This window comes from Microcaecilia unicolor, chromosome 4 (assembly GCF_901765095.1).
Source record: "Microcaecilia unicolor chromosome 4, aMicUni1.1, whole genome shotgun sequence".
Taxonomy (NCBI): Eukaryota; Metazoa; Chordata; class Amphibia; order Gymnophiona; family Siphonopidae; genus Microcaecilia; species Microcaecilia unicolor.
In genome coordinates this window covers 225,564,048-225,820,978 of record NC_044034.1, presented here as the reverse complement: position 1 = coordinate 225,820,978, position 256,931 = coordinate 225,564,048, and the positions used below count along the sequence as shown (strand labels likewise).

Below are 256,931 nucleotides of genomic sequence, written 5' to 3'. Positions count from 1 at the left end.
GCCTGATATTCAAAGTGATTTAAGTGGGCAGGAGAGGAGTGGAAAAGTAGCCTAGTGTTAGTACAGTGGCCTGAGAACTTGGGGAACTGGGTTTGATTCCCACTGCAGCTCCTTGTGACTCTGGCAAGTCACTTAATTCTCCATTGCCCCAGGTACAAAATAACTACCTGCATATAATATGTAAACTGCTTTGAATGTAAGCGTCCCATCCCTCTTTTCCCTTTCCTGCTCTCTTAAATCACTTCAGATATTGGACCCAGTGTATCTATCCTATAAAATAGATGTGGAAGTGACCATTTGTGATTTAGGGCATAATTTCAGAAGAGCAGGTCTGCAAATGTAGGGCCCTGCTAAAATTGATCTCTCTTCACCCCCAATAAATATAGATATATGTGTATGGTCACAAAACAGCATGAACATACACGTGCAAATCCCCATGTGATCCGGGAGGGGGGGGGGGGTAGATACAAGTATTGTATTTGTACTTATGTTTTCTTTTTTCTTATTGAAAACTCAATACATTTTCTGGAAAATCATGAAATACATGTATTCCTGCCCCAGTGGCTACATACAAGTTTATTTGAAAATCCTCTGAGAAGCATGGTGAAATACCCATCTTGCACTGGAAGGGCCGGAAACCTATGTCTGTCTACCCTGTCAGCAATACACACATGTAAACCAGGCTGTAGGTTCAATTTGTAGGTGCCATTAGTAATAAACATGGACAGACACTGTCCATGTTTATTACACACCCTCACTTGCACTAGCAGTGAAAGAGGAAGTTAGCCAAAGTCTGTATTTAAAGTAACCCTAGTAGCGCTTTAGAAATGTCAAGTAGTAGTAGTAGTATTTAAAGTCAGGTTGGAAATGCTGAATAGTGCTATGTATTATAATCCCACATAATTTGTTAGATAGGAACATATAGTGCTGTATGTAGTACTTTATGCAGGGGCCCTTTGCCCTTACACACACTCTGTGCCCAAAACACAGCACCAGAGTGACCTCATAACACTGTAAACCCAGACCAGTGTTGGGCAACAATATATTACTAATAGTGGTAATATATTACTTTTAAAAGTAATGAGTAACTGTAATGATTACTTTTGTACAAATGTAATGAAATAACTGTACTATATTATATTTTTCAGTAATGAGTAATATAAAGTCTAGTTACTTTTTATACTTACTTTTTAGTGACACTCATCCGATTTTCTTTGCTTCACCTAGGTCTATTATTAGGCTGCTTCCGATTTCCGCAAACAACCTTTTGAATGAAATTGTTCAAGCTTGCAGTACGAGGTGATAAAGATGGCTGGGTCATGTACACTTAAGCACTCTGTTTATGTCAAATTTTTTTTCTATGCAAAAAAGATAACAATATTTATGTTAGGCATAACTTGTGTCTGGTAACACACAAACCTGACAGTGATGAAGTGGCATCAATGCCAGCAAAGAGATAAAAATTTGTTCAATCAACTGTTGATTTTAACCACGAACTTGGTACAGACCTTAAAAATTAGAGACCTTAAAAATGCCTCACCTTTGGTTTGTGCACTTCAATGTAGGCTCGATGAGCATTTTGGTCATTATCTTGACCGCAAAGATTTGATTCTGGCTGCAGTTATGCTGCCACAGTATCGTCTTCGCTGGGTTGAAGGCAATGAAAGATGAAATGCAAAGAACTTCTTTTTGAAGCAATGAAGATAGTGAAGCTGTCATCAGAACAAACTACACAGGCTTCATCCAGCAGTGATTGTGGCGATAAAGATGACTTCTGTTTTCAGAATGGTGGTGGCAATGACAGAAGTAATGTTGCTGCTGAATTGAACCTATTTCTAAATGACAGTTCTCGTGAAGTAATCAGTGTATCATAGTTTCCTCGTATCAAGGCACTGTTTTTGAAGTATAACACAGGTTTGACTTCAGCTGCTCCTGTTGAAAGGCTTTTCAGCATGGGTGGACAAATTATGACTCCAAGAAGATGTAGAATGGCAAACATTTTGAAATGCGATTTTTTACTCTTTCAAAAACTAGAAAAACTAGGGGATACTCAATGAAGTTACATGGAAATACTTTTAAAACAAATAGGAGGAAATATTTTTTCACTCAATGAATAGTTAAGCTCTGGAACTCTTTTCTGGAGGATGTGGAAACAGAGGTTAACGTATCTGGGTTTAAAAAGATTTGGACAAGTTCCTGGAAGAAAAGTCCATAGTCTGCTATTGAGATAGACATGAGGAAAGCCACTTTTTGCCCTGGGATTGGTAACATGGAATGTTGCTACTAATTGGGTTTCTGCCAGGCACATGTGACCTGGATTGGCCATTGTTGGAAACAGGATATTGAGCTAGTTGGACCATTGGTCTGACCCAGAATGGCTATTCTTATTTTCTTAATTGCTTCTTCATTGTAATAGGAACTGTTGTAGTTAAAGCATTAGAAGGTGTTATACTTCAAAAGTAGTGCCTTGATAAGAGGAAACTGTCATTGGACCTAGTTCTATATGACAATTCAAAAACTGGAACCCCATAATGAACCATTCTGATTGAACAAGCTTTTGCTTCTTTGCTGCCACACCGAGACCTGCTGAATGTAGATAATGTTAATTGATTTTTGAACTGCTTATATGCTAGCTATTTTCATGTTTTCTCCCTCTTATTTGATTTAAAAATCTCTCTAATTGTATTGGATCCTTATACATGAGGACTTGAGCATTTTCTGTTTAGATCTGTGTTCAGCTACTATTTTTTAAAATAGTTGTATTCTTATATTAATATTAATTGTTTTGTAATGCTTCTTCTTAATTTGTTATGTAAGCTGTATTGAACCTAAGCTTTCTTGGGAAAATGCGAAGTAGAGGTGTCATAATAAATACATTTTATGTAATGTCAAAACAACTGTTTATACAGTGGTGTCTCTGGACAGAAATATTTGGGGTGGCAACAGGGGGGCCAGCTATGTATGTGGCAGAGTCGCCAAGAAAGGGGGCAGGGGGGACAAAATTCCCCGGGCCCAGAGCTGGCCATATAAACCTAGACGTCCCTTCCACGGTCTGATATTGCTGTTGTCCTTCCCTCCATCCCTTCCCTTCAGTGGTCCTCCATCGTTTCTGCAGGCTGCTGGCAGCATCACTAAGGACAGCAAGCTGCCTCTGTGGCTGGCCCTGGAATCGTTTCCTCTGCTGAGTCTCACCTACATAGACACAGGAAGTTGTGTCTGAGAAGGCAGGACACAGCAGAAGGAACACTTCTGGGGCCAGCCAGAGGCAGCATACTGTCCTTATTGATGCTGCCGGCAGCCCGCAGAAACGATGGAGGACCACTGAAGGGGAGGAGGGAAGGATGACAATAATATCAGACCTTGGGGGGGCCCTTAAGATTGTTTGCCTCAGGCCCAAGTGTCTCTCGGCAGCACTGGTATGTGTGTGTGGGGGGGCAAGTCAAAGCAACATTTCTGCACATCATGTCTCTCCTTCTCCCTTCCCTCTGTGTGCAGCATATCTCTCCTCTATCTTTCCCTTCCCTTTTTGTGCAGCATGTCTCTCACTCTCCCTTTTCTTTTGTGTGCAGTATGTCTCTCCCTCTACCTTCCTGTGCAGCATGTCTCCCCTCCTTCCCACCTCCACTCTCTCTTGAGGATCTAATCTTCCTTCTCACCCTGGGATCCGGTTTTGTTCCTGTCAGTCACAAGTTTACTAACTTATATCTGTTGCTGGCAGTGATTACATCAGGCTTTCCTCTAGCCACCCTGATCCTTTCCCTCTGCTGTGCTCTGCCCATCCAGCAAAAGGAAGATGTGTCTGCGGGAAGGACCTCTGAGCTGGCTAGAGGAAGGCCTGATGTAATTGTTGCTGGCAATAGCTACAACATAGATGGTCAGTGACTCAGATGTTTGGAGGGGCTAAAGAAGGACAGGACTGGGTAGGGCTAGGGTGAAGTGAGCGGGGCTAGGAAGGGGTGGGATGGGGCGGAGGTGGGGGTGACACCTATATTGGCAGTAAATGGGTCACTTCTGAACACAGCAGAAAAGTATCCACTGTCTCTGTGGTGGAGCTGCACCAACTGCCTCCCTTCCTAGCACCTCTATTACTGATGGTAATATGCAATTGAATACACTCCAGGGAATTATGTGCCCCCACCCAAATAAAATCAAAACAGTACAACATATTAAAGAGAACAATATTGCAGTATTCTGGAAACATACAGTTCCTTTAACACTTGGCTCCCGGTGACCTTAGCCCCCCAGTCCAGTATCTCCCTGTTGGCCACGTTAACCGTGATGTTCAACAGTACTGTAACAGAAATCCTGTGGTTACTGGCAACCATAACATGAATTCCCAATCAAGTTTTTTTTTAGGTTGACAAATGACCACCAGGCTTCAGATCTGCTGGCCAGGGCCGCCGAGAGACTGGGCCAGGCCCGGGACAAGGCCGCCCCAGGGCCCCCCTACACCCGAGGTCACTGGCCCCTCCTACACCCGCCACCAGGCCCTCTGCACTGACCTTAAGCGCCTCACCTTCGAAAGCGCAGCAAGCAGCGGCAGATCACTCCTTCCTTCTGTGTCCTGCCCTCACGATGGCGGGTGGGCCGGACTGTGGTGGTGGCGGCGGGCCCCCCCCCCCCCCCCCGGAGGCCTGGGCCCGGGGAATTTTGTCCCCCCTGTCCCCGCCTCTCGGCGGCCCTGCTGCTGGCTTTTAGCTTATTGTTGAGCTACTAAACTTGTTTAGAATATGCATTATCTGTATTAGCTATATCTAATAGTTCAACTATCAATGTCGCTTGGCAAGTTTACTTAACTCTCCATTGCCTCAGGTACAAGCAGATGGCCCTCCAGGGACAGTAAAACACTACCTGTATCTGAATGTAACTCACCTTGACTCACTACTAAGAAAGGCATGAGCTAAATCCAAATCCAAAATCCATTACAAAACATATTGAGAATCAATACAAAACCCTACAAACATTACTCAAGACCTATAAGGAATTTTACAATACCATAATATACTAACTACCAGGAATCACACAACAAGTGCCTACTTAAGGAAAAGCACCACACTAAATATTGCATTGGGCAGTAGAACATCAATACACCATTAGGAAAACTAAATAAGTCAGATTAATACATATTGATCCTACAAGGACAATCAATACCTTTTCCACACAAACAGAAAACAGATACACCCTTCACCACCTATAGAATAAGAAACCACAAACTAAGAACAGAAATATATAAACAAAAATCCCCAAGAAATCAGACTCTGCATATAGTGCAACACCAGAGAAAGAGAAACAGTGATGCATATCCCCCTGTAATGTGGAAAATAAAGACAAGAGATGTAACGTTCAAAAACTGACACATCCCAATCACTACATTAAAATTTTTCAAACAAATATAAAACAAATAATTGACAATAAGTTCAAAGCTTTTTGATTGTCCTTAGAGGCCAAAACCTCCTTCCTTAGGTCAGGTTCTATCTTGACCGGAGGAAAGAAGTTTGGGCCTCTGAAAATGCTAGCTAGGAAGTGTTTGGCATCTCTGCCTCTTGTGGGCTGGCTGAAGGCAAGCTGTCATGCTGCTGCTTCCACCGGCAACTGACATAAGCGGAGGAGTGAGAGAAGTTAGGGAACAGTGCCAGGTCCGCGGGGAGGAGGAAGACAGAAGGGGAGAGACCGGACCAAAGGGGAAGGGGAGAAAAGGCTTAACCTGTTAACACTCGAAACTCATGCAAACAATACAACCAAAAAGATGTTCTACTGCATGTGGAAACTGAAAAGAATAAGACCATTCTTCCCAAGATCCGTCTTTCGCTGCCTAGTGCAATCCCTCGTATTAAGCCATCTGGATTACTGCAACTCACTATACGCAGGTTGCAAAAAGCAAACACTGAGGAAACTTCAAACAGCCCAGAATACAGCAGCCAGACTCATCTTCGGGAAACCAAAATATGAAAGTGCAAAACCCTTACGAGAGAAGCTACACTGGCTTCCACTCAAGGAACGCATTACTTTTAAAGTATGCACGTTAATCCACAAAATCATTCACGGCGAAGCTCCAGCCTACATGTCTGAGTTAATAGACCTACCACCCAGAAACGCCAAAAGATCATGCCGAACCTTCCTCAACCTCCACTTCCCTAATTGCAAGGGCGTAAAATACAAGACGCTACACACGTCAACCTTTTCTCACGTGGGCACGCAGTACTGGAATGCACTGCCGCGCAACCTGAGAATGATCCACGTGCAAACCTCCTTCCGCAAACTATTGAAGACCCATCTTTTTGAAAAAATCTACAGAAAGAAGCAAAACACATAAAGCTCACACTCACTGTTCACTAATGCATCAATACATCCACTTCTGAACTCTCATCCCCCGTAGTCTCACCTCACTCATACAGAAATATGTATACCATACATAATGCCCTTTTAACCTCCCGCTGTCTCCTTCCAATGTCTCAAGGTTTGGTCCCAGTGTTTATATTCCTTAACAACACTCCGATTGTCTTGTATAACTCTTCACAATATAATCCATAACAAGTTGTAACAAATTGTATTTCCATCATTCATATCGTATTGTAAGCCACACTGAACCCGCAAAAAGGTGGGAAAATGTGGGATACAAATGCAATAAATAAATAGGTGAGGTCAGAGGCTGGGTATTTTGGTGCCCTTAGTTGCCGGCGCCCTGGGCCTCTTCTCTCCCATCCAGTATTACCCTCTCTCTCCTTCTCTTTTCCCTATCCAGCAGTACCCCTTCTCCCTCTCTGTTTCACTTCTCCTCATCCACCATTATCTCATCTTTCTCTCTCTCTCTCTCTCTTTCACTCTGTCCAGTATTATCCCCATCTCTCTTCTCTGTGTGCCTCTCTCCTATCCAGTATTACCCCCATCTCTCTCTCTCTCTCTTCTCTCCATCCAGCATTACCCCATCTCTCTCTTTCTGTCTCTTTGCCTATCTCTCTTTTTCTGTGTGTGTGTGTACCTCTTCTCTATACAGTGTTACCTTCTCTCCCTCTCTGTCACTTCTCCCCATTCAGCATTATTCCCTCTCACTCTGTCTTGCATCACTCCATCCAGCATTACCTCATATCCCTCTCTGTCTCACTGTATCCCATCCAGCATTAGTCCGTCTCTCTCTCTCTCTCTCTCTCTCTCTGTCCCTTCTCCCCCATTAAGCATTACCCCATCTCTCCTCTCCCCAATCCAGTATTACCTTGTCTCCCTCTGTCTCACTTCTCCTCTTCAGCACTATTCCCTCTCTGTGTCTCATTTCACTCCATGCTGTATTACCCCCATCTCTCTCTTGCTCTCTTATCTTTCTCTCTCTCTCTTTCCTGTCTCTTTTTCTTTATCTAGCATTTCCCATCTCTCTCCCTCTCTTCCCCCATCCCATCCATCCAGCACCTCTCCTTTCTCTCTCTTTCCTCCTCCCACTCACCCTGTTGCTGTTTTCCGAATTAGGCTATATCATTTCAAGCAAAGACATGACAGACCATTTTCCTGCATGCTGCCACAAGCTCAGCTGCTGCTGCCCCTCTAATGTAAACTTCCTGCATTGGAGGTGCAGGAGCAGCTGAGTTAGCAGTGGCACATGCAGGAAAACGGTCCCGCTCATCTTTGCTTGTAAAAATGATACTGCCCAACCTGAGAAAACAGCAACAGCGTAAATGGGAGGGAGGGGGAAGAGAGAGAAAGGAGAAGTGCTGGGGGGAGTTAGAGGAAGCGCAGATTCGGGTTGGGGTGGCAAGGCACTTTTATGGGGTGGCACTTGCCATCCCATAGCAATGCCTATGTGTTTATATCCAAGAATTAAAAGGTAACTAAAAGTAACATATTACTTTCACAGTAACTTAACATTACTTTCAATAAAGTAACTAGTAACTGTAATGTATTACTTTTTCCCTGCATTAACTAGTGACTTTAATACATCATTTTTACACAGTAACTCACCTAACACTGACCCAGACCTAGGGGAATATGCAGTGAGAGACCCATAACCACAGAGGTGCAATACACAGGCATAATGTACAAAGTCTGTCATGCATCTCCCGTGGCCGCCAAGGTTACAGGTCATCCAGCTTCACTCCGCTGATCCCCTAACCATTGTTTAAAAAGTAGTGGCTTATGCTGTTACACATAGCTATGGTTTTTGGATATTCTGGCTTGTTTTCTGCGCATCCTCTCTCTTATTGTTATTGGATAAAGAACTCACTAAAAATTTAACGAAATCAGGTGAAACTGGATAAAAACTGTTAAAAAGACACATTGGGCCTGATATTCAAAGCTATCTAAGGAACAGCTCCTGGCTGGTTAAATAGCGTTTTTAGTGTGTAACTAACTGGTTAACTGTATATATTTTAGGTTGTAGTGCTGGTGTAAATGCTTGTGCCTAGATTGCCAAAAAATATGTGTAAATTATACTATTAATTTATGCACATAGCCGTATGCCTTGCCCAGACTCCACCTGTGTGTGTGCCCACCTTCAAACTACACACCATCAAATTATGATTCCAGTTTATAAAATAGCATGTAACTTGAATATTGGTATTTATATGCTTTTGTGATATTCTGGGCATTTATGCACATTCTTAGTTTGTAAATACAAGTGCACAATTACAGAACTACCCTTTATGTGCACACTAATTCCCACGTGGAAAGGGGTGGAGACTAACTGGGAGATAACTGGTTATCTTCCACTGAATATCCGTGGTTAGTGGCTAGCTGCTAACTGACTCTATTGTGTGAAATAGCTGGTTAGGTGCAGATATTCAACACCATAATATCTATATTTAGAATTTAAAATAAGCCACATAAATAGCAGGCCTATCTTAAACCACTACATCTTAACCGGTTAGTGCTGAATGTCAGCTTAACTGGTTAAGTTGCTGCTGTCAAAAGTATAATGCTAGCGGCAGACAACAAAAGAGCTGCCCGCCACTGGCTGAATATTGGGGGGGGGGGGGGGGGGGGGGGGGAGATTGAAATTGAAAATAGACTGGGATTTGAGAGAAAAAAAGCTGCCCTCCCAAAAAAAAAGACCCACTGCATTTTTAAGGGATCAGTTCCAGCTTCTGTAGCACAAAAACTAATATACAATGAAACATAGCAGTTTGCTTTCAAACTGCCTCTCTGTTCTCTATTCACTCAATCACCCAAACTGCCCATATGTAAGTTTTTGAATTATGTATGTTTACATTGTAATCTGCTTTGGGATAAAGCAGGATATAAATACAATAAATAAAAAACTCTTACTGCAACTGCCCCCAACCCTCAATGTCCCCACTTCCAAAGAAACACCCCTATGTGACTGATTCCATACCTCTAAACCTATCCCCTACAACTTCTCACTTCCCTCCATAATGTCCCATCCCCCAAAACTCCATCCCATGTAAAGTACATGCTTACATGCCTATTTTATAAAATACACATGTAAACTTCAACTCCACCCATACTCTTTCGCCGAGCACGCCTACACTACAAGAACACACCCACTTGCACTTGTGACCTAATTCTATAAGAGGCCTTTTACATATGTAAATCAGCATTTTATGTGCAAGAAAAAGGTTTTTTAAATTACCTCCTCGATTACATTCTATGAAGAAAGAAGACATACCTAGGGCCTGGTCTCCACCCCTTTCCACGTGGGAATTAGTGTGCACATAAAGGGTAGTTCTGTAACTGTGCACTTGTGTTTACAAACTAAGAATGTGCATAAATGCCCAGAATATCACAAAAGCATATAAATACCAATATTCAAGTTACATGCTATTTTATAAACTGGAGTCATAATTTGATGGTGTGTAGTTTGAAGGTAGGCACACACACAGGTGGAGTCTGGGCAAGGCATACGGCTATGTGCATAAATTAATAGTATAATTTACACATATTTTTTGGCAATCTAGGCACAAGCATTTACACCAGCACTACGACCTAAAATATATACACATATACTACTACTTATCATTTCTATAGTGCTACTAGATGTACGGAGCACTGTACACCAGTAGCGGAGCAACAGGGGGCCTTATGAGTGGTGATATGTGCAGCCACGCTGCCTGCTCTGCTTTTCCCCACCCCCTCTCCTGTGCACATGCTCAATTTTAGTGAAATTGAGCATGTGCAAGCTTCGCACATTCTCAATTTCACTAAAAATGAGCATGTACACTGGGGCAGGAAAGCAGGGCAGGTAGCGTGGCGGCGAACATCACCGCAGGAAAGCTTCTGCTTGCAGGGCTTGGTGGCCCCTGCCAGCCAAACCAGCAGAACTTGGGGGGACCTGAACTCAAATTGGGAGTCCATGCTCCCAAGGCCACTGGTGTATAGTGCTCCGTATATCTAGTATCTATAATTTATGCACATAGCTGTATGCCTTGCCAAGATTACACCTGTGTGTGTGCCCACCTTCAAACTACACACCATCAAATTAGGCTCCAGTGTCGAAGTTTCAAGCAGTAGGGTTGCTCATTTGCATTTCAATTTCTTGAAAATCTGTCTTGCTGCTGGACTGTTTGCAGCGATTTTAGTGTATTTTCCTTGCACCCTATGTATGCTGCATTGCAGTAGTTTAATTGTGCTAGTATCATTGATTGGACCAGTATCTAGAAAGATTGTGTAGGGAAAGTCTCTTATTCTTCTCAGTTTCCATAGTGTTCTGAAGCATTGTGATGTTACTGCTGATATTTGATTGTCCAATGTTAGATACTTGTTGAGAATGATTCCTAGTATTTTACATATAGTTTTGTTTGCATCTGTTTTATTTTTGGCCCATGCTCTTTTGAGTTTCCTACAGAGTTTCTTCATGTGTAGTAGTTTGTCATTAAACCAGGGATGTGGTTGTTTTCTGATTTTTGTTTTGAGTGGTGCTATTTTGTTTAGTGTGTTTTCGTTTGTTTCGTCCCAGTTTCTCATGAAATGTTTATCCTCGGGGGGTATGTCATTGAGTTCATTTATTATTGTTGTCCAGAATGTGTGGTTGTCTACTTTTCCTCTGGTTGTAAATGTGTGTTAAGTTCTTGGCTCTATTTATTTGCCGCTTTCTTTCCATTGTAGTGTGAAAGTGAGCTTACTGTGGTCTGAGCATGGTACCTCTTCCAGTGGTGTAGCTAGGTGGGGCACCAGGGGAGCGGCCGCTCCCCCAAACAGAGTTCTGCTGGCACTGGCACCTATTTTTTTCATTGTTTTGCACTGAAAATGTGCGCCGTCGGAAGTCCGCTCTTGCTCTCCCCGCGCCGTCAACCTGGCTATCCTGACTCCGCTTCTGACCTCTTCCCATGTGTGGTTTATTAATATGTGGATGTTACTCATTGAGAATCTGTGGGCTAGTAAGTCTAATTGGTGTCCTTTTGTGTGCAATGAGTCTCCTTGTGTTGTTGTGACATTCCATTGGTTTATGAAGTTCATTGGTGTTCTGGTGTTTGTGTCATTTTATTTTTCTAGGTGCAGGTTTGTGTCACCTATTAAAAGGACATTTGGGTGATTGATGCAAGTGTTTGATACAAAGATTGTGAAATCATCTTGGTCGTTTGTCCAGCCTCCTGGAGGGTGGTAGAATATTGTGATGCATAGTTGGTCAGTTAGTGTTTTACAGTGATTTCACATGCCAGGATTTCAATTGCTGAGGAAGTGTGTTTAGCGACAGGTTCTGTTTTGAAGGAGAATTTGTATATTATTGCAATGCCTCCTCCCCTCCTTTTGGTTCTGTTGATATGTATTATTTTGTATTCTGGTGGGCATAGGCCTAGTAATGCAGGGTCGTCTTTAAGGTGCTTTGTGGCCACTTATGCCCATATGTGACTAGCATAGGCGGCCGGTATAAGAGGCTTGTGGAGGCTAAGCCTCCCCAGGGGGTTTAAATTGTTGATTGCAGCAGCTGCAGTGAAAGCCTGTCTCTAGCCTTCCAGTTGTAGAAATTGGTGTAATTTGATTACCTTACTGCTGGGAGAGCAGAGGGGTTGGCTGGAGGTGTCAGCTGGAGGTGTCCTGGGTTGCCAGGGAGATATTTAACGAGGATGACTTCCTGACCTGCACTGAGGACAGATAGCAGCAGAATCGGATACTGGGCCAAATTGATCAGAAAACGTCACCAGACAACAAAGGTAGAAAAGATCATTTTATTTTCATTATATAGTGTTTGGAATATGTCCACTTTGAGAATCAGGTGCTCAACATTAAAAGTTTATATTTATTTATTTACTTAATTATGGCATTTTATCCCACAATAAACATGAATTAGGGTGTTTTGTGGCTCTACATGATAATTGTGATATTATGATCCCTTGTTTCATGTTGTTGATGGTCTGCATTTTCTGTATGGGTGGTATATTGGTGTATTAGATTCTGCCCAGTGTAATATTTATGGCACCGTAAGGTTCTGAGTGTGTTTTTGCACAAAGTTGTGCATAGTGTTTTGCAGTTGAGCGATTGTGGTTAGTATATGCTTTGAGCAACCACTTTATTCTTTGACATATGATACATATCTAATATCTAAATTTAATAAAAGGTATTAATTGTGACTTTTATTTTTATTTATTTATTTTTTCTGTGTTATCAGACAATTATGGATTTAAGCTCCACCCCTGGCCCCACCCCTAACCCCGCCCCTTTAGCCTCCCCAAACAGTTGGGCCACCGACTGCTTATGGTGACTAGAATACTGCCATTTATGAGCATATTTGCCACTTAAATCTGTGTAACTTCTTATAGAATTACCCTTTGATTGTCCAGCCACTGTGCATGGAATGTGCTACCAGTGAGAGAGGATTCCCATATTAACCGGTTAACACCTTCTAGTAGAAGCTACAAGAGCAGCCACAGTTGCTGGATTCCAGCCTGCATCAGTGCCCTGACACCACACTTCCCGGTTCAAGGTCTGCTCTATTCCAATCCTCTTATCTTCTAGAGCCATAGAAAGAGCAGGGGATATCAGAGATAACAGTTTATTATCCTCAACAATTGAAAGCCTTCTCTGCACTGCACTTTGCTGCACTGCTCACTGCTCTTCCTAATCCCAGTCAGATGTATTTTAATATGATCTGGGCTAAGGACAGCAGATATTGTGTCTAACAGGTGACCTGAGCTATTTCACCCTGCGCATCACAAATCTCCCTCATTTCCCTCTGTTCTTCAGCAGCAGTTATGCATCACATCATTGTCCCCAGTGAAACGTCACCTGTTAGACACCTGTTAGAATGCTGCTCTAGAATCCATCATTTGCTGTTACTGCTGCCTGGGTATGTTTTCTGTGTATATAGTGCATGCCAGCAAAGATCCTCTGCTAAACAGTCTAATGCCACTACCATCTTCTGCTTGAATTAGACTGTTTTCTACTGACTAGTAGAAATCTATCTATCTATCTATCTATCTATCTATCTATCTATCTATCTATCTATCTATCTATCTATCTATCTATCTATCTATTTCCCTTTGGGCTGAGCTGCAAATCTTTTCTAGGTCTTCCCTCTTTGTATTTTGTGGCCCTGACCTCCTGTCCTGGAGGATTTCTGTTCAGGTTTTATTCTCAACCACTCTGTCCTTTGTATTTCCATAGGCACCAACATTTTAAAGCGATTGGAGGTGCAAAACACCTTGCAGATTACCCCTCTCTGGATGCAGTGAAGAAACTTGCTCAATATTAGGGGTGCTCAGTATCCACTAGCACCTACAGAGCTGGCTCATGCATATTTTCAAGTTCTCTTCAAACTATATAGCTTCTAATTCTTGCTTGAATTATTTCTGTCATCAGTTGAAAATTAACTTTCTGCAGTTGTACCTTTAAGTAAACAGTCTGGGAAGATCCCTAGCCTGCAATATAGCTGTTTATCAAGTTAGGTTGTTGGTTGCTGAGACCATTAAGTGATTAATGCATGAATCAAGGAATCAAAGGTTAAAGCAGAGATCTGCAGCTCCTGTATGACAGTTTCAGGTTCCTCAAAGTGCTCGGCTGCCATAGAGCAGAATCCAGAGGCAAACAAGAACTCCAAGGAACTGAAAGAGCACAGATATCAGTGGGATTCACCTTCAGGCATAGATGGGATGTCGTATACTTTGCACACTCACACCATGGCGGTTATTTCTGCTCATCAAGGCACTTCCCTCCTTCTTCTAGTGCTCTCCATTGCTCCAGCTCTGGCACAATCTGACACAGGTACCCAGTGTCACAGACACAGCATGTATTCATTGTCTGTCCATCTGTACCTCAGCATTGTCTACAGAGAACTGTCTCCTCTTTATCTGTTTTGCCAGGCTGCTGGGTAAATGACACACGAGTACGCATAGAGGAGAATAACCCACCAGGATATGTGGTCACCACTCTTCGCGCCACACCAGGCTACAACCTTTCCATTTCTTCTGAGGGACAATCTAAGGAATTTGAGATCCGTTGGCCAAATCTGATTTTGAAAGAGTCATTGGATTATGAGGTAAGAAGAATCCCCCAATACATGTTTGTCCACTGATGTCCCAGTCATATTGTAATAAAATAATATGCAATGTTTAAAAAGCTAAGAGGAGAGGTCCCTGAATGTAGAGAATATTGGTCATTACTGAACAGGAACACCTAAGGGCTAGGCTCAGGATATAAATATACCAGGTTCCAGGCAGTGGCGTAGCCAGACTGCCAATTTTGGGTGGGCCTGAACCCAAAGTGGGTGGGCACAAAATTTTCTCTCTACCCCACCTCCCCAGCAAAATTTAGTCACACTCAGATGCATTTGTCACACAGGGTAAAGTGCTGCTTTTCAGTGCATCCGATTTCAGACAATTTATTTAATAGCCTAATCCTTTTCAGTGAGCTTTCAGAGGCCAAAACCTCCTGCCTCAGGTCAGTATAATGCTGTTACGGTATCCTCTCCTGACCTAAGGAAGGAAGTATTGGTCTCTGAAACTTTATTAACCCCATATTACTTTATCCTAAATTAAAAATAAAATTATTTTCTTTACCTTTGTTGTATGGCCATTTACTTTTTCTCATTGTGTTGCTCCCAGTCTCTAGATTCTGCTTTCCTTCGTTTTCGCTTAACTCTTCTGCCAGGGTTTCCTGGCCATTTGTCATTTTTCTCTCCTTTTTCTTTGCTTTCTTCAATATTTTTCTTCCTCTCTCTGTGTCCAGATTTAATTCATTCTTACTATCCATTCTTTAATTTCCTTCATCTACTTATGGCTTTTCACCTTTTTCTCACCCTTGTTCTCCCCATGCCCCTTCCTCTTATGCTCCAATCTTTCACTACTCCCCCTTTCCATGCAGCAGCTCTCCTCTTTCTCTCCCCATCCTTCCAGTGTCTCCCCTCTCTCTCCCCATCCTTCCAATAGTCTCCCCTCTTTCTTTCTGCATCCTTCCATCCAGTGTTACCTCTTTCTCCCTACCCTTCCATTCAGCGTCTTCCCTCTTTCTCTCCCCATCCTTCTACCCATCTACCCTCTCTCCTGATCCTTCCATCTAATGTCTCTCTCCCTCCTTCTAACCAGTGTCTATCTCTCTATCCTTTTCTGTTCAGTGTCCCTTCTCTCTCCACATCCTTCCAGTCTCTCCCCTTTCTCTCTGCATCCTTTCATCCATCTCCCCTCTTTCTCTCCCCATCCTTCCATCCAATGTCTGTCTCTCCATCCATCCGTTTTCCCTCTTTCTCTGCCATCCTTCCATCTGTTTTCCCTCTTTCTCTGCTATCCTTCCATTTGTTTTCCCTCTTTCTCTCCCCATCCTTCCATCTGTTTTCCCTCTTTCTCTGCCATCCTTCCGTCTGTTTTCCCTCTTTCTCTCCCTATCCTTCCATTTTCCCTCTTTCTCTGCTATCCTTCCATTTGTTTTCCCTCTTTCTCTCCCCATCCTTCCATCTGTTTTCCCTCTTTCGCTGCCATCCTTCCATCTGTTTTCCCTCTTTCTCTCCCTATCCTTCCGTTTTCCCTCTTTCTCTGCTATCCTTCCATCTGTTTTCCCTCTTTCTCTGCCATCCTTCCATCTGTTTTCCCTCTTTCTCTGCCATCCTTCCGTCTGTTTTCCCTCTTTCTCTCCCTATCCTTCCGTTTTCCCTCTCTCTATGCCATCCTTCCATCTGTTTTCCCTCTTTCTCTCCCCATCCTTCCATCTGTTTTCCCTCTTTCTCTGTCATCCTTCCATCTGTTTTCCCTCTTTTTCTCCCCATCCTTCCGTTTTCCCTCTTTTTCCCCATCCTGCCATCCGTTTTCCCTCTCCCGATTCAGGCCCACCAGCCCCAGCTCCCATTGCCGGTCACTGCTGCTTTTCCTGTTGAGCAGCAGGGCCGGCGCTACAAAAAGAAGAATCGCTCAGCTGACTGAGCTGAGCGCCAACGCTAACGAGAAAAAATGTTTAAAAAAAAAAGCACGGCACTGCAGGCAGCCTCGAAGCATTCATTGGCTGCTGGCTCTGCAGGCTCCTCCCGTCTCTTACGTCACTGCCCCTGGAGCGAAGCCAATGCTACCGATTTCAGTATGAACAAATACAAGTTTATTTATTTATTTGTAGCATTTGTATCCCACATTTTCCCAATAATTTGCAGGCTCATTGCGATTAATATCAAGGTGATATGGTAGAGTGAGATACATGTATGGTAAAGACAATTGGGGAGAACTTAGAGAGGGAAAGGAAGTGTTAAGATATGTCCGGTATGATCTTTGGTTAAGTTGTGTCGCAGATGTGCAGGATTTTTATGTTGGTTCGGTGGGGTATGTCCTTCTGAACAGTTCTGTTTTTAGTGCTTTCCAGAAATTCATGTGGTCAAGTGTGGTTTTTACTACTTTTGGTAGTGCGTTCCACAATTGTGTGCTCAGGTAGGAAAAGCTGGAAGCATAGGTGGATTTGTATTTCAGTCCTTTGCTGCTTGGGTATTAGAGGTTTAGGTATGATCTTACTGATTTTATGGTGTTTCTGGGTGATAGGTCGATGAGGTCTGTCATGCATATAACATAAATATGGGACAACAAAAAGACATCAGAATATTGTGATAAATGAATCACTGAATCATCTCAAGTCATCACCAAAAGCCTATTAAAAAGTATTTAAGCCTCTTTTAAAGGTATCAAGGTTTCTAATTGCTTTCAACGAAGATAGCAATGAATTCCATAACTGCGGACCAACAATGATAAAAAAATAGAAGGCCTGTATTCCTCCAGTCTAAATGTGTGGAATATCTAATAACTCTATAGTGGCAGATCTTCATGCTAAGCTTGTGGCTATCAAAAGAGGTACATTATTGTTCAACACTTTGAAAATCATTAACATTAAACTCTGAACTATGGCCCTAAAATCAGACAGACTGAAATAACTACCTTCAACTTTTGAAAAACTGTATGAGTGATTTTCCATACTTGGGATCTCATAGTCAGCAAAGAGTCAAGTAAAACACCCAAGGAGTGAACTTCTACAATAGGAATAGAAACATCATCTATGTCAAAATAAGGAGGAAAATCAATACAGGATAGCCTGACAAAGCCAAAACCATGTTCAATTTTAGTTTGCCTTTATCAATATGCATATGGATTTTAAACATAAATAATTATTCCTTCAGGTACAGATTTATCAATACAGAAGAAAAATGGAATATTGACTGCATAAACTCTAAACTGAGTAATTATATAAGTACATAAGTAATGCCACACTGGGAAAAGACCAAGGGTCCTTCGAGCCCAGCATCCTGTCCACGACAGCGGCCAATCCAGGCCAAGGGCACCTGGCAAGCTTCCCAAACATACAAACATTCTATACATGTTATTCCTGGAATTGTGGATTTTTCCCAAGTCCATTTAGTAGTGGTTTATGGACTTGTCCTTTAGGAAACCGTCTAACCGCTTTTTAAACTCTGCCAAGCTAACCGCCTTCACCACATTCTCTGGCAACGAATTCCAGAGTTTAATTATGGGTTGGGTGAAAAAATATTTTCTCCGATTTGTTTTAAATTTACTACACTGTAGTTTCATCGCATGCCCCCTAGTCCTAGTATTTTTGGAAAGCATGAACAAACGCTTCACATCCACCTGTTCCACTCCACTCATTATTTTATATACCTCTATCATGTCTCCCCTCAGCCGTCTCTTCTCCAAGCTGAAAAGCCCTAGCCTCCTAAGTCTTTCTTCATAGGGAAGTCGTCCCATCCCTGCTATAATTTTAGTCGCCCTTTGCTGCACATTTTCCAATTCTACTATATCTTTCTTGAGATGCGGCGACCAGAATTGGACACAATACTCAAGGTGCGGTTGCACCATGGAGCGATACAACGGCATTATAACATCCTCACACCTGTTTTCCATACCTTTCCTAATAATACTCAACATTCTATTCGCTTTCCTAGCTGCAGCAGCACACTGAGCAGAAGGTTTCAGTGTGTTATCGACGACGACACCCAGATCCCTTTCTTGGTCCGTAACTCCTAACGTGGAACCTTGCATGACGTAGCTATAATTCGGGTTCTTTTTTCCCACATGCATCACCTTGCACTTGCTCACATTAAACGTCATCTGCCATTTAGCCGCCCAGTCTCCTAGTCTCGTAAGGTCCTTCTGTAATTTTTCACAATCCTGTTGCGAGTTAACGACTTTGAATAACTTTGTGTCATCAGCAAATTTAATTACCTCGCTAGTTACTCCCATCTCTAAATCATTTATAAATATATTAAAAAGCAGCGGTCCTAGCACAGACCCCTGAGGAACCCCACTAACTACCCTTCTCCATTGTGAATACTGCCCATTTAACCCCACTCTCTGTTTCCTATCCTTCAACCAGTTTTTAATCCACAATAGGACTTTTCCTCCTATCCCATGACCCTCCAATTTCCTCTGTAGCCTTTCATGAGGTACCTTGTCAAACACCTTTTGAAAATCCAGATACACAATATCAACCGGCTCCCCTTTGTCCACATGTTTGCTTACTCCTTCAAAGAACTGAAGTAAATTGGTCAGGCAAGATTTCCCTACACAAAAGCCGTGCTGACTTGGTCTCAGTAATCCATTCCTCGGATGTGCTCTGTAATTTTGTTTTTGATAATAGCCTCTACCATTTTCCCCGGCACCAACTTCAGACTCACCGGTCTATAATTTCCCAGATCTCCCCTGGAACCTTTTTTAAAAATCGGCGTTACATTGGCCACCTTCCAATCTTCTGGTACCACGCTCGGTTTTAAGGATAAATTGCATATCACTAACAGTAGCTCCGCAAGCTCATATTTCAGTTCTATCAGTACTCTAGGATGAATACCATCCAGTCCAGGAGATTTGCTACTCTTCAGTTTGCTGAACTGCCCCATTAGGTCCTCCAGGTTTACCGTGAAGTCAGTAAGTTTCTCCGATTTGTCCACTTGAAATACCATTTCCGACACTGGTATCCCACCCAAATCTTCCTCAGTGAAGACCGAAGCAAAGAATTCATTCAATCTCTCCGCTACGTCTTTATCTTCCTTGATCGCCCCTTTTACCCCTCGGTCATCCAGCGGCCCATCTGATTCTTTTGCCGGCTTCCTGCTTTTAATATACCGAAAAACATTTTTGCTATGTTTTTTGCCTCTAATGCTATCTTTTTTTCGTAATCCCTCTTGGCCTTCTTTATCTGCACCCTGAATTTGCTTTGACACTCCTTATGCTGCTTCTTGTTATTTTCAGACGGTTCCTTCTTCCATTTTCTGAAGGCGTTTCTTTTAGCCCTAATAGCTTCCTTCACCTCACTTTTCAACCACGCCGGCTGTCTTTTGGACTTCTGTCTTTCTTTTCTAATTTGTGGAATATGTTTGGCCTGGGCCTCCAGGATGGTATTTTTGAACAGCGTCAATGTCTGTTGTACAGTTTTTACCCTCTCAGTTGCCCCCCTAAGTTTTTTTTTTAACCATTCTTCTCATTTTATCATAGTCTCCTTTTTTAAAGTTAAACACTAACGTATTTGACTTTCTGTGTATAGTTACTTCAAGGTTGATATCAAAACTGATCATATTATGATCACTGTTATCAAGTGGCCTCAGTACCATAACGTCCTTCACCAGATCATGTGCTCCACTAAGGACCAAGTCTAGAATTTTTCCTTCTCTCGTCAGCTCCTTCACCAGCTGCTCCATAAAGCTGTCCTTGATTTCATCAAGGAATTGTACCTCTCTAGCATGTCCCAATGTTACATTTACCCAGTCTATATTTGAATAATTGAAATCACCCATTATTATCACATTGCCCTTTTTGTTTGCGTCTCTGATTTCTTTTATCATTTCTGCGTCTACCTGCTCATCCTGGTGAGGCGGACGGTAGTACACTCCTATCACCATCCTTTTCCCTTTTATACATGGAATTTTAACCCACAATGATTCAAAGGTGTGATTTGTGTCCTGCTGAATTTGTAATCTATCTGAGTCAAGGCTCTCATTAATATATAATGCTACCCTTCCACCAGTCCGGTCCACCCTATCACTATGATATACTTTGTACCCCGGTATGACAGTGTCCCACTGGTTATCCTCCTTCCACCAGGTCTCAGAGATGCCTATTATATCCAATTTTTCATTTAGTGCAATATATTCCAACTCTCCCATCTTATTTCTTAGACTCCTAGCATTTGCATATAGACATTTCAAAATATGTTTGTTGTTCCTGTTTGCATGATGCTTAGTACTTGACACTAATGATTTGCCATCTTTTGTCTGAGCTTTGGTTGTATTTAAGGGCACCTGGCCTACCACGGTCTGTTGTGCAACCTCACTATCCAGAAACCCTATCTTCCCTGTTTGTGCGGTATCCTTGCAAGATACCTTATCCAGAACCATGTGCTTTTGAACGACTGTCGGCCTTCCCCCCATTGCTAGTTTAAAAGCTGTTCTATCTCCTTTTTAAATGCTGATGCCAGCAGCCTGGTCCCACCCTGGTTAAGGTGGAGCCCATCCTTTCGGAATAGGCTCCCCCTTCCCCAGAATGTTGCCCAGTTCCTAACAAATCTAAAACCCTCCTCCCTGCACCATCGTCTCATCCACGCATTGAGACTCCAGAGCTCTGCCTGTCTCTTTGGCCCTGCGCATGGAACAGGTAGCATTTCAGAAAATGCTACCCTAGTGGATCTGGATTTGAGCTTTCTTCCTAAGAGCCTAAATTTGGCTTCCAGAACCTCTCTCCCACATTTTCCTACATCATTGGTACCCACATGTACCAAGACAGCCGACTCCTCCCCAGCACTATCTAAAATCCTATCTAGGTGACGCGTGAGGTCCGCCACCTTCGCACCAGGCAGGCAAGTCACCAGGCGATCCTCACGTCCACCAGCCACCCAGCTATCTATATGCCTAATGATCGAATCACCAACTACAACAGCTGTCCTAACCTTTCCCTCCCGGGCAGCACTTGGAGATATATCCTCGGTGCGAGAGGATAGTACATCCCCTGGTAGGCAGGTCCTGGCTACAGGAGTACTTCCTACTTCACCAGGGTGATGCTCTCCTTCTAGGAGACGTCCCTCCTCCAAAGTAGCACAAGGGCTACCAGACTGGAGGTGGGACTTCTCTATAACATCCCTGTAGGTCTCCTCTATGTACCTCTCTGTCTCCCTCAGCTCCACCAAGTCTACTACTCTAGCCTCAAGAGAACGGACACGTTCTCTAAGAGCTAGGAGCTCTTTGCATCGGGCACACACATATGACATCTCACCAACTGGGAGATAATCATACATGCTACACTCAACGCAAAAGACTGGATAGCACCCCTCTCACTGCTGGACTGCTGACTCCATCTTAGTGTTTTTGAGTTTTTCAATAATTTAAAACTTGCTACAATATTAAGGATATTAGCTATAAAAGTGTCTTTTAGTTTATATAGTATATTGTATGATTTATTTAGTGTTTCCTTCTTAGATGGTAATGAAATGTATTTAAAACTCTGTAAGAGCACTCCTTGCTTGTTACCCTAATTACAATAACTGACTATAATTGAAGAGTTGTCCTGGGGGTGGGTGGATGTTGGGGAGGGTGGGTGGGAAGACTAAACTAGATCCTGCAGTGCTTGTTAGATTCTATCTGTTAATGCTGTGGTACAAAGCTTTTAAAACTAAGTGGAAAAGACTATGGCGATTAGTTGTTAAAATTTGCTTTTTATATTTTTTTATTTTGCCTAACACTAACCTACAATTCCTCCTTTAAACCCCAATATTTAAGTTCCCAAAGCACAAAGCAAAGTAGTGTTCACTTACCAGAGAAATGTCCTCTTCTCTCAGAACTTCTCAGAAAGATATAGATAAAAGTCAAGATCCTTGTTGAAAATGATAGGTAAGTTAGTGTTTGGAAAGGCAGTATATGAAGTCACATCCCCTTTCCCTTTCCATTTATATAAGTAAGAATTGAGGTTACTCTTGTTGGATGTTGAAGTCTAAGGGCCTTGTTTATTAGGCTGTGCTAAGGGCGTGCTAGCATTTTTAGCGTGTGCTAAATGCTAAAGACACCCATATATTCTGGGTGTCGCTAGCATTTAGCATGCGCTAATTTTAGTACACACTAAAAACGCTAGCGCGCCTTAGTAAACAAGGCCCTAAGTGTGCTGTTTTGTCCTAGACCTGATACTCACAGATAAAGCAGGTGCACTGTATGTGGACCCGTTTGTACTTCCCAGGCACTTTTTTTTTTTTTTTTTTTTTATTTATAAATTTTTAATTTCTTACAAGTACAATACTTGTTACAGAAAAAACAGCCAAATCAATTTCCAAAACAAAGGAAAAAAAATTTAAACAGGAATAAGTTTAACAGCTTTCTTAGACCTCAATTAAGGGGGGGGGGGAAATTACATAATCAGTGGAGATTTAAAGGCATTATTACTAAATTATACGTAATGCGGTTTATGTGTACTATTTCGTCTCACATCATTTTACTATGTTTACATGTAGTTGTTTCATATCCAGAAAGGATTTCAGCTGTTCTGGGTCGAAAAATAGATATTTTATCCCACTGAGCTTAATGAAACATTTACAAGGGTATGCTAACAAAAATGAGCCCCCTAATTTAATAACATCTTGTTTCATCACTAAGAATAATTTTCTCCGTTCCTGGGTTACCTTAGTAACATCGGGAAATATCCACAATTTATTACCAAAGAACAGTTCTTTTGAATATTTAAAATACAACTTTAGTATTGTGTTAAAGTCCTGTTCAAATACTAGGGAGACCAGGAGGGTAGCCCTTTCCGGAGCAATTTCAATAGATTGTTCTAAAATTGCTGATAAATTGTTGAAGTCAACTCCTTCTACTCCGAGGCCATCTTTATTTCCTTCTTTTCCACCAAGTCTTGTTGGCATGTAGTATATTTTATTTATAGGGGGAATAAGTTCTTGAGGAATTTTTAGATTTTCCAACAAGTATTTTTTAAATAAGTCAATAGGTGTTTTACCAGGAATTTTAGGAAAATTTAGTACTCGGAGATTTAATCTTCTATTGAAATTCTCAATTTGTTCGATTTTTTTGTGCATTGCCAACTGATTTTTCATTACCGTGATTTTAAATTCTTGTAATTGAACAACATCTTTTTTTAAATCTTTAACTTGTGTAGTCAGCTCTTCTTTCACCATTTCTAGATTTTTCACCATGTCTTCAAATTTCAGGGATAAAATATTTACCTTTTCACTTCCCAGGCACTTTTTAAAGGGAATTCCCCACTGTTATTTGGTGATTTAAATTTGCATTTAGATAAAAATTGGAATGTTACAGTTAATTTGTTTTCCTGTTTAGATTCATTAGATTTTCATGTAAGTAAGATCGACCCAACACATGAGAAGGGGCACACATTAGATCTTATTGCTTCTTTTTCGAAACAGGATCAGTATCTGTCGCTTCTTCCTCTTCAACATCAGCAAAATTCGCCCTTTCCTTTCTGAGCATACCACCAGAACTCTCGTCCACGCTCTCATTACCTCTCGCCTTGATTACTGCAACTTACTCCTCACCGGCCTCCCACTCGGCCATCTATCCCCCCTTCAATCCGTTCAGAACGCTGCTGCACGTCTTATATTCCGCCAAAACCGATATACTCATATCACCCCTCTCCTTAAATCACTTCATTGGCTTCCGATCAGATATCGCATACAATTCAAGCTCCTCCTCCTTACCTACAAATGCACTCAGTCTGCGGCTCCTCACTACCTCTCCACCCTCATCTCCCCCTATGTTCCCGCCCGCAACCTCCGCTCATTGGACAAAGCCCTTCTCTCAGTACCCTTCTCCACCACTGCCAACTCCAGGCTCCGCTCATTCTGCCTTGCCTCACCCTATGCCTGGAACAATCTTCCTTTACCCATACGCCATGCCCCCTCCCTACCCATCTTCAAATCTCTGCTTAAAACTCACCTCTTCAATGCTGCCTTCGGCGCCTAACCGCTCAAGAAATATAAAATGCCCCAATCTATCCACCCTATCAGATTAACTGTTCACTCGTCCTCTAGATTGTTCACTTATCTTTAGATTGTTCTCTTGTCTTTTAGATTGTAAGCTCTTTGAGCAGGGACTGTCCTTCTATGTTTAAATTGTACAGTGCTGCGTAACCCTAGTAGCGCTTTAGAAATGTTTGTTAGTAGTAGTAGTAGTAATTAATATCTAATCTTAAATCATCAGTGGTTCTGTGGTCAGATCACTTTTTAGTCCATTTTAAACTCTATGTTCCTCAACAGCAGGCAAAGTTTTATGAGAAACCCCAGTCTGGCTTGTTTAATAGATTGGTAGATGGAGATTAATTTTGGTCACAGGTTAAATCTCAGTTAACTGAATTACAGCCTGATTTGAATGCAATGCTGTCAGACTGTAATTTTTGTATAACTGAAGCTTTATTGTAATACTCCTCTTAGAAATTTAGAAAAAGTAGAAATGGGAGATCATTCCCGTGGTTTCACCGGAACTCCGTATAGTTAAAAGACAATGTCGTAGGTATGACTAGAGATTAAGGTTGAAAACTGGGGACCAGGGAGATAGGTTAGTATGGAGGAAACAAGTGAAGATCTATAAGAATTCAATAAAAGTAGCCAAAAATATTTTTTAGGAAATTAATTGGCAAAGAAACACAGGAACAAAAATTGTTTTTTAATATTTTTAAGAAGCTCACACAAGTCTTAGTGGGGTCAGATATTCCAGTGTCAATGCAATCATCATGAGATGAGATGGCAAGATATTTTATTGAGAAGGTGGCTCCTATTAGATTGTCTCTTATAGCTTTTACTGATCATCCTGCTGAAATTGGCCAATTCATGGGTGATGAAAATGATCTGCTAGTTGATCGGGTCTAGACCTCTTTTGCAAGTGTAGATGAGAGTACAGTCCATACATTGGTGAAAAGATATTCACATAAATCATGTTTATTGGATGTGTACCCTTCATATTTGTTGAAAGAACTGGTTTCATGGTTCACAGTTTTAATTAATAATTTTTTGGCTGAAGGAAATTTTCCATCTGTATTAGGTCAAATTATACTAACACTAATTCCAGTTCAGGAATGGATGGTTTCTTGAAAAATAGAAATCAAACAAAATAAAACACGTTCTTTGAAGTCAGAATGATTGAATATTTTAACACCCAACAGAAAGGACTTAACAAGGATCTGGGGTTCCTAGCCCATTATAAACCATAAAGCTGTATGTCTCTGTTGATCACCCCACCCCTCACCTATCCACACCCATCCTGTTAGAATATCAATGATATGCTTTGATGTCCCCATGCATACCTCCGACCCACCCCCATCCTCCCACCCTGTCAGACTGTCATAGTAATGCTTGAATGTTTTCACTTATATACACTGTCAGCTAGCACATTTGCTTATTTCCGATCTGACAAAGAAGGGCAACCTTCGAAAGCTAATCAAGAAATGTATTAAGTTATGTCCAATAAAAAAGGTATCATCTTATTTTCTTTTCCATGTTTTATTTTGTTTGATTTCTATTGATAACCTTAAGAGTGGACTAACACGGCTACCACACTCCTCTACTTGAAAAATAGAAGAATGGCACTTTCTCATTTAGTTGGAGTCCAGAGTTTGGGGGTCCCAAAGGACTCACCATTGTCTCTGATCTTGTTTAATGTATTTATGACTTCCCTGGGTTCGGTATTGGACTTTTAGGGTTATTTTGGATACTCATATGTGGACGATATATTTGTTTTGGTACCTATGACCTTAGATCTTTTGACATTACAAGCATCTATCTCAGACTGCATTACCCTAATTCATACTTGGGCAAATCAGCATTTATTAAAATTTAATGCGGTGAAGACTAAACTTTTGTATTTCAGTAACGATGTGTCTAGGGTTACATCTAATATTATGATTCACTCAGGAGAACAGCTTTCCTTTGAAAAAATCTTCTAAGGTGCTGGGGGTTATCCCTGACACCCAATTATCAATGGAACCTCAAATAAACTACCTGAGTAAGAAGATATTTTTAAAATTGTGCCAATTAAGGACAATTAGAACAGTCTTATTTTTAGATCACTTTTGGAAGATAATGCAACAACTTGATTACTGCAATGCTCTGTATGCTGGTATAAGTGCAGGCTTGGTCAGCAGGATACAGCTTTTACAGTGCATTGCAGCAAAAATGATCTAAGTATGTTCTCAATTTGATCATGTAACACCTTTGTTTAGAAAGTTGCATTTGCTGCCATTGAGCGCACAGGTGTAATTTTAAATTGCTTGTGCTATCTTTAGAATTTTTGCAAGGGAACTGTCCCTCCAAGTCTGGTCCTGGAGTACCCCTTCCCAGTCAGGTTTTCAGGATATCCACAATGAATATGCATGAAAGAGATTTGCAAATAATGGAGGTAGTTTTTGCAAATCAAGTTCATGCATATTTATTGTAGAGATCCTGAAAACCTGACTGATAAGGGGTACTCTAGGACCGGACTTGGGAATCACTGATCTACGATTTCATAAAGCACTAAAAACCTTTCTTTTTGAACGATATTTGAGCAATGAAGTAGCTTAAAGATCATTCTATTCTTTATTTTGTTTTGTACTCTTACTGTAACTCGCTTAGATTCTTTACTGATAGAAGCAGAATTTAAATAAGTGGAATAGAATAGAATTGTAGTTAAAAGTTTTCCTGAGGATGTCCTCGCAGGACGTCCCGGCAAAGGGGCAGGGAAACCCGTATTATCAAAACAAGATGGGCAGCCATCTTTTGTTTCGATAATACGGTTGTGGACGCCCAAATCTCAACATTTAGGTCGACCTTAGAAATGGTCGTCCTTAGAGGTGGTCGTCCCCGGTTTTCAGCGATAATGGAAACCGAGCACGCCCATCTCAGAAACGACCAAATACAAGCCCTTTGGTCATGGAAGGAGACAGCATTCATAGTGCACTGGTCCCCCTCATATGCCAGGACACCAACCGGGCATCCTAGGGGGCACTGCAGTGGACTTCAGAAATTACTCCCAGGTGCATAGCTCCCTTACCTTGGGTGCTGAGCCCCCCAATACCCACTGCCCACAACTGTACAACACTACCATAGCCCTAAGGGGTGAAGGGGGGCACCTACATGTGGGTACAGTGGGTTTGTGGTGGGTTTTGAAGGGCTCACGTTTACCACCACAAGTGTAACAGGTAGGGGGGATGGGCCTGGGTCCGCCTGCCTGAAATGCACTGCACCCACTAAAACTGCTCCAGGGACCTGCATACTGCTGTCAGGGAGCTGGGTATGACATTTGAGGCTGTCATAGAGGCTGGCAAAAAATATTTTAAAGCTTTTTTTTTAGGGTGGGAGGGGGTTGGTGACCACAGTGGGAGTCAGGGGAGGTCATCCACAATTCCCTCCGGTGGTCATCTGGTCAGTTAGGGCAGCTTTTTGAGGCTTGGTCGCAAGAAAAAATGAACCAAGTAAAGTCAGCCAAGTGCTCGTCAGGGACGCCCTTCTTTTTTCCATTATCGGCTGAGGACACCCATGTGTTAAGCATGCCCCAGTCCCGCCTTCGCTATGCTTCTGACACGCCCCCGTGAACTTTGGTCATCCCCGCGATGGAAAGCAGTTGAGGGTGCCCAAAATCGGCTTTTGATTATGCCGATTTGGGCGACCCTGGGAGAAGGACGCCCATCTCCCGATTTGTGTCGAAAGATGGGCGCCTTTCAGGGCCAGTCCTAGGGTCTCTGGCGCCCCCCAGCAGACTATGAGTTGGCACTCTCCCCCCAATCTCCTTTCTCTCTTCTCCCACCCTGCCCCTGTCCAGCGATTCTCCTTCGCCCCATCCCCCATCATACCGCGCCACCCTTGGTACTTTAAATCTTTAATTTACCTCCATTCCAGCAGCCACGTCATTTGAAAGCCCTGCCCTGTCTCTAGCCTTCCTTCCCTTCATGAGTTCGTTCCCTCAGAGTCCCGCCCTCGAGGAAATGATGTCAGAAGGCGGGACTGCGGAACGAACTAACGAAAATAACGGAAACTAACGGAAAAATTTTTCACGAAAATAACGTTTTGAAAAAGGTTTTGTGATTTGGACGTTTTGTTTTTCGGTCCATTTTAGAAAAAAAAAAAACATCCAAGTGCAAAATGCACAAAATCAAGCCATTGAGATGTAGGAGGAGTCAGCATTTTTAGTAGACTAGTTCCCCTGACATCCTAGGAAAGCAATAGGGCACCCTAGGGGGCACTGCAGTGGATGTCATAAAATGCTCCCAGGTACACATCTCATCATTGCTTCCTTACCTTGTCTGCTGAGCCCCCCAAATCCCACCCAAAACCCACTACCTCCAACTATACACCACTACCACAGCCCATGCGGGTGAAGGGGGCACCTAAATGTGGGTACAGTGGGTTTCTGGTGAGTTCTGGAGGCTCACAGTTTCCTCTACAAGTGTAACAGGTAGGGGGAGGTAGGAGCCTGGGTCCACCTGTCTGCAATGCATTGCACCACTACTAGACTATTCCAGGGACCTGCATGCTATTCTAATGAACCTGAGTATTACATCTGAGGCTGGCAAGTAATGTTTTTCATCACATTTTTGGGAGGTGGGAGGAGATTAGTGATCAGTGGGGGAATAAGGGGAGGTCATCCCTGATTCCCTCCAGTGGTCATCTGGGTATTTAGGGCACCTTTTTGTACCTTATTCATTATAAAAACAGATCTAGCTCAAAACGTCTGTGGTTTAGTCCTGGATGATTTTGTTTTGTTCCATTATGGCTGAAAAACGTCTAAGTCTTAGGAACGCCCAAGTCCCGGCCTGGACACGCTCCTGACATGCCCCCTTGAGATTTGGATGCATTTCTGACAGACTTCATAGAAAAACATCTAAAAATAGGTTTCGAAAATACTGATTTGGACGTTTTTGAGAGAAAAACGTCCAAATGCAGACTTATGCCACTTTTTAGACGTTTTTCTGTTTTGAAAATGAGCCCAAAAATAAACAAGGAAAAGCAGAGATGGATAAACAATGTAAACAATCAAAACAATCAATGTAAACAATTAAAACAATGTAAACAATCAAAACAATCCCTCTGCTGCATCTCACAGGATACTAAGGCTAAAGCAGTTTGACAATTAGGAAAAAAAGGTTCAGCTAGTAAAAGCTGACTGAAACAAGTGTGTTTTAAGTAAAACTTTAAATGAGAAAAAGGAGGGCTCTGTATGTAAAAGTATAGGCAGGTTGTACCGAAGTGTAGGTCCCACTACACAAAATGTTATCTTCCGAAATGTGGAAGATGGAATTATGCACAGTGAAGGGACAGACAATAGTGACTGTTGGCTGAAATGTAGAGCTCATCCAAGAATATAGGGCTGTAAAGAAGGTGACAAAAGCTCAGGTAAATCTTTATGAAAGATTTTGAACACCAGAAGCAGTATTTTATAGATAATGCGATATTCTACTGGCAACCAATGTTCAACTTTTAGCAATGGCAGAAATCGTACCTATATTGCAGGCCTGGACAAGTGCTGCATCTAGGTTATATAAGCAAATTCATAAAATCACATTTGAAAGGACTTCAGTGTTTCGATTAATGCTAAATAATGAAAAAAGAAAGTGGCCCTTTTACTAAAGAACAGGAGGGCTAACGTACGGGTAGCATGCGCCAAATCGGCATTACTGCCGGGCTGGTGTGTGCACCTGGCAGTAATTCTGAGTTTGGCATGCGTCAAATCTCATGGTAGAAAATAAGGCTAGGGATCTTCCCAGACAGTTTAATTATTGTGCTTAAGTTCTGATCTCTGGGAGTGCAGTTTCACCCCTATACTATTAGGGGTTATGTGCCTGATGCCATCCTGCATGTCGACAGAAAAGTGGCTTTATAAAATTACCCTCTTCCCCTAATGAATTGGTGACTTTTGGTACAGTCTTTAATTGTATTTCAAATGCACTATTGCAATGCAGTATTAGTAGGTTTATTGGAAGGTTTATGGAAAAAACTTCAGACATATCAAAATACAGCAGCTAGACTGATTTGTAGTGCTTCTCGGTATGAACCAGCTGCCCAAAGTTTACGGAAATTGTGCAGGTTGCCTGTGAGGGTGTGAGTTTTGTTTAAATTGTGTACACTTACTTTTTCTATCTTAAATGTTTTTTCTCCTGCGTATCTATTGGACCTTGTGATTCGTTTACAACATCATGGTGCCCTATTTCATAGACCAGCTTTTTTATTGCAGTATTCTAGTCCTAAGGGTATTATTTACAGGTCTGTTTTGAAGGATTAATTTCTTTTCAGTCTGCAAAATGGTGGAATTCTTTATCTTTGAATATTAGACAAATAGACAGTCTAGAACTACAAGGTTAAGCGGACTATAAATGCCAAAATTAAATAATTTAAGAAAGCTCATAAAACACATCTTTTTCAACTATTTAATAAGTAATGAAATGTATTCTTAAGCCTTGTAGCTCTTACGGAATGTCTTGTACTTTGATCTTGTTTTAAACCGCAGGGAGCTCTTATGGGATCTTGCAGGGTATAAGTACCTATGTACATGTAAAATGTAAATTATTTTATAATCTACAGCCGTACTTGTGAACTCCAGCTGGGCTCTGCCAAAACTCCACCCCTGTACACTCCATCCCTGTACATGCTTACTGGCAAAGTACATGCCAACATGTCAGAATTTTATCTGTTTTATAAGAGGCCATTTAAGTGGGAGAGGTTTGTCTTGTATTTATTTGACTGAGCAGAAAAAAACAAAACTAAGGACCAGAGGAGATCACTGTACACAGGAAGAGCCACACTGCATGCAGGCTAGGGATCTTCCCAGACAGTTTAATTATTGTGCTTAAGTTCTGATCTCCAGGAGAGCAGTTTCACCCCAATACTGCAGGGGGGGGGGGGGGGGGGGGGGGTATGTGTCTGATGCAATCCTGCTTGTTGACAGAAAAGTGGCTTTGTAAAATTACCCTTGTCCCCTAATTATATAAAGCTACAGTATATGCCTAAATTTGCAAATACTGTGTATAACTTAATTAAATGAGTGGCTAATTGGTGATAATGAGCAATATAGGTTATAGTTGTCCTTAATTGGCACCCTTTAGCAGTTATAAGTACATAAGTATTGCCATACTGGGACAAACCGAAGGTCCATCAAGCCCAGCATCCTGTTTCCAATAGTGGCCAATCCAGGTCACGAGTACCTGGCAAGATCCCAAAACGGTACAATACATTTTATGCTGCCTATTAAAAAGCAGTGGATTTTCCCCAAGTCCATTTTAATAATGGTCTATGCATAACTTCCTTTTGTCGCTATTCTATAAGTTGTTGCACATATTTCAGAGTGCGCAACTTCAAGGGGGTATGGACCTGGAAGGGGCATGGGCGGATCAGGCAGTACGTGTGCATATTACAGAATGCTGGTATTTACACGCCTAACTGCCTACAGTTTGATGTGTAAAATGCAGACTTACACTAGTATTCTAGAATGCCAGTTCCCTTTGAAAACTGCTGAACCTTATACATGTACTACTACTAATTGTTTCTATAGCGCTAATAGACTTACGCAGAGCTGTACACATTATATGCAGGTACTTTCTCTGTCCCTAGGGGGCTCACAATCTAAGTTTTTGTACCTGGGGCAATGGAGGGTTAAGGGGTCCTTTTACTAAGGTGTGCTGAAAAATGACGCAGTAGTCTAAGGGTTTTGGGCACGCGCCAATCCATTTTTCAGTGCACCTGTAAAAAAGCCCTTTTTAAAAGTTTTGCCGAAAATGGACATGCGGCAAAATGAAAATTGCCGCACGTCCATTTTGGGTCTGAGACCTTACCGCCAGCCATTGACCTAGTGGCAAAGTCTCACGCGGTAACCGAGCGACAATGACCTACATGCACCAAATGCCACTTGGCGTGAGTAGCTGATGCAGGCCAGAAAATAAAAAATATTTTTCGGGTACGCATAGCAGACGCACGCCAAAAATGAAATTACTGCAAGGGCCATGTGGTAACTCCATTATTGCACGTGTTGGGCGCACGTAGATTCTTACGCGGCTTAGTAAAAGGGCCCCTAAGTGGCTTACTCAAGATCATAAGGATCTGCAGTGGGAATTGAACCCAGGTTGCCAGGATCAAAGCCCGCTGCACTCCTAAATCTTTCTTGTACCAATCACTAATCCTGTGATCTGACTGTTTCACATCAATGGAATTTCCATACTCCATTAATGAGGAGTTTGTGGGATAGGGACCCTCTGGAACTGCTGCCATTGGTTAGCTATTTTCCTGCTGATTTTGTTAGTTTGCTATTAGAAGAGCAGGCTCTGGGGTTGAATTTGGTGTTGGACGGTGCACTGGATGAGCTGATGCGCTGCAGATGAGGGTTGTCATTCTTTTTGCAGATTTATTCCTTGGTATTATTCAGGTCTTCAATTACTGCAAACTAGAAGGGCTAAGCATCGCTGGTGAAAGTATCCTACATTGGAGGCTAAGCAAATTTTGTGAGTTGCATAGCAGTTTTATAATACTCAATTTAAACTGGCAAAAATGAATTATTTTGCCTCTCTCAATGCATGTGCTCTGAATAACACGCAGAAGGTGTTTTATGTTTCCTGATTTTTGGGCGGACAGGTGGAAAAGTCTTCCCTCCCAAAACCCTTGGTAGAAATGCTGGCAAATTATTTTCGGGAGATGGCCGGCCATCTCCTAAACCCGGCCAAATCGGTATAATCGAAAGCCGATTTTGTCCGGCTTCAACTGCTTTCCATCGCAGGGCCGGCCAAAGTTAAAGGGGGCATGTCGGCAGGGTATGGAAGGCGGGACGGGGGCGTGGTTACGAGATGGCCAGCTTCGGCCAATAATGGAAAAAAGAAGGCCGGCTCTGACAAGCACTTGGCCGGCTTTACTTGGTCCATTTATTTTTAGGGCCAAGCCTCAAAAAAGTGCCCCAACTGACTAGATGACCACCGGAGGGAATCAGGGATCACCTCCCCTTACTCCCCCAGTGGTCACCAACCTCCTCCCACCCAAACCCCCCCCCAACATATTTGTGCCAGCCTTTATGCCAGCTTCAAATGTCATACTCAGCTCCATCACAGCACTATGCAGGTCCCTGGAGCAGATTTTAGTGGGTACTGCAGTGCACTGCAGGCAGGCTGAACCAGGCCCATCCCCCCACTACCTGTCACACTTATGGTGGTAAATGGGAACCCTCCAAAACCCACCCGAAACCCACTGTACCCACATGTAGGTGGCCCCCTTTACCCTTTAAGGGCTATGGTAGTGTTGTACAGTTGTGGGTAGTGGGTTTGGGGTTTTTTGGGGGGGCTCAGCACCCAAGGTAAGGGAGCTATGCACCTGGGATCAATTTGTGAAGTCCACTGCAGTGCCCCCTAGGGTGCCCGGTTGATGTCCTGGCATGTGAGGGGGACCAGTGCACTATAAATGCTGGCTCCTCCCATGACCAAATGGCTTGGATTTGGCTGGGTTTGAGATGGCCGCCATTAGTTTCCATTATCGGCAAAAACCAATGGCGGCCATCTCTAACGCCTGCATAAATGTTGAGATTTGGCTGGCCCCAACCATATTATCGAAACGAAAGATGGCCGGCCATCTTGTTTCGATAATACAGCCAGGTATGCCGCTTTAAGGGGCCGGCCTTAGAGATGGCCGCCCATATAGATGGCCGGCCCAGCCCCATTCGATTATGCCCCTCTATATGCCCTTTTTGAACAGGACACAGCAAGACTCAGAAGAAATGTGTAGCTCCAGATCTAGATGTATCCTCAAGTCAGATTTGACTCATAATGACCACACAGTGGGAGACCCCCCCCCACTCCCCTTGTGGTTCTCTTGGCATGATACATGAAGTGATTTCCCATTCATTGCCTTCTCCCGAGGCATGGAGGGTTAAGTAATTTGCCTATGGCCTAAAGAAGATACTGTAGAATTTGTACTTGTGCCCTGCTGTTTCTCAGCCTGCTGCTCTACCTATTAGGCTACTCTTCTACTTCTTGCCATTTTCAGGGCACAGACCATAGAAGTCTGCCCAGCACTGGCCTTGTTCTCCAACTAGTGAAGTTGTCATTGAAGCCCCAGAGCTATCCTAGGCAGCTTTCCATGTCACAGGAACCACAAAATTTTCCCCTCCAATACCCTATAAAATGAGTCAGCATATGGGAAGTGCACCTAAAATTAATTATAATTTGGGTATGATTCAACTACCATCTTAATGGCATCCAATTGTCCCCACCACAAAATATATAAATAACATCCACAATTTCCATTACTGCAACACTAATCAACTCCATGGTACTTTCAACTGAGTTACCATACCAGATAGCCAAACACTTTAGCTTAATAGGCGCCCACACCAATGGATAACCATTAAGGTGCTGCTGGTGAGCACGCTGCCAGAAGGCTGACTATGGGAATCGCTGGTGCTGCAGGGAGAACAGCGCTTCAGGGCAATAAAAATGACCAGAACTGACCATGTGCAGGGGGTGGGGGCAGGGCGGGAGGAGGACAGCGGTTGAAGAGGAAATGCGAGGCCCGTGCCCACCCAGTCCACCTCCAGGCCCATCTAAAAATTGAACTCTGTCAAAGAAGGCATCAAGGGTGAAAGCCTTAATGATAAGACCAACATCAATTAATAAAATCAGCCCATAATTCTCCACCTTAAGGTAATCCCTGTCAGGTTTCGGCATTCAAGACTCCTACAGTGTGTGCCCTGATCATGGCTGAATAGATTTGGATGGGCTGGAGTGGAGTTATCCTTCACCCAGTCAGCGACAATCCTCGCCCCCTGTGTACCTTTTTAAGTGTTGTTATTTCCTTGTTGAGGCTGCAGGTATCAAGCAGCAATGTATAAGCGCTGTCCATGTCTTCCCTACAGCTTCATTCTGATGCTTGCCGTCTATGTGGGAACAGGAAGTTGCATCAGAGTGAAGGCTGAGGGGAAGGTACGAGCAGCACTTATGCATCGCTACTCACTCCCGCCAGCTTCTACAAGGAAAAACAATATTTAAAAGGTACACGTTGTGGTGGTGATGGGGGGGGGGGGGGGCACAGGAGAGATGCCAGATTGATGGCTGGGGAGGGGAAAGGAAGGAAAGAAAAGCTGGATTATGGGAAAGTCAGCTAGTGGGAAGAATACAGGGAGGGTGGTAGTGATGAAATCTTCTGCCCAGTGTTCAGTGGTGGTCAAAAAAGCAAACAGGATGCTAGGAATTATTAGGAAATAGATGGTAAATAAGACCGAGAATACTATAATGCCTTTGTATTGCTCCATGGTGCAACCTCACCTTGAGTATTACGTTCTGCTCTGGTCACCAAATCTAAAAAAAAAAGATATAGAGGAATTAGAAAAGGTTCAAAGAAGAGCAACCAAAATGACAAAGGGGCTGGAACTCCTTTCATATGAGGAATGGCTAAAAAGCTCTTCAGCTTGGAAAAGAGATGGCTGAGTGGAGATATGATTGAGGTCTATAAAATGCTGAGTGGTGTAGAACAAGTAGAAGTGAATCGATTTTTTACTCTGTCAAAGTACAAAGACTAGGGGACACTCAAGGAAGAAATACTTTTAAAACAAATAGGAGGAAATATTTTTTCACTTAATGAATAGTTAAGCTCTGGAACTCATTGCTGGAGGATGTAGTAACAGTGGTTAGCATATCTAAGTTTAAAAAAGGTTTGAACAGGTTCCTGGAGGAAAAGTCCATAATCTGATATTGAGACAGACATGGGGAATCCATTGCTTGCCCTGGGATTAGTAGCATGGAAAGTTGCTACTAATTGAATTTCTGCCAGGTACTTGTGACCTGGATTGGCCACTGCTGGAAACAGGATACTGGGCTAGATGGACCATTGGTCTGACCTAGTATGGCTACAGTTCATATGATGATGTCCCTGCAGGAACTGCCGGAATGGTGTTCCACCCCATTCTGACACAAATTATGCCCCGAATAACAGCTCCAGTGATCTCTCATCCCATTGTGATATGTATTCCTTATGTCAAGAACAAGCACAGACTGATGTCTGCCTTTAGAAACCTGGAGTATATCTCCTTTCAGGGGGAACAAATTAAAATTTATGCAGACTTATCTCAATTTACACTACATCAAAGGAAACGCTTTGGACCACTGACTCAGCTTCTAAGATCCAGGAGTGTTAAATACAGGTAGTCATTTAGGTTAGATTGTATATAAAAAAGGTTTTAGGGGCTTATATTAGACTCTATGCTGAGCAGCAAGCCCAGGTTAATAGTGGGGTAATATTTCTTTTGCTCAATTACATTTTGTTTGAGGTTTGTGCTCATATTTTACCTCTGAACATCTAGCATCAGTTACTCATGTGCTTCTGTTAGGCTGTTAGTCCTTTTAAAAATATCTTGCACATTATGAAAGTCTGTTCTTGGATGTTTCTTTCCCTACTTAGAAAACCTGTGCAAAATCAGGCTTTCTGTGTCTGAAGTTGTTATAACAGCAGTTTGATTACTACCTTATCTGTTTTTAAGGTGCTGCCTGACACAGTCTTTTTCGTAGACTTGCAGTGTGATGATGAAAGTGGTATTACGGTAAGCTCACATTCTCCCTGTCTAAAGACATTTGAAAATTACAGAAAACATACACACTGATGGTTTGTATTCCAGATACTATCCAGCCCTGCATCCCATGTCTTCCAAACTCTTGTTTACATTGATACCTTGTGTTCTTCCTATGTTTTAGACTTTCAAATTGCCCTGGATCCTCATTTTTCTACAATAAAAATGCCAATAAAAATAAATCAGATCTGTAGTCTTGAAAAAGTAATTTTATAAGGTCCTTTTACAAAGATGCAATAAGAAATGGCCTTAGTGTGTCCTTACCTGGGTCTTTCCCATGTGCTAAGGTAATTTTTACTGTGGCTGTAATTTAGTCTATCCTATATAATAATACACACCTGCAACGTTCTAACCTGCCTGGGACCGTGGCTCCCTCGGAGGTGGTCTGCTAGGCATCTTAGAATGCACTGACATCAGTGACAGCTGATTCCAAGGCAAGGAGAGGAGTAGGAAAACACGCGGAGGGTGTTTCCCTACTCCTCCCCCTGCCTGGGAATCAGCTCTCAGTGCGCTGCTCCCTGTCACTTCGGAGCAAGGGCAGGGAGCGGGGCAACACAGACACCCCCCCTCGCCGCATCACCAAACCACCCCCCCCCACCCGACAAACATCAACACCCCGTGTCCCCTCACGCCCCTCCCACCGAGTTCCAGACTCCGCCCTCCCTCCATTTTCAACACCCCCCTCCACGTTACAGACCCCTGTACCCCCTTCTGCGACCCTGTCGACCCCCCGCTACGTGCGTCTGACATCAGACGCACGCACAGGAACTTGAACAGAAGATCATTGAGGAAGCAACGCCGCAAAGGCCAGAACAGGAGTTCGACTGAAGGGGGTTGGGGTCCCCCGTCAGCACAGGTACTCAACGGCAGCGGGGGACGGTTTTTGGCGAGAAAGGGGGGGTTGACAGGGTTGCGGAAGGAGGGTACAGGGGTCCGTAACGCGGAGGGGGGAGGGTGTTGAAAACGGAGGGAGGGCAGAGTCTGGAATTCGGTGGGAGAGGAGTGAGGGGGCCTTGAACTGGGTGGGTGGCAGGCCAGGGAGGCTGGGAGGGGACAGAGCGACACAGCGAGGGAGGGTGGGGGATTGCCTTGCTAGCGCCCGTTTCCTTGCCTTAAGAAACAGGCCTTTTTTTACTAGTTTTCTATATTTTGTATTGATGGCCATGTACATATGTTACCACAAAAAGAGGAAGGCTACTGTGACTCTAACTCAAAAGATGTACATCAACAAGTGAAGAGTCCAGTGTAAATGTTTAAATAGTAACATAGTAGATGACGGCAGAAAAAGACCTGCATGGTCCATCCAGTCTGCCCAACAAGATAAACTCATATGTGTATACCTTACCTTGATTTGTACCTGCCTTTTTCAGGGCACAGACCGTACAAGTCTGCCCAGCAGTATTTCCCGCCTCCCAACCACCAGTCCCGCCTCCCATCACCGGCTCTGGCACAGACCATATAAGTCTGCCCTCCACTATCCTCGCCTCCCAACCACCAACCTCTCTTCCCCCACCTGCTCTGCCACCCAATTTTGGCTAAGCTTCTGAGGATCCATTCCTACCTACTGCACAGGATTCCTTTATGCATATCCCACGCATGTTTGAATTCCGTTACCGTTTTCATCTCCACCACCTCCCGCGGGAGGGCATTCCAAGCATCCACCACCCTCTCCGTGAAAAAAGAGGGTGGTGGATGCTGGAATGCCCTCCCGCGGCAACACGATGTATTAAAATTCCAAATATTCCTTTATTCTCAAATATTACCTTCTTTTATATATAAAAAGTAGTTGAGCATTTAGCTATGGCTCGATGGTGGCCAAACCCGTTTCACTTTACGTGCTTCATCAGGAGCCATGCATCAACTTTCTTATAATATCAAACAAGATGGTATCACATATTTTTGTGATCACATTGTATCTTATCAAACCCCAATTCTTTCATGCAGCGTTCTTAGCTGTTAAGCAGGTTAGTAGATAATATTTGAGAATAAAGGAATATTTGGAATTTTAATACATCGTGTTGATTATTTAAACATTTACACTGGACTCTTCACTTGTTGATGTTCATGTACATATGTTGCCATTAGTGCCTGGGCATTTAAAAAAATTACCACGTGAGTACTTACCGCCACCCATTTTTAGATGGTAAGGGCTCATGTGGTATCCCTGCACTAACCAGTTAGTGCTCAGTAATGTAGACATACTAACTGGTTAGCACAGGAATACCCACGTTCTGCCCTTGACAAACCCCCTCAAAAAATGTTTTAAATTATTTTTAGCGTACAGTTAGTGTGCGCACATTTTGAAGTTACCACAAGATGGCTGAGCACACCCCTTGGTACTCTATTTTTAGTTGTGTTAGGCATGTGTTAGCGCCTAATGCAGTTTGGTAAAAGGACTTCTTAAGAATTCAATGCATTACAATAGGCTTTTATAAAATTGTTCAGGGGTATAATCGGTACAAAGTAAATACACAGAAACATAGTGCCTGTCTTTACCCACTATAAGGGCAGTTCGATAACTAGGTGCTTGCAGTTATATGTGCCTTGCTGATGTAAAATTAACAATTTTAAGTGCATAAGCACCCTAAGCAGTATTCTATAAGGGGACACATAAGTGCTATAGGATGCATCTGCAAGGGGAATATACATGTGGGTGAAGCATGGGCAGGGCTCCCAGTTATGCCTGACCTTACAGTTTTTACTTGCCAGAACTTATGCCAGCTGACGCAGGATGGCAATTAGCAGTCCAATGGACAGTTCTGTTCTTATTTATTTGGATTTTGCTCACACCTATTTCAGTAGTAGCTCAAGGTGAGTTACATTCAGGTACACTGAGTATTTCTCTGTCCTTGGAGGGTTCACAATCTAAGTTTGTACCTGAGGTAATGGAGGGTTAAGTGATTTGCCCAAGATCACAAGAAGCAGCATTGGGACTTGAACTGGTCACTTCTAAATGTCAAGACAGGTGTTCTAACCATTAGGCTACTCCTACACTTCACTCTTCACCAAGGCAGCAGCTCAGCAGATTCTGGGTGGCTTGCATGGGATCGCATCAGCAGGAGGCAAAAGGGTGTTATAGAAGCATCTTAAAAAGCTAAAATATCTTCCTGCCCTTTACCCAGGTTCTCAAAATTTTGACGCACTTCCTGCTGTCTAATAGAGTGGGCTTTTGCTGGGTGGGAAATTTCAGATCCTACTGGACTCTGTACCACGGTATGTCCGGCATTGGTAACAAATTTCTAAATCTCGGGCCTACGTGACAGGCCATCTGATATTTATAATCCACAAAAAGACAACTTGCTCACTTGTGGTCAGTCTCTCTCACAGTTAAAACAAAGTACTTTTCCAGCTCTTTTTGGATTCCAGTGGTTAGGATAGAGTCCTTTCCCCCCCCCCCCCCCCCCCCGCTTTTAAATCCCAGTGGTGCCTCCAGAATTTTTCTGTAAAGCCGCTATGCCTGGGTGCTTCTGGGTCTGGGGTCTGAGTGGGCTGGAGCCTCCGCGAAGGGCAGACTCCGTCAGACCCTCACTCACTCCTCACTTGGCGTGCAGTGCCTCCACTGGGGAAAGAAGTATTAGCGGGTGGGATGACCCTCTTTTTCCTTAGGAAACTCAAAGTCAAGGTCCGAAACTCATGTGGGAAACAAGGCTGGCAGTTAAGATAGGCTGCCTGTGGGGAGACAGCGGCACGCCTCTTAATCCACTGTGGAATGGAGGAGTGGTCTAGTGGTTAAGGTGGTGGACTTTGGTCCTGGGGAACTGAGGAACTGAGTTCGATTCCCACTTCAGGCACAGGCAGCTCTTTGTGACTCTGGGCAAATCACGTAACCCTCCATTGCCTGCATGTAAGCCGCATTGAGCCTGCCATGAGTGGGAAAGCGCGGGGTACAAATGTAACAAAAAAAATGACCACACTGTAGTCAACAGTTTAAAACTCAAACAGTTTATTCTTCAACTTCAAACCACAGGAACCTCCAACTGTAGGAACTCTTCATCAAATAGTACAATCCTTAAGTAAATCTTCCTCTGGTATTTCCCCAGCAGAACTCCTGTATTCTCCTCCTTTGGGGTATATGTTACAAGGCACTCTTAGAGTTATTTACACTTTGTACAGCTCCAGTTCATGCCTATCCCCAAAGATAGTGTTCCAAAGACTGTGCTCCTCTCTGTGTTTCAGATTCAAACCCTCCTGGTCTAACCTCCACCCAAGCTGACCTTTGCACTCCTGGCTCCTATCCCGCGCTCCTGGGTTGGGTCTCTCGATTGCCCACCCAGAGCTCTCCTTCATAGTTACTGCTTCTCCTAACAGCAACACTCCTTTTCTTTAGCCAATGGATTCACTTCTTTTCAATGAGATCTCCCTTCTCTTTTTTTGGGTCACTTGGCACAAGCTTGCAGGCAACCAAAGACCCACAACTATAAGCAGGGGGTCTTTTACAAAGTGGCGGTAAGCCCAATGTGGGCTTACTGCTCGTTTATCTGGAACTAACACCGGGCTACCGCAGCAGCCTGGTGGTAGTTCCCACCCCCAGGCTGCACCACTTCCACTGTTTACCCGGCAGTAATCGGGCAGTGCTGCGCGCCACTGGGTTAGCATGAGAGCACTTACCGCCACCTCAATGGGTTTGTAATATGTGGACCTTATGATCCTTCACTTGTTAGCTGCATAGAACCATATATATGGGATTAAGTGGTCTATAAGCACTGTGATTGTGATTGAATGCATTTTTTCTTTTCTCCATGTGCTTGTCTCTCCATAACCTATCTCTCTACCTTCTCTCATTCCACTTCCTTCTAGTGTCACCACCTCATGCTACTTCTCACTCTTGTCACTTTCATGTCTCTTTCCTCCATCATGACCTCTTTCCTCTCACCTTTCTCTCAGCCCGTCTTTTCCCAATCCCACACAGATATGTGGGGACAAAGCACAAAATATCAAACCCCAAAAAGGTTGGCAGTGAGTGAGAGGTATAATTTATCTCTAAGCACTCTGGATTTCTTACTATCCAAACCTCTTACCCGTGATCCTTATCCTAACTGTCCAAAAGTTATACTTATGCACACTGACACTGAGAGTAACAGACATAAGGCTCAGATGTTATTATAAAAGGTAAAGCTGTTTATTTTAGTACTGGAAGCAAATAGTAATAAAAGTAATCAGAGACAATGAATCATGTCAAATTACTTAGAATGGTGGAAAGGGGTCACAAGTACCTGTCAGGAAAACTAGGATAACGCACACTCACCCTAATCCTGAATTATTAGGATGCCTAACACCCCAGGCGCATAGAATCACTAAGGAGATAACAGTACAACCTGAAAGATGATACCACTCAGGAACACTGGATCTGGAGGCAGGTCAGGAACTGATGATGATGGATCAGGACTCAGGAACTCAGCAGGTGAACTCTCCCCAGCCGGGTAAGAGTCCATTCAGGCAGGTGATGCCACAAATTATCAAACCTTCATTCTAGTGGCGGGCTCAGAGCCAGCTGATGACCGTTATCTAGGTTCTGGCAGATAACAGCTCACTTGCCAACTAGCTGATAACACCTTCAAGGATGGGGTCTTTATACCTTTCTCCCCAAGTATTGGTGCCAGCTGGACTGGAACACGATGACCTGATGTCCCTGTAATGACGTCCATGCTGATAACAATACATCAACAAAAAGTTGTTACTGTGCAAATTGTTTTGCTTTTGTCAGAGTGGATTACTCCGAAGCCTTACACAGTACCAAACTTCTGCAGTAGAGCTAACAATGGTCAAGTCTGTAAAAGACAAGTTCAGGTTCATGATGTAGGCTAGTGCTGAATTGTAGTGCCTTGATGCAGGGTTTTAGCCCTACAGGTATGTTCCATCTCTTTCAGATCCTCTTTCCTCTGCATCTTGTGTCCTCTCTCTCAGCTCTTCTACTCTCCTAAATCATGTCTTCTTTACCCAGTTGCTAGCCCATGTTCTCTCCCTGAGTTCTTTCACTCTCACTCTCACAGCCTATTTCTTCTTCAATTACACAGCTACACTCCCAGTTGCTGTCCCCTTTACTCAGCCTTTCTTCCCTTTAGAGCTTTCACATACTTCCATCTCTTCATAGCAAAATTCTCTCTCCCAACCAATAACCCATTTCAATTTCCTTTATACCTGCCTAAACCTCTCTATTCTTTTCTCCACAGCTCTACTACCAGTGCCTGTTCTGATCACCCAGTCCTTCTCCCCCCTACAGTTCCTTTCTGATTCCTCTAGCCTTTCACAGCAGCATTCTTTCTCTACCAAGGTTATCAATAGAAATCAAACAAACTAAAACATGGAAAAGAAAATAAGATGATAATTTTTTTATTGGACATAACTTAATACATTTCTTGATTAGCGTTCAAAGGTTGCCCTTCTTCGTCAGATCGGAAATAAGCAAATGTGGTAGCAGATAGTATATATAAGTGAAACATCCAAGCATTACTTTGACAGTCTGACAGGGTGAGAGGGTGGGGGTGGGTAGGAGGTATGCATGGGGACATCAAAGCATTTCATTGATATTCTAATAGGATGGGTGTGGGTAGGTGAGAGGAGGGTAATAAACAGAGAAATACAACTTTATGGTTTATAATGGGCTAGAAAACCCAGATCCTTGTTAGGTCCTGTCTGTTGGGTGTCAAAATATTCAATCATTCTGACTTCAAAGGTCTTACGTTCCTGTATTGTTTTAAAGTTACCTTTCAGGATTCTTACTATGAAATCACTGGTGCAGTGTTCTGGTCTTGTAAAGTGCTGGCCCACAGGGGTGGGAACCTGGCTGGCACCGGCTATCTTCATGTGATTTCATAGTAAGAATCCTGAAAGGTAACTTTAAAACAATACAGGAACGTAAGACCTTTGAAGTCAGAATGATTGAATATTTTGACACCCAACAGACAGGACTTAACAAGGATCTGGGTTTTCTAGCCCATTATAAACCATAAAGTTGTATTTCTCTGTTTATCACCCTCCTCTCACCTACCCACACCCATCCTATTAGAATATCAATGAAATGCTTTGATGTCCCCATGTATACCTCATACCCACCCCCACCCTCTCACCCTGTCAGACTGTCAAAGTAATGCTTGGATGTTTCATTTATATATACTTTCTGCTACCACATTTGCTTATTTCCGATCTGACGAAGAAGGGCAACCTTCGAACGCTAATCAAGAAATGTATTAAGTTATGTCCAATAAAAAAGGTATCATCTTATTTTCTTTTCCATGTTTTATTTTGTTTGATTTCTATTGATAACCTTCAAGAGTGGACTAACACGGCTACCACACATTTCTCTACCAAGTAACCCCTTCCTTTCCTCTTCCCAAAGAATCACTCCAAGCACATGTCCACATCACCCAGCATCCCTCCTCCCCTTACAGCTGCATTCTCGAAAATAGTGCCTAGCCCTGTCCAGTGCATCCTAGGATGCGCTGGTCAGGGCTTCACACCATAAAAGGCACAGGCACAATGCTCCCCCACTTTACCCTATGATCAGAGATAAAGCCTGCTTAAATTTGCATGCTATTATCTCTGATCATAGGGGCGGTAAAGCCCCGTACTGATCATCTGCCCATCAGTCTTCTGTTTATGTCTATCTGTTGCTCTTCCCCTCCCCATTGACAGCTGGAGGCAGGAAGTGTTTCTATCCTTGGTACAGCAGCTCTCTCCCCTGAAGCCCATTAGTCATATACAACGAACCAGCCTATAGGCTGGAAATCTCTTTCTCTCTCTTCCTCCTGTATCCATTAGTCAGACATTCCAGCCAATAGGCTACAGGGGGAGGCGGGAATAGTAACCGGGATACAGAAACACATGTTTCCTGCCTGCCTTTGCTGTCTGCAGCATGGAGATTTCAGCTCCAAATTTAATAAAATATACAGAGCTGCCAAGGGATCCCGATTTTTGAGAGGGAGATTTTAGTACATGCGCAAGCCCCACCCCTCTCTACATGGCTCTACCTCATGACTTCGCTCCTTCACACATCTCAATTCCATGGCCATTCCAGAAAATATTTTATTTACACTAGTGACAGCAGGGATGGTAAGGGAGTGTTTCAGTTCACTCTATTACACCCCTTAATCAGCATCTTTTCCTGCCAGGGACATAACAGCGAGGGGGTCTTGCCCCCCCACTTTGAGAGTAAACTCACCCCAAAATTGTGGCACTGGCTGAATCACTGGTGGAGCTGCCCAAGACCCGCTAGCTGAAGAGGTCCACTGCATGAGTCCCATACCATGCTATTTGAGCAGCGCATCAGTTGACAGTGTGCTTCAACCACCGATGCTAGCCCTCCTGCATTTGCTTTGTTCAGGCACTTGAAAATGGAAAATTAGATGATACCTTTTTATTGGACTAGCCTAATACCTTTTTCAATTAGCTTTCAGAGGCCAAAACCTCCTGCTTTAGGTCAGGTCAGGACAGTATACTGCTGTTATGGTATCCTGACCCGAGAATGGAGGTATTGGTCTCTGATGGCTAATCAAAAATGTAGTACAATCAGTCCAATATAAAGGTATCACCTTATTATCTATTTTATGTTTTATTTACATTTATTAACCTTTATTAACACAGCTACCACTTTACTTTACCCTAAATTAAAAATAAAAGTATTTTCTGTACCTTCGTTGTCTGGCCATTTACTTTTTCTAATTGTGTTGGTCCCAGTCTCTTGATTCTGCTTTCCTTCTTCTTTTCTTAAGTCTCTTGCCAGGGTTTCCTGTCCATTTGTAATTTTTTCTCTCCTTTCTCTTTATTTTCTTCAATTTATTTTTCTGCCTCTCTGTCTAGATTTATTTCATTCTTACTATCCAGTCTTTAATTTCCCTCTTTTTACTTCATCTACCTATGCTTTTTCATCTTTTGCTCACTCTTGTTCTCCCCATGCCCCTTCCTCTTATTCTCCCCCTTTCAATCTAGCAGCTGCCCTCTTTCTCTCCCCATCCTTCATGTCTCCCCTCTTTCTCTCTGCATCCTTCCATCCAGTGTATCCCCCTTTCTTTCTGCATCCTTCCATCCACTATCTCCCCTCTTTCTTTCCCTAACCTTCTATCCAGCGCCTTCCCTCTTTCTCTCCCTATCCTTAGTCCCAGTGTCTTTCACTCCCTATCCTTCCATCCAGCGTCTTTCTCTCCCCATCCATCCAACTGTCTTCCCTCTTTCTCTTCCCATCCTTCCATCCATCTTCCCTCTTTTTTTCCCCATCCTTCCATCCAATGTCTTCCCTCTTTCTATCCTCATCCTTCCATCCAACATCTACCCTCTCTCCAGATACTTCCATCCAGATTTCTCTCTATCCCCTTCCTTCCATCCATTGTCTCTCTCTCTCTCTCTACCCTTTTCCATTCAACATGTCCCCTCTCTCTCTCCTCATCCTTCCAATCTCTCTCCTGTTTCTCTCCCTACCCTTCCTTCCAGCGTCTTCCCTCTTTCTGCTCCGAAATTTCCAGCATATTCCCTCTTTCTCTCCCTCCTTTCATCCAGCATCTCCCCTCTTTCTCTCTTCATCTGTCCAGCCAGGGTCTACCCTTTCTCCCCATCCTTCTCCCCAGCAGTTTCTCTCTCTCCAGCCCTTTTCCATGTCCCCTCTTTCCACTCATCTCTCTCTCTCTCTCTCTCTCTCTCTGTACCTGTCACGTATGTGAATGTTTCCTTGGCTATGCTCACCTCGCCCACTGGTGGCCAGAACCAGAGGCTGCTATGAACTGTCACCCGTTTCAGACTTCAGCCCAGTCTGGTCCGGATCTTCCAGGCTGCCAGACTTGCTTCTCTTGTTTGTGCCTGAACAGCATCCATAGCTGCTTTGTGATTCCTGCAGTGAACTTCAGCAGCTGATGGGTTTATTAACTTGCTGGAAACTTCTGTGTTTGCCTTTGCATCATCTAAAGTCCCTGGTATGTTGGTGCTCTGTGGCACTTCTGCCTAGTCTGGTTTCTTGTTAGAGTTTCTTGTCTGGTTCTAGTTAGTCTGTGTGTAGTTTAGCTTAGGTTTATTGCTTATTTTCCTAGTCTTGTTTCTGGTCTAGTTTCTGTTTGTCTGTGTTCTTGCTTAGTGGTTGCTCTGCAGCTTTCAGTCCTGACTCTTTTTCTGTCAGTATTTGTACCCTGTTTCAGTGGCAGCTTTCTGTTCCTGTCCTTTAGCTTGTCCATTTCCTGCTTTGTGTAATATTGTCTGTCTGTGAGTCCTAGCCCAGTTTCCTGCCTTGCTGCCCATGTATATTCCTTTCCCCTCTGACCCTCAGTCCTGTTCAGCCTAGTTGGAATTCAGTTCCTGCCCTGTCCGGTAAGTTCTGCCGGCCGCCTGCACCCAGGGGGTCAACACCTGAGGAACGGCGGTCAAAAGCAGGTGAAGTCTAGCTGTCCCTGTCAGAGTTCTGCCTTGTCTCTGGTGTGGGGTGGTTTTGCTTGCCACTGCTGCTCCACAGCAGTGGCCCAAGGGCTCACGAACCTAGTTTCTGCCTTGAAAACCTGACAGTACCCCTGTGTCACGATTGTGGTCGTGACCCCTCTCAGACTCACCTTATTTCCGGCAGTCAGCTTCTGAGCTGGCTTCTGTCTGTTCCTCCTGAGTTAGTTCTGTCTGTGTGTGTGCTGGCTGCTTCCAGCATGCCTCTGATTACTCCACTATACTGCACCTGTGTGTGATAAGCCTCTCTGTCTTCAGTATGCTTTCTGCTTGTGTCTTGGTTTGTGTTCCTCTTGCCCTCTGGTGGCCAGAACTGGTGGCTGCCATAGACTTTCCAAACTTTCTTTCTGGTCCGGTCCGGTCCAGATATTCCAGCCCTCCAGACTTGGTTTGAAGTTTGGCAGCTAGCCTCACCCGTAGCTGCCTCATGATTCCTGCAGCTGAGTTTCAGCTGCTGATGGGTTTATTACCACCTGGAACCTTCTGAGTTTGCCTTTGCATCGCCTAAGGTCCCTGGTATGCTGGTGTGCGCTGTGCACTTCTGCCTAGTCCAGTTTATTGTCTGAGATACTTGCCTGATTCTAGTCTAGTCTTTGTATAGTTTATCTTGTACTGTACTGCTTGTTTCCCAGTCTTGTTTCTTGTTTGTATTTCTCTGTCTAGTTCTTGGTTGTCTGTGTTTCTTGTTTAGTGGCTGCCTGGCAGCTTTCAGTTCTGTCTCTTATCTGTCTGTGTTTCCTTTCTTAGTGGCTGCTGTGCAGCTTTCAGTCCTGACCCTTAAGCCTGTCCATTTCCTGCCTAGTCTGAGTCCTAGCCCAGTTTCCTGCTTTGCTGCCCATGTATAGTCCTTTCCCTTCTGACTCTCAGTCCCTGTTCAGCCTAGTGGGTATCCAGTTCCTGCCCTGTCCGTTAAGTCCTGCCGGCCGCCTGCACCCAGAGGCTCAACTCCTGAGGAACGGCGGTCAAGTGCAGGTGAAGTCTAGCTGTCCCTGTCAGAGTTCTGCCTTGTCTCTGGTGTGGGGTGGTTTTGCCTGCCACTGCTGCTCCATGGCAGTGGCCCAAGGGCTCACAAACCTAGTTTCTGCCTTGAAAGCCTGACACCCTGTTTCATCCAGTGTCTCAAATCTTATCATTTCCTCCCCTCTGCTCTCTTCATTCAGTACCACCTGCTCCTCCTTCCACCCAGTATCTGTTTTCTAGCCACTGCTGCTTCTCCTGATGGGCAACAGCAGTGACAAAAGAAAAAAAAAACAAGTACGAGGCCGCAGCAGCCTTCAGTCATGTGCTTTCTGCTCTGCTGGTCCTCTACCCCTGCTGATGTCAACTTCCCGCTCCAGGGGCAGAGAGAGGAGAGAGGACTGGTAGAGCCAACAGCACATGCCTGAAGTCTGCTGTGGCCCCACACTTACTTTTTTAGTTGTTTTGCTGCCGCTGCTGCTCATTAGGAGAAGCAGCAGAAGTGGTGGCAGTGTGGGGAAAAAGCAATCATGTGAAACGGTGTCTCAGAGGGAGACTTTTATGCTTTAGCAGGAGTGCAGGGGATGATCCACCAAAGCGGGAATTTCCCGCTGAATGCGAAAGACTTGGCAGATCTGTAGCAGGGACAGATCGTTCAGATTATATCACTCCTGCCTTTACGTCTTTGCATTGGTTGCCTGTTGAGTTTAGATTATTGTACAATCTCTGTCCCAAACCATGTGATTATTCATAGTTTAAAAAATTTTTTTCTCTTGGGTTTCCTCTCACACCACCAGGTAAAGACTTTCGTGATTGTAGTGGAAATTGAAAACGTGAATGATGAAGCCCCACAGTTTAGCCAGACAGAAATTATTCGCAATGTCTCTGAGGTGAGTTTCTTTCTGGTGTTTGATGTTCTTTTCTGGGTACTGGGGAGGAGGAGGAGCAAAGAAGATTTCTACATAGACCTATTATGGCTGGATTTTACCTCAAGAAGTCATGGAATAAACACAGAGGGAAAGGCAGGCATCAGCTGGGGTCTATGGCACTTTATCAGGATCAGCACCTTGGGTAATGCCCTCCTCTTCCTCTGTTGCATGAGACCCCACTGCTGTTTTGAACATGTGATAGTATCCCATCTGGTTCAAATCAGTAATGGTATACAGGATGCAAAGGAAGACGACACAAGCTGAGGTGATGTTGCTGTATTCCTGTTCCTGCTATTCTGATCAGCACAGGAGGGGGAAGGGATGGGAAAGGTCAGTCAAAGGAGTAAAGAAGGTGTGGAGGACAGAGGAACTGGGGATGATGTATGTGAAAAGCGACTAGAGAATCAGGGAGGATGTGAAACAGGAATTGGAGGAGGGTGGTTATGTGTGTGCATATAGGCACCTGAGGATGAGAGAGAAGGTACCTGGAATGAGGAAAGAAAGGAGAGAAATTGGACTGGAGAGTCAGTGGCTGAGGACTGGGTGTGGAGATGTGAGGGAGAAAAGGCTGGAACTAGAGAAAATATACCTGTTTTACTCTCTATGAATCTTTCCCCCTTCCCCAAGATCACAGAACATTTCTGCCTGCCTATTCCTCTCTTCCCATCTTCTCTTTCTGCATTCTCAATCCTCTTTCTCTTGTTGCAATTATTACTAATCTTCTTTCTTTCTCGTCTCTAAACCTGACCTTTCCTCCTTCACATCCCCATCCTTGATCTTCTTTCCATATCTTCTTCCCTAAGATATCCTCTTCCTTGCTTCTCCCACATCAATACCCAAGATTCCTCACCATAAAACTCCTAAAAGAACAAAATAAATTACTCAGACACAAAGCAATAAGGACTTTTTAAAATAAGCAGTATAAATTTAGTTAGGGACAAGTCTCAGACTGTACCACAAATTTTGCACTGTCAAAGAGAGAGTGAGCACATGTACTTTCTCTTTGAAACTCAAGGCCAATACAATCTCTGTAGTCATTACAGCCTGCTTTCTCTGGGTACTTTTTCTAAGGAAAACAAGTGGGGAACGCAATCACAGCATGGCTCATTGAATTCTTTCCAATCCCTCTGTAAATGTATATGTGTGAATGGGGGTGGAGGGTGGTATAAATGTTTATGTATGTGTGGGCATGTACCAGAGGGGTAGCCAGAATTCAGATTTTGGGTGGGCCACTGTGCAAACTGGGTGGTCACATGTAGTCTCTACATCCCATGCCTCCCCAACTCAAAACATTAAATACTTGAGCTGGTGGAGATCCTCAAACTCTACCAGTTGAAAACCTCCTCAAACATGACCAGAACTCTCTTCTACACAGCTCAGCAGTTGCAATACCAAGCATATGAAGAGTGTCAGCGTTGGGCTGCTGAGGAGAGCTGCCACCAACTTTGTTGCATTCAAGGAGGTTTTCAGCTGGTGGGGCTTGGGGATCCCTGTCAACTAGAGTAAAAGTACACTGTTTTTTGGGTGGGCCTGAGCCCAAAGTGGGTGGGCCCCTGCCCACTCAGGCCCACCATTGGATACGCCACTGGAGTGTACATTTTTGTCTGTATTTGTACATGTGTGCTTCTGTGTTAGTATATGGGTGTATGCTTTCTGTCTATCTGTGATCAGGAGAGGAGAGGAGAAGGCAGTTGGAAAGGTACAATTCCTTAATCACGGTGTCACAGTGAATCAGTCTATATATTATGTAGCTGCTGGAACTGCTTCTCTCATAGACATGTATTGTGGCTTTTTTGGAGGGGGTTCATTCTCTTCTGCTTCCTGCCAGGTGCAGAAACTTCACTTCTAAAGGTAAAGGTAGCCCCAGGTATGAAAATACCAAGCTGTAGTTGACTTATGGAGGCTGCCACTTGTATGACAGTCCTTTGGAAGACTAGTAGTTGGGTGATTTGCCATTGAATCCCCCAGTCATCTGTACTCCCCCCCCCCCCCCCCCCCCCCCCGCCTAAGGCTGGGTACTCATTTACAACAAAAAGTGGATGGATGACTGAGATGGCCAGAGGCCGATTACCTGATAGACATCCCAGTAAAGAGTGGGCACAGTTGGCAAATGACATACCTGTTGCCCATGTTGCTTCCTCCAGATGCAGAAACTTCACTTCTACAGCAAAGAAACTTCCTTCAGATTGCCTCCTCTTGCTGTGACTAGAACTGCCCCCCCAGTGCCTTCTGTTTGGCTGGATCCTAGCCAGGGCCGGGCCTGAGACAAGGCCACCCCTGGGCCCCTCCCCCCCCGAGGTCGCCACCGCTCCCCTCCGTCCGCCACCGGGCCGGGTCCCTGCATTATATGTAGATCCTTCAAGAGGTAGTGTTATGATTTAGGCTCTACACCTTTTCTGATGTTTTGGTGCCACCTCAGTAAGGCCAAAACACAATCTCTCCACTGCAAAACACTATACACAAACTTGTGCAAAAACCCACTCATAAACTTACCAAACCATAACAGCATTAATTCCAAGGACAGGACGAGCTACAACCTTATGCGTGGAAAGGCAGCGCTATAATTACACCTGGATCTAAAACACCAGTACACAACCTAGTGAAACAAAAAACACAAAACAAAACAAAACAAAAAGGGCTGTAAATACTACGCGCTAGCAGAATACTGCACCTTGATCACCTTGAATAGGCTACAAGGTAAAACAATTATTTAAAGAAGCAATAAAGAATATGGACAACAGGAAATATAACAAAGGAAAAGATGATACAGGAGCAGACATATAGCTAAATTTTTTTTTTACTAGAAAACATATATATAAAAAACAAACAAGACAAGAACAACAAGAACTAGCTAGTGTGCAATATTGTTTGAACTGGACTAAAAAGGTATATAAATGATGTTCTGAAGAAAAATATCAATAAAATAGGTTTATGTGTGTTCAAAAGCATAGGTCTATGTATGTCTAATAAGTGATATGGGACTAACCTTGATAAATGTGTATATAAAAATATATGTCTAATAAGTAATATGGGGACTAACCTCGGTAGACTTGTATATAAAAAATCCTTATGGACAAAGTTTTCAGAAGTAAATCCTTAAAAACGTTGTGGTAGAAAAAATAATGGCATCACTGCTGAAAGAAAGGATAGTTAACTTTCTAGAAGCCAACAGGTTACAGGACCCAAGGCAACATGTTTTTACCAAAGGAAAATCCTGCTAAACGAATCTTATTGACTTCTTTGACTAGGTGACCAAAGAACTGTATGAAGGACATGCGCTAGATGTAATCTAATTGGATTTCAGCAAAGCCTTTGATATGGTCCCCCACAGAAGACTCATGAATAAACTGAAAGGGCTGAACTTAGGACAAAAGTGGTGAACTGGATAGGAAACTGGTTGACCGACAGATGGCAGAGGGTGGTGGTAAATGGAATTAGCTCAGAGGAAAAGAAGGTGAGCAGTGGAGTTCCTCAGGGGTCGGTGCTGGGGCCAATTCGGTTTAATGTATTTGTGGGAGATATTGCTGAATGGCTGGAAGGAAAGGTTTGCCTTTTTGCGGATGACACGAATATAGCCAATAGAGTGGATACCCTGGAGGGAGTAGAAACAATGAGAATGTTCGAGGGTCTGACAGTTAAAATTTAATACTATTCAAAATTCTAGGTTTCCTATAAGAGCGGTTTCCAATGAATCAACTACTGAAAAAGTTACAGAAACCAAAAACTAAAAAAATCAACAAACCATTCCACAAACATTCTTTTTTTTTTTTCATATATATGCAATATAAAATATTATATTGTGCTCAGTTTTTGGTGTATTAGTCTTGACACAAAGACTTAGGTTGTGTAAAAACACCTTACCGACATCATCGCACACCCTGCCTCCAGCCTAAACACAGCACTCCAGAGCTACAGTGAATGCAAAAAAATATATGTGACAATAATAGAAAGATATAACGGTTACTTAGCTTAGGTGGATTTTGAGGGGGCTTCACGCTGGCACTCCAATTGTCTACAAGCAAGTTTCTTTGAAAAGGTCTTTTTAAAGACCTACCTGTAGATCAACGCACCACGTGTCTTTCAACGTTTGCCTCAGCTGTTCTCCAGTGACTGAGCAACAGACCCTCTATATGGATCACTGTATCACATAGATTCAAACGTTTGTATCAGCTGTTCTCTGTCGACTGAGACTCCTGATGCAGGCCTAACGACCGAAACACAACGTTTGTGTCGAGTCTTTTTTCACCAATAAACAAGTGTTTTTAAGATCAATGTATCTAGTTTTTGGTGTTCCGTAGTCAAACATCCCACTTTCTCCTATACCTGTATTCTCCCATGGGGCGTTTGAGTTCTCTGCTTGTTTGCGGTTTTGTTCGAGAATATCGGGGAAAAATGTACATGAAAACATCTAATGGAAACTGCAATCTGATGCTCAAATCTAGTAGTATAGAATGTTTGCAGATGAAAAACGTTGTATAGAAACTGTAAAGTATCGGCTAGAGGGCTAATGTAAGTAAAATATAATCTTAGAAAACTCTCAGAATGCTAAACTGTACTGACACATTGTAGAGATAATGTATGCAAATGTGCAGGGAGAAATTGTCTATTAATGGACAAAATCAAATATATGGGGGAAAAAGTCTATTGCTACATGATGCAGACAAACGTGCTGAATGAATGTAGAGGCAATATTTTCTGGTGTGTAAAAATATGATATGTGAAATATCCACTAGAGGGCATAAGTATGCAATTAAAATATAATCTTAAATGTATGGGAGAAAAAAACATCTGTTGATACACGATGTAGACTAACATGGAAATACTGAATGTAGAATATTAATGTACAAAAATGCCTCTAAAACAGGTGTAAAGGAGGTGTAAAAAAGGTGTAAAAGAAAAAAGTTCTAAAAAAAGAGTAAAACATTTAATGTACTGTTGTGACATTAAAATGGTGTTCTGGGATATACATAAAAGATAAAAATGAACTAAAACTGAAGGCTGAAAAAGGTGTGGCATCAGTGAATGTGTTAAGAACTACTGTTCAAAAGAACCTTGCTCAGTTTAAAAACCAACATTGTTGTACAAATGAAATTAAAAACATTTTTGGGTTCAGCTAAATAGATATTTATACAATATATGAATATATATACATAACAAAGTGTATTATGGGCAGAAGAATAGGTAGCTTAAACAACCTTAAACTAATCAGTGTATGAATGGAAAGTGCCAGACATATAATTCTTGAACATCACTGAATCTATTGTTTACCAGCAAAAAAAAAAAAAAATGTGTATTAAGCAAAGGTAAGGTCAATAGTTGTGATAAATGCCTGATATAAGAAGTCTATCTGTCACTGGTGAGTAATTATAAAAGTGAGTAATTATAAAAAGGGAGGAAAAAGATCTAGTTCTGCATTAAGTCCAAATGGGGTGACTGTATTGAATTGGTAAATGAGTTTCTGTTCTTCTTTAAGCAGTGTGTTATCCAGGTTCCCTCTTCTACTGTTGGGAATGAAGATCACTTATACCAAGAATTTAAGATTGTCTATTGAGTGGCTGGCTGTGTGCCAGTGGACCACAATGGGTGTGCTCTCAATAATGTGTTTAATGCAGCTGTGGTGTTCAACGATATGGGTCTTAATCATTCTGTTTGTCTTTCCGATATATAGGAGATGGCAGGGACATTGAATGATGTATAGAACTCCAGAAGTCATGCAGTTGGATGTGTGCTGAAGTTTGTATATTTTCTCTGTGGTGGGATGCATGAAAACTGATGCTTCCCAGGCATGTTTACATACACTGCAATGTCAGCATCTGAGATGTCCCAGGGAGATATTTATTGGTCTGGATTTTATATCTGGAAGCATTGAAGAAACCAATTTTTCTTTTAGATTCCTTTCCCTAGTGTATGCCACTACGAGTCTCTTGTTCTTAAAACATTTGTGGTTCTCCAGGATGTGCCAATGGTGGCATATGATCTTCTGTATCTGTTGGACTAGGAAAGAGAATCTGAGTGTGCATACAATATCTGGGTTGTCTCTCGTGGTTCTAGTTTGTAGGAGATCCTGTCTATTGCTAGCTTGGGCCTTGGCTAAACCTGCAGCAATATGCGCAGCTGGATAACTCTACTGGAAAATATTTCTGACAGATTCTGGGCTTGTGTATTGAAATCTTCGATATTGGAGCAAATCCTTCTTAGCCGGAGAAACTGATATAGAGGTAGGTTTTTCTTGAGGCTATTGTTGCGGTAACTGGTATAATGTAAAAATGTATTGCGGTCCATTGGTTTCCTGTAGATGGTGGTCATGAATTGGTTATTCTCTATTTTAATTTTCAAGTCTAGAAAATTAATTATTTCACTCGAACTATACTGAATCTTGAAATTTAAACTCGAATCTTGAACATTTAACCAATCATGGAAGGATTTTAATGTGTCAGTATCTCCATGCTACAAGATAGATATCGTTGATGTACCTCTTATACAGTTTGATATGTATCTTGAATGGATGTTCTTCTAGATGTACTTTTTCAAAATTGGCTACCTATAGATTAGCGAGATCGGGGGCCATGCCGCCCCTATAGTTGTCCCTTTCATTTGTTGATAAAAAGTTAATACCATGGTGGCACACGTGAGGATTAGATGGTTTGGTATCCTCCTATGGTTTGTTCTTGCACATAGAATGTGTTTGATAATATTGAGGGCTTCTAATTGCGAGATATTGGTGTACAGTGAGTCAATATCGAGCATAACCATTATTGTGTCGGTGAGATCTCCCTGGTATTCTTGTAATGTGTCAATCATCTTCAGAAAATCAAGATTCAACAGCGCCAAACCCCTCCTCCTGAAACTACACTGGTTACCAATCAAGGACCGTATAGCCTTCAAGATCTGCTCATTGGTATACAGAATAATATTCGGCCTATCACCAAGCTACATGACAAACCTAGTAGACTTACCAATCAGGAACACTAACAAATCAGCAAGATCATACCTTACCCCATTATTTAAAGACATCAAACATAAATCAACTCTTGCAGCTAGTTTTTCCTATATCAGTACCAAAATCTGGAACACACTTCCGAAGGACCTAAAATTGAAAGACAACTATTTAACCTTCCGAAAACACCTAAAGGCCCATATATTCAAAAAACACAAACCAGCTGAACCAACGTAACCAATCAATTGGACCAATAAGATCTACCCATAAACTTGACAGATGGAATGAAAAAGGCACAAGCTCACAGCAACAAACTTGGACCAAAACACTTATCTTAACTCACCAATCTTACATCCCTACTCACAGCTACTGGTCGACCAATGTCAACCCTATTTGACTTGTTGTGATCCTATTTGACTCACTTTGCAATTCTCTAACAATGAATGGTGCAAACCGAACTGAATCTCCTAAGGTCATTGCCTAACCCATTGCTTCTATGAGAGACCTCTATAAACTCTCGCTGTACTATCAAATTGTGAACCCCATTCGACAATTGTTAACCTCACTTGTTACCTTGTAACCATCCACATTGTTCTATTGTAAGCCACATTGAACCTACCAATAGGTAGGAAAATGCGGGCTACAGATGCAATAAATAAATACAAAATAAGTCATATAAGAAGTATCTTTGATGTAAGAGGGAATCAGAAGGACAAATAAATGGTGCTCAGAGTTGGGCACAATTTATAGTATAGCATTTGCCGAGAGACTAAGCTGGGCCGGGGGCAGGACTGCTGCTGCCGCCCCCCAGGATACCGCCGTCCCTGGATGCTGCATAGCCAGGCCAGATTGGGGGGCCATGGGCACGTTTTGCCCCATCTCCCTGCCCCCCACCGCAACTCCACATACCTTGGCTGGCGGGGGTCCCCAAGCCCCATCTGCAGAAGCCTTCCCTCCAGTACTGTTCTCCACCGCATTGCCTGCCCAGTGCAGCTGCTTCTCACATCGTGCATGCTCAGTTTCATCAAAACCGAGCATGTGCAATGTGAGCGGAAGCAGGTCAGGCCATGCGGCGAACATCGCTGGAGGTTAGGCTTCTGCTGGTGGGGTTTGAGGACCCCCTTCAGCCAAACCTGGGGCCCTGAATCCAACTGTGCCTGCTCCACCCCAGCCTTTAAAGGGGGGGCCTGGAACCGGGGTCCTGCTCCTGTCAGGACCTGGAAGACTGCACCCAGGTCCTGTCAGGAGCAGGACAGAGACAGACCCTGAGGCCGGGCCCAGGGGAATTTTTTCCCCTCCCCATCTCTCAGCGAGCCTGGCGTTTGGCACTAGAATTTACATCAACTGAAACCTGGTGTAAATTCTTGCACCTAAATTAGGTGCAGATCCCCAAATTCTATAACACTGCACATAAATTCCAGGAATGCCCCTGATCTGCCCATGCCCCTCCCATGGCCATGCCCCCTTTTCAGATCCGTGTGTAAACTTTACACGTGGATCTCAGTGCCTAAAGATGTGTGTGCAAATTGTAATGCCAATTAGCACTAAGAACAGATTATTAGTGCCCAATAATCAGTGCTAATTGACACGTTTATCAATTAAATTGTGCACCCAAATTTGTGTGTGCAGTTTTGAGTGCCATATATAGAACTGAGATGTAAATGTGTAAAATTTGCCAGTAGCTTAGTTTTGCCCTGCTCACAGCAACAGATGCTACTTGGGGCAGTCATTGGTATATACACCTTATCCATTTGGCTAGCAGATTGCATCTCCTTTACTTATGCCCAGGCTGGGCTAACTCTAGAGGGTTATGTCATAGCTCACAATGTCAGATCCATGGCTGTATTGGTGGTCCACTTGAGATCAGCCACCATTGAGGAAAGTTGCAAAGCTGCAACGTGGTCTCCAGGCCACAGATTCACATCTCACTACTGCCTTAAACAGGATTCCTGATGTGACAGTCGGTTCATTCAGACAGTTCTGCAGAATTTGTTTGGAATCTAGAAACCAACTCCAACCTCCTAGGCCCATTTTTTTTCTGTTACAGGCTGCACCCACACAATGGGATTGTACTTTGTAAGCCATATTGAGCCTGCAAATAGGTGGGAAAATGTGGGATACAAATGCAATAAATAAATAAATATATATATATATGTTCTAGGTTAATTGGCTTCTGGTTGGCCTTACCTATTGAAGATACCTATTGTCTCAGTAAACCTAGTAACTAGGGATTCCCATATTTGGTAAGTGCTGTCCTGCTGGTCCTTGGAGAAAGCAAAGTTACTCACCTGTAGTGAGTGAGACAGCAGAACACTTATCAACACACACCGTCCCACCTCCCCTAGTAGTTGTATTCCTTAAGAGTTTTTACTATACTGCTGATCCTTTGGGCTCATGTTGGGCAGGAAGGAATCTGCACATGTGCGATATGGTGCTGCCAAAAGCTTCAGAAAGTCCTAGAATGCTGGGTAGTGTCCATGCTGGGCTCTATCAGATGATGTCATCCATATGTGACAAAGAGGGATAATCGAACGGGGAGCCCAAGTTTTCATGAGGGTGTCCTCGCAGGATGGCCCCGCGAAGGGGCGGGGAAACCCGTATTATCAAAACAAGATGGGCGTCCATCTTTTGTTTTGATAATACGGTCAAGGACGCCCAAATCTCAACATTTAGGTCGACCTTAGAGATGTTCGACCTAAATGTTGAGATGGTCTACCTTACAGATGGTCATCCCCGGTTTTTGGCCTTAATGGAAACCGAGGATGCCCATCTCAAAAACGACCAAATCCAAGCCCATTGGTTATGGGAGGAGCCAGAATTCGTGGTCCCTCTGACATGCCAGGACACCAACCGGGCACCATAGGGGGCACTGCAGTGGACTTCAGAAATTGCTCCCAGGTGCATAGCTCCCTTACCTTGGGTGCTGAGCCCCCCCAAACACATTCCCCACAACTGTACACCAATACCATAGACCTAAGGGGTGAAGGGGGGCACCTACATGTGGGTACAGTGGGTTTCGGGTGGGTTTTGGAGGGTTCACATTTACCACCATAAGTGTAACAGGTAGGGGGGGGGGATGGACTTGGGTCCACCTGCTTGAAGTCCACTGCACCCACTAAAACTGCTCCAGGGACCTGCATACTGCTGTCATGGAGCTGGGTATGACATTTCAGGCTGCCAAAAAAAAATTTTTAAGTTTTTTTTTTTAGGGTGGAAGGGGGTTGGTGACCGCTGGGGGAGTAAGGAGAGGTCATCCCTTATTCCCTCCGGTGGTCATCTGGTCAGTTCGGGCACCTTTTTGAGGCTTGGTCGCAAGAAAAAATGGACCAAGTAAAGTCGGACAAGTGCTCATCAGGGACGCCCTTCTTTTTCCATTATCTGCTGAGGACACCCATCTCTTAATCATGTCCCAGTCCCGCCTTCGCTATGGTGCCGACATGCCCCCGTGAACTTTGTCCATCCCCGCGATGGGAAGCAGTTGAGGACCCCCAAAATCGGTTTTCGATTATGCCGATTTGGGCAACCCTGAGAGAAGGACGCCCATCTCCTGATTTGTATCGGAAGATGGGCGCCCTTCTACTACTACTACTAATACTACTACTACTTCTACTACTACTTAACATTTCTAGAGCGCTACTAGGGTTACACAGCACTGTACAGTTTAACAAAGAAAGACAGTCCATGCTCGAGGAGCTTACAATCTAAAGGACGAAATGTCAAGTTGGGGCAGTCTAGATTTCCTGAGTAGAGGTATGGTGATTAGGTGCCGAAGGCGACATTGAAGAGGTGGGCTTTGAGCAAGGATTTGAAGATGGGCAGGGAGGGGGCCTGGCGTATGGGCTCAGGGAGTTTATTCCAAGCATGGGGTGAGGCGAGGCAGAAAGGGCGGAGCCTGGAGTTGGTGGTGGAGGAGAAGGGTACTGAAAGAAGGGATTTGTCTTGAGAGCGGAGGTTTCGGGTAGGAACGTAAGGGGAGATGAGGGTAGAGAGGTAAGAAGGGGCTGCAGATTGTGTGCATTTGAAGGTTAGTAGGAGAAGCTTGAACTGTATGCGGTACCTGATCGGAAGCCAGTGAAGTGACTTGAGTAGAGGGGTCATATGAGTATATCGGTCCAGGCGGAAGATAAGACGTGCAGCAGAGTTCTGAACGGACTGAAGGGGGGATAGATGGCTAAGTGGGAGGCCAGTAAGGAGTAGGTTGCAGTAGTCAAGGCGAGAGGTAATGAGAGAGTGGATGAGAGAGTGGTGTGCTCAGAGAGAAAAGGGCGAATTTTGCTAATGTTGTAGAGGAAGAAGCGACAGGTCTTGGTTATCTGCTGGATATGCACAGAGAAGGAGAGGGAGGAGTCGAAGATGACTCTGAGGTTGCGGGCAGATGAGACTGGGACGATGAGGGTGTTATCAACTGAGATAGAGAGTGGAGGGAGAGGAGAAGTGGGTTTGGGTGGGAAGACAATAAGCTCGGTCTTGGCCATGTTCAGTTTCAGGTGGCGGTTGGACATCCAGGCAGCAATGTCGGATAAGCAGGCCGATACTTTGGCCTGGGTTTCGGCAGTGATGTCTGGTGTGGAGAGATAAAGCTGGGTGTCATCAGCATAAAGATGGTATTGGAAACCATGAGATGAGATCAGGGAGCCCAGGGAAGAGGTGTAGATTGAAAAAAGGAGGGGTCCAAGGATGGATCCCTGAGGAACTCCAACAGAGAGCGGGATGGGGGTGGAGGAAGAACTATGAGAATGAACTCTGAAGGTACGGTGGGAAAGATAAGAGGAGAACCAGGAGAGGACAGAGCCCTGGATCCCAAATGAGGACAGTGTGGCAAGAAGTAAATTGTGATTGACAGTGCCAAAAGCAGCGGATAGGTCGAGGAGGATGAGGATGGAGTAGTGACCTTTGGATTTGGCAAGGAACAGATCATTGCAGACTTTAGATAGTGCCGTCTCAGTCAAGTGTAAGGGGCGAAAGCCGGATTGAAGCGGATCGAGGATGGCATGAGAGGAGAGAAAATCAAGGCAGCGGCTGTGAACGGCGCGTTCAAGTATCTTGGAGAGGAAGGGTAGGAGGGAAATGGGGAGGTACTTGGAGGGACAGGTAGGGTCAAGTGATGGTTTTTTGAGGAGTGGTATGACTACAGCATGCTTGAAGGTGTCAGGGACAGTTGCAGTGGAGAGAGAGAGGTTGAGGATATAACAGATGGGGGGATGATAGTAGGAGAGATGATGTTAAGTAAGTTGGTGGGGATGGGATCAGAGGAACAGGTGGTGCATTTCGAGGAGGAAAGAAGATGGGCGGTTTCCTCTTCGGTGATATCAGGAAAAGAGGAGAAGGAGGCCTGGGTTGGTTGGTTGCGGGAGTAGGTTATAGGGTGAAGAGGAGAAGATGGTTTGGTGGTGAATTCTAGGTTGATCTTCTGCATCTTGTCACGGAAGTAGTCAGCCAGTTATTGAGGAGAGAGTGAGGGAGGGGTGGGAGCGGAGGGCACTTTGAGGAGGGAGTTAAGGGTGGCGAAGAGACGGTGAGGGTTAGAGCTGAGGGAAGTAGTCAATTGAGTGTAATAGTTCTGTTTGGCGAGGAATAAGGAGGACTGGAAGGAGGATAGCATGAATTTGTAATGAATGAAATCAGTATGGGTGCGAGATTTCCTCCAGAGGCATTCAGCCGATCGGGTGCAGGAGCGAAGGTATCGGGTGCAAGAGGTCAGCCAGGGCTGGGGATTAGTACGCCTAGTGGGACGGGAGATGGATGGTGCAAGGGTGTCCAGAGCAGAGGAGAGAATAGTATTGTAAGTGGAGACAGCCTTGTCGACAGACTCGGAGGACATGATGGAAGGGAAGAGATTAGAGATGCTAGAGGATAAGGTGAGAGGGTCGACAGCCTGGAGATTCCTGGAAGTAGTGGTTAGTGTTGGGCGGGACTGAGGGGGAGGGTGATGTAGTGTGAAGGTGATCAGATGATGGTCAGAGAGAGGAAGAGCTGAGGCGCAGAAATTGGAGGTTGAGCAGGTAGAGGAGAGGACAAGGTCAAGACAGTGGCCAGATTGGTGAGTAGGGGGGTGGAGCTCAGTTGGAGGTTGAAGGAGGAGGTTAGAGTGAGGTACTGAGAAGCGTATGAGTTGGAAGGGTTATCAGTGTGTATGTTAAAGTCTCCAAGAATGAGGGATGGGGATGAGGGTTCAAGAAAAATGGAGAGCCAGGCATCGAAGTCGGTAAGGAAGGAAGAGAGGGACTTATCAGGGGGGTGGTAAATGACTGCCACTTTGAGTGGCAGCAGGTAGAATAGACGGATGGAGTGAACTTCAAAGGATGGGAAGCAGTGAGATTGCGGCAGGAGGAGAGGTTGAAAACTGCAGGAGGGCGAAAGTAATAACCCGACGCCGCCACCGCGGCCAACTGGGTGGGGAGAATGGGAGAAAAGATAACCTCCATGACATAGGGCCGCGACTGAGGCAGAGTCGTCAGGGGTGAGCCAGGTTTCAGTTAGGGCAAGCAGTTGAAGGGAACGGGAGATGAAGATATCATGGGTGAAGGAGAGTTTGTTGCAGACCGAGCGGGCATTCCACAGGGCACACGAGAAGGGGAGGGAGGAGGGGGGAGGAGGGGAATAGAGATGAGATTGGAGACATCGCGGAAATGTTTGCATGGATGAGATGAGGACAAGGACAGGTGTGGGGGACCTGGGTTGGGATTGATATCTCCCGCGGATAGCAGGAGAAGGAGCAAGAGAGTGCAGAGGAGGGTGGGGGAGGTAGGGCGATGAAGGTGACGATGCACTTAGGAGGAAATAAGCCTGAAAGTATCTCTTGGTGTCCTCACAAAACACCTGCTACAGGTGAGTAACTTTGCTATATCTTCCCAGAGAAAATGCAGAAATACTCACAAAGCACAGGTGTTTGTTGAAGAAAGTGTGAACAACAAGGTAATACTTCCATTTTTGGTGGGACTGCCTAATAATAAAGATATTTTGGGCAGATATTCAGTTGGAGATACAGACTGTTACACAAAAAATGATGCAGTAAATTGGAAACCGAGGTAGTATCTACTAGGCTTGCTTTAATGGGATGAAATTAATAAAAATGAAAAACTGATACTTGACATGTTGATAGCTGCCAGATATGAAAAGGTTTGTATGTTTCTGGTACGTCCATGGTCCCCTTCATTCTTTTCTTGCTGAGCTTAGTTTGGGATTAAGGAGAATGACCTCCTTAATTCCTCATTTAAAATCCTGGCCTAAATGAGCACTTTTTAAAAATCTATGCATATTGGAAGTAATATAAAAACCCAAACTGGAGATTTTCCCCAATACATGTGTGTTCCCTTTGTAAAATGAGGAATACACATCAAGATTTTAGTCCTGCCCAGGCCTTACCCACACCGCACGCCTTTGAAATCTTTGCATATTTATGCGATATACATATGGGAATGACATTGTTTACACATGAACATGTTTCTAAAATAATAGCCTTTATATTCTTATGACTATTAACTGTATATTGCCTTGATCATTTCCAGAGGCAGTTAATTAATTAAGTAAATAAACATGACAGGGTATATATTGTTGCTGAAGTGAAAATTTTATTGATGGAAATGACAAGAGATTGATTTGCTTTCAGGATACGCAAGTGGACAGTCCCATAGGCTCTCCTATATATGCTGAGGATCCTGATAAAGATGTCCTCTTTTATGCACTCAATGGGACTGTGGTAAGTACAATCTTCTGTATGCTAGGAGCAGTTAGAGCTCAGTTTTTAGAAGCTTAGTTTGGACTTAAACGTGTGAAATCAGGAATTATGCAGCTGAAGGAAATGTTATAAACCTTTTTTGCAGATAAACCACTGATTTGTATACATAAGTGGGTTCTTATAAAATACCATACTTTGCAGTAGGCATGTATAGGGGCAGAGTTTGGGCAGAGTGTGAGCGAAGGTCACAAGTATGTGCAGATAAACTACGCTGATCTACATGCCTACGTATACAAGCCAGACACAGACATTTACACCTCCTATTAGGCACCTACTTGTCTTTGTAAAATAGTGCTTAAGTAGGCACCTACTTACCTTCTTCAATTAAGGCACCCTGCTATAAAACTACCCTCTTAGAGGATAATTTAATAAATCTTAGGCACTGGCTGCACATTTGAAAAAAGATAGCTACATGTGTAACTGGCAAACTATGCACAACCAGCGATTTTCTAAAGTACACAAGTTCTATATATGCAGAGTTAGATTTACGGAAAGGAAGCGTACTGGGGGTAATTCTATGAGGTGCTTCAGTTTTTAGACGCTTATTGGAGCCTTTTCCATAAAGTAAAGTAGGCCCTTATTTCCATGAAAGAATACTAGCATAACACGTCAAATATGTGCCTGTATGTTAGGTATGAACACTCACACAAGCCATAGAACTGGTGGACATGCTCATACCTAAAGTACTAAAAACATGTACATCAATAAGTATTCTATCATTTACGCCCGTAGCTGCAAACCAACCACTTTGCTGCCAGACTCTGTCCATGTGAATGTCTATCTTGAATGTATGTGCCATTGCATGGACCATGTTTTAGAGTGCCACGTGGGCGGAGTCCTGGCATTTGTTTATGCATGTGCACACGCAGGCACATATTTGCTGTTATTCTGGTCATTAATGCGCAGAATATGATAGCAAGAAACAAATAAGTGAGCACTAACCAGACCCAGTAACATAGCCAAGCGAATGTGTATTAAATTACAAAACAGGGTTTGACGAGGCTAAACAGATGCAAAGAACATCACGCGATGTGATACCCTCCAGTGAGCCTTCTCCGGAGTAGCCCCCACACTCTGGAATGCACTCCCTGAAAGGCTCCGCTTAACTCAAGACTATCTCTACTTCAGGAAGCAGGTGAAAGCTTGGCTCTTCAACCAGGCCTTTAATGGAAGAAGTAACTAACTTGTTAGTCTCACTCACACACACAAGGAATGACACGGGCTACACCCACTGCAGGAGGACATGTTTATCCACTCCTATCCTAGCTGAGATAATACTTAATCACCTATTTGCCCTCATGTGCAACTTTCTTTAAATTAGTCACCTTATTTTCTTCCTCCTGTTACCCTATCTTACCTATTTATATGTTCCATTTGTGCTTACACTCTATGCTGTCTATTAAAATGTTTGTGTATTGTGTTGACATTATAATGTAGCATACTATGCCATACTTTGTATTGTTAGTTAAATATTTTTACTGCTGTAATTGTCTATTGCTTATGTTTGATGTACACTACCTTGAGTGAATTTCTTCAAAAAGGCAGTAAATAATTCCTAATGAATGCTTGTAAATGTTTTAGATGATAATTTAAGTCACCTAGAACAAGCTTTCAGTCTGGCTTTAGCCATATTCTACTGATATGATTTATGTTAGTTGATATTTTATGAGTAAACTATTGTTAGGTTATGGGTTGCTTTTTGATGCTAATGCACTTTTATGGTTTTATTATTGGTTATACTGGAAACAGTTTTCAAACAGCACTTAGAAGTTTGGTGCTGTGCTAGATGTCTAAGTGCCACTTTACTTTCATTTTCATCAGAGCCGCATATATAAAATTAGGTGCATGCACTGGTATATACCCTAGTTTAGTATGTGTGGAAAAATGAATGTGGAAGGGGGAGTTTGGTGGTGGGGTCCAGTATGGAGGCAAATCTAAAAGTGGGTGACAGTCTATTTTCTAACAGCATCTGGATGCCCAGATTCCTTTATAAAATACCAACACAACCCAGTATTTGCCTTATATTTACACACCCATAGTTACACCAGTGGAGATGACCAAGGACCAGAGTGTAGCCAAAATTATTTCTTAAAAATCTTTAATAATTAAGTTTACATAAAACCATGACCATAAGGAGGACTCGACATGGGTCATGTTTCGGCGGTAGTGCCTGCTTCAGGAGTCCACAATACAGATAGATCTCAAGGGAAAACAAAAACAGCTTTCTCCCTTAAAAATATGAATCTGTAAAACAGTTGTGGCATGCATCAAGGGCATACCAGCAGCACTCATCTTCGGTGAAATTTTGTTGAGAAATGCTGCTGGTATTCCCCATGACTACAAACAAATCAATCCTTAGTTCACTGGTAAATCATAAAAACCAACATCAAAAAAACAGGAACAGCGTACTGTGTACAATAAATCATTATGTGGATAATAATATCTCAAAAAGGAGGAGCTCCCTCAGACCTTTATTCACCCACGTGTAAGGCACATAAGACCTTAATTCAATTGGACATAGCACTTCTTTCATCGAGAGCTCACTCCTATAGTGACGTGAATGTGCTATGAGTGCTCCAAATAAAGTGCAAAACACTATACTACTTACAGTATATTAAGCTGCACTTATTAATGTCATGAAAATGTGCTGGAATACTTCCTGGATGGAACAGTCAAAGTACCAGTGCTAAATGATGTACTTTTTTTTTAAAATTTCTTTATTTATAATTTTAAACAATTTCCAAAGCGAACTTTGTCAAGAAATATGCCAAAAGTTACAAAGAAACTAGCAATCAGGGAAAACTTCCCTTTTCAACATTAACATTTATAGGCAGTAGTCCACCAGATAAGGGGGAGACTGAAACACAAATCCTATAAAGAGGATAAGGATATTTAAAAAAAAGAAACTATTCATAATAAAGAAAAAAATGGCGTCTAGAGATCCAACATTTACATCTTCTATTTTAAGTCCAGAGAATCACTATAAGTCATTTAGGAATTCTTGCATCAATGAATGTTCAAAGTTGTGCTGGTTCAAAGAAATGAAATATTGTGTTTTCCATTTGAAGTACACATTTGCAGGGAAATCTTAACCGATAAGCGCTAAATGATATACTAACTAGCAAAGCCGAAGGTACTTATCTGGTGAGTCTGTCGTTCCCCAGACGCCGGAGCAGTGGCGAACCAAGGGGGGGGGGTAGGGGTGGTCCGCCCTGGGTGCACGCCGCTGGGGGGTACCGCAGCGTGCGCCTGTCGGCTCTGAGTTCACTAACTTCGCTTGTTTGCTGCAGCTCCCTCTGCCCCGGAACAGGTTACTTTCTGTTCTGGGGCAGAGGGAGCTGCAGCGAACGAGCGAAGTTAGCGAACTCGGAGCCGACAGGCACACGCCGCGGCACCCCCCCCTAGTGGCGTGCACCCGGGGGGGGGTGTCATTTCGCAGGGGGGGCACGCTGTACCCGGGGGGGGCGCATCGGCAATCCGACCCGGGTGCCATCCAGGCTACGAACGCCACTGCGCCGGAGACTCCCAACTGTTCCGTTCCAGCAGCGATTCATTGATGAACAGAACAGTTAAAGCACTAATATACACCTGCCTTTCAGACAGTCTAAGTGTTGGCACCCAAATGCCAGTTTAGGCTCTATTCTCTAATGCAGCGGTTCCCACACTGTGCGCCGTGGCACCATGGTACTCCGCAGCAAACTCTCAGGGGTGCCACGGTGCATCTCTCCCTACTTTCCCCTCACATAGGTTCGGCATCTGCCGTTTCCTGCTTCTTCCCCCGCCACCGCTGCAGTGCATGCAGCTTACATTTTGGGCCGTCCATGATTTACACAGGCACTGCAGAAACTTCCCTCTGCTGCGTCCGGCCCTTGCAACAGTAAGTTGCATCAGAGAGAGCCGGACAGGGCAGACTGGGAAGGCCCCAGAGTGCCTGTGTGAATCGCTACAAGCACTGCCGCTGCAGTGCGGGAAGGAGAAGGAAGCGGCAGCGATCTTGGACCTGCAGGAAGGAAAGTAGCAAGCGATGCTGGATTTAGGGAAGGCAGAGGTGTGCTGGTGTGAGAGGAAGGGCCTGCAGGGAGGCAGAAGTGTTCTGGTGTGAGAGGAGGGGGCTGCAGGGAAAGGGAGACCCATGTGGGGGGGGGGGGTGCGGAGACCCATGTGACCGGGGTGTGTGTGCCGTGGAGACCCATGTGGCCTAGGGGGGGGGGGGGGTGCCGCAAACTGAAAATGTTTGGGAACCCCTGCTGTAATGGAATCTGGCACCACTTTCTTAATGCACAGACTTTGAGCCCCTAATTTTTAGTGCCCTTTATAGAATTACCCCCTCTAACAGCAAGTCTGTAAACCAGGTTCTCACATGTATGTGTTGTTATGTGCATAAATGTTTAGAATAATGACATGTGTGTGTATGTGCGCATATACAAGCATAAATGCCATTATTTTGCCTTAGTGCTATTCTGCAAATACCCACTTAAATAATGCGTATTTGTGAGTGGGGCATACATAGAAGCAAGTATGGGCAGGGCATGAGCAGAGCTCCCAATGATGCACATAACTTACAGAATATGTGTCGCTGCCACATTTAGCCACCCGCACTTACACCAGCTCTATGTCTGGCATACGTGTGGGCACCTATGTGTTAGGTGCACCGATACCTATTTCCACTAGTATTTTGAAATGGAACTAAAGCACCTTGGTTCCCTTTGTACTAGGCTGCGTTTATATGCTATTCACCTTTTACCAAAATAAAGAAAAATATCATAGAAGAAGTTTAAAGGAATCAGAGAGTTAGAAGTTGTTTTTATTCTTACTCACCAGCACAGCTTCAAATATCAGTTTGAAAGTCTTGGAAAAATAATATCACATTTACAGAAACTCAGTTGGAAGTTATGGAAAAATAATATCACATTTACAAAATCTAATATCAATAGCTTAGGTAATAATAATAAGCAATCGGACTAATTTGATAAAGAACAGTTGTAAGGAGAAGAAAGAAAATGAGAGAGAAATCAAAGCATGCTTCCTGAGAGCATGGAGGGAGAGAGAGAGAGAGAGAGAGAGAGAGAGAGAGAGAGAGAGAGAGAGAGAGAGAGAGAGAGACCACTAGCAGGAAATATCATGGATCCTGATGTAAAATAAAATATACAGAGAAAAGAGGATAGTACTCTGTTGTAAAGAAATAGTTCTTACCCAAAGCAAGCAGAAATAAAGAAAAGAATATATATTTCCTGGAGAATAGCCAATTAGCAATGATGCCCTGAATCAGGACAGAATAACTCTCTTGCAAAAATGGCTGATTCTGAAGATTTCTTTGTCTGCAAGTATTCTTATATTAAAAGTGATGTCGTCACCTCTCCCCTCTCTCACACCAATCGAAGGTTGCATAGGTATCCTGCCAACACCCTATTGGTACATTTGTGCTGACCATCTCATAACTGAAGAAAGGTGTATGTATTCAAGATACTGGGCTGCCATGGTAACGAAAGCTTATCTCAGCTTGTGATGAGCCAGGAAGTCTGCATTCCTGCATGTGGCTATCAACAGGGACTAACAGCCAGATATATAAAAGATAGAGGGGGGGGGGGGGGGGGGGGGGCAGTATAGCATAGTTACAGTAGGACACCTTATAAAAAAGATCCTACCATGTGGCCTCAAGGCACCTAACTGGAGGCCCCCACTCATAGAACTGTATTTGGATATCCTTGCTCGACTCCATTATTTTTAACCCACAGTAGATTTCATTTTGGTGTCTTTCTGTATACCACTGAGAACAAAAGGACAGGTGACTTATACGTGTTTTAAATAAATAAGGGATTTGTCCTCTTTCTCTTACTGGCTCCAGCCTGTCATGGTGGAACAGTAAACATTCAGGAGTCTATGTTCTAATGCATACTAAGGTTTTGCACATAATGCCCTTTACCTGCAAAAAATTAAGCCACTTTAGAAACAATCCCCCCCCCCCCCCGATATTCAGTGCTATTTAACTGGCCAGAATGGCTGCTGACTGGTTAAATGGTGCTTAACCTTCTGTCCCCGATATTCAGCGGAGGATAACCGGCTATCCTCCACTGAATATCACCAGGTAGTGGCTAGCAGATAGCTGGTTATATCGCCCTATGAAACTGGCTATCTAACAATTTTTAAGCGGGTTTAACAGCCATATTTATCCGCATGAAAACGTGGGGTATCTTTGGCCAGTATGAAGATAACCAGCTAAGTCTGAATATCAACTTAGCCGGCCCAAAATTAAACCGTGTAGTCAATGCTGGTCACTGGAAATGGCCTGGAATTGATTAACTGGGCTTAGCACCGACCGTGGGAGTTAGCCAGTCTAACTCCCGCGATCTGAATGTCTGCCCAAAACCTCTGTGTTAACTCTTGGGGGAATTTCAAGAACTTTTGGGAACAGAGCCATAGAGTTAATGCATAGTCGATAATCTGGAACGTACTCGTAGTTAACTACACCTCTGAAGATTTTTTTCTCTTTTTCTTTTTCAGGAAGCACTGGATCATTTTATATTAATGAGTGCTAATAATCCAACAATCATAGTGCGCCAAGCACTGGACTATGATACGATTAAGTACCTGCAACTTCTCCTGTATGCACGGGTGAGTTTAAACAGTGCCGTTGATTCTGCTGTATGTACAGATTGATGTAATCACCAGGGCTGAGTGCCATATGAGTTAAAAGAATAGAAGATTAAAGAAGCACACCAAACCAAGAGGTGTGAACAACTCACACAAGATGTCCAGGATTCAAAAAAAAAAAAAAAAAGCTCAAGATGTACCAATTGGTTCCTTAATTGAGTAGACAAAAAGCCCAATTCAGCCATGTTTCCCCCATAAGCTGCTTCAGGGAAAACAATTATAGTAAAACAAAAAACATATATAAAAAATAAATGAATAAATATAAATGAAATTTCAAAACTACACAATTTCTAAATGTAGTCTGAAAAAACATAAGGTAATACACTCTATACTGATACCTTGGGTTTCTCAACAGGAATATAAAGCTCTGATTGAGTGTAACAGACGGGTTGTTTCTTACACTTCAATAGAGAACAAAAGGAGAATTAAGCATTAATAAGATTTAAAGGCTCCAGTCCCAACTAAAAACTCTTGGAACAATTCAGTTTAGGTTTCTCAGTGCCACGTAGTATAAAGATTCTGTTATAGAATACTAGTAAAAAAAGGCCCGTTTCTCACACAAATGAAACGGGCGCTAGCAAGGTTATCATGTAATGGCGATTATGTTTTTAAGGGAACCATTAGGAGAAATGTTCTGTCATGATAAGTAATAATTGGGAAGGGTGTATAATGAGTAATATGCTCCAGGGGTATGAGATACGGATTGTTTTATCTATTTTTTTTTTTGTTTTAATCTTTCTTTTTTTGTGATATTTTATTTATACTATTTTTTAAAAAGATAAAGAGTATGCAGACTCCATCCATGTTTCCTCTGTTCCCTCCCTTCCGTCCATGTGCATCTCCTTCCTGACTTCCCTCCCCTCCATCCATCCATGTCTAGCAACTCTCCTTTCTTCCCTGCCCTCTCCTCCATCCACCTATATCCAGCAAATTTCCTCTCTCCCCTGCCCCCTCCATTCATCCATGTCCAGCAATTCTCCTCTCTCCCCTGCCCTCCCCTCCATCCATGTCCAAGAACTCTCTGTTCTCCCCTGCCCTCTCCTCCATCCACCCATATCCAGCAAATTTCCTCTCTCCCCTGCCCCCATTTATCCATCCATGTCCAGCAATTCTCCTCTCTCCCCTCCTGTCCTGTCAAGCGATCTCTTCTCTCCCCCTGCCCTCCCCTCCTCTCCTGTCCAGCGATCTCTTCTCCCCGTGCCCTCCTCTCCAATTCCAGCCATCTCTTCTCTCCCCCTGCCCTCCCATCCATGTCCAGCAATTCTGCCTGCCCTCCCTCAGCTCCCTGACAGCCCTCCTTTCCGTTCCTTCCCCCCCCCCCCATGCGCATTTAACCCTTTTACTTTCAGGCGCAGCAACGGCAGTGAAGAGAACAACACAGCTTCTCTCTCCCCTCACACAGTGTCCCACCCTCGTGGAAACAGGAAATGCATCATCGCAGAAGGCGGGACACTGTGTGAGGGAAGGGAGAAGCTGGAGGCGAGCCCGCTATGTTGTCCTCTTCACTGCTGTCATTGTATCTGAAAGTAAAAGGGTTAAACACGCGCAAAAGAGTGAGGAACGGAGAGGAGGGCTGTCAATTGAGGGTGGCAGCCCTGTGTTTGGGGGGGCAGCAGTCAGGGGAAGGTCACGGTTGGGCTGGGGAGTCTTAGCCTCCCCAAGCCTATTATACAGGGCACCTATTACTGTCCTCCCATCCCATTCATGTCCATCAATTCGCCTCTGTGCTGCCCTACCCTCCCCTTCCCTTCCTCCCTCCCTCCCCTCGATGTCCCGCGATTCTCTCCTCCTGACATCATCTCGCCTCCAGCGTTCCCTTCCCCCTCATTGTTCCGCCCTCTGATATCATTACATTTTGACGCAAGGGCGGGACATAAGTACATAAGTACATAAGTACATAAGTAGTGCCATACTGGGAAAGACCAAAGGTCCATCTAGCCCAGCATCCTGTCACCGACAGTGGCCAATCCAGGTCAAGGGCACCTGGCACGCTCCCCAAACGTAAAAACATTCCAGACAAGTTATACCTAAAAATGCGGAATTTTTCCAAGTCCATTTAATAGCGGTCTATGGACTTGTCCTTTAGGAATCTATCTAACCCCTTTTTAAACTCCGTCAAGCTAACCGCCCGTACCACGTTCTCCGGCAACGAATTCCAGAGTCTAATTACACGTTGGGTGAAGAAAAATTTTCTCCGATTCGTTTTAAATTTACCACACTGTAGCTTCAACTCATGCCCTCTAGTCCTAGTATTTTTGGATAGCGTGAACAGTCGCTTCACATCCACCCGATCCATGCCACTCATTATTTTATACACTTCTATCATATCTCCCCTCAGCCGTCTCTTCTCCAAGCTAAAAAGCCCTAGCCTTCTCAGCCTCTCTTCATAGGAAAGTCGTCCCATCCCCACTATCATTTTCGTCGCCCTTCGCTGTACCTTTTCCAATTCTACTATATCTTTTTTGAGATACGGAGACCAGTACTGAACACAATACTCCAGGTGCGGTCGCACCATGGAGCGATACAACGGCATTATAACATCCGCACACCTGGACTCCATACCCTTCCTAATAACACCCAACATTCTATTCGCTTTCCTAGCCGCAGCAGCACACTGAGCAGAAGGTTTCAGCGTATCATCGACGACGACACCCAGATCCCTTTCTTGATCCGTAACTCCTAACGCGGAACCTTGCAAGACGTAGCTATAATTCGGGTTCCTCTTACCCACATGCATCACTTTGCACTTGTCAACATTGAACTTCATCTGCCACTTGCACGCCCAATCTCCCAGTCTCGCAAGGTCCTACTGTAATCGTTCACATTCCTCCTGCGACTTGACGACCCTGAATAATTTTGTGTCAGGGAAGAGGTGTAGATTGAAAAAAGAAGGGGTCCAAGGACAGATCCCTGAGGAACTCCAACAGACAGCGGGACAATGAGTGGGAATGGATGTTATAAACCCAGGCATCCAGACGTAGAATGTTGGAGGTGCAAATTATTATATAGGACTAGTGTGATGTCAGCATTGGCTTGTCAGGGTATAGGAGCTCCAGGTGCAACGTAGATGCCAAGTGACTTGTATGCGTAACTTGTGTTCCATAAACTATGTATGTAACTGGGAGACATGCCCATGATCCACCCATGCTCTACACATGTGCAGTGAGGTGCTACATCAGTGGTTCTCAAATTTGGTCCTGGAGGCACCCCAGCCAGTCAAGTTTTCAGGATATCCACAATGAATATTCATTCACTAACCACTGAGTAAACTCAATTTATTAACTGTTATTTCTATTAATAACTATTATCTCCAATAACAGTACATAAGCTTTTATTTTCATATAATGATTGTTTATTCAAATTAACCTGAATATATTATCTAATGCATTTGAGTATTTCATGCCTAATGCTATATCACTATACTACCATTCATTCTACTCAATACTCATGTCTAATCCCTTTGCTACTTATCCCACTACCAGAAGCACAATGTTCAGCATCAACCTCAGGACTTTATAATACCACTCTGTTCTAATTTATTGCTTTGCTAGGTAACTCTCTTTTGAGCCATCCCCTCACTACTACAAGACCTGTTTTTACTACTACTTAACATTTCTAAAGCGCTACTAGGGTTACGCAGCGCTTTATAGTTTAACTACGAAGGATAGTCCCTGCTCAAAGGAGCTTACAATCTAAAGGATGAAATGTCAAGTTGGGGCAGTCTAGATATCCTGGATGGAGGTATAATGGTTATGTGCCGAAAGCAACATTGAAGAGGTGGGCTTTGAGTAAGGATTTGAAGATGGGCAGGGAGGGGGCTTGGCGTATGGGCTCAGGGAGTTTATTCCAAGCATAGGGTGAGGTGAGGCAGAAAGGGCGGAGCCTGGAGTTGGGGGTGCTGGAGAAGGGTACTGAGAGGAGGGATTTGACCTGTGAGCAGAGGTTTTGGGTAGGAACTTAAGGGGAGATGAGGGTAGAGAGGTAATGAGGGGCTGCAGATCGAGTGCATTTGTAGGTAAGTAGGAGAAACTTGAACTGTATGCGGTACCTGATCGGAAGCCAGTGAAGTGACTTGAGGAGAGGGGTGATATGGGCATATCGGTCCTGACGAAAGATAAGACGTGCAGCAGAGTTCTGAATGGATTGAAGGGGGGATAGATGGCTAAGTGGGAGGCCAGTGAGGAGTAGGTTGCAGTAGTCAAGGCGAGAGGTAATGAGAGGAAAGGGCGAATTTTGCTGATGTTATAGAGAAAGAAGCGACAGGTCTTGGCTGTCTGCTGGATATGGACAGAGAAGGAGAGGGAGGAGTTGAAGATGACTCCGAGGTTGCGGGCAGATGAGATGGGGACGATGAGAGTGTTGTCGACTGAAATAGAGAGTGGAGGGAGAGGAGAAGTGGGTTTGGGTGGAAAGACAATGAGCTCGGTCTTGGCTATGTTCAGTTTCAGGTGGTGGTTGGACATCCAGGCAGCAATGTCGGATAAGCAGGCCGATACTTTGGCCTGGGTTTCCGCAGTGATTTCTGGTGTGGAGAGGTAAAACTGGGTGTCGTCAGCATAAAGATGGTATTGGAAACCATGAGATGAGATCAGCGAGCCCAGGGAAGAGGTGTAGATTGAAAAAAGAAGGGGTCCAAGGACAGATCCCTGAGGAACTCCAACAGACAGCGGGAAGGTACTCTGAAGGTACAGTGGGAGAGATAAGAGGAGAACCAGGAGAGGACAGAGCCCTGGAACCCAAATGAGGATAGTGCAGCAAGAAGTAAATTATGATTGACAGTGTCAAAACCGGCAGATAGGTCGAGGAGGATGAGGATGGAGTAGTGACCTTTGGATTTGGCAAGGAACAAGTCATTACAGACTTTAGTGAGTGCCGTTTCTGTCGAGTGTAGGGGGTGAAAACCGGATTGAAGCAGATCGAGGATGGCATGAGAGGAGAGAAAATCAAGGCAGCGGCTGTGAACGGCGCGTTCAAGTATCTTGGAGAGGAAGGGTAGGAGGGAGATGGGGCGGTAGTTGGAAGGACTACCACATGGCTCTTGAGGTAATTTCATTTTTGATGTGCGTCCGATACGCATGTCTGAAAAATAGTAATTATTTTTGGACACGTGCCAAGTGGCATTTGATGCAGTAGGTCATTACGACCCGGTTACCACGCGAGACTTTAGTGCCAGGTCAATGGCTGGCTGTAAGGTCTCAGACCCAAAATGGACGCACGGCAATTTTCATTTTGACACACATCCATTTTCCCACAAAATTTTTAAAATGGCATTTTTTTACACGTGCACTGAAAAATGGTTCTGCGCGCACCCAAAACACGCATCTACACTACCGCAGGCCAGTTTTCAGCGCACCTTAGTAAAAGGACCCCTTTATAAAGCCTAAATGAGTAGAAACACTTATCCCATTTTCTCCCCTGTTTAGAGCACTGGAATCTGTATTTACTGCCTGTTTTTCTATGATATTCTATTTCGTGTAGGACACAGAGCTCCCTGGAGCAAACAATCATACAGCAACAGCCACAATACATGTGAACATCCTGGAAGCAGATACTAAGCCTCCCTGGTTCCAGCCCTGTACGTTCCCTAATGGCAACAGCAAACTCTGCATCAGTAACGGCTATGAGAGCTGGGTGAACGTCTCTGAGCAAGCGGTAAGCACAGAGCTCTTTCTGCGGACCTCTTGAGAGCACGGAGAAGCCACGGTGAATCTATCACGCAGTACATAAAAAAGGCAATTCTATAACTTAGGGTAAATGTTTAGAATACTAGTGCTTAAAAGCATATGTTTGCACATACCCCCATAAGTACTAGCAGGGTGCCTACATGTGATTCTGCATATAGCCACTCAGCTTACAGAACACATATCTGCAAGAAAGACATTCAGGGGAAGAGCATGTGTGGGAGTTAGGTAGCGCTTTCACTTATGTGGGTAATTTACAAAATACTGTCCTGATACATTTAGGAATGCAAACTTACCCAAGTGCCTAAAGGTCAGGTGTGATGTTAGTATTGTATAACAGAACCTAGGCGCCAAGGTTGCGTTATACAGAAAGGCTCCCACCATGTAGCCTTAGGACATCTAAATTATAGACTTTCCTTCGAAGAGGTAATTGTATAAGAAGCTGCCTAGTTTTCAGCAGCAGGAACGCACATCAATGGTGGTATTCTAGTCATTTGCATAGGTAAGTGGCCGCTTAACGAGCATAAAAGACTTCTTATGGAATACGGAAAAGTAAGTGCCATGTTTTGACAGTGTGTGATTCGCCAGCGGGCAAGGGCATGGATAATAGGCAGGGCATGCAAATGATAGGCAAACATCTACGAGCAAGCATCTATGCCAGCTACAGGACTGATGTAAATGATCATGCCTTCAACATAAGCACATCCTCTGCCACTTGCACTAGTCTTCTAGAAAGAAAAGTACACTCCTGTTTTTTGTTATAGAATAAAATTGCCTTCCATGTGTTGTGTTTTGTTTTCTTTCTATTTCATTTCTTTTGTGTTTTTTTTAATTTTATTTTATAGCATGCTATTTACAAAAGTGCATATTTTAGTATAGGCAATTTGCAAAAAGCAGGTCTAAAATGGTTACAATAACAACAAAAAATATAGTTTTCATTTTTTCTGTTGTTTCATTTAGATGATGACATGAAACAACATTATTTATTTATTAGAATTTATTTACCACCTTTTTGAAGGAATTCACTGAAGGCGGTGCACAGCAAGAATAAGTCAAACATAAGCAATAAACAATTACAGCAGTAAAAATATTCAAATAACAATACAACATATGGCATAGTACACTACTTACAATGTCAGCACAATATGTAATAAAACATTTTAATAGACAGCGCAGGATATAAGCAAAGATGGAACATATAGATATGTAAGAGGAATTAGAAAATACGGGGACTGATTTAAAGAAAGTTGCACATGAAATCGGAGAGGTGGTTACATATTATCTTACCTAGGGTAGGAGTGGATAAACATACCCTGCTGCAGTATGTGCAGCCTGTGTCACTCCTTGTGTGTGTATATGTTTGAGACTAGCGTTAGTTACTTCTTCCATTAAAGGCCTGGTGAATCCTAGTGCTGCCATCGTGTCCAGGAAGGCAGCTGTGATGGTATTTGGGGTTTCAATGAGTAGATTGAAATCTCCCATGATCACCATCCTAGGGTAATTCAGGGTCACTTGTGTAATCAGATCCAGGTGTTCTTGTACAGATAATGTGCGGTTACGAGGTGCTCAGTATACCATGAGCAGAAAGATTGGTTTCTCCTCTTTAAAATAGATTCTGATTTATTTCATTGGGGAATGGTGATTCTGCGCAGTTTGATTGTATCCTGAATCAGGACTGCTACCCCTCCATCCCTTCTTCCTGGTCTTGGTTGATGTTGGATGTTGAAACCTGTTTGGCATAACATAACTACATAAGTGTTGCCATACCGGGACACACCAAAGGTCCATCAAGCCTAGCATCTTGTTTCCAACAGAGGCCAATCCAGGTCACAAGTACCTGGCAAGATCCTAAAACAGTACAATACATTTTATGCTGCTTATCCCAGAAATAAGCAGTGGAATTTCACCAAGTCCATTTTATGTTAATAGTTTGTTTATTGATTTTAAACATATCACAAGCATTACATCTTGATAAGAAAAACAGAAAAGAAAATAGATTCCTTTAGAACATGGTTCTGCATTACAATTAAACTTCTTTCTTAGACCACAACTTTAAAGTAGGGGGGGCAGGAAAACATAAGAGGAGTTAAAGTTTAAGGTAAAATTAATAAGAATGTGGCCAGGATCACACCACTAAACATACATAATGTGAATTACAGATTCTTATAACACTGGGTCTATTTGTTCACTTTCTTCATATCTATAAAGTTTCTTAAATGTTCAGGATCTAAAAATTGATATTTATTATCCATATATTTTATCTGACATTTACAAGGATATGCCAGTATAAAACTAGCGCCTCAAGCCTTAACTTCCTCTCTCATTGCCAAAAAGGACCAACGTCTTTCCTGAGTAACCTTTACGACGTCTGGATATATCCAAAGTTTTTCACCATAAAATGGCTTAGCAAGATTTCGAAAATACAATTTTTTGTTCATATTCAGATCTTGCTCAAAGACCACTGAAACAAGAAGAGTTCTTCTCTCATAAACCCTATCATTAGAATTTTCCAAAAAAGCAGTTAAGTCCTGTAATCCTTCATTCCCTTCTGATCTCTTTTTAGGAATTGGCAGATAGCATATTTTATTAATAGGAGGAATTAAATTTGGAGATACAGATAGGTTCTCAATTAGGTACTTTTTAAACATCTCAGTGGCGTTCATTTCAGAGGAACGAGGAAAATTAAGAATCCGGAGGTTTAAACGCCTATTATAATTCTCAAAATTCTCCAGTTCGCGGTGAATTATCATTTTGTCCTTACCCCAAGTCTATTTTAATAGTGGCTTATGGACTTTTCTTTTAGGAAGATATCCAAACTTTTTTAAAATCCCGCTAAGCTACCTGCTTTTACCACATTCTCCGGCATCGAATTTCTGAGTTTAATTACACGTTGAGTGAAGAAATATTTTCTCTGACTTGTTTTAAATTTACTACTTTGTAGCTTCATTGCATGCCCTGTAGTCCTAGTATTTTTGTAAAGAGTAAACAAGTGATTCACAGGTACCTGTTCCACTCCATTCATTATTTTCTAGATCTCTATCATATCTCCCCTCAGCTGTCTTTTCTCCAAGCTGAAGAGCCCTTACCGCTTTAGCCTTTCCTCATAGGGAAGTTGTCCCATCCCCTTTATCAGAGATGGGGCTCAATGGTGGGGAGGAGGTGAGATTCAGAAGGGGTATCTGATGGATGAATGTTAAGGAACTAAATTCTGGGGAGGAGATGATATTCAGAAAGAGTGTCTGGTGGGATGAATGTTGAGAAACTGAATGGTAGGGAGAAGATGAGATTCAGAAGGGGTGTCTGGTAGGATGAGTGATGAAGGGCTGAATGTTGGGGGTGGGGGAGAAGAAGAGAATCAAAAATTGTGTCTGGTGGATGAATATTAAGGATCTGAATGGTGGAGTCAGGGAGAGATTCAGAAAGGGTGTGTGGTGGGACGAGTGATGTCCGGCTGTCTGGCATAGGACGTGTGGTCAGAAATGTGCTTCTATAAGCGGGTCATTAATACTTCTCCTGTGTTCTCACAGAGTGGTGCTCTGGTTCTGAAGCCTGGACCTCTGTATGCAATTGATGGTGACACTGGCATTAATGAACCAATCACATATGAAATCATCAGTGGTAAGTTAATGTTCATGGCTCCCAGATTCCTTATTCCTCTTAGCATTTTTGGACTATAACACACACTTTCTTCTATCAAATATCCAGAATCTCACACATGTGATTTCCTCTCTCCTCAAGCCTCTAGGATCTTCCTCCACGAGCTTTTCCTGTTTTGGGCTTCTGGATTATCACTTGCGCAAGAATTCCATCTCCTCAGGCCCATGGAATTTCTCTTATTTTTTATTTTTTTATTTGTTACATTTGTATCCCACATTTTCCCACCTATTTGCAGGCTCAATGTGGCTTACATTATACCGTAGAGGCGTTCGCCATCTCCGGCATGGAAACAGATATAAGGAGTTAATGTGGTCGGATAAGGTACATGTGTTATAGACACATTGGGGAATTAAAAGAGTTATATAGAGTTTGTTACAAGCTTTGGTTTCATTGTGTTGCGGAGTTTAGGCACTTAAGTTGGGTCAGTGGGGTATGCCTTTTTGAACAGGTAGGTTTTTAGTGATTTCCAGAACCTTAGGTGGTCGTACGTTGTTTTCGCGGCTTTTGGTAGTGCCTTCCACAGTTGTGCGCTTATGTTGGAGAAATTGGATCCATAGGTTGATTTGTATTTGAGACCTTTGCAGATTGGGTAGTGGAGATTTAGGTAAGTTCGTGTTGATCTGGTTGCGTTTCTTGTTGGTAGGTCTGTGAGGTCTGTCATATATCCCGGGGCTTCGCCATAGATAATTTTATGGACCAGGGTGCAGATTTTGAAAACAATATGTTCTTTAATTGGTAGCCAATGTAGTTTTTCTCAGAGGGGTTTGGCACTTTCAAATCGCGTTTTTCCAAATATAAGCCTGGCTGCTGTGTTTTGGGCGGTCTGTAGTTTCTTAACTAAACGCTTCCCCCGTTTTCTATTTCTGTTGATGGCTCTCTCATTCTCCCTGTCTCCTCAGCTCGAAACCTTGGGGTCATCTTTGACTCTTCTCTCTCCTTCTCTGCTCATATCCAGCAGATTGCCAAGACCTGTCGTTTCTTTCTTTACAGTAAAAACAAAAAGGAGGTAAAAATCTTCACAAAACCGTGAGATAAAAAACAAAAAGTGAGGAGAATGGATGAGGATACCAAAAATTATGTATTTATTCACATGAAAAATAAAAATTAAGAAGTAACAAATTTGTACATAAAATGGACCCCACACGGCCGTGTTTCGGCCCTAAGGCCTGCCTCAGGGGTCTTTGCAACCTCAGAAGATATACCTCAGAATGTGTGCTCCAAGGGAAATATCGAGACGAAAATCTATTAGGTCTCCTCTCCTCTAAAAAATATATATAAAATATGCTAAAAAGCAAAACGAACTTGTAATACTCCTCTCCGAAGAGATGTCTACAATTGTGAAACATCCGTAAAATCCGCCCCTTTCTTTCCAAGCAGTCTACCAAAACCCTCATCCACACCCTTGTCACCTCTCGTTTAGACTACTGCAATCTGCTTCTTGCTGGCCTCCCACTTAGTCACCTCTCCCCTCTCCAGGTTCAAAACTCTGCTGCCCGTCTCGTCTTCCGCCAGGGTCACTTTACTCATACTACCCCTCTCCTCAAGTCGCTTTACTGGCTCCCTATCCGTTTTCGCATCCTGTTCAAACTTCTTCTACTAACCTATAAATGTACTCACTCTGCTGCTCCCCAGTATCTCTCCACACTTGTCCTTCCCTACACCCCTTCCCGTGCACTCCGCTCCATGGATAAATCCTTCTTATCTGTTCCCTTCCCCACTACTGCCAACTCCAGACTTCGCGCCTTCTGTCTCGCTGCACCCTACACCTGGAATAAACTTCCTGAGCCCCTACGTCTTGCCCCATCCTTGGCCACCTTTAAATCTAGACTGAAAGCCCACCTCTTTAACATTGCTTTTGACTCGTAACCACTTGTAACCACTCGCCTCCACCTACCCTCCTCTCTTCCTTCCCGTACACATTAATTGATTTGATTTCCTTACTTTATTTTTTGTCTATTAGATTGTAAGCTCTTTGAGCAGGGACTGTCTTTCTTCTATGTTTGTGCAGCGCTGCGTACGCCATGTAGTGCTATATAAATGCTAAATAGTAGTAGTAGCAGTACTTTGCATCCTGCATAGAGTCCATTGCAGTAGTCTGCGTGGCTTAGTACCATTGATTGTATCAAGCTTTGAAATGTTTCCCTCGGGAAGTATAGTTTCATGCATTTGAGTTTCCACATTGAGTGGAACAATTTCTTAGTTATAGAGTTAACTTGGCTCTCAAGTGTGAGGTTATGGTTGATATGATGCCGAGGATTTTTAGGCTGTCTGAGATAGGGAGGGTGTGGTTTGGTGTGCTTATCTTTGTGGGTTTGTACGTATTATATTGGGATGAGAGGATGAGACAGTGTGTTTTGTCAGTATTGTGATTTCTGTCAGGCCGTGTTTATAAGGTATGTATTTAGTGATGTCATCTGCATAGATGAATGGGTTGAGGCCTTGATTGGATAAGGACTTGGCTAGTGGTGTCATCATTAGGTTGAAGAGGGTCGGTGATAGTGGTGATCCTTGAGGTACTCCGCAGTCGGCTTTCCACAGTGATGATATGTTTGATTTAGATTTCACTTGGTATGTTCTCATGGTTAGGAAGCCCTTGATCCAGCTTAGTATATTTCTACCAATGCCGTAGTAGTCTAGGAGTCTAATTAGTATGTTGTGGTTTACCATGTCAAAAGCACTAGACATGTCGAATTGAAGGAGAAGTATATTATTGCCTATTGCTATTTCCTGCTTGAATTTGGCCAAGAAAGTAGTGAGTACTGTTTCAGTGCTATGGAGGGGACGAAATCCTGATTGTATTCATGTAAGATTGAGAATTAGTTTATGTATTCGCCAAGTTGTTTGGTTACCATGCTGTCCATCAGTTTGACTACAAGTGGGATAGATGCTACTGGGCAGTAATTGGTGAGTTCACTTGTATTTTTCTTGGTGTCTTTGGGAATTGGGGTGAGCAAGATGTTGCCGTTTTCCTTAGGGAAGAGACCTTGTTGGAGTAAGTAGTTTAGGTGGGATGTGAGGTCTGCTATGAAGTGGTCGGGGCGGATTTAAATAGGTAACTGCCTGTATGCTCAGGCCTCTGTGGAATCTCTCAACTTTCCTTGTTCCTCTGAAATCTATTCCTGCAAGGCCCCCTCCCCCTCTCCTTGAGAATTTGGAATCTCTCTTTTAACACAGTAAGAGTATCATAGAAAAGGATAATAGATAAGGACCAATTAGCTCATCATCTCTGTTCTTTGATGCTCTACCACTTTGGGAAATGAACATATCAGTTCCAATATTTAAACCAAAAGCATCTCCCTCCATCCAATAGCTCCTTCCCAACTTCTCAACCCTCTTTCTAACTCTGTTCTCTATTTGCATAGGCTCTGAGGCACTGGATGGTAGAGATGGGCTGTTATTTGTAACAACATGGGAAATGTCATTAACAAATGAAAACAAACCAAAACAAATGACTGTTTGTGTTTATTTGTTAACTGATAATAGTGCTCATTTGCAAAGAGTGCACTGTTTCTAAAAAAAGAGCCCTTGCTTAATAACTTTGCCCTGAAAATGAAAACGAAGGCTAACCAAAACAAAACCAAATGAACAATGCTGCAAACATGGTAAATTGAAACAAAATGAAAAATTTTGAGCTCTCCTTTCTTACTGGGTGGGCAGAACCCAGGATTGGGTGTGTGAGTAGGGACTGCCATTCATCTCCATCTGGCTGCTTCTCTGACCAGAGTTACATGGGTAAAATGGTCAGAGTTAAACAGTGCTTCTGGAATGCCCCGAGCACCACTTCTCTATCTGGGTAAATTTTGTACATGCTATGAATTACCCACTCAAAATTTAGCAGGTCAACAGGGGGAAATGTTAACCATAAAGATTTGTATGACTGACTCCCAAAGTTGCACAGATGAGAGGGAATCCACAGGATACCAAGTCAAATGAAAAAAACACAATGGGTGTCCAAGGATGAGTTGGCATCTAAAGTTTATTAATGGACCTGATGAGAGCCATGTTTCATCAAAGCGCCTGCATTAGGGGTCGTTAGTCTAGTTGTTACAATCACAATGTGATCCTATGTTCGTTCAAAAATCAGTAAGTATAAACTTGAGATGCCAACCCATCCTTCGAGGCGTATTGTGCTCTTTTAATTTGGCATGATATCTTGTGCTTTGGATTCTCTCTCTTCTGTTTGACTCCCATAGTTGGCCAGACAAATTTTTGAATATCAACTGCTGAACTATGAAAATACAGCAATGCATGTTTAATGCCAAATTCAGCATGTAATGTACATTAAAATGTTATCAATCATGCATTATCAACAATGTTTGTTGCAATTGCGAATATCATCAAAAAAGGTAAGCCCAATACATAGAAACATAGAACAAAGCAGGCAGATAAAGACCATATGGCCTATCCAGTCTGCCCATCCATGCCATCTACTCTCTCTATCACTCCCTTAGAGATCCTATGTACTTGTCCCAAGCTCTCTTGAATTCACATAGTTTTAGTCTCTACCATTTCCACCAGGAAGTCGTTCCACGAATTCACCTCTTTTTCCATGAAGAAGCATTTTCTGAGTCTATCCTCTTTCACCTTCGTCCAATGACCCCTTGTTCTAGAGCTTCCTTTCAGTTGAAAGCGACTTGTCTCCCATGCATTTATGCTGCATAGGTATTTAAATGTCTCTATAATATCTCCCCTCTCCCGTATCTCTCCCAAAGTATACATATTGAGATCTTTAAGTCTGTCCCCATACACTTTATGATGAAGACCATAGACCATTTTAGTAGCCACCCTCTGGACTGACTACATCCTTTTATCTTTTTGAAGGTGTGGTCTCCAGAATTGTACACAATATTCTAAATGAGGTCTCACCAGAGTCTTATACACGGGGCATCATCACCTCCTTTTTCCATTCCTCTCCCTATGCACCAAGCATCCTTCTAGATTTCGCTGGCGCATTTTCTACCTGTTTGACCATCATATACGATCACACCCAAGTCCTGCGCCTCTTTCACGCACAACAGTTCTTTACTCCCTCAGGTTCTTGCAGCCCAGTGCATGACCCTGCATTTCTCAGCATTAAATCTAAGCTGTCAAATTCCAGACCATTCCTCTAGCTTTGCTAAGCCCTTCCTCATGTTATCGATACCATCAGGGGTGTCTACCCTATTGCAGATTTTGGTATCATCCACAAAGACTAATAGTTCACCCAAGCTTACTCAATAAATGAAAATCAAAAACACAGCCCCACACTAACTATGTGTAATTAGTATTTACCACTCACACTGTTGTCAAATTAACTCACATCCACATCAAATGATGGAGAAAAAAAGCCTCAGTATCGCCCCCCAGCCAGCCCGACAGTGCAGACTATAAGGCATGAGCCCGGTGCACCATCATATGGCTTAGAAAAAAAACTCCATCAATTCTCACACAACTTACTTTACAATGCAGTAGATATGAAGTATTTATCTCTCTATCACTGCTTATTTAACTGTCGTGTGTGTCTCAAACTTCTCAGATCAATTATTTGATATCTCACTGATATAATCAATTTCATATATAAAATGTTCGTCTTCTCAGCAACGGTGTTCCCTCCAGATATCACTTAGCTTATAATCCAATTGCTGTAGTGCTCTGTTCCTCTCGGTACCACCAACTGATCAACCCGACGACAGGGAGCCCCTCGTTTCGCTATTGCTGCGTCAGAGGTTGTGCAGATATCTCCAAAAATATCCAAATACTTGATCCTGTGTTAGCACTAGATGGCATTTTCTTTTTATGGAGAGGCGATGAGATTCAATTACAGCAATTTTCAGTTGGTTGAATTTAAGAGATATGAATAGCAATTTCACTATGGAATACTCTCAACATTATTCATTTTTTGGATGCAAAAATAGAGCAAACTAATGAATACTTTAAAACAACAGTATATTTTAAACGTACTGATAGAAATACTATGTTACATTTTAATAGTAAATACTGGGCCTTCAGGATTGAGAAAAATGTAGTCCTTTAATATCACAAATACCCGACACGGGACGTGTTTCGGCGTACAACCGCCTGCATCAGGGGTCTGACATGAAGACACATAAAAATAAATTAAAACCATAAATTAATTAAACAATATCAGTAAATCATAATTTCAGTCATATGCACATAATAATCACAACTTAAAACCATATACATATACACATATATTCACTACACTACATATACACCACGCACAGATATATATGTATATATATTAAAAAACTTTTTAAAAACATTTAAAAAACATATATTTCTAGATGATACCTATATATGCCCACCAATACATACATCTGTAAGCTCACATATCCACACACACATATATATATATTATATGTATATTTTCTTAAATAAACCCTTACATATACACACATGTAAATTCACACATACAGTCATACCATATCATGTATTTCTAAATAATGCATTACCAGAGCATACTAAACACTATAAAATCACAAATGTTGAATAACTGTCTTGTCCACAAGGAGGGTGAGCCCTTAGGTCCCGTAAGGCCCAGAAGGACCTCAAAGGACAGCCGTGCAACCCCAAGTCTTCACCCGCGGCGACCGCCGTTCACCAAGGGTTGAGCCCCCAGCTGCAGGCGGTCAACGGGACTTCAGGAACCGTGGGGTTGCCGGACTGACCTGGACTGGAACCGGGAGAGAAGCGGGCAGGTGGAATAGAAATGTCCAAAAACTGGCAGCAGATCAGGGCAGGCAGCTAGCAGCGTAGTCGGAGTCAGGCAAGAGGTCAAGGCAGGCGGCTAGTAGAGAAGTCAAAGTCAGGCTGGAGGTCTAGGCAGGCAGCTAGGCAGAGATAACCAGGAAACAGTCCAAAGTCCAGAATCAGCAACACCAGGAAAACGACGAAACACAGGAACCACGGAGATTGGCCTCGGGAACAGAACCTGAAGCAAAGTGCTAGCTCAGTTCCCTTCCTTAAATACAGTACAACATCAGCCGCCCCACCCCCGTAGGGACAGCCGACCAATCCGGCCCTGGGCATTGGCAGAGCCCCTCTGATTGCCTCTGTCCGATTCCCCAGGCGGGACCACCAACTTGGCCTCCCAATCCGGCACCTCAGAGGCGGAACTCCGGGCCCTCCCGCCCGGGAGGGAAGAAGACGCCGGCCATCGCGCCTCGGCGGCACCTCCGTCAGCGGCGCAAACGTAGCCCCCACAGCCGGCGACCGAGAGACCGGCGGCCGCAGTTGCCGGCCTCCGGCCTCGGTCCCAGACGGAACGGCTATCACTGCGGCGGCCCCCAGCTCCCCGCCGAGGCTTCCGGACCACTACCCCTCGCCACAGAGGACGCTGGCTCCCGCCCCCCACGGCGGAGGAGCCGGAAGGAGCGATGGACGCGACAATAACCATGTCTTACCAATAAACTCCTATCAGTCAACTTGCAAACTATGGCGCAAGAGGTAAGTGAAACAATCGGGGTAGAACTCCTAATGTGAGAGAGCAAGAATAGGGTGTTCATGATCAATCATCTAATGGTGGCCACATAATAAACAATAAATACTTCAAGCAATGAAGATGACGCCCCCTATTTCGTAAAAAAAACCCCTTACTTCATAAACAGTATATTAGCTAAAATTCATTATGATGAGGCCATATTCAGCATCTCTATATCGAAAGAACAAACAGAAAAGTGAAAGAGAGTCATTACCAGAGCCCTGAAAGCCTTCAAATTACAAATGCTTATATGCAGCTGCTGATTGAACAATATTCTCTATATTAAACCCCAATAGGGACTGCTTTGCCTCCCCTCGAGGCAATTTAATACATGTAACTGCAAAGAATATGCGCAAAAATCATGTAACTGACTCCCGTAAATTCGTCTTTCAAAACCAAAGGGTCTTCGTGACGAAATCTCAGTGCAGCCCATAATATAAAGAAGGGGGGGTTTCAAACTTTATAAAACCAGCCTCATCCCCGAACAATAAGATTAATGAAAAGAAACATTGCCTACCCGTTGTTTGAACAGCTCGTCTATATTCAGAAAGACACCTCCAATACTGAAAACCGCCAAAAGTGGGAGCATGCGCACAAGGGTGTTTAACAATATACTTCCTACAGTGACGTAACGGGGGGGGGGGGGGGGAGCCGACATTTAAGGTAGTACTTCGGGAAACTTCGCAATAGCCTACTGTAGGCTCTAAACCAAGATTCCCCAAAACAAGGGGCGTGCACACAGGATTGTTTCAGCCTATATTCTCTACAGTAACGTCATAGGACGAATCCCAGCATTTAAAACGATACTAAGGGAAACCCCGCAATACCCTACTATTGGCTCCATCCAGGAACATGCTTCCAGATCGTTGGAGCTGAATACCCCATTCATATCCATTCATCCAATTGTACATTCTTCAGAATAAAGACAGGGTAAACCTCAAACAAGTAAAAATAAGGGGCCCCCAAACACAATCAAAGTGTATACAGCATATGAGTTTAAAAATATAATTATAGGAAGTGACGTCACCGGGAGAGATGGCAGCCTAGCCTGAGAGCTCCGTCTCCTCGCGCTTGATTTAAGCTTTAAACAGCCATAAAAAACGGCAGCGAGCGTGAGAACTTAGCGAAACCAGCTTATTAAACTCTCCCTTCACCAAAATCGGCGATGAGCAAAACTCCCGCTACGCGAAAAAAAGAGAGCGAGCGGTCTGAGCGAATCATGGCGGGAAAAAGCGCCAAACGCCACGAGTCACCAGAGCGAGCCTCGCGCTCCGACTCCGAATCGGCCCAGTCTCAGGCCGAGCAGCGACACCCGCCCTCCAAAAAAAGTATCCCAACTGAACTGCGGAGGTTTTTAGCGAACATTCAGGCGGAGATAAAGCAGTCGAAGGATGAAATTCTGGAACGCATGGATTCCTTGAGCACAGACCTCCGTGAGTTGGGGGGGCGGGTGGAAGATGCAGAACTTAAGCTAGAGGAACAGGCAGAGACACTGCTTAAGCATAATGAGAAGCTGCTTGAACTGGACAAACACAGATTGGACCTAGAATATAAGATAGATGATTTGGAAAACCGAGGGAGGCGGAACAACCTTAGGTTTCGAGGGGTGCCAGAAGGAGGAGAAACAGAGAACGTTACACAGATCGTGCAGACGATCTGTGCCTCATTACTTGGCCCAGAAGCGGGAGAGAATATTGTGGAACTGGACAGAGCGCATAGAGCGCTTGGAGTTCGCAAAGAACAGCAGCAGCGAGATATTATTGTCCGCTTCCACAAATACGAAACCAAGGAATTGATCATGACTAAGGCGCGGAAGGCGCAGAACCTGGAGTTTGGAGGCGCAAAGGTACTGGTGTACCAAGATTTGTCGCAATATACCCTGCAGCAACGACGACAAATGAAGCCAGCCCTAGATATACTAACAAAACATCAAGTGCAATACAGATGGGGCTTCCCGTTTTCTCTGAACTTTGCCCTGAAGGGTAGCAAATACCGTGTGAGATCCTTACAAGAAGCATGGGAGGCCCTACACGCAGCAGAGTTGGTGAACTCGGCTACCCCACCAGGTGAGCTGGCATCATCCACCATGGCCAAGCTTCAGGGCTGGCAAAGAGCATCGGGGCCAGCGCGACGAGGCAACAACAAGAGATGATTGGACTGACTCCAGGAGAGACAAGAGACATTTGGACTGAGTAACTGGACAAAGACATGTGCCACTATGCCAGACTACCATTGGTCTGCCAGGACTTGTTCTAATCGGCGACCAAGTCTGATGTATGGCCAGCTAATTCTTGCTGTGAGGTGAGGCTTGTGGGACTGTAGGTCTGACTGGATTGCATGAATGACATGATGCGGTTGGCTGAAGCTGGAAGTGTATAGATACACTTTACAGGAAACAACACTATGGTGAAGGGGGATGGGCAGGAGGGCATACAAAAGCGGTTGAATGCTGGAAAGCAACTGGGCGGGGGGAGGGGATGTCTGGCTGGGGTGTCGGGAGTGTTGTGACCCACTTACTCGGATCCCATCTAGGGGTTATATACTCCTGGCTGGTGTAACAGGGGGGAGATGTGGGGGGAGGGATGGGGATAGAGGGACAAGGGAGGGTGGTGGGAGGAGGGAAGACATAGGTCATAACTACTGCTATACTAACCTGTGCTGCTCACAAGGGGGAGGTGCATTGCTTTTACTCTCTGCAGACTTTAGCTCTTTTTTACACGTTAAGACATGAGTCCTGAGCTGAAGATAGTCTCCTATAATGTCAAGGGACTTAACATGCCCCAAAAAAGGCAGAAGCTCTATGGAGAACTCCATCAGTTAAAACCACACATAGTTTTATTGCAAGAAACACACCTGCGTCGCAAACACGAGAAATTTCTCTCCTGCCCTGGTTACTCAGGAGTCTATTGCGCATCCGGGGTGGACTCAAGGAGGGGAGGAGTGGCGATACTGCTGCAATCTTCACTGGGGGCCCAGGTGATGCAGACTAAAAGAGACCCTGGGGGGCGTTTTTTATTTCTACAACTTAAGATAGACCAAGTAATCCTCACGGTGGCATCAATATATGCCCCAAATTCTGGACAAGGGGATTTTTTTCACAAAATACAAGCCTTATTGGGGACCTTCACTACTGGGGCGCTTATACTTGGGGGTGATTTCAATGCTGTTATGAACCCAGGACAAGATCGCTCGGGGGCTGTCAGGACGGAGGGGCGCAAAGAAGCGCGATCGCTGGTCTCGTTGGCCTACTCCCTGGGGCTCTTAGATCTTTGGAGACTGACACACCATACAGAAAGGGACTATACATATTATTCTCCAGTGCACGAAACATACTCCCGTATTGACTACATCTTCTTAGATACCACGCTAGTGGAATTAAGCCCAAATGCTGGAATTGGTAGTATGACGATATCTGATCACGCCCCAATATGGGTCACTCTCCCAAATATTCAAACTGAAGTGAAAGATAGACGCTGGTCTCTGAACACGAGCCTGTTGCAGGAAGAGCAGGTGGTGGAGGGCTACAGACAGGTGTTTAAAGAATACCTCGAGCACAACTTAGCTTCTGGCCCACCGATGCATGTAGTGTGGGACGCTTTAAAGGCGGTGTCCAGAGGACATTTTTTGCAATTGGCTAGTACTCGCGCAAGGGCCCGTAGATCCCGCTTAAACACGTGCATAGGGCGTATACAGGCACTGGAACAACAGCACAAGGCTGGTCCCACGCCACAAATCTGGGATGCCCTGTGTAGGGAGAGAATGGCATTGAATTTGATGTACTCGGAACAACTTGAGTTAATAAGGGCGAGACAAGGGGTACAATCGTATGAATTAACTAACAAAGCTGGGCGCCTATTGGCAATGCGACTGCGAAGACAGAAAGTTGATAGAATGATTAAGCAGGTGAAAGACAGAGGGGGTGATTTGTTGCGTCATTCGGCACTCATTCGTGAGCGCTTCAGAGAATATTATCAGAAGCTCTACGAGCAGGAGATTGAACCTCCTGGGGAAAAAATAGACAATTACCTGCAAGATAGTGACCTCATCCCCCTAGCTAAGCAACACCAGGAATTGTTGGAGAAGCCTGTTACACCTAAAGAGGTCCAGGAGGCGATTGGAGGCATGCCCTCCAACAAGTCTCCGGGGCTTGACGGATTTCCCAACGAGTTCTATCGGACATTCGCCGTTGAATTGGCCCCCCTGCTTGCTGATATGTTTAACCAGGTGGGGGTGGGGGGAAATCTGCCGCGGACAATGTTGGAGGCCTGGATAGCGGTGATCCCAAAGCCCGGCAAAGATACCACTGACTGTGGCTCTTATAGGCCCATATCTGTCCTAAATGCCGACGTCAAAATTCTGGCTAAGGTCCTTGCTAATAGGCTTGCACCGTTGATGCCAACCCTAGTGCACCCTGATCAAGTGGGCTTTGTTTCTTACAGAAAGGCGATGGACAATATCAGACGCACTTTAGATCTTATATACCTGGCCAAGCGAAATCAGAGACCATTATGCCTCTTAAGCCTAGATGCAGAAAAGGCCTTTGACAGGGTCCACTGGCCTTTTATGTATAGGACCCTGGAGACTTTGGGGTTTGGCACGCGGTTTAGGGGCTGGATACAAGCATTTTATTCCTCTCCTAGAGCTTGCATTAAGATCAACGGCAGTCACTCAGACTCTTTCTCCTTGCACAGGGGCACAAGACAGGGCTGCCCTCTTTCCCCCCTTTTGTTTGCACTTGTTATGGAACCATTTGCCTCTAGGGTTCGGGAAGATCCGCTGATGGCAGGGCCTACTGTGGCAGGGAAAATGCATAAAATGGCACTCTTTGCGGATGATGTTTTGCTGTATATAACCCGTCCCCGTGAAGCGTTCCCTAGACTTACTCAGCTTATTGAGGAGTATTCTGTAGTATCGGGTTTTAAAGTCAATATGACAAAATCAGAGGCCCTAAATATCTCCCTACCGGAAGATACAGTTGCAGAACTTAAAGTTGCTCATGCTTTTCGGTGGGCGGGTAGGCACATCCGATATTTGGGGGTGAATCTCACTTCCAACCTGTCTGATTTATTCTCCGCTAATTATAGAGGCCTGGTTCGAGCCCTTGCAGCAGATATGGAACGATGGGGTGATTTAGAGGTCTCCTGGTTCGGTCGTATAGCAATTCTTAAGATGAACGTCTTACCTCGAATCTTATACTTATTCCAGGTGCTGCCTGTAATGATGCCCAGGCGATTTCTAGCCTCATTGCAAGATAGAATTGTGCGGTTCGTCTGGGCAGGAAAGCATCCTAGGTTGTCCCGTGCCCTGTTGTACCAAGGGAGACGCCGCGGGGGACTGGCGGTCCCGAATGTTTTCTGGTACTATCGGGCGGCCCAGGGAAAGGTAGCTTTGGAGTGGTATCAGGCATACCCAGACAGACAGTGGGTGCACTTGGAACAACATTCCGCAGGTACGACACCGCTGGGAGCGCTTATGTGGTTACCAAAGACATTTCGCAAGCTTGCCGAGAGCGTCTGTCCCTCGGTGGAGGTTACCCTTCATTATTGGGACCAGCTGTTTCTGGGGGGTAAGTGTACCTTGACTCGTTTGGCACCTATAGCACACAACCCATTATTCCTGCCTGGGACGACGGAGGGCTCGGTCATGCGGTGGTACAGGGAAGGGCTACGAACATGGGACCAGCTATTTGATGGGGACACTCTTCTTGAATTTGGAGAGCTGCAGTCACGAAACCCTGGGGTGTTGAGAGATGATTTTGCATACTACCAATTAACTCACTTCCTTCGCACCAAGGCCGTTGCTACGGTACTCAAGCAGCCCAAAGGCTACTTAGAGGAGATATGTGAAAAGTTAACCACTTCTAGAGGCCTGATAGGTACACTTTACAAATACATCACTATGCAGCACCCTGTGTATGAATGTCATAGGAGGGGCTGGGAGAGGGAGTTGGGGGTGACACTGGATGTGCTGGGGTGGGAGAGAATAGAACGTGAAGCGACAAAGGTTTCCACACATGTCCCGTTAAAGGAAAATGCTGTGAAGGTGCTATACAGATGGTACCTTACTCCTGATCGCCTCCAGCGCATATACCCAAACACATCAGGTCTTTGCTGGAGGGGGTGTGGCATGAGGGGGACGATGGGGCACCTCTGGTGGAACTGCCATAAAGTGAGAGCTTTCTGGAAAGCGGTTCAAAACAGGCTGCAGAGCTGGTTACAAACACCCATTCCGTGGGCCCCGACGGTGTTTCTTTTTGCTGCAAAAGTAGAGGGCATGCCGGCAGCGCAGCATAAGCTGTTGAGGCAGGCGGTGTGTGTTGCCCGAGTAACCGTTGCTCAGCACTGGAAGCACCACGGGGTCCCGTCGGTTAAGAGATGGCACAATAAATTGAAACATGTGTGTGAGATGGAAAGACTCTTGGCAGTCAGGAGACATCAACTGCACAAGTGGCATGATATATGGCAGTTCTTTGCTATTGCAGTAGGTAATGATTAGAGCAGATGCAAGGGAGAAGTTTGAATGATGCAAAGTGAGACAGCTATGAAGGGCAGGGAAAAAGCAGGGGGAGGGAGGGATCGGGTAGGTTTCAATTTTGGAAGGGGGCGACTGTTCAGAGGAGGGTTAGGGGGAGGGGAATGTTTTCCTTATTAAAACATAATAACATAAAGTTGAAGTTTCTACAGTTATATTTTACTGTTGTATTGTGGCAGTTCATTGTCCTACTTGGATTTCACCTTGCTGAGACTATATTGTAAACACACCAATGTAGAGCGATGATTATTGTACATTGTTTATTGCAAATTTTCAATAAAAGACTTCTTACAAATAAAAAAAAAAAAAAAATATAATTATAAACTATACTCATTAAGTAACGAATTAATCAGTTTATAATTATATTTTAAAACTCATATGCTGTTTTTTGATTTTAAATATTAACAACACAATGGTATGTGTGAAATGGCAGCATTTTGTTTTATACTGTTATTTTAATTAATTATTTTCATTTTTTAATGATAATACATGTATATGACGTCCCGTTTATAAACAATATATATGGTAAGATGGACGCATTGGTTTTTGGATAGTATAATGTAAACATATATTGAAATTTGGAATAGTGATATGTCCCCTTTTTTATTACATCATGCCCGTTGCGTGACCCCATGAATATGCTGTATACACTTTGATTGTGTTTGGGGGCCCCTTATTTTTACTTGTTTGAGGTTTACCATGTCTTTATTCTGAAGAATGTACAATTGGATGAATGGATATGAATGGGGTATTCAGCTCCAACGATCTGGGAGCGTGTTCCTGGATGGAGCCAATAGTAGGGTATTGCGGGGTTTCCCTTGGTATCGTTTTAAATGCTGGGATTCGTCCTATGATGTTACTGTAGAGAATATAGGCTGAAACAATCCTGTGCGCACGCCCCTTGTTTTGGGGAATCTTGGTTTAGAGCCTACAGTAGGCTATTGCGAAGTTTCCCGAAGTACTACCTTAAATGTCAGGTCCCGCCCCGTTACGTCACTGTAGAAAGTATATTGTTAAACACCCTTGTTCGCACGCTCCCACTTTTGGCGGTTTTCAGTATTGGAGGCGTCTTTCTGAATATAGATGAGCTGTTCAAACAACGGGTAGGCAATGTTTCTTTTCATTAATCATATTGTTCAGGGATGAATAGCAGTATAGTAGCACTTGAGAAAAGAGAAACAACGCTAAATAATGAGGCACTTTTGATGTTATATGTGTTGGCAGCTCCTCAGGAAGCATTTTCTGTGAGAGGTTCTGTTGAGCCCAGCCAAGATAAGATAAGTTTTTATTGTCATTAAGAAATATAACTGCTATTGTAACCACTTTTATAACTATTGAATTAAGCTGAAGCCAAAAAAGTAAAGTTTTATTGATACCAAAAAGCACTATTATAAATATTATTATTGAAAGATTATTTATAAATAATAAATGAAAAAAATATAGAATAATAGAGGCGGTGGAGGTTGTTTCAGACTGATGATGGAAGAGTTCAGTAACCTTTAAATATAGCTATGAGGCTTATAAGGTACTGTTAAAATGACTGAAGTCTTTTCTTCCACACAAATGTTTAGTTATTTGGAGTAAAAGAGAAAATATGATCAGTGGAGAAGATATATGAGCAGCTGAGCAGTAATATAGGTTGGAGAATTAGCTACTGTATAGTGATAATAGATAATTCAAATAAGCTAATTAGCCAGTGTTGATTTGTAGATGGCTCTCTTTGAACCATCTCTCTGTGAGCGCCACTAAATCCAAATCAGCCTCTTCCATCACAGCCTCCAGATCGAAAACCTTATTTCCTATACTTCGGGCATTGGCATATACTGCTTTCCAGATGTTGCTCTCTTTTCCCATTTGTGTTGACATAGTTAATGCTTCATTTGCATGAGGGCAATAGCTCATTATTATAAAAACTGAGCAAGGTAGGTATCAGCGTACTAGCATGCCTGCTAAGCATGTTGGGCTCTGCCCCCAGCGGAATCTAAGTAAGGTACACAGGCCCATTTGGAGCATCCCTCCCATCCCATCCAACAGAATTTTTCTTTGGAACAAAGATGGATCCCTGCAACCCTCCCTCCCAAAAGAGGAAAAAGAGAGCTGCAAGTTAGTTGACATTATTTTGAATGCTAGTGTCTGTGGGGCAAGAGCGATTGTGCCTTGTTACTATATGGGATGTTCTCTGACTGCTCCAGAGCAAGAATGAGAATCCAAAGATGGGAGAGGGACCTGGGTATGTGGATTGATGCCAGGGGGCCAGAGTTGAAGTATTGGTTAATCTTTTGGAAGAGCTTCTTTTTTCCTGAAGAAGATTTCTGTTGGAAGGAGAAAGAGGAAGAGGAATGGAAAAGTTTCACTCAGGGCTGCTGACCCTTTAAAGACTGTGGCCCGTGAGCTGTTATCATGTACTGCCACAGCTGGGAACACACATGCATTTCCAGCTACAGCAGTGCACCTTCAAGGGTCCACGTGGCATGTACTAAACTACAGTACTCAGTCACCACAGTTTAATAAATCCTAGAAGCATTTACGCACATTAAATGGTACATTATCAAGTCATTTCAAAATGGCTTAACAAACAGACCCCTTTAAAAAGTTGTGAAATTGTATGAGTCTTTTCTCATACAAAAATGCCATCAATATACTAGTAATAGTTGAAAAGTCTGGTGTAGCGTTCATTCAAAAATGTCTCCCAGTTCTGCCATGAAAAGGCTAGTATATTGTTGTAAATAAATTGGGAGAACAAGCTTATCAATAGAAATCAAACAAAATAAAACATGGAAAAGAAAATAAGATGATACCTTTTTTATTGGACATAACTTAATATATTTCTTGATTAGCTTTCAAAGGTTGCCCTTCTTCGTCAGATTGAAAATAAGCAAATGTGGTAGCAGATAGTATATATAAGAGAAACATCAAAGCATTACTTTGACAGTCATTCACAAGGGAAAAATATTCAACATAAAGGAATCTTTTACATGCTCATCTTCCAATGTGGTATATATCATTCAGTGTAAAAAAAATGTAACGAAGGATGCTATATTGGAGAAACAGGCCAGATGCTTAAGACAAGATTCAATCTGCACAGACATCACATGAAAATAGCCGATGCCAGTCAAGCCCCCATCCCTGTGGGCCAACACTTTACAAGACCAGACTACTACACCAGTGATTTCACAGTAAGAATACTGAAAGGTAATTTTAAAACAATACAGGAACGTAAGACCTTTGAAGTAAGAATGATTGAATATTTTGACACCCAACAAACAGGACTTAATAAGGATCTGGGTTTTCTAGCCCATTATAAACCATAAAGTTGTATTTCTCTGTTTATTTCTCTGTTTATATCACCCTCCTCTCACCTACCAACACCCATCCTGTTAGAATATCAATGAAATGTTTTGATGTCCCCATGCATACCACCACCCTCCCACTCTGTCAGACTATCAAAGTAATGCTTTGATGTTTCACTTATATATACTATCTGCTACCACATTTGCTTATTTCCGATCTGACGAAGAAGGGCAACCTTCGAAAGCTAATCAAGAAATGTATTAAGTTATGTCCAATTAAAAAAGGTATCATCTTATTTTCTTTTCCATGTTTTATTTTGTTTTATTTCTATTGATAACCTTTAAGAGTGGACTAACACGGCTACCACACTTCTCTATTTAAGATGGAGAACAAGCTGAAATTCTAAATGCTTCTTTAACAGATATCAATACACTGAAGAACTCAACAAATAAAATCATAATGTACAGTTACTATGATTTAATAAAACACAAAGAAAAGACCTCAAAATACCTGAACGCTTACTATTATTTCAGTGTCTTACACTGGGGTTGTGCTTTTCATCTTTAGTCAGAAAAACCTCGTGACAGCTCTATTTTATTTCAATTTTCATACTTTCAATTTTTACATTTTTTTGAAAAAATTTGGTTTCATTTCCTCATCAAATTTAAAATGTGATTTTCAATTTTGGACACACAATCTTCAGTGCAGCAATCAATATATCATAACCTTCTGCAGCAATTTTCCAATCAAAATTAAATTGAAAAGTCGAGCACTTAACTGACACCCGACAGTGGCCAGACCCGTTTCACTTTAACGGCTTCCTCAGGGGTTGTAACTCTACAGCCTGATGGAATCCAGAGGTTTCATTCATTCAAATGAAAAATCTACAAATCATACATTATGGAAAAGGATTATTTAGGGATCCTTTCACCAAGCTGCAGGAAATTGGGCCCTGCACTAGCGGCGGAGGCCGTTTTTCCTGCGCGCCAGGGCCCTTTTCACCGCAGCTTGATAAAAGCAGCAGGGAGCCCTTACCATCACCCATTGAGGTGGTGATAAGGGCTCCCATGCTAACCTGGCAGTAACTGGGCAGCATGTAGTGATGCCCGATTACCGCTAAGTTATCACCTTGCAAGCCATTTCTGGGGTTTTCTTTTTCCGGTGGCAGCGGTGAACGGTAAGCTCATGTTGGGCTTACCGCCCCTCTGTAAAAGGGTCTCTTAGAGATTTAACATGGAACAAAAAAACCTAGCACATGCATATTGTAAATTTCAAAATCTGACTCACAATTGTCCTTGCTGCTGACATCTTACTGACATTTTTTCAAAATGGCGTTTCAACTTATACTGAAATACAAATCTGTCATGAGCCAATCATAAAACTGCTCATGTGCATTTTGAATTCATTGGCTGTAGAGCTACTTGCAATTAATGTGCTTATTAGCTCAAAACAACAATCAAAGACATTTTAAAAATGCTCGCCACTCAATGCTGTTATTGAGTCCATTAGGTTCTAAGAATCTTAACCAATGTATCCATCTTTGCTCACTCTGCAAAAGCAACTTTGCTCTGTCTTCTTTCTGAATACCTACTTTAACAAGATCAATTATGAAACATCTCAATTGGTCAAATTCAAGTTTAAATTCATTACAGTGATTAACCAAATGCGCTTCATATCGTTTATTTTTCATACTGCATCGATGTTCATTCTATCCGATTTTAAAAGTCCATGTTGTTTTGCCCGCATATAATGTATTACAAGGGCATACAATTCCATAAACTACATGATCACTGTTACAATTCTAAAGTGATGGAAAAGTATATTATTTGAAACATTTTAGCAATTGTAACAGTGATTATGCAGTTCAGTGTATTGATATCTAGCATATTGTGCCATGCCATTATTGAAGATTAAATAGTTGTGAATCAAGATGAATTTGATTAGTTTTGTAATATTTTCCAGTATGTATTGGTGATCCATGGTGGATGTCTTTAGAAATTTGTCACATGAAGTTATTCTACTTGCATGAGGAATGCTGATATAATGAGGTGGTAGCTGCTTGATGATTTTTAACTTGGTCAGAAAGCCCATGGTATTTTTTTTTAATTAAGCTGTTTGTGTTGTGTACTAAGGGTCTGAGAAGCCCTTCAGTTTGAATTCAAATGGACTTAGTTACACATTGGTTTGTTTCCCTCCTCCCAACTCTAGGAAACCAGGAAGACATATTTTCCATTGATAATGTGAGTGGGAATATAACCATGAAGAAAGCAGCATCAACTCTGGGGATAACCATCTTTCAGGTCCTGGTGAGTGTATTAGAATCTAGGGCAGGATTAAGGAATAGGCAAACTAGGGAATCTCTATCAGATGTGCTAATGTAGTGAACCCCAAGGCAGATTTTGGCCTTTGTAAGTTAGCTGCTGGCAGAAAAGGAGGAGGGGGAGGGGGACAAGAGTCACAGATTCCCGCAGAGATCTGTCCTTGTCCAGTGTCCTTCAGTCTTTGAGCAACACTTCTTACCTGCTGTTTCCTTCTCTGCTGGTTTTCCTCTGTAGTCAGAATCATACAGGATCCTATTTTTTTGTATTTATGTTATAATGCGACTCGACATGCTTGTTTGCCTAGGGCCCAAAAAAGAATTAATCCTTTCCTGCTGGAATCCCTGTCAGTTACTGATCTGTGAGTCTGTTTTGAACATGTTTTGTGAATAATGGATTAGAAATAAAACTGGATTTAGACTTGCATGTGTCTCTAAGGGCAATCCTACCACAAAAAAAAAGAAATAGAGGGTGAGGCAAAAAAAAAAAAACCAAAACAAAAAAAAAAAACCCCAAGTACCCCAGTAGAGTTTTTTTTGCTGTTTTCTCAGCAACCACTTTGAATTTCAATGAGATATTTTACATACTTATTTAGTCATCATACTTACATATTACTATTAAACAACATTGAATTACCTTAGCATTATGAACTAGCATTGTTGCTATTTTAGCATTACTACCAAGCGATTTTTGTGCATAAAAAGTGTTCTAGCTAAAACACAGTAAAATAACATCATTGAAATAATACAGTTAACAATGTGTCAGAATTTTGCAGTAAATGTGAATGCTCAGAGTGTCCACCCCAGCTTTAACACAGGTCTTTAGTCGCTTTGGGAAGTTCTTAACAGCCTTGTTCGGTCCCAGATCATCTGCAGCGCTTTCTTGAGTTTGGCGATTGTTTATGGCTTTGGGTGGAGCTTGTGATAGGTCTCCAACATTGCTCTCTAGACGAAAGTCATTGCGACGTCATTAACAGTAAGCTGGCACCACATTTTTTCCAAATATTGTAGTTTTACAGTGCAAACCTTTTTGAGCGTGCAAAAATTGCTGGGTGGTCACACAAAAAAGCCTGTATCTTCACAGTGTTTAAAGTTAATCTCTTTCCACGGCACATAAATGTAGATAGTAACAACAAATAAAGCTGTAAAATTTCATGTTGAAACTCTAAGCAGTTGCTGAGAAAACAGGAAAAACACTCTAGGAGATAACTTTTTTTTTTTTGCCTCATCCTATATAGTAGGTGTGTACATGGTCAAAAATGTTAGTTTGCTTTATGTTTGGTTGGATCAGGCATTCAGTTCATCTTCAGATCATTTGGACTTGCCCTATAAAGTGGTGTTTTTGTAAATCCATTTCTAATCAAAACATGCGGGCTGGCAGGCATCTGCAATAGAAGCAACAGCAATACAGGACATGAAGAGTAGCATGAAGCAGAAGAGAGGAGTAGGCTATTGATTAGAGCAGCGAACTGAGTACCAGGGAAGCCACATTCTAATCCCACTGGTGCTTCTAATGATCTTGGGCAAGTCATTTAACCCTCTGTTGACTCAGGAACAAACATATTGTAATCCCTTCAGGGAAAGGACAATTATCTACAACTTGTCTTGAACTACTGAGAAAGGTGTGAGCTAAGTCCAAATCCATGAAAACCTCATGGCACTAGTAGAGAAGCAAAAGGTACTAACAGTAGCATGAAGACTTCAAGCCATTATGAGATGTGCAAAGTGACACAAACAGTGGAATGAAAGACCCCAAGAAATATGGAGAGGGGTAAATACTTTCTCTGAGGGAGCCCAGTGCGGATGCTACCCAGCATAATATTTCTTTAAGAGGCCTTTGGCAGCATCTCACTGTACATGAACGGGTGCCTTCCTACCCAACCTGCAAGCAGGGGACTAACCGTCTTTCATTTTCCATGGAGCAGAGAGGATGTGTCTGTGATCTCTCCTCAGTGCGTCAAATGTTTTCTTTTTGTAGTGCCTTCCCTTGAGGGTTTTTTTTTTTGCTCCTTCGTCACATCTTTTTTTATTCTCTCAACTTCAGTGTGTACCCTAGTGAGTTTGTGCATTTATGACATTTTAAAAATTTTTCAGCCCTAAGATTTTCTTAGGCCCAAGTTGCATCAATGGTTTTTGGGCATAGTTTAAATTTACTCCCCTCACCCACTGATTTGGGCCATTTTCCACTACATGCCCCGGAAAGCACTTAGCAGATTTAAGCATTGTGTTTGGTGCATCAGGGTTATTTTGGGTATTGACCCCCATATCCGGTGTGTCCACTGCCTGGGACCAAACCACAAGGGTCTTAATTGTGTTCTCAGTCAACAAAAAGAGCCTAGAAAGCTCGGTGTGAAAATCTTTCTTGTGCTCAGCCCAGTCCTTCGATGTCAGCATTGGTGACATTCGATCTGATAACTGTTGAGTCTATTCTAGACACAGGGACTGTGGGCATCAGCATCGATGTCGGCCGTTGAGACCAGCCGGCATCGAACTCGATACCATGGAGGCATATGCATCCCACATTCTTGTCGGTACTGCACGTTTCCGAGGATTGGCACAGTGCATTGGCAAAAAAACATCAACATCACCTACTCATGGTGCACGGTGCTGGGAGCTCCAGAGCATCAGCATCACTGGTCTCTGAAAGGCGTAGGTGCAGAAAGGATTGCTAGCCTTCCTTGGTGATGGTGTTGAGCTGCCTAGTGACCTCTGACCATGACCTGACCCATTCATCGGCACCAACAAAGCTGCAGGCTTTCTCTGTGCCGACTCCCCAGTCTTTGCTCATGCTTGCCCTTCATGAGGAGAGATGTGGACCATGCTCAAGAAGGAGCTAGGGGACCTCTGCAGATGCAGAGTGCTTAGGCATCGAAGGTGCTTGCACTAGCCAATGCACAGCCCCAACTGCCTGAGGAGACCCAGTCTGGAGAAAGGCCACAGACACTGCAGAGTGCTTAGGCATCGAGGATGCTAAATTGCTCACTGTTCCAGACTATGACTTTCCACCTAGGGCACCTCTGTCTGTTCTCCTTATAAAGTAGGCACTTTGTACAAAAGCTGGAAAAGCCCATTTATCAAACCACTCCTTGGTGGTTAAGTCTGTCCTCAAGAGAGCGTGGAATTTGATGTCTTATACCTCTGTTCTTCTGGACATGGTGGCCGAACTCTAAACTTCTTTCAGAGGCAGCTTTATCAGGCCTCGATGCTTGTCAACCACATTCAAACCTATCAACTCTACACTACTGTCTATTGAGGTCCAGATTGTGCTCTTGTTTGCAGACTGCCTCCCCATGGATAAGGCTGCTGAGTTTGCAAGATGAACCAGAAGCAGGTTTGTAGACAATATCTGACCAGAGGCATCTTTGATGTTTGACATTGTGTCCAGACTCTCCACTCTGGCGTGGAAATGCGCACATTTTCCAGGCTGCATGGCTCAGATTTTGATGTTTCCTGCTGAGGAAATAATCTTTTGGAGGACAAGGTGAAAGAGGTCACTGAAATCACACAGCACAATAAAGTCCCCCTTTTGGTCACCTCTAGTTGAATCCCTCTCTTCTGGGAGGCCTTTGAGTGGGCCTAGAAGCATGTTACTACTCTTATGGGTGTAGATTTACCCCTTCTTCCCATACTTCTCAACAGGCCCAGTTCCAATGCTCATTCCTGTATTGACAGCATACTCAGAAGGTCCAGTCTGCTCCCCATTCATAGCAGGGAGTGAACGTTTGACTGCCTCCTGGAGAGCATAGCCGCCTTTGAAGTATCAGTCTCGGAAAATCTGTCAGTAGGGAGGAAGCTGAATTTTTTCCAGGAAAGGGGGGCCTTTGTAACCTCCAACCAGTAAGTTCTTCAGATAGACCAGCTTGGTTACACTCTGAATTGGCAAAGGAGACCACCAGTTTGCCCACCAAAACCTCAACTCTCTACACAAAGAAGGCTCTCCTTCTCCAGACTAATGCGGTAGAACACATTCCACCACGACAAGAAGGAACGGGATTCTATCCAGGTACTTCCTTGTGACAAGGAACATTGTGGGGAGGGGGGATTTTCTCCCTTGTAAGGCTTTGGGGCCATGAACAAATATCTAATCAAAGAGAATTCCAGGATGATTTTCCTGGGCACCCTTTTCCCCATGATTCAGGTGACCACTTGGCTATGCTCTTTGTATTTTAAGGACATATGCACTTATATTCAGATTCTTCCAATCACTGTTCCCTCTAAGTTGATAGGGAGTCCTCCAGCTTCAGTCCTGCCAGTGGGGGGGTGTTGTTTCAATAGTGAGGAACAGGCAAGCTCTGCAGGACTCCAGGAAACCTGCCTGTCTCTAGTAATTGAAAGTAAAATATTGAAGCAGCATCCCCTATTGGCGGGAATGCAGTTGGAGGACTCATGCTCAGCTTAGAGGGAATAGTGCTTCTGAGCCACAGGAAGTATCTCAGATGTCAGGTGGGACAACATCACTACCAGTACCCATGTTTGGATGTTTAGCCTTACATCTGCTCCCAGATTGTTCATGGTGTCTTGCAACAATGGAAAAGATCTATCACAAATCTCAGAAAATAGTTGAAGTGTATTGCATTTACATGAAAGCCACATTGCTGATGATTTTTCAACAATTATAACAAGATCATGCTCACTCATCCAGTCTGTCAGAATCCCAAGCCTTTCATTAAGCTCAGAGATAACCTCTACTTGATTGTTTGTCCTCATAGAAAACTAGAAGTAGAATGTCATCAGCAAAAGATGAAAATCAATCTTCCAACTCTCTAATAAATTTGCTAGAGGTAACTGTGGTAATCAAAGAGTTTTATAAACCTCTCTGGAAGCAGTGCTAACACTGAGATGGAATCTTAATGTAGCAAGAACTCTTTGCCAGGGTCTTTACTACATAACTTGCACTGCCAGGGAATGGAAACTGGTTTTATCTCAATGTGAATTCTATTGCTAGAAAATGTGAGTCTCTGATATGATTGCTGATTTTTCCTTAGGCATCACAAGTCAATGACCCCCTGAAATATGCGCTAACATCTGTTCAAATACATGTCATAGAGAAAAGCAATTTTCCACCACGGTTTCAAAGCAGTCTTTACCATGGGACAGTACCTACACATACGGACAGTGGCAGCCTGGTTATGGAGTATGGCAGCTCCAACAAACCTCTGCAGATGTTTGCAATAGATGATGACTTCCCTGATGTACGTATTAATGATTTTCCAGAGTTGCTTTGATTTGAATGAAATATTTATAGTAGCATCTCAGATTACGTTAACATAAAAGATATATTCTTGATTTTATAGTTTTCTCTCATTATTTGTAATTATGGTTATATCAAATCCTTGCAACCACAATCCAACTTTTTGGTAATTCCAAATAGGCCAGTTTTTTATAGGATAAGATGGGGAATGAAGGTTTTCCGACAACGAACTGTTGAAGAATGGAATAGGCTACCACCTGAGATTAGGAAAATACCATCATATTTGGCCTTTAGGAACGCACTGAAAACATATTTGTTTCCCAGATTTTAAATTTAGATTTTATGTGTTTTAATTATGTTATTGTATTATTTTACTGTATTGTTCACCATCTTGAATGGTAATTGATTTGCCGAGAAGAGGGTATATAAAGTTTTATAAATAAATAATCACAGGCATGTCACTTCCTACATCTCTTATCATCAAAATAGCAATGGTCATTTGATTTTTCTCTAATTCATGATAATAATAGTGATATAATAGTGATGTCACTTCCTCTAATGAGTAATATTCATAACTATGTCATTTTACTACAGTGAAAACTTCAGTTTCCTTCTTGGTTTATTAATCCCCGGCACTTCCGGTACTGTAAATAGAAAGCTTGATAGGGGAAGGGGAAGGTCACTTCCTGGGGATATAGACAAAGTGCAGCTCCTTACAGAGAGGAAAGTACTTTCACTTGCAGCTCTTTTCCTAAATCTCTTCTCAAGCCATTACTAACGCCAAAGAAGGGAGGAGGCTTTTTTACTCCTCTCCCTACAATGTTCCTAGTGTATATGCAAGGCCACAGAGGTAAGCTGGGGAAAAAAGACAAGACAGTAGGAAGAAGAGTGAGAGGTATTAGGAGGGATAAAGGAAAGGGGGAATGATAGAAGATGCAGTTTTGACTTACCACTAGATGGAAGGCAGCACAATTTGGGTAAAAGAAAAGGGAAAGTTAGAAAGAGAAAAGGAAAGAAAGAGATGGAGAGCTGAACAGAATTGACTTTGAGAAGGTCATATTATTACACACATATATTTAAAAAATCTGTGCCTAATGACTGACAAGTGACATATGACATTAGGGTTGTGTGAAGAATATGAGGTCACCCTAAGAAGATTTCAGTCTGATTTGAATTTGATGGGAAATGTGACTTTCTAGATCCATAGTGAAAATCTGTAATATTCCTAATGGATATGGAAACTAATAATATCAAAGCGAATTTAAAAAAATCTAGTTTGGATAATTGAAAATCCAAGCAATTCATTAATCCCATGAAATCCCCATCAGATTTTTTCCCATTAGATAATCTTAAGAAAGTTGTAGAAAAAAGTATTAAAATGATCCTATTTCTGAGTAGTGTCTTTGCATATCTAAACAGTCTTGCAATAGATCACAACACTTATTTATTAAAAAAGCACTATTGATAGTCCTTGCCCACTGAGGGATCCTTTTACAAAGGCGCACTAGTGTTTTTAGCATGCCCTAAAAATAAGCACGTGCTAAATGTTAGAGACACCCATATATTTCTATGGGCATCTCTAGCATTTAGTGCACGTTAATCCTTGTAAAAGGATCCCTACATAAGCTACATCAGATCTCCCTCTTTCCCACATAGATAACAGATCATTTTTGCAGTCCCATTATGAGGGCCAACCCTGTACACAGGCACACATATTCCTGCACTCAGAGCTATTCATCATACATGCACAGCATAAAACCTGAAAAAATCCATCAACCATACTAAAATACTAGCAACAAGAATTTTCTGGTCAATATTTAAACTCTACGGTAAGCTTTCTGTTTAGGTACCAGCTATGACATTCATAGGAGCCAACTTTTCAAAATGATTGGGGGTGCTAAACCCAATGCAAATTACCCTTCCTGGACATAGACAAAGAGATTGCTAAATAATGGGGGTGCTACAGTACCCATACAGTGGCTCCTATTGTAGTATTTAAAGATACAGAAAGTGAAGTGACAAAAAGGACAAGAATTCCAAGGGGTAAAGGATAAAACCTTTAATTTTGTAAGCAAGACCAATTGTCTACCATATATCAGACTTGACATAGCCGTTTTTTCGGCATGTGCATCTGCGTCAGGAGTCAAAGTACCTTATAAAAACAAAATAGAAATCAATAAAACATACAAATCATACATAAGTAAAAAAGCATTAAAAACATACTGATCAACTTGCATAGATGAATCAATACAAAACAGTACATAAATACACATATATACTAAATATTGGCCTCAATTTGCCTACTTATGAGCATTGGGAATTGATAAAGAAGAATGAATCCAGTGTCTCCATCTTCATATTGCTCTCTGATCCAACCATTATACCTTACTGATGCCCAGAAGCGGAGCCAGGATGAGGCAAGTTGATGGCGTGGGGGGAGCAAGAGCGGACTTCTGCCGGTGCCGGTGCACATTTTCACTGCAACAGGAGAAAAAAATAGGCGCCGGCAGAACTCCTTTTGGGGGAGCGGCCACTCCCCTGGCGCCCCCACCTAGCTACGCCACTGCTGATGCCCTGAGCATCCTCTGAATTTGTTCAGGTGGCTCCTGGAATGAAGAAAACACAGGAAGAATATGTTTAAAAGAAGTAAGAGGTCCTTAGGAAGTGGGAGTCTCAGAACTCCCTTTAATATCAAGGTAAAGTGACTAGGCTGAGAATTTGGCCCTTACTGACTACGTAACAAAAAGAAGCACCTGGAGCCTTCAAAATCGGGACACAGTTTCTTTAATCGTATAACTTGAATGTCAATTCTTCTCTTTATGACCCGAAATGGGCCGTGTTTCGGAGCTAAGTGCCTGCATCAGGGGTCAAAAAAGTTGTGACATCTAAGGAGCAGCAGAGCTTACTCCTTTTAGGGTGACAATTAAGATGAGTTGTCCCGTTGGATGCCAAAGAGATATACTTTGTCAGTCAGTAAAATGGAGCAAGGACGATCCTTCATACTGACTAGGAACAGAGCTGACATTTCTGTTGTACTGCCATGTTTAGCCAGTTTGATCTACTTACGCTTGCTCTTTCCTTCCAGTCCAAGGGCATCATATTTGACGATAAACAGAACATTTGTTTCTTTTCCATTTTAACAGAAGCTGAATCCTGCCATCACGTACCACGTTCAGAACAGCAGTGAGTTCCGAATCTCCCGAGATGGATTTGTTCTAACCAACGCAACGCTGAACTCAGCTACCTCAATCACTTTCTTGGTATAGCAGCTTTCTCTCATTTGCTCTGTTTGATATCTATCACCATTGGGAAAGTGTTAATGGACTAGAAAGGAACAAGCTTTTCTGTAACAAATTTCATTTTCACAGTGAAAGCACTAGATAGGAGGCACTGTAAGATTGTCAATGTCAATGCGACGCTTCTTAACTACAGTTTTCCCCAAACTAGGGTTCAACGCGGTGTACAGCAAAACAAAAACCGGCGCTGAGTTACACAAATATATTATAGAGGCACAGCATACGAACAGATATCAGAGCCATTGTAAAAATTAACGTTGACCAAAAAGATATGTTTTCAGCCTCTTACAAAATTTCAAATAATTCTGTTCTACTTGGACAGCTAAAAGAATAGAATTCCATTCAGGAATAGTAATAACAGAAAAAAAATAGTATTAACTATCTTCAGACAATACATCTTTCTGAAAGAACGGGGACAAAAAATAAGCTGACCATACAGTCGGAAAGAGTGACTGAACAGCGTTTTAGAAACCATGTCTATTAATAGTTGAGATGTAGAGCCATAAATAATCTAAACCAATAAACAAAAGTGCCTTAAAAATATTCGTTCAACTACTGGAAGCCAGTGCAGCTTTACCATAAACTGTTAGACACTAGTAATTTATTTGCCAGAAAAATTAATCTCAGAGCAGTTTTCTGAATTAGTTGAAGCTTTTTCAAGATGTTTAGGACACAGCCCTAAATAAAGAATGTTGCAATAGTCTAGATAAGGCTATATCAGCATCTTGACTAGGAGTGAAAATGTCTCCTGAGTAAAAAATGATTGCATCAGCCACAACTGCTTCAGCTTAAACAATGTTTTTTTCCATAAATGATTGACCTGAAGGCCGTAAGACAATGAGAGCCAGATGTGAAACAGATGCAAAGATTATACAGTCAGTGCTATGAAATTCTACAGGAAGGCAGGAAAGCTAGCATATCCAGCAGAAAAGTGCACCAGTATACCATAGCTGGACAGTTGTGCTCAGGAAAGCATTTCCCACACCTTAGAAATCTCTATGCAGTTCCCAAATCTGTGAGTTCAGAGCTATTCAGTTTCTAGAATACAGACTAAAGGGATTATGTGAATTTCTGAAAGAAAAAAGCTGAAAATCACTATTTGTTGGTAACTGTGATACACTGATGTGAAAAAGTTACCTTCCTCCTGATTTCCCCTATTATTTCATATATATCACACCAAATGGTTTCTGATCTTTAAATAAAATGTACTATTAGACAAAGGGAACCTGAGTAAACACATACCACAGTTTTTAAATTATTGCTTTATTTATTTAAGGAACAAAGTTATCCAACACTCATATCACCCATGTGAAAAATAAATCGCCCGTTTAGTTAATCAACCAACTGATGAAATTTAATTGAGAATTAGCGACAGTTGATTGAACACAGCCAGGCTCAATTGCAGCCAGCCCTGTTAAATCTAAACCTCACTATATGTTGGATCTTACTAAGAGGACGTAGTCACCACAAAGTTTCTGAAAGAATGCTGTGCCACTATCAAAGGAAATTCCAGAAGAGATTAGAAAAAAAAAGATTTTGAAATATATCAGTTTGGAAAGGGTTATAAAGCCATTTCTAATCCAAACCACAGTGAAAGCCAATGGAGAAGACTTTGAATAGTAGTGCAACAAGATATATAAAGGACTCTATTATTTTATAGATGCAAAATACCCTACATGGCCATCTTTCAAAACTTCTTTATCAGGGACGTTTTATCAGGCAGGTTATTTCTATAGACCCAAAGCCTAGAGTTAGAATGCCGCCCAGCTACACATAGGCAAACTGTATACCCACATATTAATTGTTAAATGCACCCAAATTAATGGATGTTTATTGATAAGTTGCTAATTGCCTTAATTGTATGAGGCTAGAAATATCTTATTTTTTCTTTTGCTGTTTCAGGCGAATTGTATGTGATGAGTATTTTGATATATATTTGGTGATAATTCACCTTGCAACTGAAATGATCACTCTTTTGATACAAGTGGTAGAGTTTCTGTACTTGTCTGTGGTGCAACATGAATTTTTCCTTTCTTTTTCATTTGTTATATGAAAAACTTCAATAAAAATAAAAAAAAGTCCATAGCCTGCTATTGAGACAGACATGGGAAGCAACTGCTTGCCCTGGGATTTGTAGCATGGAGTGCTGCCATGATTTGGGTTTCTGCCAGGTACTTGTGACCTGGCTTGGCTACTGGAAAACAGGATACCGGGCTAGATGGACCATTGGTCTTAGAGTCCGCAATTATGTGGTTAAGTGCCGAAATTCAGATAACTGCTTAATTGGGCCACATAAAAAGCTGTCCTATCTTTAAGTGGTTCAGCATATATGGATAAGAGCTGAATATTGCACTTAATTGCATAAGTTTTAGCGACAACATACAACCGAATATCCAGGAACACAGCTAGTGGTGGATATAAAAAGACTGACCACCACCGGCTGAATATCTACCCCTTAGATTTTTGCAACTATAAGATAATAAAATTCTTTACATATACATTGGATCCTCTGTTTTTATTTTTATTTTTTTGGCATAAAGCGAATTCAGCATCTCATAGTAAGAACATCCTACCAACAGACACACTTGGTGATGGTTGTATGACAGTGTGGGATACTTTGCTGCCTCAGGACCTGGAAAGCTTTACATTATTGAAAGAACCATGAATTCTGCACTCTACCAGAAAATTCTTAAGGAGAATCTGTCCATGAGCTGAAGCTGTGGCATAACTGGGTTATGCAGCAAGACAGTGATCCAAAACACAAAGGGGTCCTTTTACTAACTGGCCTTAGTGTGTCCTTGCACAGGTTTTTCCCATGCACTAAGGCCATTTATGTTACCATTAGTGAGTGGTCATTAAAAAAATGACCTCATGAGCCCTTACTGCCCTTACTAGGCAGCGAGGGCTCAAACAGTAATCCTGCACTAACCAGTTAGTGTACTATAATGTGACTGTGCTAACTGATTAGTGCAGGAGAGCCCACTCTCCGTCCCCTCAAAAAAAATTACAAAAATGTTTTAATGCCTGGGTTAGCATGCGCTAATTTGGCAGTTACCACATGAACGCATCCTGTCGTATGACATTTTAAGCTACATCAGGTGCAAAGTAACATCTAACACAGCTGCATATGAATGGCTGCGGAGAAACAAACTTTTGGATTGGCCTAGTCAAACTTCTGAGACTTGAACCGAATAAAGTTGCTGTGAAAGGACCTGAAACAAGCAAATTATGAATGACAGCTTACGAATGTAACTGAATTAAAGCAGTTCTGCAAAGAAGAGAGGCCTAGGATTCCTCATCAGTGATGTGAAACACTGATATCAAATTATAGGCAGTGTTTGGTAGCAATTATTGCTGCTGAGCTATTACGTTTACATTTTCACACGAGCGATAAGGGTGTTGGATAACTTTGGGGCCTTTTTAATAAAGCACATTACAATCCGGACTTAACGCATTTCAAACACAAGAGTTTTCCACTTGCTATGCCCAGATTTAACACGGTAGTATTTAGGGCCTTTCAAATATATATATAAATATATTTTTACAGGCCCCATTCTAATTTTTCTATTAGCACATGGGACTTTGTAAAAATATTAATGCAGAAGCACTTGCTGCCTTCTACTTAGGAGACACTGATGCTTCTACTCCTATTCTTTCGTTCATGGCATACCCCCTCCCCCAAATATTTTGAACCCCCCCCCCCCCCATGTGATTAGCGCACGCAAACTGGCAATTACAAAATGCTTTAACATGTTTTGCGGTAAGCCTTTTTTCATGTGCTAAATTAGTAAAAGTAAATGGACCTATAATTTAAAGAGCCATGCTTTGTGTTTATTCAGGTTCCCTCTGTCTAATATTACATTTTATTTAAAGATCAGAAACCATCCAATGTGACATATATGGAAAAATTGGGGACATCAGGAGGGAGGTAAAACCTTTTTCTCGTCACTGTATAGCAGTATAAAAAGAATATGTAAGATTGGCCAACCTGCTGACCTCATTATTGTTGAGCTTTTTCTCAGTCCTTCAATAAGACTAATGAAAACACCCTTGAATTTGCGGGGGGAAGGACCTCTCTGGTTGTTTGACTTCTAATGCCATAGCTGCTCCTGCTTTGTTCCTGTAGGTCAAAGCTGTTGATGAAACAAGTACACAAGAGGCAACAACTCTGGTCTATGTGGAGGTCACACCTTTCACAGGTAGGTGTAGGTACCTTTGTACCATCTCTGAACAAGAGGCAAGGGATCTTGTGGGCTGACGTTATGGATCAAAGTTACTACCCTGGAGTTATACACAAGTGTTAAACATAGCATTTCTAAAATCATTCTGAGTCCACTCTTATGGATACAGATGATATACCCATTCCTCAACATCCATGGGCCTATCATTAATAGTGTATGAAAATGTATCTGAGTGTTTGCCATGCACCACGATTTATAGAGCTTTAAAAATACACTGGCCACTGATCAGACTGTGATTTTTTTTTCTTTACAACGTAACAGAATGCTGGAAAGAAATTATACATAGGGGGTCGAGAATGTCTACTGTCTGAAGCAAAATAATGTTTTGAAAATTTTATGGAACTAAACCAAATTTGGTGTGGAGTACTGGAGTTTTAGAAAAAACATATCCCCAAAAATGGTCCAGTAAATTTCTATGACAGAAGCAGTTCCAATTTTTGCAATATTGAAACTTGCAGACAGTGAAACATAATAATTAAGAAATTTCTCCTTTCAAACTTCTCTTCTCTGTTCTCCTAGTCAGACACATACAGTCAACATACAGACACAGTGGCTTAGGAATGAGGTGCATTCCTATCATGGTATACGCAAAACAAACCCATTTTGGAGAAATTGTTCCAAGAATAACTAAGGGGCCCTTTTACAAAGAGGCAGTAAGCCCAATGTGGGCTTACCGCACGCTGTTCCGGAACTACAGCCGGCCCAACGTGGCCACCGGTGGAAGTTCCGGCTCCAGCATGTGCCGGCAACATTTTGTTTTTCTAGTATGGCACTAACCCAGCAGTAATCGAGCAGTTACTGGTGGGTTACTGCAGGACCCCTTACAGCCACCTCAATGGGTGGAAGTAAGTGCTCCCTGCCGCATGGCCACACAGTAAGAGCTAGCTTACCGCATGGCCATTGTTTTGGGACTTTTAACCTGCTGCGGTAAAAGGGCCCTGGCATGCAGGAAAAATGACCTTCGCCACTACCCAAGGGCCCTTTTTCCCACAGCTTAGTAAAAGGACCCTTAAAATAAATGATTTTACTTGAAATATTGTGTTTAGTTTTGAAGGCCTTATCTTGCAAAGGAAGCAAAAAGGCTTGAAGTGGTCCAGAGGAAAGTGGCAAAAATGGTATGAGGTTTGTGCAAAAAAAAAAAAAAAAAACACATGAGAAGAGACTGGATGACCTGAACATGTATACCCCAAAGAAAAGGAGGGATATGAGAGGAATGATATAGACATTTAAATACTTGAAAGGTATTAATATACAAACATCTTTTCCAGAGATGAGGAAACAGTAGAGGACATGAATTGAGGTTGTGAGGTGGTAGACTTAGAAGTAACATCAGGAAATACTTTTCATAGAAAGGGTATTTGATGCCTGGAATGCAAGTGATAGTGACGAAAATGGTGAAGGAATTCAAAAAAGCATAGGATGAACACAGACCTGCTTATAATCGAAAGAGAAAAACGCGTATATTGCGACCCAAATCGGGAGATGGGCATCTTTCTCCCGTGGGCGCTTAAATCGGTATAATCGAAGGCCAATTTTGGGCATTTCCAACTGCAATCCGTCGCGGAAACGGGTAAAGTTGACGGGGGCGTGTCGGAGGCGTGGTGAAGGCGGAACTGGGGCATGGTTATCGGCTGAGGAGAGATGGGCGTCTTTAGCTGATAATCGAAAAAAAAGGCGTTTTTACCGCGATTTTGGGTCACTTTTTTTGGACCCTTTTTTTTCACGAACAAGTCCCAAAAAAGTGCCCCAACTGACCAGATGACCACCAGAGGGAATCGGGGATGACCTCCCCTGACTCCCCCAGTGGTCACTAACCCCCTCCCACCAAAACCCCCCCCACTTTACAAACTTTTTTTCCCAGCCTGTATGCCAGCCTCAAATGCCATACCCACCTCCATGACAGCAGAATGTGTTCTATCCTCTGACAGCCTTTCCCTGGTTCTGATGTGGCTCACCTTTTCTGTTATGTGGGTATAGGGTATTGGGCTCCGTGATTCCACTAGCTTGTGGCAAATGCTCACGATGTTGGTAGATGGTAGGCTGTACTCCCATGGTGCTTTTCACTCTGCTTACTGGGTGAGAGTGTGCCCTGTGCCCTGAAGAGGACAGGTACAAATAAAAAGTAGCACATATGAGTTATCTTATTGGGCAGACTGGATGGACCGTACAGGTCTTTTTCTGCTGTCATCTACTATGTATGTATGTTACTATGTTTTGTTTCCGGTAGTCCATGAGGTAGTGGCCATTTTTGTAAGCCAGTTTTAGATCCCTTTCACGTTTAAGCCACATTACAGAACTTAGTTCTTACCTTGAATGTGGCTGAAAGAGGGCATTGTACAGTTTTCTGCCAGCTCTGACCTACTGCTCATCTCAGTACCAGGGAGACTCGTTGCCAGTGGGGCACAACCTCTGATCTGCAGTTAACTCTGAGTAAACGTGCTTATTCCAATAAAGGACGTTTTCGGAGAGATTAGTCTTCTGGCGTGCCAAGGTTATATAGCAGCAACAAGTCCTAGAGGCCTTCTTGTATGCAGGTCCCTGGAGCACTTTTAGTGGGTACCGCAGTGCACTTCAGGCAGGCAGACCCAGGCCCATCCCCCCCCTACCTGTAACACTTGTGCTGGTAAATGGGAGGTCTCCAAAACCCACTGTACCCACATGTAGGTGCCCCCTTCACCCCTAAGAGCTATGGTAGTGTTGTACATTTGTGGGTAGTGGGTTTTGGGGGAGGGGGGTTGGGTGCTCAGCACCCGTGGTAAGGGAGCTATGCATGTGGGAGCTTTTTCTGAAGTCCACCGCACTGACCTCTAGAGTGCCCAGTTGGTGTCCTGGCATATCAGGGGGGCCAGTGTACTACAAATCCTGGCCCCTCCCATGACCAAATGGCTCGGATTAGGACGTTTTTGAGCTGGGCGTTTTTAGTTTCCATTATCGCTAAAAAAAACAAACGCCCAGCTGAAAAACGTCCATTTTTTCAAAAATACGGTCTGTCCCGCCTCTTCACGTACCCGTTTTCGGACATAGACGCCCATGGAGATAGGCGTTCGATTATGCCCCTCAGTGGGTCCCTAATTAGAAAGTGGATGGTATAAAAACCAAACTTAAATGACTGCATATGAGTGATGTGTTGAGTGATGTTTAGATAGCAACTCTGAATGTGAAGAACTAAGGCCAGTGCCGGGCAGACTTCTATGGTCTGTGACCTGTGTATGGCAAGACAGATTAGGATATGCTGGAGAGGGCTTCAAAGGCAACTCCAGTAGTTGGAACATAAGGACAGTGCTGGTGGATTTCTATGGTCTATGTCCCATATATAACAAGATCAGGATAGGCTGGAATGGACTTTGACAGCAACTGCAGTAGTTGGGACCAATGTTCCCTTTAAACGGAATGCATGAGCAATTGCTCATACATTTTAGGAGTATTGCTCACAGATTTTACATGGCTGCTCACAAAAATGTTTTTTTTTGTGCTATATATAGAAATGCATTGCTAATATTGATGCTCAAAAATTGTTTGTTTTTACAACTTGTTGCTCACACGAAAAAAATTTGTGCACACCAGGCCACTCCTTAGAGGAAACATTGGTTGGGACATAAGGACAACGTTGAGTGGATGTCTATGGTCTGTATCCTGAAAATAGCAGAGAAAGATCAGGATCAAGTATATATATTTTATACCACATTCATTGTTGGTTTAATCATGAATTGATAATGAGTGTGTCTGTTGATCAGATTGGATAGACCATTTAGGTCTTTATCAGCTGTCATCTAGTATGTTATTATAATTATTTATTTTTATTTGCTTGACATCTTTTTGGGTGACAAACCATCAAAATGTTATAAAACATGACAAACAGAAGTCAAACAGAACAACATTGGTGCAGTATAAATGTAATACATAAATAAAACTAGAATTTACCATTACATTACACGAAAAAAGTAACAGCTGCTTCTGCTGAGTCAGCAGGGGAGTCCAGAGTTTTCACTACTCAGAGGGCCCCTTTTACGAAGCTGTGGCAAAAGAGGGCTTGTGCTGGTGTCGGCACGTGTATTTCATGTGCACCGAGGCCCCCTTTCACCACAGAGGATAAAAGACAGGTCTTTGTTTTTTTCAGGAAACGACTGGGTAGCAAGTGAAACACTTGACACATGACCATTTGGGGGGGAAACACTTACCGCCACCCACTGAGGTGGCGGTAAGGGATCCCATGCTAACCCAGCGCTACCCAGGCAGCATAAGGCACTGCCGATTACCGCCAGGTACACACTGGCACTACAAAAATAAAAATATTTTGTAGCACCGGAAATGACGTGCACTGGGGGTGGGAAATACTGCCGGACTGCTGCGGTAGCCCGGCGGTACTTCCTTTAACAAGTGGTAAGCCATGTTGGATTTCAAACTACATATAATACTTACTAGGGGGTCAGAGGTTACTACAACGTAAAATTCCAAAAATTTACTAAAAGGAGACTGCTATACAACATCTTTAAAACATTATAAAGCTCAAAAGTCACTTATTAAAACAAAGACCTGATGCAGCCATTTTGGCAAAATGTGGCCATGTTGGGTGTTTTATAATAAAGAATTTCCTGGACTCCTGGTCTGTTTTGTGTTCTTCTTCTTGCTGTTTGCTGTGGATAAAGGTATGTAAGTAGATTTTCAGAAGACATTTGCCTAACTAGCTTCTGACACAAAGAATGTGCCTTGGTCTGGCAGACCAAGGGACCTCAGGGATCCCAGTGGTGTGTGGGAGAGGAAACTATAATCCCCACCAACCAAAGAGAAGACAAAAATGCAAGAGATCATGTACCTACATAACACTACGTAAAAGATCACCTCATTGCCAAAGCTACCCCCAGACTACCCTTGGGAACTATAGGGAAAGGGAAATGGGACTTTCTGAGGTTTTTGCAACTATATTCAAAGTGGTTTACATATATTCAGGTACTTATTTTGTACCAGGGGCAATGGAGGGTTAAGTGACTTGCCCAGAGTCACAAGGAGCTGCAGTGGGAATCAAACTCAGTTCCCCAGGATCAGAGTCCACTGCACTAACCACTAGGCTATTCCTCCACTGCTGAACGCCAGATCAGCTGCAAAGAAATCCTCAGTGATCCATGATGTCATACATGAATAGCATCTTGACATCCTAGGAATAAGTGAAACCTGGCTAGAAGAAAGTGGGGGTTTACTACTGGAAGAACTATGACCAGCAGGTTTCAACATCCAACCTCAACCAAGACCAGGAAGAGGGGGTGGAGGGGTAGCAGTCTTGATTCGGGACACAATCAAACTACACAGAATCTCCATCTCCCAGCTAAATGAATCAGAATCTCTTTTAATCCAGCTTGAAGAGGAGAAACCAATCTGGCTATTCATGGTATACTGAGCACCTCGTAAGAACACATTATCTGTGCAAGAACTCCTAGACCTGATTAGTCAAGTGACCCTGAATTACCCTTGACCAGTACAAACTTGAAAGTTACCAGCCAGTATCTAACATCCCATTTCTAGGGAAACTTATAGAACAAACAGTCTGTGTTCAACTCAGTAATTGGCTAGAAGAGAGAAACTGGCTGGATCCATGTCAATCTGGATTCAGGCCCGGTTATGGAAGAGAAATGGTCCTCATATCCTTACTAGATGATCTTCACAGAAACCAAGACAGGGAATTTGCCTCGGTGTTAGTACTGCTAGATTTCTCAGCAGCTTTTGACACTGTGGATCATAATATCATGCTAGCACGACTGTCAGAAACAGGTATCCATGGAACAATACTTGCTTTGTTTAGATCCTATCTATCAGACAGGCAGCAATCCATAATGTTTGGAAGCAACTCATCACCACCATGGGCACTGACCTGCGGGGTACCACAAGGATCGATACTGTCACCTATTCTGTTCAATATCTACCTCAAACCACTAGCTGAGCTGATTTGGTCAATGGACACTCAGTTCTAAATCTATGCGGATGAAGTGCAGCTACTCATACCCATTGAACCTGACTTACCTATAGCCTTGAATAAAATGATTACCTGTCTAACATCAATTCAAGAATGGGCTAAACATAACAAACTTTGCCTGAACCCAAGTAAAACCAAGCTTCTCTGGGACCCTAACACAAGTGGTTACATACCTGACGTCAAAATCTCTTTTGGGAAGTATGAACTCCCCCTCAAATCACAAGTCAGGAACACTGGAATACAGTTAGATTCAACACTTACTCTGATTCCCCAAATCCAAGCAACCTTCAAGAGCTGCTTCTACTATTTGCAACAGCTACGTTGCCTCTCTCTCTACATCAAGAAGTAAATCTTATCCCAGTTGTGCATGCCATGATAACATCAAGACTGAATTACTGAGGAAGAAGGGCAACCTTCGAAAGCTAATCAAGAAATGTATTAAGTTATGTCCAATAAAAAAGGTATCATCTTATTTTCTTTTCCATGTTTTATTTTGTTTGATTTCTATTGATAATACAAAGAAGACAAAACTTGGCAAGTAGAACTGTACAATGGTCTGACTACAAAGGGCCTGCACCAGCTTCAATTGATTCAGAATGCTCCAGCAAGACTAATAGAAGGTTGCAAGCAATGTGACCACATCACACCATTTTTGCAAAAACTTCATTGGCTACCAGTACAGTACAGGGCTAAATTTAAAACTCAAGTCTGATCTTCAAGGCCCTTAAAGGAAATAGCCCCAAGAACCTGAAGAATAGAATGATCCTCTACATATCTCCAAGGACACTAAAGTCCTTTCACTAACTACACCCTCTCCAAAAGACATTACACGATGCGATACCCACAAGCGAGCCTTCTCCAGAGTAGCTCCCACACTCTGGAATGTACTCCCTGAAAGGCTCCGCTTAACACAAGACTATCTGTAATTCAGGAAGTAGGTTAAAGCTTGGCTCTTCAACCAGGCCTTTAATGGAAGAAGTAACTAACTTGTTAGTCTCACTCACACAAACAAGGAGTGACACAGGCTGCACATACTGCAGCAGGACATGTTTATCCACTCCTATCCTAGCTGAGATAATATTTAACCATCTCTCTGACCTCATGTGCAACTTTTTTTAAATTAGTCACCTTATTTTCTAACTCCTCTTACTCTTACCTATCTATATGCCTCATCTTTGCTAATACCCTACACTGTCAATTAAAATTTATATTACATAGTGTTGACATTGTAAGTAGTATACTATGCCAAACTTTGTATTGTTATTTGAATATTTTTACTGCTGTAATTGTCTATTGCTCATGTTTGATTTATTCTTACTGTGCACCACCTTGAGTGAATTTCTTCAAAATGTGATAAATAAATCCTAATAAATAAATAAAAGTACCTTATGAATGACCCCTGAGGACATTAGAAAGTCATGGGATAGAAAGCAGTGTCTTATTGTGGATTAAGAACCGGTTAAAAGAAAACAGAGTAGGGTTAAGTGGTCAGTATTCTCAAAGGAAAAGAGTAAATAGTGGGGTTACCCAGGAGTCTAAGCTGGGACTGCTGCTTTTAAAGCATGTTTATAAATGATCTAGAAACAGGAATAACGAGTGAGATGATTAAAGGCCCCTTTTAATAAGCAGCGGTAAGCCCAATGTGGGCTTACTGCTTGCTAAACAGGAAGTACTGCCGGGCTACCGCAGCAGCCCGGCGGTACTTCCCACCCCTAGCACGCCGTCATATCTGGCACTACAAAAATATATTTATTTATATATAGATATTTATTTTTGTAGTGCCGGAGTGTACCCGGTGGTATTTGGGCTGCCGGGTTAGCATGGGAGCCCTTACCGCCACCTCAATGGGTGGAGGTAAGGACTCAGCCCCAAAATGGCCGCATGGCAAGTGCTTTACTTGCTGCACAGTCATTTCGTGTAGGAAAGAGAGACTTCCCTTTTACCCGCTGTGTAAAGGGGGACCTTGGTGCACGTGAAAAACATGCACCAATGCCAGCGCAGGCCCCATTTTGCTGCATCTTGGTAAAAGGGGCCTTAAATTTGCTGCCGATACAAAGTTTTTCAAAATTGTTAAATCACAAGAGGATTGTGAAAAATTGCAAGAGGACCTTACAAGACTGGGAGACTGGGCAGATGATATTTAATGTGAGCAATTGCAAAGTGATGCATATAGGGAAGAAGAACCCAAACTATAGCTATATACTGCAAGGTTCCACATTAGGAGTTACCATCCAGGAAAAGGATTTAGTTGTCATCATCGATGATACATTGAAACTCTCTGTTTAGTGGTGGCTAAGAAAGCAAATTGACTGTTAGGAATTATTAGGAAAGGAACAGTGAACAAAACTGAGAATATTATAATACCTTTGCTTTGTATCACTCCATGATGCAACCGCACCTCGAATGCTGTGCGCAATTTTGGTCACCACAACTCAAAAAAACTTATAGCAGAATTAAAGAAGGTACAGAGAAGGGCAACAAAAATGATAAAGGGGATGGAATGATTTTACAGTCTTGGCATATTGAAAATGGAGAAAACAAATTCATTTGTTGATTACCTGAAGAAAGGGAAACACGTGTTACCCCAAAAAAGCATTTTTTGCTAATCTGGGATTCATATATACAGGCCATAACTCCAGCAGGGAGAAGTTTAATTTTGGACAAACTGTGATTTAGAGATAGGCAAGGAATACTAGATAATCAATTTACTGGTGGGATATCCGAAAATGGGGGGAGGGGAGGATGGGGTGGAGAAGATAGTGGATGTATCTTCAGGAGGTCATAAGAAACTAGTCCTTCTTGAGGAGGCACTGGGGAACAGCATTGGTTTTGGGGAGGAAGGAAGTGAGCAAGGATGGGGAAGGGGAGGGGAAGAAAATATTGTAAATGTTTAACAAGTTTGTTTATTGATTTATACTTTTCTTTACCAAAACAAAAGTTAGAACATAAAAAAGGGGGATGGGATGACTTCCCTATGAGGAAAAGCTAAAGAGACTAGGGCTCTTCAGTTTGGAGAAGTGAAGGCTGAGGGATATGATAGAGGTCTAAAATACTGAATAGAATGGAACAGGTAAACATGAATTGTTTGTTTACTCTTTCCAAAAATACAAGGACTAGGAGGCACACAATAAAACTAATAACCTATCCTGTGGGCTCACTAGTGAGTCAGTTTTTCAGGATATCCACAATGAATATTTATGAGAGAGATTTACATGCACTGCCTGCACAACATGCAAATCTCTCTCATGAATATTCATTGTAGATATCCTGAAAACCTGACTGGCTAGGGAGCCCCACTGTACCAAGTGGTGAATTTAAAACAAACCAGAGGAGCTATTTCTTCACTCATCATGTAATTAAACTCTGGAATTCTTTGCCAGAAAATGTGATAAAAGCAGTTAACTTAATAGAGTTTTAAAAAGGTTTGTAAAAATTCCTAAAAGAAAAGTCCATAAGTAATTATTAAGATGGACTTGTGAACATCCACTGCTTATTCCTGTGATAAGTAACATAAAATCTATTTACTCTTTTGGGATCTTGCCAAGTTTTTGTGATTGGCCACTGTTGGAAAAAGAATACTGGGATTGATGGACCTTCGGTCTGTCCCAGTATGGCGATGCTTATGTTCTTAATTCAATTTTGATTTGGACCTGTGATGTGAAAATTCTCCATTCTCGACATCTTGGATCTGCGATTTTAGTCATGCTTTCCCAGAGACGATCATATATCATGAAACAAAACAAATAAATAAATAAATAACTGTATACAAATTTAAGTGATGCAAAATGGGAATATACAGCTAGGCACATTTTGTGCATACTCACAAACTTTCTGTGGCTCAAAATCTACTTACCCACATCTGCTTGATTTAGATGGATAATTTTATTATTACTCAAGTAAAAGGAGAATAGGTCTTTGAAAACTGAGTCCAGAAAGTCTTAAATGTGCATATTAACACATATAGGGCAAATTGTAACTAAGCCTATATAATCTTTATGTCCTCTCCAGGTCCTGTTGCATCAACTACTATTGCCACCACTTTGCCACCTGGTACATTAAGCAAGACTACCAGAAACCCTCCTGATACGACTACCAAAACTTCTGAAAATAATAACAATTCAACTGGGACAACACTCAAACCTCTAGGAACTGCACAGACCACCACTCGTGTTCCTCCTCCTCCTTTATCTTCAATCAGTACAGCAAAACCCTCAGGAACCAAACAGACAACCACCAACACAGGAAAGCCTGCTACAGGTATTCCCTCAGGCTCCTTGGTCACTACAACTCGTGCTCCTCCTCTTCCTGTATCTTCCATCAGTACAACAAAAGCCTCAGGAACCAAACTAACCACCATCAACACAGGAAAACCTGCTACAGGTATTCCCTCAGGCTCTTTGGTCACTACAACTCGTGTTCCTCCTCTTCCTGTATCTTCCATCAGTACAACAAAAGCCTCAGGAACCAAACAAACCACCATCAACACAGGAAAGCCTGCTACAGGTATTCCCTCAGGCTCTTTGGCCACTACAACTCGTGTTCCTCCTCTTCCTGTATCTTCCATCAGTACAGCAAAACCTTTAGGAACCACTGAACCATCAGGCTCGGGGATCCCCAATCCTCTGGTAACAACAAGCATTACAACAGGCAAGACTTCAGGGAGTGCTGGGCCTGGAAGGCCTACTCCATTGTACACAACCAACACTGAAGGCCCATTTCTTAACAATCCACAGCCAGGTAAACTTAAACAAGATATAAAATCAGGACTCCTTTGTATGTCTCATGCATCATCAGAGCAGGTGATTATCTTCTGATGCCCACTATGGGCTAGCTAGGGCTGATATTCAGACCGTGGGAGGTAATAGGACTGCCTCCCGTGGTTGGACTTGAGCCCTGATATTCAATGCCGGGCTGTTTCCAGTGACCGGCATTGAATAGTCGGTTTATTTTTGGCCAGTTTCATTAACCAGCCAAGTCAATATTCAGCGTTGGCCAGTTATGTTGAAACTGGCCAAAGATTGGCCTGCTATTTCAGCAGCCTAATTTGGCTGCCAAACTTAGCTGGCAATGCGCTGGATATTAGCGGATAGCCGGTTATATTGAGTGATGTGGCGGGGCATAATCAAACATTGCCAGCTAAATAGGTCGCCTGCGATCTATTTTGGCGGCGGCGCTACAGCTGGCCGTAACCGTATTATCAAAAAAGATGTCCTGACATCTTTTTTTTTGATAATACGGTGTAGCCTGGCCAAATGCCAGAGTTCACCGGGTTTGAGATGGCTGATTTTGTTTTTCAGCGATAATGGAAAAAAATGGCAGCGATCTCCAACCCGGCAACATCCAAGGCATTTGGTCGTGGGAGGAGCCAGCATTTGTAGTGCACTGGTCCCCCTGACATGCCAGGACACCAACCAGGCACCCTAGGGGACACTTCTAAAATTTTTTTAAAAATATACAAATAGCTCCCAGGTGCATAGCTCCCTTACCTTGGGTGCTGAGCCCCCCAAATCCACTCCCCACAACTCTACACCACTACCATAGCCCTTATGGGTGAAGAGGGGCACCTACATGTCGGTACAGTGGGTTTAGAGGGGAGGGTTTGAGGGCTCAACACTTAGCACCACACGTGTAACTGGTAGGAGAGGGGTGGACCTGGGTCTGCCTGCCTGAAGTGCACTGCACCCATTAAAAACTGCTCCAGGGACTTGCATACTGCTGTCAGGGAGCTGGGTATGACATTTGAGGCTGGCAAAAAAGTTTTTTATTTTTTTAGTGTGGGAGGGGGTTGGTGACCACTGGGGGAGTATGGGGAGGTCATCCCCCATTCCCTCCGATGGTCATCTGGTCAATAGGGGCACCTTTTTGAGGCTTGGTCGTGAAAATTAAAGGACCAAGTAAACCCGGCAAAATACTGATTAACGCCGCTTTTTTTTTTTTCCATTATCCGCGAAAGCCGGCCATCTGGTAGCCACATCCATGCCTGCCCATGTCCCGCCTTCGCTACGCCATCGACAAGCCCCCTCGAACTTTCGCTGGTGCGGCGATGGGAAAGCAGCGATGGTGTCAAAACAGCAGCTTTCGATTATACCGATTTTGCCGCTTTTGCGAGATCGCCGGCCATCTCCCGATTTATGTCGGAAGATCGCCGGCGATCACTTTCGAAAATAAGCCTGATAACCAGCTAAGGAGTAAACTTGATGAGCCTGTCTAGAAGTCAGAGAAGCTATAAAAAATTAAATTGAGAGAAGACTTGTGGCATAGAAAGCTTTGAAATAGAATATTACACATTATTTTCTTCTCAGCTGTCCTCAATATTGGCCCATCTGTTTCAGAATGTTTTAATAATGGATGAACTTCCTCTATCTATTTATGAAGCCTCAATTACAATAATTCATAAGAAAGGTACAATAAGAGAGGAGTGTGTCATATTGGATAATCTCCAGCTATGAGTGCAGTATGAAGATTTTTGCTAAAGCTCTGGCTATTACATAAGATATGTACAGCTGTTCCACTACTGACCAAGTGCCCTGAGTAGTGTGATCCTCCAGATGTGCTCCCCAACTCTGCTTGTACATGTTGCTGTGTGTCTGTGCATGTGTGTTTCTATGCTGGTACAGTGGTGGAAATAAGTATTTGATCCCTTGCTGATTTTGTAAGTTTGCCCACTGACAAAGACATGAGCAGCCCATAATTGAAGGGTAGGTTATTGGTAACAGTGAGAGATAGCACATCACAAATTAAATCCGGAAAATCACATTGTGGAAAGTATATGAATTTATTTGCATTCTGCAGAGGGAAATAAGTATTTAATCCCTCTGGCAAACAAGACCTAATACTTGGTGGCAAAACCCTTGTTGGCAAGCACAGCGGTCAGACGTCTTCTGTAGTTGATGATGAGGTTTGCACACATGTCAGGAGGAATTTTGGTCCACTCCTCTTTGCAGATCATCTCTAAATCATTAAGAGTTCTGGGCTGTCGCTTGGCAACTCGCAGCTTCAGCTCCCTCCATAAGTTTTCAATGGGATTAAGGTCTGGTGACTGGCTAGGCCACTCCATGACCCTAATGTGCTTCTTCCTGAGCCACTCCTTTGTTGCCTTGGCTGTATGTTTTGGGTCATTGTCGTGCTGGAAGACCCAGCCACGACCCATTTTTAAGGCCCTGGCGGAGGGAAGGAGGTTGTCACTCAGAATTGTACGGTACATGGCCCCATCCATTCTCCCATTGATGCGGTGAAGTAGTCCTGTGCCCTTAGCAGAGAAACACCCCCAAAACATAACATTTCCACCTCCATGCTTGACAGTGGGGACGGTGTTCTTTGGGTCATAGGCAGCATTTCTCTTCCTCCAAACACGGCGAGTTGAGTTCATGCCAAAGAGCTCAATTTTTGTCTCATCTGACCACAGCACCTTATCCCAATCACTCTCGGCATCATCCAGGTGTTCACTGGCAAACTTCAGACGGGCCGTCACATGTGCCTTCCAGAGCAGGGGGACCTTGCGGGCACTGCAGGATTGCAATCCGTTATGTCGTAATGTGTTACCAATGGTTTTCGTGGTGACAGTGGTCCCAGCTGCCTTGAGATCATTGACAAGTTCCCCCCTTGTAGTTGTAGGCTGATTTCTAACCTTCCTCATGATCAAGGATACCCCACGAGGTGAGATTTTGCGTGGAGCCCCAGATCTTTGTCGATTGACAGTCATTTTGTACTTCTTCCATTTTCTTACTATGGCACCAACAGTTGTCTCCTTCTCGCCCAGCGTCTTACTGATGGTTTTGTAGCCCATTCCAGCCTTGTGCAGGTGTATGATCTTGTCCCTGACATCCTTAGACAGCTCCTTGCTCTTGGCCATTTTGTAGAGGTTAGAGTCTGACTGATTCACTGAGAGGCTCATTTTCAAAGCACTTAGCCTCCCAAAGTTCCATAGAAACCTATGGAACTTAGCCTCCCAAAGTGCTTTGAAAATATGCCTCTAAGTCTGTGGACAGGTGTCTTTCATACAGGTGACCATTGCCGACAGCTGTCTGTCATGCAGGTAACGAGTTGATTTGGAGCATCTACCTGGTCTGTAGGGGCCAGATCTCTTACTGGTTGGTGGGGGATCAAATACTTATTTCCCTCTGCAAATAAATTCATATACTTTCCACAATGTGATTTTCCGGATTTAATTTGTGATGTGCTATCTCTCACTGTTACCAATAACCTACCCTTCAATTATGGGCTGCTCATGTCTTTGTCAGTGGGCAAACTTACAAAATCAGCAAGGGATCAAATACTTATTTCCACCACTGTATGTGTATGGGGGTAAGGGTGTACATGTTTGTGTGTGGCTATACATATGTATTTGTGTCTTGGAGTGTGTGCGTGTGGTGAGAGTGAGAGTGTGTGTGTATGGTAAGACTGACAGTAGGGCTCGGAGGTTGAAATGATGCCCCTGTCTGAAGACTGGCCTGGATCATCCACCACTGTAGAGAACATTTGAGATGGTAAGTGAATGGAACCCTTGTTAATGGTTGAGTGTACTGTGACCATCGGTCTCTTAAATGCCACTGCAAGTGATGCACGTGAAGTTTGGCCAATGGAAGTATATGGACTGTCGCCGCTATGTAGCACAACAATGTACATATGACTCTGGCTGTCCTGATATGAACCTCTTAGAAATAATGCATGAGAGAGATAATGGTTTGTGTTCTGGAAACTGGTGGATTCACCAGAGCCAGAGGCGTTTTGATATGAGCTCCTCCATATTCAAGTTGTTGTACTGGGTGCAAATGAGAAAACCTAGACTGTTGAGGAGGTGGACAGTTTTCTATGTAATGTTGAGCCCACAATTAATCAACCGTCTAAAACTAGACCCTTCTGGTGAAGATAGGCTACTGCCACCACTACACATTTGGTGAACACTATCAATGCCGACATCAAAGCGAACAGTAGTACCCGGTACTGATAGTGTATGTTGTTGAGGACAAATCAGACAAACTTCCTTGATGAGTGATGTATTGGAATATGGAGGTATATATCCTGCAAGTCCAGAGACGTAAGCCACATTCAGCATTGATAAATTTGTTGAGTTTTCTCAGATCCAAAATTGCATGAAAACCTCTGGTCTTTTTTGGTATGAGGAAATATCTGGAATATAAAGCCTGGTCAGTAACGTCATTGTGACGTCATGTCAGTTGTGCAGCTAGAAGATCTTACTGTCCATGGAGAAGATAAATGAACCCCCTCTAAAAATGTCACACCGCATTTCTATGACAAGTTGTCATAGAAGTAGTTCCAACAGCTGTAACACTGTAACTCTCTGATTTAAGGAACTGCACTACACAGCTTTTCCCTCTCATCTGTCCTGTTCACAGACACCAAAACCACATGCACACACTCCAAGACACAAATACATATGTATAGCCACACACAAACATGTACACTCTTACCCCATACACATAACAGTATAGAAACACACATGCACAGACACACAGCAACATGTACACACACCAACCCCCCCAACACACACATACATACATGTACACAGACATCCATTTACATGCAGAGAGGTTGGAAAGAATTCTATGAGATGTAACTGCCTCCTCCTCCTTTTCTCACTAGTTACAATTAAGAGATGTTGCTTTCTTTGCTAGTTTTTTTTCTCTTGGTAAGGGATCTCACCCAAATGGCCAAGTGGCAAATACTTTACTTGCCGCATAGCGATTTCCTGCAGAAAAGAAAGACTACCCTTTTACCCACTGTGGTAAAAGGGGGTCTCGGCGGGCTTCAAATACAAGCGCCAAAGCCAGCGCAGGCCCCCTTTTGCTGCAGCTTGGTGAGTAAATGCGCATAATTTGAAAGTAATACATGAACTTATGGGTAACCAATGTAGTTTGAGTAGAAGGGGGGTCACTTTGGAATAATGGGACACTTTAAGTACAAGATGAGCTGCTGTGTTTGTAATTTTCTGGTTAATGAAGATTTAAGTCCTGCGTAAACAGCATTTCAGTAGTCAAATTTTGAGAGTACCAAGGATTAAGTTAGTGATCTGAACATTGTGTTTGGAAAGTAGAGTCGTGGAGGGGTATAATCGAACGCGAACGCCCATCTCCATGGGCGTCTATGTCCGAAAACGGGTATGTGAAGAGGCGGGACATACCGTATTATCAAAAAAGATGGGCGTCCATCTTTTGTTTCGAAAATATGATTTGGACAGACCAAATGCATTGGATTTGGTCCCTTCTGAGATGGGCGTTTTGTTTTAAAGCAATAATGGAAACTAAAAATGCCCAGCTCAGAAACGTCCCAATCCAAGCCATTTGGTCATGGGAGGGACAAATGTACAACACTACCATAGCTCTTAGGGGTGAAGGGGGCAACTACATGTGGGTACAGTGGGTTTTAGAGGCCTCCCATTTACCACCACAAGTGTTATGGGTGGGGGGGGGGGGGGGGGGCTGGGTCTGCCTGCCTGAAGTGCACTGCAATACCCACTAAAAGTGCTCCAGGGACAGGACTTGTTGCTGGTGTATAACCTTGGCACAGCAGTTGACACCTGAAGACTAATCTCGCTGAAAACGTCCTTTATTTGAATAAGCACCTTTACTCACAGTTAACTGCAGATCAGAGGTTGTGCCCCACTGGCAACGAGTCTCGCTGTACTGTACTGCACCCGAGAGCCACATCTGACCCAGGGAAAGGCTGTGAGAGGATCGAACACATTCTGCTGTCATGGAGGTGGGTATGGCATTTGAGGCTGGCATACAGGCTGGAAAAAGTGGGGTTTTTTGGTGGGGGGGGGGGTTAGTGACCACTGGGGGAGTCAGGAGAGGTCATCCCCGATTCCCTCCGGTGGTCATCTGGTCAGTTGGGGCACTTTTTTGGGACTTGGACCTGAAAAAAAGGGTCCAAATAAAGCAGACCAAATTCTCATCAAAAACACCCTTCTTGTTTCGATTAACAGCTAAAGACGCCCATCTCTCCTTGGCTGATAACCACCCCCAGTCCCGCCTTCGCCACGCCTCCGAATGCCCCAGTGATCTTTGTTCGTATCCGTGACGGACTGCAGTTGAGGACGCCAAAAATCGGGTTTCGATTATACCGATTTGGGCGCCCACGGGAAACGGATGCCCATCTCCCGATTTGGGTCGAAATATGGGCGTCTTTCTCTTTCGAAAATAAGCTGGTTAGTCTTTTAAGTTTCCATAATTTTATTTATTTACTTATAGCAGCATTTATAGCCCACATTTTCCAAACAGGTTTGGTTCAATGTGAACAAGTGCAAAGTGATGCATGTGGGAAAGAGGAACCTAAACTATAACTATGTCATGCAAGGTTCATCGTTGGGAGTCACGGACCAAGAAAGGGATCTAGGTGTCATCACTGATGATATGTTGAAAACTTCTGCTCAATGTGCTGCTGCGGCTAGGAAAGCAAATAGAATGTTGGGTATCATTAGGAAAGGGATTGAAAACAAAAATAAGGATATTATTCTGCCATTGTATCACTCCATGGTGCGACCGCACCTCGAGTATTGTGTTCAATTCTGGTCATCGCACCTCAAAAAGATATAGTGGAATTAGGAAAAGGTGCAGAGAAGGGCGACAAAGATGATACAGGGGATGGGATGACTTCCCTGTGAGGAAAGGCTGAAGAGGCTGGGGCTCTTCAGCTTGGAGAAGAGGCGGCTGAGGGGAGATATGATAGAGGTCTATAAGATAATGAGTGGAATGGAATGGGTCGATGTGGAGCATCTGTTTACGCTTTCCAAAAATACTAGGACAAAAGGGGCATGCGATGAAGCTGCAGTGTGGTAAACTTAAAACGAATCGGAGGAAGTTTTTCTTCACTCAACCTGTAGTTAAACTCTGGAATTCGCTGCCAGAAAAAGTGGTTAAGACGGTTAACTTAGTGGACTTCAAAAAAAGGTTGGATGGCTTCCTGGAGGAAAAGGCCATAGAATGTTATTGAATGGACAAGGGAATAATACACTATTTCTAGGAGGGGTGGGACAAATTGCTTGTTCTTTTGGCCACTGTCGGTGACAGGGTGCTGGGTTTGATGGACCCTTGGTCTGTCCCAGCATGGAGATGCTTATGTACTTATAATGTGGCTTACAATCCAGCTTATTTTCGAAAGAGAAAAACGCCTATAGTGCGACCTAAATCGGGAGATAGACATTTGTCTCGCAAAGGCACCCAAATCGGTATAATCGAAAGCCGATTTTGGGCGTTTCCAACTGCCCTCCGTCGCGGAAACGAATAAAGTTGACGGGGCGTGTCGGAGGCGAGGTGGAGGCAGAACTGGGGCGTGGTTATCAGCCGAGGAGAGATGGGCGTCTTTAGCTGATAATCGAAAAAAAAAGGCGTTTAACCGCGATTTTCGGTCACTTTTTTTGGACCCCTTTTTTTCACGAACAAGTCCCAAAAAAGTGCTCCAACTGCCCAGATGACCACTGGAGGGAATCAGGGATGACCTCCCCTGACTCCCCCAGTGGTCACTAACCCCCTCCCACCAAAAAACCCCACTTTAAAAACTTTTTTTCCAGCCTGTATGCCAGCCTCAAATGCCGTACCCACCTCCATGACAGCAGAATGTGTTCGATCCTCTCACAGCCTTTCCCTGGGTCAGATGTGGCTCTCGGGTGCAGTACAGGTGCAATAAAGGTGCAGTACCGTTCACTTGTCTATGAGCAGGGACTGTCTCTCTTTGTTAAATTGTGCAGCGCTGCGTAACCCTAGTAGCGCTCTAGAAATGTTAAGTAGTAGTAGTAGTACAGGGTCACATCAGCATTGCATTGTGGTGGGTGGTGGGTATTGGGCTCCGTGATTTCATTAGCTTGTGTTACAGTCTCACGATGTTGGTAGTTGGTAGGCTCTTCTCCCATGGTGCTTTTCCCCCTGCCTACTGGGTCAGAGTGTGCCCTGTTGTGTTTCCTGTTGTAGTCCGTGCGGTAGTGGCCATTTTTGTAAGCCAGTTTTTGATCCCTTTCCTGTGTTAGCCAAATTAGACAACTTAGTTCTTCCCTTGAATGTGGCTGAAAGAGGGCATTGTACAGCATTCTGCCAGCTCTGACCTACTGCTCATCTCAGTACCAGGGAGACTCGTTGCCAGTGGGGCACAACCTCTGATCTGCAATTAACTGTGAGTAAAGGCGGTTATTCCAATAAAGGACGTTTTCGGAGAGATTAGTCTTCAGATGTCAACTGGTGTGCCAATGTTATATAGCAGCAACCAGTCCTAGAGGCCTGCGTGTATGCAGGTCCCTGGAGCACTTTTAGTGGGTACCGCAGTGCACTTCAGCCAGGTGGACCCAGGCCCATCCCCCCCCCACCTGTAACACTTGTGCTGGTAAATGGGAGGCCTCCAAAACCCACTGTACCCACATGTAGGTGCCCCCTTCACCCCTAAGAGCTATGGTTTTGGGGGAGGGGGGTTGGGAGCTCAGCACCCGTGGTAAGGGAGCTATGCATGTGGGAGCTTTTTCTGAAGTCCACTGCACTGACCTAGGGTGCCCAGTTGGTGTCCTGGCATATCAGGGGCGCCAGTGTACTACCAATCCTGGCCTCTCCCACGACCAAATGGCTTGGATTAGGACGTTTTTGAGCTGGGCGTTTGTTTTTTTTAGCGATAATGGAAACTAAAATCGCCCAGCTCAAAAATGTCCATTTTTTCAAAAATTTGGTTCGGCCCACCCCTTCACGGACCCGTTCTCGGAGATAAACGCCCATGGAGATAGGCGTTTCCGTTCGATTTTGCCCCTCCACGTTAGTTAGTGGAGGTGGAGAAATATATTTTGAGAAACTGTGTGTGTGTGTGGGGGGGGGGGGGGTAGAGATTCAAGAGAGTACATCAAGGCCTTGAGGATAGAGGCGGTCCGAGCGAGGAAGAGTAAGGGGGAGGGTCTGTTAGCATGGCCGGAGATGTCTTATAGATGAGGATATTCATGTTCGGGGTGTGTTGGTTGGTGTTCTGGAGGTTTGGATCTTGATATTTTGAACTGACTTTGTGTGGTGGGAGATTACGTTGCATTTCGGGTGGATGAGAATAGTTCATTTTGTTGTCTGTGGTTAGGAATTTTTGAACAGGTAAGTCTTCCGAACGTTGATGTGAGGTGCTATGTATCGTAGTGACTTGGAAAGGGTGTTCCATAGCTTGGAGCTTTGGTAGGGGAAATTCGCTGAGTGAGCATCTTGTAGATGAACTTGTGACATCTGGGGTAATGAAGAGACAGATAGTTCCTTGCCTCCTTCATTATGATCTTTAAAGGTAGGGTGATCATGTCTGAGAGGTATGCAGGCACTTCTCTGTGGACTATGAGTCAGACCATGGTACAGAGTTTGAAAGTTATATGGACTTTGATTGGGAGCCAGTGGAGTGCTTGTAGTAGAGGTCTGGCTCTTTCATATCGTGTCTTCCTGAAAATGAGTCTGGCAGCTGTATTTTGAGCATACATAAAACAGTTGAAGCGTGTCATGGAGCGCTGCTCCACCAAGACGAGATATGAATGCCAGGGGTATGCACTGTGATGATCTTGTGTTAATTCTGCTTTGGTAAGAGACAATAAACTTTGAATTACTTTCCCATATTCACTTGATCCCAGTGTCCTTCTGATTGTTGAGTCTATCAGTACTCAGGCTGTGTAGAACAGCCTGGGGATGTACGAGGTCAGAGTAATTAAAATTCCATTCAATTTTTAGGACTGTTTTGGTGATATAAAAAGACCTAAAACCATATTGGCAGGTGTGTAGTATCAAGAAAGAGTTAAGATTGAGTTGTTAGGTGACCAGGCCTTCCATTACTTTAACTAACAGTGGGATAGAAATAACTGGTCTGTAGTTAGAAACGTCAATAAGGCTAGATTTGAGGTTTTTGGGAATGGGGGTTAGGATTATCTTTCCATTTTTTGAAGGAAAAATTCCATGTGTTAGCATGAAAGATAAGTTAGATTGTGGGCATTGTATAAATAGCTCAGGAGCTGATTTTAAGAGGAAACTGGAGGAAAAGTCCATAGTCTGCTATTAAGACAGACATGGGAAGCAACTGCTTGTCCTGCGATTTGTAGTATGGAGTGTTGCCACAATTTGGATTTCTGCAAGGTACTTGTGACCTGGCTTGGCCACTGTTTGGAAAACAGGATACTAGGCTAGATGGACCACCGGTCTGATCCAGTATAGTTACTCTTATGTTCTTATGAGTCTAGTATGCAATGCATTGAGAGGATGCATATTTAAGTAACTAGTGTTTAACAGAATCTAGTGTTGGTTTGGAAGAGGAGGTCCAAATTCTATCTCCAGGAAGGCAGTTGGGAGATGTGACAGGTATATTGAAAAGATTTATGACTGGACTATTAGAACCTTTTAGGTTGTTTCTGATTTTGACAATTTTCTGTTCAAAATAGTTAGCTAGTTGGTCAGCAGAAGGAGTTGATTCATCGCCAATAGTTAGGGGATGTGCAGTGGCGCACCAAGGGGGAGCAGTGGGGGCGGTCCGCCCCGGGTGCACGCCGCTGGGGGGGTGCCGCGGCGCGCACCTGTTGCCCTGTCTCAGTCCGAGAAAGTTCGCAATTCGCATGTGTTCACTGCTCCCTCTGAGTCTGCCCCAGAACAGGTTACTTCCTGTTCCGGGGCAGACTCAGAGGTAGCAGTGAACACATGCAAATTGCGAACTTTTTCGGAGACAGGGCAACAGGCGTGCGCCGCGGCACCCCCCCCCCCCAGCGGCATGCACCTGGGGGGGTGTCATTTCACCGGGGGGGGGGGATGAGGTGTCATTTCGCCGGGGGGGGGAGGTCGCGCTGCACCCGGGGGGGGCGCATCGGCGATCCGCCCCGGGTGTCAGCTAGGGTCGGAACGCCACTGGGGATGTGTATTTAGTAGGTTGTGTACAAGAGTTTCTAGTATTTAGAGAGATATATTTTGCATAGGTTTTGTCTATAGTTCCATTTTTTATTTGGAAAGCTACTATCCGTGTTTTGTGACCATGGTGAGATATTTTGTGAGAATTCAATTTCTATGTAGAGATTTGTAGTAGGTCTGGCTTGTAGTGTGTTCTAAGGACTGGTGCAGTATTTGATGTGCTGCCTTTTCATAGACTCTATAACTAGTTGAAGGGGTGGGTCCCTAGTGGTTACTCATCCCCTTAAGGATGGCCCTGCATGTGAGTACTATCACCTTTTTTGCTAGAAAAAAAAGAACATAACTTAGTGGTTTGACAATATAAAATGTGAGCTGGGTCTACAGGGTGCTTGAAATAAATTGAGGGGGTCTTATACTAAAGCTTAGCTTGAGTTATCTGCAGCAGGGCCCATAGGAATAAAATGAGCCCTGCTGCAGATAACTCAAGCTAAGCTTTAGTAAAAGACCTCCTGAATGAATTGTTTAAAAATTAAATAGGGGTAACAGTTTAGATTAGGATCTAATCATGTTTGAGCATAAGCCAGGCTAAAATGCAGATCATTCTATGGGGTTCACAAACTTTTTCTAAGCACTGTAGATTTTCCCAGTAAAACTCTGTTAACCTTATCTGTAAGCCATGCCAAAAGGTGGCCTGAACCTCTGGCTGCCTCTTCAGTTCTTGCCTTTCACTGCCATAGTCTTCCTCAGCCTTTAGATGAAGGACATTATGGACATTGTTCTATGGTTTGATATCTGCTGTCAAGCTATATTTTTCATGTTAGTTATGAGGCAAAGGTGGTCAAAGAGTTATTATCTGCTTACCCTCTTCTCTGCACTGTTTGGAGCTTTGTGCTTTCATGAATGATCTCCCTGCTATCTCTCCTAGCACTTGCTCCACATCCAGAAAAAAACTTGACTAATAACACCAAACTCTGCATCAAAAGTAGTCTCCTGAATGTTCGCTGATGGTCTTGTGTGTGTGTGTGTGTTTCCTTGCAGTGCATTTCCAGTACACCGCAATGGATATGGCAGCATTGGGGACATCGCTGGCAGTTCTGCTTTTCATTTCTGTCATCGCCTTAGCTTTCCTGATCAACAAGCTCTACAGAAAACCCAAGGCAAAAGGCATAGACAATGTAAGGAAACATTCTCTGTCTCAACTGGCAGCCCTTATTAATTGTATTAAAGGCACTTCTATGAGTAATCTAAGAAGAATTAATTTGTATGTTAAGATATTGATTTGGATCTGTTGCTCTGCATGCCATGGCTTTTATATGCACATTATTATGATAACTGAAAATGGCAGTAGTATAAATATAGATTTTATATGTGGAATTGTGACCTGGTAAAGATCCTCCAGTAAACTTATGAGGATGTCTCATCTCTTTTATTCCCCTCTTCTGTCCTTGCCTCATTTTGCTCCTCTCCTGTTCATTCACCTTACACTTTTTTTCTACCCTCCTTCATGCCCCAATCTCCTTTCTTGCTTCCAATGTTAGCTAATGCTATTTATCCTTTTATGTATAATGATCATAACATGATCAAATCTGAGTTACTATCTGGAGCGCTGCTGTAAAGCAGATCCATTGCAGTTAACTGTCTCCATTTTCTGTAGAAATACACTTTACACTTTTGATAGGAAAATACCTTTTAAAATGTAGCTACTAATTTGTGAAATAACCATTGAAAGAGTAATTGAAGAGGTGAGTTCCAAAACCTGTTAATTACATTTTTTTCCAAAATGAGTTCATACCTTTATAGATAGCCATAGGATGTGTGAAATTTTCACTAAAAGGCATTTTTTTTGTAAGGTATATGATATTCAGTGAAAATAAAATCTTATGTTGGATAGAAGTCTTGAAAACAAAATTTTAACATTTATCCAGAAAACAGCTTTTTATAGTTCTCAGGTTTTGGAATTGAAATCTTCAATTGTAAAAGAGATTTACATGAATAAAACTGTATGTTACATAAGAACATAAGCATTGCCATACTGGGTCAGACTTAATAGTTTTTGTTTTAATAGTTTAATAGTTTGAAATACTTGATATACCATCTTTCCTACATAGTCAAAGTGGTTTACAATAAATAAAAGAGAAATAAAACATAAGAACGCCATTAGTTATAGGAAAAGCACACTCATTCTAGACCAATCACCTTCCACGCATCTATAAACTATTTAAAAAAAGTGCTAATATCTATATCTACACATTACTCAATTCACTCAAGTTTGTCTAACAGCCTTTTTAAAAAAGAATTTTTTAAATCCCACCCTAAATAACTTAGGTGAAGCCTCTGTCCTTAACTCTATAGGGAGCTGGTTCCATAATATAAGAGCCTTCCAAAAAAAAAAAAGCACACTTCCTAGTACCCGTTAAACATGCCTGTTTATTGCTTGGTACTCTAAGAAGCGACCAGAGCCTAATCTCAACTTCTTTCTTGGTACATAAGATTGAACTAAAGGAACCAGGTACAAAGGAATCCCCTCATAAAGTACCTTATGTACTAGCGTTGATACTTTAATCTGCCTGGTATTCAATTGGCAACCAGTGATAACAGAGGTATAGGAGAGTCACATGTTCTCTTATCTCTGCATCCCCAAGTACTCTTAAAGCCACATTCTGCAGAGTTCTCAACCGTCTTTTTAAACTAAATGGGAGACCCAAATAAATGCAAAACTCTAAAAATTGTATTGCTCTTGAAAATTGAGAAACAGTATACCCGTAGTATGTTATTTCTTAATCAAAGCGAGCCTCAACAGCCCTGGGATAAGTCTTAAACTTTTACAAGATGCAACCCCACGCTCTCATCGGCTCAGTGGCAGATTGTAAAAAACACAGTGGGAAACAACTCCAAAGGGGAGAAAAAAAACACTGCTGGAAAAAACCAACTGCCCTTAATAAAGAATGATATAAATGTAACGAAGGATGCTATATTGGAGAAACAGGCCAGATGCTTGACAAGATTCAATCTGCACAGACATTACATGAAAATAGCCGGTGCCAGTCAAGCCCCCACCCCTGTGGGCCAACACTTTACAAGACCAGAACACTGCACCAGTGATTTCACAGTAAGAATACTGAAAGGTAATTTTAAAACAATATAGGAACGTAAGACCTTTGAAATAAGAATGATTGAATATTTTGACACCCAACAAACAGGACTTAATAAGGATCTGGGTTTTCTAACCCATTACAAACCATAAAGCTGTATTTCTCTGTTTATTTCTCTGTTTATTACCATCCTCTCACCTACCAACACCCATTCTGTTCGAATATCAATGAAATGCTTTGATGTCCCCATGCATACCCCCACCCTCCCACTCTGTCAGACTGTCAAAGTAATGCTTTGATGTTTCTCTTATAATATACTATCTGCTACCACATTTGCTTATTTCCGATCTGACGAAGAAGGGCAACCTTCGAAAGCTAATCAAGAAATGTATTATGTCCAATAAAAAAGGTATCATCTTATTTTCTTTTCCATGTTTTATTTTGTTTGATTTCTATTGATAACCTTTAAGAGTAGACTAACACGGCTACCATACCTCTCTTCTCCAAGGTGAAAAGCCCTAACCTCTTTAGCGTCTCCTCATATGAGAATCGCTCCATCCCCTTTATAATTTTGGTCACCCTTCTCTTGACATTTTCTGATTCCATTATATCTTTTGTGAGATGCAGTGACCAGACTTGCTTACAGTACGTAATGTGTGATCACACCATGGAGTGATACAGAGGCACTATGATAGCCTTTGTTTTATTTTCTATTCCTTTCCTATTAATTCTGAAAATTGTTTGCTTTTTTTTTTGCGGGGTGCTGCGGCACACTGAGCAGAAGATTTCAACTTAATTGTTCATAATAATACCAAGATCCTTTTCCTGGGTGATGATTCCTAATGTGGAACCTTACATTACATAGATATAATTAGGGATAATCTTCCCTATGTGCATCACTGTTGATGAAGTGTTTGATCCTTCAGCTTCCCTTCATACTACTCCTCCATGTGTTAATATTGACAGACAGGTTTTTCAATTAGGTCAGCTTTGGAAAGGGAGGTTCACAACCAAGAACCCCTCTATAGAAAATCTCAGAGATCCTACATACAACAGAAGGACAGGTCGGGGACATGGAAGAGGGGGAGGCAGATTTCATCAATACAAGTTAAGACAGGAAACTCAGGGGATGTATTAAATACAGTTTATAATATTTCCAATAGAACTTTAACAGATGTAGAGATTAATGTTTTGAATAAGGGTCTTTCCTTTGTTCCAACTCCAAAGTACAATGCCTTTAAGATTAGGGTTGAACTTTTTAAATTGATCAGAAAATTGAAAATTATGGAGTTTTTCTCAAAAAATACTGAGTATGACTGACTTATCCATAGTTAGGAGAGACAGTAAGTGGATTCCACATAGTAATACACATCATTTGATTCAAATATTAGAAACTATAGTTCTTAATGATATAATGGAACTTGAAAAACAAGATGAGAAAAGGATATTCTATAACATGACTAGAGAAGAGACTGAGGCTGTTAAAACATTGGGTAATGATCTGAGTATTATTATAAAATCAGCGGACAAAGGTGGAGCAGTCATAGTCATGAACAGAGACTTCTATATTGCAGAGGTTAATAGGCAATTAGAAGATAGAGCATTTTACAAAGTGCTCAGTGAAGATCCTACAATGTCATTAAAAAAGGAAATTGTGTCCTTAGTATCACTAGGTCAAGAAGCCCAATACATTATTCAAAAGGAAGTTGATTTTTTGATAGTTGATGAACCTGTTCTTCCCACATTGTATATTCTCCCTAAGATACATAAATCCCTGTCCTCCCCTCCAGGTAGGCTATCGTGTCTGCATGTGGTTCTCTTATTCATTTTTACAGATACGTTTCTACGTCCTTTCATTAACAAAATTCCGTCAAACATTTGGGACTCAGCAGACATAATTATCTTGAATACCATGACATGTAGCAAAGATATGCTTCTAGTTACTCTAGATGTAGAGAGCCTCTACACCAAAATACCTCAACAAGAGACAATCGAGATAATCAGGAAGACCATTGCAAATAGAGGTGCCCTTCAGAACTATCGCCCAGGTACCACGAGGCCTGGGCAGTAATATCATTTTTTACACTCGTCCAGTATGTGCACTGGAAAATTTCCAGCGTGCGGCGTGTGTAGTCCCGTTCCTTGCCCCTGGGGAGGGGAAAACACTTCAACCCTAGTGGCTGGAATAAGAGAGACAATCAGACTTAGGTGTGACGCAACCAGTAAAACTTTTTATTGGTATTTCACTAAGCCAATACAAAATAATTGTTCTATCTGCAGCAGGTTGTCACACAGAAAAGCCAGACGCAAAGACTGAATAACAAAATCTGCTTTGCAAAACTTTCTCAGTTTTTATATATATATACTGTTATAAGTTTCATTTCTCCTAAATTATGTGATTTCTCTTAAACTAACTTGTGATCATATATGGATCTTCCTGTTTCCTTCCATTACACAATATAGTAATATACAAAAATGGCAATTTTCTCTATTCTATCATCCTCTCCTGCTTGTGTTCGCATGCACACTTTGTGGCCATTGGCTAATGCCTTATCAGTAACGCGTGATCACAGCGTGCAAAGACCAGCAAACAAATAAGTAATATGAATCACCTGGTGTCCTTCTTCTCTGAACACATATTTCCATTGGATCATCTTGGACTCTGCAGGGTCCTCAGTCTTTCATCACCATCAAGGTTATATCCATGTGTATCTGCCATATATGGGCCGCATAGCCTCATTTCCTCCTGAGTTTCTCCTTGGAAGGGTGATATGTACTTTTCATTTACTGATAAAGCACTCTTGCTTACATGCAGCTGCAGGGAGAAACTAAAATTATGCTGATGACAGCAAATGTAGGAAATCTGAGGGCTAGCAGGGCCATCTTACAGGCCTAGTATAGGGAGGAATATACAGGCGCTAACCGGGTGGTAATTGGCAGTGTATGCATGCTGACACACATGAGACCTTACTGCTAAGTCAATGGATGATTGTAAGGTCTCAGGCCTAAAATGGACACGCGCCAATTTTTATTTTGCCACATGTCCATTTTAGCCCCCCCCCCCCCCCCCCCAAAAAGGCCTTTTTTTGCAGGTGCACTGAAAAATGGACTTGTGCGTGTCCAATACACGTGTCTACACCAGTGCAGGCCATTTTTTAGTGCACTTTAGTAAAAGAACACCAGAGACTTTCACCTTCGGGTTCCTACCAAATTTATGGTAGAATTGGCAACAATCGCACTTACAAAGAACTATTTTTCATTTAATGGCAAATATTACAAACAGGTGAAAGGCACCGCAATAGATGTTACCTTTGCACCCTCTTTAGCTAATCTCTATGTGGGTGATTTTGAGAATAAATATCTCTCAGAATCTGTATATTCTGATAAAATACACTTGTGGAAAAGATACATTGATGATATTCTTTTGATTGGGAAAGTGACAGTGTGTGACCTAGAAAAGTTTTACATGTGGTTAAACACAATTTGTATACTAATTTCAAATTCCAAATGTTTTATAGCAAAAAGAGTATCCCTTTTTTAGATATCAACATTGGCATTAATGGCAAAAGTTTTATGACTGACGTCTATCGTAAACCTACTGACATCAATAAATTTCTTAATTACACCAGCTGTCATAGTACATCACTTAAGGCTAATCTTCCATTTAGTTACTTTCTACATCTGAAGCGTTTGTGTACTGACCCTCGAACCTATCACTGTTCACTTGTCCACATTAAATTTTCTTTGACATTTGGATGCCAAGTCTTCAAGTTTGACAGGCTCCTCCTGCAATTTCTCACAATCCCATTGTCATTTTGTCAACTGTAAATTTGATCAGTACTCATTGTTCCTATTTCCAGGTCTTTTTTGTGACCTGCTGAGCAAAAAAGTATCAAAAGCAGGGTATGTAATTTATTTATACCACAGCATAGATAGAGGGTTATCACCTGCATAATCCTGCAAAATATCAGCCTCAGGTATGGACTAATTATGTCTTTAAAAATGAGAAACATTTGTCAATAAAAAGTAATTAGGCCCAGAAATCACCCCCCCCCCCCCCCTGTTTTTAGGCTTTAGAACATAAAAAAAAATCAAAGTTCTGAAAAAGAAGCTTACAATAAAAATCCTCCTTAATGACTTGATTCCATTCTATATCTAAACCAACTAATACTGATCCCTTCTAATTTGATTATGTTAATCACATTATCACTAGTGGTCATTATATCTTACCTGTTTTATTTTGTGTTATGTAAATAATTCTACTGACCTATCTACTTAATTTCTTACATAGTAATATGTTAAATTAGACCATACCTCTTACTCTGTTTATGATTATACCTTTTGCAACATAGTGTAAGCCACATTGAGCCTGCAAATAGTTGGGAAAATGTGGGGTACAAATGCAGCAAATAAATAAATAAATAAATACATTAAAAAAAATTAGCATAGTCCTATTCTACTGACCCTATAGAACACAAAACTTTCAAAAATGAAAGTTACCCAAATTTACCCCTCCAAACTTTTATAGCCTTTATCTCTATTATTTATAACCCCACTTTTGATATCTATTTCCTCAGCAGGTCACATATATTATAAAGTACTAATCCTGATATAGATCCCTGTGGTAATCCGTTATTTACCATCCTTCACTGAGAAAATTTGCCATTTAACTCTGTTTTCTATCTTTTCACTATTTCTCAATCCACAACAGAACTTCTCATCCTATTCCATGGCTTTTTAATTTCCTCAGGAGTCGCTCATGAGGGCCTCTGTCAAAAGCCTTCTGAAAATCCAGTCACATGACATCAGTTGGCTCACCTTTAGCCACATGTAGCAGATTAACATAGAAACATTAAAAATGATGGCAAATAAAGGCTATATGGTCTATCCATACCAATTACTAATCTCTATTATCTTTTCCTCTCCATTAGAGATCCTCTACGCTTGTCCTATGGTTTCTTGAATTCAGATAGTATTTATTTCTATCATCTCCACTGATAGGCCATTCCATGCATTCACCACCCTTTCCAAAAATAAGTATTTCCTTAGGTTACTCTTCATCCTTTCCCCCTCATACCAGAGCTTCCTTTCAACTGAAGAGGCCCACCTCCTGTGCATTTATGCTATGGAGGTATTTAAATGTAAGCCAAGACTAAATCCTGGTTGGTTCGGTCCCAATAAAGTTTGTCTATTATATTCAGTAATTTTGTTCTTGTATTTAAATGTGAACCAAAACTAAATCCTGGTTGATTCTGTCCTGGCCTGGAAGTACATAGGCTCTAGATTATACTTATTAAGGTCTTCAAGTCTCTTCTCATACATCTTCAGGTGCAAACCCCATATAGTTTTTGGTCTCCTTCCTTTGAACTGCTTCAAGTGTTTTTATGTCCTTAGGAAAATATGGCCTCCATACAATACTCAAGGTGTGGAATAATGATATTACTAGCCGTTAAGCCCGTAACAACGGGCTAGTTTTTTGTTTTCCTATGGCCTCCCCCCGTCCACCAACCCTGCTCTCTCCCCTGCCCTCCCCCCAGCATCTGCCTTCCCTCAGTTCCGCCCCCTCCTTCCCTCCCTGCTCCCTCCTCTTCCGATTTCCACGCCCATGTCCAAGCCCTCCTCCCTATTGGGCTGTACTGCTGGTGGAGGCAGGGCTTGGACTTCTACACTCTCAGCGTTCCGACTCTACTGCTCATTTGCAGGTGAGTCGGTCACTTGCCGTTTATATGTTTGATTATTCACTATTTCTTTGCTAATAATTCCTAACATTCTGGGTGGGGGCGGTCCATCCCAGGTGCAGGCAGAAAGGGGGTGCATGAAGCAGTCACGCAGCTGTCAGCTCCACCAGTTCCCTGCCCCCTCTGATGTTACTTCCTGTTCCGGGGCAGGGGACTGGCAGAGCCAACAGCCATGCAACTGCTCTGTGCAACCCCCACGTGGTGAGGATGATGCGCTTCGAGGGGGAGGTGGGTGATGTGGCGAGGGGGGAGAGGGGATGGGGAGGGGGTGATGCGCTGAGGGGTGGGTGTAGTGGTGACCTGCAACTAGTGGAAGCCAACCTAGGTACGCCACTGGCTCAGGGAAAAATATGTGCATACTAATTAGGTGTGCACACAGTTGTAGAACTACCTCCTAAGAGGCTTCTTGGCAGTTATTGGAGATAACTGTGATTCTTTCTTTGGTAGTAATTTTGACAGATTCTTTTTATAAGCAGCGCTGGGTGACTTCATGCCCCCTTACTGCCTGAGAGCTGGAATAAATGTCTCTTCTGAAACTGTAGGCCCTCAGCATCAGCAGGGTTTACTCATTAGAGGCTATGGGGTCCTTTTACTAAGCTGCGTGAAAAAGGGGCCTGCGGTATCAGTAGCATGCGGCTTTCCCATGTGCTGAGGCCACGTTTGCTGTGGCTGTAAAATGGCTGCAATTTCTGTTTCCCTTTTGATGGCCATGCGCAAATTTCGCAATTAGCTTTCTATGAAGCAATGTTACTAAGACTTATTATGGGGATTATTAGCAGAAAAGATCAAAATCCAATAATGACTTGAAATGCTTTAATTAATTAATTAAAATAATTGCTATTAATATAAATAATGCAGTACTAGAATGCAAACTGCCCAGCATATTTCTTTGCAGAATTATGCACTGGTTAATATTTATTCTGACCATTTATTTTTTTTTTTACAGAGTAGTGGGAATACAAATGAAAAGGGGAAATTTGGCACCAATGATGAAAAATCTGATCCCACGGGCAATGAGAAGGGTGTTGCGGCTCTGAACTTGGCATTTGAGGATGAGGAGCCCAGTACAAAGGAAGATGCACTGAATGTGTCCTCCCTAATAGAGCTGGAGAAGGAGGGAAGCTCTGAGGCTGCACTGTCCCACCAGGAGACTCAGAAGGAGCTAGAGACAGACAGTGAGATGAAGTCCATCCTTACCAAGGAGAGGAAGACAGATGAGGGCTACAAGGCAGTGTGGTTTCAAGAGGATATTGAGCCAGACAACAAGGACACAAAGGAAGAGGAGGGAGAAGGAGAGGATGAGGAAGATGATGAAGGGGAAAGGAACAATGAGGAAGGCGAGGAGGAAGATGATCAGGATGATGGTTATGATGGACCCTGGGAAGATCATGACCCCATAGTGAGCTTCAGCACACAGGATGTCACAGGGGACACTGAAATGAATGAATACACTTTTATGTAGCCATGCTGTCAATTTTCAAATCTGCTATGACAATCTTCTGCCAGTGCACAGATGTTTGTGTCTGTCAGTGTATGAAAGAAGCCTGAAACACTCCTAACGGGAATCCTAACAGAATACGGCAGTATTGAAGATACACACCCTACTACTTGGTGTTGTGTACAGTAGGCACTACACAATACTTGCTGTACTTGAATGTAACTTGCCTTGAGCTCCCAATGAAAAGGCATGAGCCAAATCTAAATACGTAAATCTCAATAATTATTATTATAATGAGATAATAGCACCATCAATGTATGTGGCATTGTTTGAGATAGCTTGGAGTTGCAATGCTGCAGCTTAGATTTTGAAGTTTGAGCATAGGATGGTTGTTGAAGGTCATTAATGAGGGGTGGAGAAACTGGCTTATACCATGGACCACTGCAGTAACTGTACTCTAAATATTAGGCTGTAGCCAATGCATGTAAACAAAACCCAAGTAAACAAGCAACAAACACTACATGAGGTGGATTCTCTTATTTCAATAAGGGCTTAAGAGACCGAACCCAATCGCTGATACATCAGACATTTCTGTCAACAGTGGCTCTTTTCAGCTACATTATCATAGACTCCTGTGAAGCCCAAGAGAAGGCTCTTGGGCGTTACTCTCCAAACAGTAGTTTTTCTCTTTTTAACCAATTTTGCAGTAATGTTTGCTCTGACAGTGCCACCATATAGAGACAAAATTAAACATTTAGATTTATTCATTTATTAAACCAAATGCATTTTGTACAAACATTCAATGAAAGTCAAATTTTAAGCTGCTTAAAAAAAAAGAGAAGATTAATTTTACCAGTGTCTGTGTGGCTTTGTCTCTGGATAATTGCTTAGTTTAAAAACTGACCTGTACATGTATATCACTTATACAACAGTGAGTGTCAGTATACATGCATATGTTGTATTTCAGTGTATACCCTGTGGTGCATATTTACAAAGAATAAGGACGTCTCAAAATGCCCAAATGAACATCCGTGCTCCTGAAACATCCAAATCCCAATTTTGCAAAGGCAGAGAAATGACGTCCAACACTTGTGTACGTCCAGATAGCAAGGGGGTGTGTTTTGGGCAAGACTAGGGAAGGACCCAAATCGGGATGCCAACAGTGATAAGCGAACAGGAAGAAACATTCAAATCTAAAAAGAAGGACACCTTTAGTTAGACCTGCTTCAATCATATCTAGGGTATAAAAAGATGCTCTGATTGAGCAGCTGGCCAATGGAGGGTTTAAGGCTCGACACCAGGGGCGTAGCCAGACTTCGGCGGGAGGGGGGTCCAGAGCCTGAGGTGAGGGGGCACATTTTGGCCCCTCCTGGCACCACCGATCCCCCCCCCCCCCCCGCCATTTTTGACCCCGCTGCCACCGCCACCACCACCACCACCTGACTGTGCAGGACATCAGACTCACAGAAACAGAAGCCTTGCATAAGTACATAAGTAATGCCACACTGGGAAAAGACCAAAGGCCCATCAAGCCCAGCATCCTGTCCCCGACAGTGGCCAATCCAGGTCAAGGGCACCTGGCAGCTTCCCAAATGTACAAACATTTTATACATGTTATTCCCGAAATTGTGGATTTTTCCAAGTCCATTTAGTAGCGGTCTATGGACTTGTCCTTTAGGAAACCGTCCAAACCCTTTTTAAACTCTGCCAAGCTAACCGCCTTCACCACGTTCTCCGGCAACAAATTCCAAAGTTTAATTACGCGTTGGGTGAAGAAAAATTTTCTCCTATTTGTTTTAAATGTACTACACTGTAGTTTCATCGCATGCCCCCTAGTCCTACTAATTTTGGAAAGCGTGAACAGATGCTTCACATCCACCTGTTCCACTCCACTCATTATTTTATATACCTCTATCATGTCTCCCCTCAGCCGTCTCTTTTCCAAGCTGAAAAGCCCTAGCCTCCTTAGTCTTTCTTCATAGGAAAGTCGTCCCATCCCCGCTATCATTTTCGCCCCCCTTCGTTGCACCTTTTCCAATTCCACTATATCTTTTTTGAGATGCGGCGACCAGAATTGGACACAATACTCAAGGTGCGGTTGCACCATGGAACGATACAATGGCATTATAACATCCTCACATCTGTTTTCTATACCTTTCCTAATAATACCCAACATTCTATTCGCTTTCCTAGCCGCAGCAGCACACTGAGCAGAAGGTTTCAGTGTATTATCAACGACGACACCCAGATCCCTTTCTTGGTCCGTAACTCCTAACGTGGAACCTTGCATGACGTAGCTATAATTCAGGCTCTTTTTTCCCACATGCATGACCTTACACTTGCTCACATTAAACATCATCTGCCATTTAGCCCAGTCTCCCAGTCTCGTAAGGTCCTTCTGTAATTTTTCACAATCCTCTCGCGAATTAACGACTTTGAATAACTTTGTGTCATCAGCAAATTTAATTACCTCGCTAGTTACTCCCATCTCTAAATCATTTATAAATATATTAAAGAGCAGCGGTCCTAGCACAGACCCCTGAGGAACCCCACTAACTACCCTTCTCCATTGTGATTACTGCCTATTTAACCCCACTCTCTGTTTCTTATCCTTCAACCAGTTTTTAATCCACAATAGGACATTACCTCCTATCCCATGACCCTCTAATTTCCTCTGTAACCTTTCATGAGGCACCTTGTTAAACGCCTTTTGAAAATCTAGATACACAATATCAACCGGCTCCCCTTTGTCCACATGTTTGTTTACTCCTTCAAAGAATTGAAGTAAATTGGTCAGGCAAGATTTCCCCACACTAAAGCCGCGTTGACTTGGTCTCAGTAATCCATGTCCTCGGATGTGCTCTGTAATTTTGTTTTTAATAATAGCCTCTACCATTTTCCCCGGCACCGACGTTAGACTCACCGGTCTATAATTTCCTGGATCTCCCCTGGAACCTTTTTAAAAAATCGGTGTTACATTGGCCACCCTCCAATCTTCCGATACCATGCTCGATTTTAAGGATAAATTGCATATCACTAACAGTAGCTCCGCAAGTTCATTTTTCAGTTCTATCAGTACTCTAGGATGAATACCATCCGGTCCAGGAGATTTGCTACTCTTCAATTTGCTGAACTGCCCCATTACGTCCTCCAGGTTTACCGTGAATTCAGTAAGTTTCTCCGACTCGTCCGCTTGAAATACTATTTCCGACACCGGTATCTCACTCAAATCTTCCTCGGCGAAGACCGAAGCAAAGAATTCATTTAATCTCTCTGCTACGTCTTTGTCTTCCTTGATCGCCCCTTTTACCCCTCGGTCATCCAGCAGCCCAACCGATTCTTTTGCCGGCTTCCTGCTTTTAATATACCGAAAAAAATTTTGCTATGTTTTTTTGCCTCTACTGCTATCTTTTTTTTTTATAATCCCTCTTGGTCTTCTTTATCTGCGCCTTGTTTGCTTTGACACTCCTTATGCTGCTTCTTGTTATTTTCAGAGGGTTCCTTCTTCCATTTTCCGAAGGCGTTTCTTTTAGCCCTAATAGCTTCCTTCACCTCACTTTTTAACCATGCCAGCTGTCTTTTGGACTTCCGTCTTTCTTTTCTAATTCGCGGAATATGTTTGGCCTGGGCCTCCAGGATGGTATTTTTGAATAGCATCCACGTCTGTTATAAAGTTTTTACCCTCTCAGTTGCCCCTCTAAGTTTTTTCTTAACCGTTCTTCTCATTTTATCATAGTCTCCTTTTTAAAAGTTAAAAGCTAATGTATTTGACTTCCTATGTATAGTTACTTCAAGGTTGATATCAAAACTGATCATATTATGATCACTGTTATCAAGCGGACCCAGTACCATAACGTTCCCCACCAGATCATGCGCTCCACTAAGGACCAAGTCTAGAATTTTTCCTTCTCTCGTCGGCTCCTGCACCAGCTGCTCCATAAAGCTGTCCTTGATTTCATCAAGGAATTGTACCTCTCTAGCGTGTCCCGATGTCACATTTGCCCAGTCTATATTTGGGTAATTGAAGTCACCCATTATTATTGCATTGTCCATTTTGTTTGCGTCTCTGATTCCTTCGGCTGGCAGGGGTTGGGGACCCCCGCCAGCAAAGGTACCTGATGGCGGCGGCAGGGGAGGGTTGGAGGTGGGATGGGGGGTCAAAGGGGTTGGCTGCAGGGGGGCCAGGGCCAAATCTACGGGGGCCCCATGTAGCTACACCCCTGCTCAACACTTTTTTAATTCTATGGTTGCTGTCCCCCTCCCTCTCCCTTAAAAGTGAAACTGGAAAGTGACTCTGACAGCTTCAGGTATTATCATTTATTAAAAATTTAATATACCACTTTCCTTGCATGCAAATTAAAGAGGTTTACATAAAGAATAACAAAACAGAAAATCAGAAAGGAACGCCAATGAGTAGATAGGAAAGACCTAGCTATCACAGACAAACTAGCCAGAATTCAAACCAAGATAAAACATTTATAGCAAGCATTTACAACCCCCCATTCTGAGCAGAGCAGCCTGCAGATCCAATGAGTAGCCTAGTGGTTTGTGTAGTGGACTGTACATCAAGGGATCTAGTTTCAAATCCAACTTATCTTTTTTTCATATTAAAAAAAATTATGAGCCTTCCAGGAACAGAAAAATACATATTGTATCTAAATATATAAGCCACCTGCTAGCCTGAAGGCTATTGAAGTGGTGTACATTCAGGTACAGTAGGTATTTTTCTGTTCCTGGAAGGCTCACAACTAGAAAATAAAAGTTAAAGTGGAATTTGAACCTGGGTCCCTCAGTTTAAAGTCTACTGCACTAATCACTAGGCTGCCCCTCTGCTCTGCATGGAGGTCTCTGTGGTCATTCTTCTAAGAATGCTGCTAGATAGACGTCCTTGTCCCTAATTGTTTGATCTATCTATCTATCTACTTATCATTTCTGTAGCGCTACAAGGCATACACAGTGCTGTACACCATACACAGAAGACAGTCCCTGCTCAAAGAGCTTACAATCTAGATAAGACAGGTAAACAGAACAATTAAGGGTAAGGGAATAAAGAGGTGAGGACAAAGGACAGGGTAAGTGAGCTAGGAGTCAAAAACAGTGGTAAAGAGGTGGGTTTTGAGTTTGGACTTGAAAACGGCTAAAGACGGGGCTAGACGTACAGGCTCAGGAAGTCCATTCCAGGCGTGAGGTACAGCGAGATAAAAGGAACAGAGTCTTGAATTAGCAGTAGAGGAGAAAGGGACAGACAAGAGAGAGATGTTCATATGTTGGAGATTTCAGTTTGTAAAATAGCTGTTCCTGCTGGATGTCCTCAACACACAGACGTCCATCTTGAACAGGAAATCCTGACATATTTCCTTTAGGAAAATACATGTGAGATGGATTCTGTTTTGGACATTATGAGCTGGATGTCTATATTCTGACTTGGACATCCTTTCACAAATGCCTGTCCACATCACTAAGAAGACAGTGGAGTCAAACAAAGAAAATATCAAAAAAATCCATGTAATTCATATGCAGTAATTGCAATTATTCAATCTGATTTTATTTCAGAACATATACAATACTTGTATGTGCAGTACGTACATGTGAATGTCCGCCATTGTAGAAACGTACACATCTATGTCTCCCCAAGTTGTCGCAGCACCCAATATCATTTGCCATTATTGCTTTCAGGTGCTGGGGGAAGGGAAAACACTGGGCATTAAGGGTGTGACCATCTCTAATCCCTCCAGTTGAGCACTGCATAACATGAGCACCTTTACAGATGTCCCCAGGCAGTGGCATCTTTAGACAGAAATATTTGGGATGGCAACAGGGAGGCAGCCTATTTATAGAGGGGGCAAACCAAAGCTACATTTCTGTATATCATGCCCACCACCATATCACATCCTCCTCCCACCCCTTTTAAATTAGCAATATAAGACACCATGGCCTTCTATGCATAAAGAAACCCTCCTTCAGCTAATTGCAGCTGCCATTATAATTGATACCATCATTCAAACAAATTCTTCTGTGTGGCATGGTTTGGATTCTCTACAGGACTGGACAGAATCTCAATATAAACCCTCCACCTTCAGTTCTGTATCCCCCTTACAACTCACCATAGAAAAAAATATTCAAACTGTGAGTATCACCTCAAGAACAACATATGTTCCTTCCACTGTCAGACACTTTGTTTAAATCATATGGGAGGGGGAGGTGTGTAATGGCATCCAAAATAAAAATGCTTACATAGTCGAGGACCTACTTTTAAATAGGACTAGACACTTTGCAAAATAAAATAAATATCGCAAATCTACAATCTATGCTCGTAGTTATAGAATACTCCCGGTCCGCGCCTAATTTAGGTGTCGGCATTTACACCAAGTTTATCTTGGTGTAACTGCTCGCAACTAAATTTAGTCACGTGGATAGGCGCTTGGCGTATTCTATAAACTGCATAGAAATTTAGGCTTATTCTATAAAGTACCCCCAACTTTTGGTGTACTTTACAGATTTTTTAGGCGTAATATATAGCATCTAGTCTTCACCCCAGTTACACATGTAGAACATGGACAGACCCTCACCTGATACAAAATAGGAGAACACAAAAAAAAGACAAATACTGAAATGGAGAACCCCTTCCACCCAAGAAAACCAGACTCTATAAGCAGCACAATACTAGTAAAAGAGAAATAGAAATACATTTTCCCCTGTACTCTGCAAAATACAAAAATAGAAAAGATGTAGATTTCCCAAACCAGATGCACCTCAGTCTTTAAAAAGTATAAAATGTTTTTCTTTTCTACCTTTGTTGTCTTGGCATTTTTCTTTCTTCCTTTTTGGGCTAGTCTTGATCTTTTTTCCACTTTCCTTTTCTCGCTCTTTACCAGGTTTGCCTTTTCATTCCTTCGCTCTCCTCTTGTCTTTCTTCCTTTGCTTCTCTACATTTGTCTGCCACTAATCTTTCCTTTTTGTGTTTTTTTCTCACTTTTCTCTTCTCTATGTTTATATAATTTGCTCATTTGATTTTACTCTCATTCATCCTTTCTCTCACCCTGCAGTCCTTAGTCCCCTTTTCACACCTCATTTAAACTTCCATCTTTTCCCATCTCCCTCTATCCCCTCTCCAGCACTTCTATTGCTACCTCTGTCTCTCTCATTCCAGTCTCCTATCACCCCACCCCATCTTTCACCCACTCCCTTGCCCTGAATTTAAATTCTCTGTTCTTAACTTCTTGGCCAGTGCCTCTTTCCTCACCAGCTTCAGCTCCATTCCTGTCTCTCCTTCCTCCTTTGCCTCCAGGCCATTTTTATCTCTTACCTTCTATCCTATCTACTATTGCCTCTCTTTCACCATCTTTTTAAACCCAGGTCTTCAGAGACCCATCCCCTTCCTCTCATACCTCTCCCCAGTGCCCCCATCCCTTTTCAATGTCTTTCATTTTCTCACCAGTCTTCCAGGTCAATTACATCATGTAGCAACCTTTCTCCCCATTTCATCCTCTTACCCCCAATTCCACACCCTTACTATTTGTTCCAACCCATCAACACACCCTCACTCATATCTACCAATTGGCAAGTCTTCACTATCCCCTCAAAATTCTCCCATCCGTAATTCTCTGCTCTGTCCCAACACTTTCCCACCGAATCATCATGTTCTAGTCATCTTCTGTTGTTTTCTTTCTTCCCTACCCCGAGTCCTTTTCTCTTTCCTGCTATTCTCTCCATCCTCTAGGCCCAACCATCTTCTGCTCCATTATCCTTCTCACCCCCACCCCATGGCCCACCCATTTTCTGTTCTATTCCCCTTCTCACCTCCACCCCATGGCATGTCCATCTTCTGCTCTGTTCCCCATTCCCCCTCCAGGCTTATCCATTTCTGCTCTGCTCCCCTTCCCCCACCCCACCAGTTTATCCATCTTCTATTCTGTTCCCCAATCCCTGAGTGCCATCCATCTTCTGCTCATCATTTTTCCTCTTTCCACATCCACCATCAATCCCTCTGCATCCCTATCTTTCCTGTCCAGCCTCTCCCCTGTGTCCTTGTTTCTCCCCATGTTCAGCATCTGTGTTCTCATCCCTCCCTCTGTGTCTAGCATCACCCCTCTTGTCCCTGTCCATCTCCATATACAGCTTCTTCCCCTCTCATCCCTTTCTCCTGAACCCTCACTCCCATCCCCATCCCTACCCAAGGGTCAGCATCTTTCTCACTCTTTCCCCTCCCCTCTCTCCCTGCTACTACAACTCTGTCTCCCTCCCTCTGGGGGGTCCAGCATCTCTTCTGTTCCCCACTTCCTCATCTGAGCCCTTTCTTCCTTCAACTTCCTCTCCCGTGCAGCATCTTTCCCCACTGCCGTGTTCCGTCATCTTTGTCCCACTACCCCTTTCCTGTATTCTGGCATCTCTCTCCCTTCCTCCCATGGAAATGCATCTCTTACCTTTCCTTCCCACCCACCTCCCAATGTGGTTCAGCTTATCTCCCTCTTCCCCCTGCCCTGAGTGGTCTGGTATCTCTTACACCCTTCCTCCTCCCCAGTGATCCTTCAATGTTCTTGTGGGCCGCCAGCAGTGTCAGCAAGGAAAACAAGCTGCTTCAGCCAGCCCTGGACACATTCTCTCTGTTGTTCCCTGCCTACGCGGACACAGGAAGTTGTGTCAGAGGAGGTGGGACACAACAGAGGGAACACTTCCAGGGTCGGCCGAAGCAGCTTGCTTTCCTTACTGATGCTGCCTGTGGCCCAAAGGAACTTTAGAGGATCTCCAGGATGGCTGAGAGAGATACTGGATTGGCAGGAAGAAGAAGGACAGTGAACAGTGAAACTGGGGTGGCAAGCCATTTTTATGGGGTGGCATTTGCCATCCTGTAATGACACCTATGTCCTCAGGAGCAGATGACATTGATCGTGGGGCACATAGAGGAGCTTTCCTCTTTTGAAATGGGGAACATATGTATATTTAAGCCTTGTCCTACTCCCACCCAAAACATGCCAAGACCATGCCCCCTTGCAATATGCTCATAATTGCAATGTAGACATGTACATCCTGGCTAAAATTGGGATGCAACTTGTGGATAATTTTGTAGGCATTCCTATGATATGCTATGAAGACTGGTTAAGTTTGTTTGTGTCTCAGTCATCTGTTGGGGTTATTAGATATGAGTACCCGCATGAAGGGGCCCTTTTACAAAGCAGCGGTAAGCCCAACGTGGGCTTATCAAATGCTAATCTAGAGCTACCGTTGGCCCAACGTGGGCGCTGGCAGTAGTTCCAGCCCTGGCATGCACTATTTCCTGCGCTAGGGAAAATTGGCCCATTTATTTTTCAGCGCGGTACTAACCTGGTGGTAATTGGGCAGTGCCATACAATACCTACATTGGGCTTACCGCCACTTTGTAAAAGGGGTCCAAAATTAGTTTTCTAACACTTCTATGAGTTGAATAATTTGATTTTCTTTCTGTTTTTCATCATTTCAGTTCTTGATTTTCTACTTCTACATTCTTTTATCCCCTTTCACCTTACTGTCTCGCTCAAATTTTCCTTTTTTCTTGTCATCTCCCTTTACTCTCCCATATATAAGCAATGTATTATTATTTCCAGTCCCATTTTATTGTCATGCCCAGTGTTTTACTGATTTTCTTTATACAGAGAAACATGATGGCAGACAAACACCAAATGACCCATCCAATCTGTCCATCCACAGCATCCACTATCTCCTCCTCTCCCTAAGAGAGCTCACGTGCCTGGAAGTTGATCTACCCTGAAGTGCTTTCTGTTTCATTCTATCCCAAATATTCATATTTAAAACACTTCCAAACACTACAAAATTCAGCCTTATGATTCTTAGGAAATATTTGCAAATACAATCATGTCATGCCCCTCTTTGTACGCTACCATTGGCTGCCCATAAGATTTAGGTTTGAATTTAAAATTCTTATTTTTGCATACAAGGCTTACTATGATCATCCAAACCCCTAGTCTGGACATAAAAGAGAAGAAGGAAAAACACACATACACAGACACACACTCATGCACTAGTGGCATGTGGGGTATGGATAATTAAGGATCAAACTCTGGGCTCTTTGAAACAAAGACTGACTATACACATCTCAAACCACCAAAAAATTCTTTTTCTGCTTCAGAAAAGACCTAGCTTGCCGTTGCTCCAACAGCATAAGGGCATGGAAACGATGTCACCATGCTCAGCAGGAGGGAAACAGATAACCCATCCATACACCCAAAATGACCTTCTTACCTAAAACTCCTGCCTTCCAAATTAAAAGCGTAAAATGTCTATTAGGAACATGGAAGGCCTCATATTTATCCAAAAAAATCCTCACTAGGGAGAGAGGCAAAGACTGTCCCATTAGATCCTCCAAGTGCCTCCATTTAACCCTCCAAAAAAAAAGTAACTTCCGGGCATTTTCAGAACTCATGTATGAAGGAATTAACATCTCCTCAGCAATTCAGACAAATGGGAGTATCAATCCTATCAAATATAAAAACTTGCTGCTCTGTGAAATAAGCCCGATGGAGAGTATGAAACTGGCACTTCCTGAGTTCAGCATGAATTGAAATCTCGGATATACGGCCAACCAGCCTCCAAAAATCCCAAACCCCCACAGGTAGGCCCAGATCCGCACTCCATTGGGAACCAAGCCCATCATCACTTCTGACAGGTAAAAGAGATCGTAGTTCATGATAAAGCACAGAGATCGAAAAGTCACCCTGTGCAAACTTGTCAAAATCTTCTGTAAGATGGGCACTCAATGAGAACCACACCCCAGCGGGGTTCAGAGAGTGAACATAGTGACGTAACTGTTGATATGCCCAAAAATCTTCCAGTATTCTTCAAGCTTGAAGTTCCATCCAAGAAAGCATGGCGCTACCTTTGCCCAACATATGCTACGAAAGCATTGCTCATTTTTAGAACTTCTAGAAAAACTAGCATTCTACATCCCCAGGGAAAAATAAAGGTTGCCCTGGATGGGAAACTGATCAGACCTCCCCAGATTGCCATCCATTAAAGGTACAAAAATGTGCAACAGGCCTCATAACGAACAGAGCAAAATACCACAATGCAGATAATGGGGTAGGGAACTCAATGAACTATGCAGCAAAGAATTAAAGTGCCAGGGATAATAAAATACCCTTTCATAATCTAAATAAGTATACATCTGTTGGTTTAAAAAACAATCACCCAGGTGTCTTAATAAGCATGCCTGATTGTATTTTTGCAGATTAGGGAGACCCATCCCACCATATCTCCAAGAACCATACAAATACTTACATTTCAATTTCAGCTTCCCACCACCCCAACAGAACTTAGATAAAAAAAATTTGTAACATAAGTAAATCCTTTTTCAACAATCTAATAGTCAAGAGTTGCAGCATATAAAGCCACATTGGAAATAAAATCATTCGCTGTGCAAAGAAAGAGAGAATACCCGCCACTCGGCTAAACAATCCTGAGTATACAAGAGAAGATTGGGCACATTTTCAGTATAGAGTATAGAAGTCTGAAATGGGAGCTGTATCCTTAAATAATGAAACAAATTCATTGTCCACTGCAATGGAAAAAGGCCTCCCCAGTTTTCCCTCACCACTGCCATAGTTGGTAAGGATAGGAATTTATTGAGGTTCAAGGTAAACCCTGAGTAATCCCCATATTCGGACCGACCGTTCACTTGTCTATTAGATTGTAAGCTCTTTGGGTAGGGACTGTCTCTCTTTGTTAAATTGTACAGCGCTGTGTAACCCTAGTAGCGCTCTAGAAATGTTAAGTAGTAGTAAGTAGTAGTAATCCCCACATTCTGAGAAATTCTCCATAAGGGCCTTTAAAGAAGATTGGGGTTCCACAAGGTGCACCAATAGGTCATCTGCAAAAGCTGAAATCTTAAATTCGCTAGAATCTATGCTCATCCCTCTGACATCTGGATTACCCACAATCTCCCGAATTATTGGGTCCAAAGATAAGAGAAACAACACGGGGGACAAAGTGCATCCTTGGTACATGCCTCTCTGGATATCAAACAGTTGGGACAAAATGCTGTTCACCCAAATCTTAACTTTAGGGGAGGAATATAATGTTCATATAGCATTTTTAAAAAATCTCACTATCCTATATTTAAGAAGTGTAGCAAACAAAAAATCCCAAGCTACCCAATCAAACGCCTTCTTTGCATCAATCCCAAGCTACCCAATCAAATGCTTTCTCTGCCTCTCAATCAGATTACACCAATGTTCCACCCCATTACCAATTTGTGTTATAAACTGTGGCCCCCTAGACTGCTGAAGGAGTCCCGCTACTAACTTTTACCCCCTTTATTACCATGAAGATAAAACTGGTAACAGTAGTATTGTAATGACTTCACTGTTCAAGCAAATATGTGTTCGTTCAACATTGCCTGAGCAGCTAACAAAGAACTTTTCTGTTGAGGAGTGGGGTGAGATCCATATTGAATATGAGCCATTAAAATTTGTTTTTCAAGAAGGAGGATCTCCCTGTCTCCGCTTTCCGTTTGAAACTAATATAAGTCAAGATCTCTCCCTAGAGTACAGCCTTAGTCGCCTCCCAGAAGCGCATCAGATAATACACATACATTATTATTTTGTAACAAAAAATCCCTGAACTTGGTATCCCAGTATAAATAGGGTGGAAATTTCCACTGGAAGGCCTTAACCAAATGCCCCCCCCCCCCCCAACTCAAGGGTATACCACATAAGTGCATGATTGGATATGCTATATGGACTATAGAATGACACAGTTACCAACCATGGTAAATCTGCGGTAACGGCAACACTCTAAAAAAAATTACCATGGATGCAGGAACAAAACTTTTTACCACCTTGCGAGTATGGTAAAAAGCCTTGATCCTGCTGTAAAAAAAAATCCTCTCCTTCCAGCGGGTGTCACTTACCTTTCCTGCAGCTGGTAGCAATTCATACAGGCCAGCTCTGTGGCCTTCCTCTTGCCATATCCCACCCTCTCTACTTCAACTTTCTGTTTAGGGCAGGATGTGGCGGGGGGAAGGCCACAGAGACAGCCTGTATATGAATCGCTGCCGGCTTCAGGAAAGTGTAAGTGACACCCATGTGGGGGTAGGACGGGAAGGGAGAAAAGTGCTGTCTGGACCCATGGGGGAGAGGGGATGGGGGAAAGGAGAGAAGAGCTGGCTGGACCCATGGGAGGAGGGGGGCTAGAGGGTAAGGAGAGAGGTGCTGGCTGGACCCATGGAAGGAGGAGGGGGCTGGAGGGAAAGGAAAGAGGTGCTCGCTGGACCCACAGGAAGAAGAGGTGGGTTGGAGGGAAAGCAGAGAGATACCGGCTGGACCCATGGGAGACAGAGGGGAGCTGGAGGAAAAGAGGGCTGGAGCGAAAGGAGAGAGGTACTGGCTGGAACCATGGGGTGGGGGGGCAGGGGGGCTAGATGGAAGGGAAATAGATGTCGGACCAAGGGGATGAAGGAAGAGGGAGTCAAATACTGAACCCACAGTAGGAAGGAGAAATGGAAAAATGGAAAGAGGGCAGGCAGGTGAGCCAGATGTTGGAATGGGTGGCGGAAGAGAGGGAGAAAAGCTGGGTTGGGTTGGAGAGGAAAGAGACACATTGGTGTGGAAGAGAGGAGAGAAACTGGACATAGGGAGGAAAGAGAAAGAGACAGGGTCCATTCACTCATGCAATGCAAGTACTTCAGAAGTGAGACTCTTCCGCTCCCACTTCTCTCACCTTAGGCAGTTATCCCCAGGCACTCCTACTTTGTTCCTAAGCTGGAAACTCTACTGCAGGCACCTTGTTCAGAGGTTTCCAAACATAACACTTGCAAACTTCTCCTGCTTTGGTACCTAAGACTTCCCCCCCTTAGTGCTACAGGTCTTGGCAGGGATGGGCTACCAAAGAGTAGAATTTTCTGCAACCGATTTTATTAACTTCTCTGTCCTGCCCTCATGGGTTGGGCTTTACTCTGATTTCTTCAACAGTCTCCTTAGTGACCACTCTGAATATCCTCCCTCCTCCAGCCTTATGCCAGAGTCCATTTTCAGGGACGGGGTCACATATGAAAGTGTCTGGTATCTTCTATTGCTAATTTTAAAATGGGGGTAGGCATGATATGTGGCTTGCCCCCCCCCCCCCATAACTAACTTGTCCCCCTGTTGCTACCCCAGTATTTCTATCTAGAGATGCCACTGTCTTGATCTCATTCGGGAGAGAATTCCACAAGCATGGTGTACTAAATAAAGAAGCTCACTCCTCCCCTCCCCATCTCATCCCCCTCCCTACTGAAGGCAACTTAAGAGAATGGTGTAAACCAGGGGTCAGCAACCTGTAGAAACATGACATAGAAACATGATGGCAGATAACAGCCAAATGGCACATCCAGTCTGTCCATCGTGGCACATGTGCCACAAGGTAGCATACTAAGAGGTTTTGTGTGGCATATATGGTTGTTCTCAGAGCAGCGGGGATCCTCATGTATGCTAAATTCATGAACTGAGCATACACAGGGAGTGCCAGCTTCAGCAGCTAGAAGCGTCGCTAACTTCCCAGCTGCTCAGACAGCATGGGGGGGGAGAAAGTGCATGGTGGCGCACAACTGTTCATTGTAATTCAAATCCACAAAAAGCGGCATGCGCTGTACAATAGATTACGAACCCCTGGTGTAAACATTGCTTAATTGGCCACTCAGACCTATAAAACTGGACCAAAGAGGTCAAACCATCAGAAGATCAGTCATGACTAATTTTCAAAACCATCAATAAAACCTAAATACAAAAACCCAATACAGAGCCCTTATAGCTCCCTTAGCCCGAGTGTAATATGATTGAATCTTGATTCATTCAACAGAATACAAGCTACCACATTCTGTTTACCTGTAGTACTTTCAGGGTTTCAGTGTAGATTTTGGCAATCCAGCATAAATCACACTACAGTAATGATAGCAGGGGAACACCAAGGTCTGAAATATTGTCCTAAAATCATTTGGATGTAAAATGGATGCATACTGGGGAGGGGGGGTGGGGGGAGGAGGGAACATACTGTATTATAAAATGTCATTTTAATTGGATTCCTATTTTGGGAATGCATACCTACTCTAAAACAATCCCTACATCGTTTACTTCTGAGCTCACAGACAATATAGCCTTGTTGAGCTGGATAGAAATAGTTGGCACATAACCCAAATCAGAACAATTTACCATGGCCTCCATCTTCAAATTAATCATCAAATCATGACTAGATAGCCACTTCACCAAAATAGGAACATAAATCATAACACCATCATTGTATACAATATAGCAAAGCCATTAATAATATCACATAATGGCTGAAAATATATCAACTAGACCACCTATTCTAACCTGCTGCTCCCTATCAGTAGGGTATGACCAAAACCATGACAACACTGTAGCGCCTATACCGAACAGCCACAATTTGTTTCATTAAAATACCATAAAATACATTGGTCCATAAAAACATTTTGGCCCATATTCTGAGAGGCTTTATTTCTCTGCAATCCCAGGTCCAGCCTGTTCCATTTTCCAATCTTTCCTCCAGACAAAATTTGATCATGTTTTATTATGAAAAAAAATAAGAAAAATAAATAAATTTTCATAGTCATTTTGTCTCCAGACATACAGTTTTATTTAAATTCTTATTTATAATTTCTTTCCTACATTTCATTGGGTTGGAAAGAAGAAAATGTTCTGCTGGACAAGTTTTGGAGGGCTATTTAAACTTATTAGCTAGGCAAATATAAAAATCTACACCTTCACCATACAGAGCAACACGGAGGGGATATTTCAGATATTTCCCAAAGATCCAAATTGGTCACTGTCGGTAACAGCATACTGAACTTGGATTATTGTTCTGTCCTAGACTGAAACACCTTATATTCTGGAACTGTAGTGTTAAAACAGTGACTAAAGTTTTAAAAAGGCAATGGGGGAGGGGCACTTACATTGAAGGAGGAATACTGCATGTGTTGTGCATGGGATTTTCAAAAGTATACATGCAATAGAACCCTATTGTCTAAACAAATAGTAGCTGTAAAGTATACAGATATGTTGATTGAAAATTAAGGTCCTCTTTTATCAAGCCGCTCTAGCGGTTCCTGCACAGCAGTGCTGCGACAAAGCCTATTCAAAGTGAATGGGCTTTGTTGGCATTGCCGCACAGGGGAGTGCTAGCGTGGTTTGATAAAAGAGGCCCTAAATTAGTTGCAAATAGGCACAATACAAATACCCACGTACTTTCCAACTATGTGGGCTATTCGAAAGTTACCCATATAAAGTTAACATCATCCCTGCCCAATTACTGCATTAGTTTTCATTTAAGACTATGACATAACATAAACCTGATAAAAGTCAGACACGTTACAATGGAGATGCAACACTGGGATTGAAGAGTATCTAATAAACGTAATTAAAAGCTGTTTGCTTTAAAACCACAGCAGGTTCAGAATGATGATGTCACAATGGTGGCATTGTGACAGGATGCCTTGCTAGAGATGTGGCGTTTCCATAGAGACTCAGTGTATTATTTTTGAAGTTAGAGTAGCTAAGAAGTTCATATTGAGATGGAAGGAACTGACAGATCCTCTGCTACACCTGAATCTGTTCAGGTAGGTTGAGGCACCTGATGTTCTATGGCTGTTCCTCTATGGAGAACAGACCTAGAATGGTTCACATTTACTTAGTAATGTAGAAGATGATGTCAGATAAAGACTGAAATGATCAATTCATTCTGCCCAATAAAGTGGCTAGGGTAGTAAGTGTCACTCAATGAGCTTATATCTCCCCTCCTCCCAATACCTTTTATGGTTGTAACTACCACTCCATACAAGTTAAACCCATGCCTACATTTAAGGATGTAACTGACAGTCTGTGCAGGTGATCATCCCATACCTTCTTTAATGCTTGTAACTGCCTCTCCATGCCTTTCTCTATAGTTGTAACTGATGTTCCTTGCTCTTAAGAAATGCAAAAGTCAATTCATTGCTGTTTTGTACTAAAGTGCTCAAAACGTGTGTAGCTGATCTCTCATTAGGGGGTGAGGGTAGCTCTGGAGGTCCTACCCAAAAGAGAACTACAGGGTGACAAGAGAAGTAGAAAAAACAGCAACCCAGTGGACCTACAGTGAAATAAAGGATCCTGATAGATAGAAGGAGGCAAAGCTCAAGGTGTAAACTGGAGAAAATTTCAAAGAGACAAAAAGTCAAAAAGACAAGTCAACACCAACAGGTATATTTAAATAAAACATTTTTTTTGGTGACCTTCATAACCACAGTATATACAATCCATCAAACTTAGTCAATGCAAAAGACTAAAAGAAGAACACAGAATTCAAAATCCTTGGACTTTATGTATTCCCTGGCACCCGTCCTCTTGGATCTTCTTTCTGATTGGAGGTGGATACTTCTTTCATCGCTGATACCAAAGCTAATTCTCATCCTATGAGAGATTGTAACTTCACCTTCAAAGAACTAATGCCTAAGTTACACATCATCAGTGCATTCATGCTCTGCACAGTAAAATACTATCCTCCTTCCATAGGAACCAACTTTTCAAAATGATTGGAGGTGCTCAATTCAGCACGAATGACCAAGTCCATAAAAAAAGAAATTAAAGTGTGGTGGTCAGGCTGTCTTTAAATGTAGAGCACAGCAGGTGGTGCACACACAGGAAGGGCATGTGGGTAAAAGAAATGCTAGGGGTGGGAGCATTGCAAGTCCCACTAGTCTCCCTTTCTCCCCAACTCCAACTCATCTCTACAGTTTACCATCCTCCTTCTAGTTCATCTACACCATACCTAGTCCACCATGGCCCATCTATAGAATTCACATGATCCCTCTCCCAAACAGTCCTTAATATTTTCTCTTCCCTGCCTAACCAATATTCATATTGACCTTATTAATACTCCTATTAACCTTATTAATATTGGACTACTTTGTGCTACTTTTGGGCTGAAAAACGTTTCACCATCTGGCAACACTGGCGAGTAAGTAGGATACAGAAGGACATTCTTCCTGTGTTTTCCTGCAGCTCTGCAGCATGAAGCTTTCAGCCTAAAATCTTCAGATTTGCAGGGAAAAATATTGGGGTTGCTTAAGCACCCACAGCTGGCGCCTATGTCTCCTTCCATCCCTCCAAGTCACAGAGGTGTATATTCCCTAGGCAGCGATATGAGTAAAGGATACTTACTCTCATCCCCCAAAACACAAGTGTGAATATAGCTGAGAAAATATCTAAAGAATACTTCTTGACTGAGAGGTGAGGGATGCACTTGGGAGGCAGGTCCAATCCATTTGAGCACAGAGGGCCCCTTTTACCAAGCTGCAGCAAAAGGTGTTTTACATGCACCCCGAGGCCCACTTTTATAGCAGCTAGTAAAAGGGAAGGTCTTGCTTTCTTGCAGGGAATGGCTGGGCAGCAAATAAAGCACTTGGCAAGTGGCCATTTTTTTTGGGGGGGGAGCCCTTACCGCCACCCATTGAGGTGGCGGTAAGGACTCCCACGCTAACCTGGCAGTAACAGGGCACCGCGCAGCACTGCCTGATTACCACCGGGTACAATCCGGCACTACAAAAGTAAATACATTTTTGTAGCACTGGAAATGATGACGTGGTAGGGGTGGGAAGTACCGCCAGGCTGCTGCGGTAGCCTGGCAATACTTCCGTTATAGCGAGTGGTAAGCCCGCATTGGGCTTATCACCACTTAATAAAAGGAGCCCAGAGTTTCTTCATGAGTGATGCAAGAATATATCTGGCTTGCAGGTCCCTCTTTCAGATCTAAGTTGGCCACCTTTTTCTTTCTTTCAGTTAGTTACCACCACCTCCCCTGTAGATGGATCTCCTCACAGATCTCCCTGGATCTCTATGTCCCTGCTCTCTTTTTTCATCTTGTAGTTAGATTAAGCCTAGATGGCTGTGGGTAGACTGCAATCTGTAGCCTCTCCTGCTCCTTGAACTTCCTTGTCAGAAAGAAGACACAGGCTCCTGGTTACAATAACCTTTATGCTTTCATACAATTTGAAAAAAGGACATCCTGCTCAGTGACTGACCACTAAGTCCAGCTTCCATTATCTCATGGTATAAAGTGGATTCAAACTTAGGAGCAGATGCTCTAGAATGTTTCTTTTGCAAACATAGAAACACAGTTCTGGAGATCCTAATTCAAATGATTCTACTTTCCAGCTATTTATGGAACCTGCTTTTTGAATTCCATCATTGTTTTAGTTTCTATTACCTTCCAGGCATTCACCTCCTATTTTATATATATATACACATAAGGTTATTCTCCATACAAAAAATGATCAGTTTCATGATTGATGATTGACAGTTTTGGAGCTTGCAGAATACATCCAGTATTTATTGATGAAATCTCTTCTTCTGAGGGTCCCTCACTTTTATACCAGGTAGGATTTTTTTTTTGGATTGGATAGAGAACAGAGAGACACATTTGAATTTAAGCTTCTTGAATTTCCCTGGGGTGTCTGCAATTTGCCCTAAGGAATTGTTTAAGAGATTTTTGGTTGAACTCATTAAACTACCCCTCTAAAGAAAAGGAATTATCTGGCTGTTAAGATGACCATAGAAGGGGCATCAGCAGTGGCAGAGCTCTGAGCTGTTTCATTAAACAGATCAGCTGAGGAAGAAGTACCCTGCTGGATTCCTTTGTATTTGAATTTACCCAAACCTTTTTAAAACAGAAAAGCAAAATTTAGCCACCAAAGCACCATATTAATTTAATTGTTGGTGTTGGCATTTAAATGAATACATACCAGATATTCAGTGCCATTATATATATATATATATATATATATATATATATATATATATATATATATATATATATATAAAAAGTGGCAGGGCTGTACATATTTAGAATGCAGTCACCACACCACTATAGAATCCGGGGGAAAATCTATATATTTATTTTATTTATTTATATATGGAGTGGAATTAGAAAAGAAACAGAAAAGGGCAACAAAAATGATAAAGGGGATGAGATGACTTCCCTATGAGGAAAGGCTAAAGTGGCTAGGGCTCTTTAGTTTGGAGACAGTTGAGGAGACATATGATAGAGGGTGTATAAAATAATGAGTGAAATGGAATGGGAAGACATGAATCTCTTGTTTACTCATTCCAAAAAAACTAGGACTAGGGGACATGCAATGAAGGGAAAGGGGAAAGGGAAATGGGACTTGATATACTGCCTTTCTGTGGTTTTTGAGCAAAGTCCACTGCTCTAACCACTAGGCTACTTCTCCACTACAAAGCTACAAAGTAGTAAATTTAAAACTAATTGGAGAAAATAGGTCTTCACTCAACATGTAATTAAACTCTGGAATTCGTTGCCAGAGAATGTAGTAAAAGCAGTTGTGATTTCCCTACTTCACAGCAGAAGATAGATTACGAGTATTTGGATTTTCTGGTTTATGCCACCTGTTCCCTTATTGTTCCCTAAGCTGTGGTAGCATTTTTAGTGCATGCTAATGATTAGTGCACGTTAAACAAAAGAGATGCCCATATGAATATATGACCATCTCTAACATTTAGCACATGCTTATTTTTAGCATGAGCCAAAAATGCGACCACAGCTTAGTAAGAGAGCCCCTGTGTTAAAGTGAAGTAATTGAAATCATCTATTATTATACTGTTGCCCAATATGCTTGCTGTCCTAATTTCTGTAAACATTTCTTCATCTGTCTGTTCGTTCTGTCCTGGTGGACAGTAGTACAGCTCTACTAATAAACTCCTAACCCCTTTACACATGGAATTTCTATCTATAAGGATTCTACATGAAACAGATAGCAGTGTGGAATGTTTATTTTGTTTGACTCAATTCCCTCTTTAACATATAGCACAACCCCCCTTCCAATTTGATCCACTATCATTGTGATATAATTTGTACTCTGATAACAGTGCCCCATTGATTGTTCTCCTTCCATCAGATCTCTGAGATGCCTATTCTATCTATCTCTTCATTTAGTCAAACCTCTTCCACCTTATCTTTTAGGCTTCTAGCATTTGTACACAGACACTTTAAATTGTGTTTTTTTCCTTGCATCTTCAAGCTGCTTAGAAGCTGACAGGGATATTTTGCATCCTTTACTCTGCTTGCCCCTTAAACACTCCTGGCTTTCTTTCACCATTGTTGAAACCTCTCCATTGGGATTCCCTAAATGTCCTGTTTTAGTAGTATTCTTCAAGGATACTCAACACAGACCATGTGTTCCTGGGTGACTGTTGGCTTTCTCCCTCCATTTTAGTTTAAAAGCTGCTCTATCTCCTTTTTGAATGTTGGTGCCAGCAGCCTGGTTCCATCCCGGTTAAAGATGGAGTCCAACCTTTCAGAATAGGCTCCCTCTTTTCCAGAATGCTGTCCAGTTCCTAACAAATCTAAATCGCTCATCCCTACACCATCATCCCAACCACTCACTGAAACTTCAGAGCTCAGCCTGCCTGTTGGATCCTATGTGTGGAACGGGGAGCATTTCCGAAAATGCTACCCTGGAGGATCTGGATTTCAGCTGTCTATCTAAGAAGCCTAAATTTGGCGTCCAGAACATCTCTCCCACATTTTCCTATATTATTGGTACCCACATTTACCAAGACAGCTGACTTCTCCCTAGCACTATCTAAGATTCTATCTAGGTGACTAGTGAGGTCCAGGCAATCCTCATGTTCACCAGCCACCCAGCCATCTACATGCCAAATGATTGAATCACCAACTACAACAACTGACCTAACTCTTCCCTCCTGGACAGAAGACCCTGGAGACTTATTCTCAGTACAAGAGAATATTGCATCTCCTGGTGAGCAGGTCCTGGTTATAGAATTACTTCCCACTTCAACAAGGTGATGTTCCCCTTTTAGAAGACCTCTTTCCTCCAAGGCAGCACAGGGGCTGCAGACTGGATGTAAGATCTACCTCCATCAGCTCCAATTTGCACATGGTAATGCCAACACAGTAGCTGGTTAGTGTTTCCATGCCCACTCTCTGCCCCCTCAAAACATATTTTTAAAAATAGTTTATGTGCACTACTAGACATATATATTATATGCAGATACTTTCTCTGTCCCTTAAGGGGCTTACACTCTAAGGTTTTTTTTTTTGTTCCTGGGGCAATGAAGGGTTAAGTGACTTGCCCAAGGTCACAAGGAGATGCAGTGGGAATCAAACCAAGGTTAACATAATCAAAGCCCACAGCACTAACCATTAGGTTACTTCTCCACACAATGTTTTAGCTCATTCTGTAGTAATTCTTTTTCAGCATCCGAAGCCCACATTAGGGCTTAGAGCACCTTAGCAAAAGAGAGGCTAAACAGGTTTGGGCTTTTCAGCTTAGAGATAAGACAACTGAGAAGGGGTATGATGAAGTTTATAAAATTATGAGTGATGTGGAACAATTAAATACAGAATGGTTGTTTATCCTGTCAAACACAAAATCAAGAGGATACTCTGTGAAAATAATGGCCAGCAGATTGAAAACAAATCATAGAAAGTTTTTTTTTCACACAATGTATATTAAGCTATCTATTGCAAGAGGATATGATCAACGCAATTGATACAGTGGGATTGTAAAGATAATTGGATAAGTTCCTGGAGGAAAAGTCTATAACAATATTAGCCAAGTAAACTTCAGAGAGTCATTGTTCATCCCTGTTCATCTTGTGATCTGCGAAGTACTTGCAACATGGACCAGCTATTGTGGGAGACAGGATGCTGGGCTTGATGGGCCTTGGTCTGACTCAGCATAGCTTTTGCTTATGTTCTTAGCTTCAAATGAGAAAGAAACCTGGGATAGACTTTCCCTCAAAAGGATTCCAACTTGAAGCCCCACAGAGCTGCTTTGAGTACTACTTCCTCTCATCTCCGAAAATCCAACCTGCAGACCTGGGCTACTTCAGAAGACAGAGTCCAGAACTCAAAACACCATCCACTGGAGTATGTCTGTCATTAACTCCTCCTCTGACCTCACCACTATGTATCTCTGTAAAGACACTAGTGAAGGACTACTATGGCAATAGTGATAGGTACAGTTTCCAAGGTTCAGGGTACATATGGAACAAGAGTCACATTTTAATTATGCACAAAAAGAAAGGAGCACTTAGTAGGAGGCAGAGCTCCTGAAACAAAAGAACTTTACAATGAAAATAGTAAAACCAATCTCCCAGACTCTTCATGATTTTAATATCAGGAAAAGCAATTTCTGAAAAATCTAATTGCATTATAAAATGTAAATTTGAAAAGTGCATCTATGCCATTTTCTTCAATGGAACAGGCAGGGTGAGAGGCAGTGGGGGGGGTCTCCTATGCCCCTAATCTTATTTATGATGCATCCGATTGTATTGTTGGGTAGACCTTGAGGTTAGATGAACCTTGAGAAGGAGGACTTTGGGACTTAGATCCCCTTGTCTGATCTCAGAGTGGGCATCAGCCAGGAGGAGGAAGGGAATGCGGGGGATGGGTTACTCAATCCACAGTAGGGACATTATTCACATGTTGGACAGATAGCTCTCTGTGCACTGCAGTGGCGTAGCCAAGGGTGGGCTGGGGCGGGCCCAGGCCCATCCACTTTAGGTTCAGGCCCACCAAGTAGCAGCACACCTATAATGTGGCTGGCAGGGATTCCAAGCTCCACCAGCCAAAAACTCCCAACAACTGTTTGCTACCGGTGAAAATCTGCTATTTAAAAGGTATACGGGGAAGAGGAGATGTTTGAAAGACCATATGGCATGCAGGCGAGAGAGGGAGAAACCAAATCACTTGTAGGACAAGGCGGAGTCCTGCCCACCCACTTTGGGTCAAGGCCCACCCAAACTTGGGTGTCTGGCTACACCCCTGGTGCACTGAAGAGGGCAGGGAGGGGCTAGACCATGTTTTTTCCATAGTTTAACTACACATTTTGAGATAAAGTTAACTTTTGGTGTTAGTTTTGGTAGACAATACAGAGGAGCAACAGAAATATTAATTGTCTCTTCTTATTATTTGTAGGAAAAGAAAACCGGTCGCCTTACAAAATTATGTAAGTATTCATTGATTCCTTGTAATCACACCCATAACTTGAGTCCATTTTGATGAATTATTGATTTACTTACTTATTTTGCTTATTTAAGTTGTCTAGGAGTGTAAAAACACAACACATAAAATATAACTATACACTAAAAGCACATGTCAAGATAGAAACAATCCAGAAAATCTAATAAAACTAATAAATAAAAACAGCCAAGTCAATTAAAAGCAATAAAGACAAAAGGATTTATGCTAGCATAGATATGAATTGTATGTTTATAGACTGGCATGCAAATAGGCACCACAATACACAAGATATATTCACACAGACATATTCAAATAAGCAGAGACAACAATCAATATTTAAATTTAAAAAGAGCCTCACCCTCTCCTTCCTCCCACTTTCTCTCTCTCTCTGTCTCTCTATATTTCCCTTCGCCACTCCTCTTGGCCCATTTTTTTCCTCACAAGACATTTAGGTCCTGTTTTACTAAACCGCACTACTGATTCCTGGCACGGCAAATGAGAGGAAACCCAAGGAATGGGCTTCCTCTCATTTGCCACGTGGGAATCACTGGTGCAGTTTAGTAAAAGAGGCCCTTTGTCTACCTGGTTTCCTCCTCTTTGTTACATAGTAACATAGTAGATGACGGCAGAAAAAGACCTGCACGGTCCATCCAGTCTGCCCAACAAGATAAACTCATATGTGCTACTTTTTGTGTTTACCTTACCTTGATTTGTACCTGTCCTTTTCAGGGTACAGACCGTATAAGTCTGACCAGCACTATCCCCGCCTTCCATCCACCAGCCCCGCCTCCCACCACCGGTTCTGGCACAGACCGTATAAGTCTGCCCAGCACCATCCCCACCTCCCAACCACCAGTCCCGCCTCCCACCACCAGCTCTGGCATAGACTGTATAAGTCTGCCCAGCACCATCCTCGCCTCCCGCCACCGGCTCTGCCACCCAATCTTGGCTAAGCTCCTGAGGATCCATTCCTTCTGAACAGGATTCCTTTATGTTTATCCTACGCATGTTTGAATTCCGTTACTGTTTTCATTTCCACCACCTCCCGTGGGAGGGCATTCCAAGCATCCACTACTCTCTCCGTGAAAAAATACTTCCTGACATTTTTCTTGAGTCTGCCCCCCTTCAATCTCATTTTATGTCCTCTCGTTCTACCACCTTCGCATCTCTGGAAAAGGTTCGTTTGCGGATTAATACCTTTCAAATATTTGAATGTCTGTATCATATCACCCCTGTTTCTCCTTACCTCCAGAGTATACATGTTCAGGTCAGCAAGTCTCTCCTCATACGTCTTGTAACGCAAATCCCATACCATTCTCGTAGCTTTTCTTTGCACCGCTTCAATTCTTTTTACATTCTTAGCAAGATACAGCCTCCAAAACTGAACGCAATACTCTAGGTGGGGCCTCACCAACGATTTATACAGGGGCATCAACACCCCCTGCTAGTCACACCTCTCTCTATACAGCCTAACAACCTTCTAGCTATGGCCACCGCCTTGTCACACTGTTTCGTCGCCTTCAAATCCTCAGATACTATCACCCCAAGATCCCTCTCCCCGTCCGTACTTATCAGACTCTCCCCGCCTAACACATACGTCTCCCATGGATTTCTATTCCCCAAGTGCATCACTTTGCATTTCTTCACATTGAATTTTAAATGACAAACCTTAGACCATTCTTCTAGCTTCCGTAGGTCCTTTTTCAAGTTTTCCACTCCCTCCGGGGTGTCCACTCTGTTACAGATCTTAGTATCATCTGCAAATAGGCAAACTTTACTTTCTAACCCTTCGGCAAGGTCACTCACAAATATATTGAACAGAATCGGCCCCAGCACTGATCCTTGAGGCACTCCACTACTCACCTTTCCCTCCTCCGAGCAAATTCCATTCACCACCACCCTCTGGCGTCTGTCCGTCAACAAGTTCCTAATCCAGTTCACCACTTCGGCTCCTATCTTCAGCCCATCCAATTTATTTAAGAGCCTCCTTTTGGGAACCGTGTCAAAAGCTTTGCTGAAATCTAAGTAGATTTGCTGCGTATATTTGCATTTGTGTATTGTGGGGTTCCAGTTCTTCTCTTCCGACCTCCATTTTCTTACTCACTTTTTTCCAATGGCATAAATTCCACCCAAGCAACCCTCTGCAGTGCAGGAAGGAAGGCAGCATGCAACACTATGCTTACCCATAACAGTTCTAACCTGTGGCCTTCCAAAATATTTCTTCAATAAAATAAGCCAAATACCCCCCCCCCCCCCCCCCCCCCGTCAGTCAGAGAATCCGCTCGCACCAATCCCCCACACGACTCTGCCAGACATCCTTTTGCCTCTGTTGCTCTTCCTTCTACCCTTAGCATTTGAACTGTGTGGAGTACGAAGAGGTAGGAAGAGGTCACAGTGCTAGTAAAAAAAAGAGTTTTCACCTGGTTTAAAGCACCAATTCAATGCCGAGAGGGTCTATTGTAATCAATGGACAAGCACATGCTCCGAAAGACCTTTCCTACGTTTGAGTGGTGCTTTTAACGAGGTGGAAGCTCCTTATTTACTAACACATTAGCCTCTTCATATCTCTATTGGCCCATATAGTTTAAAGGTCAAGCTGTTTGAATTGTGTAGGGCTCCATAGATGCAGAGAGCCACACAGTTCAAACAGCTGATATCTGAATTACACAGGTCTCTGGAGATAGAAGGAAACTGTAGCACTAGCAGTGAAGGAGTTATTACCCTGGGCCAGCGCTAGGAGAGTGGGGGAAGGAGTAGCAGAGAAAAGAGATGCCTGGCTGTTGAGTAATGATTAGACAGAAAAATGAGGGAGAAGCAGGAACAGTAAAGGCCTTCGGAGCTTCTTGGAGAGAGAAGAGGATAGAGATAGCAAGTGCTCAGGAACTAGGGATTTGAGGAAACAGTAGGTGCTCAAATATTGCTTGGGAAAGGAAGAAGAGCAGAGGGGAGGGGGAGGGAGAGCAGAATAAAACAGAACTTGGGTGTGGACTGGTAGGAAGGAGTGTCATGGAAGACTGGGTGCTCAGGGACTGAAAGGAGTATAGCGAGAAAGACAAAGAGAAAGAGAGAGAGAGAGAGAGAGAGAGCAGGAACTATGGGGAGAGGTAGGACTTGGAAACTGAGTGGGAATTGGGAGATGAGATCTTGACAATTGGGTAGATATAAGTGGGGAAGTGTTATAAGGAGTGGTGGTATGAGCAAGGTGTGGGTCAGAGGAGAATGAATGGTGACAAGGGGTTGAGAGATGGTGTAAATGACTTGGAGGACTGGGAAGAGGTTGAGAAACAGTGGACAATGATGTGAGTGTTAAGGAGTGGTGATAGAGGAAACAGATGAATCTCTGAAGAAAGTGAGAGAAGGTGGAAATAGGGCTGGGGAGGTGGTGTAAGAATGGTACTAAGAGTGTTATGGGGGATAAAAGGGGAAAAAAAGAGACTGAAGGCAGGGAAAGGCCTGTACCACAGGGGATGAGCAAGGGCTGGTAAGAGGATTAGAGACAGTGAAAAGTATATGAGGACTGGAAATTACAGAGGATGGAAATGGCAGAATAAGAAATTGGGGAAGGAAGGAGACAATAGGAGATAGGCTGGGAAGAGATTATAGTTGGAAATGGAAAGTTGGTGGGTACTTGAGAGATGAAAAAAGTGAAGCATGAGGAGAAGGAGGAAGGGTGTGAAGTCCAGTTATGAATATACAGATACAGAATAAAAAAAGAGAGATAAGTAATAGATCAAATCCTGGAGAGATGAAGGGGAGGAAGTGAAGAAGAAGACGGGAGAAGAGAAAACAAACAGAAAAGAGAGAGAGGATCATTAATAAGGTCTTAGGAGAAGATAGATAAGGAAAGTGTAAACGCGAGATGAGACTAGGATCAACAGGATAAGAAAAATAAGATGCTCATGACAAATGTAGAAAAAGTCATTATTTTAAATAATGTGGTGAATAAATTATTTTTCATAAACATTGTCATTGGCGATTCGCATCTTTTTTTTCTATTCCATGCTGGATCTTGAGAATCACCTGTCCATTTGTTTTCTTGGAAAAAGTCATTGGGCCAGATATTTAAAGGAGTTTATACATTTACCCCCATATTCTATATAGCGTGACTAACCAGCTTATTTTTGAAAGTGATCGCCGGCCATCTTCTGACATAAATCGGGAGATGGCTGGCGATCTCGGAAAAGCGGCGAAATCGGTATAATCGAAAGCTGGTTTTTGACAGCATCGTCGCTTTCCCGTCGCCTTGCCGGCAAAAGTTCAAAGGGGCGTGTTGCCGGCGAAGCGAAGGAGGGACATGGGCGGGCATGGGCGTGGCTACCAGATGGCCAGCTTTCGCGGATAATGGAAAAAAAAAGCGGCGTTAAGCAGTATTTCACCGAGTTTACTTGGTCCTTTTATTTTCACAATCAAGCCTCAAAAAGGTGCCCCAACTGACCAGATGACCACTGGAGGGAATGGGGGATGACCTCCCCGTACTCCCCCAGTGGTCACCAACCCCCTCCCACACGAAAAAAAATAAAAATAAAGCACTTTTTTGCCAGCCTGTATGCCAGCCTCAAATATCAAACCCAGGTCCCTGACAGCAGTATGCAAGTCCCTGGAGCAGTTTTTAATGGGTGCAGTGCACTTCAGGCAGGCAGACCCAGGTCCATCCCCCCCTACCTGTTACACTTGTGGTGCTAAGTGTTGAGCCCTCCAAACCCCCCCCCCCAAACCCACTGTACCCACATATAAGTGCCCCCCTTCACCCATAAGGGCTATGGTAATGGAGTAGAGGTGTGGGGAGTGGGTTTGGGGAGGATTTGGGGGGCTCAGCACCCAAGGTCAGGGAGCTATGCACCTGGGAGCTTTTTTTGTATTTTTTAAACATTTGTAGAAGTGCCCCCTAGGGTGCCCTGGCATGTGAGGGGGACCAGTGCACTAAAAATGCTGGCTCCTCCCACGACCAAATGCCTTGGATTTCGCCAGGTTTGAGATGGCTGGCATTTTTTTCCATTATCGCTGAAAAACAAAACCGGCGATCTCAAACCCGGCGAACTCTGGCATTTGGCCGGGCTAAACCATATTATCGAAAAAAAAGATGGCCGGCCATTTTTTTCGATAATATGGTTCCAGCCAGCTGTTGTGCCGCCACCAAAATAGTCAATCAGCACTGATAATTGCCACTTAACAAGCAATTATTGACACTAATTGGCATTAATTAGAATTTACACGCAGAACTAAGTGTATTCTATAATGTCATGTGCGTAAATTCTAAATTGCATAGTTGAAAAGGGGTGTGGCCATGGGCGTGGAATGGGTTGGTCACAGGCATTTCTAAAATCTATGCGCATTGTTATAGAATACACCCAATTCGTACCTAATTTAGGCGTCGAGATTTACTTGGTGTATCTGCCTGTGACAAATTTAGGTGCGCAGATGGTCACTTGGCGTATTCTATAAACCGTGCGGAAATTTAGGCTTATTCTCTAAACTACACCTAAATTAAGGTGTACTTTATAGAATACGCTTAGGTGTATTTCATTTCGGAGCAGATTTTTTAGGTGTGATATATAGAATCTAGTCCTTAGGGCTTGATATTCAACTGGGTGAGAGAGGCTCCTACCCGATTAAACCACATTCACTGGGTCACAAGCAGATATTCAATGGCACTTCACCAGAGTGCTGCCGAATATCTCCTCTGACCATCACGGCCTCTCCAGTTAGTGCCATGGTGCTCCTGGTGTAGTGAGGTCAGAGCCGTGAGTTATACACGCAATGCCAATACTCAGCGGTAGCGAGATAACTACCTGGTTAAGTTAAAAGAGCAAAAAGGAGTAGTCTAATGGTTAATGCAGTGGCCTGAGAACCCCGGGAACTGGGTTGGATTCCAACTGTGGCTTCTTGTGTCCCCGGGCAAGTCACTTAAACCTTCATTGCCCCAGCTACAAAAAAAAACAACTTCAATTTTGACCCCACTAGGGATAGAGAAGGTGCCTGCATATAATAAATGTAAACTACTTTGGTTTGTACCACAGAAAGGCAGTATATCAAATCCATGACCCTTTACTGGCAGTGTCTGGGATACTCCAGGCACCCAACCCTAGTCCCAGATAATCATTGTCAGCATTGAATATCCAGATCTATTTCAGTCAGTGTTTAAAAAAGCACTGATTGGAGCCAGCTGAAAATTGCCCCCTTAGTGGCAAGCAAATATATAAATCCCTCAATTCTTAGAACCCAATATGTATAGTGCCACTAAACATTCAGTCTGACCACCTCAGCCCTGTCTGTATAGTGCTGGAATGGGGCAAGAAAAAGTTAAACGGAACACTCAGAGCGTTCCACTTTACATACAGAGAGTGGAAATATGCCACTATCCATAAATTATCATAAAGTGGTTTAAGTTAGGACAGCAAAAAATTGAGCTACATTAGACTATATGACTAGCAGCTGAATATCACAGCTTTCCATATAGCAGCAGCAGGCAGCAAGGTCTATGTACATGCAGCACTGCTGCTTCTCTGGATAACGGCACTGAACACGCATGCACTATTTAAACACTGTGGTGGATGTTTTAAACAAATTCTGACCCATTTATTTTTAGTTTAGTAATTGGAGCACATCAGTTTGGGGAACATGCATCTCTTATCTTTTTATTTTGCTTAGCAGAGGAGGAAGTTCATGTCTGCTTTTGTTTCCACAGTGCTACATTGCATGTGGAGCCTGATTTCTCAAGATTTTCATTTCACTTTTTCTCTACATATTTTGGTCTTTATTCTGTATTTGATTAGGTTCTGAATGTATGACCAAGGTGAGGTATTCTGCTAATATGTAGTGTCTGTGAAGGTTTCTATAGCTCTCTGCTTTTAATGTTTCCCCTAATAGGAGGTTGTGGTAATGTGACCAGCAGATAAATACAACCACATAGGGATTAAAGGTGAAAGGAAAATATTTATTTACATGCAGAGAAGTGTGTAACCTGTACTCTACACAGGCCAGAGATAAATAAACATACAAAGTCACTTCTTATAGTCACAAGCTCTCTCTCCCTTGGCCTGCTCCTGTAGGCCCATTGCACACACTTGGTCACCCCTCCACTAGGCAACCCAACCTTGTATCTTCCTGGAATTCCCACAGTTCCAATTTCAATATTCCACACTTGGCCCTGACTTCCCAAGTCACACTGTCAACTAGGTTGTGAGGTAAACTTATTCTACTTCAAAGCTACTTTTGTGACTTACAGGGTAGCACTCTTGGCTAAGGCTACTCTTCTTCCACAGGCTCTTTCTAAGTACTGCAGCCATGCGTGCCACACCCCTGGAATTCTGCACTTGGGGGCCTCTCTAATCTGTTCAACTTCAGGGCATTTAGTGCCAGCCTGGTCTGAGCCCCACCCCTCTGACTCGGCCTCAGCCTTGGCAGCCTAGCGCTACCTGCTGTAAGGTGGCTGAATTGCACCATCAGTAAGGGAATGCTTTTCACTGTACCATCCACTCCCTCACAAAGGTATGTTAGTGTTTGAGAGCTCATTGTAACATTTGCAAGGGTTATTGCTGTTTGAGTCTTGGAAGTTCATGCTATTAATAACATGGCAGGTTCTGAGCGTTATGGGATCCAGTGGAGGAGTAGCCTAGTGGTTAGTGCAGTAGACTTTGATCCTGAGGAACTGAGTTCAATTCCCACTGCAGCTCCTTGTGACTCTGGGCAAGTCACTTAACCCTCCATTGCCTCTGGTACAAAATAAGTACCTGAACATATGTAATCCACTTTGAATGTAGTTGCAAAATACCTCAGAAAGGTGGTATATCAAATCCCATTTCCCCTTCCTGGCAGGGTTTTATGTTATTTCACAATATGCCTGGCAGTAGAGGAAGTTCAAGCTCTGCACCCTTTGGCAGGAGAATTTCTGTGGCCACAAGGTATGTGTGCAGGACGCACACTGGAGTTCTCTCCCACCCTGCATAGAATCCATACACTCCCATATAGATGAATGAATTGCCATTAAAAATTGTAATGTTAATTTTAATGAATGGTTGAAACTGGTTGGGAGAAGAAATTGGGTCTGCTTGTGGGGTCAAGGAGTGGGATGGTAGATGTGCATCATCACAATGGTATATCTTTTACTACAGCAGCTGGGTCACTGGAGCCCCCAACTCCATATCCCTTTGTTAGCATTTATGTAATAGGCTCATTTTCACATATGTAATGGGAATGCCCTGGTATACGCGATTTTTGGACTTAGGTTCAGACTCTACTTTCTTGGGTCACCGGGGAAGCAATTCTGTCTATCTTGCCTGAGTTCTTCTTAGGGGGTGGATCCTGGATGGACTATGCTGCTGGAATTTGCTTGCCTTTTGAGCAGGATGCTGTTAGCGGCCATGAACATGACTGTGTGGTGGAACAGCTTCAAAAGGTGTGGGAAAGATGATATAGGAGTGAGATTGGGTGATTAGGCTGTATGAGGTGTGCTCCCCTTTTCTCAAATATATCTCAAGGATTGGACATTTAGTTCCTTTCATTTATTTTCTTTCTTTTCTCTCTTTTTCTGTTGAGTTTTGTCTAAGGTGTACCATAGTTTAGACCTGAGTCTAGCGGGTCTGCTGCTGATCTCATGAAACCTGACACAAGTCACAGCTAGAGTGAGGCACATAATTAAAGAGCTTCCAGGGAAGAGTTCAAAAGAGGGGAAAAGTGAGGTAGAAAATAATTGAAATAGGCAACAGAAAAGTGATTAAGAGAGGCAGGAAGAAAACAAATGGAAGGAGGAAATGATGTAAAGGAGAAAAATGGAAGAAGGGATAGTAAAGAGACAGAAGGGATAGAGACGTGAAGGGGCATAATCAAACGGGGACGACCATCTCTAAGGGCGTCCATCTCTAAGGACATTCCGGCGAAGGGGCGGGGAAACCTGTATTATTGAAACAAGATGGACGTCCATTTTCATTTCGATAATAGGATTGGGGAATCCCAAATCTCAACATTTAGGTCAACCTTAGAGATGGTCGTCCCCAGTTTTCGGCCATAATGGAAACCGAGGACACCCATCTCAGAAAAGACCAAATCCAATCCATTTGGTCATGGGAGGAGCCAGCATTCGTAGTGCACTGGTCCTCCTCACATGCCAGGACACCAACCAGGCATCCTAGGGGCACTGCAGTGGACTTCACAAATTGCTCCCAAGTGCACAGCTCCCTTACCTTTGGTGGTGAGCCCCCCAAACACCCCCCAAAACCCTCTCTCCACAACTGTACACCACTACCATAGCCCTTAGGGATAAAGGGGGGCACCTACATGTGGGTACAGTGGGTTTCGGGTGGGTTTTGGAGGGCTCACATTTACCACCACAAGTGTAACAGGTGGGGGGGGGGGACAGCCTGGGTCCGCCTGCCTGAAGTGCACTGCACCCACCAAAAACTGCTCCCGGGACCTGCATACTACTGTGATGGAGCTGGGTATGACATTTGAGGCTGGCATAGAGGCTGTAAAAAATGTTTTAAAATTTTTTTTAGGGTGGTAGGGGGTTGGTGACCACTGAGGGGGAGTAAGGGGATGTCATCCCCGATTCCCTCCAGTGGTCATCTGGTCAGTTCGGGCACCTTTTTGAGGCTTGGTCGTGAAAAAAAGGGACCAAATAAAGTCGACCAAATGCTCGTGAGGGACGCCCTTCTTTTTTCCATTATCAGCCAAGGACACACATCTCTTAACCACACCTCCGTCCCGCATTCGGTACACTGCCAACATGCCCCTGTGAACTTTGGTCGACCCCGCGATGGAAAGCAGTTGAGGACGCAAAAAATTGGCTTTTGATTATGCCCATTTGGGCGACCTTGGGAGAAGGTGTAATCTCAATAAAAACATAGATCCTTTCCAGTCCCAAGCATATTGTGAAGCACTGTATCTATAATACAAAGCCTATAAAAATCACTCAGGACCTATAGAACTAATCTACTTTACCATAACACCACTAACTTACAGAAGTAATACAACAAGGACCTAGGATAATGCAACACAATAAATATTACAGTCGGAACTACAACTAGAATATCAATACGCATATTGGGAAACAGAACAAGCTGAATTATTACAGAGGCTTACACAGAACCTGCATGCAAATAGAGTACCTGGCCCTAGTCACAAACACTGAACACAAATAGACCCTTGCCAGGTAGAAAATAAGTGACCCCAAACTTAAAATATGGATACATAGACAAAAATTAAACTCAAAGCCCAAGAATCCACACTCTGCAGGTGGTGCAACACTAGAGAAAGAGAAGCAGCACCCTGCACTCTGTAAACTATAAAGAAAGCAGTGTAAATTTTCCATTCACTGAATTAAGAATACAATTCTTCTTTCTTCCTCTGTTTTTTTCCAATCATGTTTGTCCCAGTCTCCAGTTTCTGCTTTCCTCTAGCTTTTCTTAACTTTCTTTAAAAGATCTCCACTCCATCTTGTAATTCTTATCTCCATTCCTGCCTTCTTCACTTCTTCTCCTATATCCATCGCTGACCCTTATCTTTTCCCTTCAGCTTTCCTTCATTTATTTTTCCATTTCTCAGTCTGCTCAGACTTCATTCGTTCTTAGTATTCAATCTTACTTTTTTTTTTAAACCACATCTACCTATAGCTTTTCATCTCCCTTAACCCAACCATCCCATTCTTCATCCTGTTATTCCTGTTTATTGCTAACACTCCCCTCTTCCAGCACCTTCTCTTTCTATTCCTCCCTTCAGCGCAGCACCCTCTCTCTAAATTTTCACTCTTCTGACCAGTATCTTCTCTCTCTTTCTCTCGCCCCCTTCTATCCAGCGTATCCTCCTTCTCTTACGCCAATCTAGCATCTCTCCCCATCACCCTATTCCCCTTCCTATCCAGCATTCCTCTATGTTTCTCTCCCTTTCCATGTCAGCATCTCCCCTATATCCCTATTCCTCCCATGTCCAGCATATCCCCTCTCTATCCCTATCCCCGTCCAGTGTCTAGCACCCTTCATTGTTTTCTTACTCCTCCCATTTCCAGCATTTCCCGTCTTTCTACTCACCCCATGTCCAGCATCTCCCCTGCCTTCCTAACCCCATATCCAGCATCTCCAATATCCCTTTTTCCTCCCTACTTAATCAAGCATCATCTCTTTTCCCTACTCCAAGCCAACTTCCTCCATCTCATTCCAGTACATCCCTTTTCCTCCCTCCCCCTCATCCGAATTCAGCTTCTCCATTCTGTCACCTTACTCCCCTCATATCCACTATATCCCCTTCTCTCCCTTTTTGTCTGGGCATTTTTTTTTTTTACTAATTGGGCTATCTCGGTCTCTTTTCCACTTTCTTTATGTCAGTCTTCTCCTAAATTCTTTTCCAGGTTTGCTTTTCCATTTCTTCTGTCTCCTTTTGTCTTCTCTATATCTGTCGGGCTTTAATCTTCTTTTTTTTCACTCTTCTCTTTTCTGTGTGTTTTATCTGCCCATTTAATGTTACCATCATTCTCCCCTTCTCTCACCCTCTAGTCTCTTCCTTTCACATCTCATCTACATACTGTTTTTCCCATTTCCTTCTCATCCCCTCTCCAGCACTCACACACCACACACTACCTAGTGAGAAAAAAGAACAAACAGGACTGCTACAGGTCTCTACATAAAAAACACAGGCTAGCAGAATACCACACTTTGGTCAAATGCACAAAACACAAATAGACTCTCAACAAACAGGAAACAAAGGACCACAGATTAGTGATATAGAGTTGAAAAGAAGTCAGACCTTGCATACAACAAACAGAGAAACTAAAATGCAAGACATCAGAGGTGCACGTTTCCCAAAACTGACATATTCCAATTACTACATTCAAAATAAAATACTTTTGATACCTTTCTTGTCTGAGCATTCCATTTTTCCCATTCGCTTTGGTTCAAATGTCAGTTTTCTGCTTTTCTCAGGTTTTTTTCCTGTCTATTTGACATTTATTTTCTCTCCATGTTCACCATCTATCTTCCCTCTGCATCCCTAGCCATACAGTCCAGCATCTCCCCACTGTATCCCTATCCTTATCCTCCCCCATGTTCAGCATCTGTCCTCTCAGGAACCTCATCTCCCTCTTTTCCAGCATTGCCCTCCCCCCCCCTTGGCACCCTTTTCCCTCTTTTCCAGCATTACCCCCCCCCACCTTTGACCCCATCTCCTTCTTTTCCAGCATTGCCCCCCCCCCCAGGTCAATATCACTCCCTCTCTCTCCCCTTCCTTACCCCCATGGTCTGGAATTTTTTGTACTATTTCTCCCCCCCCCCTCCACTCCCCACACAGGTCTTGCATCACTCCTTCACCCCCTTCCTTCCATCTCCCGCCCCACAATCTTCTAGACCTCTCTTCTAGTACCGGCAGTGGCAGCAATTAGAGCAGGCTACTTTCAGCTGGCATCAGAGCTTTCTTTCTGTAGGGTCCCACCTATTCTGATGGAACTTCCTGTTCCCATTTAGGTGGGACCTTGCAGAGAGAAAACTCCAATGCCAGATGGAAGCAGCCTACTCTATCACTGCTGCTGCCAGTACTAGAAGAGAGGTAGGGAACACCGTGAATGGGGGGGGGGGGGGGGGGTGTCAGGGCAAAACTTGCCATTTCTAAAAGCGACCCTGTGCAGAAAGCCTGTGTACCTGACCCCAAGGACCCTGTAGCTACGCCCCTGCTCAGCTGGATAGTGTACTGAAAACTGCTGCTAACCAGCTAGAAGATGGGTAGTTAATGGCAATACTCAGTGGCACTAACCAGTTAAGTGCACTGAATATCATGTGCTGGGTCACTCAGTGGGCTATATACAAGGTAGGAGCCTCTCCTGCCCAGTTAAACCCTTTTGAATTTCAGGCTGTCAATGTTTAGAGGTTCTTTTACAAAGGCAGAGATGCTTGAGGAGGGTGGAAACATCATTTGGAGAAGCAAGGTACCTGAATTTGTTATTATTATTCATCAGGTGACTCAATTATAATAAATCATAAAGATCTTATGTTCTTCAGCATAGATCAAGTTTAGATCAAAAGGGTCTTAGTAGTGCAGCTTTCAATATCATATATACATACTGAAAGACTTACAGCACGCCTCTCGCCACCGACCCATAGATCCAAAACACTTATAATCAATATATTCTTTCTAAGTGATATTTTAAAATTATTATCTAAACATTTATCACAATATTTTCTGAAAGTTATAGATAGTACTCATCTGAAGGATGAAAAACAAAATTGTCAGGTCTGGGGCTTAAACATCAGACATGTTTCGCTAAGCGCTGTATCAAGATTACTTCCCCTTGATAATTATACTACCAGCTACCTAGTAATATCCATTTAATTTTGTTTTTCATCCTTCAGATGAGTACTGTCTACAACTTTCAGAAAATGCTGTGGTAAATATTTAGATAATAATTTTAAAATATCACTAAGAAAGAATATGTTGATTATTATAAGTGTTTTGGATCTGTGGGTTGATGACAAGTGGCATGCTTGTAAGTCTTTCAGCATGTATATATGATATTGAAAGCCACACTTCTGAGACCCTTTTGATCTGAACTGGATCTGTGCTGAATAACATAAGACCTTAAATCACAAATCATAGAGGTCTTATGTTCTTCAGCACAGATCAAATGGTATCAATTATAATAAAGCCTTTGCATTCAAAGAATTTAATTCAATGAGATATTCTTTTTCTTTACAGACTTATGGTTTAAGAATAAAAGGTATTGTATCTTTTTTTTTGATACATGGATTGCTACTCTTTCTTATGCGATTTTATGTTCTATGTACTATTTCATTTGTGGGAGTGCTTGAGTTTTACTCACACTGAGATTAGTGAAGATGAAGCAGTTACAAATGACAGTGAAAAAAAATCACCAGCTGCCATTAAGGCATTGACTTGCAGGACTGATCATCTGTGGCTGCACAGTAATTACTGGCACTGTCACCTATACAAGAAAACACTAATAACATGCTTCATCTCACTCACGCAATCTTTCTCCTAATCTCTCTTCCTAACTCCACCTCCTCCATTTCTTCCTGTCTGCTGCTTGTGCTCTTCATCCCTCTCCTTCACATTCTAACCTCTCTCTCTGCTTCACTAATTTCTCTTACTATGCCTCCATTTCCTTCTGCAGAGATGTGGTGTTTCTCTCATTATGCGTATGCATAGGCAGTCAATGACTCAGACGTTCGGGGAGGTTAAAGAGGGGTGGGGTTGGGTGGGACTAGGAAGAAATGGGATGGGATGTAGTGGGGAGGGGTGACACCTATATTGGCAGTAAATGGGTCACTTTTGAACACAGCAAGGAAGTATCCCTCCACTGTGTCCCTGTGGACACACCAGCTGCCTCCCTTCCTAGTATCTCTATTACTGATGGTAATATGCATATTGAATACACTCCAGGGAATTATGTGCCAAAAAAAATCAAAACAATGCAACATATTAAACAGAATAATATTGCAGTATTCTTTAACACTTGGCTCCCAGTGACCCTACCCCCATGTCCAGCATCTCTTGTTGACCATATTAACAATGCTGTTCAGCAGCACTGTAACAGAAATCCTGTGGTTACTGGCAACTATAACATAATTTGCCTATCAATGTTTTTTGGTAGGTTGCCAAATGACCACCAGGCTGCAGATCTGCTGGCTTTTAGTTTATTGTCAAGCTACCAAACATGTTTAGAAAATGCATTATCTGCATTTGCTATATCTAATAGTTAGAGCAACAGGATGAGAACCAGGGAAGCCAGGGTTCAACTATCAATGCAAGTTACTTAACTCTCCATTGCCTCAGGTACAAACAGACAGTAAGCCCTCCAGAGACAGGAAAATATACCTGAGTGTAACTCACCTTGACCTAGGGTTACCATAAGTCCGGATTTACCCAGACATGTCCTCTTTTTGAGGACATGTCCGGGCAACCGGGCGGGTTTTGCCAATCTGCCCGTTTATCCAGATTTCTGGACAAACGGGCAGGCTGGTGGACGGGCCGTCCTATAGGATGGCCCCACCCACCAGCCTGCCCATTTGTCCAGAAATCCGGACAAACAGGCAGATTGCTAGCCTCCCCTCCCCTTACTTACTACTGCCCTGGTGGTCTAGTGACCTCTTCCGCCTTCGGGGCAGGAAAGAGCCCCCTCTTTCCTGCCCGGAGCGCTGCCCTGCATGCATCCTTCCTGTTCATGATCTTGGCGCCGATTCAAAATGGCCACCGAGAGTTGACTAGGCGCTGAGATCACGAACAGGAAGGATGCATGCAGGGCAGCGCTCCGGGCAGGAAAGAGGGGGCTCTTTCCTGCCCTGAAGAGGTCACTAGACCACCAGGGCAGTAGTAAGGTAAGGGGAGGGGGTGACGGGGAGGGGGAGTGACAAGGTGAGTGACAGGGGGAGGGGAACATGTGACAGGGGGCAGGGCGTGGAAGGGAGCAGGGCATGTGTCCTCCTTTTTGGGGGACAAAATATGGTAACCCTACCTTGACCCACTACTGAAAAAAACATGTGAGAACAGAAATGTGTGTACAAAAATTAAACTAAATTCCCAAGTAATAGACTCTGCATATCATCAGAGAAAGAGAAACAGTGATACATGTTCTCCTGTACAGTGCAAAATAAAGACAACAGATGTACCTTTCAAAAATTGACACATCCCAATCACTACATTACAAATTAACAAACAAAATATCCTGACCTGAGGAAGGAGGTTTTACCCTCTGAACGGCTAGTTAAAGAATGTATTTAGTCCAATGAAAAGGTATCACCTTATTTTCCATTTTTTGCTTTATTTTAATTTATTAACCTTTAAACTGAACCAATCTCACTACCACACTACTTCACTCTCAATTAAAAATACAATTATTTTTTCTACCTTTGTTGTCTGGCCATTTAATTTTCTAATTGTGTAGGTCCCAGTCTCTGGTTACTGCTTTCTTGTCTTCTCATAGCTCTCTTTCCAGGGTCTCCTGTTTGTTTTTCATCGCTCCTCCTGTATTCTTCACTTACAAAATACATGTCACTTAAATAGTTAATTGGTGCTTAATTGGCACTCAGTTGGTGATAAGTAACAATAATTGATTTTAATAAGCATTAATCGGCTCTAATTTGCAGTTATATGTGTAACTGATTTACATCCCTAGTCTATAAACATAACATCTATAGCGCACAACTGCAAAGGGAATATTGATATGGGACGGATATCGGCGGGTCACATACTTATACACAAAACTTATAGAATATTACAGGTTGCACAAGTAAGTGCCAATGTTTCGGTGTGTACATATACACCTGCTAAAGAGATGCTACATCAGGAAGCATTAGAGAGGTAAAATTCGTAGATGTAATAAATAACTGCTTCTTGGAGCAACTGGTCCAAGAACCGACAAGAGAGGGTGCTATTTTAGATCTAGTCCCTGGTGGAATGCAGGGCATGGTATGAGAGGTAACTGTGTTGGTTCCGTTGGGAAATAGTGATCATAACATGATCAACTTTGAGCCAATATCTGGAGTGAAGTCATTAAAGAAATTTACTGTAGCAGCATTTAATTTTCGAAAGGGTGGCTATGACAAAAAGAGGAAAATGATTAAAAAGAAGCTGAAAGGGTTGGTTGCAAAGGTTCAGACTTTAAACCAGGCGTGGATGTTGTTTAAAAATACCATTGTGGAATCTCAGACCAAATGTATTTCACATATTAACAAAAGGTGGAAAGAAGAGCAAACAATAGCCAGCATGGTTAAAAGGTGACGTGAAAGAGGCTATTAGAGCCAAAAGACTATCCTTCAAAGAATGAAAAAAGGATCCGAATGAAGAAAATAAGAAGCACCATAAGCAGTGTCAAATTAGATGCAAAGCATTGATAAAGAAGGTTAAAAGAATATGAAGAAAAACTTGCCATGGTTAGGGCTCTTCAGTTTGGAAAAAAGATGGCTGAGAGGAGATATAATTGAGGTCTATAAAATCCTTAGAGGTGTAAGCAAATCAATTTTCCACTCTTTCAGAAAGTACAACGACCAGGGAACACTCAATAAAATTACAGGGAAATACTTCTAAAACAAATGTGAGGAAATATTTTTTCATTCAAAGAATAGTTAAACTCTGGAACTTGCTGCCGGAGGATGTGGTAACAGGGGTTAGAGTATATTTAAAAAAGGTTTGGACAAGTTTCTGGAAGAAAAGTCCATAGACTGTTATTGAGATGGACAGAAGTCACTGCTTGCTCCGGGATTGGTTGCATGGAATGTTGCTACTACTACTACCAGTACTATAAATCACTTCTATAGCACTACCAGTCGTACACAGCGCTTTACAATTGAACATGAAGAAAGACAGTCCCTGCTCAAAAGAGCTTACAATCTAAATCAGGACAAACAGACAGGATCAATAAGGATAAGGGAAGGACAGACAGATACTAGTGACCTGGATTGGCCACTGTTGGAAGTAGAATACTGGGCTAGATGGGCTAGATGGACCATTGGTCTGACTCAGTATGGCTGTTCTTAATGTTCTTATGTACCTATCCAAAACTGCAAATAAAAAATCCCAGGAATCCCTATTGTAGTCCTTCTCTGCATCAAAACTGATAAGCAGAGAAGGCGTTCCCTGTCTCTGAACCTGCTCTGGAGAGGCCAAAATCACTCTAATATTTTTAGTAGCAGAGCGACAGCGCACAAACCCAGCCTGGGACTCATCAATCAAGGAGGGCAGAACCTTAGCAAGATGATTTGCTAACAGAGAGAAATAGGTTGATAGGGGATAAGGGGGATCCCAACCTGGCCTAGAAAATACCACCATCTGTACTCCCTGTAAGGAATCCAGCAACCATTTGTCCTCAGTAATATCAATATACATCACAACTAGATACGGGCTTATGGCAGTTGATAGCAATTTGTAAAATTCAGTCCTAAATCCATCTGGACCCAGTGTCTTTCCCAAAGCACTAGCTTGAATTTTGAGTTGAATCTTATCCAAGGTAATAGGTGCATTGAGCATTGTACTCTGCAAGGGGCTCAGGGTCGGTAGGACTAAGTTGTTAAGATACAGTGAATGAAGAATATGATCATCAGGACCATAAAGAGTCTCAAAATATTGCTGAAAAATAGTTTATTTCTGTGTCTGAATGCATTAGAGAACTGCTCGGCTGTTTAAGTTGTAATATCTTTTTAGGCCCCAATTTAGCTTGAATCAAGTGGGACATAAGCCTTCCATTCTTAGTGCCCTGAAGATGCATCTGATATTTGTAATAACTGAGAGATTTAATGGCTCATTGGTGTAGAAGCTCATTGAGTTCAGCCTGGGAAGTGAACAACCTTGCCCTATTTTGAGCTGTGGGAGAATCTCCATAAACTCACCTAATTTGTGCAACTGGGACTCTAGGTACAAAATGTGGGCATCTCGCATTTTCTTTTTACATTTGGAATATGCTATAATGTCCCCTCGTAATACAGCTTTCGCTGCCTCCCAAAAAAAGGGTAGGTTGGTCTAGATGTTGTTGATTATGTAGGTGGTAGTCTTGCCATTTCTGGTGAGTACAGTCGTGAAAGTGAGAATCACTATACAATTCCAAAGGAAATTTTCACTGAAATGTGCCTCTCACCCCCCCCCCCCCCCCCCCACTCTCGGTTGGAGCCAAATCCAAGGCATGATCGGTGATCCCATATGGGCCAATTTCCGCCTGAGGAATGCTAGAAAACAAAGCCCTAGACACCAATAAGTAACCAATTCTAGCCTGGGTGGAATGGGAATGAGAAAGGTACGTATATAGTAGTCACGCTCACACGGTTGTAATATTCTCCACAAATCAAGGGATCTTATCTGGCTCAAAATGAGCTCAGCTCTTTGGATGTGATTTGTCCAATAACAGATCATAGACCGTGTTAAAATCCTCATCCATAATCAAATCATTTGATAAAAGAGGAGAGATAATCTAGATCAATTTACAGAAAACTGTATTGTTAAAGAAATTAGGGACATAACAATTGCAAAACAATAGGCTTTGACACACTATCTTCACTTGAACAAGGACATATCTACCATCTGAAGTCTGGGTGGTCTTTTGTTTCTGAACATCCAACTCATTGTGAAATAAAATTAACAGCCCGGTCTTGCGATGTACCACTGACAATTCTGTTATCCTACTCACCCACCACCTTTGGAATTTCTGGTGTTCCACTGAGGACAGATGAGTTTCCTTGAGTAGGGCTACATCAACCTTTTGTCTAAGCAGTGCTTGCAGAATTTTTGATGCTTAATAGGTGACCCCCCCCCCCCCCCCCCAACATTCCAAGATACAATTTTAAGTGTGGTCATCCCTACCGTAACTTATAACACCAGCAGAAAAATACCATTATGAGAAGGAGAGACCATCCCAGCCAGTAGTCTCTCTGGAAAAAGTCTTTTATAAAAAAAGAAAAATATTGAATTACCAAGGGTCCCGATGTGGAAAAATTATAACAAAAACAGGAAACAAAAAACCTATACACAAGAAAAAAAAAACAAAGAAGAAAAACAAAATGTGGCAAAAGCCCAATAGTGGGCAAAGAAAGAACAGGACCTAATGAGAAAAAAAAAAACCCTAAACCCAGAACCAGAAAGAAAACCCAAGTAAAAGAAAAGTCTCAATAAGAACTACAAAACCTTAACAAGCAACCCCCTCCTTCACCCTCCACGTTCCACCCCTTCCCAAAAAAACATCAAGTTGCCATAGTTTGGACCAAGGTCACCACTGTGCAGTGAACCTCCCTTTACCCCTAACCACCCTTCCTCCCTCCTGAGAAGCCAGAATCACAAAACCCACATATGGAAAAAAAACATGCTAGCTCCACGAGGGTCACTTCAGGGAGAAACACAAAAAACAGGTAGTAAGGATCCCCAATCAGGTAGAAGTACAACAAAAGAATAATATATTTTAATAGGAAAACCCCACTAAAACTGCAAAAGAACACTGCAGATCATAAACAACCTTTAATGTAAAGAGCCAGAGGTACTTAAAATCAAATAAAAGGAGAGGGAAATCCAGCCACCTCCAAAAAAGAACACACACTCAATTCTAGACAAACTTCATCATTGAAACATGGCAATCAAGCAAACCACACTCAACAAAATACAGCCACACAACAAAATTCTAAACTGAGATATAAAGGAAGCAAAGGTAAAGTCAATAGGTATCATAGCATGAAAAGCCCATGTTGTGGCAAAACAAGGAAAAATACTAGTCAATCCACACAGATAAAGCCACAGGGGCTCAGGAATCCACTCACACACAGAAGCTGGTACTTCTTAGGAACTCACACAGAGAAGCTGGCTGCTTCTTAGGACCCTCTCATACACAGAAGCTGGCGGCTTCTCAGGAACCCAGTCACACACAGAAACTGGTGGCTTCTCAAGAACCCATTCACACATAGAAGCTGGCAGCTTCTCAGGAACCCACTCGCACACAGAAGCTGGGAGCACTGCTGGAACCCCCACACACAAACAGAGACTGGAAGTACTACTGAATCCCAGTCACACAGACAAAGGCTGGAGGTACGGCTGGAATCCCCACACACTGATGAAGACTGGAAGTACTGCTGCAACCCACACACATAGACGAAGATTGCAGATACTGCTGGAACCCAGTCACACACACAAAGACTGGAAGTACTGCTGGAACCCAAACACACAGATGAAGATTGGAAGTATGGCTGGAATCTACACACACTGATGAAGACTGGAAGTACTGCTGGAACCCATACATACAGATGAAGACTGGAAGTACTGCTGCAACCCAGTCACATAGACAGACTGGAAGTACAGCTGAAATCCACACACATAGGCAAAGACTGGAGGTACTTCTGGAACCCAGTCACACAGGCAGGAAGGAAGCACTGCGGTAACCCACTCACACAACGGAGACAGGAGGTGTTGCTGGAACCCACTCTCAGAGAGCGTCTCATGACCCACAGGAGCAGAAGCTATGGGTGGTTATGACGCAAGATCATCTAAGCTAGTGCCTGATGGGGTTAAATGCCTGTAGCTTCTGATTCCTGTGGGTCCAGAGACGCTCTCTGAGAGTGGGTTCCAGCAGTGTCTCCTGTCTCCGTTGTGTGAGTGTGTTCCAGATGTGCTTCTCGGTGAGTGGGTTCCTGGAGGAACCTCAGCGTCTGACGTCATCCACAGGGCGAATCAGGTCCCGCGATGTGACAGATGGATCCTCCCACTGCACGCCAGCAGCGAGTCATGGTAGGGCCGTGACAGACACTATTGACTTTTTAAAACAAACAACCGTCAGCTATTTCTGAAGACCATGTATCTTTTACTCCATCATGATCATTTTTATGGCATCTTAGATATCAAACCGTTCTATGGTACAGGAAATTTCTGTAAACACTGCGAGACTTCTTATAGCTATAAACATACATGCAAGTCATGTTGTCATCTGTGTTTATCTGACACATGCACAGTTCAGGCAGGTGAGAGAGAGAGGTGCCCTAACTGCTGGCTGTAATGCTGTTCTAAGAAATGCTTAAAGTAGCGTGCAGCCCTGGCATCCAAAAAAGAGATAGAATACTTGACTAAAATATTTTGTGATAAGTGTGATTCTTACACAGAAAAAACACACACATGCAGAGTCAAAAAATGTCTGCAGTACAGTTATCCCTTACTGAAAGATGAAAAGCATTTATGCTATACGACAAGGTTGGCTAGGCCTAAAACATTTGAAAGGTATATTATGTATGATTATGAATGTATGCAGGAGACTGGTGTACACATACCCAATTACATCTTTGCAACAAACCTTTACCTCATGCATGAGTAGGAATTCAAGGGGTTCAGCTATCTCTCTGAGTTAACTTTTATTGACAAACGATTCAAGGACTACACTTTCATAACCCATAACTCGAAAGGGTACGACGGCTATTTCATCATCAGTCAGCTGTTGCATGAAAATATGATGGTGGGGTTGTTGGTGAAGGGCGGTAAGCTTTTCCAAATTAGGATTGACATACTGGGCATTTAGTACATAAGTATTGCCATACTGGGACTCCATCAAGCCCAGCATTCTGTTTCCAACAGTGGCCAATCCAGGTCACAAATACCTGGCAAGATCCCAAAAAAGTACAAAACATTTTATACTGCTTATCCCAGAAATGTGGATTTTCCCCAAGTACATTTAATAATGGTCTATGGACTTTTCCTTTAGGAAGTCGTCCAAACCTTTTTTTAAACTCTGCTAAGCTAACCGCCTTTACCACATTCTCTGGCAACGAATTCCAGAGTTTAATTACACATTGAGTAAAGAAACATTTTCTCCCATTCGTTTTAAATTTACTACATTGTAGCTTCATCACATGCCCCCTAATCCTAGTATTTTTGGAAAGCGTAAACAGACGCTTCACAACTACCCATTCAACTCCACTCATTATTTTATAGACCTCTATCATATCTCCCCTCAGCCGTCTTTTCTCCAAGCTGAAGAGCCCTAGCCACTTTAGCCTTTCCTCTTAGGGAAGTCGTCCCATCCCCTTTATCATTTTCTTCGCCCTTCTCTGCACCTTTTCTAATTCCACTATATCTTTTTTGAGATGCGGCGACCAGAATTGAACTCAATATTTGAGGTGCGGTTGCACCATGGAGCAATACAAAGGCATTATAACATCCTCATTTTTGTTTTCCATTCCTTTCCTAATAATACCTAACATTCTATTTGCTTTCTTAGCCGCAGCAGCACACAGAGCAGAAGATTTCAACGTATCATCAACGATGACACCTAGGTCCCTTTCTTGGTCTGTGACTCCTAACGTGGAACCTTGCATGACGTAGCTATAATTCGGGTTGCTCTTTCTCACATGCATCACTTTGCACTTGCTCACATTAAATGTCATCTGCCATTTAGATTCCCAGTCTCCCTGTCTTGTAAGGTCCTCTTGTAATTTTTCACAATCCTCCTGTGATTTAACTACTTTGAATAATTTTGGCCATCAGCAGATTTAATTACCTCACTAGTTACTCCCATATCTAGGTCATTTATAAATATGTTTAAAAGCAGCGGTCCCAGCACAGACCCCTGGGGAACCCCACTAACTACCCTTCTCCATTGAGAATACTGACCATTTAAAACCTACTCTCTGTTTTCTATCTTTTAACCAGTTTTTAATCCACAAAAGAACACTACTTCCTATCCCATAACTCTCCAATTTCCTATGGAGTCTTTCATGAGGTACTTTGTCAAACGCCTTCTGAAAATCCAGATACACAATATCAACCGGCTCACCTTTATCCACATGTTTGTTCACCCGTTCAAAGAAATGTAGTAGATTGGTGAGGCAAGATTTCCCTTCACTAAATCCATGTTGACTTTGTCTCATTAATCCATGCTTTTGAATATGTTCTGTAATTTTGTTCTTTGTAATAGTCTCTACCATTTTGCCCAGTACCAACATCAGACTCAGCATACTATAATTTCCCGGATCTCCTCTGGAGCCTTTTTAAAAAATTGGTGTTACATTGGCCACCCTCCAATCTTCTGGTACCATCTTCAAATGTAAGGATAAATTACATATTACTAACAATTTGCTCCGCAAGCTCATTTTTCAGTTCTATTAGTACTCTGAGATGAATACCATCCGGTCCAGGAGGTTTGCTACTCTTCAGTTTGTAGAACTGCCCCATTACATCCTCCAGGTTTATAGCGAATCCATTCAGTTTCTCTGACTCGTCAGTTTTGAATACCATTTCTAGCACCAGTATCTCACCCAAATCTTCCTTGCTTTATAGATTCTCTAAATTTTCTGCCCATGAAACTTAGCAAGCTCCCACAAGCCATAGGCTTTGAAGACAGCAAAGGGTACTTTCCTCACTTTTTTAACACCATGGAAAATCAAAGCTATGTGGAGGAAATGATGAGGAAAAATACTACAGTGTTGTCACGTATGTGAATGTTTCCTTGTTTGTGCTCACCTCGCCCTCTGCTATGGACTGCCACCTGTTCCAGACTTCAGCCCAGTCCGGTCCAGATCTTCCGGGCTGCCAGACTTGCTTTTCTTGTTTGTGCCTGAACAGCACCCGTAGCTGCCTTGTGATTCCTGCAGCTGAGCTTCAGCAGCTGATGGGCTTTATTAATCACCTGGAAACTTCTGTGTTTGCCTTTGCATCGTCTAAGGTCCCTGGTTTGTTGGTGCTTTGTTGCACTTCTGCCTAGTCTGGTTTCTTGTTTGAGTTTCTTGTCTGGTTCTAGTTAGTCTGTGTGTAGGTTAGCTTAGGTTTATTGCTTATTTCCCTAGTCTTGTTTCTGGTCTATATTCCTTGTCTAGTTTCTGTTTGTCTGTGTTCTTGTTTAGTGGTTGCTCTGCAGCTTTCAGTCCTGACTCTTGTCTGTCAGTGTTTTTCAGTGGCTGCTTGGCAGCTTTCAGTTCCTGTCCTCTAGCTTGTCCATTTCCTGCCTTGTGTAGTATTGTCTGTCTGTGAGTCCTAGCCCAGTTTCCTGCCTTGTTGCCCATGTATATTCCCTTTCTCTCTGACCCTTAGTCCCTGTTCAGCCTAGTGGGTATCCAGTTCCTGCCCTGTCCAGTAAGTCCTGCCAGCCGCCTGCACCCAGGGGCTCAACTCCTGAGGAACGGTGGTCAAGTGCAGGTGAAGTCTAGCTATTTCTGTCAGAGTTCTGCCTTGTCTCTGGTGTGGGATGGTTTTGCCTGCCACTGCTGCTCCACGGCAGTGGCCCAAGGGCTCACAAACCTAGTTTCTGCCTTGAAAACCTAACAAGTGTTGAGAGCACGATGCCCGATGATAAAGAGGCTTTCACATGCTGATATAGTTGATTTACAAAAAGAACTGACCTGCTATTGCAGGCAGGATGTGTTTATGTTACAACAGGCTTGCGTTCTGTACAGAGAAGAAATTATGAAAATGACAGAGAGGATTGTGAAAGTAGATGATGAAATACCGGGGGCGGGGGGCTGTAACCCTAAAGAATTGTATAGAGTCGTTTCAGTACATCACACTTGCTTCTATTTATATGGTCATGTTCAGGTTTATGTACTTACAAACAAAAACCACAGCACTTCTGCCACTCGCTAATTATCACCAACTGACCAGCCTTTGAAATTAACAGATGCTTTTACCACGGCTGTACAATCTGCTATGATTCTAAAAAAAAAAAAAAAAAGAACCTGCTAACGGGCACCACTTTTGAGTTTCTCAACTACCAAACACAACACAAAGCAGATTACCTAAAAGAGAGAGGATTTAAGGTCATAAGTATTTGGGAATATGAGTGGGACAGGATGGTTAAAACAGATAGGAACTGTGCAGCCTTTCTAAGCAGAACCGCTTTACCTGAACCTTTAATTCCTCTAGACGCCCTTTTTAGAGGTAGAACAAATGCTGTCTGTCTGTACTACCAGGCTAATCAAATGAAAGAAGTGGAGAAAGCCAACCAAAATGTTCAGGATGACCAAAGTTTATTCTTCAACATAAATGCTGATAGAATAACCCAACATGGGCCGTCGACAAACAGTCTTCATCAGGAGTATCTTTCAAATCAGCAAACAATGTTTTGTCATATCTGAATTGCCATCAGCATTCTTCCCGTGGAAGCTACACCATCGGAGAGTAGTTGGACTTGTGAAGAGAACCCCAAGCCACAGATGAGAAGGTGACAGAGCTGAGGTCGCCCACAAACCGTGGCCCCGTGGTTGTCCCCAGCATACACTAGTACACACATCACACCTTCTTTGGTTTGATTTGTGTGCTCTGTGGAATTCATCAGTGTCCTCTGGTGTTTCGTTTTGTACTACCAGGCTAAACAGGGTGAGGAAATATACTATTATGAATAAGAAAATTTCGGCACCCTCTCTGATTGTTTCGAGCTTGGTGTACCTTCCACGTGGGCTCTTTTTCCCCTGTTGCCTGTCAGGATGCACGGAAAGCTCATGCTTCCATTGTGTCGCTGTGCATCAAGATGGGCCAGTGGGAGAAATGTGCACTCACTGATGGTGAGATAATCCTAGTGGGACCTTGGTGTACCATGAAAATGGAAATGGCTATTGCTAAAGGTTATGTGGTTGCTAAAATCTATGAGGTCTGGCATTTTGAACAAACATCTACTCATCTCTGCAGAATACATAAACATGCACCTTCATCAAAAGCAGGAATCATCAGGGTTTCCACATGCTGAACAACAAAACAAATATATAGATGATTTCTTTCTATCAGACAGAAAGCATGCTTTTACATGCTGATCAGGATAGCGTGAACCCTGCAAGATGACAAATTACAAAACTGTTCTTAAACTTATTGTGGGGAAAGTTTGGTCAAAGAAGAAATCTACCTTTTGTGGGTGGAGTGGAGCTGCTGTTGGGGTCATTAGAGCAACCGGTCTTTGCAGAAGAGGGGGCGTCGTATCTGAAGTTCGGGGGTGGGGGGGGGCCAGGGCCAGAGTGAGGGGGCACATTATAGCCCCCCACTGCCGCTGCCACCATTGCCGACCCCCCCCCCCTGCCGCCGTCACCTACCTTTGCTGGTGGGGGACCCCAACTGCCACCAGCCAAGGTCCGCTTCCTCCTGCCGCTGCCTTTAAAAATATTCCTTCAGCTGGCGGGGGACCCCAACCCCCACCAGCCGAGCCAAGGTCTTTTAAGTTCTTCTTCGATCGTCCTCCGTGCTGTTCAAAGCTGCTGAATCCAGTTTCGGAGTCTGACGTTGCAGCACGTTGTATGTGCAGGACGTCAGACTCACAGAAACAGAGTCTGTGAGTCTGATGTCCTGCACATACAATGTGCAGCGACGTCAGACTCCAAAACTGGATTCAGCAGCTTTGAACAGCACGGAGGACGATCGAAGAAGAATTTAAAAGACCTTGGCTCGGCTGGCGGGGGTTTGGGTCCCCCGCCAGCTGATGGAATATTTTTAAAGGCAGCGGCAGGAGGAAGCAGACCTCGGATGGCGGGGGTTGGGGTCCCCCGCCAGCAAAGGTAGCCCATGGCGACGGTGGGGGGGGGGGGGTTGACAGCGGTAGGGGGGTCCAGGGCAAAATCTGCGGGGGCCCAGCCCCCCATGGCCCCACGCAGATACGCCCCTGAGTCAGTGTGGCTTGTCCAGAAAAATCTTGCATGAGCTCTGAGAGGGTAGAGGGAGGGGCTGCGATTCAAAGTTTTCATTCTGAAACAGATGCAATGTTTATGCTTCTCACATTCTTTTAAACTCATTTTAAAAATCCAAAAAAGAGAGAAACCTGTCTGTGCTGCAATTAATATAGGTCATGGCAGCCATTTTTGGATAATGCCACAAGGAGCAGGAGAATGGGGGCTGCACTCTTGCCCCCAATGACTACCATTGGACCACCAGGGTATGGTTTGATTGGGGGGATTTTGAGCGGGAGAGGAAAGTGGCTTTCAGCCATGGACTGGGAAGAGAGAGATGCATCAGGGGCTCAAATCTTTAAAAAAAAAAAAAGCTTATGTGGGTCTTGGCCTGATATTCAGCCGGTGCCACATAACTCTTATGCGGGCCCTGGTTGAATATCGGTTGGGCCTACATAAGCTCCGCCGCCCAGCCCGCCCACATGTAGCCCTCAATGTTCAGTGCCCAGACATAGCCGGTGACGGTTAGCATTTTAAAAAATACTGACCATTGCAGCAGGGGCGTATCTGGAATCCGGCGGTAGGGGGGGCCAGAGCCAGAGCCGAACTGGATTCAACCAATCAGCACTGCAGCGTTACTTCCTTGAAGCACATGGCCACGGAGGAAGACGAAATATGGAGATTGCGGGTCGGACCTCGGCTGGCGGGGGTTGGGGCCCCCCGCCAGCAAAAGTAAGCAGCGGGGGAGGGTTGACGGCGGGGAGGGGGGCCAGGGCGAAATCTGCGGGGGCCCAGGCCCCTGTGGCCCCACGCAGATACGCCCCTGCGTTGCAGGCTGAATATTGGCAAGAATGTCTTATAAGTTAGTCGCACAGACTTTTGCCTGCGTGAGTGTGTTCTTAAGAGCACTGCATATGTCTAGTAGTGTTATAGAAAGATTAGTTGTAGTAGAGTGTTGGAGACACTCCTAACAGTTTCCACAGAGGTTTTGCATGTTGGTGGGAGTATTTTATAATACTGCACCCAGGTTTGGAGATGGAGAAAGCATCTATTTTAAGCCTGTTGTATAAAATACTAGCACAAATCTTACAGAAATCATACTTGCATTGAAGGTGTAGAAATTTGGAATAAATATTAGTGCATACAATACATGTATACAATATAAAATATATGTATAAAATGTGGCTTCACCCATGTTCAGTGGTGTGCTAGAGCCGGTTGTTAAATTTTTTAAGATCTTGCGAGCCAGTTGTTCTGCTGGCTCCGGTAAACGAGGTAAGCATGGCAGGAGGGCGCCACAAGCCATGCTTACCCCGCTTATCTCACCTCCCACAACCCTCGTTTGCCTGCGCCCACCCCGCGCTGCCCTGGGGGGGGTTTAAATCTTTGTTATTACCTCCATCAAAGTGGCCGCGTCATTGAAAGCCCTGCCCGTCTCTAGCCTTCCCTTCATGAGTTCGTTCCCTCAGAGTCCCGCCTTCTGACATTATTTCCTCTTTCCACGAGGGCGGGACTCTGAGGGAACGAACTCAAGAAGGGAAGGCTAGAAATGGGCAGGGCTTTCAATGACGTGGCCGCTTCGACAGAGGTAATAAAAAAGATTTAAACCATGCAGGGTGGCACTGTGGCAGGAAGAAAAAGGGGGGGTGTTGGGGGGGAGAAGAGGTCGGGCAGGTGGATATGAATGGAATGGGAGGGGAGGATAGGGGCAAAGGAGAATCACTGGACATGGATGGGAGCAGGAGGGGAGGGCGGGGGAGAGAGGAGACTCGCTGGGTATGGATGGATGGAAGGGGCAGGGGAGAGAAGAGAATTGCTGGGTATGGATGGATGGAGGGGGCAGGGGAGAGAAGAGAATTGCTGGATATGGATGGAGGGCAGGGGAGGGGAGAGTTGCTGGACATGGGTGGATGGAGGGGAGGGCAGGGGAGAGAAGAGGGTTGCTGGACATGGATTGATGGAGGGGAGGGCAGGGAGAGAGCAGAATTGCTGAGTATGGATGGGTGGAGGGGGGCAGGGGAGAGAAGAGAATTGCTGGACATGGGTGGATGGAGGGGAGGGTAGGGGAGAGAGGAGGGTTGCTGGACATTGGTGGATGGAGGGGAGTGCAGGGGAGAGAGGAGGGTTGCTGGACATGGATGGATGGAGGGGAGGGCAGGGAGAGAGGAGAATTGTTGGACACGGATGGAGGGGATGGAAGGGAAGACAGGAAGGAGATGCACATGGATGGAGGGGAAGGGAGAGAGAAGAAATGCTGGACATGGATGGAGGGAAGAGAAGAAAGAGGACGGAGATGAGATGAGGGAAAAGGGAGAAAAACTGCACATGGATGGAGAAAATAGGCAGAAGCTAGATCCACTGGGCAGTCAAGTCTGCGGAGGACCCAGCTTTTACTTACGGATATAGGGCAAGAAATGAAGAAGAAAGGTGGAAAGTAAAGAAATAAATGGAAAGGAAGCCCTGGAAACGGAGTTAAGAGGACAGATAGCAGCAGAATCAGATACTGGGCCAGCATGACCAGAAAAACAAAGTCACCAGATAACAAAGGTAGAAAAAAATCATTTTATTTTCATTTTAGTGTTTGGAATATGTCCACTTTGAGAATCAGGTGCTCAATGTTAAAAGTTTATATTTGTTTACTTATTTATGGCATTTTATCCCACATTAAACATGAATTAGATTGGAACCTGGGATCATTTAATTTTTTTTTCCTGGGGAGTGTAATGCATTGCCACCCCCCCCCCCCCCCCCAGGCTCTCTCCCCAGCTATAGCCAGCTCTGCAATTTGTGTGGGGGCGGGGGGCGGAGAGGTGGACTGGGGAGAGAGCCTGTAGTTAAACATTTACCAGCACACCACTGCCCATGTTCTACCTTAATTCCTTCCCTAAAAATGCCTACTCTATATGTATGTACGAACTTGCAACGTGTACTTTTATGCATGACCTAATTTAATGAGGCCTTTTATATGCATAATTTTACATTTTATGTGAACCCGGCACCTAGTTTAAGGCAGCCAAAATGAACCTATTTTAACCTTAATGAATAAAGAAAAGTAGGCACCTACTTTTTGTTATAACATACTAACATATGTGGCCAAAACCATGCCTCAGTTTAGGGCATTGATACTTAAACCTGCTTTTGAGCTGGTGTGAACGACTGCAACTACATTTTGCAAGTATGTGCATATATTATCGTATTTCAATATGTGGACTTGCTCACACTTCCCATCCTCCACTAAAACGCTGCTCATGTGAAAGTAACCACCATGCAAACAATGTGCTGGTTGATATTTTATAAAATGTCACATACATGCTGAAATGAGTAGATCTGGCCATTTTTGCACATTCTTAGCATCTAAAACTAGGCAGCTGACTTTTTAAAATCCCCCGCTTAGAAGCACCTAATTTCTACTATTGAAAACTAGTTTAACCAAATATGTACACAGATATCCACCTTGGCAGAGCTGGTGTAAGTGCACAGGCCTAAATGACAGAGACATACAGATAACTTATAATATTCTATAAGCTACACACGTGAGAGTCCTGCCCATGTGTAGGCCCACCTGTCAAATATGTGCTGTGTAAGATATGAATGTGTTTACAGAATAGCACTTACACACACATACAAAACACACACATACACACACACACACACACACACACACACACGTAACTGTTAGCGTTATTTTATTGCCCCAAAAGTTTGGTGATTAGATGCAACACCTTAGCATAAGTTAATAAATAGACCTATTTGTGTTTTAATACCATTCCTTTCTAAGTTTTTTTTCTCTTTCTTTTTTGTAGACTGAACCAAGTGTACCCAGGGTCATCAGTGCTTCCCGTTTCCACCCACTCTTCTTTCAGCTTCAATCCATCCTTTCAATCATCTTCACCTGCACCTGTTTCTTCTTCTACAACTCAGCTATCTCTCTTACGGAGTACACCTTCATCTTGTCTTCCAAGAATCCTCCCACACCATTATTTTTCTAATATATCCTTCTCCTCTCTTTCCAACTGCCTCTGCCCCTTCAATTGCCTTGCCTTCCTCTTTCACACTTCCAGTTGTTCTCCCACCGCATCTCACACCTCATGGTCCCCTTCCAATCGTTCTTCCTCAGTCCCATCATTCCATTTTCCATCCTCTCGTAACTTTCTCTCTCCATCTCCCTCATCTGCACTCTTTCCATTAATCCCTTGTCCACCATCTTCTCCTGTTACAAACCTTTCTGTAGCTGCACTTTCTCAAACTCCATCATCTCCACCTTCTGCCCTCTCTCCATCTTCTCCTACTGCAGCTGCCAACTTTCCCTCATCTTTCACTTGCTCACCATCTTCTCCCCTTTCAAAATCTTCTCTATCTGTCTCTCCTGTATCTACCTGCTTACCTTTATCTTCTGTTCCATTTGCCCTTTCTCAATCTGTCTCTTGCCCCCCATCATTTCCATTCTCCATCATTTCTGCATCTGTCTCAAATATCCCACCTCCTCCCCCATCTTCCCCTTTTCCATCTGCCCCCTGTTCTCGATCATCTCCCCTGTCCATACCTTCACCACTTGCCCGTTGTCCCCCATCATCTCCCCTTACAATATCTTCATCAGTTCGTTGTCTCTCCTCTTCTTCCCATTCTGCCCCTTATACATATACCCCCTCTGTCGCATGATATGTTCCCTGTACCTTTTCCCTCTCATTTCTCCGATCCCCTCTTCTTCATGGCAATTCCTTTCAGGGCACCATTTCCTCCTCTGTTATACTCTACCACCTCACAATTCCTCCTCCTAAATTCAGAAGGATTCTACCATGGAGATGGGCAGCCAGGTGAGTGCTAGAAGGCACTAGAAGGGCAACTCCACGATCTTGGTGTTTATAATTACATGCAAATGTGTGCACTTTCATGTGTATATGTTAGTATGGTGCCTAAGCACTGTTCTGCAAATACCTGCTTAACTTACATAATGTATATTTTCAAAGGGGGTGTAGACAGGGGGAGCATGGCCAGGACATAGGTGGGGCGCTCACATGTGTAATGTATAGACAGTGGTGTGCTGGAGCCAGCTCTCACCGACTCATGAGAGATGTTTGTTTTGTTTTAACAACTAGCTCCCAAAATTTGGGCTCCGGCCCCCTCTTGAACTCCCCCTTACTTTGCTGAAGGGGATGACAAGCCCTACCAGCCAAATATATAGACTTCCGCCATTCCCTGCTGCTTGTTTCTGGCTCAGAGCAACAGGTCGGGACTTCTCACATATGCTCTGAACATGCACAAAAAGTCCTGATATGCTGCTCAAAGCCCAGCAGCGAGCAGTGGCAGTCCACTTATTTGACTCGTGGGGCTCGGCATCCTCTCCAGCAAAGGCATACCTAGCATGCCCATACGGAGGGGAGGAGAGGAATAGGTTGCTCCCTGGGCTCCCCCAAATTACAGGGCTGGCTATTCCCGGAAAGAGGGCCTGTTGTTAAAAATTTACCAACACACCACTGCGTACAGAGTACTGTGAGTTACAAGCATCCCTGTTGCACTTAGGGGTATGTACTTACACCATGGCTAACATATGTGCAATTGCCTAAGTTTTAGGTGCGTTGATAGCCAGTTATACATGTATTCTATAATGAAACCTATGCTCCTAGGTTCCTCTATATAATAGGCCTATTGCAAGCTGTCTGGGTGTCTAACTGGAGATACCCAGTAATAGAATTGCACACTAAGGGTCTAATTTATGATTTTTTTTCCACTCATAGATAAAGATTGGGAGGATTGGAAAGCCTTAGCAAAGTGAGATCTGTAGGGGTCATTATAGTCTATTAATAGGGTTTTATTTAAGGATCTGGAGAATAGGTGCAGTCACCTTTTGTAGAAAAAGAGAGAACCATAAGGAGTCATAGAAGAGTGTGGGCTGTTGATTAAGATTTTGCCTGATTTTTCTCCAAGTTGAAATTAGAGCCCCTTGTTTAGCAAAGCTGGAGGGTTAGATAATTGATACTTTTTATTGTTTGATTTCCTTTTTTTTTTTAATATGAACATATATGCTATGTGCAGTTTTGCTCTGCTAGTTAGTAACCTTATACCAGCTTTTCTGTACAAGTCGTTCATTTAATTGTTGCTTGATAAGCATAATAGAAATTGCTATATATAAAAAAATTTGGGTTGTGATATGGAACAAGGAAGTGAGATAGAGATATTATCATATGATGTTAAAACAGAAAAAGCAATTATATATCCTCATGCAGATATTAGATGCAGTATAATATTCTATTTCATTGCCGGGTTCATAGGTAGTAGCATTTGATTATGTTTTGTGAAGATAAGATACATAAAATGTGATAAGTACATAAGTATTGCCATACTGGGACAGACCAAAGGTCCATCAAGCCCAGCATCCTGTTTCCAACAGTGGCCAATCCAGGTCACAAATACCTGGCAAGATCCCAAAAAAGTACAAAATATTTTATGCTGCTTATCCCAGAAATAAGCAGTGGATTTTCCCCAAGTTCATTTTCATAATGGTCTATGGACTTTTCCTGTAGGAAGCCGTCCAAACCTTTTTTAACCCTGCTAAGCTAACCGCCTTTACCACATTTTCTGGCAACGAATTCCAGGGTTTAATTACACGTTGAGTGAAGAAAAAGTTTCTCCAATTTGTTTTAAATTTACTATACTGTAGTTTCATCGCATGCCCCCTAGTCCTAGTATTTTTGGAAAGCGTGAACAGATGCTTCACATCCACCTGTTCCACTCCACTCATTATTTTATATACCTCTATCAAGTCTCCCCTCAGCCGTCTCTTCTCCAAGCTGAAAAGCCCTAGCCTCCTTAGTCTTTCTTCATAGGGAAGTCGTCCCATCCCCGCTATCATTTTAGTTGCCCTTCGCTGCACCTTTTCTAATTTCACTATATCTTTTTTGAGATGCAGTGACCAGAATTGAACACAATATTCTAGGTGTGGTTGCACCATGGCGCGATACAAAGGCATTATAACGTCCTGTGAGGAACCCCTGAGGATCAGGGAAGAAGGGATCCAGGAGTAAGATGGGTAGGTTTCATACCCGGGATTCCAACTACAAGTCCCAGGATCCTAGGGGCTGGGAAGCCACGCCCCCATGGAGGCATAAGTTTCCCAAGAGCCGGAGGACTACAGTTCCCAAGAACCCCTGCAAAGCCCTGGGGGCAAGCAAAGGAAGCAGCAAGGGAACTACAAGTCCCAGGATCCCAAGGGAGAGGAGGGGGATTGGCTGAGGAGGAATAATCAGGAGGGATAGGACCAGCTGGGGACCATAAAGGGAGAGGAGCCCATGGAATGGGAGGTGGAGAAAGAGGTCGGAGAGGAGATCCAAGCCCAAGATGACTGGGGAAGTGAGCCCATGGAGATTTTTGCTCTAGCTCAGGTACAAGAGTAGAAGTTGAAAGGCTTCATAACAAACCTTCTTCAAGGCTGGGGAAAGCTTGGAGGAAACATTAAGCAGCTGTTCCACTCAAGGGGGAGAGAGGTGCCATGTTGTAAAGCAGTGAATGATTTCAGCTGTGGCCAGAAGTCAGACCCAGTTGGAGAAACAGGTAGTGACTTGAACGATGTCCAGGAACCTGGCTATGCTGGGGAAGCAGTGAGTGATTTGAACTATGTTCAGAAGTCATGCCATGCTGGAGAAGCAGTGAGTGATTTAAACTGTGTCCAGAAGTCGTGCCATGCTGGGGAAGCAGTGAGTGAGTTAAACTGTGTCCAGAAGTCGTGCCATGCTGGGGAAGCAGTGAGTGATTTAAACTGTGTCCAGAAACTGTGGCCAACGGGGGGAAGGAATAAGAGGTGATATGTGCTGTAACCAAGGGCTGTGTCTGGAAGAGGAAATGTCTTGGCCTTGCTGATGGAATAAAGTGGTTTTAAGCATATTTTTGGAGTCTGCTTCTGGGAGTGCTGTGTCCAGGGAAGGGCCCTTCCAGGGTTAGCCAAGTTCATACCTGCAGGAAGGCCTGAAGGTGGTGGCCTGCTGACAGCTTGTTACAGATGGACCAACAATAAAAAGGAACGACAAGGTGGATGCAGCAGCTCATAGGTTTGCTTGCTTTGTTTTATGTAAATGAGGATGACAGCTGCGCTGGGAAGGGGAAAGTCCTAATTGGCTTCATTGCTCACAATGGACTAGATAGGCTCACTTCCACTCCTGTTTATTAAACCTTGGCTAATTTTATGTGCACTGGAAAGGGGGAAGAACATGCCTGGCGCATGCACACAAGGGCTGGGAGGTAAGCACAGCTGTTTTGTGCATGCCCAGCCAGAGAGTTTGAAATTACTTTGTAGTAAAGCTCTTCTCACTAGCATCAATCAAAAAAAAATCTATATTTTTGCAGTTGGGAGATTTATTTGTGGTAGATCTTGCAGTGGGACTTATTTTCTTCCCTTCCTTCAGACACACCACATATGACCTTCACGGCCATTTGGTCTGACACAGTTTAGCAATTTTATTTTTAGTTAAATGTTAACATGCTCTGTATCCACTAAACCCCTATCCCTTCTATCTCATGACATCTGATTAATAGCAACATGAATCTCTCCACATTGTTAAATACAAAATCTGAAAAAATCCTAACAGCATTTATGTACCAAACCTATCACTAATTCCTATGATTCAAACAACTTAAACCCTACCTATGAATAGGCAGCACTACAAATATTACATGGGCCCTAGAACACCAATACACCTATTACTGGTAAAACAGACCATACAAACAGAATACCATAACTTGGTCACAGGTAAAACACAGACAGACCCTCACCAAATACAGAACAAGGGATCATAAATGAGAAATACAAAATTGAAGGCAAAAACTGAACTGGGAATCTCAGTAAGTCAAACCAGGTTTGAACCACAACATGGGAGAAATAAAAATAGAAATGCATTTCCTTTTCACTGAATAAATTACAAAGACATCCATGATACACATTTCCCAAAACTAACATATTCCACTTAAATTCAAAATAAAGCTCTTTTTTCTACCTTTGCTGACCGATATTCAGTGCTAGTTAACTGGCCTGGAGTGACCAGTTAAATCTGAATATTGACTTAACTGGTCATATGCTAGCCAGCGTTACAAGAACTGAATACTTAATACCGGTTGCCAGAAATGACCCAGCATTGAATATCCAGGTTGAACACTGGTGGTGGACAGTCAAAGTGCTGCTCGCTGCTGTCTGAATATCAGGAATTTATTTTTCCCAAGCATGTTGGTCCCAGTTTCTCTTTTCTGCTTTCCTGCCTTCCGCTGTCTTTCCAGTGTATGCTGTCTAATTGTCCATTCTCCAATTTCCGTCTATTTTCTTCCATTCCCTCATTTCCCTTTCAATCTTATGGTCCAGCAACTCCGTGTTTCCTCTCCTTCCCCTCTACCCTTATGGTCCAGCATTTTATTGTCCCTTCTCCATTCTTCTCCACCCTTATAATCCAGCATCACCCTATCTCTCCTACAACCCTATGGTCCAGCAGCTGTGTCCCCTCTCATCCCCCCACCCTTATTGTCCAACAGCTCCACGTTCCCTCTCCGTCCACCACACCTACGGTCCAGTAGCTTTGTGTCCCCTCTCTTCCCACCCCAATAGTCCAGCAACTCTTCCCCCTCTCCCTTATAGTCCAACAGCTTTGTGCCCTGTCTCTTCCCACCCTTATAGTCCAGCAACTCTGTCCTCTCTCCCTTATGATCTAGCAGCTTCTTGTCCTATCTTTTCCCACCCCTATAGTCCAGCAACTCTATCCCCTCTCCCTTATGGTCCAGCAGCTTCATCCCCACCTCCTTCCTTCTTCTACCCCTATACTCCAGCAGTTGTGTCCCCTATTTCACAACCACCCCTGTGGTCCAGCAACTCCTTGTTCTTTTCCCATTCCCTTATCCCACCCCACCCACTAACAGCAATGCATTTAGAGGATTCCTGCTCAGCTTAGAGGGAACATTGCCCACAATGGAAAAATAACTGAAAGAAGCTGGTAGAGATTTGAATACAAATACCAATTTATTGGGCTCTCTCCCAAGTGCACAAAAAATATATAAAAGTAGAGCTAGGAAAACAATGAAGCATATAGTTCATAAACAAAGGCAAAAAGTATTAAACATGCTAAAATGTATTTACAGTAATTGATCTCCTCTGCAGTATGCTTTCTCCTCTAGTCACCTGTATCTCCTGTGCTCCTTTACTAGCAGATGGGTTTTGACCCTCTCTGTTTCTTGGAGAGTGCCTTTTCACTATCAAGACTTTTAGCAGCTCCAATTTCATAAGAACATAAGAGTAGCCATACTGGGTCAGACCAATTGTCCATCTAGCCCAGTATTCTGTTTTCCAAACAGTGGCCAAGCCAAGTACCTGGCAGAAACCTAGAGTGTAGCAACATTCCATGCTACCAATCCCAGGGCAAACAGTAGCTTCCCCATGTCTGTCTCAATAGCAGACTATGGACTTTTCCTCCAGGAATTTGTCCAAACCTTTTTTAAACCCAGATATGCTAACCGATGTTACTACATCGTCTGGCAATGAGTTCCAGAGCTTAACTATTCACTGAGTGAAAAACATATTTCCTCATTTTATATTAAAGGTATTTCCATGTAACTTCCTCGAGTGTCCCCTAGTCTTTGTACTTTTGGAACGAGTAAACAATCGATTTACTTCTACTTGTTCTACACCACTCAGGATTTTGTAGACTTCAATCATATCTCCCCTCCTCCGTGTCTTTTCCAAGTTGAAGAGCCCTAACCTGTTTAGCCTTTCCTCAAATGAGAGGAGTTCCATCCTCTTTATCATTTTGGTCACTGTTCTTTGAACCTTTTCTAATTCCGCTATATCATTTTTGAGATATGGCAACCAGAACTGAACGCATTACTCAAGGTGTGGTTGTACCATGGAGTGATACAAAGGCATTATTGTATTTTTGGTCTTATTCACCATTCCTTTCCGAGTAATTCCTAGCATCCTGTCTGCTTTTCTGACTGCCGCCACCTCCGCCACTACCGCACACTGAAAAGAAGATTTCGACGTATTATCTACAACAACATCTAGATCTTTTTCTTGAGTGCTGACCCCCAAGGTGGACCTTAGCATCAGGTAACTTTGATTCGGATTATTCTTTCCAGTGTGCATCACCTTGCATTTGTCCACATTAAATTTCATCTTCCATTTGGATGCCCAGTCTTCCAGTTTCCTAAGGTCTTCCTACAATATTTCACAGTCCGCAGGTGTTTTAACAGACTTGAATAGTTATGCATCATCTGCAAATTTACTCACCTCACTCGTCGTTCTGATTTCCATATCACTTATAAATATGTTAAATAGCACCGGTCCCAATACAGATCCCTGCGGCACTCCACTGTTCACCCTCTTCCATTGAGAGAAATGACCAATTTACCCTACCTTTTCTTTTCTGTCCAATAACCAATTCCAAATCCACACCAAAACCTTGCCTCCTATCCTATGACTCTTTAATTTCCTCAGGAGTCTCTCATGAGGAACATTAGCAAAAGCTTTCTGAAAATCTAGATACACTACATCAACTGGCTCTCATCCTGCTAGATTCCCTAAGGTATGGTCAGTTTTTTGGACATGGGTTATACCCTGGTCTCTACTCCTCACTCCTTTTTTATAAGCATTTTAAAGCATGGCTATTTATACGGGTTTCTGGAATGGAACTTGATTTACGATTTTTTTTTTTTTTTTGCTGGACCCTTTCGAGTCAATATTTAACCACCACATAGATCCAATCCAGATAGCCAGCATTGCTGAATATAAGTGGAGAGCACTGGCTGCCAGTGACTAGCAGTGAAATTCAGCTGCTATCTGTAAAGTGGTTTAAGTTAGAATACTAATTTTCTGGACAACATACCCTCACTCCATCTCAGATATTATACAGAAGAACTGCAGTGGTTAGCGGGAATTTTCAGTGGCACTATCTGTATAGTTCCACAGAAAATTCACAGACGGGGCAATTCAACAACTGGTCATCTCCATTTAGGCATCTTGAGAACATGTGGTAGGAACATATTCTGTGACAGAACCTGGGTGTCCAGGTTCAGTTATATAATACTAACATAACCCAGTATCTACCCGCTTAACTTTTATGCACCTACAGTTACACCAGCCATAGGTCTCATGTAAGGGGTATAATTTCTCACCCATGCTCCACCCCTGTGTACACACTCTTGGAAATATCCACTATGGGGCCCTTTTACAAAGCATTGGTAAACCCAACGCGGGCTTACTGCACGCTAAATCGGAACTATTGCCGGCCCAAGGCGGCTGCTGGCATTAGTTCCGGCTCGAGTGTGCGCCACTTCCTGTGCGCTGGGAAAAAAATGTTTTCTTTCTAGTGCGGCACTAACCCAGTGGTAATTGGGCATCACCGCGCACTGCCTGGTTACAGCCAGGTTACCGCGAGAGCACTTACCGCCACCTCAGTGGGTGGCGGTAAGTGTTCCCCACCACACGACCATACGGTAAGATTTATCTTGCCACATGGCCAATTTTTGGGGAGGCTTTTTACCCACTGTGGTAAAAAGGGCTCAGGTGAATGGAAAAAACAGCCCCCACTGCTACCGCAGGGCCCTTTTTCCCCGCAGCTTAGTAAAAGGACCTCTATGTAAATTATGTGGGTATTTGCAGAATAGTGCTACACTTATGCATGTAAGTGCTAGTATTCGAGACATTTACATATTCCAGGGGTGAGTAAATGTGGACACCTAAATTATACAATTGCCCTTACAGCTAACACAGCTATAGAGATAACTACTTTGGAATATCTGGCTCTGTGTTATTATGATGTTTTCAATAAGTTCTGTATCATTTAAGTGCTAATTTTGTGTGATGGTGTTTGGATATTAACGGTATGTATTCAGGGTTTATTATACTAATTTTTTTTTTTTACTGTAATCCACTTTGATGTTAGCACTAATAAGTGAAATGGTAAGAAAATCAAATTTAAAAAATGAAAGAAGAGAAGTATTTCTGCTGCCAACAGAAAGAAACAGGGAAAACTGAAGGAGATCAGTACACTGTGCAATACTGAGACAGCCTGGGAACAGAAAAGCTCCTGATATAGCAGAGTGAGACATCAAGGGATAACCTACTAAGAAATAATTCGGACTTCTCTATTGCTTTACAGGAAGATGCTTAATCACTGTTAACCCTATCTTAGGTCCATGCAGGTATCACACGGAGATGTATGAAGCAGCTTATATTCAAAAAAGGTATGAAAATCTTGTATTCTATACAATCAAACCCAGTTTCTATCCATCTGTCATAGACTCCCCTAAAAGGATTGCAGTGCTCTGCCCTTTGACTTACCTTCTATAACACTTGTGTACAATGACTCCACATGACAATGTGTATTTCTTTGTGTAGTCAAACCAAAGTGGAGAAAGCCAACCAAAATGTTCAGGATGACCAAAGTTTATTGTGGATCTCTGTTGTGTTGCTTCAGGTGCAAAGGTGAAGTGGCTAATGGTGCTGTTTGGACAAAGATGGCATTGGCCCTTCCCACACCAAGGTTGTCAGGCATGGTGAAAGATCTGCTCCACAAAGATGAATGCTGTTATGGCAGTTCCAATATGACAACACATTGTTTGCTGATTTGAAAGATACCCCTGACAAAGATTGTGTCTGTCGAAACACGGTCTGTGTTGGGTTATTCTCAGGTGAATTTTCAAAAGAGACGGGCGCCCATCTTCCGGCACAAATCTGGGACCTTTTTCTGAAGTCCACTGCAGTGCCCCCTAGGGTGCCCAGTTGGTGTCCTGGCATGTCAGAGGGACCAGTGCACTATGAATGTGGGCTCCTCCCATGACCAAATGACTTGGATTTGGTCATTTTTGAGATGGACGTCCTCGATTTCCATTATCGCCGAAAACCGGGGACGACCATCTGAAAAACGACCTAAGAACGACCATCTCTAAGGTCAACCTAAATTTCATGATTTGGGTGTCCCTAACCGTATTATCGAAAAGAAAGATGGACGCCCATCTTGTTTCGATAATACGGGTTGCTCCCCCCCCTTTACGGGGCCATCCTGCGAGGACACCCTCATGAAAACCTGGATGCCCCATTCGATTATGCCCCTCCACATCAGCATTTATTTTGAAGAATAAACTTTGGTCATCTTGAACATTTTGGTTGGCTTTCTCTACTTCTTTGGTTTGATGTGTGACTGTATGGAATTCATCAGTGCCCTCTGGTGTTTTTTGTGTAGTGCCTGCTTTCTGGGATTTGTTACCACATTCTCTTCACATAGAGATTTCTTTTTCTAAGTTTAGAGTAGCTCTTAAGACTCATTTATGTCAATTTGTTTTTCAAAATTAAAACATCTAAGTAAAGAGACTTCCAGTGCACCTCTTGATTGGTGACATGGCAATCTGGGAATTTTCTTTTGTTTTTACAATCCTTTTAACTTGTGATGGAGATCCTATTTCTGTTTAGATTTTAGATTGTGTGCAGTGCATAAGTACATAAGTATTGCCACACTGGGATAGACCAAAGGTCCATCAAGCCCAGCATCCTGTTTCCAACAGTGGCCAATCCAGGTCACAAATACCTGGCAAGATCCCAAAAAAGTTCAACACATTTTATGCTGCTTATCCCAGAAATAAGCAGTGGATTTTCCCCAAGTCAATTTAATAAAGGTCTATGGACGTTTCCTTTAGGAAGCCGTCCAGACCTTGTTTAAACCCCACTAAGCTAACTGCCTTTACCATATTCTCTGGCAACAAATTCCAGAGTTTAATTACACATTGAGTGAAGGAAAGGTTTCTACGATTCGTATTAAAATTTACTATTTTGTAGCTTTATCGCATGTCCCCTAGTCCTAGTATTTTTGGAAAGAGTAAACAAACTATTCACGTCTACCCGTTCCACTCCACTCATTATTTTATAGACCTCTATCATATCTCCCCTCATCCGTCTTTTCTCCAAGCTGAAGAGCCCTAGACACTTCAACCTTTCCTCATAGGGAAGTCATCCCATCCCCTTTATCATTTTTGTCTCCCTTCTCTGTGCCTTTTCTAATTCCACTGTATCTTTTTTGAGATGCGGTGACCAGAATTGAACACAATATTCAAGGTGCGGTTGCACCATGGACCAATACAAAGGCATTATAACGTCTTCACTTTTGTTTTCCATTCCTATCCTAATAATACCTAATATCCTATTTGCTTTCTTAGCTGCTGCAGCACACTGAGAAGAGGGTTTCAACATATCATCAACAATGATGCTGAGGTCCCTTTCTTGGTCAGTGACTCCTAACGTGGAACCTTGCATTACGTAGCTATAGTTCAGATTCCTCTTTCCCACATGCATTACTTTGCACTTGCTCACATTAAACGTCATCTGCCATTTAGACGCTCAGTCTCCCAGTATCGTATGGTCCTCTTGTAATTTTTCACAATCCTCTTGCAATTTAACAACTTTGAATAACTTTGTGTCGTCATCAAATTCAGTTCTCAACAGAGTTTCCAATTTCTTTCAAAGAAAATTTCTCAGCATTAGTGGAGGCTGAGCCAGACTGGAAAACTGGTAAAAAATAATCTTTAGAGATTTTAATGGAAGTATGCATGTAACCCACTGTTATATTGCAGCTCTGTGTGGGAGGAACCCAGCATGGAAATAATTATGAGTCCATCTCACACTGGAGGATGTCCTTGTTTGTGGAGTCTCAGTGTGGGGTGGAGACGATGAATTACTATTTTAGGAAGGGCAGTGCTGTGAAACTTGTCCTTGGTAGCCTGTACCTAAGAAGTCCATAACCCCCACCAAGTGACTTGTTGGAGCTAAGAGGGGTACCTGCTAACAAACCTTGAAACAGGAACAAGATTAAATCTTTTACTGTTAATCTCCTGAGCTGTGTAGAGAAGCCGACCTGTGGACAGGAGATTGGGGAGTCTAGCCATAACCGGGCTTAAGGGTAGGGTGCTGTCTGCTTGCGGATGGTGATTCCTTTCAGAGTAAAACCCTGAAAGGCTTGGACAGTGAATGCTGGATCTAATTCTCTGACCGTAATGGTGATGCAATGGAGAAGTTGATTATGAAGTGCCAACTGGTTGCAGGTCAGGTGAAGGGGTTTTGTATGAATGCAGAACCCAATAAGGAAAGACTAATTTCTTTTGTGACTTTATAAGATCAATGCTGAGTCCTGTGCTAAGGATTTCTATAACCGTTGTTGAAGAGTTCCACTTGTTCAATAAAGTTCAGTTATTTTCTTTGGCTCTCCTGGCTAATGTGTGGTTCCTGCATGTGAACTGGAGGGACCCTGTCGTGAGTGGTGCACACCCACTCCTGAACCCCAAGATTCACTCACTGAGTTCACCTCCTGGGTGTGAACCTGCTTCTGAGTGAGAGGCGTGGGTTACATGTGCTTGCAATTTTTTTGCAGAGAGAAGAGAAGGGGCAAGCCAGAGTTCCTGCGGCAGTATTTTTACTTCTATCTTCCCTCCCATCCTCCTGCACAATGCCTTCCCACCAGCAGAAGTCTGCAGTAACCTGTGCATCTCATTTGCTGTTGCCCAGAATGCCCACCTCCCTACCTAGTTTCTACTCTGAAATAGGAACTGCACAGGGCCAGTAGGTCTCTCAAGATAATCAGGACTGGACAGTTTTGATGTAGGAGAGAAGGCTGATGAGGATAATACATACATGCATACATAATAAATGACAGTTAAAGACCTGTATGGTCCATCCAGTCTGCCCAAGAAGATAAACTCATTTTACATGGTATGCGATACTTTGTATGTACAAGACCTCACCCAAGTCTACTAACCACCTCTGAGTGAGAGGGTCTAAAAAAATTCTCTTCCCTGTCCTCCCTGCCTACACAATACCAAATAGAGACCAAATTCAATTAGATTGGGAGGTATAAGACAATTTTATCAACTTACAAAATGTTACTCCCCTTGGGAACCTGTGTTGTTCGCTGATTCAAGGACAGTGTCACGTCTGTGGCCGTGACCACCCTCAGACTTACCTTATTCCTGGGGGTCAGCTTCCTAGCTGGCTCCTGTTTCTTCTGTCTGTCCTTTCTGAGCTAGCTCTGGCTCTCTGTGCTGGCTGCATCCAGCAGCATGACACTAATTGCCTCACTATACTGCACCTGTGGGTGTTGCCTGGGTTAGCTCTCTCTCTCTCCCTCTGTGCTGGCTGCTTCCAGCATGACTCTAATTGCTTCATTACACTACACCTGGGTGTGGGAAGCCTCTCTGTGTTTCACTGTGCTTTCTGCCTGACTTGTGGTTTGTGCCTGAACAGCATCCGTAGTTGCTTAGAGATTTCTGCAGCTGTGCCTTTGGTGTTGAAGGGCTTTATTAAGCACTTAGAGACTGCAGCCTTTGCCTTTGCATTGCCAATGCCTCCGCAGTGCCTTAGGTCCCAAGGTTAGTGTGCTGTCTGCACAGTTAGCTTTCCTTGTCTTTTCTTGTGGGCTTCCATCCTTCTGCTTTGCGAGTTACTATCACCTGTGGGCCTTGCCTTCTGGCTCAGGGTATTATTGCTCTGTGGGCTTTCAGGCCTTCTGTGTCTATTGCTCTGTGGGCTTCCATCCCTTCTGTGCCCATTGTTCTGAGGGCCTCCAGTCTATCTGCGTATATCCCTTTTACCTGTGGGCTTCCAGGCCTTCTGTGTGTATTACTGCGGTCTGGGGGTTTCCAGCCTTTCTGTGGGCTTCTAGCCTTTCTGGGTGTATCTCTCTGACCTGCAGGCTTTCAGCCTTTCTGTGATTATTATTCTCTGTGAGCTTCTAGCCTTTCTGTTATCCCTGTGCAGTGGTGCAGCAGCACACTGTCTGAGTCTAGTTCCGTGCCCTGTCGCCCTCGTGTATCCCAGACCCAGGGTGGGTCCTCTGGATCTTCAGCTCCTGCCTTATCCTGCAAGTCCTGCCGGCCACCTGCACTTCGGAGCTCAACTCCGGAGGAATGGTGGCTAAGTGCAGGTGAAGCTGTTCCTGTTTTGTCTGTTCTAGTTGCCTGCCTTGTACTACTCCAGTCCAGAGTTCCAGTACTGCTCTTCTGTGTTTCCAGTCCCGAGGTGGTCTTGCCTGCTGCTGCCGCTCCTCGGCAGTGGCCCAAGGGCTCACAAACTCAAGTCCTGCCTCGAGGACCTGACAGAATGCCAAGGCCCTCGAGAACGCAACAGACAGCATAAGGAGGAGGTTTGGATGACAGATGTACTGAGGAAAGAAAATGGATGACTGGGTGGGGGTGGAAAGGAGGACAGATTGCCTACCCTCTCCCGGGGTGGGGCATTGGGGAAAAAATTGATTATTGTGCTGAGTGATAAATGTTTGTACCCAAAATATTGGAGATGATTATTCAAGAGCTGAAAGGAAGGCTTGGTATCTGAAGGATGGAAAGGTGGAAAATGTGTCTGTGGGTGCCAGAAGGAGGATAAAATGAACATAGTAACATAGTAGATGACGGCAGAAAAAGACCTGTGCGGTCCATCCAGTCTGCCCAACAAGATAAACTCACATGTGCTACTTTTTGTGTATACCTTACCTTGATTTGTACCTGTCCTTTTCCGGGCACAGACCGTATAAGTCTGCCCAGCACTATCCCCGCCTCCCAACCACCAGCCCCGCCTCCCACCACCGGTTCTGGCACAGACCGTATAAGTCTGCCCAGCACTATCCCCGCCTCCAAACCACCAGTCCCGCCTCCCACCATCGGCTCTGGCACAGACCGTATAAGTCTGCCCAGCACCATCTCTGTCTCCCGCCACCGGCTTTGCCACCCAATCTCTTCTAAGCTCCTTAGGATCCATTCCTTCTGAGCAGAATTCCTTTATGTTTATCCCACGCATGTTTGAATTCCGTTACCGTTTTCGTTTCCACCACCTCCCGCGGGAGGGCATTCCAAGCATCCACTACTTTCTCCGTGAAAAAATACTTCCTGACATTTTTCTTGAGTCTGCCCCCCTTCAATCTCATTTCATATCCTCTCGTTCTACTGCCTTCGCATCTCCGGAAAAGGTTCGTTTGCAGATTAATACTTTTCAAATATTTGAACGTCTGTATCATATCACCCCTGTTTCTCCTTTTCTCCAGAGTGTACATGTTCAGGTCCGCAAGTCTCTCCTCATATGTCTTGTAACGCAAATCCCATACCATTCTCGTAGCTTTTCTTTGCACCGCTTCAATTCTTTTTACATCCTTAACAAGATACAGCCTCCAGAATTGAACACAATACTCCAGGTGGGGCCTCACCAACGACTTATACAGGGGCATCAACACCCCTTTCTTCTGCTGGTCACACCTCTCTCTATAAAGCCTAACAACCTTCTAGCTAGGGCCACCGCCTTGTCACACTGTTTCGTCGCCTTCAAATCCTCAGATACTATCACCCCAAGATCCCTCTCCCCATCCATACCTATCAGACTCTCACCGCCTAACACATACATCTCCCGTGGATTTCTACTCCCTAAGTGCATCACTTTGCATTTCTTCGCATTGAATTTTAATTGCCAAACCTTAGACCATTCTTCTAGCTTCCGTAGGTCATTTTTCATGTTTTCCACTCCCTCCGGAGTGTCCACTCTGTTACAGATCTTAGTATCATCCGCAAATAGGCAAAATTTACCTTCTAACTCTTCGGCAATGTCACTCACAAATATATTGAACAGAATCGGCCCCAGCACCGATCCTTGAAGCACTCCACTACTCACCTTTCGCGCCTCTGAGCGAATTCCATTCACCACCACCCTCTGGCGTCTGTCCGTCAACCAGTTCCTAATCCAGTTCACCACTTCAGGTCCTATCGTCAGCCCATCCAGTTTATTTAAGAGCCTCCTGTGGGGAACCGTGTCAAAAGCTTTGCTGAAATCTAAGTAGATTATGTCCATAGCTCGTCCCTGATTCAATTCTCCTGTCACACAATCAAAGAATTCAATGAGGTTCGTTTGGCACAATTTCCCTTTCTTAAAACCATGTTGTCTCGGATCTTGCAACTTATTGGCTTCCAGGAAATTCACTATCCTTTCCTTCAGCATCGCTTCCATTACTTTTCCAATAACCGAAGTGAGGCTTACCGGCCTGTAGTTTCCAGCTTCTTCCCTATCACCACTTTTGTGAAGAGGGACCACATCCGCCGATCTCCAATCCCTCGGAACCTCTCCTGTCTCCAAGGATTTATTAAACAAATCTTTAAGAGGACCCGCCAGAACCTCTCTGAGCTCCCTCAATATCCTAGGGTGGATCCTATCCGGTCCCATGGCTTTGTCCACCTTTAGCTTTTCAAGTTGTTCATACACACTCTCTTCTGTGAACGGTGCTCTATCCACTTCAATCTCATTTGTACTTTTTGCAGTCCATCGCGGTCCTTCTCCAGGATTTTCTTCTGTGAAAACGGAACAGAAGTATCTATTTAGCAAATTTGCTTTTTCTTCATCATTATCCACATAGCGGTTCGCAGTATCTTTTAGTCTCACAATTCTCTTTTTAGTCATTCTCCTTTCACTAATATACCTGAAGAAAATTTTGCCACCCCTCCTTACATTTCCAGCCATTTGTTCTCTGTGGGCTTCCAGCCCTTCTGTGCTCATTGTTCTGAGGGCCTCCAGTCTATCTGCGTATATCCCTTTTACCTGTGGGCTTCCAGGCCTTCTAGGTGTATTACTGCGGTCTGGGGGTTTCCAGCCTTTCTGTGGGCTTCTAGCCTTTCTGGGTGTATCTGTCTGACCTGCAGGCTTTCAGCCTTTCTGTGTTTATTATTCTCTGTGGGCTTCTAGCCTTTCTGTTATCCCTGTGCAGTGGTGCAGCAGCACACTGTCTGAGTCTAGTTCCGTGCCCTGTCGCCCTCGTGTATCCCAGACCCAGGGTGGGTCCTCTGGATCTTCAGCTCCTGCCTTATCCTGCAAGTCCTGCCGGCCACCTGCACTTCGGAGCTCAACTCCGGAGGAATGGTGGCTAAGTGCAGGTGAAGCTGTTCCTGTTTTGTCTGTTCTAGTTGCCTGCCTTGTACTACTCCAGTCCAGAGTTCCAGTACTGCTCTTCTGTGTTTCCAGTCCCGAGGTGGTCTTGCCTGCTGCTGCCGCTCCTCGGCAGTGGCCCAAGGGCTCACAAACTCAAGTCCTGCCTCGAGGACCTGACAGAATGCCAAGGCCCTCGAGAACGCAACAGACAGCATAAGGAGGAGGTTTGGATGACAGATGTGCTGAGGAAAGAAAATGGATGACTGGGTGGGGATGGAAAGGAGGACAGATTGCCTACCCTCTCCAGGGGGTGGGGCATTGGGGGAAAAATTGATTATTGTGCTGAGTGATAAATGTTTGTACCCAAAATATTGGAGATGATTATTCAAGAGCTGAAAGGAAGGCTTGGTATCTGAAGGATGGAAAGGTGGAAAATGTGTCTGTGGGTGCCAGAAGGAGGATAAAATGAATGGGGAGAAAAGGAAGAGACATTATCAGGGGAGATTACAAGATTCAGGGAAAGGTAAGAATAGTGCCTGAAAGGAGAGAGAAGGGGGGGGGGGGGATAACTAAGAAACCCAAACTAAAAAATGGATAAAAACAAAGAACAAAATAAGAAAAATCCCTCAAAATTGCTGTTAAACCTCCATCACTTGTATGTGTGTGTTCTACTTGCTATGTTTTATTTATATGTTATATTATAATATGTTATATTGCTATGTGTGTTCTATTTGCATCCGCGGGAGGTGGTGGAGATGGAAACGTTAATGGAATTCAAACGTGCATGGGATAAGCACAAAGGAATACTGTTTAGAAGGAATGGATCCATGGAATCTTAGCGGAGATTGGGTGGTGACGCTGGTAATTGGAAAGCGAAACCGGTGCTGGGCAGATTTCTACTGTCTACGCCCTGATCGTGACTGAATAGACAGGGATGGACTTGAGTGTAAATTTTAAGGGACTTCGACGTTACCTTCAGAACTTTTAGTACAAGAAGAGTGCTGGGCAGACTTATACGGTCTATGCCCTGAGAATGGAAAGGACAGGTCAAACTCTGGTATACATATAAAGTATCACATACCATGTTAAATGAATTTATCTTGTTGGGCAGATTGGATGGACTGTACAAGTCTTTATCTGCCTCACTTACTATGTTACTATGTTTGTCTTACAAATGCTCCCAGAAGGGGGCTGGGTTGGCTAGGATTAGTCTTCAAGGTAACTGAGTGATCTGTACAGAGCAGTAAGGGGGGTAGGGTTGAGGGGGAGGAGAACATATGGAGTGTGGAGTTGTGGGTGAGTTTCCTGCTTATTTTTGAACGAGAAGGCCGGCCATCTTCAGACACAAATCGGGACATGGCTGGTATAATCGAAAGCCAATTTTGGCCGGCTTCAACTGCTTTCCGTCGCAGGGCCGGCCAAAGTTAAAGGGGGCATTTCGGCAGGGTACGGAAGGCAGGACGGGGGCGTGGTTACAAGATGGCCGGCTTCGGCTGATAATGGTAAAAAGAAGGCCGGCTCTGACGAGCATTTGGCCGGCTTCACTTGGTCCATTTATTTTTAGGACCAAGCTTCAAAAAAGTGCCCCAACTGACCAGATGACCACCGGAGGGAATCGGGGATCACCTTCCCTTACTCCTCCAGTGGTCACCAACCCCCTCCCACCCAAAAAAATTTTTTAAAACATTTTTGTGCCAGTTTCTTTCTCTATAATATCAGCAAAATTCACCCTTTCCTTTCTGAGCACACTACCAGAACCCTCATCCACACTCTTATCACCTCTCACTTAGACTATTGCAACTTGCTTCTTACAGGTCTCCCACTTAGCCATCTCTCTCCTCTTCAATCTGTTCAAAATTCTGCTGCACGACTAATATTCCGCCAGTGTTGTTATGTTCATATTAGCCCTCTCCTCAAGTCACTTCACTGGCTTCCTATCCGTTTCCGCATACAGTTAAAACTCCTCTTATTGACCTATAAGTGCATTCACTCTGCAGCTCCTCAATACCTCTCCACTCTCATCTCTCCCTACATTCCTCCCTGGGAACTCCGTTCACTGGGTAAATCTCTCTTATCTGCACTCTTCTCCTCCACTGCTAACTCCAGACTCTGTTCCTTTTATCTGGCTGCACCATATGCCTGGAATAGACTTCCTGAGCCGGTACGTCAAGCTCCATCTCTGGCCGTCATCAAATCTAAGCTAAAAGCCCACCTTTTTGATGCTGCTTTTAACATCTAACCCTTATTCACTTTGTTCAGAACCCTTACTTTATCATCCTCACTTTAATATTCCCTTATCTCTTGTTTGTTCTGTCTGTCTGTCCTAATTAGATTGTAAGCTCTGTCGAGCAGGGATTGTCTCTTCATGTTCAAGTGTACAGCGCTGCGTACGTCTAGTAGCACTTTAGAAATGATAAGTAGTAGTAGTAGTTCTATGCCAGCCTCAAATGTCATACCCAGCTCCATGACAGCAGTATGCAGGTCTCTGGAGCAGTTTTAATGGGTGCTGCAGTGGACGTCAGGCAGGCAGACCCAGGCCCCCCTACCTGTTACACTTGTGGTGATAAATGTGAGCCCTCCAAAATCCACCCGAAACCCACTGCACCCACATGTAGGTGCCCCCCTTCACCCATAAGGGCTATGGTAGTGTTGTACAGTTGTGGGTAGTGGGTTTGGGGGGCTCAGCACACAAGGTAAGGGAGCTATGGATGTGGGAGCAATTTATGAAGTCCACTGCAATGCCCCCTAGGGTGCCTGGTTGGTGTCCTGGCATGTGAGGGGGACCACTGCACTATAAATGCTGGCTCCTCCCATGACCAAATGCCTTGGATTTGGCCGGGTTTGAAATGGCTGACATTAGTTTCCATTATCGGCGGGAAACCAATTGCAGCGATCTCTAATGCCGGCCATCTCTAACACCGGCCCAAATGTTGAGATTTGGCCAGCCCCAACCATATTATCGAAACGAAAGATGGTCAGCCATCTTGTTTCGATAATACGGTCAGGTATGCCGCTTTCCGGGGCCGGCCTTGGAGATGGCCGCCCATATAGATGACCGGCCCCGTTCAATTATGCCCCTCCATGTGATTTAAAAATTATGGGCCTCTTCTACAAAGGCGCGCTAGCAGTTTTAGCGCTCGCTAAAAACTAGAGATGTCCGTAGGAATATATAGCGCACCTTTGTAAAAGAGGCCCTATTTGAACATAGACATCCGGTACAAGAGGCTTTTTTTAAACTGACATCCAAAAGAAAAGAATGCTTAGTCATTATCTAAAAAATACTAACAATTCCAAAGACTAATTTCCCCCGCCACCCCGTCCTAACCATGACTTTCCCCACCTCTGTCTCGCCACTACTTCTACTGCTGCATAATAATAATTAATTACAATAAAATAAAAAAGAAGACAAGAAAAGCGGCACGGGGATAGTCCTTTTTCCTCCAACTTTGACTTCCTGTTTCAGAGAGGCAGACAGCATGAACCAGCACCGACATGCAGAGAAGCAGAAGCCTCATGCCTTTTTTTTGTTGCAGTTGTTTTCTGCCACTGCTACCGTTGGTCCTAGTAACCAGCAGCAGCAAGAACAGAACATGATAGGCTGGATGTGGTATCATTTAGCATGCTGCACTTTCTGTGAGATGGTACCATATGCAGCTTATCATATCACCTGTACAAAGCAAATGAGTTCTCCATGTTTGTATGTTTTGGTCCCTGTGGACACAGAGCTAGTGATGTTGCCCCATGAGTAGTATGACAGAGAAGTGATATTGGGTGTGAGGGGATCATGAATACAATGATAGGAGATACCAGATGGGGTGGGGGAGGGGATATAGTGACAGTGGAAATCCTGGACATGGGGGTGGTTAGGATGACAGTGGAGATGCTTGACATGAGGGGTGGTAGGGAAATGATATGGAAGGGGATTGAGAGAGAGAAGAGATCTGGATGAAAAAGGGAAGAGAGAGATGCTAGATGGAAGGGGGAGATAGAGCTAGGAGATGCTGGATGGAAGGGGAGAGGAAAGAATTAGTAAAAGATGGGGAATAAGAGGAAGGGAAATTGGGAAGGCCAGGTTGAGGGAAAGGTGTAAAATTGTAAGCAGACACAGTAAAAACAGGGAGATTGAAGACTGGATAGTAAGAATAAATAAAATCTAAGTGGACAGAGAGGCACAAAAGGAAAAGATCAATGTTGGAGATGGATGTGGGGGGGGGGGGGGGGATGAAGAAGACAGGAGGAGAGAAAAAAATGTCAAATTGACAGGACACCCTGGAAGGAGAGTTAAGAGAAGACAGAGAAAAGCAGAAACTAGAGACAGGAACCAACACATTAAAAAAAATGTAAATGGCCAAACAACAAAGTTTTAAAAATAATAATTTTATTTTTTAATTTAAAATAAAGTAGTGTGGTAGCCATGTTACTACTTTAAAAGTTAAGAAAAATAAAATAAAAAAACTGAAAATAAGGTAATACCTTTTTTTTCCAAAACTCATCTTTATGGTATATTTTCTTCTATTGGTATAAGCTCCTATTTTTCCCTATCCACCCTTTGTGGTCTAAAAAGGTTGATTGAAATTTTTCCTTTCATTATGAAATATGTAATATTTTTTTCAAATTATTTGATCCATATTTCTTTTGCAAGTGTAAATGTTTGTTTGGTTTGCTTAAAAGTTAAATAAAGAATAAAATAATACATAAACATACATCACTTTAAAAGTGTTAATACACATTTAGGGCCCTGTTTACTAAGCTGCGCTGTAGGCTACAAATTAGCATGCACAAATGTTAGAGTTATGGCTTTATCTTCCCTGAGTGCCCCATTTACCCCTCGGTAAACTAGTGGTCAAACTTTTTGGAGTTTGAAACAGGGGCGTATCTGCGTGGGGCCTCAGGGGCCTGGGCCCCCGCAGATTTTGCCCTGGACCCCCCTACCGCCATCAACCCTCCCCCGCTGCCGTTCTTACTTTTGCTGGCGGGGGACCCCAAACCCCCGCCAGCCGCCCCGCGGTGTTTAAAATTCATCTTCGGCCTCCGTGGCCATGCTGCTGTGATAGGCGCTGTTGAAATCCACTTCGGAGTCTGACGTCGTTGTACGTTGTACGTGCTGCGACGTCAGACTCCGAAGTGGATTTCAACAGCGCCTATCACAGCAGCACGGCCACGGAGGCCGAAGATGAATTTTAAACACCGCGGGGCGGCTGGCGGGGGTTTGGGGTCCCCCGCCGGCTGAAGAAGAAGTTTTTACGGCAGCGGCAGGTGGAAGCAGACCTCGGCTGGCGGGGGGTTAGGGTCCCCCGCCAGCAAAAGTAAGAACGGCAGCGGGGGAGGGTTGGCTGCGGGAGGGGGGGTAGAGAGAGTCATTGGTGGCGGTGGGGGCTCGGCGGTGGGGGCTCGGCGGCGGCGGGGGGGGGGGGCTAAAATGTGCCCCCTCCCTCTGGCTCTGGCCCCCCCTACCGCCGGAGTCCAGATACGCCCCTGGTTTGAAAGAATCCTAATAGCAGTGTTCTTGATTGATTGTAAAGGCTGAAGAAACTGTGAGATCCTTTTACTAAGTTGTGCTGAAAAATGGGCAGCGCTAATGTAGGCGCGTTTTGGGTGCATGCAGATCCACTTTTTAGCGCTACTGTAAAAAAAGGCCTTTTTATATTTTTTTCCGAAAATGGATGTGCGGCAAAATAAAAATTGGCGCGCTTCCATTTTGAGTCTGAGACCTTACTGCCCGCCATTAACTTAGTGGTAAGGTCTCACATGTTAACTGTGTGGTAATCATCTGTGTGCATAGAATGACAATTACTGCCCGGTTTCTGCCGCGCGCCAGAAAATAAAAAGTTTCCAGCTTCCCAAAAATGAAATTACCGCAAGGGCCATGCAGTAGTCAGGCAGCAACTCCAAACTGAAGCACATTGGGCGCATGTTGGTGCCTACGCAGCTTAGTAAAAGGACCCCCGTGGTAGGCCAGAGAACACAATGTTGCATAATCTAGACCGAGAACTATATAGTGAATAAAGAAGTGTATTTTGAGATGCTTCATTGAGATAGGACCAAATGTTGTATTTAGCCGCTAAACAGATAGCGCTGTCATGGTCACTGCTGAACACATATATTCAGCGCTGCTATATATACAGTTTGAAATGCTCAGATTTTATATATTTGACTTCTGTAAGAATGGAATATGAATATTTTGGTCACACCAAGAATTACAATTTCTGGTTTTCTTAACAGGTGAGGACATTCCATGGACATTTTAAGGTATCATGTTAATTCCCAAAGAGTATAAAATAAAGATCAGCTCCATCACCTGTATGAGACTTCAGATTTAGAAACAAACATAAATGGAAGAAGCTAGCAAAGAACCAATACCAGTACAGACTGCAAAACTGTGCAAGTAAACACTGGAAATAATAATGTATCCAAATAAAATATCTGTGTAATTAACTTGAAAATTAGTTTCTGGAATGTTTTTCCTTACATTACTTTATACATTTGCTATACTACCTTTCAATATAGAGACCAATGCAGTAAAGAAGAATATAGCCAGGTGAGACATATCTAACAGTCAAGAGGCAGTGGAGAAAATGGTAGCTGCCCTCTGGGGTCACAGCCAGGTCATCCCAGCAACTTAAGTTTCACAGGTTTGGTTAAAAAATGCAGGGTCTGACTTTCAAAGCAATATGAGAGTAATTCTATAAAATGTTGCCTATACAGTGATACCTTGGTTTTCGTTAATAATCCGTCCGAAAACAATCAGTGAAAACCGAAACAGACAAAAACCGAGGCAATTATTTCCATATGAATCAATGTAATCCAATGAGCAGGGTTGCCCTTTGTTTTCGCAAAATTATCAGCGAAAACCGAGGCAACCAACGAAATCCGAGACAAATTTTTCACTGAAAAAAATCAACGAAAACCGAAACCGATGATAACTGAAGTCAACGAAAACCGAGGTTTCACTGTATATGAAGGGCAAGCAAGTGCCTTTTTGTGGCTTAATTTAGAAAGACACATAATGGACTCCTATGTGTCTTCATAAAATACTAGCACAAATCCTACAGTTTTGTTTTTCTTTCTGAGAAAGCAAAGCTTTGGACTGTCTTTTTGCATTCTGTATTGAAATTTGTTAGCTCATAATTTCTTAGCAAGAAAACAGCTGAAACTCAATGCTATATATATATTTTTATAGGCACTCAAGAAAAGGTCTATGGTCCTTCCAGGATCTTCAGATAGAAGCAGGGCCGCCGAGGGGGGGGGGGGGGCAAGATTTGGCTCAGTACGTTTTCCAGGTTCACCAAGATTTCTTTCAGTTCTTCTGCATCATTACCCTTCAAAACCATTTCCGGTACAGGTAGATCTCTTACATCTTCTTTCGTAAAGACCGAAGCAAAAATTCATTCAGTTTCTCCACTATGGCCTTGTCATCCCTGAATGCCCCTTTTGCTCCTTCGTGGTCTAATGGTCCCACAGGTTCCCTCACAGATTTTGTGCTTCTGATATACCTGAAAAAGTTGTTACTGTGAATTTTAGTTTGTGCAGCAAGTTTCTCTTCATATTCTTTTTTTATCCTTTTTTATCAGTGCTTTGCATGTGACTTGCCGGTGCTTATGTTGCTTCTCATTTTGGGTCTTTTTTCCATTCTTTGAAGGACATTCTTTTGGCTGAAATAGCCTCTTTCACTTCACCTTTTAACCATGCTGTCTGTAATGTTCTTTTTTTCCCATGTTTGTAAATACGTGGAATGTATCTGGTCTGTGCTTCCAAGGTGGTGGTTTTGAACAACGCCCATGCCTGATTTAGAGGCTCTTTTTTTACTGCTCGCTCTTTTGGAGTGGCCGCCAGTGGCAGTCCTGCCCAAAGCATGCACCATTTCCACAGAAAAAGAAAACCCCTGGAAATGGCGTGCGTGGCGGTAACCCGGCAGTAATCGGACATCGCTGTGCGCTGCCCACAAATATATGGGCGTCTCTAGCATTTAGCGCACGCTTATTTTTAGTGCACACTAAAATCGCTAGCATGCTTTTGTAAAAGGACTCCCAAGTTTTAGCACCTGGGGCAATGAAAGGTTAAATAACTTGCTTAGGTTCACAAAGAGCCACAGTGGAAATTGAACCCACATCCCCATGGTCTCAGCCCATTGAAGCAACCATTAGGCTACTCCTCTACTAAGCACCTACTGCAGCTTAGTAAAAGGACCCCTAAGTGCAGCCAGCTGCACAAACTCAGCTATTTCATGCCGGTGCCGCATAGCACAGCATTATGCGGTAAAGGCAGTTAGCTTAGCGGAGCTTAAAAAGGCTTGGACGGCTTCCTACAGGAAAAGTCCATAGACCATTATTAAATGGACTTGGGGAAAATCCACTGCTTATTTCTGGGATAAGCAGTATAAAATATTTTGTACTTTTTTGGGATCTTGCCAGGTATTTGTGACCTGGATTGGCCACTGTTGGAAACAGGATGCTGGGCTTGATGGACCTTTGGTCTTTCCCAGTATGGCAATACTTATGTACTTATATATCTGGATATAAAGCCAGTGATGGCAAAAAAAAAATTGCTGACCACTGCAGGCTGAATATTTACCCCCAAAAGAAGAAGCTGCAGAGTTTTGATGACAGCTGGTTAGGATCACAAAAAGGTACTTAATTCCACCACAGATTACAAAGCATCTGTAAGAAATTTTATTTTTTAACAAAAACATTACTTCCAGAGCAAGAACGTCTGGATTAAAAGATCAAGAAGTTCCAGGTTGGGATCAGTCTAAACATGTCAGGAAAAAAATTCTAATATGCAGTCCCAAAAACTGCTCAGCCATATGTCTAAAATACTATCTTAAGGCAACACTTCGAACCAATTCAAATGCAAAAGTAGTGAGTAGTTGTTTTAAATATACTATTTATGGGGCCCATTTACTAAGACACATAGAGGGGAATAATCGAACAGCGCCGGCGAAATTGATGACCGGCCATCTTCAGGCCCGGCGCCGTAAGGGGTGGAGCCAAGCGTATTTTCAAAATACGCTTGGCGCCGGCCAAATCGCTTGCAGGAATTAGAATAGGATCGCCGGCGGATCGCCGGCGGATCACCAGGTTTAGATGAGATGGCTAGCTCCGATTTTTAGCCATAATGGAAACTGGACCCGGCCATCTCAAACCCGGCGAAATGCAAGGCATTTGGCAGTGGGAGGAGCCAGCATTTGGAGTGCACTGTCCCCCCTGACATGCCAGGACACCAACCGGGCACCCTAGGGGGCACTTAAAAAATCTTAAAAAAAAAAAAAAAATTAGCTTCCAGGTGCATAGCACCCTTTCCTTGTGTGCTGAGCCCCCCCCCAAATCCTCCCCCCCCTGAAACCCATTGCCCACGTCTACACCATTACTATAGCCCTAAGGGGTGAAGGGGGGCACCTACATGTTGGTACAGTGGGTTTTGGGTTTTTTTGGAGGGTTCTACATTAACCACCACAAGTGTAATAGGTAGGGGGGGATGGGCCTGGGTCCACCTGCCTGAAGTGCAGTGCACCCACTAAAAACTGCTCCAGGGACCTGCATACTGCTGTCAGGGAGCTGGGTATGACATTTGAGGCTGGCATACAGGCTGGCAAAAAATGTTTTAATTTTTTTTGTGTGTGTGTGGGAGAGGGTTGGTGACCACTGGGGGAGTAAGGGGAGGTGATCCCCGCTTCCCTCCGGTGGTCATCTGGTCAGTTGGGGCTCTTTTTTGGGACTTGGTCCTAAAAATACATGGACCAAGTCCGCCCAGCGAAATACTCGTTCAATCAGGCGTTTTTTTTTTCATAATAAGGTGAAGACGACCATCTCGTAGCCCCGCCCCCTTCCCGCCTTCACTACCCTCCCAACACGCCCCCTTGAAGGTTGGCTGACGCCGCAACAAAAAAGCAATTGGGCCCGGCCAAAATCGGCTTTCGATAATACCGATTTGGCCGGGATTGAGAGATCGCTGGCGATCTCCCGATTTGTGTCGGAAGAACGCTGGCGATCCCTTTCGAAAATAAGCCTGATAGGCGCCTATGCACACTCAACATGCGCCAATTCAGAACTACTGCCCGGGCAGTAATTTCATTTTTTATGCATGTCCACTACGTGTGCCGGAAATTTTCCTGCACGCATTGCTAACCGGGCATTAATCGGCAGTGTACATTCTCTGATGATTACTGCCCGGTTAACACATGAGACCTTACCACTAAGTCAACAGTCACAGGCCCAAAATGGACGCACGCCAATTTTTATTTTGCTGCACATCCATTTTCATCCCCCCCCCCCCCCCCAAAAAAAGGCCTTTTTTGCAGGTGCGTGAAAAATGGATCTACACACGTCCAATACACACGTCTACACCAGCACAAGACATTTTTCAGCGCATCTTAGTAAAAGGTCCCCATGTGCCTTCTGCTCTCCAAGCTGAACAGCCCTAACCTTTTTAGCCTTTCCCTCATAGGGAATTTGTTGCATTCCTTTTATTATTTTCGTCACCTTTCTCTGTACCTTTTCTAATTCCACTATATCTTTTTTTGAGATGCGGTGAACAAAATTGCACACAATCCCCTGGAATCTATATATCGTGCTGAGATTTCATCATGGAAATCGAAGCATATTCTTTAACAATGCACATAACCTAATTGGTTAACAAGCCAATCAATGATCATAATTGTCACTAAACAAGCAATTATTGACATTAATTAGCATTAATTAGAATTTATGCATAAACTGTCTAAGCATATTCTCTATAACGTGCTGTGTGTAAATTCTAAGTCACATAGTTGAAAAGGGGGCTTGGCCATGGGAGTGGAATGGGCGGGACATGGGTGTTATAGAATTTAGGTGTCGGCATTTATACCTTATTTTACTTGACGCAAACTGCTGCTCAGCGTATTCTATAAACCATGATGAAATTTAGGCTTATTCTATAAAGTACACCTAAATAAAGATATAGTTTATAGAATGCTTAGACTAATTTCATTTTGGTGCAGAATTTTTAGGCGTGATATATAAAATCTAGTCCAATATTCAAGATGCGATTGCACCATGGAGTGAGAAGGCACTGTAACACTCCCAGTTTTGTCCTCCTTTCCTTTTGTCTGCCTTGTCTAAAGATTAAAACAAATATATTCTCAGAGACAGAGGAAAAACTTTTGGGAAAAGGTTTGACATTTATTCCCACTACTACATACAATACTTTCAATATTAGGGTTGATCATTTTAGATTCATTAGAAAATTTAAACTTACTGATTTATTTTCCAAACAGTCTCCAAGTATCTTTATCTTTATTTAAAACTTGATATATTGCACACCTTTTCAGATCTGTGCTGTTTACAAACAAATTCAAATACTCAGTTAAAACAAACAAAATAAAATTAAAGTAATAAAGGCACACCATTGTTACAGGAAAGACTTAACACGTGTACATTGAAGAATCATACATTCTATCATACACAATCATAACTAACACTAACATAATACAGTATAGTCAGTGCATGCTAGATCTCCTATCTCCTGGGACTACAAACCGAAAGGGAGCTTAAAAAGGTGTGTTTTGTTTTTTTTTTTACAAAACTTTAAGTTTCTTATAGACAGGTTCAGTCTGAATCTTGGGCAGACTATTTGAAATGGCACCTGCCAGAAATAAAGCCCTCTCCTGCGTGACCACCCAACATGCCCTTGCCAGAGAAGGTACCGACAACCTGTGATCCTGAAGAGAACTAAGACACCTTGCAGGCGTGTATAAAACAGTCCATGGTTCCTGCTCCCACAGAGATTTATGTGCTAAGCAAAGTGCTTTAAACTTGCATTTATAGGAAATGGGTAGCCAATAATATTTAATATACGTGGAGGGGCATTTTCGATATGAAGTCTAAGTCTGACTTGGACATTTTACAAAAAACGTCCAAAATCTGAATATCTTTTGTTTTCGAAAATAGGTTTTGTGATTTGGACATTCTATTTTTTGGTCCATTTTCGAAAACAAAACAAAACAAAACGTCCAAGTACAAAACACACAAAATCAAGCCATTGGGATGTAGGAGGAGCCAGCATTTTTAGTACACTGATCCCCCTGACATCCAAGGAAAGCAATAGGGCACCCTAGGGGGCACTGAAGTGAACTTCATAAAATGCTCACAGGTACACATCTGACCATTGCTCCCTTACCTTGTCTGCTGAGCCTCCCAACCCCCCCCCCCAAACCCCACTACCCCCAACTGTACACCACTACCATAGCCCTTATGGGTGGAGGCACCTATATGTGGGTATAGTGGGTTTCTGGTGAGTTGTGGAGGGTTCAGAGTTTCCTCCAGAAGTGTAACAGGTAGGGGGAGGTAGAAGCCTGGGTCCACCTGTCTGCAGTGCACAGCACCCACCACTAGACTACTCTAGGGACCTGCATGCTGTTCTAATGGACCTGAGTATAACATCTGAGGCTGGCAAGTAATGTTTTTCATCACATTTTGGGGGGGTGAAAGGAGGTTAGTGACCACTGGGGGAATAAGGGGAGGTCATCCCGCATTCCCTCTAGTGGTGATCTGGTTATTTAGGGCACTTTTTTGTGCCTTATTTGTTATAAAAACAGGTCTAGCTCAAAACGTCTTAGTTTTAGTCCTGGACGTTTTTGTTTTCTTCCATTATGGCTGAAAAACGTCTAAGTCTCAGGAACGCCCACGCCCCGCCCTGAACAAGCCCCTGATACACTCCCTTGAGATTTGGACGCACTTCTGATGGACTTCAAAGAAAAACATCTAAAAATAGGTTTCAAAAATACTGATTTGGACACCTATGTAAGCAAATTGATGAGACAACTTGGCTATAAAGATTTTTATGAGGTGTTAAAGAAGGATCCAACAGAAATTTTGAAAGAAAAGATAAAACATGTAATTCTGTTTGGGTTAGCAAAGAGGTTCCTCACAATTCAAAAAGCTGATTTTTTATGGGTAAAATACCCTATCACACTGACAATTTATATCGTACCCAAGATACATAAATCATTGGTAGTACATCCAGGTAGGCCTATTGTTTTAGCTATTGGCTCAGTGTTGGAATCTCTCTCAGTGCTCACAGATACATTTCTCAAACCATTTTTCTCCCTTGCAGATTCATATATCTACGATTCTAAAGACATGATAAAGTTTATTGGGGATATCCCAGTCTTTGAGGATATTCTTCTTATAACCATGGATATAGTCATTTTATACAAATATATCCCAGAGTGAAGACATCTACGTGATTAGAGATACATTAGACAAAAGAAAGTCCCTCTACAATATCTACCTTTTTTTTTTTTTGAGCTAGCCACAATTGCACTCATGGAAAATTTATTTTATTTTAAAGAAACGTTTTATATGCAGATTAACAGAACTGCCATGGGGGCAACCATGGCAACAGAGACTGTGAATTTACAGCCTATGTTGAGAAGAATTATGGATCAAACCACTTTCCAAGATCAAATTAAGATATGGAAGAGAGATATAGATCTATCTACCCAACCAGGTTTGGAAATACTAAATATGTATAGGAATGTAACCCACCTTAAGACTCTAAAATCCACAATCGGGATTTAAACTAATTACAAACCAAGAACCTCAAACCTCCTCATGGGAACCTTAATGCTACTAGTGCTTGGTTCACCACTCTACCGAGGAGTAAGTTACTATCATTGGTTCAAGTGCGGGGGAGAAGAGAAAAACAACCAACCGTAAAAACTCAATCTACTATGAGAAAACCGGATGGTTTAAAAACTCTTAACCCCCGACACTAACATACCAAAAAAGAGCCAAAAAGTAGGTAAACCACCCCTATTCAAAAATACCAACCCCCATATAGTGCACCTTCATAACAACCTGGTCCTATAAACCCCTTATTGTGAATCTTTAATAAAGGGTAATTACAGTTACTTAATAATGAACCCGTTCTTATTTGTACTCAAAAAGTCCAGCGTCACTTATCTGGTCGTTGTCAATCCAGGGCTCAATAAAAACGACAAACCAGGCTGCAAATAGTCCACATTGGAGATGGTACTGAATTGTTCAGTTACCAATGACACCTCACGTGTCTGGCTTCGTGCCTTGCTTTGTGCCTTTCTTCCGACAAGTGCGCCTTGTTTTGCCGCTATCTGGCTGCTTCAGGAAAAAAAATTTTTAACGTTCTCGGGTCCTCCCCGAGACCTCAGCATATAACCGAACTTATTCTCAGTTGTTCACAGCATAAACTGTCCAAATGGCGCAAACACAATCTTTAGCCAACCGGGAAAAACCCCGTCGCGTTTTAACTACCGAATTGGAAAGCCCCGCCCCTGCTGAAAGCTGCTCCAATCAGTTCATTTGTATAACCAATGAACTTAATAGTAGGCGTTCCATTCTATATTACGGTTCAACCCCTTAGGTTCTACCGTCTGTAACAAATAGATCCAAAACTGTTCTTTTCTCCATAATATAGTTTTAATATCCCCCCTCTCTTACCCAATATTACCTGGTCAATGACCATGCAGGTTAATTGTTCAAATTTATGTTGAAATTGCACACAATGACGTGTCATTGGTGCTTCCAATTTAGATTTCGTTACACAATGCCTGTGTTCGATAACCCTAGTTTTAAATTGCCGTGTGGTGTGGCCCACATATATCAAATCACATGGACACCAAAAGGCGTAGACTACGTTCATTGACTCACATGTGGTATTCTGTCTGAGCTGAAAATTTTTGCCCGTTGTGGAAGAAAAAGTAGAACCTTCTTTAGTTATAGAACAAATTGAACAATGTCCACATTTTTGATGACGTCCTACTGGATTTTGTTTTTGTGTCCAAACATCCGCATAACTGAATTGGTCTTGTAAATTTCTGTTACGAGAAAAAGACATCATTAAATGATGATCAGAGAATGCGGGCTGGGTAACCATAATATTCCAATGTCTTCTCAAAATTGTAGCAATTTGTGGAGATCGATTGGTGAATTTCAAAACACAAGACGTAACTTTAGAATCACTCTGTTGTAGTGCGTTGCCAAGGTGCCTTTCTTTCGATGATAACAAGAATTCTCTATGGTTGTTAAGAGCCCGTTTATAAGAATGTTTGATAAGTTTATTAGGGTAGCCTCTCTCTTTAAATTTGGACTGTAGTTTTTTAGAGGATTCCTGATATTGTTCTGCCGTATCACATATCCTTCGGTATCGAAGAAACTGAGAGAACGGTAAACTTTGCTTAAGATGGTAGGGATGCATGCTATCGTACCTCAATAATGAATTCCTGTCGGTACTTTTCACAAAAACATCTGTTTTTAAAGACCCACGTTCCTTTGTAATAAGAACGTCCAAAAAATTAATGAACACCGGATGACAATTACTCTCAAATTTAATTGTTGCATGACATCCATTTAAGCCAGTAACAAACTCTTCCAGTTCTTCCTGTGAACCTTGCCAGAGAAGAAAAACATCGTCAATATATCTATTGTAATATATCTATTGATATATTGACGATGTTTTTCTTCTCTGGCAAGGTTCACAGGAAGAACTGGAAGAGTTTGTTACTGGCTTAAATGGATGTCATGCAACAATTAAATTTGAGAGTAATTGTCATCCGGTGTTCATTAATTTTTTGGATGTTCTTATTACAAAGGAACGTGGGTCTTTAAAAACAGATGTTTTTGTGAAAAGTACCGACAGGAATTCATTATTGAGGTACGATAGCATGCATCCCTACCATCTTAAGCAAAGTTTACCGTTCTCTCAGTTTCTTCGATACCGAAGGATATGTGATACGGCAGAACAATATCAGGAATCCTCTAAAAAACTACAGTCCAAATTTAAAGAGAGAGGCTACCCTAATAAACTTATCAAACATTCTTATAAACGGGCTCTTAACAACCATAGAGAATTCTTGTTATCATCGAAAGAAAGGCACCTTGGCAACGCACTACAACAGAGTGATTCTAAAGTTACGTCTTGTGTTTTGAAATTCACCAATCGATCTCCACAAATTGCTACAATTTTGAGAAGACATTGGAATATTATGGTTACCCAGCCCGCATTCTCTGATCATCATTTAATGATGTCTTTTTCTCGTAACAGAAATTTACAAGACCAATTCAGTTATGCGGATGTTTGGACACAAAAACAAAATCCAGTAGGACGTCATCAAAAATGTGGACATTGTTCAATTTGTTCTATAACTAAAGAAGGTTCTACTTTTTCTTCCACAACGGGCAAAAATTTTCAGCTCAGACAGAATACCACATGTGAGTCAATGAACGTAGTCTACGCCTTTTGGTGTCCATGTGATTTGATATATGTGGGCCACACCACACGGCAATTTAAAACTAGGGTTATCGAACACAGGCATTGTGTAACGAAATCTAAATTGGAAGCACCAATGACACGTCATTGTGTGCAATTTCAACATAAATTTGAACAATTAACCTGCATGGTCATTGACCAGGTAATATTGGGTAAGAGAGGGGGGATATTAAAACTATATTATGGAGAAAAGAACAGTTTTGGATCTATTTGTTACAGACGGTAGAACCTAAGGGGTTGAACCGTAATATAGAATGGAACGCCTACTATTAAGTTCATTGGTTATACAAATGAACTGATTGGAGCAGCTTTCAGCAGGGGCGGGGCTTTCCAATTCGGTAGTTAAAACGCGACGGGGTTTTTCCCGGTTGGCTAAAGATTGTGTTTGCGCCATTTGGACAGTTTATGCTGTGAACAACTGAGAATAAGTTCGGTTATATGCTGAGGTCTCGGGGAGGACCCGAGAACGTTAAAAATTTTTTTTCCTGAAGCAGCCAGATAGCGGCGAAACAAGGCGCACTTGTCGGAAGAAAGGCACAAAGCAAGGCACGAAGCCAGACACGTGAGGTGTCATTGGTAACTGAACAATTCAGTACCATCTCCAATGTGGACTATTTGCAGCCTGGTTTGTCGTTTTTATTGAGCCCTGGATTGACAACGACCAGATAAGTGACGCTGGACTTTTTGAGTACAAATAAGAACGGGTTCATTATTAAGTAACTGTAATTACCCTTTATTAAAGATTCACAATAAGGGGTTTATAGGACCAGGTTGTTATGAAGGTGCACTATATGGGGGTTGGTATTTTTGAATAGGGGTGGTTTACCTACTTTTTGGCTCTTTTTTGGTATGTTAGTGTCGGGGGTTAAGAGTTTTTAAACCATCCGGTTTTCTCATAGTAGATTGAGTTTTTACGGTTGGTTGTTTTTCTCTTCTCCCCCGCACTTGAACCAATGATAGTAACTTACTCCTCGGTAGAGTGGTGAACCAAGCACTAGTAGCATTAAGGTTCCCATGAGGAGGTTTGAGGTTCTTGGTTTGTAATTAGTTTAAATCCCGATTGTGGATTTTAGAGTCTTAAGGTGGGTTACATTCCTATACATATTTAGTATTTCCAAACCTGGTTGGGTAGATAGAAATATTTGTTTTTGGGTTTTGGAATTTCCCTTTAGAGAGATATAGAGAGATATAGATGACATATTTCTTATTTGGAAAGGTAACACTGATGCACTTCAGAAATGTCATGAATGGCTTAATACAAATAATAGCAATCTGAAATTCCAATGGAACTATAATCCAAAGGCTGTTCTTTTTCTAAATATAGGGGGGGGGGGGGGGGGGGGGTTATCAGTACAGGCTACCAGTAAGCAAATAGCACAAGTTAGTGATAAAATAACTACTGAGGGGAAAAAAACTTCATTGTTGAGTATTTTACTTACCTGCTAGGAAATGAAATTTAAATTTGGAAAAGGTGGACTTGGGGTTAAGTTGGCAATCTGTGTCTTTATTTTAAAGTTACTCTGCTTATTTAGCAAAGGCAGTTAAGGGAATAGTTTAGCATTTAAAGTCTCTGTTAGAGTTTCAGATAAGCCTATATTCAGCCCACTCATGTCCATGATTTGTGTACGGCCAATTTTTTTGAGAGTAAGAGTTCAGAATTCTTTGTGGCTGACTCCCCACAATCAGTATCCATTTCTGAATTGCACAGGGCACTGTGCAAAATCCTTCTACTAAACTTTATACTATCATAACCGTTAATTGGACCACTGAGGTGGATGTGAGATTAACTAATAGACAGATAATTCACTTGTTGAGCCAGACACCAACCTTAGTATGTAGCATCCCTTTGCAGGAATGCCATTCTCACACCATTTGCGGATGGTACTCTCTCTCACGCCCTGTAGAGTTGCACAAAGATAAAATGACTCAGGCTGCAATTTATACAATACTTTGAAACACGGGGAGGTGCTTTGTTTTATCCCCTCTAGGTCTTAGTTTGGCCAGACAACAGTTATGATCCTTTACATAAAGGGGAACAGCTTCTATTGAGTAAGGCAAAAAAGTATATTATGCAGTGCTGGATGAGGGATGATTCTCCATCCACTGGCAATGGAGAAATGGCTTCTTTACCCTCATTATATTGGAAGATGCCCATAATCACCTTAAAAAGAAAAAGAACCTTCTGGTCTACTGGGGAGGTTTATAATCTGTCTTTGCCTGTCAGTGCAAGGAGTTTGATTTTAAATGAGGAGGGGGAAGGGAGGTTGGGAGAGGCCACATGCTAGATGGTTTTGTGCTCTTTGTATTTATCTTTTTGGTTCATTTTTGAAAAAATAAAAAGTCCAAGTGCAAAACACACAAAATCAAGCTATTGGGATAAAGGAGCCAGCAATCTTAGTAGACTGGCCACCATAGGCGTAGTTTGACTGTTTCATTTGTGGGGGCAAATGAAGGGGCGGGGCATATTAGCATATTCATTTGCATATATGTATATGCAAATTATGCTAATATGGAGGAAGGAAGGGAGCAAGAGCTGGCTTTTTTGGGAATAACCAGTGTTCGTTTGCCAATGGATAGCCACTGAATCAGAGAGGCAGCGGGTTTGGCGACAGGCAGTGGTGTGCTGGCAAATGTTTAACAACAGGCTCTCCCCCCAGTCCCCCTCTGCGCCCCCCCCCCAAATTGCAGAGCTGGCTATAGCCGGGGAGAGAGCCTGGGGGGGGGGGTTATAAATAAGTAAATATAAACTTTTAATGTTGAGCACCTGATTCTCAAAGTGAACATATTGCAAACACTATAATGAAAATAAAATGATTTTTTTCTACCTTTGTTGTCTGGTGACTGTTTTTCTGATCATGCTGGTGCAGTATCTGATTCTGCTGCTATCTGTCCTCTTAACTCCGTTTCCAGGGCTTCCTTTCCATTTATTTCTTTCTTCCTTTCTTCTTCATTTCTGGTCCTCAGCTTCTGCCTATTTTCTTCATCCATGTGCAGTTTTTCTCCTCTCTTCCTTTTCCCTCATCTCATCTCCTTCCTCACTCTTTCCTCCCCTCCATCCATGTCCAGCATTTCTTTTCTCTCCCCTGCCCTCCATCCACTCAGTCCAGTAGTGACCCTCCTCTCCCCTGCCCCCATGCCCAGTGGCCCTCCTTTCCCCTGCCCTCCAGCCACTCAGTCCAGCAGTGACCCTCCTCTCCCCTGCCCCCATACCCAGTGGCCCTCCTTTCCCCTGCCCTCCATCCACTTAGTCCAGCAGTGACCCTCCTCTCCCCTGCCCCCATGCCCAGTGGCCCTCCTTTCCCCTGCCCTCCATCCACCCAGTCCAGCAGTGACCCTCCTCTCCCCTGCCCCCATACCCAGTGGCCCTCTTTTCCCCTGCCCTCCATCCACTCAGTCCAGCAGTGACCCTCCTCTCCCCTCCCTTCATTCCGCCCTCTCCCCGTTCCTTCCCCCCCCCCCCCAGCGAGCCAGTTCTCCTCCCTCCCTCCGGATCCGTCCCTCACCAACGATCTTCGAATTTTTCACCTGCCCAGCCCGCTAGCGCTGACTCTCCACTGCCGGTTCACGCTTCAAAATGGCTGCCGAGACTTCTCGCGAGGCCGCCTCTGAAAGTCTCGGCGGCCATTTTTAAAGCGCGAACCAGCAGGGGAGAGAGTGCTAGCGCCTAGCGGGCAGCGGGGCAGGCAAAGGATTCGAAGATCAGGTCGGTGAGGGACGGATACGGAGGGAGGGAGGAGAGCCGGCTCACGGGGGGGGGGGCCAGGGGGGGAGGAGAAGGAACGGGGAGAGGGTGGGGTGAAGGGAGAGCTGCCTGTTGCCGGCCCTGCGTTTGGGGGGGGCATTGCCCCCCCTCGCCCCCCCAGTCTACGCCCATGCTGGCCACACAGATGTCCCAGGACAACAATTGGACACCCTAGATTGCACCGCTGTGGATTTCACATAAAAGCTCTCAGGTACACATCTCACCGTTACCCCACCTGCTGAGCCCTCCAAACCCCACCGCCCACAACTGTACACCACTACAATAGCCCTTATGGGTGAAGGAGTCACCTATATGTGGGTACAGTAGGTTTTGGTGAGTTTTGGAGGGCTAACAGTTTACATCATGTGTGATAGGTAGAATGAGATATGGGCCTGGGTCCCTTTCTCTACAGTGCACCGCACCAACCACTACACTACTCCAGAGACCTGCTTGCTGTTCTATTAGAACTGGCTATAACATCTGAAGTTGTCATAGAGGCTGGTAAGTACTATTTTTATTTACATCTTTTGGGGGTAGGAGGGGGTCAGTGGTCACTGAGGAAGTAAGAGGGGGGATAATCCCTGATTCGCTCCAGTGGTCATCTGGTCATTTAGGGCACCTTTTTGAGCCTTATTTGTTCTAAAACAGGTCTAGATCAAAACGTTGACATTATTTGCAGTCCAGCATCTAGCTCCAAGCAAGCATTATCCAGCCTTTCATGTGCCTCTTCCATGCAACCATATATCTGTTGCAGTTCTTTTTATCTAAAGCGGTTCAACTGCGGCAGTTACCTCGGCTTTTATTTCAGACATCCACTCCAAGCCCACCGAAGTGTTGATGGGACTGCATTGGTCGGCCATTTTGTGATGTCAACCACAGCCTCTCCCTCTCTTTGCAAGTGGTTTTGAGGTCATCCTGCTACATATTCCATGGTCCAGTGCTCCACTAGATAGCTGTTACTGTAAGTGCGTGGGTGCTGAATATTTGAAGTAGGGGTAGAATCTTAGGTGGTAATGCAGATATATTACCGATACTAGGGAAGACTGTAGAGAGCACAGCATTCACTGTATCATGGTGACACATGACCTCTTATTACCCCCATTTTAAAGAAGTATCATTGGTTACCAATATCATCACATATAAAATTTAAACTTAGGAAATTGTTAACATCATATGCTATGGAGGAGTAGCCCACTGGTTAGTGCAGCGAACCTTGATCCTGGGGAACCAATATAAAGGTGTCACCTTATATATATATATATATATATATATATATATACACACACACACACACACACACAATGCACTCCATTTAAGTGCATGTCAGATAATCGCATGCTCTGTTTAACTGCATGCCGTACTTCGGCCCCGTTTTAGGCACCATCAATTTCTATGGGGACAAACTTCGGTTTAGTGCACCACTGATAAGTGCAAGATTCGCTTATATGCATGGTTCAAGACCGCTCCTCTGCAGGAAAGACTACGCATAAGCGCGCACATTGAATATGGAAGCCAATTGGCGCGTGACAACCAACAAGATTTCAAATTTACTGCCTCTTTAACTGCCACCGGAAGAATAAGTGAAAGAATGTTGTTAGAGCGTACACCGGGGTCGTCATCGTTGCGGCAGAACTGTAAGACTTTAACACTGGCTGAACAAATAGAAGTTCTTAAAAAATTAGAAAACAAACAAAGTCAAGCACCTATTGCTAAAGAATATAGTGTCAATGCCAGTCAAATTTCACATGTCTTGAAGCAGAAAAACCAGCTTCTAGAAGACTGGCAAAACAATATAAATCCACAACGGAAACGAAAATGGGTGGGAAAAGCTGAGGAGGTAGAAGATGCTCTTTTTCGGTGGTTTTCTCGAGTCAGGAGCAGACAGTTTTTTGTCAGTGACCCACTGCTTATGGAGAAAGCTAACCAGCTAGCTGAAAGTCTTGGACTAACTGAATTCAAAGCCACTGTTGGATGGTTGAAAAGATGGAAGGAGAGGAACAGCATAAAATTCAAGAAACAGCATGGTGAGAAAGAAGATGCTGATGACTTAGGTGCTGAAAATTGGGTTGTTTCAGTTCTTCCTACCATCTTGAACGAGTTTGCACCTCATGACATTTTCAATGCTGACGAAAACGGTCTCTACTGGCGAGCGATTCCTGATGGAACACTTGCATTCAAACATGCTGAAACTACTGGAGGTAAAACATTGAAGGACCGAATGACGATTCTCCTTTGCTGCAATATGGATGGGAGTGAGAAGTTGGAACCCCTTGTCATTGGAAAGAGCAAACAGCCCCGCTGCTTCAAGAAAGCGACTTCCTGTGTCATACGAGGCTAACACAAATTCATGGATGACTGGGGAAATTTGGAAGCAGTGGCTAAAGAAGTTAGACACTAGAATGTGGGCACAAAAGCGTCAGATTTTGCTGCTTTGTGATAATTGTGCTGCACACAGGAATGATGCCAGGCTGTCTAACGTCGAGGTGGTCTTCCTGCTACCAAACACTACCTCTCTGATCCAACCTATGGATCGGGGCATAATAGCCAATTTCAATCAACATTATCGGGCTCTTGTGCTACGTCGTCTGATGAGTGTTATGGATGACCAGACTGGCAAGGATAAACGTTCTGTTGAACTGGCTCGTAATCCATCACTGTTGGATTCCCTACATATGCAGAAAGAAGCCTGGAATCATGTTACACAGGCAACCATTGTGAACGGCTACAAGCGGGCAAGCTTTGTTAATGATGTGGAGAGGGACGAAACAGATGCATCTGTTGCAAACGTGCCAGATGAAGAGGTTATTGACATTCCAGCCGGTGTTACTGAAGAGGAGTTCCATCGCTACGTAGCTGTTGATCATGATCTACAAACAGCTGAAGACAGCACTGATGTCAAGATATGCGCCTACACGCGGGCAACAATGGCTGATGATGGAACAGATGAAGAAATGAGCAGCGAGGCACAAGCTGACGAAGTTCAACAACCTCCTCCTGTCACTTTTGCAAGAGCGCTGGAGAGTATCAACACCGTGCGGGCCTATCTGGAGGCCACTGGATGTCAGTGCTATGACAGTTTTTACCATGTGGCAGATGTAGTCTATGGAGCTCACAGACCCAAGATTGTACAGAGGACTATAACTGATTACTTCAAGTAAGCCTGTCAGCTAACGGAGACTGTATACTGTACGTATAATAATAAACAGTACTGTACATATGTTTGTCAGATGTCAAGCTTCTTTGGGTCACAACGGTTAAGTGCACACTCTGGTTAACTGCATGCATTTCTTTGGTCCCAGACCCTTGCACTTAAGTGGATTGCACTGTGTGTGTGTGTGTGTGTGTGTATATATATATATATATATATATATATATATATATATATAATTTTTTTGTTTTATTTATATTTATTAACTTTTAAAGTGGACTAACATGGTTACCACATTACGTTATCCTAATTTAAAAACAAAATTCTTTTTTCTACCTTTGCTATCTGGACATTTAATTTTTCTAATTTTGTTTGTCCTAATCTCTGGCTACTGATTTCCTCTCTTGTTAAATTTCTTTCCATGTGCAAACCCTGTGTGTCCAGGGAGGGGTAATTTCTATTGGGTAGAGCATCCCCTATCATTTTGAAAAGTTGACTCCTATGTCCCCACTTATCCAGTTTTGCCCAATTTCTCTCTCCCCCCAGCCCATAGACATATTCCAGTATTTACCCATCTCTGTCACTCTCTCTCTCCTTCCTCTCCCATCCAGTCTTGCCTCGTTTCTCTCTCTCCCCCCCCCCCACCTTTCCAGTCTTGCCCAATTTCTATCACTCTCCCTAGCCCATAGCCTCTGCCTCCCCCCCACCGCCTTACTCCAGTATTGCCCCATCTCTCTGTCACTCTCTCTCTCCTTCCCCTCCTATCCAGTCTTGCCTCATTTCTCACTCCCTCCTCACCTATCCAGTCTTGTCCAATTTCTCTCTCCCCCCAGACCACAGCCTCTGTTTCTCCCCCTTTTTATCCAGTAACACCCTATCTCTCTCTCCCTCCCTCCCTCCCTCCCCACCCGTCTAATTTCTCTCCTCCCCTCCCATCCACTGCAGCCCTGCAGCACAGTCTCACTCACTCACTCCTGTGCACCTCTGCTGGGCCCGTGCTAATAAACTAGCATAGGAGATGGGCGGGACCTGGCTCTCTACAGCGCTGCTAGTGCTTCCTGAGCCAGTTCCAGAAGTGTACATCAGAGGAGGGAGGCCTAGCACAGGAAGCAGTAGTGGCACTGCAGAGAGCCGGATCCCACACATCTCCCATGGTAGTTTATTGGGGCAAGCTTGGAAGTTCGGGCCCAATCAGCTGCAAGCCGCGTCTGACATCACTTGGAAATCCTGTAGAGGGGGGAAAAACAGCTGGAAAATACTTTTTTTTTCAACTACTTTCCAAATTTGTACTTTGTTACTAAGTAAAAAAAAGTTACAACTTAAATGTAACTCATTAGAAGTAAATAGTAATGCAAAAAAAAAAAAAAAAAAGGTAACTTGTTACAAATAAAAGTACTGCCAATTGTACTTAAGTAATGTAACAAAGTACAACCTCTGTCTGCAATATTACCAAAGTAAGGGGTCTTAGTACTGGAATAGGCAGTGCATTTTGCCTAAGCTCTTTCATTAAAATATGAGGACCATGGGTCAATTTTAGCAGACAATGGAAAAGGTGCCGGTACTCAGTACCCCCAAGTACCCCCTCAAAAAAAGCCCGAATATGGAGTGCTGTAGATCAGGACTGAGCTGTGTTGGCATGGCTGTGAGGAAGGGGTTTTTGTACTGGAACAGTTGTGGAGTTAGGATTATCTCTATGTGTGGGCAGTGTTATTTAAAATAAAATTGTTATTGCATGCCCACATAAAATGGACTTTTGATAACTGTACAACATCAGTTCAGGTAAAGATACTAATGTTTCACAACACACGAGGAAAGAGACATTCTTTGATTTTCAAAGCTCTGTGCATAGTCTGCCCATGGGTCAACCCTGCACAAACAGCAAATGCAAACTTCAGTGCTGATGCAGAAAGCTGCAAGTTAAAGCCAAATGCTAATGGCTGAGCACACGGCCTCTAACATGAACATAACGCAAACGTTTTGCTCTCCAAATGGAGTAAGCTAATAATATGCAACTTTGAAGCACATCAGATGTATGCACACATGGTCCTGCACCAACGGCAACTAGTATTGGAAGCATGTCAAAGCAAAATAAAAGTGCCGGCATTCATCTGCACATGCGCTGGAATGTTACCCTACAGGTAAATCGTGGCACCACAAAAATTGTGGGCATAAATTAAGATGCAGATATTTATGTGCAGACAACATTCCAGCATACGCACAGATAACATTTTTTCTGCTCATACCTGTGCGCAGAACCTGTTTAAACTTAAAAAGCAAAAACAAAAAACAGGCATTACTTCCCCAAAGATGGTACTGCAGAAAATAAAAAATATGAGACAAAGAGGGGCATTTTCGATATGACTTCTAAGTCTGACTTTGCAAAACACGTCCAAAATCTGAATAGGAAAGAAGGTAATATTCAAAAAAGAAAAACTTCATTTTTTTTTTCCGAAAATACTGTTTTGAACAAGATTTTGTGATTCAGATGTTTAGTTTTTTTGCCCATTAAAAAAAAAACCAACCCCATCCAAGTGCAAAACGCACAAAATCAAGCCAGTGGGATGTAGGGGGAGCCAGAATTCTTAATAGACTGGCCACACAGTGGGCCCTAGGGGGCACTGCTGTGGACTTCATATAAATGCTCCCAGGTAGACATCTCACCATTGCTCCCTTATCTTGTCTGCTGAGCCCCCCCCCCCAAAAAAAAACCTACTACCCTCAACTGTACACCACTACCATAGCCCTTATGGATGAAGGGAGCACCTATATGTGGGTACAGTGGGTTTCTGGTGAATACTGGAGGGCTCACAGTTTACGCCACAAGTGTAACAGGTAGGGGGAGGTATGGGCCTGGGTCCATCTATCTGCAGTGCACTTCACCCACCAGTAGACTACTCCAGGGACCTGCATTTTTGGGAAATGGAAAGGGATTAGTGATCATGGGGGAAGTAAGGAGAGGTCATCTCTCATTCTCTCCAGTGATCACCTGGTCATTTAGGGCACCTTTTTGTGCATTATTTGTTATAAAAACAGGTCTAGCTCAAAACGTCTTAGTTTTAGTCCTGGACAATTTTTTTCCCCCATTGTGGCTGAAAAATGTCCAAGTGTTAGGAATGCCCAGATCCCTCCCCTGACACACCCCCTTGTGATTTGAATGGACTTCATAGAAAAACATCTAAAAATTGGTTTGAAAATACCAATTTGGACATTTTTGTGAGAAAAACGTCCAAATGCAGATTTATGCCACTTTTTGGATGTTTTTCTCTTTTGAAAATGAGCTCCTTGGTCAACATATATTTAGTCAAGGGAAATCTTGCCTCACCAATTTACTACATTTCTTTGAAGGGGTGAACAAACATGTAGATAAAGGTGAGCTGGTCTATATTGTGTATCTGGATTTTCAAAAGGCATTTGACAAAGTATCTCATGAAAGACTCCTGAGGAAATTAGAAAGTCATGAGATAGGAGGTAAAATCCGGTTAAACGATAGAAAACAGAGAGTAGGGTTAAATGGTCAGTATTCTCATAAGAAGATACGAACAGCCATACTGGATCAGACCAATGATCCATCTAGCCCAGTATCCTGCTTCCAACAGTGGCCAATCCTGGTCACAAGTACTTAGCAGAAACCCAAATAGTAATGACAAAGATCTTCACTTTATTCTAATATACTCAAACCACATTTTTGTAATATGTATCAAATAATTTTTTATAAAACATTCTCTATAGAAAAGATCTCCTCAGTATTGTGTCGGGGAATCTTTCATCTCAGACGTATCCGATCAATTAGACCACTCCTCTTGCCCACTGCGGTAACGATCCTGGTTCACTCGTTTGTCATATCACAACAAGACTACTGTAACTCTCTTTACGCTGGTCTTCGTCAATGTGAGCGCAGACGCTTACAACTAATTCAGAATACTTCAATTAAACTTATCACTGGGCACAAAAAATACAACCATGTTATTCCACTCTTACAAGATGCACACTGGCTACACATTCAAAATCGCGTTCAATACAAACTACTCTTTCTGGTTTATAAAATCCAGAGTACAGAGGAGCCTTCCTTTCTTTCTGCGCTTCTTCTCCCTTACATTCCCTCCCGATCTCTACGCTCCTCCTCACAGAATCTTCTAGGTGTTCCTTCTTTTCATGAAATTCCCCTCACAACAATACAACACTCCATTTTCTCGGTACAGGGCCCACAACTCAGGAACTGTCTACCAAAGAGCATCAAAGCTCTTCCCACCCTATCTTAATTTAAAACTGACTTGAAAACCCACTTATTTTTGGAGGTTTATGGAGTTTAGCCTGGAGTGCATGATAGTAGACTTTCTTCCATCCTAATGTTGTTTTGTTTCCTTCCCCCTTTCTTTCTTTCCGCTAACATATTGTAGTTCTACCCCTTTGCCTCATATGTCTGTTTGTCCTCAGAATTCCATCCCCTTTATTATTTTGGTCGCTTTTCTTTGAATCTTTTCTAATTCCGCTATGTCTTTTTGGAGATAGAGCAACCAGAATTGAACAGAGAAGAGTAGAAAGAGGGGTTTCTCAGGGGTCTGTGCTGGGACCGCTGCTTTTTAACATATTTATAACTGATCTAGAGATGGGAATAACTAGGTAACTAAATTTGCTGATGACAGAAAGTTATTAAAAGTTGTTAAATTGAAGGATGATGATGAAAAATTCGAAGAGGACCTTACAAGATTGGAAGATGACACTTAATGTGAGCAAGTACAATGTGATGCAAGAGGGAAAGAGGAACCCAAAATATAGCTATGTGATGCAAGGTTCCACATTAGTAATCACTGCCCAGGAAAAGAATGCAGGTGTCATCATAGATGATACAATGTAACCTTCTGCACATTGTGCAGCAACAGCAGCAGCAGCAGCAGCTAAGAAAGCAAATAGAATGTTAGGAATTATTAGGAAAGGAATGGAAACAAAAATGAGAATGTTATAATAGGATTGTATAACTCCATGGTGCAACTGCACCTCGAATACTGTGTGCAATTCTGGTAACCGCATCTCAAAGAAGATATAGTGGTATTAGAAAATGATAAAGGCGATGGAATGACTTCCCTATGAGGAAAGGCTAATGTGGATAGGGCTCTTCAGCTTGGAGAAGATACAACTGAGGGGAGATATGATAGAGGTCTATAAAATACTGAGTGGAGTAGAATGGGAAGAGGTGAATCGCTTGTTTACTCTTTCAAAAAATACTAGGACTAGGGGGCATGCAATGAAGCTACTAAGAAGTAGTAAATTTAGAACAAACTGGCGAAAATATTTCTTCACTCAATATGTAATTAAACTCTGGAATTCATTGTCAGAGAATGTGGTAAAAGCAGTTAGCTTAGCAGGGTTTAAAAAAGGTTTGGCTACTTTCCTAAAGGAAAACTCCATATGCCATTATTAAGACGAACTTTGGAAAATGCACTGCTTATTTCCAGGATAAGCAGCATTTCAACCAAACAGCAGGGTATATATATATATAGTATTTTAATTGAATATATTACTCCCCCCCCCCCCCCGTTTACTAAGCTGCTCATCAGTGCCAACACAGCCCATTCTGGGCTGTGTTGGCACTGATGAGCAGCTTAGTAAATGGGGGGGGGGGGGGGGGGGTTAGTTTTCATACTTTTTAAAAAATGTGGAGGAAGAGACTTCAGTGTATTATCAGTACCTTTTTAGTCATGTGACAAATTAAAGGGTTACTGATTCATTCCCATCATGAGTCTAAAAAACTTCCACCTCCTTCATTTTATTAGCAATTCCAATTTTTTTTCCTTTTTCTGATTTTTTTTTTTTTATTGATAACGTTCCAACTTCTATATCCTTGTAATAAACTTCAAAGGTAGCAGTAACTTTGCTTTTATATCAGCACAGCTCTCTTGGCACGGCTCAGAGCTGTGCCGATAAAAAAGCTAAGTTATTGCTACATTTGAAGTTTATTACATGGACATTCTATATGGTGTTGAATTTTGGAGAAGTTGGAATGTTATCAATAAGAAACTTAGAAAAAGGAAAAAAACTGGAATTTCTAAAAAAATGAAGGAGGTGGAAGTTTAATAGACTCATGATGGGAGTAAATCAGTAACCCTTTAATTTGTCACATGACTAAAAATGTACTGATAATACACTAATACACTAGTCTTTTTCTCATCTTCTCATCCACATTTTTTCAAACGTATTAAAACTAAATAATATATTTAGTTAAAATACTAAGGGGCCCTTTTACTAAGCTGCATAAGCATCTATGCGTGCCCAACTCATGCCAAGATGGAGTGGCTCTTGAGGTAATTTCATTTTTGGCGCGCATCCTATATGAACATCCGAAAAATTATTTTCTGACGCACACTAAGTGGCATTTGACGCACATAGGTCATTACCGCCCGGTTACCGTGTCTTTACCACTAGGTCAATGGCTGGCCATAAGGTCACAGACCCAAAATGGATGTGCGGCGATTTTGATTTTGCTGCATGTCCATTTTCGGCAAAAATTTAAAAAAGGCCTTTTTTACATGCATGCTGAAAAATGGATTGGTGCACACCCAAAACCCGTGCCTACACTACCGCAAGCCATTTTTCAGCGCACCTTAGTAAAAGGACCCCTAAGGGTCCTGCTTATTAAGGCACGCTAATGTTTTTAGTGGGGGCTAAAGATGAGTGCGCGCTAACGCTATCAGCTACAATGATTTACAGTTGTTAGGATAAGCAGCATAAAATGTGTTTTACTGTTCTGGGATCTTGCCAGGTATTTGGCCACTGCTGTCCCAGCATGGCAATTCTTATGTTCTTAAAACCAGCCTTTCTATACTGTCTCTGAATTGGTGTTAAAATTCTTGCCTTGTGCTCAGACAAAGTCTTCTGTGCACTTCTCTGTAGTGTGGCTAATTAGATAGTATATTCATCAACATTCATTTTAATAACTTTGGAGTGGAGGAGTGGCCTAGTGGTTAGGGTGGTGGACTTTGGTCCTAAGGAACTGAGTTCAATTCCCAGCCCAGGCAGCTCCTTGTGACTCTGGGCAAGTCACTTAACCCTCCATTGCCTCCCCCCCCCCCCCCCCATATTGAGCCTGCCATGTGTGGGAAAGCATGGGGTACAAATGTAATAAAAAAATATGCTATGCACTGGAGTCTTACAGGCAGAGTTATCTTCTACATGAAACACTTCTCTTTATCCTGCTGCATGGTCAACCACAGATGTTAGGCTAACCTCAAGCCATTTGTGCAAATGTTCTACATCAACCCCTCTGTGAGTATATTTGTTCTTACAGGTTTTGAAAGGAAACCACTCTTGCCAGAAGAGTTATTAAGATAATTTTCTGCTCCCTGTTGTATAATCTGTACTGGGTGGGTCTGTGTAGCTCCTGTTCTAGCTTTGTGCTGACCTCTCTGGAGGCGGGGAGGCGGGCACTGATACTCTAAAGGAAGGTAACTCCCACTAGCGCTATAAACATGATAGAAAAAAATTCCCCTGCATTTTTTTAAACTCTGTGCACTGAAAATAAACACAGGAATCCCCCCTTTTTGAACAGTATTAAAAAATGTTGACAGTACATGAAAAAACTAAATAAAACTCATGCCAGGGAAACTTTAGTCTTTGGAAGACAAATGCTTTCACACTCTGGTTTGCGGAGTTTTTCATTTATTGCTTAGAAGTGACCTTTCTTGACTTTAGCGCACCCCCTTTTTGGTCTTATTCCTAGGTCTTCTTTCATTTGTGGTCAGATGTACTTATTTACTGTCATTTTCACTTTTTAATTAAAAAAATGATGTGCATCCGCTAATATAAGCCCCGCCTATGCTTTGAATATTCTCTTTCCTTAAATCTGTTCTTAAAGGTTAAAAGGTTTGACGGCCTTTCAATCAAGAGCAACAACTCTCCACGCTGTACATATATAGTGCTTGCTGTATGTGTGACAACGTGACACCGGCACAGTCAGTACGTAGACCGATACTATTGAGGAGCATAAAGAATCTTCAGAGACGTATATAATCAGAAATGAAATTAAAACTCAGAAAAGTACAGAGAGAGAAGCTTTGCATCTAGGGACCTGTGCGTGGGTGGAGGTGTTTTGCTCAAAATTTTTTTTATCTGGGCACATTATTGTATACATGTGCTGATGTTTCAAGAAAAGACAGACAGGAGCAACCTGTCAAAACCTGACCTAGCTTAAAGATGTTTTGCAAGTTGAAACACACTGACTGCTTGTAAATCGAAAGTTAGAGATCTGGGGAGAGATCATGTGATTTCCAGGAAAGGAAGTGTCAAAGTTGCCAATGCAGCTGCTGCTCCTCCTCCTCTGGCACTTACTCCTTCTGCCAAGGTGCTGATGCAACAGAGAAGAAAGACTTCAGTGGCACAACGTGAGCACAGGACTTGCCCTGCAGGACTTACGATGGGGTTTTCCTCTTCCGGAAACACGCCTTCCTCGGAATGTGGGCTCTTCTGGTTGGCTGATCACAAAACCCATTGAACATCTTCAGAATCCCAAACACTGTTCAGACTATAAAAGCGGGCGTTCAATTACGTATGCCTTGATATCACTGGTTATCTTTGATAAGGCTGCACGGACGGAGTGCATCACTCGATCAGCACTAGAAAGTTACCGTTGACACGGATCCCTTTGCTTGTACCGGGGTTTGCAAAGAACCTGCAGCAGGACAATAAAGGTAAAGGAGCAGAAGGTCAGGTGGAGTGCAGACTAGTGCATTAACGAACTTGCAGTTGTCTATATCTCTGTGAAGAGCAGGATTATGAGTAATGGGTTTAGTCAGAGCTGACTCGTTTATTGCACAAACAGTTGAAAGAGTTTAGATCTTTGTCAAAGCAAAGAAGGGGAAAAAGTGGGCTCATTCCTCAGGATAAGTTTTAGGACTATTGTAGGCTGAGATTTTATTTTTTCCATGCTTCCCTTCCAAGGCGCAGGGTTTATATTTCCTGTGGCAGGTTTGAACTGTGTATGCTAGTTACTCATTCTGCCCTGACATGGGGAAGGGGTGAGATGTTAATTAAAAAGCTAGTTAAAGTGTATAAGTCCAAGTGAATATATACATTGGGGGGGGGGGGGGCGACATTCCTTCTTTCAGTGCATTCAAGTGAGTTCACACAGCAACCACACAATTTTATACAAGGGTAATCAACCAGAACCCACACATCTGAGAGTTTACACGCTCTGTGCAGCCACAGCTTTCAGAAATTCTGCACTGCTTACTAGAAGACACAGGAATGGGGAAGGTAATTTTAAAGGAAACCCCAAACAGTGAGACTGCAGACAAGCTTCTGCATTCTAGTCCAAAATGTTGGTCTTTCTTTTACCACAAATTACAACTGAGAGCTCAGCAGGAAACCTTGTGAATGATACTATGCATATGAAGTCTCCAGTATTCTCAGCTTGGGGATTGACCAGAATTTCTGTCATTATCACATGTGCACTCTGAAAACCAGTAATAAGGGGCATGGGGGCTATAGGTAAGTGAGCTCAAGTAGATGGAACTTCTCTGTTAGTTCCTCTTTCTCATTATTAAAGCCTCTAAAAATGCAACTTCAGTTCTGAAGGCGCTTAGCTGGAAAACCCTTTTGCCAAGCTGTGGTAAGCATTAATGGATGCTTACCATAGCTTAAAATGGCATACGGCGGGACACGCTGAGGCTTCCCACAGTAAATTGCAAATATACGCGCATTACCCACCTGCTAAAATTTTTTAGCCAAGGGGGCATATCTGGGATCAGAGGGTGGGTGTTTCCGCACTATTCAGCGCAGCTACGTTACCGCATGCTAACTGATTACCACAGAATTAGCGAGTGAGCCCTTGTCACCTACAAAGCAGGTTGGGGTAAGGACTCCCCCGCTAATTTTTGTTAATGGCTGTGTGGTAATGGCAACATTAGCGCATGGCCATTAAATCAGAAAATTGGCCATTTTCCGACTGTGGCAAAAGTGACCTTAGTATTTTCCTACATAAGGGGCCCTTTTACTAAGCTGCAGTATAAAGGGCCCTGCGCTAAGGCCAATTTTACTGCAACAGTTAAAAAGGCCAAAAAAAAGATATGGCCATGTGGTAAGATTGCTCTTACCGTGTGGCCATGTGGGGGGGGGGGGGGGGGGGGGGGAAGCAGAAGCACCTACTGCCACCCATTGAGGTGGTGGTAAGGGTTCCCACACTAACCTGGCGGTAACTGAGTAGCATGCGGCACTGCCCTATTACCACAGGGTAGCACCGGGAATGCCGTGTGCTGGGGATGGAATTGCCGCCGGCATCCGTGTTGGGCTGGCGGTAGTTTCAAATTGGCATGCGGTAAGCCCACCATGGGCTTACTGCCGTTTAGTAAAAGGGCTCCTTAATGTGCAGAGTGCACCAGTGCATGTTAAAATTTTTCACAGCTTGTGTATTCTCCTTTAGTCTCTGGTATTCCTAAAATGCTAGCGTTTTTCATTTTATCGAAGCGTCTGGTTAATCTCAGTTCCAGCAGCTTGCTTTAATCTCTGCTATTTGCAACCCCTGATCAGCTCACCGATCCATGAGGATCTTGGGAGCCTTGGTGGTATACTAACAGTCTGCTGTCCGTGAGAGCACATTTTAATTGAAAAGCCAAGAGGCTAAAGCAGTGGGCTGAGAATCAGGGAAGCCAGCATTCAAATCCCACTGGCACTCTTTGTAAACTTGGGCAAGTTACTTAGGAACAAACTGAAGCCCTCAGGTTAATGTGTGCTATGTGCATAGTTAGTAAGTCTTATTTATAACAATGGAGCTTGTGTTTGATGTACATTGTTAATGCATCTTTATAAATGAGTGCCCTAGATTGCAAGCCCTCTGTGGACAAGGAAATAACCTACTGTATATAACTTGCCTCAAGCTACCACCAGGCAGGATGTGCAATAAATATATAAGGTAGCATTCAAAGGGTTTTTGATCTGCAAGAACAATTGTCTGCATCCTTCTTTTCAGACTTGACTTGATGTTGGTCTTCCACCTGTACTCAGTGGCTAAAGGAACCTTTGCATTTTCCACTCTGCATCAGCACCTCTCTCGCCCTCCTGTAGATAACTGGTCGTTCTTACACATCAGCCTAATGATAAACAGTAATAAATAAGTTAGTGTCAGAAATACTCTCTGAGGGCAGCAGAGCATGTTGCATCTCCTGTTCAGAAGGAATGGATCCTCAGGAGCTTAACCGAGATTGGATAGCAGAGCCGGTAGTGGGAGGCGGGGCTGGAGGTTGGGAGGCGGGGATAGTGCTGGGCAGACTTATACGGTCTGTGCCAGAGCCAGTGGTGGGAGGCGGGACTGGAGGTTGGGAGGCAGAGATAGTGCTGGGCAGACTTATACGGTCTGTGCCAGAGCCGGTGGTTGGGAGGCGGGGATAGTGCTGGGCAGACTTATACGTGTGTGCCCTGAAGAGCATAGGTACAAATCAAAGTAGAGTATACACAAAAAGTAGCACACATGAGTTGTCTTGTTGGGCAGACTGGATGGACCGTGCAGGTCTTTTTCTGCCATCATCTACTATGTTATGTTACTATGTTACTTATTTCTAGTGAAACATAAAGTGTGATAACAGGTAGGTGATTAGAATTGACTCGCACCGCATTATAGATTACGCCTAGAAAGTAGGTACTTGAAATGAATTGACAATGTATAAGAAGTTAGCCTGTTTCAAGAAAGAGAAAGTTGTACAACAGAGGACATGAGATAAAGCTCAGAGCTGAAAGACTGATAAGCTATGTCATTAAAAAGATGATGCATGAGCAGAGCACCTTCCTGGGGCTGGGAGTAAGGGTGGATGCTAAGAGTAACAGTTTGAGAGGGCACCAGGGTACAGCCCAAGCAGAGAGAATTTTTGCAGTTAAGAGTTAAGAGACAGCAGAATGTAGTGGCTTGTCTCATGTGGTTAATTTAATATGAAAGGTTGAAAGTCTTAGCGGACATTAAGACAACCATGTACTAGGATCTGTCTGGCAGGCTGTGATGGTAGAATTAATTAGCAAACTACGAGTATTGTATTGTAATAACTGTAAGACTTAGCGCAAACATAAATGCTCATACAGCTGATTCGTCTACAAGGCTACGCAGTGAACCTAGGAGACTTCCTAGTAATGGCAGCTAGTTGGGGGTCTGATTTATTGAGGTCTTTTCCCCATTCTCCGTGATAATAGAATCAAACTGGTTCTGACTGCCCGGCTGGAAATAACTAAGACTATTCAAAAACACAGGTGCTCACATAACTGGGTCTCTCTGGCAGGCTATGCAAGGGAAAAGTTGATTAAGGATATTAGCCAGGTGGCCTTGGGAGTGCCATTGCTTATCCCTGGTAATGAGCTATGACATCAACTTTTTGGAATTTCCTGAGTATCTGTGCTCTGAACCGCCGTTGTCAGACAGGATGCTGTGCACAATGGACCCTGATCTGACTCAGTGTGGCTTTTCTTATGTTCTTGTGATATAGGAGGTTTGTTGTTTGGACAACAGACATGCTAGTCCTGTTGGCTGTTGTCACAGTGTGAAGATGGCTGCTGATGAGAGAAGTGCAGCTCATTCCAAGTGAGTGTTTACCACCATGGGTAAGAAGAATGGAGAAGGTTAAGACTTACACTGCTGAGTCCTTTCCTATTCCCCTGATAGGACCCATTGAGTGGCTTGAAATCCAAGGTGCAGATTCGGATTCAGTTTGTTAGCTGCAACGAGAGAAGGTAGCTTGGAGTTTGAAACAGTATTGAGTCCTGTGAAATATGTTCTCCCTATGGTGCCTGGTCCTGAAGTTATGAGCAATGCTGCCACTGAGAAATATGCGAACCTGTCTGCCTTAGCAGCCATTGGGGTGGGACGCCAGTACAATTAGATGGACCCAGAGAAATTTTTAAAGAGAGTGGTTTAGGGGAAGATTTTCTTTCACTTGGACCCATCTAGTAGACCTTATCCTGGAGAAGTGTAGGTGGAACTTGCTATGAGACCATCCTATCCTGGAGTGTTAAAAACTTTAGTGGTTACACTGGATTCTATTTGGGCAGCTGTTGAAGCTCTACAAGGTATTGTGAATAAATGATTTGATTATCTTATGTATTCTTACTAACGAAATTCAGGGGCAGTGCCAAATCTATGATACTACCTTACTAGATCAAGCTATGAAAATTCAGGCATTGGAAAAGGAAAGTTTGGATTTCTCAGTTTTGGCCAGAATTTGCTTAAAGATAATATTAAATTAACTGCTAAACTTGAAAATTTGGAGAATTATCAAAGAAGATTAAACTTGAGACTGCTAATTTTTCCTCAAAGTGCATGTATTTCTACAAGGAAATTGTTTAAAAAAAAATCTCTCTGAATCTTTGCATTTCACTCCTGAAACGTCTTCTCCAGCTGAGAAAATATATTATCTTCCATCATCAGATAAAGTTGTGCAGATAGCACCTCAAGGATCAATCAGTAGTCTTGATGTTTCTCAGATTTTACAAACTTCCTTAGACTCTGAGAAGGTACCATCAACATTACTGGTTGTTTTTATAGTAGTATTTGACCAGATCATGTATTGAGATTATATTTTTGTAACCATGATGAATCTATATTTTTAGATTTAAAACCATCTATTTTCCATGATGTTTCTAAGAACAGCCAGCATTGAGGCCTCATGCTTTCCCTTGCAAACATATTTTAAAATTGCAAAAAAAAAAAAAGATATGTTTTCTGGGTACTTGACCTCTGTAACACATTTTTTGTCTAATAAAATGTTGACCCCTAAGGTACCACCCCAGGTTTAGTTTAATCTCAGGCAGAGAGTTGCCTAGATTTATTGGCCTCTCTCGTATGGCTGTTACTCCTCTGTGTAAAGATTTTTCTTTTCAGTTTTCTTATCTCCTGCCTTTCTTTGAATTGAGGGCTAAGTGCTTGCCATTTGATTTATTTATTACAATAGTTCAGATTTATTGTTATTCTTTGTTTAATGATGGCTAGCTATTTCTTCATTCTGTGCATTTGCAATTGAGTACATAAGTATTGCCATACTGGGACAGACCGAAGGTCCATCAAGCCCAGCATCCTGTTTCCAACAGTGGCCAATCCAGGTCACAAGTACCTGACAAGATCTAAAAAAAAAAAAGTGCAATACATTTTGTTGCTTATCCTAGAAATAAGCAGTGAATTTTCCCCAAGTCCATTTTAATAATGGTCTATGGACTTTTCCTTTAGAAAGCCATCCAAACCTTTTTTAAACCCAGCTAAGCTAACTGCTTTTACTACACTCTCTGGCAACGAATTCCAGAATTTAATTACTCGTTGAGTGAAGAAATATTTTCTCTGATTCGTTTTAAATTTACCACTTTCTAGCTTCACTGCATGCCCCCTAGTTCCTAGTCCTAATATTTTTGGAAAGAGTAAACAAGCGATTCACGTCTACCTGTTCCACTCCACTCATTATTTTATAGATCTCTATCATATCTCCCCTCAGCCATTTTTTTTCCAGACAATCAAAAAATACAAGAATATCACAGTGCATTGTGGTTAGACATGGGAAAGGTGGGTCCAGAAGAGAACAAAAGGAGATCTTCGGAGATCTTCTATATTTGTCTACCCCAAGCAAGAGAAAAACATTATCCTAGATACTACTACTACTACTTCTCCTGAATATGTCTGCAGGAGGCATCCTCCCACAGAAGTGCCCCTATAGTGTGCCTAAATTTGCATGCTATTAGCTCAGATCATAGGGGCATTAATGCCCCGCGCTGTTCCAGTGCTATCTTTAGAACCGCGCCGGGCTTCTGATCATCTGCACCTCATAAAGATCTTAAAAATGCTCACGCTCAATTGTATCCTTTGCTGTATGGATATAATAACTGGCCAGGCTTGATAGACAATGTAATCTTTCTTCTATCCTCTGCTGTGTTACTACTGACCTTCTATTAGATTTACTTTTGCATATGTTTTCAGCCACTTTCCTTTACAGATGAGGGCTGATTCCTATAGACATATTGAGGGTAATTTATTAAAGATTTTTCATAGATAAAGGCTTTTATAGGTACATAAAGTAAAAGTATGTACGTTGCCAGGAAGGTGCGTACTTTTACACGACCCATACATAGGTGTGTTTAAGAGTTAGGGCAGCATGTGGGCAGAGACATGATTTATTGGCCAATTTTCAAAGGGATTTAAGCAGGCAGGAGCCTTTCCTTCCCACCACCTAAGTGAGGATATTCAGCGGTACTTAACCGGAGAGTACCACTGAATATCCTCACAGACCGCCCAACCGAAAAGTGGGCAGGTCAGGGGCGGCACTGGGGTTATGTGGGTGCCAGCAATATTCAGTGCCGGCACCTGCATAGCTGAGCGGCCTAATTTAGGACCGCTTTAGAGCAGACACCCGCATAACTATTTTCACTTTTTAAAACCCTCCCAATCCCCCTCCTGGTCTCTCAAAGTGCCTGCCTCCCTCCCGCCTGCCACTTTGAAGTGGAACCGCAAGGGGCAGGAGTTGGGGGGCTTCACGCCTGCCCCCAACAACCCTCACTGGTCGACCAGGAAGATAGGTGGGTCTGGGGGGGGCTACCTAGATGTTGGGGTGTAGAGAGCTAGTTTGGGGAGGGCCTTGTAGTATCATGGAAAGGGAGAAGGGGGTAGGAGGAAGGGGGCTATTTGAGAGACCGGAAGGGGGATTGGGAGGGTATGGCAACACTTATGTTCTTATGCGGGTGCCAGCCCGATATTCAGCCAGGAGTCCGCATAATATCCAGGGCTAATCTAGGCAGTGGCAGTGCTTAAAAAAAACACTGACCGTTGCCAGCTGAATTCTGGTGGGGTTGTTTATAAAATACACGCGTACAGGTGTATGTTATACCTGTGGCTTTCAATGTAAGTGTGATTTCTGTCCTTTACTCTTGTATTTTATAAAGATACGGGGAGGGACATTTTCAATATGACGTTAAGTTCGAATTGAGACATTTTGCCGAAAGCGTCTCAAAAAAACCTCTAGCTTACCAGAAAAATGTCTACATTTCTGGTTTCATTATGGCTTTGAGCTAGATGTTTTCGTGTTCAACACATCCATCTGTAAGTACCATGAAGGGACCCAGGTGCAAATCCCAACTAAACCCTTTCATATTGTGTGGTGAGACTTCCAGGAACAGAGAAAACCTACTGTACCTAAAGGTCCACCACTACAATAGCCTTCAAAGTTGCAGGTCACTTATATATTTTGGTACAGGAGGTAATTCTGTGTTCCAGGAGGGCTCACACATTTGTACTGAAATGACAAGAGTTAGTGGGAATTGAACCTGGGTCCCCTTCTTCACTGTCCACTAGGCTACTCCATCCAGTTGCTTTCTGCTTTCTTAGGAATGGCCTTAATATCTGGAGCTATCACAGAGCCTGGTATGTATTGTCACTGTGGCATCTTTGGGGGTGGGGGGGGGGGGGGTTGGGAGGGGATCAGTGACCACTGAGGATTTAGGGGAGGGGGGAGTCATGCCTTAATCCCTTCAGTGGTCATCTGATTAGTTTTCTGACTTAATTGTGACTGAAACAGGTCTAGATAAAAATGTACTTCTTTTTTGCCTTGGACCTTTTTTTCTGTTCCATTATCACTGGATAACATCTACCCCCCACCCCCCACCCCCAATCCCGGTTTATTAAGCTGCACAGCAGCTGCTAGCGCGGTTTAGTAAACGGGCTAAATTTTAAGCATGCCCCTTAACACGCCCCCTTATGACTTGGACGAACTATAGAGTAAATGTTCCAATTCTGAGTTTCAAAAATTGCGACTTGGGACATTTTTGCGAGGAAAACGTCCATCTTCCGCTTTGTGCTGCTTTTGAGATGGTTTTTATGTTTTGAAAATGAGGGCCATAGGTGTTTTTATGTCCTTATAAAATAAGCTTGAGAGTAATTTTATAACAGTGAATCTGTATTTTGACACCGAGAAGATGCCTGTTTGAAGCTGATTCTGTACAGAAAAGTATCGTAGATTGCTTTTCTTTATCGAATACTAGCATAGAAGGGAAATATGCAAGTATATTTTTGGGACAAGCACTTGAATCAGTTATAGACCAGGTGCTAAAATACATGTCCACCATCACATTTAAGCTCCAGTTTATAGACTACTACCACCAATCATTTCTATAGTTCTTCTAGATGTACGCAGCGCTTTACACATTGTATGCAGGTACTTTCTCTGCCCCTAGTGGACTCACAATCTAAGCTTGTGTAACTGGGGGGAAATGGAGGGTTAAGTGACTTGCCCAGGGTCATAAGGAGCTGTAGAAGGAATTGAACCCAGTTCCCCTGCATCTCGGTGCATTGCACTAACCATTAGGCTACTCCTGGAATATTGGCATTTGCTGGTGTTTATATTGCTATGTTGGTCATTTAAATGCATTCTTTGTTCCTAAATATAGCTGCAAATGTCAGAGCGTGTTTACCTTTCTTCTGCATAAATATTCAGGACCTATGACACATAAAAGGGAAGTTTATAACTGTGTGTGTGTAGCTATTGCAGAGCTGCACAGAAAAGCAGTAGTTCTGCATGAAA

At 43.1% G+C, this 256,931-nt stretch overlaps 2 protein-coding genes across 7 annotated transcripts in view; both read left to right on the top strand.

Moving 5' to 3' along the window:
• Positions 1-13,911: 13,911 nt before the first annotated feature.
• On the top strand, positions 13,912-145,092 carry CDHR5 (cadherin related family member 5). Of its 4 annotated transcripts, none has more exons than XM_030201295.1 (15): positions 13,912-14,139; positions 14,238-14,413; positions 36,824-36,883; positions 49,075-49,167; positions 63,753-63,842; positions 70,383-70,493; positions 76,011-76,184; positions 79,741-79,831; positions 99,381-99,478; positions 104,475-104,681; positions 107,824-107,940; positions 112,103-112,175; positions 122,191-122,562; positions 135,060-135,196; positions 143,798-145,092. In XM_030201295.1, the coding sequence occupies exons 1-15, from the start codon at positions 14,028-14,030 to the stop codon at positions 144,311-144,313; spliced, it is 2,427 nt and encodes an 808-aa protein (XP_030057155.1). In that variant the 5' UTR covers positions 13,912-14,027; the 3' UTR covers positions 144,314-145,092. The 4 variants fall into 4 exon arrangements, with proteins under 4 accessions (XP_030057155.1, XP_030057154.1, XP_030057152.1 ...); XM_030201294.1 differs by having other exon boundaries at positions 122,191-122,685; XM_030201292.1 differs by having other exon boundaries at positions 122,191-122,919.
• A 102,709-nt stretch (positions 145,093-247,801) lies between these two features.
• The window catches only part of IRF7 (interferon regulatory factor 7), a 118,503-nt gene continuing 109,373 nt past the window's right edge, over positions 247,802-256,931 (top strand). For 2 of the 3 annotated variants that reach the window (XM_030201290.1, XM_030201289.1), the window contains exon 1: positions 247,805-248,093. The gene's annotated coding sequence lies outside the window, so the exon portion shown is untranslated. Of the gene's footprint in view, positions 248,094-256,931 lie in introns of all 3 variants that reach the window. The other variant, XM_030201291.1, reaches the window with a different exon arrangement.

What these genes read in the sequence shown, in the direction of transcription:
- CDHR5 (XM_030201292.1), top strand. Translation starts at nt 14,028, where the DNA reads ATGTCGTATACTTTGCACACTCACACCATGGCGGTTATTTCTGCTCAT. An exon ending in AAGAGTCATTGGATTATGAG is followed by an intron (nt 14,414 to 36,823) that starts GTAAGAAGAATC and finishes TCTGTTTTTAAG; the next exon opens with GTGCTGCCTGACACAGTCTT. An exon ending in TAGATGATGACTTCCCTGAT is followed by an intron (nt 104,682 to 107,823) that starts GTACGTATTAAT and finishes CCATTTTAACAG; the next exon opens with AAGCTGAATCCTGCCATCAC.